Source organism: Strix uralensis, chromosome 4, assembly GCF_047716275.1.
Source record: "Strix uralensis isolate ZFMK-TIS-50842 chromosome 4, bStrUra1, whole genome shotgun sequence".
Taxonomy (NCBI): Eukaryota; Metazoa; Chordata; class Aves; order Strigiformes; family Strigidae; genus Strix; species Strix uralensis.
The window spans coordinates 130,020,978-130,264,404 of NC_133975.1; the positions used below are offsets into that span (position 1 = coordinate 130,020,978).

The 243,427-nt window shown below is 50.6% G+C and overlaps 6 protein-coding genes and 1 long non-coding RNA gene across 21 annotated transcripts; 4 read left to right on the forward strand and 3 right to left on the reverse strand.

Annotated features, from left to right (window-relative positions):
* The first annotated feature begins 9,619 nt into the window (after positions 1 to 9,619).
* TRIM9 (tripartite motif containing 9) lies at positions 9,620 to 87,499 on the forward strand. 7 transcript variants are annotated; one of them, XM_074869214.1, is made up of 13 exons: positions 9,620 to 10,505; positions 52,171 to 52,266; positions 52,731 to 52,853; positions 63,303 to 63,413; positions 64,731 to 64,884; positions 67,588 to 67,745; positions 70,437 to 70,575; positions 75,827 to 76,015; positions 78,763 to 78,804; positions 79,498 to 79,521; positions 80,539 to 80,842; positions 81,890 to 82,052; positions 85,765 to 87,499. In XM_074869214.1, exons 1-13 carry the CDS (start codon positions 9,690 to 9,692, stop codon positions 85,825 to 85,827), a joined length of 2,382 nt encoding a protein of 793 aa, XP_074725315.1. In that variant the 5' UTR covers positions 9,620 to 9,689; the 3' UTR covers positions 85,828 to 87,499. The 7 variants fall into 7 exon arrangements, with proteins under 7 accessions (XP_074725315.1, XP_074725316.1, XP_074725317.1 ...); XM_074869215.1 differs by having other exon boundaries at positions 67,600 to 67,745; XM_074869216.1 differs by lacking the exon at positions 75,827 to 76,015.
* Positions 87,500 to 89,651: 2,152 nt separating this feature from the next.
* On the forward strand, positions 89,652 to 104,559 carry PYGL (glycogen phosphorylase L). Of its 2 annotated transcripts, none has more exons than XM_074869223.1 (21): positions 89,652 to 89,789; positions 90,718 to 90,970; positions 92,455 to 92,556; positions 94,228 to 94,306; positions 94,995 to 95,098; positions 95,942 to 96,073; positions 96,612 to 96,723; positions 96,809 to 96,891; positions 97,924 to 98,067; positions 99,084 to 99,176; positions 99,433 to 99,579; positions 100,164 to 100,327; positions 100,417 to 100,531; positions 100,736 to 100,837; positions 100,928 to 101,075; positions 101,189 to 101,247; positions 101,643 to 101,784; positions 101,926 to 102,133; positions 102,208 to 102,342; positions 103,328 to 103,394; positions 103,603 to 104,559. In XM_074869223.1, exons 2-21 carry the CDS (start codon positions 90,728 to 90,730, stop codon positions 103,789 to 103,791), a joined length of 2,568 nt encoding a protein of 855 aa, XP_074725324.1. In that variant the 5' UTR covers positions 89,652 to 89,789; positions 90,718 to 90,727; the 3' UTR covers positions 103,792 to 104,559. The 2 variants fall into 2 exon arrangements, with proteins under 2 accessions (XP_074725324.1, XP_074725325.1); XM_074869224.1 differs by lacking the exon at positions 89,652 to 89,789 and adding an exon at positions 90,386 to 90,400.
* On the reverse strand, positions 104,384 to 110,665 carry ABHD12B (abhydrolase domain containing 12B). The gene is made up of 13 exons (XM_074869235.1): positions 110,542 to 110,665; positions 108,821 to 108,948; positions 108,248 to 108,350; positions 108,036 to 108,155; positions 107,644 to 107,674; positions 107,428 to 107,473; positions 107,185 to 107,314; positions 106,914 to 106,954; positions 106,049 to 106,128; positions 105,814 to 105,896; positions 105,158 to 105,236; positions 104,862 to 104,986; positions 104,384 to 104,519 (listed from the first exon to the last, which is right to left on the reverse strand). Exons 1-13 carry the CDS (start codon positions 110,634 to 110,636, stop codon positions 104,498 to 104,500), a joined length of 1,083 nt encoding a protein of 360 aa, XP_074725336.1. The 5' UTR covers positions 110,637 to 110,665; the 3' UTR covers positions 104,384 to 104,497.
* Positions 110,666 to 112,177: 1,512 nt separating this feature from the next.
* On the reverse strand, positions 112,178 to 113,624 carry LOC141942308 (uncharacterized). The gene is made up of 2 exons (XR_012628597.1): positions 113,539 to 113,624; positions 112,178 to 112,945 (listed from the first exon to the last, which is right to left on the reverse strand). It is a non-coding gene; the product is annotated as an uncharacterized LOC141942308 (long non-coding RNA).
* A 1,436-nt stretch (positions 113,625 to 115,060) lies between these two features.
* On the forward strand, positions 115,061 to 179,790 carry NIN (ninein). Its single transcript, XM_074869222.1, has 30 exons — positions 115,061 to 115,119; positions 121,269 to 121,472; positions 127,492 to 127,573; positions 134,947 to 135,116; positions 140,899 to 140,938; positions 142,342 to 142,532; positions 143,659 to 143,805; positions 144,643 to 144,810; positions 146,654 to 146,790; positions 148,194 to 148,334; positions 148,512 to 148,686; positions 149,648 to 149,758; positions 150,569 to 150,658; positions 151,987 to 152,140; positions 152,466 to 152,587; positions 153,884 to 154,410; positions 155,147 to 157,222; positions 158,419 to 158,544; positions 159,185 to 159,254; positions 160,241 to 160,456; positions 160,837 to 160,950; positions 162,017 to 162,139; positions 162,673 to 162,786; positions 163,507 to 163,653; positions 164,784 to 164,963; positions 165,497 to 165,646; positions 166,128 to 166,226; positions 169,823 to 170,014; positions 175,298 to 175,411; positions 175,842 to 179,790. Exons 2-30 carry the CDS (start codon positions 121,290 to 121,292, stop codon positions 176,049 to 176,051), a joined length of 6,369 nt encoding a protein of 2,122 aa, XP_074725323.1. The 5' UTR covers positions 115,061 to 115,119; positions 121,269 to 121,289; the 3' UTR covers positions 176,052 to 179,790.
* A 661-nt stretch (positions 179,791 to 180,451) lies between these two features.
* Positions 180,452 to 201,587, forward strand: SAV1 (salvador family WW domain containing protein 1). Its single transcript, XM_074869234.1, has 5 exons — positions 180,452 to 180,762; positions 182,530 to 182,976; positions 192,451 to 192,721; positions 193,660 to 193,803; positions 200,366 to 201,587. Exons 1-5 carry the CDS (start codon positions 180,669 to 180,671, stop codon positions 200,565 to 200,567), a joined length of 1,158 nt encoding a protein of 385 aa, XP_074725335.1. The 5' UTR covers positions 180,452 to 180,668; the 3' UTR covers positions 200,568 to 201,587.
* A 1,569-nt stretch (positions 201,588 to 203,156) lies between these two features.
* ATL1 (atlastin GTPase 1) lies at positions 203,157 to 236,370 on the reverse strand. Of its 8 annotated transcripts, none has more exons than XM_074869230.1 (15): positions 229,086 to 229,238; positions 227,338 to 227,613; positions 224,577 to 224,824; positions 224,071 to 224,205; positions 223,117 to 223,221; positions 221,416 to 221,466; positions 219,473 to 219,529; positions 215,291 to 215,383; positions 213,899 to 214,037; positions 211,838 to 211,965; positions 211,087 to 211,143; positions 209,748 to 209,819; positions 208,309 to 208,740; positions 206,091 to 206,105; positions 203,157 to 203,974 (listed from the first exon to the last, which is right to left on the reverse strand). In XM_074869230.1, the coding sequence occupies exons 3-15, from the start codon at positions 224,607 to 224,609 to the stop codon at positions 203,864 to 203,866; spliced, it is 1,428 nt and encodes a 475-aa protein (XP_074725331.1). In that variant the 5' UTR covers positions 224,610 to 224,824; positions 227,338 to 227,613; positions 229,086 to 229,238; the 3' UTR covers positions 203,157 to 203,863. The 8 variants fall into 8 exon arrangements, with proteins under 8 accessions (XP_074725331.1, XP_074725326.1, XP_074725329.1 ...); XM_074869225.1 differs by lacking the exons at positions 227,338 to 227,613; positions 229,086 to 229,238 and adding exons at positions 227,018 to 227,149; positions 227,239 to 227,331; XM_074869228.1 differs by lacking the exons at positions 227,338 to 227,613; positions 229,086 to 229,238 and adding an exon at positions 236,264 to 236,370.
* Between the last annotated feature and the right edge of the window lie 7,057 nt (positions 236,371 to 243,427).

Consider the following 243,427-nt stretch of genomic DNA (forward strand, 5'->3'; position numbering starts at 1 on the left):
GGCACCGATTTCACAAGTGCAATGTCTCCCTTCACATGTAACACACCATAGCAGATGTTAAACAGCTATGCTAAGCATCTAATTATCATATTAACAACATAAATATCAAAGAATGCAGGGAAGCAGATTGACTCCCAAAGTTATGCAAACCGTCTAACCTGGAGACAATTTCCCTATGTAATTACCATAATGTTAAACCTTGTTACATAATGATTACAGATTTCAGGTCAGATACTCCGTACGTCATGGAAGCATGGTGTGTTTTGACATTTATGGGAATACTTTTTATTTTTAGTTAGTTTGGTTACCATGGCAGCGAGAAGAAATCTGCACTAGACTCGGCTATACATTAAATTTTGGCCTCCCACTTGATACATCCAAAAACTTTTCAACAGATTCCCCCAAAATTGTCAGCCATAAGCCGCGATGGGTGGAACGAGGCTTGAAAAGAAAATAGCCCGCACGCTGCTGTTTAATGGGGAAGCTATTCCTGCAGCTCCTCTCTAACGCCTGGTGAATGCAGGCACTCATTAGCATGTCAAGTTTTACTTATTTAGATATCTCAACGAAGCAGATAAACGAAGGCTCCCGAGTGGGAACACTGCAGAGGCAAAGGAAGGACCCGGGTTGCATCTGCATGGGTTAGGACCAGCACACTTAACCCCTTCCTCTGGTAGGGGACAGCTCGCTCTATGGCGGTGGGAGGCGATGCCAAAAGAAGGGGGTGTAAAACCGCGGTCAGCCATCACAGAGGGACGGCGTCGGGGCAGACCTGGCCCTGCCATTGGTGTCCCCAGAAATGGGGGTTTCAGGTTGGAGTGTTGCTGAAGATAACCTCCCCGCTGAGAAGCAAGGATGAAACTTAATGGGAAGCCAGTCTGGCATGTGCATGTGCTGAATCTCTACAGGGGGAGCAAACAATTTCATCAACCTTCCATTTATTTTCCAACGAAATGTGGTAATCACAGAATTCCAGAATCATCTCGGTTGGAAAAGACCTTGAAGCTCCTCCAGTCCAACCATGAACCTCACACTGACCGTTCTCAACTCCACCAGATCCCTCAGCGCTGGGTCAACCCGACTCTTCAACCCCTCCAGGGATGGGGACTCCCCCCCTGCCCTGGGCAGCCCATTCCAACGCCCAACAACCCCTTCTGCAAAGAAATACTTCCTAAGAGCCAGTCTGACCCTGCCCTGGCGCAGCTTGAGGCCATTCCCTCTTGTCCTGGCGCTTGTTCCTTGGCTCAAGAGACTCATCCCCCCTCTCTGCACCCTCCTTTCAGGGAGCTGTAGAGGGCCATGAGGTCTCCCCTCAGCCTCCTCTTCTCCACACTAAACCCCCTCAGTTCCCTCAGCCGCTCCTCATAAGACCTGTGCTCCAGACCCTTCATTGCAAACATCCCAGAATTTATCACCGCTTAACAGCTTGGGAAATCCAGGGTTGCCCTGAGCCTCCTCTGCCTCGGCCAGCACAGACCAATGTACCCTGGGTTCAGTTCACACATGGCAACCACCTGCCAGATCCCCCCCGAGAGACTTGGGGAAGCAACTGGGAAACGAGCAATCACCAGCAGGACCTTGGGGATGAGAGAGAAAGGCTTTCGTGTGCCAGCTGACCTGACCTGACGGTCTGGAGACACAAAAACCTCCCCGGTGCCCAGTAAGGACCTGTGTGAGATGCAAATTGCTGGTGGAGCAAAGCAGCCCATGCTGGCTGCCAGCCGGCCCCTTCAGCACTCCCACATGCCTCCCCTCACCAGCACTTTGCTGTGCCTGGTCAGAGAGGGGTGGTTTTATTTTGTTACTCCCCAAGATGCTGGTTTGGCTCGAGAACAAATGGGGTGACCTGGCTCCCAGGGCCGCTCAGCCTGTCTGGCTGCAAACATTTTTAGGGGATCCATTCCCTCAGTGCCCTGGGCTCTGCTTTCTGCTGAGTCCCGGTGCTTTCGTAGCCCTCCACAGGCAGGCAATGCCAGGCAGCTCCCGGCCACGCCGTGCTGCCGTGGTTTTGGCCATTTTGCCAAGACCTTTGTGTTCTCCCCTCACTCCTTTCCTTGCAGCTCCTGCCAGGGAGTGCATGGCCACGGGCTCCTCCTTCCCTCAGCATCTCTCTTGTGATACCCTCAAACCCACTTAGACCCCCACTGGTGACATCTACATCTCCAAGTGTACCCAAGTGCTTTCTTCTGGGTTGCAGCGAAGGACACAGAAGAGACTGGAGGTGAGGTTCTAGCTGTGGAACATCCCCAAAACCAACCTCCTGGGGGCTGATGGTTTCTTGCCCCTTCTCCCAGCGGTGGCTCACCTGCCGTGCCAGCGTCAGACGAACAGCACAGCAAGCCTCTGAGTGCTGTACCAGCACACGCACCTCCATCACTCGGATTGCTGCTGGAAAACCAAACAGATTGCTTCAGCACAGCCAAAAAATGCACGGATTGGCACAAACCCCGTGCTAGGGCCCTGCACGTCTTAAGGTTCCCCATGGCAGGACCCTATTATGATAAAAGAAGCCTTGGATCAAACTTGGAAGCCAATAAATTTCAGTGGGAGAAAGTTTCCTTTTCAATGCTGGAAATACAGGGAATATCACACCTTCAGCACATCTTCTGAGCCACTAAATGTTCCCCAGCGGAGCCTTTGGGCAGCAGAGAAAGGAGGAAGAAGACAAACCCAGTCTGTAGGAGGAAGGACAGATTTTTTGGGTGGGATGAGTTTAATATTGCTGTTCTCCGAAATGAGTCACAGGCTGGAGAAGTGGGGCATTAATCTCAGGGGAGATAAGTGAGTGGGCAGCATGCAAAGGCAGCGGTCAAAGGAGCATCACAATTTATACTTGCAGCTTAGCTCTTCCCGTGTATTAGCAACGGCTTGATTAAAATCAGAAAATTTCCACTAGCTCCCCAGAGTAAAAAAAAAAATAAAAAATAAAAATGATGTCACCTTTGAAAGTAATCAGCAAATTCAGATTTACAGATTTTTCAACATATCTCACTCTGAGGCATCATTTAAGCATTTAGCTTCTCTTTCGCAGCCCTCCTGCAGTAGTCAGACATCCCCAGGTCCTGGCGTATCGCCAGGCTGGCAGTTACTCGATGGAGCAATTTTGCCATCTTATTTTCAGAAGTGATTTTCAGAAGATGTTTTCAGAAGGTGACAGAGAGGCACCGCCACCCCGGGGCTCAGCCGCCCACCGATGCCCACGGCCACTGCCGGCATCACCGAGGAAAAGTCCTCAGAGAAGAGCAACAGTTCGTCAACATTTGGGTTTTTATCCTTACACTGCGGTACCGCTTAAGTGCTGGTTTTAATAAGGAAAGAGTGTGCTCAGTGACTGTAATTAAAGGCTGTTAAAGGAAAAAAATCATTAAATATTTAAAATGTTTACACTGTTAATGCTCTCATTAGTGTTTCTTGGGATCTGGCCTCCTCCCCAAAGAGTCTCAGCAAGCAGCAGTCCCGGCCACCTCCACAGGTTCTTCAGAGGGGTTTAAGCAGTCAGGAACCAGGGGTTTATTTAACACCCGCTCTGTGCGGGTGGCTAGGAATGACTTTCTTGGTGTATTGGGTACAGAAGTCTAGAGATGTTGCTCATCAGCCGAACAAGCCCCGAGCGTCATTGCTGGGGAGCAGGGGCGAGAGGGAAGCAGGGAGATGCCGACTCCGACTGCAATTCGAGTAGTTCCTGACTCAGAGCCCGCCGAGGTTGGTGGAATGTCTCCTCCCGAAGCCAGTTCAGCCCCACGCTCAAAAATGGGCAAATCTGTGACTCGACGAGCGCCGTTTGTCTGAAACAGGAGTTAACAGTTCTGCGATTTGATGGCGCTCATGCCATCACCTAGGGATGGAGGACTTCTCGGTCACCACTTCTCAGCAGCTTTGCCTGCCTCCTACACAACAGGAAAAATTCTGACTTAGTGTTTTGCCATTGGGAAGCTCTTCTCTAGCTTCTGAAATCCATCCAGCCCCAGGAAACCTCATCAGTAGCCCAGGAAGCTGCTGTTCGCTGCCAGAAGTGAGGCAACGGAGCTGGCAACAGCCTTCAGACTGCAGCAGGCTCCGAGCAATGGAACACAACCTGTCCCGGGCAAGGGGAGATCAGTTCTTGAGAACTAGGCATCAAAACATACAAAAACTTGAAGGTTTGGCTACAGGCACAAAGTATTTCTTGGATCCCTCATGTTCAGACAAGTTGGTGACAGTGAGATACAACGGGCAAAGATGCCACCTGGGTTCAATGAAGGTCGATCATCCACAGGAATTTGGCACTTTTCCGTGAAAAGAAGAGACCTCAGAGACAAATGGGAGGTGGTTTCAACTTTCTGAGCTTCTTCAGTGCAGCTGAAATGGTGCTTGGAGCAAATGATGGAACCAGTAAGAAACTCTGAAAATTGTGCTGGGAGGCCGTTACTGCAGGAGTCCTGGGAGTTTCAGACCTGGGACTCTGCCAGACATCTCTCCAGCATTTCTGCCGATGATCCCGGTGCCAAAGATGAGAGCGACCTCAGCAAATGTGCTACCGATGCAAAGCCAGGAGGTGTCCTCAGCAGGGAGAAGCAGCGGGGTGTGTTGAAAACTCTGAACGACCTGGAGGGATGGAATGACAGCGGGGATATGGATTTCAAGGTCATGCATGCACGCAGGGACTAATAAACGAGGATTTCTGCTGTCAGCCAAGAGCTCATCCATTCAAAATGACTGAGGAAAAGGAGGATCAGGGTGTATTGGTTGATCACAGGATGAATGATGCACTGTCGATGTCTTAAGGTCATAAAAAGGCAACGCTAATCGCAGGCTGCATCCACTGAGGAGTTTCCAGTAGATACAGGGGAACGTGGGTGTTCCTGTACAAAGGGCTGGAGAGGCCCCATGTAGCCAACGAGGTCCCACGCGTGGTACCTCCAGGTGCAAGAGGAGGACACATTTCCAGAGCCTGAAGAGGGTTCCCCACATGGTTGTGGAAGATCATCTGCTTGCACCGGGCACCTGAGGCCTCTCCAGCAGCATGGGGGCACCTCTGGAAAGGCCCTGGGGCACCCCAGCCAGGTGCCAACCCCCTCCTCTCAGGAGAGGAGCCCTGAGCCCTCATCCACTTTCTTATTTATCTCTTCAAGGTGTAACGGGAGTGTGATGAATAAAGGAGACTGCAGAGCTCTTTGTCTCAGCTCATTCATCTCTTTTATTTATTAGCTCTAGCCTGGCTCAGGGCCTAATAAATCAACCCAAACTCATGCTCCCGGCTACCCACTACCTGCACACACATGCCATCGCCTGTCCAGTCCACTTCCCCCCTTGAAATCCCACTCCGGACCCGAGGACGCTGTGTAATATGGGGGAGCCAAGGTGGGAACCAGACAATCTATCACCTTCCCGAGCCCCTGCCGGCAACCCACCTGTGGGGAGATCCAGGCGGGCTCCCTCTCTGCCTCGGTGGATGGAGATCGATCTGCGGCCACAGGGATGATGCTGGCAGATTAATTAGCGACAGACAGCCTTCAGCTTTGTGTCCCACTGCTCCTTGCTGCAGTCTAAGACATGAATGCTATTGATTTCCCGAGTCCCGCCTTCCTTCTGTCCTGTAATCCTTTCACTGGTGGGGATCTCAGCAGAAAATTTTGTAGCAGACGTGTTTGTACATATACATGCATAAATATAAAGCAGCGGAGGTTTGAGAAACTGCTGTTGCCCAGAGCAAGTGAAGTTTAGGTTATTTGTTATCAAGGTAATATCAACAGGAAGAAAATATTTCATTGTTAAAATGGAAGAAAAAGCCCCTGCCTCCCAAGCAGGATTCCCAGTCCTCTGCACCCATGGTGCCCTGCCCAGGAGCCCTGTGTCCCCCATGGGTCCCACAACACGAGACCTGCTCCCCGCTGCCCACCTCACCATCAGCTTCCTCCCACGGGGACTTCCCAAACCAAAATACTGTGGAATTTCCATGGGGAAATGCAGAGGTTTGGATGTTTTGTCCTGGTTTGCAATGAAGATTTTCCCTTCCCCAAGGTAACTCCAGAATTGCATCACACCCCAGTTACTGTGGTTTTCTGATTGATTTAACAGAACCCCAGCGGTGTTGTGATCTTTTCGGGGAGGGGCGGGGGGGGGGCGGGGAATAACACGCACGTGGGATTCAAACAGCATCGCCCACCACCCCATCTTGCTCCTGTCGATATCTCCAAGCTTGATCTGGATTTCTAATCTGCATTTCCAGCAGACAAAGCAAACACACCTGCAGGCTGGCGGGGCGCGGAGGGGACCGGCCAGGAGCAGGCAGTTGATGTCCATAACAGTCCTTCTTAGGAATCACCACCAGCGCTTACAGAGTCCCAACGATTTTATCTCAGCCCAGTGGTGTCTTCACAGAATCACAGAATCATCTTGGTTGGAAAAGCCCTTGAAGCTCCTCCAGTCCAACCATTAACCTCACGCTGACCGTTCTCAACTCCACCAGATCCCTCAGCGCTGGGTCAACCCGACTCTTCAACCCCTCCAGGGATGGGGACTCCCCCCCTGCCCTGGGCAGCCCATTCCAACGCCCAACAACCCCTTCTGCAAAGAAATACTTCCTAAGAGCCAGTCTGACCCTGCCCTGGCGCAGCTTGAGGCCATTCCCTCTTGTTCTATCGCTTGTGTCTTCCACGTCCCCCAGAGCAAAGGCTGGTTGCAACAAAAACAGAGACGCACCGTTCCCGCAGTGGGAGCCGGGGCCACTTCTAAAGCTGAGGCTCCTGGCAAGAGGCACATGAGAAAAGCAAGAGCCAGCTTAGAACAAGATGACTTCGTGATCCTTTAACTTGTAATCGCTGATCACAGCGACATTAGACAAATGAATGTTGAAGCTGGGTCAAGTCATTATTGCAGGTTCATAGCTGCACACTGCACAGTTGTCGGGGCAGCAACAAGACTGACAATTGTAAATAATATGCAGCTGGAGCACGGGGACGCTTGTGTCTCGCTGGGATGAAAGTGAAGGCATAAGCTGCCGCGCCAAGAAGAGAACAGCTAAATGTTTGTGACCAAGGGTTGCTTCCAAATGCGCTGGCTGCATTCCTCTTTGTAGGGCTTTTTCCTCTTTCTGCCCATTTACATGATCAGCGTATCGCTACAGTAGAAACAGCGTCGTATACCTGCCAGAGTGAAAAATGGCCACGGGAAACAAGAGGCAGAGCAAATAAGGAATGATGGTTTTACTTTGGCAAAAGGGCAGCCAGAGAAATGAGAGCAGGAAAAAAAAAATGGCCAACTCTGAGCAGACACCAAGAGGAATGATCAGCAGAGTCCAGCAGAAGGCACAGTGTCAGTGGTCAACAGGGAGCCAGCAGGAGGCTGAAGAAGCAGAAAGGAAAGTACAAAGCACCCCTGTTCTCACCCCTGCGTGGAGCAGAAGCGTGAACCACTCAGAAAGTCCTTTCCTCCTTATCACTTGTCCCTCCTTATCAGGCTGAGAAATGGCGGTGCCTTCCTCGTGCATCTCAGCACTTGGGCTTCTCCTTCTGAATACCAATGCGGGAGCTCAGAATTGTACCAGCTCGCTGGATCCCAGGAACTGCACAAACCCACAAACCCACTGGGGGTGGCAAGAGCCCCCCAGTGCCCCTGCCCCAAGCTGGGCCTCTGAAGGCTTGGGCTTTTCAAGGCTTAGTCTGATAAAGCCCACTGGAATCTCTTTAGTGCCACTCCCAGCTGTCAGCTAACGGGCAGGTGTGCTGATGCTGTGAGATCATCCCCACCAGTGGGGACTACCACAGGCTGTGTCAGAATTCTGAGGGCACTTAATTGCCTTGATGAGCCTCACCAGGGGCTCCCCCACCCCTCTGCCCAGGTCCAGCTAAGCTCAGGCCGTGGCCTTTGGCCCCAGACTGGCCAAACCCTCAGTCACAGGGGCCTGTCAGCATCCATCCCTCACCCTCTCCCAGTTACTGGGGAGTTGCTGTGAACCTGCCTCAGTTTCCCCAGCTTTGCCACCAATCCCCCCATGTTACCCTGTGGCTTAGCTGCTGAGCATGATGCCAGTCTCCCCACACCCTTAGTAACTGCCTGGGAATGGGGACATGGGCTCATCCTTTCCTTTGGGCCAGGACCCCCCGTCCCACATATGGGATCAGAAGCCAGCCTCCTTCAGCCCCTCGCTGCTTCAGCCCCACGGTGGCTTCGCAGACTCTGCAGCCCATCGGAGCCCAAATTTCAAGCCCCAGGCTGGACCCTCTGCCCCCAAGCTCCTATACCATGCCTATACCGTGCTTCTCACGTCACGGCTCCTCTCCCAAGAGAGGTCCAAAGACACCGTCACGGGAAGCACGGAGCAACTGTGCTAACGGGCAGCCCCAAATGGCTGCACAGAGAGAGGGAAATGAGAGATAATACAGAGACATTCCAAGTAATCTTATTTTTCCATTGGCTGAAAAGGAACCGCTGTGCCGCACTGCACGTTGCCAGGATATTTTAAAGACCTTAGACGACCTTCAAAGGAAGGACGGTTGACAAGCCAGCCGCAGGAGACCCGCCAAGCCCCTTCCCTGCTCTCCAGCCCCACAGGGGCATCCCCAGCTCAGGGAACAGGACATGCCAGCCCACGCAGCCCTGCCTGCGCCCCGTCGTGCTTTTATTAGATAACCGTGGCTATTCTAATAATTATTACTACAGCCTCATGGCACAGTCCCTCAGCAGACTTCTTGCCTCCAGCACGCCCAGCTCTGAAAGTCACTTTGTGCTGCCAGAGGGGAAACTGCAGGAGCCCCCCATATCGCACAGGTGCCCTGTCTTCTGCAAAACTTCCCCCCAAATACGCTCTTCCTGGACATGGGGCTCCCTCTTGCTCCAGTGCCCTTCTCAGCACTGCTGCTGCCATGCAGCCAGGGCCCCAAAGCTCAGCTGCCCGTGGCCCCACAAAGCCCCCCACACAGCAGAGCCTCTCCTGCCAGGTTCCCTTAAAAACCAGACGGGGGGAGAAGCTGCAAACCAACCTGCGGCCATCGAACTTGCAGGGTTTTTCTGCAAGGGGGCTAGGCCACCTTCCCTTCAGGCTGAGCAGCCCCTCTGAGGGATGGGACCCAACTCTTGCCACCCATGACCCAGCCCACAGCCCTGACACGCCAGGAGCACGCAGTGGGACACCACTGGCCCTCCTCCTGCAGGCAGCGAGGCCCCTGAAGCCCCTCACCGACCAAACTGTGGGCCTGGCGACAGCGCAAAGCCCTAGGGGCCGGGGAGAGGCCGCCATCTTGGGGGGTACCCTCGGGACTGGGGCAGGCTGCTGCGGGCACCGCGGGCTGCCCGCAGGGAAGGTGAGAAGCCATAACGGTTGGGAACGCTCCCCCTGTGCACGGGGAAGAGCCGAGGCGGGGTAGCCGATGCGGGGGGAACCCCGGGGACAAGCCCCGCACGCCTGTCCCCGACCCCGCAGCTCCGCTCCGCAGCCCTGAGGAGAAACCCCCGCAGCGCTGCCGGGGGGCGGGAAAAGAGGGGGGGGGACGGATAGACAAACAGGCAGGCGGCACAGCCAATCGCAACGCGCATTCCGCCTCCCCGCCGGCGGCGAACCAATGGCGGGGCGCGGGGCGGGGCGTGGCGGAGCGCGCGGCGCGCGGGCGGCGGGCGGGAGGCAGTCGGCGCCGAAGCGCGGTGGGGTGCGGGTGGCTCCTCTGGCTGTGCAGCGGCCGCCGCCGGTGCCGCGCCGCTGTCTTCCCTCCCTTATGGAAGAGATGGAAGAGGAGCTGAAATGCCCGGTGTGCGGCTCCTTTTACCGGGAGCCCATCATCCTGCCCTGCTCGCACAACCTCTGCCAGGCGTGCGCCCGCAATATCCTGGTGCAGACGCCGGAGTCGGAGTCGCCGCAGAGCCGCCGCGCCTCGGGCTCGGCCGTCTCCGACTATGACTACCTGGACCTGGATAAGATGAGCCTGTACAGCGAGGCGGACAGCGGCTACGGTTCTTACGGCGGCTTCGCCAGCGCTCCCACCACCCCCTGCCAGAAATCCCCCAACGGCGTCCGCGTCTTCCCGCCGGCCGCCCCGCCGCCCCCCGCCGCCTTGGCCCCGCCGCCGCCGCCGCGCAACGCCTGCCTCACCTGCCCGCAGTGCCACCGCAGCCTGGTGCTGGATGAGCGCGGGTTGCGGGGTTTCCCCCGCAACCGTTTGCTGGAGGGCGTCATCGATCGCTACCAGCAAGGCAGGGCGGCGGCTCTGCGCTGCCAGCTCTGCGAGAAGGCCCCCAAAGAGGCGGCCGTCATGTGCGAGCAGTGCGATGTCTTCTACTGCGATCCCTGCCGCCTGCGATGCCACCCGCCCCGGGGACCGCTGGCCAAGCATCGCCTGGTCCCACCGGCCCAGGGGCGCGTCAGCCGCCGCCTCAGCCCCCGCAAAATCTCCACCTGCACCGACCACGAGCTGGAGAACCACAGCATGTACTGTGTGCAGTGCAAGAGCCCCGTCTGCTACCAGTGCCTGGAGGAGGGCAAGCACTCCAGCCACGAAGTCAAGGCCCTGGGCGCCATGTGGAAACTCCACAAGGTGAGCCCAGGCCCCCAGCATGACCCCGGGCGAGCCCCGCGGTCGGGAGATGGCTGCGGAGGGCCGCCTGTCCGGCACGTCTTGCCCCCCACGGTCCGCCTTCCCCAGGTTGGCAGGGTGGGAGCATCGTCACCCACCCCCCACCAGCGCTGGGGCTGTGTTTTGCACCCTTGTTTGGGAGGAGAGTTGCCCCCCCCGGCATGGGGAGGCTGGCATCAGGCAGATGGTGGGTCCCCAAATCGTGCCGGCTGGCCCCCGTGAGCCGAGGCTCTGCTGAAGGAGCCGTCAGTGCCTGGGGGTGGGTCGGGGACACCTGCACCATGGAGCTGGAAAAGCGAGGAGGGAGGCGTGAAATCCGCCGCGGGGGGGAGGACGGGGACGTGGGAGCGGGGCGCCGTGGGGTGCTGCTGAGGAAGAGCTGCTGCCTCCTCCGGCACACGGAGTCACTGGGAGGAGGAGGAGGAGGGATGGCAGCGCGGTAGCGGAGCCTTTCGCTGAATACTGATCAGCTCCTCTTGAGCGTACTGACTCCCACACGCGGCCTCGCTGGAGGAGAGGGTCCCAGCGCTCGCGGCAGGGACGCAGCCGTCATTACCTTCAGCTCAACTCCATCCACCCCACCGCCTCCCTCCCTCCTTGTCCCAGTGACACTCGTGCCGAAGGAACTGGGGCAGAAGTGACTGGGACGCGGGAGGACAGGGCATGAGGGAATGGGCATCGCTCTTCGGATGAACACTGGAATAATTGTCCCCTGCTCCAGCAAAGCTGTGTGGACAGGAGCAGGTGGGGGGAGACCTGTGAGAAGGAGTTGGAGAGATGGGGAGGGGCGTGACCCCCCTGTTGAAAGGGGCTCGGCTGGATAGTTTTCCAGGAATGTCGTGGTTTGGTGACACGCAGCCCTGTGTTGGGTCAGTGGGTGTGTGAAGGGACGGGCTGTCACTTGTCCTGACACTCCTTGAGAGGGCTGGGAGCAGAGCGTAACCATGTCATGTTGTGGTCTAGGAGGAAAGGGTACAGTAATGCCTGTTGCTGCTGGGATTGTCCTGACCCCCTTTTACTGGGAGCAGGAACACCTCCTCCCCGGCTTCCCTGCGCTCTTGCAAAGATGAAGCCCAAGTGCCAGAGCAGTTTTGGTGCCCCATGCCCTTGTCTTTACACACGGGGTGCGGTCACTGTTCCCAACCTGCTCGCAGGAGCACGGGGGCTTCTCTTTGCTGTCACATCCTGTGAGCATCTTCCTCCTCTTGCCTGTTACGAAACCCCGTCAGTGCTTGCTGGGCGAGAGCAGCCCGTTCGCCACGGCCTGGGCCTCCTGGCCCCGCTCTTGCTGGGGGATGAACCCGTTTGGTCTGTGCTGACGTGGAGCAGGAGCAGGCTCTGGCTATTGGTGTTGTTCTCCAAAACAAGAGAAATCTAATGGGCACCAGGCCTTTTTGGAAGGTTTTGGCTTCACTTCCCTGCTTTGATTCAGGTGCAGCGAGGCACTTGCTGAGAGACACGCATGAGGATCTGGACAACTTTATATGCAAGTATGCAGATACTTCAGGTTCGGTCTTTGTGTTCTTGATTAGGATGGTTTATTCTTCCTTGAGTGCTTATTTTTTCTTTCAAAACACCATTTTCCAGGGGAGAGCTTTAGCAGGGCAGTATTTCACCGATGTAGCTGTCAGACATGGAACTGTAACGTTATTTGAAATTATGCAATTTCTCTCAGATTTTTGGAAATCAGAAAGCAAAGTCACACCTGCCTTGAGTGAGCCTGTGTTTCTGCAGGGGTTTCCTACTATTCCCTGATGTTTCCTTGTTAGGGGAGGGGAAAGAGTCTGAGTCAAATGTGGCAGCAGGGTATAATTGAAGAAGGGATTTTATGGCCAGAGCTCAGATTGCTCCCTGAGGAGGGGAGAGACTGTTGACATTTCAAGCTTTATCCTGGTTGGGACTGGGCATCAGGAACCAAGCCACCTGCGGGTTTGAGCGGTGAACCTCCTGCAAAAGTATCTGGGTGTCATTTTTTGAGGGGACAAGCTTCTGGCAGCAAGACAAACTTGCTGAAAGGGTGACTGTCCCTTTTTGCCTGATCTTTTCGCAGCAATGAGTGGCTGTGATAAGTACCTACAGCTCGTAGGAAAGGACAGAGTCATCAGCTTTTGACTTCATGATTACAGCACTGCTCGGTGCCAAATATTCTTTGGGATCCGTCTGTGCTCTTAATTTCTGACCTGAGCAGCCTGTGATTTTTGCTGCAGTCTGCACTGACCCCAGAGTGCCTTGATGAGCTGTTGTTCTTGAAAGCAGCATTCACGCGTCAGTACGTGATTGCCGGGCCCTAGGCCATCGCTGGGAAGTGCAGCGCGCTTCACTTCGGGAAGGAAACCAAAGGGCTTTTTACAGACCTCTCCAGGAACTGCCCCAATTTTTGCTTTTCTCTGACAGAGCGGTGATTGTGTGGTTCTCGCAGATGATCGTTTCAAAATAATCTGTGCCGAGGCACAATGAAACATAATTCAGGGAGCTAGGATTTCTAAGCCGGACACAGATCGCGGGAAATCCTCTCTGTTCCTATCTTCCTTTCAGGACTGCTGTTGGGAGAAGGGTAAATATTCAGAGAAAGATAGAGGGAAATGGATTTTTAACCTGAATTGTCCCAGTTTTGTACCTATATTGCAGCTGTCTGGATTTGATCCTGACAAGCTGGAGTGCTGCTTGGCATGTCAAAAGCAGAAACACAAGATGGAGCTGAATCATTTATTCTTTGCGCATTCAAGGCCCTCTTGCTTTTGCTGGGAAGTGTGTGGTGAGTGCAGGCTCAGCAGCTTGCTGATGTTTTTTTATAGATAGATAGATGCAAACATACATGTACAAATGGACTGGAAGGGACCTCTGGGGTCACGCAGTCCAGTCCCCAGCTATCTGACAGCCCTGAAATCCCATCCATCAGTTGATCAAGCTCTGTCTTAAAAACATTTTACCCTTGCTGATGCATGCTGGAAAGGTTTCCCAGAAGTTCATGGTTTCTGGTAGCAGCTTTTAAGCAGGTTTGGAAGCTTTCTGGGTCAGGCAATGAAGAGACAGTGATGTAGAGTTATTATTCCTGCCCGTCTCTCGCAGGGTGTCGGGTTGTTGCCCAGCGCTGTTATATCTGTTTATCCTGGTACTTCTCGCCCCGTGGCGGGACACCCTCCCTGGGGTGGGTCATGGCTGCCAGAGGCTGCTTTTGTCTTTGAGATCAGTATCGCGACTGCAGTGAACACCAGCCTGGATTTATCGTGGGCAGGAAGAGGCTGAAGGGGTCAGTGGTCCTAGGGTGAACGGTGATGCAAGCTTCTGCTCTCTTTTTGGGCAGTCGAGCAAGAAGCTTCCCTCTGCTTTGGGTTGGGATCATGGGTTTTCTTTACAGGGGCTCGTGGGGGTCTGCCTCTTTTCTCTCCACTAGCATCTCTTGCACATTCCTTTTGCCTTAAACCAAGACTCTGGAGTGGGACCCCTGGCTGCTTTGCCTTGACACTGAAAGAGGAGCAGGTTAGGCAGCCTGTCCTGTTCCTCTTGTAGTGAAGCAGAAACAGATCTTGACTTCAGCAGAAGGTAAATAGTGCTCTCGGTTACACTTTTTTGTGGGATTTAACTGCCCAGGATGGGATTGCCCAGGCTGGAGACACAAACTGTCCTCAGATTGCAAATCCCTGTGGCATCTCTGCAGGTTGCAGTAGAGACCAACCCTGTGAACTGACGTTACACACTCTGTTGAATCCACTGTAATGATCGTTAGCAGTCAGGCTAATTAGCAGAGGTATTATCTAGACCTCAGCTCATCCAGACTGTCACTAGCACAGATGCGATGAGGGATATGGGGGGAACTCTTCTTTTAAGAATCAAAAACCCTGTGTACACTGGGCATGACTTTGTTCCAGTTGGTTTGCACATCTGGGGTGAACTAGGGATGGAAAATGCTACCAGTGCCTCTTAGTTTCTGCCCAGGGGACAGCAGGCATCAGAGCCAAGACAGAGACGAGCAGACAGCATTATTCATTAGCTTTCTTGGCTGGGCCTCTGTGTTAATTGCCAGAGAAACTTTTGCGGGGAGTCGCTTTCTTGAGGCATCACGAACGTAGTGCTGGTGGGTCCATGGGAATTCCTGCAGCCCCCAGTGCTTGTGGGAAGTATCCAGGGAGTTGCTGTATGACGAAGATCTGTTTGCATTTGCGAAGTAAAATATTTGCTGCTAAAACAGAAGCAGGGAGAATCCTTAATCTTTTCCTGTTGCAAGCAGAGCTCTTTCCCAAGCCTTGGTTTGATGGCCTTCCCGAATCCCACCGCCCGTGCTCCATCGCTTGCCATCTGCAGCAGCAGGGTCCCTCCTGTCCTTCTCTAGCAATGCCAAACAGCCTTCCCGATAGCTCCATTTTTCTGTGGCCAAATTCTGCGAGCAGTAAGCAGGCTGAGATGCTTTGAAATCGGAAAAAAGCAAAGAAATGTCACTGAGGTCCATGGGTTTACAGCAGCTTGTGTCTGCCCAGGATCCGGAGGTGATGCTGCTGCCTTGTTTTAATTTATTCAGAAAACAGCTTTCTGTCAGGTGGCTCTTTCCTCTGCACTTACCACAGTTAACAGGGTAAAGAGCAACCACAAATATCCTATTAATCCAAGGTAATGCGGTGCAGTAAAATTGCAAGTGTGGCACTTGATGCCAGGAGATGTCCTCTTGGTTATTTGCAAATGGAAACGGGCCCCAGGCTGCCTCAGAGTGGGCGTAAATCTCTGCAGCTTCATCAGTTCCAGTGGGAAGTCCAAAAATATACTGGCCTGACGGGGCAATGCTGTGTTACACCATCTGTGCTCAGGCCTTTCCAAAGGCTTTTAAGCATCTCAACATGCAGGCTGGTGCCTGGTGGGATCTGTCTTCTTCCAGAAAGTTCCTGTGCTCTGTGAATATCAAACCTTTTCTATTCTCCCCACACCCTTTTATCTGGTGTTTTTCTTCTCTTGGCCACTTTATGAATGAAGGATCCCACTGGTTTGATATTTCTTGTTGCGTTTACTGTGGTGCAGATCAGGAGCACCGTGGCTGAGGTGGATAAAAAAAACAGCCCATGGATTAATTCTTGCCTCTCTTTTGTGGAAATTTCTGCAGGTATCAATGTGTCGCCACATCCCTAGCCTGAAAACCCAGGAGAATTAATGAGCAGAGCAAACAGTGCTCCTGATGTTAAGTAAATGACATGAGAGTGAGAAAAAGGCATTGCTGTTTGTTTACCAGGTTTCACAAGGTGCACTCAGAGAGCTGATAGTGGTGCAGGGTGAATCTTTGTGGGGAACGTGTTCTCAAGAGGCTTATGGGGCTGCTCTGTGTTGCTTATTCCCACTCTTCTAAATAAACCAACACGCAGAAGTTTATGTTTTTAGAGGGGAAGCTTTGCTTGGTGTCACTTGCCAGAACCTGTTCACATATGACCACAAAATCCTATTAAGGTGTCTTGCAGGGTACTTTCTAGAGATCCAACACGTACCATTTGGAGGTATTTTCATTTTCTTTCCTGAAGTTTGAAGGAATTTTCTGCATCCCTTGATTAACTTGCATAATTCACATGTTCATTTAAAGCAGAGTGCTTTTGAATTGCATGTGCTCTTCCCAGCTGTATCAAAGAATAATTTTAAAAAAAGCCAACAGTTGAATCGTTACAACTCCCCAACTCTCAGAACTGCTCTTTTGACAGCCTTGTTCCCTGCTTTGTTTGTTCTCGGGGTGAGGTGTTCTGTGTGGCTGTGGTAGGCATTTTACCTGTTAAATTGGCTCATAAATAACCCAGCTCATTCCCTGTTCATTCAGATAGTCCTACTGGGGTGAATTGGATAAATATCTATTTAGAGCAAGCACATAAGCCAAAGATTGCTCGTGGTATAGATCTCACTCAGGTAGTGTCCTAGAAGGACCAGCGAAGGCTGGTGCGGCAGAAGCCCAGTTACTGTGAAGAGTAAAGCAATGGTACCAAAGCTCTCTGGATGAAAGTTTCTCAAATTCCCATGGACCATCCAAGCTGTAACTGGAAAGACTCTGCAAGTAGAATGGTTTGGTAAACTGGTGCTCTGGGGCTGCTGTTGAGGGGTGGCTTACTGGATGAGGGTCCTACTGGGTAGCCATGGAAAGTTTAATGGCTTTCTTTTTTAAGGAGACGTATGTATACAGAAACTGGGCCCAGCTCTCACCCCTACCAGTGGCACCTCACTGATGAGTGCAGAAAGGAGACATGTTCGTTTATAATGCAAAAAAAACAGAGCTGAGAACAGCATGTCGAAGGATTCCACTTTCCTGTGCAAAGGAAAATTTTGTTGGCCATCTGAACTCACATTTTGCCTTTGAAATTGGGTGCAGCTTTTGGGGACAGCCTGACCTGGAATTAGCTGGAAAAGCTCAGTGGAGTCTCAGCTTTTCTGATAAGAGCAGATTTTCTAGCTAGAAAGAATAAGACCAAGTTCATTTTGAAATTTTCTTGAGCCAGCAACAGGCAAAAGCAGAGAGATCCTCGACTGTGAGGGCTGATACCGAACTATGACACAGTAGGTGCAGCATGGACTAGGTTTTGGGTTAATTTTTTTGCATTTGATTAGCCATTAAATGTCCAGCACTACAGAAATCCAGGGGTGCACACTCAGTTCTGTCACACAGTCAGCAGAAAGCGCTCTGGAAGGGATCTAACAGTTGAGGGATTTCCCGTCAGTATTAATTACCCCTTCCCCTTTACTAACTTATATTAGTTGATGGATTTAAAAGAAGGATGGGAACTGGATGTTACTAAGGCATGCGTGTTTGTTGCCTGAAGGGCTGTGGACTGGAGCCACGGTTGCCACAGCCCGACAGCAGGAGGTCAGATCAGCAGCTGGTGTAAAGGAGCCCGGCTCCACTCAAGCAGAGGCGGCAGCACGAGCCATTTGAGTGGAAGATGGTGTTTGTGACTTCAAATGCCTCATGCAGCGATTCCAGCCTGGGTGCCCACGCTGGGGCTGCTGCTTCCACCTTGGAGAGGAGCTGTTATACTTAAACACCTGGGCAAATACCAGGGAAATTATTTGCATCAACCCTGGAGCTGTGGCACATCTTTAGACCGGTGATCCCTTTTTTTTTAATTTTATTTTTTTGGGGGTTGGACCCTTGTGTTTAGTTCTGTGTTTTTGCCTTTCCCCTGGCTGGCCCTTCTGGATTTGCACCATCAGTGTCCTTCCCTTCTCATGGTGCCCTGTGGCAGGATTGTTTTGTGTGTGTGTGAGAATTAACGCTGGCTTATGGTTGTGCTTTCAGCTGGAGGGTGCATAATGCATCCGTAGCATCACTTGTTGTGGTGGTTTGACCTTGGCTAAATGCCATGTACCCACCAAGTCGCTCTATCACTTCCCCCCCCTTTCCCCTTTTTTTCTCAATAGGGCAAAGAAGGGAAAGAAAATAAGATAGGAAAACAAAACAACCCTTGTGGGTAAAACAACAGCGGTTTTAATATAAGCAAAGCGAAGCAAAGGTCCGCGCGCGGAAGCAAAAAAAAGAAAACAGATTTATTCTCTACTTCCCATGAACAGGCGATGTCGGGCCTTCTCAGAAGCAGGGCTCCAATATGCGTAGTAGTTGCCTCGGAGGACCAAGGGTGACCCCACCCCCTTCCTCCTTTCTCCCAGCTTTATACTGAGCAGACGTCATATGGTATGGAATATCCCTTTGGTCAGTTCGGGTCAGCTGTCCTGGTTGTGTCCCCTCCCAAGATCTTGCCCACCCCGTCCCACTGTGGGGGGGGAAATGTCAGAAAGAGCCTTGGTGCTGTGTAAGCACTACTCAGCAGTAGCCACAACACCAGTGTGCTATCAACACCCTGCCAGCTCCCAGCATAAAACACAGCACCATGAGGGCTGCTACAGGGGAAAACCAATTCTGGCTCAGCCAGACCCGATACACTTGTTTAAGCCTGTGCTGTGGAACTGCAGCTGCTTCCCACCTGCAGCTCTTGGGGTCTTCTCTGATGAAATCCCTCTGTCCTCCCAGATTACCCATGCCCCTTGATTCAAGAGGCATTAATTCACTAATTCTTTTAACATCACCACTTTCCTCCTCCCTGCTCTTTAGCTCTTGACCTTTGCAGGCATCAGCCATAGGCAGTGGAAGGAACGGCTGCTCCTGGCCCCGCACTGGTGCACTGACTGCCCAGGGTCTCTGGCCCTTTGCTAGCTGGGGGCTTCGCTGTGCCCGTGGGCTTTCTGCTTGGGAAGGACCTTTCTGTCTGTAGAGGCAGGCTCGGAGGTCTAGTTTTGGCTCCAGGGTGTTGTTAGGAAAGCAGCCCTTTCCAAACTTGTTCCTATGATTTGATGCTGTGGTCTCTCCGTTGGAGTATGTAAAACTGGGAGAAGGCAGGGTTGTGTCAAGCTTTGAAATGGATTTATTGACATACTGCTTCGGGGTCAGAGCCACTGTTCCCTTGCACCCCTTCCTGGCAGGGCTGGGCTCTGTTACCCAAAGCACCCGGTGATTCAGCCCGAAGCAGGGGAGGAGTGGGATGATGCTGGCAAGCACGGCTCCGGCTGGTTTTACTGCAGCGAGGAAGGGAACTGTGGCAGCGTTTCCCTGAGGATGGGGCTCATGGCTGTGCCTGGAAGTCAGCTCTCTGCCTGCTGAGGATTTGCCTTGTGCTCCTGGGCAAATAATTGCATAGCCTCCCTGTCTGTCCTTTTCCCTGCCTCCGACTGCCCTAGCTCATCCAAAGCTGCCTCTTAGAAATGTGTGTTTAGCACATCTCCCTTCCTCCAGCCCAGCAACCTGATCATGGCATAATGCAAATTCATAATCAAGCACCTTCTGCTACACATGGAGACGTACTGAGAACTCCCAGCAACGCTGAGGGCATCGTAGCTGGCGGGGCCGGGTGAAATCCCATCAAGGCCATAATGAGACCGTCAGCCTCCCACCCTGGGAAAGCACTTCCATACATGCTCAGTCTTAAATTGAAGTCACAGAGATTTAAGGCCATGACTTAAATGCTTTCTTGAGTTGGGGAGTCTGAAATGGTAAACTGGTGAGAGCCCTTGATGTGCAAACAGCATCGGATTAACTGCGTGCTGGGTGAGAGCCGGTGTTGTCCCTTGGCTCGGTGACAGATGCCACTGTTTCCTGGGAACACAGCGCTCTTTCTTTGGCAGGGTACAAGACAGAAGTGTAAAACAAGCTTCGACTTTCATGGCAAAGCCAGTGAAGTCTTAGTCTTGCTGTCTGAGGAAGCAGTCAAAATGCCTCTGAGCATCCCGACGTATATTTTATTGGTGCTCCTTTGTAGTTCAGCCGACTGCCTCTCTCTTATGCCGTTTTTAACCTACAGCCAGCTCTTTGTGAGGATCTTTTCTAGGAGGAGCAGCAGCAGTGGTTCAAGTCACACTGTTGCATAAAACCCACTCAGCACCACAGCTCAGACATGGCCAAGTTTGTCCTGTATCCATCCAGAAGCAACACTTCTTCCATCTTGACGTTGAATTCCCTAGAAATAAGAACCTGAAAGGGCGTTTGCTTAGGTCTGTGCCACCATCAGCCCACAGCTCGGTGAATCAGAGCGAGTGCGTAGACACAGTTTCTCACCTATAAGATTATTTCTCACCTCCCCCAGAGCACAGCAGTTAAAACTTGTTGTTGGCTAAAAAAAAAAAAAAAAAAAATCCCTTACCCGCAAAGAGTTGTGGTTTTGTGTCATTTTAAATTTTGCCCTCTGGCTGCTTGGCAGGATTGAGGGGAGCTGTGTGCTGCACCTTCCCCTGTGCTAATGACCGATGACAGCCCAGATTGAGGGGCAGGAAGGTTATTTGATCGTATCGACTGTGTGTGTCGTGCTGTGCTTCTGGAGCTATGAACCAGAAGCTGATCAGTCAATCCAGCTGTGACTCGGGCAATAGTTAGGCGCTCTATTGATTTCCTACAGCGGCGCTGGGTTGTCAGATGGCGAAGGGCCCACTGCAAGCAACTCCAAGGAGAAGCCTTCCTCTATTTCTGGCTAGCAGGTGACTTGCCCACGTCTCCACGACCTTGCCAAGCGACAGGCTGCCCAGCTGCCTGTGGCCCCGGGTTTCTGGCTCGTGTTGCCGTGCCACGGGTATGTGCTTTCAGCAGATGTGCCAGATGTGGCTGACTGGCCTGACGTGGGAGCCCTTGATGAGCTGTGAGCGGTAGGTAGGTGCCAGAGGAGGGCCACGGCGCTGCTCTGCTGCTGGGATGGCTCGTTGTTGTGTGAAGCCTGGAGGAGTGCATCTGTTTCAGGGAGAAAGGTGAGAGGAGGGAGGGGGAAGGAGGTAGGATCCCACGCAGTGCTCTCAGCTGCATTCTCCTTCCCCACCATGGAGCTGCAGCACTTCAGCAGCTGGGGAGGATCCAGGGACAGTGGAGTGCTCTTTATTTAGTCAAGCTAAGTCTGTCCCTTTTCCTAACTGCTATCAGGAGAAATACTCCTCTTTCCCCTAGTGATGGAGGGAGTGTAAGGAGCTCTACCTGATGAGACCAAAACCTCATCTGAGCCTTCTTTGTGACTGAACTAGAGCCATTTTATGATTCGAGCGAGTCAGCTGGCTCCAGGATGCTGTGAGAACCAGTACAGGTGGATTTTGTTTTGAAACAACCTTATTTCTGCTCAAGCAAAAGATATTTTCTTCAATTATAGCGCAGCTCTTGGTGCATAGCGAGTGAGAGCGCAGTGCAGTGCAGCAGGAGGAGGAACAAGCAAGCCATGTCTTCTCGGTGGTATCCTGAGACTTGCATGAGTAGGTTATCATGGTGGAAAAATGCCAAAGTTGGTGGAGCTGTTTGTGTAGTGCCTTAGCTGGCTTTTAGCTCGTGCCTCATAGGTTTGATTTCCAGGGTTTTGTGGCTGTCTAGGTGCTGGTAGCTCCATGGTCAGTCTTCACCTGAGAGTGGGCACTGTTGGGAAGTGAAGTCTGGCTGTGCTCAGGATCTTGGAAAGCGCCTCAAATGAAGTAGTGAGATCAGATTTATAAGTGGGTGCTCTTTACCCCAGGCTCCTGCCCTATTTCTCAGCTGGAGTAAATCAACGTAGATTCACTGACTTCAGTATCTTCTCCCTGAGCATGATCCTTACCCTGTAACTCCTCTAGAAACGAGGGGAATACACAGCCCGCTTCAAACATGAGCTGCGTGTGACCAGGGGGAATACCTCCTACAATTACGTGATGTTTCTTCTGCTGACTGAGAAAAGTGGGGTGCTTTTATGTGGGGCTGTTTCATTTCCTGGGATTGTTTGCAACTCAGCAGAGGTGATGTCAGGAGGCTGACACTGCGCAAGGTCATTTGCGACAATTAGCACAGATCGTCTTTCTGCAGGAGCACATGCACTCAGCGTTTGGCATCTCGGTTCATCTTGTGATGCATCAAAAGGAAAGTTGGGGGAATAATTTGTCACGACTGCAGCAGGCTGTGTCTGGTAGGATAAAAGCCCTTCCTGCCATATGCCACAAATCTGGCTTCAATAAAGCTGTAAATTGTGACAGTTGCCATCAGTCTGGTCAGGTTCAAGAATCTTGGGTTTTACAAAACCAGCCTGTGGCCCTGGAGAGATCTGGGAGGGAGGGACAGACTTTTTAGCAGGGCCTGTAGCAACAGGACAAGGGGTAATGGTTTTAAACTAAAAGAGAGTCAATTCAGACCAGCTATAATGAAGAAATGATGAGGGTGGTGAAACACTGGAGCAGGTTGCCCAGAGCGGTGGTAGATGCCCCCTCCCTGGAGACATGCAAGGCCAGGTTGGATGGGGCTTTGAGCAACCTGGGCTAGTTGAAGATGTCCCTGCTCATTGCAGGGGGGTTGGACTAGATGGTCTTTAAAGGTCCCTTCCAACCCAAATCATTCTGTGACAGCTGAGCAGTTTGATGCCAGATGGGTCTGGAGTGGCAACTTGTGCAGAACTTGATAGTCTTAAGATACAGCTAAGGCCTTGTGCAGATCGTGCTGCCAAGTGCCCCTGACCACAGTGATTTGTCCCATCTCCCTTCTGGGCGCGTGATGAGAGTTGACAGAAACCCAATAATCAACCTCCGTACTCTTGCAAAACCAGAGGGTTTTTATGGTTGCCCAACTCCAGCATACGACACCTGGCCAGCACTCGGTGTATGTTCTAAGCCGCCCACAGTGGTCCCCCCCCAGCACCCGATAGTGTCTGTGTGTTGGTAGCACACCCCTGAGGGCTTCATCACCCCCTGGTCTCCCACAAGGGCTTCTTGGGGTTTTATCATTGAATTGGTGGTGATTCCCCACTGCAGAGTGCAATCATTTTGTGAAATGAGAGGAAAGATGCTAGCCAGAAAATAAGCAAGTTGAGCTCATATTTAATCAGGAGGCTGGGATTGGCAGGGTGGGATGCTGGAGTTTTTCCTCACCCGGCACATGAGCTGCTGGTTTCCAGCAGAGATCACCAAGGCTGTCGAAAGGGTACCAGGCAGTGTGATTTACCCAGACTTGTCTTCAGGTAGGTCATGGAACAGTTCCCATCTCGTGAATGTGGTTTTCATCACCTTGTAGGTTATAAATTACACTCGTTTTACTGTTTAAAACACAAACACACAAGTAGAGTTTTGTATTTATGCAGTTGCCAGGTGTTAAGCCATTCCAGAAGAGTTTACATCACAGCAGGGTTCCTGAACCCAAGAAAACATGCACTTTACTTGTACGTGCCCCAAAATACATATGATTTAAATTATATTTAATGTTTACAGGATCAATGTCATCACCTGGCGAGAGCATGAGCTGCAGTGTTGAGTTCAGGGGAGCTGTGCTGCTTTAGGCTGCCTGAGACTCCGTTATAATATATGACCCATTAATAAATGTGCTTACCAGGGATCCGGAGCAGAGTTATGTGCCTAATGACCATCTCTGTGAAAAGCTTTTAACCTCAGCAAATTGTTTACAAAATCAATATTTATTACATTGCAGTCATTTTGTTTAAATAGACAGTTTACTTGGTTTGGCGTCTCCAAGTTGATTTGCAGTTACAGTTTGAAGGAGCCGAGAGATCTCTGAATACAAGTGATATCACAAATGTGTGTCCAGTGTGTAATTTAAGGCCAGATTCTGCCTCCTTCATTTGTGCGGAGTGGTCCCTGCCGTCAGGAATAACCGTGGTAACTTGAAGTGATTTACTCCTTCAGCGTGAAGTTGGTGGAGTTTGACTCTGAAAATTTATATGCAATTGGTAGGTAATTTATATAACAGTTTATGTAACAGCTTACTGCATTCACAGTTTTGCATGTGCATAAATACATTAATCTCCCTCTTCGTTACTGAGAATATTTTAAAAGCAGGTAACCTCAACGACTGCACAGCTCTGTAGTAAAACGTCGGTATTTATTCTGAGACAAAGTTGATATGCAGATGATTATTTTTAATGTATGTGTTCAGAGTGGCAGATAATACAGTCTATAATTAAATACCAGTAACATCCCTGGCCCTAGACAAGGGATATGGAGATGACAGCATGCAAATGCAGCAGATAGAGGAAGAGCGGATGGGGGAGAAGGGTCTCTTGTTCCGCTGCGTTTTGGCCCCAGCTCTGCACAGCCCTCCACGTGCTCCCTCCAGCACACCCACGGGTGGCTGGTTGCCGGTGGCCTTACCATGCCCAGGAGAGATGGGTTGCTCCTGGTACCGCCGCATTTGCAGCGAGAGCATTTGGTTGCTGCTTTGCTGGGAGCCTTGTGAGCCCCCTCCCTGTGCTTGAGAGAAGGAAGGGAAGGACAGGCCTGGGCAAGCTCTGCTTAATGAGCTGCTTTTCCCTTCTGTATTCAGAATTAGTTGTAAATTTAAATAGGAACATATTTAAGTCAAAATCTTCAAGGATCAGAGCTGCAACCCAAAGAAACAGACCCTGGCGCTTCTGTAACTTACCCCCTTCCTTGCAACGTCCCTCTGAAAAAAGCCCAAACTTCACAATTTAGAGTTACGTTAGCACCCCAGGTTTTCTGTGACATTTGTGCTCAGAGCCTTTGTCCTTTATTCCTTCCAAGCTGTGGTGAGAAGCAGCTGCAGCCCCCTCACAGGACTGGTGCTTTGAAGCCGGCGGTGTTAGAGGTGAAGGCTGCCCCGCACAGCTTTCTGCCCGGAGCTGGGTGGTACAGCCAGGCTGGGACAAACCCAGGTTTGTCCTCTGCATATGGACTGTGAAACCCTGTGAGTCCCTTCACCCTTCTCTTCTGCACCACGTTAACCTACCTAATGAAACCAAAACCTGTCAGAGCACCTTTGAACGCTGTCAGGCGACGTGAAGCCCCTCTGCTACGTGTACGGGCTGCTGCCCCTTTTCTCTTTGCTTACCGGCGAGGTCCTTGCTGCACCCAGACCAGAATTAAGTAGCAGCAGGAGCAAAACTCATCTGAGATCCGCTTCTGCTGCTCCTCATCCATGTAGCCCAGCAGCAGGGAGAACAAAGAGCATTTTAACAAGCTGCTCCCAGCCCCTGTCAGTACATCATGGTGAGTTTGCTCTCCACACCCCGGAGATCCTCTCCCATTCTCTTACATTTGTTGGCATCCTGGCAGAGCTGGAGACTGGAATAACAGAGCTCCCAAAGCGCTGCGGACCGCTACTGCGAGCTGGCCAGCTTAGTGCTGGCTTTGAAGCTGAGCTTATAAATATTACTAATGTACCTATCTTCCCAAGAGTTTCAAACCCTCAGCAGGCATGTTACAAGAGACTTCTTTTCCCCTAAGTTAAACCAGAGACTTAAAAGTAAACCTTTACCTAAGTGGAAAGAGTGGGGCTTTTGCTGACTTTGCAAAACGAGAGGGGTTTCCGACTGCCTGTTGAATACAGATTACACAAGGTCTCCAGAGACTCTTTTTTTAAAAAAGAAAAAAAAGAAGTTTTTCTGAAAGAGATTCCACTTCCAACTGTGTTTGTACTTTTGTGGTATAAAAAGGCTTTTGTGTGTAAAGATAAATACTGCACAGCCTTGTCTGAGATTGGAGATACTGCCTGCTAATCCCTCACGCAGCTCTTTACAAGGCAGCTTACAATTTAAGACGACTGTTTGATGTGCCTTCTGTGAGCTAAACCTGTGTCTCATTTCCCCCCTTCCCTGCTCACATATTTAAATTAGGAGAGTTTCTCCAGTATTTTCCTTTACCTTGATAGCTCTCAAGTTAAAAACCGCATGTTCCCGCTGGGTTGTCTCATTACCGCGACTAGCAACAGCAACAAGTCCGAGACCGAGGTGATGGGCTTCTTTTATTACGATGGTTGTTAATTATGAGGAGTGGCTGTGCATCCCGTGTCTTCTCTGCTGATTTACCGTGGGGTACCCTTCCTTTGGCTGTCACATCCCCAGGAGAGACCACCATCACTTCTGTGTCGCCCCTGCACTGTCCTTTCGCTGTCACGAGCTGCTTGATCTTCTCAGGCCCTTCCGCACCCCCCACATGACTTCCCTGGTCTCCTGGAAGCTCCTTTCCCACCAGTGGGTGGTGGAGGGGAGAGGCAGCTCTTGTGCTGTCCATTTTTTCCCTTCTCTGCTGTTTCTTGTCTGGTTTTTAGGCTTCTCAGCATGTTGGATACTTCATTCCCATGTTTGTTTATAAGGGTTTAAATGATTTCTCATCCCATATTAGACCTGTTGATGTTTTAGTAGGAGAACGCAGGAGCGGTGAGTCCTGCGAGGTGGTGCCAGCCGCTGCTCGAGATAAAGAACTGGCTTCTATTCCTACTCCCGATGGGGCAGAGCCAGCACAGAAGCCAGTGTTAGATAGATCTAGATTTTTAAAGGCGTCATCATCAGCTGCGCATGGTGGACACATAACCAGGGTCTTGTGCGGGACTTTGGACTGAGATGCAACATGTTCGCTAGTCCTCCAAGAGACTTCCCCTCCCTCTCTTGCTGACTCGGTATCTCCTGCCCTCCCCAGCTTCCCTGACTCCTCCGTTCTGCCTCTGCTGGGCTCTGTCCCAGTTTCTCTGGTGGTCATTGCCCTTCCTCAGCCCAGCCGAGAGGTACCTGCCTTTAAACAGGGGAGCTGAATCCCTGCTGCGAAGCCACAGACATCTCTTGCACACCTCAGGTTTTTTTCTCATTTCGCTATTTCCCAAGCATCCTTTTTCATTTCACACTGGTTGGAGGTGATTGCTATATGAATCTTCCAATGTTCCTTTTGTCTGGAGCTCACATCTATTTCTTGTGCATGTTTATGGCCAGGAAGATATCTTATAGCTGGTTTGATTCCTACTCTTGGTGCAGGCAAACCTTCATTTGCCATTCCAGGGATATTCCTCCTTCCCATGATGTGATTTTTTGTTGATTTTGACTGCTGTGCCCCCGTGGTGGCCCCCTGGCTTGGCTTTCCATCCACCTGGCTGTGCTCAGATCCCAACCGCACACCCGAACTCCTTGCAGAAGCCACGTTTCTCGAGGCCTTCCAGGGTCAGGTTGGTGAGGTTTGGGATCCCTGCGGAGCGAGCCTGGGCCTTGCAGGTGATGCCTTTGCTGCAAGGGGATGCGAGAGTCCCCCATCCAGGTGTATCCTCCCCACACGGAGATAGGATGTGGCTCTTTCTCCTTAGGCTGTTTTTTTCTTTAAGGTCTTGGGAGAGCTTCTTTCTTTCCTCTAAAAAATCATCATTACTGATGTAAATGTGAATTATTCCCTCCTCCCATCCCTTGGTACTTCCTGGATTCTTCACTTCTTCATAAATAATCATGAATGATTCAGTGAGTCCATTAACTGCTTTCCTCATGACACTAAGATGTATTGCTCAGCTCCAGTGAATCGGTTATCCTCAGTTCTGGGTGCGGAGCCCCCTCGTCTCCTCTCTCTCTGTAGATACACTGACAAGTTCTTCATTACTTCCTAATTAGCTGTACGTCCTTTCTTATTAAAAAATAATTTTTTTAAAGGTACTCATTATCTCGGCTCTTCCAGAATTATTGATTTATTCTTCCTCCTTTTTTTTATTAATGGGTCTACAATCTTCTCATAATCCATCCAGTTCACTTGGTTAGCCTTCCCGATAACGACTCTCATCCTCCCCTGCCTACACCCTTCCCGGTCTCATGCTGCCGTCAAGTGCTTTTGTCACTCTGCCTCTCTCTGTGCTTTATTTCCCTTGAAAAATCTCAGTGTGGGCTCTCAAGAGGCCACTTCAGATGTATCTTCTGAGCTCGAGGGAGTGGGGTTTCCGAAGAGCTCGTTCCTGAATTGCATTAGGAAAACTGGAAGCTGAAATTCTCAGAAGTTTTAAATCTTTGCACATGCTGAATTCACACTTTCCTGCACTGCCCTGTGCCTTTGCTCTGGGCACCTTGCTGGCTTTGGTAGGCTCCTTCCTGGAGGACCTGGTGTTAAACCACTTCCCACAGCTTCCACGTGAGCTTACTGGAGAAATGCCGACCAGTCTGGCCTCGCTGCTGGGAGCCAACAGCTACTAGGGAGCTTGGGGTTCGCAGTACTGCCAAGCTTGTTCGTCTGAGGCCTTCTCCAGAGGAAGGCAAGGGGCCTGTGAAATGCCCCCTGCGCACACCCAATATGGGGATAGAGCATCTAGCGCACGCACAGTCTGCTCCCTGTCTGAAGTAGGACTTTTGGTTATTCTTAGGCTGGGACTGAGATGCTTTAAAGCATTTACATCTCTGTAAATCCTGTTCTCTCCATGTTTTGAAGTCTCTCTAATCCAGATTGGCTTTTTTTGGGTATCTGCAGCACCAAAAGCAATCTGGTTGCTAGCAGGTTTTGGAAGTAATCCCAAATCCAGCCACTTCCAAATTGGAAAACTTGGATCCGGATGTAGGGGCTCAGACTCCAGTACCTGGAGGGAGTGAATTAACAGAAGAGAAAGGCTGGATTTCCTGCACTTGAGGTGAGATCTGAGTTTCCTCACTCTGCACTAAGTGCTTTCCTGGCAGCAGCCACCTGAGCATCTCTGCTGCTGCTGTGGTGAGTGTTGTGTTCCCAGTGCTCCAGTATCCATGGTGATGGGAAGTATTTCTAAAGTGGTGCTTCAGAGAAACTGTGGAAACCTGGTCCTTGGACCTGCCCTTTGAGCTCTGTTGTACCTGCCCTTGGGTTTTTTCCTCGGAGAGCAGAAGGAGCCCTCTACAGTGCACAACAGCAGCAACAGTCTTTGATTTAAATGAGCAGGAGCTCTGTGCATGCCTGCAGAGCCTCCCTCTGCCCAGAGGGGAAGGAGGAGTTGCTCTCTGAGAAATCACATGCATAGAAGTAGGGCTGCATGAAGCCCAAGGGCAGTGGTGGAGTCCCCATCCCTGGAGGGGTTGAAGAGTTGGGTTGACCCAGCACTGAGGGATCTGGTGGAGTTGAGAACGGTCAGTGTGAGATTCATGGTGGGACTGGATGATCTTCCAGGTCTTTTCCAACCGAGATGGTTGTGTGATTCTGTGATTCTGGGTTTGGCAGTGGTCTTGCTCTGCTGAGGAGCCTGGAGCTGCTCTGCTTTGCCCTCATGCTGAAACCCCAGTGGGTGACCAGGTGGAAGCATCTCTGCCTACAGATGTTCATGGCAGGCAAAAGCTCTTTTTTTAGTAATATACAGCTTTGGTTATAGAAAACTTCACATTAGGAGGGACCTCAGAGAGCTCAAGTCCAGCCTTCTGCCCAGAAGCAGCAGCAATAACTGAAGGAGACAGTTTCTCTAGTAAGCTCAACCTGGGACAAGTCACTCTAGACTTTGCTTCTTTAAAGAGACACAACCTACAGAGTAACGAACCTACAACCCCTGCAACTTCCAGGCATGAAAATTGCCTCGGTACTGCTGAGAGCTCATCATCTCTCGCCTGGGCTGGCTGGGGTCTGCAAGAGGCTCATGTCTGAAAGCAAACACCCGAAGTGGTGGTCTCCAAAGAGCAGTTTCCCATCCTGTCGGAGAGGGAAGGAATGAAGCAGAAAGGCCAGTCAATCTGCAGGCATCTTGATTTCATTCCCCCTCCTCCTGCTGTGTGATACCAGCAATCTTATTAAAAGCAGAAAGCATAAAATTAGGAATAATTTGCTGATGTTCTGTTGCTAGTGAAATCTTGTCTGCCAGCAGAGATCTCCCAGCATTGGCGCTGTCTCTGCTGAGCGGGCTGGGTAAGTCAGATGGGCTCTTCGGTTGTGCCCTCTGCATCTCCCCAGGTGAGCTGCCCTGCGGCGCAGGGGCTCAGGTGTGACGGCGAAAGGGCTCCCGAGCAGTCACACCTTGCTGCTGAGTGTGATGAGGTGTTGTCTGCTCTAGCTCACTTCAGTATGCTTAAACGACAGGACCCGGCTGTTTGGAGCCTGCAGTTCACCCATCACATGGGGGTTTGTGGCAGAGCTGGAGCTTGCTGTTGTTTCCTAGAGATGGGAGGAAGAGCTTAGGACAGCTGCTGGAAATGCTCAGGTCCCTGAAGCGTGTTTCGCTGATGGCTTTGGGCATCTTTGTTACACAGAACATCTCAGGAGATTTAATGTTTTGCTTTTATGCTCATCAGGCGCTCATCGTTAAATGCGAGCTTTAAAGCACTAGCCTAGAGCAACATTTAGAAAAAAAATAGGAACAAAGAACCCACATTCTCTTAAAAATATGTCAGAGAAAGCAGAGAGAGAGAGAGGGGTTTGCTGTGTACTCCGAGGTTAGGTAGGTAGTGCTCTACTTGCCCAAAGAGATGATAATGCCCAGTTATTTATTTGGTCAAGTCCCACGCACAGCGTAGTTGATTGAAGACCTCGGAGAAACACTCTAAAAGGGGAAAGTCACACCAGTACAGCCTCAGCTAGAGGATGGTGAAAGCGTGGCGCAGGCAGGCATCAAGGCAGTTGCAAACCATGGTCGTAGCATGCAGGGAGAGTGGCCAGAGCAACTGCAGGGAAAAGAACAAATGAGCTGGGCACACGTGGAGACAAGAGGAGGTTGGAGAGGGGGGTTGCGATGGTCTCCAAGCCTATAGCAGGCTGTTGCAGGCTTTGTATTTCCATGAATGCAGGCAAGAAGTTTGGTGCTTAAATTTTAGCAGTGGAAATGTGGTTAAATTTACCCTTCTCCCAGAGCAGGCTTTGTGATTGGGAGTTTTGGCATATGGGCTATGGCCAAAATAAGGGCTAATGACCCCAGATACCATCTCCTTCAACAGGTGTTAGCCAGGATCCCATCAGGGAGTATCAGATTGGGAAAGATGGCCTAAGCCTGAGAGCATTTAGATTTCAGACAGTGATGGAAAAGACCAACTGCGGACTGTAGGCATAGACTGACAGAATGCTTTGGGTTGGAAGGGACATGTAGAGGTCATCTAGTCCAACCCCTTCAGTGCTGATGCTGTTTCACTTCAGCACGTGCCAGACTGCTTTCCACGGGGGCACATGGTTAAGAGCAAATAGGCAGAAGGAACATACACAGAAGAGCAACAGTCTTGTAGTTATGTAGGACTTTGGATGCGCCCAAGGTAAGATTTGAGTGGGAGAGGAGATACCTTTTGTTACACTAATTCAGTTGGGAAAGGCAGACAAGCTTTTGGGTACGCTGGCCCATCCTCAGAGGCTGCGGCATCAAGGATTCATTAGGAAATGCCAGCAGATGGGTTGTCTGCAAGGCCACGATGCAGCCCCGCTTTGCGGAGATGCCGGGGGGATATATGTGCTTCCTCTTGTTGAAGGGAAGGCCTGTGCGTTGGTAGCCAAAGGGAGTGAGATGCCATCTCCCATCTGTGCCTTTGAAAACCTCCCTTCAGCTAAATCCACGAGTGCTTGCCGATGTTCTGTAAAATCCCAGTTTTGGTCAGAAGCCAAAGAAGCAAAGGGCTGTGAAATGAGAAGCTGCTGATAAGGCACCGGGCCGGGATCTCTGAAAGCCGCGGTGCGTTGCCGGCTCGGTTCAGATGGCCAGTGAGATACTGCACAGGACTGACAACACGCAGAGCCGCGAGGGTGCTACGGCTGTGTGACCTCTTTGATGCCAGCCTGTATGCTGCTATTGTTTGCAAGTTGTGTTTTTACCTTTGTATGAATCTGTCATGACCCGGACTGGGAGCCCAGAGAGTCATAAAGGTTCTGTGATCCACTTGGGTTAAATTAAGGTGAAATGACACCAAATGACTGGTTAAAATGTTTTACTTGTGGTAGAAACAACTTAAACTTGATAAAGGATAATAAGCAATGTGGTCTGTTATAAATCTATAAGAAAGAAAAGAAGAAAAAAGGAGAAAAAGAGTCAAAGAAATCTGGATTACCACCCAAGGATCCAGCGTTGTCTCAGGTCCGGTAATCTTGGGTGGTGGGACACACAGAAAGTTTTCTGTAACCTTTTAAATTCATCTTATCAGCTGATGAGCATACTAGACAGAGAGAGGAAGGTATTCCATGAACTCATTTCCATGGGAGACGGGCAAAGGTGGAGCTTGGGTTCTGTGCGTGCGTTGGGGGGAATGGGGTACATTAACCCTTTTGTCCAATTGAGTTGGTGGTCGTGATCTCCCCCTACCACCCTTACCTTTTCCTCAGTTTTTGTTTCTTGGGCAATTATCCAGGCTTTGAGGCTATAGTTGTAAATTAAAGTGTAGGCCTTAACCCGAACATACCGTTTTACACAGTCTACATCTCCTTCCTTCAAGGCTTATCGATGGAGTTTGATTATACAACTGCAAGGGAGCAGAGCCTTCGATACATCCCGTGCTTCCCTAGGCAGATAATTCATTCCTTAGACTAATCACAAAGGCCACAATTTATCCTTGAGGTTTTCTGTGTTGATGAATGTTTGAGGCATTCCTTCCTTCAGTTCCTTACAGAAGCCCCTTAGACCACGTGCCCGCCCACCCAACTGCCCCAGAGCTTTCTGGTCTACACTGGCAAGAGATGGGGGAAGTGGACTTGCCCAGCATCACACTGGTCACCTGTGGTAGAGCAGGGCTTAGACTCCAGGCCTCCTGGATGCCGTAACAGGACCACGTTCAGTAGGAAGGCAGTTTCATTGAGCTGTACTCTGTGCTGGGACTTCACGATCATCAGTGGTGGTGCTGATGAGTTGCTGGTGGTCTCCCGCCAGCCCCAGCGCTGAATGCCGGCCGATCGCAGCCATGGGTTGTATTCCTGTACCTTAGTGCCTCAGTGAGTACGGGTCAAACCTGAATTGTGCGATACAATTTGCATTTCTAGGCAATTAAATGTCAAAGCAAAGTCAAGATGTTGGCTAGCTGTCAAACCTGTTTACGACTGTGCCAGACTACAGCACACAGATGGTTATTAAAGGCTATAGGACAAGACAAAAGGATGATCAATACACTCACTGCGGAGAGGAATTGCCCCATGGGGCTTTCAACCTGCTTTCCCCTGTGTTTGGGCTAGGACTGCTAAAAATCATTGTTTATGTGGTTAATCAGGTTTAATTTTAACTCCAAACAAAGTAATCAGATTTAAAGACTTAATGCAGTAATGGGATGGAAGAGCTGAAGGGTGAGTAACCACAGAGGCAGGATGAGTGGGAAGGCAGTAATTGGACTGAAGGCAGATGGAGTATAATTTTAAGGCAGAAAGCATTAAGATCTGCAGCGTGCACTTTCCTGGCTGTTGGGCAATGCCAGAACCACATGGATGACAGTGTGGGGGAAGATGCACCGTGGAGAAAAATGGGGTCTAAGGAAACAGAGTTTTCCTGGTGGGACTTTCCTAAACATTTACTGCAATGTCCCCCAGATTTTTTGAATAAAAAGATGCAGCAGTAGGTTGTGCTGTTCCAACCTAGCCAGAGCCAAACCTTTCCCTATTACTGACCTGATTGGAAGTGCTTTAAAGCTCCTTGACCTTTTCTGACCGCCCTTCCCCTAGTGCTCATTTGTTCTGCTTAAGTAAGAGCATTTCACAGCACTCCCTGGGGAGCTCATTTTCTTCAGGATGGACTCAAGCCCTCCAGCGCTCCTTGAGCCTGGAGGAGACGGGAGGTCAAGTGGAGCATTGGCCTGGGGGGTGTTTGTTAGGTGGATGGCAGCTGGTTGCTGCTGCGTTGCTTTTTGTGCGTTTTAGGTACCAAACCTTTATCCTTATCACTCTGCCAACAAACCTGAGTCCGACCTGTGGGAAATGGGCTGTTTGCTGGGTATTTTCACAGTGCACGGGTGGGTTTAAGGAATTCTGCAAGACAAATAATGAGAGGATCTTGCTAGGAAAATATAGACCAAAACTTGAGATCTTGGTATGGATGCAGCCTGGGTGATCGACCCATCCTCACCACATTACAGCCTTGAGCCTTTTACAGCAATGAGCTGAAGCAGGGAGAGGGTTTTGCTGCTTCATGTATATAATTAACACTGGCTACACCACCATCGCTGTTTCACATCCTACTGTTCATGTCACGGGCACACGGGAGTCCTTGGAAAGAGCTTGACCATAGCTAGATGTTCCCTGAGCATCATGCAGAGGCCTGCTTTGCTGTTTGCCGTTGAGCAGAGAGGCGGCTTCTCTGCCTCTAAAACTTTGGTGGGAATTCATAGCACCCCACCACCAACACTGCAGTTGCCACGGGGCTAGAATGAGCCCGCTTGCTCCTGCACTGTTTGGGAGCTGATGGTCTCAGCCAAGGCATGCTTGTGTGAAGAACTAGGTGGTGGGGCCTTGCCAGGACATGTGCCTGACTTAAAATTGCGAGAGGTGGCCAGACATGCCATGCTCCCAGGACAGCAACAGTGGCATCTTGGTCATATGGTGACCCTACCTCTAGTCCTGTGATGGATGTAAAGCCTTCCACCTCTGGAAGGGGCTCTGTTACCTCTCCTGAGCTCTTCCGCTAGCTTGGGGGAGGAATGGTGCAGAAGAATCTTCTCTTGGAGGGTGTTATTGGTTACATCTCAAAGTAGTTTTCCCAGCGAATGGAGCCTGCTCTTGGTAACAGCAGTGTTGTGGGTCAGAACATGGCCTGATGTCCAGGCTTTTACCTTGCAGCAACTTTTGTTCTTGTAAATTCATTTTTAGGCAAGTTAAAGAATGAATCTCAGGTTCTGTCTGTGCTGGACAATGGGGATTTTCTTTGGTGAGGCAAACAGCAACAGCCAGAGGATTTGTTTGATCTTAATGGGGAAAGTAAGTGATGTTTAGCCCAGTTCTGCTGACATGAGGCCATGCAAGAGCACTTCTGTTAAGAGTAACACCACGTGTCCGCGTGCTACTGCCTGGGGAATTGCCATGACCCGCTCTTCCCTGTGCACAGCAGGGAGTAGAGAGCTAGATGGATGCAACACTCCTTTATCACTCACAAAAATGCTGGTTTTAAGCCCATTTCTCCAGGCTCTCCTACTTCTGCAGCATGCCTGTAAGCTTCTATAAGAGTCCAGTGCATTCCCACTGAGCCGTTTGTCTTTTGATCTCAGTCAACCTCCTCCACCACCCCTTGTTTCATTCCAGACCCCTTGTAGAGGCAGCTCCCTCTCCAGCATGCCCTGGGATGGTTGCTGGAGCGGGCTGCTTGGGCTTTCTTGTGTGTGTCACTTGTGCATGTCACCTGAGCCCGAGGTGAATGCTGGACCAGGGGTGGATGCTGCTGCTGGGAGGATGACCTAGAGACGTGACCACTGCATCTCGGAGGACAGAGCTTGGGGTAACAGGCCAGCATCAAGGGGAGACTACACTTGGAGCTGGCTCAGGACACAAGTTGAGTTCCTAAGACCTGTTCCCTTAAGTCTTCTACACCTTGGGAGGGCTCGGAGGCTTGTTCAGAGTGAAGGGAAAATGCCACAAGGAGTGGTGATCTAAGGAGGGATCAGCTGCCGTAGAGATTAGCTGCTAAGCAGCCTTCTCAGGAAATGCAGTGTCTGGTCCTATTAACTGCCTTTCTCTCTAATTAAGGCTGCGCGATGAATTTATTACTTTTTAAAACAATAATAATGCTACTTCAGTGCTTGCCCGAGATGTTTGATGAGCCAGTTCCTTCTGACCCGCAGAGTACTCCTCCAGAAGCTGAACTCGGTGCTTGCTGAGGCTGATTATAACTAGATCAGTTGCCTTGATTACCTTGTACTGCCGAATGTTATTACTCTCAATATTTGCTGTGCACTGACTTCCTCAACAGCTGTGCAGCAGACTGGTGGGTAACTCTATGTCAATAAGCCATCTCTCTCTGTTTTCCTCCTGGATGCTCCTTCAGGGCTTGTTCTCTGTTGGTAAGGGTAGCAAAGAAAAACAGCATTAACAGCAGCTCCGGGGAACATGCATCTCACATTCCAAGGCACCAGGAAGCCAAATTTCTGCAGTTTCCCTTTAACACAAGCTCATTTTCTGGGTATTTTTTCCTAGTAGTCTGTCTGCAACATGTCCTACCCTTTGTCATCCCTAGGGAAAGGAAATCTGTTGATTGGGCCAGGATGTGCCTGATTTCAGCAGGCAGCCCCGGTGACGTGAGGAGGTTGACAGCTATATTCTTTTACTCTCCCCTGACTGATTTCTGTCCAAGGAAGACCTTTGCCAGCTGGGCTCAGCCCCAATCTGCTCATCTCAAGTGGGAGGCCACAGTGCAGCTCTGTGGTGCCATCTGAGAGCTCCTCCAGATGCAGCCCAAGCAGCCCAGATCTGCGCCGAGGGCAATTAGCCCAAACGCCGGGCGTGCTAACGGGGCTGTGGTGTGATGCTAAGCTGTGCTGCTTGGTGTCACGCTCAGATCTCTGGAGATTTCTGACACCACGACTTGGCCAAAGGGTCCTGAAGCAGGACCGGGCACACTGTCCTCCTCCTCTGTGATTCTCCTCTCTTGGCAGGAGGGCACACGGAGCTCCCAGCAACCTGGACGTGTTCCCATCTCCTTTCTTGTTTCCAGCCTCCTCCAGCCGGGAGGGAAACGGGCTCCAGTCTCCAGCGGGTGGGAGCTCAGGAGGAGCAGGGCATGGCCCAGGCACTGTCGGCCCAGAGGTCGGAGCCCATGGAACAGCTTTGGTGGCCACAGTGACAGTGCCCCTTTGCTACACAGGGGTTTGCTTCAGCACTCAGCCCTCTGAGGGCTGGGTGTCACAACCCTGACTGGAAGCCCAGAGAATCGCAACAGTTCTGTGATCCCCTCAGGTTAAATTAAGGTGAAACGACACCAAATGACCAGTTAAAATGTTTTACTTGCGGTAGAGAACAATTTAAACTTGGAAAAAGATAATAAGCAATGTGGTCTCTTATAAATCTATAAGAAAGAAAAGAAAGGAAAGGAAAAGAAAGAGAGTCAAAGAAATCTGAATCACCACCCCTGGATCCAGCATTGTCTCAGGTCCAGTAATCCTGGGTGGTGGGTGCACACAGATCCAGCTTTGATGGTGGGTGCACACACAGGAAAGTTTCTGTTGCCTTTCTAAGTTCATCTTATTAGCTGATTAGCATACTAGACAAGGAGGGGCAGGTATTCCACAAATTCATTTCCATGAGAGATGAGGAAAAAGGTGGAGCATGGGTTCCAGTTGAGTCGGTGGTCGTTGCCCAGCTTTGTTTTTTCCTCTGTTCCCAGAGATCTTATCAGTCATCCCAGAAATGATCCCCTCTTATCCGTTGGTACTTGTGCTTGAGGGGAAACACCTGGTTTCACTCAGTCCATGTCTCCCCCTCTGAGGCTTATCTAAGGAGTTTCTCAATGCAACTGCAAGGGAGTGGGGGGTGCGTCCTTCAATACACTCCCGCTTCCTTGGGTGGTAATTCCTTAGACTAATCCAAAGCCACAGCTTGTCCTTAAGGTTTTCCGTGTTGATGAATGTTTGAGGCATTTCTTCCTTCAGTTCCTTAACACTGGGGAACAGCAAATGGTGTTTAAACCTCTTTTTTCCAGAAATATAGTGTGCAAGATGGTGTGTTCCCAGCTCCTCCAGAGAGGAGTACAGGTGTAGTTGTGTGCTTATTCGAGGGGAGCTACGAGCATTTCCACCCACTCAGGACACTGCCTGTTGTTGCTGTACCGTGCCCTGTAGGGGAGAGGAGGGAGCCTGGAGAAGTCATTGCTGAGCTGCAAGCTGTCCTCTCTGCCTCTCGCCAGCCTCATTCATCTCTAGAAACATAACAACACTGACACGCAGCAAATGAGCCCCGTGCTTCCAGGGTGGTTTGGAAATGCCACCGGCTGCACGACAGTGGCTATAGATCAGCGTGCTCCCAGCTGGGTCACAAGTGAGGGTAATCAGCCATCATTACAATTGCACTCCTTGAGCCATGGCTCAGCGCAGTCATTAAAGGGAGCTACGTGCTGCTGCTGCTCTGGATGGGCTGGCTTGCACCAGGATCCTCTCGCCTTTTCCAGCCAAAGCATCTCTCTGCTTCCTCCCATCGGCCTCGTTACAACCCATACGGAGCTGCCCGCGCTTTTGTTGCCAGCATACGTCACTTCGGTGTCTGCACCCATCGCATCTGCACGTCTCCTCAGCCCACAGAGTGCTCCTTTAGCACACACCTATAGGGCTGGAAATGAGCCCAGCCCCGTGTCGAGCCATACCTGGGAGCCTGCTGAGATCCTCCTGCTGTACCCAGTCTGTGGGAGGATCTCAGCAGCGCTGGTAGATCGGTGATGTTGGTCATGTCTGGAGAAGAGGCTGAGGGGAGACCTCATGGCCCTCTACAACTCCCTGAAAGGAGGGTGCAGAGAGGGGGGATGAGTCTCTTGAGCCAAGGAACAAGCGCCAGGACAAGAGGGAATGGCCTCAAGCTGCGCCAGGGCAGGGTCAGACTGGCTCTTAGGAAGGATTTCTTTGCAGAAGGGGTTGTTGGGCGTTGGAATGGGCTGCCCAGGGCAGGGGGGGAGTCCCCATCCCTGGAGGGGTTGAAGAGTCGGGTTGACCCAGCGCTGAGGGATCTGGTGGAGTTGGGAACGGTCAGTGTGAGGTTCATGGTTGGACTGGAGGATCTTCAAGGGCTTTTCCAACCAAGATGATTCTGTGATTCTGTGATATGTCCTTCGCAGAGCTCTGACTGTTGTGGCAGAGGCTGTGCAGATGCAAGAAGTCAGGCTTATGTCAAGGCTTGGGCATTCCTGATGCAGACAGGAGGGCAGCCCTCTTCCCTGAGCTTCCCTTGACTTGGCCTCCGGTAGTGACAGGATTTGTGCATCTGATGAAGATGGTGAGCAAAGACTGCTTTCACTTGATGCCTTCTTGTTGGTTGCTCTACCAATTCACTGCTGTCTCACAGCAAAGATGTGTGGCTTTGCCCTCTGTGCCTGTTCTGAGCTACTTCAGACTTGCTGGGCCCTGTGACCATCAGTAGAAGCAGTAAAGTTACCCCAGAGTTGCAGAGACATGGACGAAGACGAAACAGGGGCCAGCGTGCAACTTCACTGCCCTTCACCCTTGGCAAGACACTGCTCCTGGGTACGCTGATGCCAGGAGAGGGACCTTGGATCTACGGCAATCCTGGCTGAGGGAAGGAAAAGGAGGATTGTGCATGAATTTGTGGTCCAGCCTGTGCTGATTTCCACCCCCAAGTCTACAAGGTTGCCTGTGAGTGCTCCAGAGGGGGAGAGATATGTCCTGAGGAGCCAGTTTGGATCTTGTCTCACTATAGGCTTTAGAGCTGGGAGCTGAGTTTCTTGCTGCTTGCTGTGCCCTGAGCTGCCCCACGAGGGACAATGGGGAGGGATTTATTCTAGTCTTGCTTGCAGGAACCAGCCACCATCAAAGTTCATGGCCTTTGTGGCAGAGTTCAGGCCTCAGAAGAAGCCGGACTCAATCAGTGTCATCTTGGTTCCAAGACTCCAAGGGAGACTGCCAGCCAGACCAGGATGTGGAAATTGCTCAGCTCAGAAAAACAGCCTCCAGTGAACAGCTACAATGTGTATTTGCAATATTCTCAACCTGCATTTCCACCCTGATGTCTGAGTGCAGAGCTGCAGCCGGACCTGGACTGCTCTCAAGGACACAACCTGGAAGATGCATTCCAGAAGCACACCTAATGCAGTGCAGCTGAAGCAGGACCAGGCAAGACTGAGTCCAAAGCGTCTTTCCTCCTGAAATATGGAGAGAGGACCTCAGCATCAACTCACTCGACAGATCTGCGCTGATCAGTCCACAATATTTGGGCTTTTTAAAATAGTTTCTCACCCTTACCTTGTTTGCCCCTCTGTACCTGCGCGCAGGCACCAGACCCTTGCTTAGCTTGTGTTTTTCTCAGCATCCCTGTAATAGAGCTGGCAGTTCTGTCTGTGATTTCAAAGGGATATGTGTTAGGTTTTGCCAATGAAAAGCTAAGATTGTTTGTTGTTGAGTGTTAATGAAGCAAAATAGGAATTAATTGGACAATATCAAGGGGCTCTTACTAATATCTTGGTGCTCACATTTCTTCTTCCCTAAAAATCAAAGCAAGGACTATATCCTACATCAAAGCAAGGACAGAGCATCTTCAACACATCCTCACAGCAAGGAACTGTCATCAAGGAGCAGCCCAGGACGTTACGTACCTCATATTTGTTTAGTCCAAGGATTGGGGACAGCCAAGCAAGTTGCCACACATGAACTGATCCACACTGAGTGTCCCTGTGTGCAAAGCTGGCCTTCCTCTGGTTGCAAGGAATCGTCCTAGATCTACCCTCTTCCAGAGGGCTGAGCTAAACCAAGGTTGATCCCACAGCACTGCTTGAGATACAGAAGGTCACTGCAGCTCTGGTGGTATCTGGTTCATCTGGTGTCCCCACGATTTTGGAAGCAAGCCAGTGGCGTGTTATCTCACAGGCTGCTCGGCAGCCGTATCTTCTGCTGGAGAGTTTTGCATGTCTGATTGTTTGCCTCCTTGAAGAAGTGGGATTAAAGTGGAAGGATGCTGGAAGTTGGGGGTTCAGGTCCTCCTCCTCGTACAGGCTTCTCCCAAAGCCTGCTGAGAGATCACTGCAGGCTGCAAAGCGCCAGCTGGCCTGGCCACAGAAGGCCTGTGAAGGGGGAGCAGCAGGTTAAAGGGAGCACAAGGATTCACAGCAGGAGCAAAATGCTCTGCTGTTTCAGAATGGAAGAAGCAGAGTGTGACCTGTCCCCCCAGGCACCCACAGCCCGGCTGTCCCAGCTAGGCTGTTGTTTCACACTGCTCCTCACATTGGGTCTGGAGGCCAGAGCTATTCTTTCCCAATTTTGGCGTAACAATTACATGCATTAAAGTCCACGCAGAGAGAATAATTGATGTTTTTACCCTACCCTTGCTTCCAGCAGTGGCCCCGGTGCTGGGTAATGTGCAGTTCCAGGGCTTGCCGACAACCAAGTCACGGCAGGTGACTTCAAAGTCGTCTTTCAGAGAGGATCCCTGAAGCCTGGGACTGGTCAGGGAACAGACCCTCATCCCTTTCTGCCACGTGTGCAGGGTGAGGGGCTCTGGGCAGCCAGGCAGCGAGCTGGGCTAGGCAAGTGGCCATGCTGGTACAGACAGACTGGTGGACATTGTCACTGCTGCTACAGGTTATAATTGAGACCAGGCTTAATAAAACATGCAAGAAACTCAGCATGAATTCAGCATTGCCCACAGCAAGGCTGGGAGGAGGCAGAGCGACGTGCCTGCCCGGGGCCAGGGAATCCCAGAGCCACATGGGAGGCAATTGAAAGGGTTTTAGCAAGGTCATGCTTGAAAAGAATGTATCCTTGTTTTATTTTCAGGCTGGAGCCTTTGAATCAGTTCTGCCTCCTGAGGAAATACACTGCCCTAGTGTCTGCATGAACAAAGCCAGTGGCTGGGGCCATCTGTGCGCCCAAGTGATGGCACATCGGTACTGGAGGCTTCAGCTCCTGGCTGGTTGTTGCAATCATCACAGAATCACAGAATCATCTTGGTTGGAAAAGACCTTGAAGATCCTCCAGTCCAACCATGAACCTCACGCTGACCGTTCCCAACTCCACCAGATCCCTCAGCGCTGGGTCAACCCGACTCTTCAACCCCTCCAGGGATGGGGACTCCCCCCCTGCCCTGGGCAGCCCATTCCAACGCCCAACAACCCCTTCTGCAAAGAAATCCTTCCTAAGAGCCAGTCTGACCCTGCCCTGGCGCAGCTTGAGGCCATTCCCTCTTGTCCTGGCGCTGGTTCCTTGGCTCAAGAGACTCATCCCCCCTCTCTGCACCTTCCTTTCAGGGAGTTGTAGAGGGCCATGAGGTCTCCCCTCAGCCTCCTCTTCTCCAGACTAAACCCCCCCAGTTCCCTCAGCCGCTCCCCATCAGACCTGTGCTCCAGACCCTGCACCAGCTCCGTTGCCCTTCTCTGGACACGCTCGAGTCATTCAATGGCCTTTTTGGAGTGAGGGGCCCAAAACTGAACCCAGGAATCGAGGTGCGGCCTCACCAGTGCTGAGTCCAGGGGTAAGATCCCTTCCCTGTCCCTTCTGGCCACGCTATTGCTGATACAAGCCAGGATGCCATTGGCCTTCTTGGCCACCTGGGCACACTGCTGGCTCCTGTTCAGCCGGCTGTCACTCAACCCCCCCAGGTCCCTCTCTGACTGGCAGCTTTCCAGCCACTCCTCGCCAAACCTTGGGATGGGGATCCCAAGGAATCCAAGCAGTCCCACAGCCACAGGGCTTGTGCCCAGAAATGGTGCAGACGCAGGCTTAGCGGCGTAGTGAAGGGCTTGGTTAGGCCTGCACAGTGTCGCAGCAGGCTGGCATCCTGCTGGCATCCAGGCTCGTGTGGGACGAGCAGCTGGCAGCAGCGTCCGACCCGAGCTCTCGGGGCTTGCCCTTCGTGGGGATCCTGCCTTGCCCTGCCCTCCCCACCCCCAACAAGTACCCATAACCCTGCGGCAGCTCCTTATTGCAGGGGAGGACAGATGTGCGTCCACACGCAAGATTTCACCTCAATAAGCAGTGGTGCAGGGTGGATGGGAATAAATAAAACAACCTGGGCTGAGCTGATAAGGCCTCCAACTCTGATACTGCTGGGATTGGCAGTGATTTCTGCTCTGTGCTTTGCAGAGCAAAGCTGTTCTGTTATCAACGCTATCAAAAAATAAGTGGCTTTAACAAAATCCTTGTAGCTGTCAGGCAGCAGCCCAGCTTTGGGACTTGGCATGGGGCAAAACCCACTGCATCGCTTCCCTCAGCTCGTGGGAGGGCTGCAGACAGCCTGTCTGCCTGGCAGAGGGAACATGAGGGTTTTTTCCAGCTGAATTCTCCACTGCCTCCATCCTGACCTGGTCCACAGTCCCTTCTGGAGTGGGGCTTCCCGCTGCCGGCTGTGGGTGACACACGTCAGTCTGCTGTGTTGCTTCACGGGGACAGGGGAAAAGGGTGGGAGACAAGAGAAAGGAGAAGGCTTGCAGGAGGACAATTCCCTGTGCCCAAAACACAGTCTGCGTCCCCAGGGGTGCTGAGCACCCTCAGCACCTGCGGCTGTCTGCGGATGCTCTCAGCACTGCAGAGGGATCGCGGGCTGGGTGCTCTGCTGCTCCACCCAGATGGGTACAGCTGGGCCAGATTGGAGCCTTGGGCATCCCAAACCCACTGCAGCCCTCCTAGTTCACACCACAAAGGCTGTAACTCACCCGTGCTCCATCCAGGGCTGGGGATCCTTGGGGAACTGCATGTGGGTGCCACCACCATGGGAACGGGACACCCCAAAGTGTCCCCAACTCTGGTGGCCTCCCTCCTCAGGTTCTGCCTGGGGTTTTCCCAGCGTTGCAGTGGCCAAGGGCTGTGTGTTTCCCGCAGGGGAATCCACCAGGGTCTAGGATTAAGCGTAGGGGATGTAGTGGCATCTCTGCCTCTTCCAGAGATGCAGGAACCCCTCCGCAGGCCCTGGAATTAACTCTGATGTCAATATAAATTGCCCCAGAGATAATCCGCTCCGCAGATGCCTGCCAGCCCGCCTTGCACGGGCAGAGGATCATCTGCTTTGTAGAGCCCAGCTGCCCTCCAGGCTGCTGCAGGGGCAGCCCGCTCTCCCAGGGGCTCATCTTCCTCCTGCACACCCCAGTTTCCCCAGTATAACTGCAGTGACGGAGGAGGACCAAGGCCCCTGGTACGTAGAGGTAGCGATTGCTGCCTTCCCATCCCTTGCTCCCCCCTCATCTGCAGTGGGGGAGCAGGAGCCGTTCCTAGGGGTTCATTTCTAAGCCCGCATTTTGCACCCAGCAGCTTTGCCCACAAACCTGGCTCTGCATGTGTGCATGTCTCCTGCTGACAAGAGTAAGCTCTTCCGTCTGTTACTTTATTTGCAGCTTTATGTCAGGCTGAGAGCACATCCTTCTCGTGGGAGACCGGGAAAACCTGAGTTGGACCCATGTCAAATGCGCCGCAGCGGAACGGCACGGTGTTTGGAGAGGAGTAATTCAGACCCGTGCTCTGTTCCTGTCGCCAGCCTTGCCTCAGAGTTAGTTATTAGCAACTGTCATGGTCTGGCTTTGCTCACCCTGCAGACACAGAGCATAGTTGCTTGTATTTACACCTGTATTTACACCACATTCCTGCCAGAGGTATGCCAGGGAGGGCCTGGCAGTGAGCGCTGCTCTCCAGCTTTCAAGGCTGTTTGCTGCCTGATTGCTCTCCGAAGAGGCCAAGGAGTTGAGCAGACAGGGAGCAAGTGGGATGCAACAAAAGCGCTGCTTTCCACCAGCCTTCTGGGCATGGGGTGAGGTTGTCTCGGGGTGTAACCCGCTGTCTGCTGCACATCTGCATTGCCAGGGTGATTTCAGGGGACCGGAGCAGAAGGGAGAGGAAGAGAGGAGGACCTCTGCGGAGGTTCGGGTTTGATAGCAGTAGCTGCAGAGGTATAATGCAATTTTCATAGAATCATAGAATTGTTTAGGTTGAAACAGACCTTTAAGATCATCAGGTCCAACCATAAACCAAACACTGCCAAGTCCACCTCTAAACCATGTCCCTAAGCGCCACGTCTACACGTCTTTTAAATCCCTCCAGGGGTGAGGACTCCACCACTTCCCTGGGCAGCCTGTTCCAGTGCTTGACAAGCATTTTGGGGAAGAAATTTTTCCTAATATCCAATCTAAACCTCCTCTGATGCAACTTGAGGGTGTTTCCTCTTGTCCTATTGCTTGTTACTTGGGAGAAGAGACCAACCCCCACCTCACTCCAGCCTCCTTTCAGGTAGCTGTAGAGGGCCATGAGGTCTCCCCTCAGCCTCCTCTTCTCCACACTAAACCCCCCCAGTTCCCTCAGCCGCTCCCCATCAGACCTGTGCTCCAGACCCTGCACCAGCTCCGTTGCCCTTCTCTGGACACGCTCGAGTCATTCAATGGCCTTTTTGGAGTGAGGGGCCCAAAACTGAACACAGGAATCGAGGTGCGGCCTCACCAGTGCCGAGTCCAGGGGTAAGATCCCTTCCCTGTCCCTTCTGGCCACGCTATTGCTGATACAAGCCAGGATGCCATTGGCCTTCTTGGCCACCTGGGCACACTGCTGGCTCACATTCAGCCAGCTGGCAATCAACCCCCCAGGTCCTTTCCTGCCAGGCAGCTTTCCAGCCGCTCTGCCCCAAGCCTCCAGCGTTATGTGGGGTTGTTGTGCCCCAAGTGCAGGACCCGGCCCTGAGCCTTTTGGTTAGAAGTTTCCTTACACACACACAGGTAGGAAGAGCCCGGCCCCCTGCTGATCATGAGCCAGCAGTGTGTCCAGGTGGCCAAGAAGGCCAATGACATCCTGGCTTTTATCAGCAATAGCGTGGCCAGCAGGGACAGGGAAGTGATCTTGCCCCTGTACTTGGCACTGGTGAGGCCACCCCTCGATTCCTGGGTTCAGTTTTGGGCCCCTCACTCCATAAAGGCCATTGAATGACTCAAGCGTGTCCAGAGAAGGGCAACGGAGCTGGTGCAGGGTCTGGAGCACAGGTCTGATGGGGAGCGGCTGAGGGAACTGGGGGGGTTTAGTGTGAAGAAGAGGAGGCTGAGGGGAGACCTCATGGCCCTCTACAACTCCCTGAAAGGAGGGTGCAGAGAGGGGGGATGAGTCTCTTGAGCCAAGGAACAAGCGCCAGGACAAGAGGGAATGGCCTCAAGCTGTGCCAGGGCAGGGTCAGACTGGCTCTTAGGAAGTATTTCTTTGCAGAAGGGGTTGTTGGGCGTTGGAATGGGCTGCCCAGGGCAGGGGGGGAGTCCCCATCCCTGGAGGTGTTCAAGAGGCGGGTTGACATAGCACTTAGGGATATGGTGTAGTTGGGAACTGTCAGTGTTAGGTTAACGGTTGGACTAGATGATCTTCAAGGTCCTTTCCAACCTAGATGATTCTATGAAATTCTTTGTGGTGTCACGTCACATCATGTGCGTTAGGAGCTGGCGGGCAGAGCTCTAGAAGCTGCTGTCTGTGAGCAGTGATCAAACAGAGCTGGTTTTCAGTAGATTTCAGGCTTGTTTACTTGTCTTTATCAGAGTAATTGCACAGGGATCACTGATAGACTTCGTGGATGTGTGCAAGGGAAACGGGGAAGGGATCTGGGCTGCTCAGTGGGAGCAGAGGCAGCACAGCCAGCGGGCACGGGGGTGTTGCTGGCGAGCAGCCACGGGTTTTCGCAGTGAGCACGTAGCAGTGATGCTAAGTCAGCCCCAGAACAGCCCCAGCAGGAGCAATTGCGTGATTGTCGGGTGGGCAAAGGAGGAATGAGAAGCGGGGTGAGGGCATGATTTCATTTTGGCATTTATCATTGCTGGGAGCCCCCCAGCACAGATCGGCAGGGCCCTTCGTGGCACTGGGCACAGCCAGCTCCCCACAGTCGCCTGTCTTCCGTGAGGACCAGCCTCCGCAGCACCCTGGTCTGGTCTCCCCTCACCCCACACCTCGGGTTCGAGTCTCAGGCTGCAGCTCCGGGCAGAGCTTCTGGTTTCCCTTCTTAGTGTTGAATCCAAAAGTCAAGCTCTCGTGACTGGAGCCGAAAGCCAATTAGCAGCAGTTTAGCTTCATCAGCTTCCTGACTGAATGTGAGTTTTAATTAAGCATCCCATTTTAATTAGTCAGGCATCACATACAGTAAGCTTGCCTCAAGATTCAAAGGCTGTAGGACCTATGCTTTAATTAAAAGAAAGAAGCACATGACTTCAAATCCAGCATCTATGACAGCTCCTCGTCCTGTACAGGCAGAGCAGCTGGACACGGCATCTTTTCTTGCCTTGCCTTATTCCTCTCCTCTTTTACCTCTTTTAACCAAGTAACAAGCACCAGGACAAGAGGGAATGGCCTCAAGCTGCACCAGGGCAGGGTCAGACTGGCTCTTAGGAAGTATTTCTTTGCAGAAGGGGTTGTTGGGCGTTGGAATGGGCTGCCCAGGGCAGGGGGGGAGTCCTCATCCCTGGAGGGGTTGAAGAGTTGGGTTGACCCAGCGCTGAGGGATCTGGTGGAGTTGAGAACGGTCAGTGTGAGGTTCATGGTTGGACTGGAGGATCTTCAAGATCTTTTCCTACCGAGATGATGCTGTGATTCTTTAAGAGAGCAGAAGAACTGGCTTCGAGATGACTTGGTTGGAAGGAGCGAAGAAACGGGCTGGTTGCAATACTTGGGATGTCAGAGCAGGTACTGAGCTCTCACAGTGTAATGCCGAGAGCTCTTTAGGAGTGAGTTTTCTGTCCTGGGGTAACAGGGAGCACCTAGCCCATCTGAGGCTGGTAGGGAGGTGCAGTCATCTGAAATCTTAGGTGCAAACGGCCTTTGAAGCAGGTGTAGTCCGCAGCAGCCCAGAGGAGGTGGCTTTCGCAGGGCACGCGCTTAGGCAGTGAACTCCTTGCTACAGGACCTTGTGGGTGATAAAAGCTTGTTGGTCCACGAGGAGACAGGACAGTTCTGGGGAAGAGAAATCCGAGGTGGGTTACGCAGGCTACATGAAAGCCATGCCAGCCTCGTGAGGGTCCTGAGCTGAGAACTGGTGGAGGCTGGAAAAGCACCGTCATACAGAAAATGCTGCACTAGGCTGTACATTTGGCCTGACGTTGAACAGAAATGGCCTTTCTTGACCTCATTTGAATTTGTGACCTTTCACCATCGCACACAAACTTGTTTCCCTGCTTGTGGGTGGCTGGCCTTGCAGGCTGGGGGTAGGCAACTCTTGGGTGTGCAGGGGCACGGGGAGCAGGACTTCCAGCTGGCCAGCATCTGGGCTAGCAATTGGTTTTTGGCTTGCAGAGGAGCCCTCCTCTCCACTGAGCAGAGGAGGGAGGAGACTGGTGTCTCTGCTGAATACTCCAGGCATCTTGGCTAGTGTCAGAGCCTTCAAGCGAGTTGGGGTTTGAAACGAGAGCAACTGATCTTGCTCTTGTTGGTGGCCAACACGAGCTAATGTCAGGCTTGTCTTGATGTGCCAGATGGAGCTGTCACACAGAGCCGGCTCCGCAAATCCAGCACCCGATGCCGAGCAGGACCCGTCGCCTCCTAAAATAACAGGCCCAGCTCCCTCCTTGCCTGAAGGTAAACCTGGAGGAGCTTCCAATGCTGGCAGCTGGGTTGTACGGGAGGAGAACCAGACCAGCTCCGACTGAGAGACGATGCAGAGTTTTAAATGGTGTTTTTCTCCATTTCTTGGAGCCTGCTCAGCTCTACTGAGGCACCAGCCTTCTGCACCAACTGCGCTCATCCGTGCTCTGGGACAAGGGAGAATCAAAGAGTGACAGAAATCCCTTTGTCAGCCGTGCCTGGGAAGGAAGGTTACAGAGCTATTAGCGAGCACAAAGAGGGGACGGATTCTCTCCTAAGTGCTCCGGGGACAGAGATTTAAATGCTTAGCTCCCATTAATGCTAATGTGAATTACAGAGGTCTCTTCTTACTGCCTTGAAACAAGAGCATTGAAAAAGAGGCCAGCTTTCTGCAAAGAACAAATTCACTTGATTTTAAGACAGTGCTAAATGGGTTTTTTCTTCATGTCACACTCATTAATTCCCCTGCCTGTGCTAGCTCAGGGTGGGACTCTGCTCTGGTCCAGCACATGTGAGCTGGCTGGCCCACTGCACGCTGGAGGACACTGGGTCTCCATCCACCATCCCCTGCTCTGCGGGGGGACAGTGGTCCCCAAAGTGGGGTTCCCAGCCCCCAGAAGCCGCACAGATTTTGTTTCTGCATGGAAATGCAAAGCGCAATGTTCCAGCTTTTCTCAGGGAGGGGAAATCCCTCCAGCATGTGTCAGAAATATTAACAACATCTCGTTTCCTGCGATCTGGTACAGCACCCACAGGAAACAAGGCTTGAGGTCCTTCTGACCCCTGCTCCTGTGCGGAGGACTCCTCCCGAGCCTCCATGTAGATCACACACTTGTGAGAAACCTGTGACTCTGCCTTCCGTGTCTGGTGATTAAATCCTTCTCCAAAGCGACACACTGCATTAAAGCTTGGGTTTGCTCCAAGGGTCATGGAAGGTACCTGTAGAATTTACAGACCAAATCAGTCATTTAATTTCTCTCCGCAGCCTCTGACCTATTAACATAATAACAGAAACCAGAAGGACTTTGTTTTTCCATGGCATACGGTTATGAATCATGTTGTCACCGCGCCTGCAGCGCTGCCCTTAATGAATACATTCAGGCATGCCCACGAGTCCCTGCGCACGTTCCCGTACGTGCTCTGTTGTCGTATAGCATTAATTAACCTTGTTTAATGGGCTCGCCGTGATGGCTTGCAGCTCCGCGTGCCCAGCAGGATGACTCTTGCCATAAGCAGCAGGGATGCAGCGGGAGAGATGGCCAGATGTTTGTCGCAAAGGGGACGTGTCCAGTAACGCGTCTCTGTGCCGGGAGAGCCTCGACAGCCTGCTCTACCGAGAGATCTGGGCGGGCTGGAGCGATGGGCTGAGGCCAACTGGAGGAGTTTCAATAAGGCCAAATGTCAGGTCTTGGCCCAAATGTCACTTGGGCCTCAACAACCCCCAGCAGCGCTACAGGTTTGGGGAGGAGTGGCTGGAGAGCTGCCAGTCAGAGAGGGACCTGGAGGGGTTGATTGATAATCAGCCAGCAGTGTGCCCAGGTGGCCAAGAATGCCAATGGTATCCTGGCTTGTATCAGCCATAGCGTGGCCAGCAGGGACAAGGAAGGGATCTTACACCTGGACTCGGGACTGGTGAGGCTGCACCTCGATGACTGTTCAGTTTTGGGCCCCTCACTCCATAAAGGCCATTGAATGACTCGAGCGTGTCCAGAGAAGGGCAGCGGAGCTGGTGCAGGGTCTGGAGCACAGGTCTGATGGGGAGCGGCTGAGGGAACTGGGGGGGTTTAGTCTGGAGAAGAGGAGGCTGAGGGGAGACCTCATGGCCCTCTACAACTCCCTGAAAGGAGGGTGCAGAGAGGGGGGATGAGTCTCTTGAGCCAAGGAACAAGCACCAGGACAAGAGGGAATGGCCTCAAGCTGCGCCAGGGCAGGGTCAGACTGGCTCTTAGGAAGTATTTCTTTGCAGAAGGGGTTGTTGGGCGTTGGAATGGGCTGCCCAGGGCATGGGGGGAGTCCCCATCCCTGGAGGGGTTGAAGAGTCAGGTTGACCCAGCGCTGAGGGATCTGGTGGAGTTGGGAACGGTCAGCGTGAGGTTAATGGTTGGACTGGAGGATCTTCAAGGGCTTTTCCAACCAAGATGATTCTGTGATTCTGCAACATGATGGGGACCCTTCCTGGAGATTGTCACGAAGCTCGTGCTGATGAAGAACTAAACCTTAGAGCTTCTGTGGCCAGTGAGTGGCCTGTGGCTACCCATACATGGGAACTGCCATCACCAGCTTTGCACAGGCTCTTGTGCATATCACTGTGAGCTGGACATGCTGGTGTGGGTGACCCATTCTTCATGAGGAATGGGACAGGGTGTCCACTGTGCACCTACCAACCTTACAATTGTAGAAAAAATACAGTTCCCTGACTAGTTCCTGCCCCTCGCCTGCAGGCACTGGTGACATCTCAGGCAGCGGGAAGGGCTGAGCTGAGAAGGGGGACGCAGTGTAAGACAATGGGGGGGATTCTTCTTTTTCTTTTTGTGGACAGGCTCAGAGCTTGCTGCGCCGTGGAAGACGTGCTGTGAGTCCGGGGTGAAGGAGCTGCCCATGGACAGTGCACACTGGTGTCACGGAGCTCTTATTGAATTTTAAAAGCACATTTAAAATGCTTTCCCATTAGGAAGGCCTCAAAGAGTTATGTTGATATAAAGATGCCCTTTCTGAAATGTATGTGCATAGAAGAAAAACCCTTCCCAAGACTTTATTAAAGGAAAAAAATACACCATGCTGCAATTTTCATGAGGAGCTTGTAAACATAACAAACTCCTGCTGATTTTCTCTATTAATTGCCTGCATTCTCGAAGACCGAGGTCCTGCAGCTCTCGGTTCTCAGCAAACCACCTTGTTGGGCTTAAGACATCTTCCTAAATCTGGGAGGGCCGGAGTGGTGCGTGGGCTGCGGAGGGCGAGCATGGGGCAGGGCAAGGCAGGCTTTTGCAGGGGCGCAGCGGGGAGGACGAGGCAGGAATGGGTTGTTCCTGCGGCATGTGGGGCTGCCGGCGCCGTGGGGAGCAGCTCGGGCTCCAGCCTTGGCTCTTCTCCAGCCTTTGCTCAGGGAGGGGAGGGAGGAGAGATGGGGAGGCCCTGCTGCGCTGACTTAGCCATCCCATTTTTATTAGAGATGCATTCGCTGATTAGCTCCACATCCTAATGACTTGGGCACGATAAATTACAAAGGAAATGCAGAAATCACTAGAGTTATATTAACATCTCCCGGGGAAGCAGCAGGAAGGTCATTTTCTGGGCCATTAAGTGGTCGCCATTTGTTTGCTACCTCGTCTCTTCAATAGCAATTCTTTTTTTCACCATTTCAGCCCAGCGCCATCTCAGCAGGCGCTGCGCTCCAGTGACCTCGCATCGCTTCTGTGCTCACTCCCCCCGCTGCCCTCTCCCGTCTCCCCTCCTCTCTCTCCCCACACCCGCATCCGGGGGAGCACGGCACGACGGGGCAGATGCCAGCCCGGTGCCAACGTCCTGATCACAGGAGGGATGGTCACATTAGGTTTTTGGAGATTTGGGGACACCAGCCATTTTCTGGGCTCCACAAAGAAAGACCACGCCTACGTGGTATTTGCAGGCAATTTGCAGCCCACGAAAGAGGCAAAATCTCTCCAGAGGTAAATTGTTGCAGGTGATTTGCCCAGCTCTTGAGATAATAACTTACTGAAATCACGGCAAAAGGGGAAGATTCCTGAATTAATGTTGGGAAAGTGCCGTGAAAATGTAAAAGCACAGGACATGATTGTTATTATTGCTGTGTTACGCTGCTCAGTTCAGGCTGTGGGTGTTTGCTCCCACCCCTAGCACCGGAGGAGGAAGGGGCAGTCAGTATTTTGCATGGCAGGGAAGGACTCTGCTTTACCTTAGCTTTCAGGAGGGACTGGAAGTTTTTCAGTCTGATTCGGGTGGCCTGACCTGTGCCCTCTTGCTGATCATCCTCAGCAGACATGGGTCAGATCCTACAGAGTTTTTGGTGTCTGGCTCCCTGGAGAGCACAGATCCAGGGGAGGTAGCGACTGGCTCACTTTGAGACCCAGGGTGGACGTGGCTTGTCCCTGATCACCCAGGGAAGCCTCTGGAGGAGGTGGGCACTGAATATCTGCTTCCCACACCCAGGGCATCCGTGATGATGGTTAATCCTCCTTTTCCTCTCCTTACACTCAGGGCAGCAGGGGCAGAAGGGCACGTCGGTGGGTTGCTGAAGGCTGCACACCCCAGGAAGGCACCACTGGGCTGCAGCCCATCCCCAGCCCAAATCGCACACACATCATCTCCTCCAGCACAAGGATGAGGCCAGGACATGGCAATGACCTCGCTCTTTCTTCCCTCTGCAGAGCCAGCTTTCCCAGGCCCTGAACGGCTTGTCAGACAGAGCCAAGGAAGCGAAAGAATTCCTGGTCCAACTCCGCAACATGGTGCAGCAAATCCAGGTACCGTGTCTCCTGGCTGAGGAACAGCCCTTTCCCACCAAGCTGAGCTGCTCTCTGTGATCCTCTGTCCCATCTCCCCAGCTTGGTTTGGTGGGTGCTCTCCCAAAGGGGCCCACACCTGATTTTTCATATTACCCCTCTGCAGCCCACCCAAAAACTGCTCCTCCCAAAGCTGCCTGTGTCACAGAGGGAGCAGCAGAGACCCCAGCCCTTCCCATCTCTACCATAAGTAGATCCAAGGATGTGGCAGGATGGACCAAACCTGTTCCTCACAGCCACCACCACATTTACCATGAACCAAGGGCGTGAGCAACCCACATGCTAATGCCATGGATCTGTGAGTCACAGCGGTGCAGCCCCACATATAAAAATGGCCTATGTGGTATCATAAAAAAAACCAAAACAGGTTTCCCAACTGAAATGGAGACACGCCCCAGGCTGTGATTGTCTGCTCTGACCCGCAGGAGAACAGTGTGGAGTTCGAGGCCTGCCTGGTGGCCCAGTGTGATGCCCTCATCGACGCCCTCAACAGAAGGAAAGCCCAGTTGCTGTCCCGGGTCAACAAGGAGCACGAGCACAAGCTGAAGGTGAGCCCCTACCCACTGGCTCGGGAGGTTAGAGAGCTTCCTGCAGGGTTGGCACCAGATGGGGACAAGGACTGGGATGCTGTTTGTTGGGGTGAAGCGCCGCAGGAGGAGCAGGGAGGTCACTGGAAAGCCACTCTTCTTGCTTGTCACATCAGCTGAATTCTGGTTTGCTGCAGACACCCAGCCTGCTCCCAGCGTGACAGGCCCCGAGCAAAGTGCTGCTTTGGTTCCGACTGAATTACTCCATTATTGGGCCAATTACTAGTCATTAGGTCGACAGAGCCATGTGTGCAGCATCCACAGGCTGGAACATGACCTTGATCATGTCCCATGTTGCTCCAATGAACATTAAAACTGCCTAAAATGAGGGAGGAGCCCACCAGTCTCTGATCTGTCTGCAGATGATGGGCACCGCAACACGAGTGCCCGTGAGCATTTCCCTCAGGAGATGGACAATAGCAGCTTTGTGGGACCAAGCCCAGCATCAACGCTCGGTGTCCAACAATAAAGCGCAACCCCAACCAGGCATGCTACGCCGCCGGCCTGGCTTCGAGGCGCAGAGAGGACCCCCGCTGCCTGGTGGACTCTCTTCAGGGTTAATTAAACTCTCACAAAGCCAGGCAGCACAAAGCAATTTCCTTGCTCAGCACAACTCGGGGAGGCCTTTCACTTTTTGGCCGGAGGAGGTGATCTGCATCCCACTGCTTGCTCTTACCATATCGCCTGTCCCCCCAACACATGCACATGTACATCCCACCCCCATCCACCCTTCTTATCACCTGGGCTTTGTCATTAGGCAGGCTTGAAGGAAGAAATAGCCCCTGGGTTTCAGGCTGGACTCTGTTAAAGTCAGCCCTCGAGCCTTCCTCCGTGAAGGGCCGACCTCTTGCAGCATCCCACGCGCCGTGGGAAGGGAGCTGCATGGGCAGAAAGGGCTTGAGCAGACGTGGCACGCGAGCCTGCATCCAGTTAGCATCACAGCAGCTGGTGTTTAAAATCCAGAAGTTGCTCCCCTCTGCTTCGCAGTCTGTGCAGTGTTGGTCAGATTTTTAGCCTCAAATTATTTGATTTTCCCTTTTTATTCTTGCGTGGGTGGAGGGGGTAAGTATTAAATGCAGCAGTGCTGCCTTAGTTTTAGGTTTCTATGGGGAGAGTCGTGCAGCCCTGAGCCACCCGAGTGCCAGCGGGAGTCCTGCACACTGAGATTTGCTTCCCAGGGTTTCAGCATGGTCAGGCTGGGACACGCAGCCTTGGCACGCAGCCCGGATGGACGCACATCCTTCCCCTCTGCCTTGGGGACAAGGACAGAGAGGGTCTGGCCTTCTTCCACAAGCTGCAGACGGGACAGGGGGTGTGGGAGAGTCTCAGTCCTCTTGGGTACCTCCCTTCTGTCCTCGCTGTGCACACACAGGGTCCTCTGGCCACACCAGGCCACCGAGGCCAGCGTTTGCCACCAACCCTGCAGCCTGGCCCCTGCACCCCCTTCCCCAGCACTGCTGATGTCCCCACATGCTGTCACCCAGGGGAAGGGGCTGCCCAGGTCATCGCTGCGTGGGGCAGCTTCCCCTTTGCCCCCCCCTAAGGAACCCCCCGGACAAAGGCAGCACCTGCAGCTCCAGTTGGGCACAGGCTGGGCTCGCTTAAATGGTCAGGGGAACACCACGAGACATGAAAGGGGACCAGCATTGTGCCTGGAGCAGCTGCGTCCCAACAGGATGTCCCCTCCTCTGCCCGAGGCTGGGGCTGATTCAGGGAGGGGGATAACAAAGCCCCCAGCTCTTGCTCTGAGGTGCTGGAGCGCTGGAAGCATTGCTGAGGGACAGGAATCCTTCCAGGGAGGACAGTGTGCAGGGTGTGAGATTGTGCGGCAGAGGGGCCACCTCCCCACCTCTGCCTGCCCCATCCGCAGCAGCAGAGAATCACAGAGTCATGGAATGGTTTGGGTTGGAAAGGACCTTAAAGATCATCCAGTGCCAACCCCCTGCCACAGGCAGGGACACCTTCCACCAGCCCAGGTTGCCCAAAGCCCCGTCCAACCTGGCCTTGAACCCTTCCAGGGAGGGGGCAGCCACAGCTTCTCTGGGCAACCTGTGCCAGGGCCTCACCACCCTCACAGGGAAGAATTTCTTCCTTATATCTCATCTAAATCTCCCCTCTGTCAGTTTAAAACTGTTACCCCTCATCCTATCCCTCCCCCCTGATCAAGAGTCCCTCCCCGCTTTCCTGTCGCCCCTTTCAGTCCTGGGAGGCCGCTCTAAGGTCTCCCCAGAGCCTTCTCTTCTCCAGCTGAACCCCCCCAACTCTCTCAGCCTGTCCTCACAGGGGGGTGCTCCAGCCCCCCAAGCATCTTCGTGGCCTCCTCTGGCCCCGCTCGAGCAGGTCCGTGTCCTTCTGATGTTGGTGCCCCCAGAGCTGGACCCAGCACTGCAGGGGGGTCTCCTGAGAGCAGAGCAGAGGGGGAGAATCCCCTCCCTCGCCCTGCTGGTCACACTTCTGATGCAGCCCAGCACACGGTCCTGCATACACTGTGCCATGTGCTCGGCGCCATCTCTTCCTACACATGCCCTGGCACTCACTTTGTGCTGAATTTGGACCCATGGTGGGTCCTGCTGCAGGGCCATGGGGCTTCTCCTGGTTGATGTTCACATGAGGACAGGACAGTGGTGGCTGCTGACTTGCAGTGATACCTTCACCCTCCCATAGGAGCCCAGGCCAAAGCATCCTAGGCTAGCCTGCGTGTCCACTTGCCACTGCCATGTCCCCAAAGCGTCTCAGCTGAGGAGGAGATGGGCAGATAGATTGACTAGTGAGACTTATCTGTGCCACCCAGGAGCCCTTTCAGATCCAAACTAGGTGCTTCAGCAGCCCTGGCTGCAGCCGATCTCTCCGTGGGCTGCCCCTCCTGGTTGTGGGGACAGTGGCCGTCTCGGCACGGTATGACACCGTGCGAGCGAGGAGGAGAGGCACGAGGGACAGAGCCTGCCGCTGGCACGGTGCCACAGGCGCCTTTCACCACAGAGCCCAAGTTCTCATTCCCATGCAGAGCCCAGAGTTAGGCTCAGCTTGGCTTTACGACTGACCTACTTTGCCTTGACACATATTTCATGGAGGCAGGCACAAATCCAGATTTGCCTGTGGGCCAACACTAATTACTCCAGAGCGGGGAGAGGTTTGGGAGGAAAAGAACTTGGAAGGGGCGTTTCCCTGCCTTTTCCCAACCTTCCCCTACACTTGGATTCAGATTAAGAACCTAGGCTTTAAAAAATACCATCTGGAGGAGCAGTGGGGCCAGATGCCTGCTCCAACTCTGGGTCAGACCTCTTTGTCTGTCCACTCCTCATTGCTGGCCCTGGTTTTCAGAGGACCAGTATGGTCGACCCCAAAGGAAGATGCCCTATGGCATGGGCTAGTTTGAGCAGGGGACATAGAGGCTTCCCTGCAGTGCTGTCCCGGGAAGAATCACAGGATCATCTAGGTTGGAAAAGACCTTGAAGATCCTCCAGTCCAACCATGAACCTCACACTGACCGTTCCCAACTCCACCAGATCCCTCAGCGCTGGGTCAACCCGACTCTTCAACCCCTCCAGGGATGGGGACTCCCCCCCTGCCCTGGGCAGCCCATTCCAACGCCCAACAACCCCTTCTGCAAAGAAATACTTCCTAAGAGCCAGTCTGACCCTGCCCTGGCACAGCTTGAGGCCATTCCCTCTTGTCCTGGCGCTTGTTCCTTGGCTCAAGAGACTCATCCCCCCTCTCTGCACCCTCCTTTCAGGGAGTTGTAGAGGGCCATGAGGTCTCCCCGCAGCCTCCTCTTCTCCAGACTAAACCCCCCCAGTTCCCTCAGCCGCTCCCCATCAGACCTGTGCTCCAGACCCTGCACCAGCTCCGTTGCCCTTCTCTGGACACGCTCGAGTCATTCAATGGCCTTTTTGGAGTGAGGGGCCCAAAACTGAACACAGTCATCGAGGTGTGGCCTCCCCAGTGCCGAGTCCAGGGGTAAGATCCCTTCCCTGTCCCTGCTGGCCACGCTATTGCTGATACAAGCCAGGATGCCATTGGCCTTCTTGGCCACCTGGGCACACTGCTGGCTCCTGTTCAGCCGGCTGTCAATCACCACCCCCAGGTCCCTCTCTGACTGGCAGCTCTCCAGCCACTCCTCCCCAAGCCTGTAGCGCTGCTGGGGGTTGTTGTGGCCCAAGGGCAGCACCCGGCATTTGGCCTTAGTGAAGCTCATACAGTTGGCCTCAGCCCATCGCTCCAGCCTGTCCTGATCTCTCTCTAGAGCCTCCCTACCCTTGAGCAGATCAACACTCCCACCCAACTTGGTTTCATCTTCAAATTTACTAAGGGTGCACTCGATCCCCTTGTCTAGATCATCAATCTAGATTGATGAAATCCCTCCTCAGTCCACAGCACACACGAATTGAGCTCTGAGTGCACCTCCTTTAAGCTCTTGGCAGTGTGGTGGACTGTTCTGGCCTTCTTCTGGTCTTCAGGTTGTAGGATGTCTTTGCTCTGTGATTTCACCACGATACTTTCACTGCAGAGCCCTTGCAGGCAGACAGCGGTTGTCACATTCTCCACGGGAGCTAATTATATAGGAAACACTCACCAAGGGCTCTTGTCCATAGCGCTGGATCTCCAGAGATGAAATGCTGGTCCATGATCCTTCTTTTAGGGGTTACAGTCAGGGTTTTCCAGGAAGCCCAAGGGGAGTTGGTGACCCCATTGGATTAGGTCACTGGTGATCAGGACTGGTGTGAAAAGATGAGAAATGGGAGAGAAGCACAGGTTTAGTTTCCTGTACTGTACCATTTCTGTATGGAAATACCAGACAAGATACACAGGTCAGACAAGCTCATCACGAGGTGCATTAATTCCCAAAGATACAGATACCAGACTGCTGCTTTCTCTTACAAATCCCTCCCGAGTCTGCACTATTTTCCCCCTGCCGTGGTGTCTGACCACCTTGGGAAAGGCATCAGCACAGGGAGCTGGGCACTGAGGACGAGAACCTCTGCAGAGCTGTGATGGGGTGCAGGGACACCTCTGGTTTTCTGATGTCCCTCAAGCTCTCCGCTTGTTGCGTCAAAGAGCTGGATCAGGTCTGTCCTCTGTGTTAAAGGATCTCACCAGACTGTGGGTATCTCTAGGCTTGTTTATTAACAACTCATAGTTGGGCCATCACCTCAGTGAGTGGCGACAGCTAACAAAAAGCACCCTCTCTATATATGATATAACATACAATCCAAAGAGTCTTTGGTGATTTTTCCAGGAACTTTCAGCTCTCAATTCATCATCAATTTCAAAAGTCCATTGTATTCCACAGTTTTGGCTAGTTCTTATCGTTCCATTCCAATTCTTCTTTGGACACGCTGCTCACTGATGAAGTCTTCAGTCATCGTGGTTTACTTATCTTCTGAACAATCTTCATCATAATTCACTTTTAGACTTCTGAGAAAAAACTCAAAATGTTCTATTTAACATATACTTAATCTATGTCTAACTTTTCATTACCTAGCCTTTCTAAGTTGCTTTAACTGTCAGTATTGTTCCTAGAGCACCTGTGCTCTATTAATTAAGCCTATAAAACAATATCTATTTATTAATTATTCCTGCTATTAATAATATCCTAAGAGAAAAGAGTTTTCTAAAGCTTGTTCCTTTTACACTCTGTGGCATCTGTCCATGTGCCACGTTCTCCAGAGGTTCTCTCTGCACTGGAGACCACGTCTCTGTATTGCACCTTCCCACCTTTGCTGGTGCCTTTGATCAGAACAGGCTGTGGAAGCCGTGGTGCCACCACCAGCATCGCACGGGGTTGTTAACGCAGCAGCTCCGCTTTTCCCAGCTCCAGCCCGAGCCTCCTCTCCCAGTACCAAGAGGCAAGTCACCATGGAAACATCCACCTGGAAATACTCTGCTCAGAGGACGCGTGATTGTGGGATTCAGCACAATCAAACCATTGGGATCTGTCCCGGGGATTTTGCCATCTGGGATTTTTCCATCTGGGTTTGCAGCACCGTGGCAAAGCGCAGCAGTACCGCTCCCCATGGCACCACCCGCCATCCCCACAGCCGTGCTGGTGACCGTACCCTGGCCACAGTGAGGAGGCTCCCTGACATCCACGTGTCCTCCACGTGACATCCCTGGCAGGTCTCGTCCCAGGCACTGAGGAGCTGAGGTTCAAGTGAGGTCGGGTGCCTTGAAAACCGATTATCTCGCCAAGTACTAAAAAGAGGAGGAAGGTGAGGAAGACATTTAAGTAGACATGAGTGCAGATGTTACTGCCTTCTAGGAGCTGTATTAAAATGTAAATTATAGTTAATGTCATCTTACAAGGAAGAAAAGCTCTTGGAATAAATTTCCTATTTTAAGGTACTAGTGAACTGCTGTGAGTACACAGCAAAAGTCCTTTTTATAGGCTGTAATTAGCCAGGTTCTGGCTGTTGCCTCTTTTGGCACCTAAAGGGGAAAAAAGGCATTTGATAAAAACAACCACAAACAAAATGTATGGAGCTGCCCAGATCCCCTCGCCAGCTGAGCCTTTAGCCCTTTCCCAGAAGATACCACCATTCAGTGAGGTGTGTTACCCGCACAGTTTCGGGAGAGGTTTGTAAACTCCCTGCCTCCACACAGAATTGATGGCAGCCTGGTTTTCCTGGTGATCCAGTGAGTATTGCAAGGCCTCTGAGGCCTCCTGAGGCTGCCCCTCAGCCCAGCACAGCCTCAGTTGATTACATGAGTCAAAAGCTTGAGGAACTTCCAGATTTCACTTTCAGCTCTCTTCATCGAAATACTCTCCATGACTGGGGTAACAGGGAGCTGAGGTACCCCGGGGAGCGGAAGTCCCTGATGCATGAGGAGAACCACAGGATGCTTAAGGCCGTATGGAAAACTGGCTTCACTGGCCCCACTGGGTTCAGACCATGCTTTCAAAGGTGTGGCAGATGTTTATGTTTTATTTTTAAAACATTCATTTCCCTAATCAAAGCGATTCATGGAGTCTCACTGTTCCTGTCTGCGTCCTGTTTCTCTCACGTGGAGCACAGAAGCTGTAAAGGCATGAAGCCCCGCCAGGTCCCAACCAAAAGTCCCTCTTCTTGCCTTGGAAATAGTTTGCTGGTGGTGAAGGGAACATGGATTTCCACTGTCGGCTTGTCTGCTGCGTAGATGCTGCAATTAAACTGTTGTTTCATGCTCTAGTTCTCCAGATGAATAGGTGCTGGGTCTCCGAAGGGAATCGCAGAGTTACAGAAGGGCAGGATCGCTGGGGCTGAAGGTGTCAGAGCCTCAGCCGCTGCTTTGGGTGCAATTTCTGAGCACCTAGAGCAGGTTGCCCTGGGCTGCCTCTGGTTGGGTTTGGAATGTCTTCAAGGCTGGAAACTCCACATTGAACTCCTCTCTGTTCTAGTCTTTGACCACCTTTATGAAGAAAGAAAAAAAAAAAAAAAAGCTTTTACTTATGTTTAAATGGAATTTTCTGGATCTCAGTTTGCACCCACATGCATAAAGATTTACGCAGGCTCAGTGGCAGCCTGCAGCAACCACCTCCACTCTGGACCAGACCTTTATTAGCAGGGATAATCAGCCAGGAAGCTCAGTAATTACTCAGCCTGGAGCTGCCTGGTGCTGGCCTCACCTCATCTCACTGCTGGGGAGCAGGCAGGGTAGAGGGGCAAAGCCAGGGCTGGCATCACCGTGCCCCAGCTCCCTTCTCCCAGACAGTGCCAGGAAGCCTCACAGCCTCATGCTGACACCAGAGTGGTAGTGGCAGGTCCCCTTGCCTCGCTGGTAGCCCTGTCTCATGGCCAAGGGGGTGCCGGGTGTGCCAGCCACATGTCCAGGGCTGTCCTGGGACACCATGCCTGTCTTCACCAAGCAAATGCTGTTTCTTGGAGCCGTGTGTCTGGCTGGCAGTAGCAGATGACAATTCTGGTAATACTTTGAAAGCATCTACTCAGGCAGAGAGAGGCTCACAAATTCATTGTGCTGGGCAAACCAGACTGAGATTTAAGCTGCAAAGAAGATAAGAAGATTGTTTTACCAATCCCATCTTTGCTGGCTTCCTGGTGACTTGTGCATTTCCCCGAAGAGGGGTCTCTTGTGAAAGAAGGAGGCTGCTTTTCTGGGCGTTCAGGGTGGGATTCCCACTTGCCCATCTGCAACCCAGCAGGCCGGGAATGCAAAACCTTGCTCTGGCTCGGTCAGTGTGGTCAGGAGATGCTCTAACAGCAAGATTGGAGCCCGCAGGCTGAACTCATCTCACACTTGGTGTTACACCGTGATCTGCAGCTGAGAGACCCAACATCTGCACAGCCAACAACCCTTGCAAGAGCAGAACAACCCCCCAACATCCTCTCCCTGAGCGGAAGATATCAAATTAATGCAAGGGGCTGATTTGTGTTGCATGGGAGGGGCTGCAGGTTGCTGCAAGGCTTTACACCCCCACTGCACCTTCTGGATCCCACCCCGAAGGACTGACCATCCCCACGGAGAAAGGAAGGCCAGGGGCTGGCCCACTCTTTCAGAAAAGGTCAGTGTAGGAGTCCAGACCTCCAGGACTAGCTGTTGCCTCCGCTCCATCCCAGCAGAGCCATTCCAGTGCACTCAAGCATTAGCAACTAGCACTGAATGAACTCTTCCTTCTAATGACAGCGTTTAAGGCCAAAACCAGTGTGTGCCAATTGTGCTGCTCGCTAGCCCCATCTCAGAGCCATCCAGCATCTCTGCAAGCCTCCGTACACATCTCGGTCCCGAGGAGCAATATGGGAGCTCCCTCTGCTGCCTTGTCCACCCTGCAGACGGGGTGCGCTGGCTGCAGTCCCCTCCCCAGCACCCAGGTTTTCTCCGACCTCCCTCTGCCACAGGCTGGAAACATCAGGCCGGGATTGCTAAAAGCAGCGAGGAGTTGGCTGCTCCCTAAAAACCAGGAGCCGGCTAGGAGGGTGCTTCATGGCATTTCACAGAAGCAGATGTGTTGTCCCAAGTTGCAAGACTGGTATTTCTTTTCTTCCTGTTAGGTGATTAAGTAGAGGTGATTAAATTATAATTAAACAACACATGATGTGCTTGATTGCCCCGCAGGAGTCATCGCCCCCCTTGAAGCCCAGGTTCGTTCACCACAGGAGGCTTCGTTTCACCTCCCCATCCCTTGGACCGTAGGGATGCTCACAGGAGGAGGAGGTTGCTCCTCAGTCCAGGGGGGTTATTCGAGCACCGCTGGGACTCACCGACCGCAGTGCTGAGGACATGACTGTGCTTTCAGAAATGTTAATTGCAGCTTTTTCCATCGCACTGCAGCTGCAGATGCTGATGCGAAGCTCAGCTTTACTGTCTGTGATATCCTGAGTAGCTGCATAGCTTTGTTCAGTCCTAGTGGGGAACTTTACACAGCTTTAAAGCTCTTCCAGAAAAAAAAAAAATTATCTGCTGTGAGCACGTTCCTCTAAAGCATAAAATCTCTCTTCCTGAGCTGTTCTGGCAATCTCCCGTGACAGAAATCCCGCTGACACCAGGTGCTGTCTCCTTCTGCAGGGACTCAGCATGAGGGACCAGCCAACTTTCAAATACATCCTCGTGGTATTGGAGCCTGAGCCCCGTCCTCCCCGCTGTGTTTCAGGGACGGTCAGCAGAGCCCGCAGGCACCGGTCAAACCACACGCTTGCTTGTACTCCACTGCTGGGATGCTGAAACACGTTCCCCTGGGGAAACCGTCCGTGGGTGCAAGAAGATGTGTTTTAACGTGCAGCCTGGGCAGCTCCAGGCAGAGCTTGACATGCTGTAGGGAGCCCTGTCACAAGGCGAGCAGGATTTATCTCCTCTTGCTGGCATACCTCTCCCTCTGAGCTCATCCCCAGACTCCCGCTGCAGCCGGTGGAGAAAATGAGGTGATTCTGCAGCGTGGTCCCTCTCAGCTGATGGGCAGGTGAGCATCTCAAACAGATCGTTAGTCAGAGCTGAAGCTGGGGGAGCTGATGCGTTCGTTCCTCTTGGAAATACCAAACCAGGCTCACTCCTCGCCTGGGGTGGTTGGATGCAGCTGCCCCGGAGCCAACCCCGCAGCCCGGCTGCCCACCGAGGAGGGATGGGGCAGCCCTGTGGAGGCTGCAGCAGCAGTTGTGTATCCATGGAGGTAGGCACTTGCTTTGCGTGGAGTTCATAAGCTGTCATTTGGAAGCTGTCTTAATTAAAAGACAGAGCGTGGAACTGCCCTACTGCTTTGAATAATTATGTGGGTTAATGATTTTAAGCTAAACAAGCTGCTTGTTCACCAGGTTTTCAAAGATCTGAAATTCAGCGTATGAATCTTGGCCAGTTCTGCCTTTTTCTCTTCCCTTGAGTCTTTGCCTCGCTTTGCATCACCCTGTGCCACGCAAGGCCTGTTTGCCCCCCATCTCCCCAAACCCCACGGCTCTGTGCAACACTGCTCTCCTTGTCCCGTTGCAGGTGGTACGAGACCAGATTTCTCACTGCACAGTCAAGCTGCGCCAGACCACGGGCCTGATGGAGTACTGCCTGGAGGTCATCAAGGAGAACGACCCCAGTGGCTTCCTCCAGGTTGGTGTGAGCTGTTCATGTCTGGACTGCGAGGGGAGCAGGAAGGGCATAGCACAGCCGAGGGCCTCAGGGTAACGCAGTGGAGTTGGGGGAATTACACCAAGGATGATACCCCCAGCTTTTCCAGCCATAAAATCAAGGGCCAACCTCTCCTCGCCTCCAGGTTCGCGGCAGGACAAGCAGAACCAGGCCAGGGACATTTCTTACTCTGACCATAGAAGGTTGCAGCGGGCGGTGGTGTGTCTCTGGAGCAGTGATGGTAACATGCTGTCTCGTGGCTCTCCAGAGACGGACTTACAGCGCTTGAGAACTGCAGCCCACCTTTGGGCTGGTCCCTTTGGTCCTAGACCCTGCCTTTAAAATAGTCACAGAATCACAGAATCATCTTGGTTGGAAAAGCCCTTGAAGATCCTCCAGTCCAACCATTAACCTCACCCTGACCATTCTCAACTCCACCAGATCCCTCAGCGCTGGGTCAACCTGACTCTTCAACCCCTCCAGGGATGGGGACTCCCCCCCTGCCCTGGGCAGCCCATTCCAACGCCCAACAACGCCTTCTGCAAAGAAATACTTCCTAAGAGCCAGTCTGACCCTGCCCTGGCGCAGCTTGAAGCCATTCCCTCTTGTCCTGGCGCTTGTTCCTTGGCTCAAGAGACTCATCCCCCCTCTCTGCACCCTCCTTTCAGGGAGTTGTAGAGGGCCATGAGGTCTCCCCGCAGCCTCCTCTTCTCCAGACTAAACCCCCCCAGTTCCCTCAGCCGCTCCCCATCAGACCTGTGCTCCAGACCCTGCACCAGCTCCGTTGCCCTTCTCTGGACACGCTCGAGTCATTCAATGGCCTTTTTGGAGTGAGGGGCCCAAAACTGAACCCAGGAATCGAGGTGCGGCCTCACCAGTGCCGAGTCCAGGTGTAAGATCCCTTCCCTGTCCCTGCTGGCCACGCTATTGCTGATACAAGCCAGGATGCCATTGGCCTTCTTGGCCACCTGGGCACACTGCTGGCTGCTGTTCAGCCGGCTGGCAATCACCCCCGCCAGGTCTCTCTCTGACTGGCAGCTCTCCAGCTGCTCCTCCCCAAGCCTGTAGCGCTGCTGGGGGTTGTTTAACCGAAGTGCAGAAAAAGTCCCCAAAGCTCCTGGCGTCCCTCTGCCAATCCGAGCCTGCAGTGAAGGGCAATGCTAGATACCATGTGTGATATCCCCCCCTTTGGCAGTCGGGGACAGAAGTGGCAGCCTGGGAGGCACAAGGAAGGAGAGCAGGGAAGGGACAAGGCACAACATGTGGCCCTGGGTAGCTGAGGGTGCTCCTTGCCACCAGATCTCCGACGCTCTCATCAGGAGAGTGCACTTAACTGAGGACCAGTGGGGCAAGGGGACGCTCACCCCCCGGATGACCACGGACTTCGACCTGAACCTTGACAACGCCCCTCTGCTGCAGTCCATCCATCAGCTCGACTTTGTGCAGATGAAAGGTAAGAATATTTCGAGTGCTTTTCATGCAACTCCTCACAGGGAAGGGGCAGGAGCGGAGGGTTTCTCATCTCCCAGCAAGATTGGACCCCCCAGACTCAGAGTTATACCCATTCCTGTGTGCTTTGCACCCCTGAGCCAGCCATCTGCCTCCCTGTCTTGGATCCCTGAGTAGCTCTGTGCCAGACTCAGGCATTAGGAGCTTGAGTTTGCCTGGCAGTGCATTACAAAGTGCTCTGCAGGTTGGGACCATGGTCTCTGGAGCAGCACAAGGTGCTTCCCAAACCTCTCTGCTCACACACACTCCCTTGCTCAGTGCTGAGCAGCATCTGGCTTGGGTCAGCTAGCGAGCTGCCTGCCTCCAAACACAAAGGCACAAAGAGCCACGCCACTTAGCTCAGGGCCGTTCTTCCCTCCCATCTCCTCCCTGTTGTTTTAGACCTTCATTTCAGTTTTAATTTCCTCCTTGTTCTCCATTCCCTCTGTGCTCACTCTCCCGTAGCCCAGAGAGTCACTGCATTTGCATCGCTTTTCAGGAAGCAGAGAGCTGGTGCAACCTGTGAGCAATTTGCAATTTGGCAAGCCCTGGGAAGCTGACAGAAGATACAAATGGGCTGAGGCACAGGGAAGCTCAGGAGGACGTTGAACGTAGCCCTGTACCTTCAGCTGGTGCAAATGAGCTGCCTGGAGGAAAGGCCACCAGCTGCGGGTCTGGCACAGCTCTTCATTGCCCCTCACTGCTCTTTGTTGCCGTCACTGTTGGATTTCCTGACTCGGGAGCCATTTGCACACACCAGCATTTCTCAGCGGTCAGACACAGGAAGGCTGTTGACCACGCGCTTCCTCTGTAACGATAACGAGCATCTTCAAATAATGGCCCCGCTGGTATTTGCTGCAGTGAGAAGGGTGTGTTGGACATGGCTGCTCATCGTTAGCCAGGCCATTAATTTGGAATGTCAGTAACATTTTTTGATAATGAGGCGAACCAAACCCAGTGAGGGCTGGATTATGGTTTTGATTACACACCAGTTGTGGAGATGTTAGCGTGTTCCTGCCCTCCCTTCTTCCAGTTTAGCCCAGAGGGTTATTTTCATTAATAAGAGCAACTCTGATGCTAGTTTAGCTGCCCGCCCTCCTCTGTGGAGTCAGGGCAGAGCTGACAGAGGCCATCCTCTCTTCTCACCCTCTCTGTGGAAATAAGTTTTATAGACTTTGCAGAAGGTTGGGTTTGGATCCCAAACACATGTTGCAGCACCGAGGGAGGCAGGGCAGCACCAGAGGTCTCAATAACGAGCAGGGGTGAGCCATAGTACAGGGCATCCCGCATCCCTTGCCAGCACACACTGGGCATGAGCAGCATCCCTTCTGCTGTAACACGAGGGCTTTCTCCACTCCGTTTCCCCAGACACTCAGCCTGGGGGTTCCTGCTGATGATCCGACCCCAGGAGGTGGAGGAGTCGCAGAGGGCAGTGGTGAATGGTGAACCTTTGCCAGTGAGTCTGTCTTTTCCCTCCCAGGCATCCATGGCTCCTCCACATCTTGGCTGGATTCTCCATGTCTTTTTTTCGCTGGCTCTCATCAGCCTTTGGGCAGTGAGGATGAGGATGGAGGACGAGCAGCTCTGTTGAGAGGAGGTTTGGGAGGGCTGTCCCTGACCGGGGGATGGGGTGTACCAGTGGACATCCTCTTCCCCTGTCGTGCTGTCACCCCTGTGTGCTTTTCAGAGCAGGAGCAGGCTGCGTTACACACTCGCAGATGCCCAAATACAGCAGCCTGAGCAGAAAAAAGTCTTTTATGTCCCCTGCGTAGCTACTGGGAGGCTATAGGGTGCACAGCCTCCCAGTTTCAGCTCCAGAGGCATGCGGAGGCTGCAGGCAGGGACTGCCTGGTGCCAGTTTGGAGGCTTCTCTGACATGTGCTTGTGCTCCTCGTGCCTCCCTGGGAGGTGCTCAGCAGCAAGGGGTGTTTGCTGGCTGAAGGGGCAGCTCTGGGGGCCCCACGGGAACCCCCAGAGTGGGTGCTGTGCTTGGGACAGAGTGGAGGGACCCTGAGCCTTTTCCGGCAGGTCATGGGCAATCACTCCCTGGCACTGAAGCAGCATCGTTGAGAGACACACTCAGCTCTTCACCAAGTTCGTGCAGTTGTCTCCCCTTTTAGGACAGACTCTACCATGGCAAAAAGATCAGGCGCTCCCTGTTCTGCAGGTCCTGAGGCTCGTCTCTGCTGCTCCGTCATCACTTGTTTTGTTGCAGTGAATTTATTTGGTGGAAAAGCAGAGCGGGGCTTACTGCTGGGGTGTGGATAAGGCCAGGCCCACAGCTGCTCTGCAGAACATGTGGGAGAGTGTCTCAGGTTTGGGACCAGCTGCTGGGAGAACTCCAGGCAGTTCTATACCAGGTGTATTGTTGCACTGCTATATTTCACCAAAATGCATAAAAAACCAGGAGGAGAGCAGAAGAGCTCTGGGGAAATCTCAGCTTCACCAGGCTGCGGGGTGGAGGAATTTGGTGGAGCTTGTTTGGAGGACCGTCCTTTCTGCTTCCTCCCCACTTCACACCCACAAAATTGCAGTTACATCCCTTGTACCACGCTGGCTTCTGAGGCAATAAATGCATCTTCCATGCTCCGAGACGTGCGTGCCGCAGCTATTGCCCTGCTCCCCCTCTGTGGTGCTAGCAGCCAGGGTTACACTAATTTGTGTTTAGTTTCCTCCCCAGTGCCGGCCCCTCCGATCCTGCAGCTAGAGGAGTGTTGCACCCACAACAACAGTGCCACCTTGTCCTGGAAACAGCCCCCCTTGTCAACCGTGCAGGTGGAAGGCTACATCCTGGAGCTCGATGATGGCAACGGCGGCCAGTTCAGGGTAGGTACTTGGAGCACAAAGCCTGTCCCAGCGGCGAGGTGTTACTCCTGGCTCCGGTATTGCCCTGCCATGAAGTGACCAAAGAGTTCCCCAGGCTTTTTGCAAGTCCTCTCCTTCCCTGGAAACACAAGACTCGCTGCTGGGGTGTCCAGGGAAGCTGATGGTGCAGACAGGCTGGGGGCTTTTTTGGTGGGCAAGGTTATTTGAGTGGATGGAAATACCTTTCCAGTGCCCGATATGACTTGGAAATGCAAAGAACACATTTGAAGCTCCATCTTTTTAGGTTGCTAAATATTTCATACAAGGTATGCTAATTGCCATGAAAGACTCATGGTTTGCCAGCTGCCGGCAAGAAGAGGTGTTTAAGGCCTGAGGGCTTTTAAATTGCTGTAATTACACAATTAAAATAGGATTTTTCTCTGATCCGACACGCTGATAATTATCCTAGCGTCTTCACATCCACCGAGGGCAGGCGCAGGGACCAGCCCATCGTGTTTTCTGAATTCATCCACAGGAAACTCAGGCAGACAGGAGCCAGAGCAGAGTCAAGGCAGAAGAGAGGTAACATGGGTGGGATTTGGAGAGAGAAGGGAGCAGGAGGCTGTGTTTGGGGAGACCAAGGCTCAGCACAGCCACCCCAGCAGGGCGAGGGCAGTTCCCCAGAGCGGAGTCTTCTCTCAGGAGGCTTCAATATGCCCAGGAATGCCGCTGGGATTATAGAGGGCTGCTCCAGACACAGCCAGTGCCACAAAGGGGAACATCTCTGGCTTCTCAAATCACTGAACCATTCTCCTGCCCAAAAGCAGTGAGCTGACCTTGTCAGGCAGCAATTTGCCCAGAGAGCTGGGAGTGCCAACTGTCCTATAGGTGACAGTCCCTGCCCAGAGCAGGTCAGTGTGTAGCCCAGCCTCTTAGCTACCTCCCTTACAGACAGGCAGGAGACTTTGAGGGTGTCCTGAGGCAAGAGGACTCTGCCTTTGGGCATCAAGCCCCAGAGGGGCTCCTTGCAGTGAGCCTGGGGTGGTGAAGTGGGAGCTGTGCTCTCTCTCATGGGGTGCCAGCTGCAGGAGAGCTCTGTGGGTGCTGGAGCCCAGGTAGATCAGAGCCACCTTACTGTCCCATCCCCAGTCTCACCCAGTTCGTTAGGACACCTACGCTGTGCTCCTGGATCCCAAGCACTGACCTGTCACTGTTCCCAGGTCTGCTGTGGCTTGGGCCGCTCCTGTCCGCAATCAGGGTGGCAGGAGGGGTGGAAGCCATCATCTCTGCTCTGCCATGCAGGGGAGCATGTGGGTGTCACAGCCCGGGCTGGAAGCCCAGAGAATCGCAACGGTTCTGTGATCCCCTCGGGTTAAATTAAGGTGAAACGACACCAAACAACCTGTTAAAATGTTTTACTTGCGGTGGAGAACAATTTAAACTTGGAAAAGGATAATAAGCAATGTGGTCTCTTATAAATCTATAAGAAAGAAAAGAAAGGAAAGGAAAAGAATGGAGAGAAAGAGAGTCGAAAAAATCCAGATCACCACCCCTGGATCCAGCATTGTCTCAGGTCCAGTAATCCTGGGTGGTGAGTGCACACGGATCCAACTTCGATGGTGGGTGCACACACAGGAAAGTTTCTGTTGCCCTTTTAAGTTCATCTTATTAGCTGATTAGCATACTAGACGAGGAAGGGCAGGACTTCCACAAATTCATTTCCATGAGAGATGAGGAAAAAGGTCTCCTGATGCCCAAGAGCATTCAAAATTGTTTTCTGCAGGGGTGTTTCTGTGTCCTGGGCTCAGTCTGTAGACATTCTCTGGCAGAGCTCTTCCAGGATTCAGTGGGAGTTTGGCTGGGATTGATGCCTTGTGACTTGCCCCAGTATGAATAGCATCTCCATCCCCTACAGAAACTGGTTTTATGGCACAGTATTCACAGAATCATTGAATCATGGAATGGTTTCAGTTGGAAGGGACCTTAAAGATCATCCAGTTCCAACCCCCTGCCACGGGCAGGGACACCTGCCACTAGCCCAGGTTGCCCAAAGCCCCGTCCAACCTGGCCTTGAACCCTTCCAGGAGGGGGCAGCCACAGCTTCTCTGGGCAACCTGTGCCAGGGCCTCACCACCCTCACAGGGAAGAATTTCCTCCTTACATCTAATCTAAATCTCCCCTCTGTCAGTTTAAAGCTGTTACCCCTCATCCTATCCGTACATCCCCTGATCAAGAGCCCCTCCCCCCTTTCCTGTCGCCCCTTTCAGTCCTGGGAGGCCGCTCTAAGGTCTCCCCAGAGCCTTCTCTTCTCCAGCTGAACCCCCCCAACTCTCTCAGCCTGTCCTCACAGGAGGGTTTTCCAGCCCCCTGAGCAGCTTCGTGGCCTCGTCTGGCCCCGCTCGAGCAGGTCCGTGTCCTTCTGATGTTGGTGCCCCCAGAGCAGGACCCAGCACTGCAGGGGGGGTTCTCACGAGAGCAGAGCAGAGGGGGAGAATCCCTTCCCTCGCCCTGCTGGTCACACTTCTGATGCAGCCCAAAGTATTGTCAGGGAACAAATCGTCGGGTCGTTTTGCTGTGCTTTATATGCAGAGCTCCTGAGCCTGCTCCAGGTAGCAGAGCACGGCTGAACCCTGGGCATCACGACCACCAGGAGCCGTTCTCCCACTGCCGGGACTCTGCGGTGTGTGAGCACTAATTGCGCTTGCTTTGCAGGAGGTGTACGTGGGCAAGGAGACCATGTGCACGGTGGACGGGCTTCACTTCAACAGCACGTACAGCGCACGCGTCAAAGCCTTCAACAAAACCGGAGTCAGCCCGTACAGCAAGACCCTGGTCCTCCAGACATCTGAGGGTAAGGCATTGCACCAGCTCCAGCCCCACGCGCTCGGACGCTGCTCACACGCGCGCGTGGGGCCCATCCAGCACACCCAAGCTTAGCACTGCGATACAGGGAACCGCTCCGCTGGTCCTCCAGTACCTCAGCAGTTCACTGCAGGAAAGCAGGAGGGGAAAGGATATGTCAGGAGCCTCGAACAGTGCCAGAATTTCTCACTCACCCCTTTCCTTCTTGCAGATGTTCTTTGGGGAGGTACAGTGACAGGCATCCCGCAGAGAGGTATTGAAAATTTGGTTGCAACAGGGTTTGTATTATACAAAGGGAAGCTCATATGCTTTCATTAATCCCAATTAAAATAAAACAACACTGTCGGCGTTGCTCCTGAGACACTAAAGTGGCTGCACAATGCTGTAACCGCACGACATCTCCAGCCCCTGGCAGTGCACGACAGAGAGCAGAGGGACCGTGGAGCCGCACGGGCGTCCTGGCAGACCCCCGGGTGTACAGTCAGTCACACCGGCAGCGGCTGCATCGTCCCGGCACCGGCAGGCACTCAGAATATCAAACACCCTCCTGCAGGTTGCGGAGGAGTTCTCCCCATCTGACTTTTAAGTACATTTGTCACGCCAGGCACTTAATCCATCGCGGAAAATTGGCTTGCTTCTGACATGCAGGTGGAGAGTCGAGAAACGAGGCAGGAGTCAGAAGCAGCGGGCGATGCAGCCGTTGAGGAAGGAGCCAGCCCCCACCAGCACACCCACTGCCCCATAGCCTTGCTGCCAGGCAAGAAACCCTTCCTTGGGAGTTTTCCACGCTCAGTGGAATCCCTTTTTCTTACTCCCAGACTAAAATCTCCCTTTTCCCAAGCCGTGTGAAGATTTGTTTCACAGCAGCGTGTTCCTGCAGCCCCAGCTGCTGCCAGCAGACACGGTCTGAGGTCAGGAGGGAACAAACGCAGCTCCTGGGGCTGCTGGTGGCATGGAAGGAGGGTGAGAGCCTTCTTGCCACAAAGTATCTCTGGTGGCTTTGAACGAGAAGAAAAAAGGGTTTTCTGCTGAAAACTGATTTACAGATGGAAGCGGAGCAAGGCTATGCAGGGCATTTTCACTTGCTTGCCTGCACTCGTCTGCAGGAGATAACTGTTCCCATTCGGAAAGGACACGTGCAAGCTTTGAATATGTGGGGACTACAGGTTGGTGAGGAGCAGGACTCGTGTGTGACAAGTGGAGTGGAGAGCAAATCTGTGACAAACCCTTCTCATACGAGAAGCAGAAAACTCAAATTACAGGCCACAAAGGCCTCAGCACGTCTGTCTGAGAGCTGTGTCAAGGAAGCTGCAGCTTTCCTCTGGAGATCCGGGGATGGGACAAGCCGGATCCAGCCCCGCATGGGGGTGGCCAGGACTGCTCCCAAAGCCTCAAAGTTCTCACCCACTTCACTACCAGGCTTCACCAGCCTTTGCAGGAGACAGCAGAGCTTTGGCTTCTCATCACATTTGTGTCTCATAAGACGCATCTGAGACACAGTTTCCTAACCAAAACCAGTTGGGCTTTAAGTCATCCCAGCCAGGAGTTTGCAGGGGGGACCCTATGACCTTTCCAGCTCTCCTTCCCTCTCATAGTTGTTTTCACTGTCAAGCCAAGCTCACCAATTGTGCAGCTCCAAAATATGAAGAAACCTGGGAAAAAATAGCTGTTCATAGTCCCAGCAGGCCAGGCTGCGCTTGGGGCTGGTGCCTTGGTCTGTGCTAGCAAACAGACTTTTCACTCTTCTGAGCATCGTCTGAAAGTTTGCTGCATTCAGCCTTTTCACCAAATGGGCTTTTACATTTGTTACTCCAGCACGAAAGAAAGAAGGAGAAAAAGTCAAATGGGCCTGGAGCATTTTCTGCTTTTAGAGGCCATCTGAGCTTTTTGGACTGAAAGTGAAATAAATTACATCTCTGTGCAGCTTCCAGATACCCGAGTGACTTGTTGAATAGAGCCACCTTGCACATCACAGCTCTCCTGTTAAGCTTTTATTTCTGGCCTTTAAAGCAGCATCAGGCCTTTAAGTGCTATTTTGTCTAAAGTAGGCTTAGCTTTCCCCTTCAGCCTGCTCTGCAGCTTGCTGCAAAGTGTTCGTGTGGGAAGAGGGGACAAAAAAAGAGACAGGCTTGATATGAAGAGAATATCTCTCTAAACACAGCTGTCCCGCTGGAAGTGGTTATGAGAAATTCTGCTTAGAGGGTGTTATTTAAAAGCTGGCTTCTAGTCCTAGCACACAAGATCCTTATCCACAGCCTGTGGAAGTTAACTGAAGTCTTTCTTCTGCCTTCGGTAAGCAGTGAAACGGTCTGTAGAGACTAGCGGGGTGTGAAAGGTCTCCCAGGGTCTCAGCATCTGAAGAGAACAAGGATGAGAGGAGGGTAAAATTGTGTCTTCAGGCATGGCTCTGTGGTCCTGCCCAAGGTGAACCAGGCAGCACTGACGGGAATGTCCCACGGGAAGTTGGCACCCACGCAAGCCCATGCACATCTTCTCCTGCTCATCCCAAAGGAAACTACATTTTCCAGCTGAGGAAATGGCAGTTCAATCTTCAAAGCTGGTGCTTAGTGCCACCAGCAAGGCAAGGTGGCTCCTGGCTGGGAGAAGGTCTGAAGCCCTTTGCACATGCTGGGCCCTCCACGGCTTCCCAGGGATGAAGATCCTCATCATCAGCACAGCCAAATGGCAGCAAGGGCTGCCGTGGTCCTTACCTTGAACTGTGTCCCGTCCCTACTTGATGTCAGGCTGTTTCACAGCAGCCCTAGAAGTATCTCTTGCCCTGTCACATCTTAGCCAATGCCTGCCAGGACCGTCACAGCAGGTCCCAAGGCACTGCAATGTGGGGCCTGGCTTAGCCTCTCTGTTTCTTCAGCACCTGTGTGAAGTTCAGCTGTAGGTTTGGAAATCAGTCTGGAGGAAAGTTTGCAAGGTGACCCTGTCCTTAGGTACAGACATCTTACAAAGCTTGGCTGGTGACAGCACTGCTGGGCTGCCCTCGCCTCCGGGAGACCTCAGGTCTCCCCCCAGCCTCCTCTTCTCAGGGCTGGGCAGCCCCAGCTCTCTTGGTCTTTCCTCATCCAGCAGATTTTCCAGCCTCTGGTCACTCTCCTGCTGACTTTGGGACACAGTCTGTTTTCCTCCCAGCGCTTTCCCCCCAGCGCTTTCCCATTTTTACCCTGTGGTTCCTTGGTGCATTCATGGATGTGGCAAGAGCAGCCTCTGAAGAGGCCTCGCAGAAGCCTCTGGCTCCGGTCTGCTGGTCACGGCAGGATGCAAGTGGCTACTCTTAGGAACAGGCACCCAACGCGTGGTGGCAAGGAGCAGAGGAGGAGATGTCCCAGTTGCCATGGAATTAGAGTCTGCAGGAGGGCCGGCTGCTGGGCTGCTTTTCTCTACAAGGATTTCTGAGATGGCTTCTGAGTCCCTCCAGTGTTGTTTCTTTCCATGGGCTGTCCCTCAAGCTGGATGATGGGATGAAGGACCAACTCGCCCCAGGTGGAGATGGAGAAGAGGAGCTCGGCAGTGCTGGAGGGGACTGTCCCTGCCTGCTGCCCAGGCCCAGATCTGTGCTCCTGGCTGGTGCAGGGAGGTTTGACCTCCCTCCTGCCAAAACCTGCTGCTCCGTTCTCACCCTTCCCCAGGTCTCGTTGCCCACACCTTGGCCCTTCCACCGGGCTGCTTCGTGCCTTCAGCCATGCTCTCCAGCTGTGCACGGAGAGCCAGCGCGGAGGAGGAGCCAAGTCTCCGCTCCACCTTCTCTAAGCTGCTCTGAATCTCCAGCTTTAGGCATGGCTGCAGGGTTTCAAGGCAAGCCTGCTTTTGGCTTCTTGTACCTTTGGTGAGACACAAGCCTAGGAGCAGAGCCTAGAGCCCTGTGACCTCCTGTCCCCTCTCCTGGGTTCCCAAACTTGGCCAACTCTGCCAACACCATGAGCAGCCACTCCCAGCCACCTCTGCCACCCTGGAGATGTTGCAAAGGGGCTTGGGCACCACAGCCTGAGAGCCCTTCCCCAGCCTAGTCAAGCACCAGAAGCTTTTCTCTTCTTTCAAGCCCAGTTCCTCATCTGGGGCCCAACTTTTAAGTTCGTTACCAGCCGTGGAGTGACCCTCAGCAGCAACCAGGGCTTTTTAACCGTCAGTTTTTGGAAAGGGGTAAACAACACAAGGGAAAATAGTCTGCAAGGAGCTATAGGAACGTAAGACACTAGTTAGGGAGAGCCAGGAGCCCACTCTTGGTGGTAGTTCCTTTCACTCTTGGGAGATGTTAGAGGGCACATCCCTCCCTAACCTTGAGCTCCATTTATTGACCTGTTGTGCAGTAATTTATCTAACTCGTGTCTGAACCCACTGACATTCTTTGCTTCCACAGCTGCAGAAGTTACAAAGAAATGCACAAAGAAATGTTTCCTTTTATTCATTTTAATGTGATTTCCAGCTCAATCCGTTTTCACAGCTGAGACAGGAAGGCTGGGGATACGGTGTTCAGGAGTGTATCTGATTTGAATATGTGGAGGATGGTGGATTCTACATTTTCACATTAACATATCCCTTGACAAGGCTAGGGAAGAAATTGCAGGAGGTGACTGTGGTAGCGGGGAACGGAAACCGATGACCCGAGAGGTTCCCTCTACTCTGACATTTTGCTGTGAATCACATGAGTTAAATTCTTACTGTAAGGCTCAGATGTGTTTTGACAGGTACAAAGGGATACCAAGAACACAACATCCCGAACAACCTTTGAGTAAGGTGGGTGCTTGGTGGTACTTAGGGTAATATAGCTTAGTACAGCCCTGCAAAATGCCTTTCAGCGTTACCAACCGACTAGTTTTCATGCCACTAATTATTGTGCACAAAAAGGTATGAGATTTATTAAAGAACAATGGGAAGTGTGCATGGTAACTTGTGAATTTTTTTAGGTGCGTTACTGTGAAGAGGTGCAGGACTCACTGTAAAGAAAAGCGTATTGAATTTGTCATGATGACATGGGAACATTTTGGAAGATGAAAATGTGTTTATTGCCGATACTGTCGGAGGCAAGGCTTTCCTGAAGGGTCTCGCTGGGTTGCACAGCACCAGACATTTCTGCTCCGCGCACCGTACGCACGCTCGCTGCGGCAAAGCAGGGTCCGTGCGTGCCGAAGCGTCTGTGCTCTGCTCCGAGGTCTGGTCTCGGGCGATGGAGTGACACCGTCCAGCAGACCCGATTTCTGATCTCTAGTTTGCATTGATCTTACGTTTAGACACGCAGTCAGAAGAACAGACCCTCCCTTTTCCAGTGCCTTTGGAAAGATCGCAGCTTCGTAGAATGAGTCCTTTCTCCTCCACCCTTAATCTACAACCCAGCTTTCCGGGGAGATCCTACTTTGAGCTAAGATCTTCGGCCCACCAGCTGAGCTTGCATTCTTCTTTGCAGTCCCTGAATTCAGCTGGTGAGCCGAGTGCCTCTGGCATTTCCTCTTGGTCTGTGCTTCTGGGCATCTCCAAAGTATTTGTTTGTTTTGTTCCGTTGTGTTTGTTTTTCCCATGACATGCGGATGGCAGGGGGAACTCCTTCTGTTTGTCAGTGGCCTGCTCCTGCCTTGGAGGAAGTTTCGGTGGCGTAGTTATCGTGGTGTTTTCATCTGTACGTACCAGCATGGGCAGTTGTAGGCGTGGGGTGACGGAGCAGCACAGTAACTCCTTAACGTGGGTGCTGCTCTCAGCAGGGCAGGCATGGCTGAAGCATTTTGCCCAGCCGGCCGGCAGAGCAGATCCCTCATCTCTAGTTTGTGTTGATCTTGTGTCTAGAGACAGTCAGAAGGACAGACCCTCCCTGGGAGAAACCTGTGGGGACATCTCGATGGCTTGCTTTCCCTATACAGCCAGAAAACGCAGCCTCTGCTGTGAGATTTGTTTGGTGAAATTAGTTTGTTCCATTAAATCTAGACCCCTCTTAAGAAAGAAGCAAGTCTAGATGCAAGCAAGGTCTAGCTAAGGCCAGCTCACAGACCCCTTGCAGTCTGGCTTCTTAAGACCCTGAAGATGTGGCCTCTCGTCCGCTCAGCTTTGAGCACTGGGCTCGGCTTTTGCAAAACCAGACGTGATCGTATCCAAGTCTTGTTTTCTGCAGAGCAGAGGAAACCACTCCCGTGACACCTTGCTCACCTGGCAGCACCCACAAGCGCTTTGCTTGCCTCCTTGCGCCCGGTCCTCGCGGGCTGTGGCAGGCCGTAGGCAGTGCAGGCAGGATGAGCGACGGTGTCAGGCAGCCAGAGAAGGAGCCGCAGGCACAGTGCATCTCTCGGAGCTGTTTTCTAACCAGTCTTTGCACATCTTCTGTTGCTAAAGATCCTGGGCCCTGATTCTTCCGCCAGACTGGATTTACACCACTTCATGGGCTCCAATGGAGTCATTCACGGCTTCCTCTGGTGTAAGCCCAGGAAGAATGGGGGCCCCCGATTGTTTAATTTCCATCCCATAACCTGGAATGAGGAATGCCGCAGCATGACCCTTGCCAGAATAACCGGGGACCCTGCAACTTTCTTTTCTTTGTGCTTTTTATGTTTTTTTTTTTCTCATGGTACTTCTGTGCGCTAATGGCTTGAACTCTTGTTTTGTCACGGACGTTTCTTACTTTGTGTCCAGTGTACCGAGATCCCCTGCGATGGCCGTGAGCAATACTTGTGTGTGCGGTACAGACCTCTGCAGCCGCCATCTGGGGTGGTGGGGCGAGGCAAAACGGGGTCCTCGATGTACCGAAGATCCCCCTGGGGTGAACTCGTATCGCGGCGATGCGCAGAGACCTCGAAAACCGCTCGTTGAACAGGGGCACGGGGCGCGATTCATTAAAACAGCCTCAGGAGGTGCTGCTTGGCGCTCGCCACGCGGCGCCACGGCAGCCAGAGGTTTTCCCACCGACACGCATGTCAGCAGGACGAAAAGCCTGCTTCCTCGCCAGAGGAGAGGTGAAAACTGTTTAGTTTGAGGAGGAGAAGGCTGAGGGGAGACCTTGTAGAGAGGTTGTAGACATTGTAGAGAGGTTGGTGCTGGTCTCTTCTCACAGGGGATTAGCAACAGAACAAGAGGGAATGGCTTTAAACTGCAACAGGGGAGGTTCAGACTGGGCATTAGGAAAAAATTCTTCACAGAAAGAGTGGTCAGACAGTGGAATAGGCTGCCCAGGGAGGGGGTGGAGTCACCATCCCTGGATGTGTTTAAGGGTCGTTTAGATGAGATGTGAGGGATGTGGTGTAGGGGAGAACTTTGTAGAGTCGGGCTGATGGTTGGACTCGATGATCCCAAGGGGCTTTTCCAACCTGAATGAAAAAAACAAACAAACAAAAAAAAACAGTCGCAGAGCTAGTCTAGGGGTTGGTTAAAATCCTTCCTGAATGCCTTCCCGTGCAGTGCCAACATGGGGCTTCACGTTGCCCTCTCCTCCTGGTGAGGACAAGCTCCTGGATCAGGACAAGCTCCTGGATCAGGACAAGCTCCCAGATCAGTCCCTGGCTGCGCTGCGGCTCCCAGGAGGTGTTTACAGCCAGCGGTCTGGCACAGCCCAGTCACGGGAGAATGAAGGACACCCCGACGCATCCTCCCCATGCAGCTGTAGCCAGAGCTACAGCCCGAAGCCCTTTGGGTGCTAGCGGGGGTCTGAGGCCAGGCGTCTGCCCCCAGGGGCCCCCCCTCCCACTCCGCTCCTGCCCAGGCCTGGGAGAGCTCGGTGGTCCCTCTTCACTGGACACACCAATGGCTGCTCTTCTGTCATCAGTCCCTGTCCTCCAAGGAGTGGTTTTTAATTCAGCTAAGTGTCAGTCTAGAGAATATTTACCGGGCGGCCAATATATTCCACCAAAGCTAAAATTTCCTGCCTCTTTTCTGGAGGAAACTCCAACAATTTGGCATCCTGAGCAGTTAGCGATCAGACTTGATGCTCTCGAAGGCTGTGATGGGATCTGCCCCTGCAAGAGCAGATACCCCATGCTTCCCAGAGGTGAGACTCACCAAAACGGCCAACGGTTCACGCATAAAACTCACAGGTCGTATTTGCGACCCCTCTCCATGCTCTCTGGCTTTTAATGAATCAGGCCTCCCGTGGCTGGCTGGATGCTTAGTTAATGGTTACATGCTCGTGAGTGTTTTTCAGGTGGTTGTTGGTTCTTAGCTGTGATGTGTGAAATGTAGTATCTCTTTATAGGATGCAATTTTGAGACACAAGGAACGCCTTACTCTCAATTAGGCAAGTATATTTATTGTAATTAACTGGCACCTACTCCATGATGCTCATCCTTTTTTTTTTTTTTTTTTTTTTTTTTAATCTTTACCTTTTCTTTGGCAACTGAGCAGCATTTCTTGCGCATACCCTCCTTGCAGGGCGCTCTCGGATGTTGTGGCAGTAGGCAAATATGGACTTGACTTACGTTGCCGTGTAATGTAAAGGCATTTTGAGTTTTTCCCCCATATGGTTTTAAAGAGAAGCCTGAAGTCGGCGCTCTGGAAGTGGCCCTGTAATTAAGATCCTCCTGCTCAAAGCAATACATATTCCAGTTCATTAAACACGGGCCAAATGCCGAGGAGGTGATTAACCCCTCTGCAGCTAATTGGAGCGAGCACTGGTGGTAGCTACTTGCCTGTCCCCTTCAGACTGCCTGCAGGGTCAGGGCCGTTCATCCCCCCTGGGGAGAAGGAGCCCCATGCCCAGCCTAGTGGGATTTCCTCCTCAGGGAGCTCTCACACCGTGCCAGCCAGCCCATGGCCGCTCGCAGCCCGAGCCCGTCCTCCCTCCGTCTCTCCCCACCTTTATGCAAAACGCTGAGAGGTCCGTGCGCTCGCTGGAGAAGCAGGCAAGCAGAAATTGTTTCTCGTTCCTTTCTTTACCCAACCTGACGTGCTGTTTTCTCTCCTGCATGCTTTTCCTTGGGAATGACCACAGTTGACATTAAAAAAATGGTGGCAGGTACGGAATCACCTCCATCCAGTTGCAAAAGTGGGGCGCCCGCGTGCATGTGAGCTGTCTTGTGAAACGATCCAATAAATCGATGAATAAATCTCACCCGAGTGTTTTATTTTTCAAGCCGTATTTACTCCTGCAGGCGTGAGAGAGTGTTTTGTGGATGTGTCAGTTCACGTTTCAGTGACCGCTGGAGAAAACCACCTGGGGAACCGGGCTGGTGGCTTGTGAAACCCCGTGCCTCTGTCTTGTCGAGGACATGACACTGTATCTGTCAGATTTGCAGTGACCGAGTCCCGTGCATTTAAACCAGCAACTGTACCAAGTCGTGGAGGTTTTCGGGTGTTTTCCAGCCTTCCCATGAGCTAGCTCTTGTCTTATGTGTGGCCGGTTGCTCCTCAGGGAGGTTTCTTGGTGTGACGTAGCATCTCTGTCAATGTAGACCTTTGTATGTGCTTTTGGTTCCCAGAACTGCCAGCCCTCAAATACACACACAGAATTCCTCTGCTAATCCTCAGTCCCCTTCCCACGCTGGGCCTGACCCTGCAAACTGTTGCTTGCATGAGTAACCCTTCGTCGTAAGAGTACGTTATGTTAGCTAGAGCCCGGAGACCTGGCCGGCATCGCACGTCTCCTCCTAGGGCCAAATTTTAGGAGATCATGAGGATCCTGCGGGCTCATGAACTCAGAGAGACAGACGGCGGGAGGGGACGGAGACAGACAGGCACCGGGGAGTCACAAGAGCCAAACTCATCTGGATCCCGGCCCTAAAACCTCAGCCATGCTGGCAGGCTGCAGCCGCACGAGCTCAAAGCATCCCTCCATGCCAGAAGGTGCCCCCTCCGCCGGGCAGCTCCTTGCCTGCTTCCAGCTGCCACATCGGCGGGCAGCAGCCCGAGCCCCCGCCGTGCCTCCGCGCTACCTGTCGGCCCTGCATGCAGCATGCGCTGTTCCGTGTCCGCTCCGCGTGGCTCGGTCGCCGTCCCCCTGCCGGACTAACCCGATGTCGTTTGTGTGTTGCAGTTGCTTGGTTTTCTTTCGATCCTGCCTCTGCCCATGCTGACATCATCTTTTCTAATGACAACCTGACTGTCACCTGCAACAGCTATGATGACAGGGTTGTGCTGGGGAAAACGGGCTTTTCCAAAGGGCTCCATTACTGGGAGCTGTCGATCGATCGTTACGATAACCACCCTGACCCGGCCTTTGGCGTGGCACGCATTGATGTCCTGAAGGATGCCATGCTGGGCAAGGACGACAAGGCCTGGGCCATGTACGTGGACAATAACCGGAGCTGGTTCATGCACAACAATTCGCACACCAACAGGTAGGCGGTCTGGAACGGGGTCTTCCTCCCAGAGACCACAGCCCAGTCTCAGCCCGTGACTTTTCCAGTGGCACCTCAGGTGCCCACACAAGGCTGACATCGCTCCTACTCGCCTCTTTTAGAGGATAAGCCCTTGCCCCGAGCGAGGGACAGTCCCTGCCTCCCTGGTTCTGCCTTGCTCCCATATTCCTTCGCTGCCTACTGCGACTCAGAATCACAGAATCACAGAACCATCTCGGTTGAAAAAGACCTTGAAGATCCTCCAGTCCAACCATGAACCTCACACTGACTGTTCCCAACTCCACCAGATCCCTCAGCGCTGGGTCAACCCAACTCTTCAACCCCTCCAGGGATGGGGACTCCCCCCCTGCCCTGGGCAGCGCATTCCAACGCCCAACAACCCCTTCTGCAAAGAAATCCTTCCTAAGAGCCAGTCTGACCCTGCCCTGGCGCAGCTTGAGGCCATTCCCTCTTGTCCTGGCGCTGGTTCCTTGGCTCAAGAGACTCATCCCACCTCTCTGCACCCTCCTTTCAGGGAGTTGTAGAGGGCCATGAGGTCTCCCCTCAGCCTCCTCTTCTCCAGACTAAACCCCCCCAGTTCCCTCAGCTGCTCCTCTTTCCATGCTGACTCTTCCCCTAAGCATACACAGCACCACCCCCTTCCCGTTAACCACCCAAAGCCTCGTGACTCACGCAACAAGAAAACAGCCTTTGCCTTAATCCCTGTGCCACTTGCTTTCCCCACGGCACAGTGGGGGCTTTGAAGCTTGGGGAGAGCTCGGCGTCACCTTTCTGCAGCCTCAAAGGCCGTTCCCTGATGGGTCGGCAGGGACATGATGGCAAGCAGGGAGCAGCTCCACGGGAGGCTCGAGGAGGACGTGCCCAGGGACTTGGGAGGATGGCTGGGATGGGCGCAAGTCATGGCCTGGCTCCTGGGTGAGCCGTGAGTTCAGCATCATCAGCCCTTGAGGTCCATGGGCTGAACGCTGAGCCAGGAAGAAAAAGGGCATTAAGCCACAGAGATGCTCTGATCTTCTCTCCCCACAGAACCGAGGGTGGGATAACAAAAGGTGCCACGGTGGGAGTGCTGCTGGATTTGACCAGGAGGACCTTGACATTCTCCATCAACGAGGACCAGCAAGGGCCTGTTGCCTTTGAGAACCTGGAGGGCCTCTTCTTCCCCGCCGTCAGCCTCAACAGGAACGTGCAGGTATGTGCATTGGCCGTGCTCCCTGGAATCACAGAATCATCTCAGTTGGAAAAGACCTTGAAGATCCTCCAGTCCAACCATGAACCTCACACTGACCGTTCTCAACTCCACCAGATCCCTCAGCGCTGGGTCAACCCAACTCTTCAACCCCTCCAGGGATGGGGACTCCCCCCCTGCCCTGGGCAGCCCATTCCAACGCCCAACAACCCCTTCTGCAAAGAAATACTTCCTAAGAGCCAGTCTGACCCTGCCCTGGCGCAGCTTGAGGCCATTCCCTCTTGTCCTGGCGCTTGTTCCTTGGGTCAAGAGACTCATCCCCCTCTCTGCACCCTCCTTTCAGGGAGTTGTAGAGGGCCATGAGGTCTCCCCTCAGCCTCCTCTTCTCCAGACTAAACCCGCCCAGTTCCCTCAGCCGCTCCCCATCACACCTGTGCTCCAGACCCTGCACCAGCTCCGTTGCCCTTCTCTGGACACGCTCAAGTCACTCAATGGCCTTTTTGGAGTGAGGGGCCCAAAACTGAACACAGTCATCGAGGTGCGGCCTCCTCAGTGCCGAGTCCAGGGGTAAGATCCCTTCCCTGTCCCTGCTGGCCACGCTATTGCTGATACAAGCCAGGATGCCATTGGCCTTCTTGGCCACCTGGGCACACTGCTGGCTCCTGTTCAGCCAGCTGGCAATCACCACCCCCAGGTCCCTCTCTGTGGAGCACCACAGCAATGTACCTTGTGCTCAAGCAGACTCCTTACGTGGCTGTCACCACTCAGCATGGCTGATGCTCAGCAGCATGGGGACTTTGTGCAGTAGGGAGGGCTCTTGTGCAACGGAGGTGGCTTGGAAAGAGCCAAACGTACACCCTAAAGCACCAGTGAGTCTCTAAAATGAGGACAGGCCTTCCTGCAGACGCAGCCGCTGCCTCCGGCTCCCCGCGTCAGGTTTCTCCATCAGGGCTGCTGAAGGATCAGGGTTCTCCCGCCCTCCCTGGTTGATGGGGTTTGACAACTCCATTTTGTGATACTACCCCACAAGAGCCTCACCAGCTCTTACAGCTCTCCCAGGACCCAGGCAGGAGCATTACCAGGGAGAAGGGCACCTTTTAAAGCCTGTTTTCCTCTGGGGAGTTTCAAACCCCTCTTCTCTCCCTCTCTTCCAAGCTCTCAGCTCTCCTGATCATCACCAAGCAGTGGTTCCCTGGGCCTATCCGGTATTTTCATCTTCCATTTTTCCTCTCACTAATCTCATCCCTGCTATCCTCTCCCCCAACAAGTCCCCCCCGCGTTCACTAAGCCTGGCTTTGGCACATCCACTCTACCACTGCTTGCACCTCCAGCACTGCACAAGTGCCTGGGCACATCCTAGGCCACGTCACACGTAGGGGATGACCTCAGGGTGTCCAGCATCACGGTCTTCCACAGTGGATGTCAAAGGCATCACCTCTGGGTGAGGGCAGAAACACCGAGCAGCCTCTGTAAATTAAGGATCCGTGCCTTAGGCCGTGCTCTGCCATGCCCGTTGGGATCCAGGCTGTGCTGTGCCCCGGTACCAAGGCAGTGACAGTGATGGTACCACTCCAAACCCTGGGAGCATCCCTGCTGGAGCGTCCCGGTGTTTAATTAGGAAACATTAAAGCAGCACATCTTCTCTGCAGTGGTTTTAGAGGTTGCTGTATTAATTTCCTGTGGTAAAAACATCCTGCTCTGTGATGGGTTTAATTCCTACCACAGTCTTCTATGTGGCCCTAAAAGACGAGCGCGCTTCTAGAGCCCCTCTGCTTTCTGACAGGTCTCTGGGCAAGGCAGAGCTTAAATCCCCTGACAACGGAGAAGGCCCATGGAATGCTGAGAAAAAGCTGCTAATAAACCCAAGCCATCCATTACCCTTCAAAGGTGTATGAGCAATTAGAAATGACACTGGTTAGGAGGGAAATAATTGTATTTTAGACAAAGTTTTCTATAAATCTGTATATGAAGGGGAAAATGCTGCTGTTCCAATAAAAGAAGGAATTGTGCTTTCCTCCCACATTAAAGCATTGGTGGAGGGAGCTGAATTACCCACGCGCAGCTCCTCAGCACACGTGGGGGTATTTGCAGGACGTGGCCCCTGGCCTGGTCAGTCCGTACAAGCGGAGCCTGCCCGTATCCCTTTCTACAGACCAGGGGTTTTCTGAGGCGCAGTGAGCATCAGGTCTCCAGTATTTCTTTCCCTTTGTCGCTGTGTTGCAGTCTCCGCCGCATCACTCCCCATCCCCGGGTGATGGGGATCCCTGATCTGATACCGTGACATTTCTACATGCTTGATTCAGCTCTGAAGAGTCCAACTCCTCCTACAGGCACTTGAGAACTTGTGGCAAGATGTCCAAAGGTAGCTGATACATGAACAAACAGAGCTGATACATGAACAAAAGTCAATAAAAAGCAGCTTTGAGGTGAAAAAAAGTTGCGACACATAGGATGTCGTAGAGCCATTTCCACTGTCAGTGCTAAGGTTTCCATACAGAATGCAATTTTCTCTTGTAATTCACAGAGATTAGAAAGGTTCTCTGGGTAACACAGATGGATTGAAAGGAAGAAAGCGGGAAGAGTCTTGACCAAATTTCAGTCTAGCAAAACACTTAAGCATACGCCTAAAGTTAAGCTATTTTTTTTCTCCTCAGATTCAGGCAGAAGATGCAAACAGAATAATCTCTTGTATTTCATCTCTTGGCAGGCTCTGATGCAGGCTGAACCCAGAACATAGTATCTGGTTAAAAAACATGATTTAAATGAATTAAAATGATGCATTTTTTTTAAAGAAGCCATATAGCAACCATTTATAATAACAAAAATGGCAAAGTAGTTAGGGATGAGACGACACTTGAGTTTGGAAGACTGTATGATATATAGGCGCCAGCCGAGCTCCTGTTTTCAGAAAATCCTAGAATGGTTTGGGTTGGAAGGGACCAATAAAGGTTCCGTTTGAGCATCCCCCCCACGCCGTAGCATGGCCCTGCCCCAGCACCCTGCTGCTGCTCAGCTTCCCCACTGCAAAGGTCCTTCCTGCCACCAGCAATCGGCCACATCCCCTCTGCCGTACGGCCCGTGCTCAGCTCAGGGGCTTCTCGGAGGTCTCCTTTTCTTCGCTGTCCTTCAGGCCCCTCCACACCCTTTTTGTCCGCCCCATTTGCAGAAAGACCCAACTGCTGCCGTGTCCCACCTCTCCGGCAGCTGGCTCTTGGATTAGTCTGGCAATATTTGGGGTTTGGTACCGCTGGTACCAGTGGTCTCGCTTCACACCGGAGCTGCACAGGGGATCCTGCAGCGCAAAGGAGTCGTGAAGCAGCAAGATGGAGCCACCACCATTCTGGTGATGGCCTTTCCCACCCCCCAGACCCCCGCTGCAGCAGGGAGGATGTGCAGTGGGGCAGAAGCAGTGGGCTCACAGAATCATCTCAGCTGGAAAAGCCCCTGAAGATCCTCCAGTCCAACCATGAACCTCACACTGACCGTTCCCAACTCCACCAGATCCCTCAGCGCTGGGTCAACCCGACTCTTCAACCCCTCCAGGGATGGGGACTCCCCCCCTGCCCTGGGCAGCCCATTCCAACGCCCAACAACCCCTTCTGGAAAGAAAGCTCCCCGCAACGTCTCCGGTCACATCCTGCCTCTCCCCTGGGTGCTGCCCCTGCCCTCCCTGGGGTCGATGTGCCAGGCTGCTGTACCGTGTCTCTCATTGCAGGTGACGCTGCACACCGGCCTGCCTGTCCCTGAATTCTACGCTTCACGCTCGGCCATGCCCTGAGGATGGTCCCGGAGCCGGCTGCCTCTTCTCGGGACCAGAGAGGAGCCAGCCCGTTCCCTCCTGAAGGACAAGGCCGGTCGCTGAGCTGCCAGGTCCTGCTCAGCCGCCGGCCAGAGACGGGGAGGCAAAGCGGGAAGGAAGAACCTGGCTTTTGGCCGTCTCTGATCTTCACCCTCCTGCACTGTCCTGTGTGTGTGCGCTTCGCTGTTTAGCTCTTTTTGGCTGATGAAGTACCTAGGTAGCCTGAGATGTTCCTCTGTGTCCGCTTTTAGGTTTGGTTTTATTGATTTGAGTTGCGGTTTGGGCGGGGGGGGGGCAGTTTAGTCTCGTTTGGCAGAGTGCTTTCCCCTCCCACGCCAGGGGGGTGGCCGGAGGGACCCCCACCACAGGAAGGCTTTCGCCCACGCCAGCCCCGTTACTTTGCAAGATATTTTTTTCCCCCGTGGCCTTTCTTGCAGAGCGCCCTCAGTCACGTGTAGAGGTGGGTCCTGGATTACCAGTCAGTCTCCACGCCCTTACCAAAACACCCAGCCCCTTGTCCCCCCCTGCCCCGAGGCATTTCTGTGGGGCACAGGGGGGACACCACCCTGTCCTTGGGTGCTCTGGATGCCAGAAGACCCTCGGTCCAGCGCCGAGCACCCACGCAGTGCTCTCCCCTGGCTCCCCGCAGCCCAGCACACGCCACAGCCATACGCCAGAGAGCCCTCGCCCGCCTCTTTGGAGATTAGTGTTTATTTTTTTATAGTTGCCGTATAAAGCCTAGCCTTAAATACTAACTGATAGTGTCCTTCCGTTCACCGGAGAATTCATTCTGCAGTGAGGCTCTTGACGGGGAGCCCGGGAATGGGGATGGCGATGGGGATGAGGAAGATGGGGATGAGGAGGATGGGGATGGGGAGGAAGGAGAGCTGGCCACAGCCCTGCCACGCACTCAGGAATATGCACCCGCTGCCCTGCCTGCGCCTGCTGCCGGCAGCAGTTCCCGTCAGCCTCCCCCCCCTTTGACTTTCTGGTAATTCCAAGGCAGGAGAGGAGCAGGGGGAGATTGTGGGCACCGTGCCCGGTACCAGCCCCCCGTTCCCATGCCGAGGCCGCCTGCACGCTCAACGTCCCCACGCTTCGCTCGTCGTTCCCTCGCCATCTCCCGGCGCGGCTGGCGGAGCTGGGGGAGGCAGCAGGGTGGCTGCCGGGGGGGTGCCGGCATGCCCAGCCCGGCCGGGGAGCTGCAGCTCCTTGATGCGGGGTGGGGTGGGATGCTGCGGGGGTTCCGCTCCGGCAGAAAGTGTAAATAGACCGTTCCCTTCCCGCGTGCCCTCTAGGACGGTCCCTTTCATTCCCTTGTTGCTCTAGTATTAAGTTTACCTAATTTATTGGATGGGTGCTATCTTGTTGACTTACACCGAGGAGTTTCTCTCAGCTGCAGGAGAGCCGTGTTGCGGGACAACGCCGAGCAGCTCTTTGGTGAATTCCTGACGAGCCCCCGTGGCCGGCTCACCCGGGGCTCCTCTCTCAGCCGTTATCCCCCCTTCTTTAGGATGTTCATGGTGCTTATTAGACTCCCAGTGATTGTAAGACGTCGTCCCCCTGTACCGCGATGATAGCTGCATACAGCCGCTCTACTGAAGAGAAGTGTCATGTTTGCTGTTCTAAATAAAGGACTTTTATGAGAGAAGGGCAGAGCTTCCTAGAACATCTCTGTGCCGCCACAGCCCCCCTGGCTCTCGTCACCCCGGTGTGGGTCACCAGCACATCCCTGCGCCGTCCCTGTGGCGGCAGAGAATGGACAGAACTCAGTTCATGGGAGGGAGCAGAATCCCAGAATCATCAAGGTTGGAAAAGACCTTGAAGATCCTCCAGTCCAACCATGAACCTCACACTGACTGTTCCCAACTCCACCAGATCCCTCAGCGCTGGGTCAACCCGACTCTTCAACCCCTCCAGGGATGGGGACTCCCCCCCTGCCCTGGGCAGCCCATTCCAACGCCCAACAACCCCTTCTGCAAAGAAATACTTCCTAAGAGCCAGTCTGACCCTGCCCTGGCACATCTTGAGGCCATTCCCTCTTGTCCTGGCGCTTGTTCCTTGGCTCAGGAGACTCATCCCCCCTCTCTGCACCCTCCTTTCAGGGAGTTGTAGAGGGCCATGAGGTCTCCCCTCAGCCTCCTCTTCTCCAGACTAAACCCCCCCAGTTCCCTCAGCCACTCCCCATCACACCTGTGCTCCAGACCCTGCACCAGCTCCGTTGCCCTTCTCTGGACACGCTCAAGTCACTCAATGGCCTTTTTGGAGTGAGGGGCCCAAAACTGAACACAGTCATCGAGGTGCGGCCTCACCAGGGCACCATAGTCAGCTGAAAGCCCTGCAGCAACACAGGGCCCACCTGGGGCTCCCCACTCCACCTGCACCCCCTCAGTGGGGGAGTTAGGGGGGCCGAGGAATGGTCATGGGTGCCAAGGAGCTGGGATGTAAGGAAGGAAGGATTATTTAGGCTGGATCTAGGGCAGCATCTCCCCAGGGTTGGGGAGGGGATGGACACAAGCTGCTGCATCCAGCCCAGCACAGCCACCCCACCACCACCACCCCCTGCCTGGAGACACATCAAGGATGGGGGCAAAGACCAGGTGGGGAAAGAGAAATAAAATGATAAAAATCACAAGATGGGCAGAAGTGAAAGAGTCCAGCCTGGTTGTGACACAGTGCTGGCAGTATTAAAATCCCTTGGGGGGGGTCTTTCTTCCAGAAATAGGGGCAAACGCTGAGGGATGAGGTGGGTGGGGGCCGTTTCAGAAGGAAAGGCAAGGATGGTTCTCCCAGGGCCTGGGCACCGCTCACTGTTGAGACGTTCATGCCCGCTCTCCGTTTCCTTAGAGCGCCTTGGGAGAGGTTTGTCAACGTGAGGCCTCTGAGCTCACCCTGGGCCCGAGTCCAGGCTCAAATAAAAACCACTAATGCGTTGCATTAAGTGCTTTTATGACCCAGGACGACGCTCGTCCCTTCCAGAGAAGGAACATGCCCAGGACACCGGAGATACGGGAAATCGCATCCTCCGTGCAGCGCGTAAAACCCAGCCTGGGAGTGGTGCGCGGGGAGGGGGGGGGGAACAGGCCCAGAGGACCCGAGGCAAGGGCAGAGCCGCTGGCCCACAGCGTCCCCGCTCTGGCTTCCAAGAGAGTGCTGCCGGCGACCTTCCCAGGCTGCCCAAACCTCCCCCGGGGCTCGGCCCCACACTCGGCAGCTCTTAGCAAGACGAAGAGCAAGATGAAGAAGAAAAATAAAATTATTAGCGAGGCGTTTTGGCTCAAATCAGAGCACTTTGCATGGCACCATTTGCACGGCTGCGTTGGAGGGCAGCTCCGGGACACGAAATACCAGCTCTAGGCATCAAGCCCGTCTGCGTCCGGCATTTACTGGCAAGGAAACCATGCCCATGCTTCCACCCAGACAATAATCCTTCAATTTACCCTGTGAAAAACCACAAAAATCAGTCACATCCCTTTTTTTTTTCTGCACTGCAGTTTGGGTTGGTTCCTGAAGCTTCGGCGAGCCACCGCAGCCTTTCACGGGGCCTCGTGTCGCTCGGTCCCAGCTGGGGTGACAGTGGGGGGTGGCTGGGGTACCCCCCTGAGCACACAGGGCCTGGCCAGCCCCCCCCAGGGCAGCAGCCAGGGTGTCTCGCTCCTCGGCTGAGCCGGGTTTAGCTTTGAGGAACTGGGCAGGGAAATCGCAAGGCTGGGAAGCCGGGTGGAGGCATGGCTGGAGGAAGAGGAAGAGGAAGAGGAAGAAGTGTTGTGTTGTAGCTTGGATCAGGTGTTCTTGCCCTCGGGACGAACTGCAGGCAGGAGGGAGGGCAGGACTCTGCAGGCAGGGCAGGCAGAAGGCCTGGGGAGGAGGCCGTGAAGCATCCGGAGCTGGGAAGAAATCCAACGCCATTTCCAGAGGGATTGTGGAGCGGGCAGAGCAAAGTGAGGGGGCGAGGGGAGGGGGGGCAAAGGGGTGCAGGGGTGGGGGTGCAGAAAGGATGCAGGGGTGGGGGTGAAGGGGAAGGGGGTGCAGAAAGGGTGCAGAGGAGGGGGTGCAGAAGGGGTGCAGGGGTGGGGGTGCAGGGAAGGGGGTGCAGAAGGGGTGCAGGGGTGGGAGTTCAGGGGAGGGGGTGCAGAAAGGGTGCAGAAGGGGTGCAGGGGAAGGGGGTGTAGGGGAGGGGTTGCAGAAGGAGTGCAGGGATGGGGGTTCAGGGGAGGGGGTGCAGAAGGGGTGCAGGGATGGGGGTTCAGGGGAGGGGGTGCAGAAGGGGTGCAGAAGGGATGCAGGGGAAGGGGGTGTAGGGGAGGGGGTGCAGAAGGAGTGCAGGGATGGGGGTTCAGGGCAGGGCGTGCAGAAGGGGTGCGGGGGAGGGGGGTGCAGGGAAGGGGGTGCAGTCGGGCAGGGCTGGGATCGTGACAGTTTCCGCCTGGGCCATGACAGCGGCATTTCCCTGCGGGCCCGGCGGGGAGGGCCCTGGCCGGGGCGGGGCCCTGCGTGGGGCGGTGCTCGACGCCCGGAGAAACGCGGGGGGAGGCGGCTCCGCCCGGCGCAGGTTCGCCCGTGGAGGAGGAGGGGAAGGACACCCACCTACCCACCCCCCCCCGTGGTCGTCCCCCGGCTCCGTACACCCTCTTTTCTCCCCCCACCCCGGGGCGCCGCTCCCGCCCCACGAGTGGGCGGCCTGTGGGGGCGGCCCGTCCCCATCCCCCGTCCCCTCCCCGGGGCTCCGGCAGCGAGTCCGGCCCCGGGGGCGGAGGCGGAACCCGGTGCCGGTGCCCAACCCCGCCGTGGCTGTTTGTGTGTGTGTTTCCCCCCCCCTTCTCCCCGTACCCCCAGCGTGGCCGTTTGTCCCCCCCGTGTCCCCCGCAGCCCCGCCGGGATGTCGCGGCCGCTGTCGGACCAGGAGCGGCGGAAGCAAATCAGCATCCGCGGGATCGTGGGGGCCGAGAACGTGGCCGAGCTGAAACGGGGCTTCAATCGCCACCTCCACTTCACCCTGGTCAAGGACCGCAACGTGGCTACCCCCCGTGACTACTACTTCGCCCTGGCCCACACCGTGCGGGACCACCTGGTGGGACGCTGGATCCGCACCCAGCAGTACTACTACGAGAAGGACCCCAAGGTGGGAGCGGGGGGATGGCTGGGGGTGGGACACACACCCCTTTTTGCAGGGGAGAGGGTGGAGGGCAGCGAGAGCCCCCCCTCAGCTTTGCCCCGACGGGTCCTGCGTGATGGCCGGGGTGGGAATTTGTAACGCGCGATGGGAAGAGCGGGGGGGGGTGGGGGGTGGTTTTTCTGCGGTTTAGGGGTATTTCCCCTTTGCTTTGGCGAGCGGAGGGACTGGACTTTAACAAGAGAGGCCGCTGTCCTCTGCTTTTGCAAAACAAACAGAGCGCGGCTTGGCCGGGAGCTGGGCTCAGGGCATGGGAACCGCGTTTGTTGTCCCGCAGGCTGGCGTGGGTGCGGTCTGCCGAGAGCAGCTCAAAGCCTTCTAGGGTCAATTAGTCGAAGGGCTTAAACGAACCCAAAGCCAGCCGCAGGCAGGTCTGGCTTAAAAGAGGCGCGAGTTTAATCGGCGCTACAGGCATCCCGAGAAAGATCCGGTTTATCCGGGAGTTTTGCGTTTGCTGCTCATCAGCGTGGGCTGGCACCGAGCACGGGGCTCCGGCTGCTGGGGATTAAGCTGTAATCCCCTTCTGACACCTGGACGGCCCCGTTGGCTCGTTTCCTCCCTGCGAGGGTGGCCTCGCTGGGACAGTGCCAGCCCCTGAGAGCTCAACACCCCTCCCCGTGTCGTGGTAGGGGTGAGAAAAAAAGATGAGCCTCTTCCAGGGTTTGAATCTGGGCACCCTCCTGCGGAGCTGAGCCGTGCCGGGTGCCGTCCGCCCGCCGTCACTGCTTCCAGCTCTGCTGGCACCAAACCAGTAAGCCCAGCCGATCCTGCCCAGCACATCCCATCGCCATCCCCAGGCCCGATCCCACACAGGTCCTGGGGAAACCTGTTAAGTCAGCGACTTCCTCCAGCCTAAATCCTTCCTTAAAACCCGCCGGTGCTGACGCCGGGGAATGGCTTACACAAGCCTCTGCGTTACCGGCCGCATCCTGCACCCATCGTGTCCTGAGACCGAACCGAAACCCCCCGGGGACGTGGAAGGGAGCCCGTGTCCCCACGGCTGCTGCACATGCCTGGCCCCGGCGCTTGTTTGGGTTTTGGGTTGTTTTGCAGCTCGGGGTGACATTAGGAAACATCTCCTCTTTAAAATTTAACTTTGTACCACCACGGCCACCGGTGTGCTCAGGGTGACCATCCTGGAGCTGTCCCTGCTCTCCGACAGGGCGTTGGGGCTTGTTTAAACAAAACCACCTCGGCGTTACCCTCTTCCTGGCCTGGGAAGTAGCAGCAGCAGGGGCTGCAGGGCACAGCTGCCTCAGGGCCCCCAAGGAGCTCCAGCCCTCGAATTCTCAGTGCAAACCACCCTGTTCTGTTGAAAGTAATTTCTTTTTTTTGCTCGTGCTTTGTGATAACACCCAAGAGCAGCTTCTGGAGTCCAGAGGAGCCTCGTCCAGCCCTGGGGAAGGTGACCAGCAGGTGGTTTTCTCTTTCAGAGGATTTACTACCTCTCCTTGGAGTTTTACATGGGGCGGACGCTGCAGAACACCATGATTAACCTGGGGCTGCAAAACGCCTGCGATGAAGCCATCTACCAGGTGAGCATCCCAGGGGGTCAGTGTAGACCTGGACCAGGAGGGCTCCAACACTCTCCAGCTCCTCGGGATTTTTGTGTTTTACTGCACTGGCTGCAAACTGCTCCTTGAGACGCAGGTGATGCCTTAGTAGATAAATGCTGCTCCAGAACCAGCTCTTAAAAGGCCGGGGGCCGCAGCCGGCGTTTGCAGCCCACCGAGGGATGCAGCACAGCGCTGCCAAGCGCCGCTGGGATGGAGGGTCAAGCCCAAGGAAGCTCATGGTTGTATATACGAGGCCATTAATAGCTCTAATCAATGGCAGAGGGGAATAAAACCTTGGCCTAACTCAACCCCGGCCTGGCGCTGGCACCGCGTGGTTATCAAAGGTTTTTTGGGTGGCTCCTTCCTCCCCTGCCCTGCGCTTGCACCCCTCAGGACCAACGTCATCGTACGTGGCCTGGGCGGTTGCACAACAGTCAGAGCAGCTTTCAAGCAAATGCGTTCAGAGAGGAACTTATTTTTAGGTTTTCTTATGGTTTGGGTTTCTTTTTTATCTGTCGACCTGGCAATGAGGGCAGCAGCCCAGCCGGGGTGAGGGTGGAGGGGAAGAGCCTGGGATGCTGCGTGGGGAAGCGGAAGGGGCGAGGTTATTTGGAAATCATCCTCTTTGCAGCGATGGCAGGTAAAGCTCTGAGGGAAATCCTTATGCTGAGCCCCCCCGGACACAAATGCCAAATGTCTCTAAAAAAAAACGTTTGGCGTAATAGAAATCACATAAAATATTTATGTAGGCCTTCAGGGCTGCCGATGGAATTCAGAGCTGTGCCCTAGTGCCACGAAACACCGGCGAGGCTGCGGCCAGTGCTGGTGCTCCCATCTGCGCCCAGCTGGTTTGGGAGAAGGTGCTGCCTTCTTACACGTGAGCAGTGCAGGGTCTGGCCTTCCCGCTTGGGTGGCCATGGATCTGGGGCTGTCCCCGTTTGCTATGACTGTGGGACGTCGGGCCAAGAGGTTTCCGTGGGAAAAGGTGGCTCAGCCCTGGCAAGGCACCGTCTTATTTCCCGCTGAGCTACCTGAGGAGCTTTGCATAGGCAAAAATCTCTTCCTCCCACAGCATCCCAGGCTGGAAACTTAAAATTTCCTTGTAAAAGTGGTGTAGCTGCTTCTCTGGGTGTCTCTGTTAAAGGGTGATGCCTGGAGCCAGGGGGGGTGGCGGGGATGGGGGAGCAGGAGCGTGGTGCCTGCCCCTGTGGAGCTGGGGCGTGGAGAGAGGGAACAGGCCCAGGAATGAGCCCCGGGAGACCTGCCCGAAACATCTGGGACCACAAGAGTAGTGCCCTGGTTACGGCCGGGTGCCCCTCACCCCCAGGAGCTTGTCCATGGTGAGGTCAAGGGCGCGTGTGTCCCTTGTAAAGGCTGGTGGAGCGTCTTTAAACACCAGAGCTGGTCCCCGCCGCGCCGCAGAGCGGCAGTGGAGGGGGAGAGGGGCTGGTTTGGGTGCAAATCGCAGTGTCCCACCTGCAGGGATGAGTCTTGCAGGGTTGGGTGCCTTTCCACCCCTCCTGGAACCCACCTGCAAGGGGGGGAATGGCAGCGGTGGGCACAGGGCAGCACCCAGGGGTGCAGTGCCTCCCCTCTGCGGGGCTGGGCACGCTGCGAGCCTCCAGCCCATGGCCTTCTCCTCATCTGTAGCTTGGGCTGGACATGGAAGAGCTGGAGGAAATCGAGGAGGATGCCGGGCTTGGCAACGGTGGGCTCGGCAGGCTTGCTGGTGAGTGCACCCCAAAAATGGTCTGTTTGTCGGGATGGTGGGGCACGGGGGGGGTACCTAAACCCAGCAGGGGGGTTTTTTGCTCCAGCCTTTACAGAATCCCAGAATCATCTTGGTTGGAAAAGCCCTTGAAGATCCTCCAGTCCAACCATGAACCTCACACTGACTGTTCCCAACTCCACCAGATCCCTCAGCGCTGGGTCAACCCGACTCTTCAACCCCTCCAGGGATGGGGACTCCCCCCCTGCCCTGGGCAGCCCATTCCAACGCCCAACAACCCCTTCTGCAAAGAAATCCTTCCTAAGAGCCAGTCTGACCCTGCCCTGGCGCAGCTTGAGGCCATTCCCTCTTGTCCTGGCGCTTGTTCCTTGGCTCAAGAGACTCATCCCCCCTCTCTGCACCCTCCTTTCAGGGAGTTGTAGAGGGCCATGAGGTCTCCCCTCAGCCTCCTCTTCTCCAGACTAAACCCCCCAGTTCTCTCAGCTGCTCCCCATCAGACCTGTGCTCCATGTCACACGCACAGGGTGAGAGGCGTAGGGTGGCCGGCAAGCGGCGGTGGCTGCTGGCCCTGGCTCGTGTCCCTGCAGGGTGGCTGTTTGCTCTCCATGGGGAGAAGGTCCCGCTGCCTCCCCAGGGCTCCCTGCTCCCCGGGGCAGTGCAGCTCACAGCTCTCCTCTCTCCCTGCCAGCCTGCTTCCTCGACTCAATGGCAACGCTGGGGCTGGCAGCCTACGGCTACGGCATCCGCTACGAGTACGGCATCTTCAACCAGAAGATCCGGGATGGGTGGCAGGTACGGGCAGAGGCGTGTGGCTCTTGCCTTTCCCCGACACAGCCAAAGCCCCAAGTCCAGCCTTCCCCTTAGATCTAGGCCAAGATCAGGGTGTAGGGACACTCTCCCTTAGCTTGGAGACCGCTGGAGCCAGAGTTGATGCTGTGAGATTTAAGACGTGTCAGATGTTTTCTGAAATGAGTTTAACACTGCTCAAAGCCTGGGTTAAAGCACCAGAGGGTGGAAGAGGCTGTTTTGGAAATGCAGTAGCGTGTATCAGCAAAACCCCTGGTGGGACACAACCCTGAATACCCTGTGAGCACCCCCAAAAAGCTGGCAAGTGGAGGCCTTTCCTCCTCGGTGCTGTGAAATAGCGATTCCCCGACCGCTGTGTCCTAAGGGGGTTTATCCCCCCCAGCCCTCATGTGATGTCCCTGCTGCCCAGAGCTCTGACCTGGCCATGCCAAAGGCGATGTCCAACCCCAGCTCTCCCCTCTAACAGCCCAACCGGGCTATGGAACGAGCCCGCTTCGTTAGCCAGCCTGCGGGCTGAGATCAAAACCCCAATTAAGAGGGCTAACAGCACCTCGGTCGCAGCACGGCGCTGTTAGTGAGAGAAATGTTGCTTTCATCCCCACCTCTTCATCCTCATCCATCACCCCCCCCTGGAAGAGAGAACCCCGGAGTTCAGGGTGGCTGGGGCAGAGCCGAAATCCGGGTTTAGGGCAGACAGACTCCAAAGCATCATCCCCTTTGCCACAAGCAGCCGGAGCTTTTCCCATCCATCCTCCTCCATGTGGGCACAACCTGGGGAGGTCCCTGGGGCTGAGTGACCCCCTCACCGCTCTCGCTCCCCTCTGGCAGGTGGAAGAAGCCGATGACTGGCTCCGGCACGGTAACCCCTGGGAGAAAGCCCGTCCCGAGTACATGCTGCCCGTGCACTTCTATGGCCGGGTGGAGCACGCTGCCACCGGCATCAAGTGGGTCGACACCCAGGTAACGGGCTGGGGTGCAGCCTGGCGGGGAACCCCCCCTTGCCTGGCTTGTCCCATCACCTGGGGGGGGCTCTTGTTGGCTGGCTGCACCCCTGGGTGCTGCCAGCATCCCCACCGGGGAGGGTTGCGCTGGTGAGGCTGCTTCGCCGGGGTGGAAAAGGCAGAAAATTGGGGAGGAGGTGGACATAGGGGTGGGTTTTGCTGCTCCACCTCTGCAGCCAACCTCGGAAGTACCCAAAAGCACCTCCAGCGGGTCTGTGTGCAACGCACAGCCCTAAATTAAGCTTCTCCTGACCCTTGCAAGACTCTCTTCATCCCCTGAGCGCTTCGGGCAGAGCTGGGGGAGCCAGGGTGTCCCCGGGATAGAGGCTTGGGGGGTACCAAGCACCTCCCCACACATGCAACCCCATGAAGGTGGATGCAACCCTCAGCTGACTCCTGCGGGAGAGTCTGTGGGATTGGGGGGGGGGCTCTGGCAGGCCAGGGGGGATGTGGGGGGACTCCAGCCCCGTTCAGCTGTCCTGCCATCGATGTCCTAGGTGGTGCTGGCGCTGCCCTACGATACCCCCGTGCCCGGGTACATGAACAACACCGTCAACACCATGCGCCTGTGGTCGGCTCGGGCACCCAACGACTTCAACCTGCGGGACTGTAAGTGGGTGCTGGCGGGGTGCTGAGTGGGATGGGGCACAGGGGGTGTCCCCTGCACCCACCTTCTCCCTCTGCTCCTCCCCAGTCAATGTTGGAGACTACATCCAGGCTGTGCTGGACAGAAACCTGGCGGAAAACATATCCCGCGTCCTCTACCCCAACGACAACGTAAGTCGGGATGGAGGGGTGTCCCTATTTTGGGGATGGCTAAAGATGCAGCCCCTCTCGCCAGGACATTGCAGAGATGTTTTAGTTGGGTTTCAAGCCACCTGTAGTGCTCGGATGGGGATTGCTGCCTCTCACCAGCGCTGCCCGGGGCTGCAGCAGAGACCAGTCCGCTCCCAGGCAAATCCGTGGTTGGTAGAGGGGAGGGAGTTACAATGAGCACGTCCTGCTGCAGAGATGTTCCTTGAGTTTCAAAATAGAACATGAAGGCAAACTGATGAGCACTGCTGGCATTTTCCTGCCTGTCCCTTGCAGCCCAGGACCAGAGATTGTGCTTCAAATTGCCCTTTGCATCCTGACCTCTTGCTGCCGGTGTTGCTGTGCTGGAACGGGGGCGTGATGGGATGTACAGCCCTTTTCTGGCCACAAAACAAGCTGCGGAGCAGGGGAGGAGGGCAAAGGGTGGCTCTCCTTGCTCTGCAGCCTGTTTTGGGCAGGCCCTAATGGGGTTTTTCCCCATTTCATCCTACACCAGCCTTCCCAGCTGGCGAGGAGAGCTGGGAGCACCACAGCTCCGGCGGTGAGGTTGCCTCCTGCAGATCCTCTTTTGCAGAGCAGCGGGTTGATGTTTCATGCTGCGTGAACAGTGGCTTTAATTCTTGTCTTAGAAACAGCTCCTAGGTGTTACAGCCCTGCTGTGGTTCCCCTTCCCGTTGCCCCAGTACCTTTCCTTGCGGCCAGAATTTTCAAACCAGGGAGAACAGGTTTCAACAATGCTCGGGGCAAGAGGGGAAAGATTTAACCTCTGTGTGTACCAGCACATCTCAAACCCCCATGCTGAAATCTGGAAATCAAGATGTTGGGGTTAGAGCTGCTGCCAGCCCCGGCGCTGGGGGAGGCGCTGGGGGCTCGCGCCGTGCCGTGGATGTGTGCCAGCGTGGGTCCCTGCGTGGCAGGGAGCCCCGGAGGGCTCAGCTCCTTGGCACAAGCGTGCCTGAGCAGCGTGATGCAGTCCTGCCGCTCCTCTGCTCACAGTTCTTCGAGGGCAAGGAGCTGCGGCTGAAGCAGGAGTACTTCGTCGTGGCTGCCACCCTCCAAGACATCATACGCCGCTTCAAAGCATCCAAATTCGGGAGCACGGAGAGTGTCCGAACTGTGTTTGATTCCTTCCCCGACCAGGTACGAGCCAGGGTTGCTCTGACATAGTCTCTCTATAGGGAGGTTCTACAGAGAGCCTTGGATAGATTGGATCGGTGGCCAACGTTAATGGGATGAGCTTCAACAAGGCCAAGTCCAGGTCCTGCACTTGGGCCACAACAACCCCCTGCATGGCTACAGGCTTGGGGGGGTGTGGCTGGAGCTGTCTGGAAGAAAAGAATCTGGGGGTTCTAATTGACAAGTAGCTGAACAGGAGCCAGCAGTGTGCCCAGGTGGCCAAGAAAGCCAACGGCATCCTGGCTTGTATTAGAAATAGTGTGACCAGCAGAAGTAGGGAGGTGATAGTCCCCCTGTGCTCTGCACTGGTGAGGCCACACCTGGAGTATTGTGTCCAGTTTGGGGCACCTCAATACGAGAGAGATCTCGAGGTGCCGGAGTGAGTGCAGAGGAGGGCAATGAAGCTGGGGAAGGGCCTGGAGAATAAATCCTGTGAGGAGCGATTGAAGGAGCTGGGACTGTTTAGTTGGAGGAGGAGAAGGCTGAGGGGAGACCTCATCACTCTCTCCAGCTCCCTGAAAGGACGTTGTAGAGAGGTTGGTGCTGGTGTCTTCTCACAGGTGATTAGTGACAGAACAAGAGGGAATGGCTTTAAACTGCAACAGGGGAGGTTCAGACTGGACATGAGGAAAAAAATTTTCACAGAAAGCGTGGTCAGACAGTGGAATAGGCTGCCCAGGGAGGGGGTGGAGTCACCATCCCTGGATGTGTTTAAGGGTCGTTTAGATGAGATGCTGGGGGATGTGGTGTAGGGGAGAACTTTGTAGAGTAGGGCTGATGGTTGGACTTGATGATCCCAAGGGTCTTTTCCAATCTGAATGATTCTGTGACATGTGCCTTGGAGCTCAGGTTGATGCCTCCCAGATGCACACCCAGGGCTGGAGAGGTTTTGTGGCCCCTCTGTGGTTGCCTGTGCCCAGCTGAGTTGGGCAGTGGGGTGCCTGCGTGTCCCCCCCATGTCCCCACGTGCCACCCCGCAGGTTGCCATCCAGCTGAATGACACACACCCCGCCATGGCCATCCCTGAGCTGATGAGGATTTTTGTGGACATCGAGAAGCTGCCGTGGAACAAGGTAGAGAGATCCGACCTGCCCCTTGGGTCCCCTCTGCTTGCACCCACCCTCCAGCCAAGGAGCTGGGGAACCAGTTTGGTAGCTGCTGGTGGCCTGGGGAGTGATGTGGAGCAGTCAGGTTGGGTTTAACCAGTATGGACTTAGAGGAGCCGGTTTGGCTGTGCTTCTGGCTGTGTGGGAGGACCATGAATGGGTGTTACACCCACCCGGGGCTGCTTCCAACCTTGCCGCTCAACGCTGGCTCTCCCTCCGGCAGGCTTGGGACATCACCAAGCGGACCTTTGCCTACACCAACCATACGGTGCTCCCTGAAGCCCTGGAGCGCTGGCCGGTGGACCTGGTGGAGAAGCTGCTCCCCAGACACCTGCAGATCATCTACGAGATCAACCAGAGACACCTGGATGTAAGTGCCTTGGGGCAGCGCAGGAGCCCTATCCAGGGTGGGGAGAGGGATGGCACGCGTTGTGCTGTTGGGATTGGGGGGATGGTGTTGGGTGGTTCTGGTTCCTATTTTGGGAGGTTGGTGTCTAGGAAAGCCCTTCCCAACAGTCTGTTGCCATCCCGCAGTTAGTGGCTATTTTAAAGACTTCACCTCTTGCTCCAGGGACTTAGCTGTTGTCATTTCTTTGCTCCCTAAATGCTAAATTCATCCTGGAAAAGGATGAGGTTGGGGGTACAAAGGAGATGGTGGTTTGGCCTCCTGGTCTGGCAGCACAAGGCTTTTGCCAAAATGGCCCCACTGGCTGTGTACATGCCCACAAGCCCCTCTCCGTGGGGTTTGGGGGGGTCCTTCTGTCCAGAGATGTCCGTGCTGGAGAAGGGCACCCTTTGGAGGGGGTTTGCACCATGACTCTGGAGTAAAAGCCACCACTCTGGCTGGTGTTAAGTGCATTGGGGACATTGCTGTGGCCTCCTCCTCGGGAGCCAGCAGGCAGGGCACCCTAAAATAGCAGCACTGCTCACCACCTCTCCGGTCTCCACCGGCAGCACATCGCATTCCTCTTCCCTAACGACGTGGACCGGCTGCGGAGGATGTCCCTGATAGAGGAAGGAGGCACCAAGAGGATCAACATGGCCCATCTCTGCATCGTCGGCTCCCACGCCGTCAACGGCGTGGCGAAGATCCACTCCGAAATAGTCAAGACTCAAGTGTGAGCGCGGGGAGGGAGGCGGTGGTGGGTCACCCTTGGCTTGGAAACGGTGGGCCAGCTTGAAGATATCCCCCTCCTCATCCTCGCAGCTTCGAGGACTTCGCAGCAGTGGAGCCGGAGAAGTTTCAGAACAAGACCAACGGCATCACCCCGCGGCGCTGGCTCCTGCTCTGCAACCCGGGGCTGGCGGAGCTCATCGCAGAGGTAACAGCGCAGGGGGAGCGCGCTGGGCCCCGACCCTTCCTGACCCCAGGGACGCTGCCCCTGGGGACACCGCTCCAACCTCAGCCATTTACACCTTCTAAATGGTCCAAGTTCTGTCTGCATCCCACCTCCTGCTTCCCAAGCGGGTGGCTCTGCCAGCCACCCCCATCGCGCCGTCAGTGTGCGCCTGTGCTCCCGTTGCAGAAAATAGGGGAGGACTACGTGCGGGACCTGAGCCAGCTGACGAAGCTGCACAAGTTTGTGGATGACGACCTCTTCATCCGGGAGGTGGCCAAAGTGAAGCAGGTGAGGGGGATGGGCACGGTGCAGGGTGGGGACAGATGCAGGCAAGGGGAGCACAGGCTGGGGGTTGACGTGCTCCCTGCCCTCACCCAGGAGAACAAGGTGAAGTTCGCGCAGTACCTGGAGAAGGAGTACAAAGTGAAGATCAACCCTTCCTCCATGTTCGACGTGCACGTGAAGAGGATCCACGAGTACAAGCGGCAGCTGATGAACTGCCTGCACATTGTCACCATGTACAACCGTAAGCCACTGCGTGCCCCAAGGGGACAGGCTGCCCTGGGGGTGCACAGCATTGCTATCCCCCCGGGGCTGCAACTAAAACAGAGGGTGACACCACACTGCTGTCTTCTCCAGGCATCAGGAGGGATCCTGCGAAGCTGTTTGTGCCAAGGACGGTGATCATTGGGGGCAAGGTAAGTTGGGTTGGGAGTTCTAGGCATTTTGGAGGAAATCCTTAAAAATCACAGAATCACCGAGGTTGGAAAAGACCTTGAAGATCATCTAGTCCAACCATTAAACGCCCTAGGGCATTTGGGTGCAGATTTCTCGTGGGGCCACATCCTTGAAGGTCTCCAGGAAGTGCTGGGGTAGCACTTGTTGACTTCAACCCAAGCAAGGCACCCAGTTTTTGGGGGGCCTTGCACAACCATATGCTGCCTGTGGTCACACAAGCCCCCGAAAACATGGTGGCACAAGCCATGGGTTGGATGAGGTGATGGGAACAGGGCTGAGCGGGTGCTTCTCTGGGCACGGGGGAGCTGGGTGCTCCTTGCCTGCCCTCCAGCATCACCCATGGCTTTTCTCCTAGGCTGCCCCAGGATATCACATGGCTAAAATGATCATCAAGCTCATTAATGCTGTGGCTCACGTGGTGAACAACGACCCCGTTGTGGGGAGCAAGCTGAAGGTCATCTTCTTGGAGAACTACAGGGTCTCGCTGGCAGAAAAAGGTAGCCCCAGTGGGGCACGCTGTGGGGAGGGGATGTCCACCAGCCCATGGCTCCATCCCTGCGAGACAGCAGATCTAACATCCCTCAGCACGATGCAAACCCCAAACTGGTCACCGTGAACCCCTTGTGTTTTGTTGGCAGTGATCCCTGCTACCGACCTGTCGGAGCAGATCTCCACGGCGGGCACCGAGGCGTCGGGTACAGGGAACATGAAGTTCATGCTCAACGGGGCTCTGACCATCGGCACCATGGATGGGGCCAACGTGGAAATGGCTGAGGAGGCTGGAGAGGAAAACCTGTTCATCTTCGGCATGAGGGTGGAGGATGTCACGGAGCTGGACAAGGAAGGGTGAGGGGATGCTGTGGGGGTGCTACCACAGGCAGCCAGAGCAGCACCATCTCATACCAACCCTTCCCTGCCAGGTACCATGCCCAGGAGTACTACAACCGGCTCCCCGAGTTGAAGCAAGCCATTGACCAGATCAGGAGCGGCTTCTTCTCCCCGAAGGAGCCTGACCTCTTCAAAGATGTGGTCAACATGCTCTTCCACCACGACCGGTGAGGCCTGGGCTGCCATCCTTTCCCTGGGTTGGGTTTCTCCACCAAACTCCTGGTGCCCGTGCAGAGCAGCCACCTGCACCAACCATCCACCCATTTTCTGATGTCACAGAATCACAGAATCATCTTGGTTGGAAAAGCCCTTGAAGATCCTCCAGTCCAACCATGAACCTCACACTGACTGTTCCCAACTCCACCAGATCCCTCAGCGCTGGGTCAGCCCGACTCTTCAACCCCTCCAGGGATGGGGACTCCCCCCCTGCCCTGGGCAGCCCATTCCAACGCCCAACAACCCCTTCTGCAAAGAAATACTTCCTAAGAGCCAGTCTGACCCTGCCCTGGCGCAGCTTGAGGCCATTCCCTCTTGTCCTGGCGCTGGTTCCTTGGCTCAAGAGACTCATCCCCCCTGTCTGCACCCTCCTTTCAGGGAGTTGTAGAGGGCCATGAGGTCCCCCCTCAGCCTCCTCTTCTCCAGACTAAACCCCCCCAGTTCCCTCAGCCACTTCCCATCAGACCTGTGCTCCAGACCCTGCACCAGCTCCGTTGCCCTTCTCTGGACACACTCGAGTCATTCAATGGCCTTTTTGGAGTGAGGGGCCCAAAACTGTCATGCAGGTGGAAGAGCAATTGATGCTCCGCAGGCACAAAAGACTCTCCACATACGGCACTTCACGCTTGCCACATTAAAACTTGGGGTACAGCAAGGTAGAGACGCATTTGGGTGCGCAGCCCTCACCAGATGGTAGATGCTTTTAGGTATCTCAAGGGCTTTCATGGCTGGAGCACTCAGCCAAGGGCTGTGGGGAAATGTTTTCCCAGTGAGCTGACGCAGAGTGGGCCCTCCTGGGCTTGGGGAGGATGAATTTGTCTGAAGCATTTGTGATGTAGGAAGCCCAAGCCCCGTGCGCCGCAGCCACCGGCCGCCACCATACACCCCCTTACACATTTCTGCTGCCGCTGACTGCCCTTTTTTTCGCCACTACAGGTTTAAAGTTTTTGCAGACTACGAGGCTTACGTCAAATGCCAGGAGAAGGTCAGCGAGCTGTACCTGGTGAGTGCCAGCCTGGGGACGAGGCGGGGGAGCTGTGATGGGGGCACATCTCATCCCAGAGAAGGGCTCTGGTGGGGTTGTGCACGTCGACGGGTTCCTGGTGAGGAGGCTCCTGGCCATGCTGCTGGTTAAAAGCCAGTCTCACAGGCCAATGTGGCACCCATGGGCGCAAGCCTCCAGCCACACCATCCCACCCCTCTCCTTGCAGAACTCCAAGGCATGGACCAAGATGGTCATCAGGAACATCGCGGCAGCCGGCAAGTTCTCCAGCGACCGCACCATCAAGGAATACGCCCGGGACATCTGGCACGTGGAACCCTCCGACCTGAAGATCCCGCCACCCAACGAACCCCGGGACGCGGGCGAGGACAAGACCCCCAACGGCACGGCGGCGTAGGGGCAGGGAGCTGCCGGGGGACGTGAGCACGTGCACTGTAAAATTGTCTCTGCTGTCTAGTCTCTATGTTGCTGCTGCTGGCTTTCCTACAGACGGGGAATGGGGGGGGTGGGGGGCAGATTTTTATAACCTCAGTGTCGTGTGGAAAGCGAAACCATGTCGCCCTGTTGCTTGCGTAGGTGCTAAAAATAAAAAGTGCCATTGGAGGCCAAGGGGCTATTTGCCGAAGCCTAAAATTAGGGACTGGGCTCGCTTGCACCAACGCTAAGGCAGAAAGTGGGTGTAAGGGGTGAGCTGCTGAGGCTTGGCCAGGGCTGGGGTGGGCAGCACAGCTGGACACAGCTGGATGAGCTGTCTGGGCCCTCGGAAGCGATGCTGAAGAAGGACTTGCGGTGCAGCTCTTGCCAGTCCTGAGGCATCAGTGCCGGGGGGGTTAAGGGGTGTTTGTAGTCAGGCCCGTGTACCCCCACCACTGCCCGCTGGGATGCTCCTAGGCCCGGCTTGCGTGGGCCTGGCCCAGGAGCAGCTCCCTGCTCCCAGCACAATCTCCATCCCCTGAGTAACCCGCAGCATCCTCGAGGCAATGGGCAAATTAGAAAGTTTCTCAGTAGTTTTTTATTACTTACAGCAGTAAGTTCAGTGCCATGAGGGGGTCCTGGCGTGGGTTGGAGGGAGTGCTCGTGGTCGCTGCACGCAGCAGCTGGCATCATTTAATGTTCAAGAAGTCTCTGCGATAAGAAACAATAAACCTTACACTGTATCACTGACCGTCCTGTGCTGCATGAGAGCCTGATTTCTGAGCCCTGGATGTGGGGGTGAGCTAGGCTTAAGAGCAAAACTGCATCTCTGCATCCAGGGCGAAGACTGGGCGCTGTCCCTGGGGCCCCTCCCTGGGGTCAGGACAGGCTCAGGGCGGTGAGGAGCAACGGGAGCTCAAAAACTGATGCCAGCGAACACCGTAGGGAGGGGAAGGAGCCGGGAAAGGCACCTGCATGGTTGTGGCAGGGGAGGATCCACCTGTGGAAGGTGATGTGCTCTCCCCCCGCCCATTTCTGCAGCGCAACACTTACTTCACCAGGGTGGGCAGCTCCGGGTTGAACGAGATGTAGTCATGGCCTAGGCCCAGCTTTTCGGGAAAGGTAATGAACTTCACTTTGGTTTTGTCCTTGTAGGCACTGTGTGCCATCTCAAAGAGCTGCCGTGGGGTGGGAGCGTGGTTAGTGGCATGCACAGGGCACCCCAAACCCCCTCCTGGCACCCTGGGGCTGGTCATCCCCTCTCCCTTCCCTTCATCTCCCCCCAAAAACCGGTTAAACCAGTGCCCACCCCCGCTTAAAACCGGGGTGGAGGCGATGGTGGTGCCCACCTTGCGGCCCAGGTGCGGAGGCACCACAGTATCATCTTCTGCGTGCAGGATGAGGAGCGGGCAGGCCAGCACCTTCACGCTGCGGGCAACAAGCACAACACTGAGGAGTCACCCCGGAGCCAACGGACCCACAGGACCCTGCTAAAAATCCCACAGCAACCCTGACCCCCTCCCCGCCCCGGCGCTGCCTTTCAACTCATCTGAACTGCCCCAGGGTGCTGCCAACACCGCTTGCAGCAGCACCAAGCACCCTAAAAACCTTAAACCCCTAACAAAGGGTGCTCAGGTTTCAAAACCACCTGTGAACCAGGTGGCTTTTAGCAAAGGCACCTACAAACATGGAGGAGGAAGGACCCTGACGCCACGGTGTGTGTATGCTGCAAGGTGGGACTCCAGCACGCAGGGGCCAAAAAGAAAAAAAAAAAGGATGTTGAGGATGTTGGCTTGTGGACTTTGCTCAATAGCAGTTTGATATCTGAAGTTATGCAAATAAAAAGCCATTTTTTTAAAGCATGAGTGAGCTGGGTAAACACAAATAGGTGTGGAGAACTTTCATGGTGTGGCATGGCTGACCCGTCCTTTCTTGGCCAGGTGGTCCCAGCATCGTCCCCCCAGCCCCACGGGGATGGCTGTGCCCCTTCCCACCAGGGACTCACTTCTCGTCGCTGCGGAAGAACATGTTGCCCAGGGCTAGCGAGTCCAGGATGAGGTAGTCAAAACCCGGGAACTGGCGGTAGATCTGCCAGGGAGAGAGTGAGGGGGGTGCTAAGTTGTGGCTTTGGTTGCTGCACCCATCCCCAGCCAGGGCTGCCACTGCTGGGGCACCCCACGAGCAGAACCCCCCACTCATCACCTCTGGGGGGACCCCACGGGCAGAGCCCCCCCACTCACCTTGGTGATGGGGATGTGGGCAGCCGCCTCGCGGATGTTGGTGTAGGGCGATTCCAGGACAACGGCATCAACCTGGACCCCTGAGGGCAGAGTGGGGTGAGAGTCAGCCCAGGCACAGCTTTGGGGGGGGGCCCATCTCCCCCAAGGGATACTGCTCCTGTCCCACACATCAGCCACAGGGCCCAGATGTTCCCATCCTGCTAAAGAGAATGGGGACGGCCACTTGTCCCCACCGTGGTGGCCGAGCCTGATGCTCCATTTTTCTCTGTGGTCCCCAAAATCTGGCCAGGGATGTGCGGAGCCCTGGCGGGGGGCACCGTGAGGGGCCAACCCAGCCACAGAATCCCAGAATCATCTCGGTTGGAAAAGCCCTTGAAGATCCTCCAGTCCAACCATGAACCTCACACTGACCGTTCCCAACTCCACCAGATCCCTCAGCGCTGGGTCAACCCGACTCTTCAACCCCTCCAGAGATGGGGACTCCCCCCCTGCCCTGGGCAGCCCATTCCAACGCCCAACAACCCCTTCTGCAAAGAAATACTTCCTAAGAGCCAGTCTGACCCTGCCCTGGCGCAGCTTGAGGCCATTCCCTCTTGTCCTGGTGCTTGTTCCTTGGCTCAAGAGACTCATCCCCCCTCTCTGCACCCTCCTTTCAGGGAGTTGTAGAGGGCCATGAGGTCTCCCCTCAGCCTCCTCTTCTCCAGACTAAACCCCCCCCAGTTCCCTCAGCCGCTCCCCATCACACCTGTGCTCCAGACCCTGCACCAGCTCCGTTGCCCTTCTCTGGACACGCTCGAGTCATTCAATGGCCTTTTAGGAGTGAGGGGCCCAAAACTGAACCCAGGAATTGAGGTGTGGCCCTTACCTCGCTCCTCCTGCAATTTCCTTGCCGCGTTCGTGGCAATCCTGCAAGAAGAGGGGTGACAGTGAGGGGGAGCAGCCACGATGCCCTGGTGGGGTGCACAGCACTCTCAGACTCCCCTCTCCCTTGCCCACTGGGTTTTTGCTTTGCAGGTGCCTCCACCAAGGAGCCGCTCCAACCCCTTGGTCCACCCCTGGGTGACACTGTCTGGCAGCAGTATCACAGCCCAGGGACCACGGGGTGCCCCCCCTCTCCTCGCCCAGCCCGCACCTACCCCGTCCCCAAGGAGTGTCCCCAGAAGAGGATGCTGCTGTTCCCGCTCCGCGCTTTGGCCCAGTCGTAGAGTGCCAGGACGTCTGTGGTGAAGCCACTCTCCGTGGGGTGCCCACTGGAGTCTCCATAGCCTGTGGGGGACAGAACTCGGTGTCACAACCCGGGGGGGGGGGGGCGCGGGGGGCACCAGCTCAGGGCAAGGAGTGGGGAGATCACTCAGCGAGATGCAGGGGTATGATTTTACCTCTGTAGTCGAGAGCCAGGATGTGGAAGTCAGCAGCCCCCATCGTCTGTCAGAGGAGCCGCACCGCGTTATGTGCTGGGGTGGGGTGGGGGGATGCACCCCCAGGTCCCCCAGCATGGCTGGGCTCGCTCTGCCTGGGGTCCCCCTTGGGTCCTGGGAGCCAGTGTGAGCCTCACTCCCAGCAGGTCCCAGTTTCCCCCGCTGGGAACCACTTACCTTCAAGAACTGGACGCGGTGGCTCGCACCCCTGACGGAGAAAGGAAAATTAGAGCCCTGGGAGGGGTCTCCGTCCCACCGCAAGGGCAGAGCCAGCTTGGGTGATCCTCCCCTCCGGCGCAGATCCAGGCGAGGGACTGGGGTGAACTTTTTCCAGGAGGGTAGAGCTGAATGCTCTGGGGTGGGTGGGATTTTGACATTTCCCTTTAACTCCCAAGGGACTTTCCTCCACCCGTGGGGTCAGAAATGGCCGCAGCAGCCCCGGCCCTGCAGCGCTGCCGGCTGCCGCACCGAGTTTGTTAGTTCTCACCCTAGGCAGAGATGCGAAAGCAGCCGCTGCCGCACCCATCCTCCCGTGGGAGAGGCACCCGCCTGTGGTCCCGGGTACTCGCCTGGTCCCCCCGTTGCCATGCAGGTAGATGATCACAGGGTGAGCGTCGGCAAGCGCCTCCTCGTACCAGCGCTGGTCCTTGCCCTGTGCCTCGGCCCCTCTGCTGCCCGGTACCGTGTGCCTGGGGGGGGTCAGAGTGGGGTTAGCCCGGAGGGGCTACACCCGGTTTAGCCAAACTGGGCCCACCCGGGACATTGGGGTTGTCCCACTCACCAGATGCCGACTGTGACGCCCGGTTCGGTGGCAAGGTACAGGCTGACGGTGTTGTTCAGCAGCAGCTCTGGCCGCCGAAGGTCCACGAAGAAGGGGAAGGCCACTGATGGAGAAATCACACCAAAAACCCACACACCCAGCTGCTGTTATGCATTTTTTTCCAAAGCAACATGTTATTGTTTTTAAATTATTCACTCGGAAGCCAAGAGCCATGCCTCAGCCAGCTCGGGGAGGGGGTAGGCGAGCGCAGCCCTCTGCCACCTCCTCTCACCCAGATTTCTCGCCCCGTCGATGCCGCGTGTGCCCAGATGTGTTGCAACTTTAGGCAGTAAACAGGGTCGGCGACACTGCGTTATTACAGCTTGCAAAACACGAAGCACCAACGGGAAAGGTCTCTCCGTGCCTCCTCTGCAAGCCCACGGCGAGGGTGGGGGGAGGTTTGGATGGGTGCTGTGCTGGTGTCACCCAGGTGCTGGGGATGTTTTGGGGGACCTTCCCCCCCCCCAGCCCTCCTGCCTGCTGAATCCCTGGAGATGGAGGATCTCCCAGTTGGGACAGCCCCGGGGCACTCACGGAAGTTCAGGAAGACGAATTTGGTGAGCAGGACTGGGAAGAGGCGGATGAGGAAGGGCACGGAGATGTAGATGAGGAGCAGGTCCACGAGGAGGGTGCGCAGCCAGGGCCGCCAGGCCAGCCAGCCCCTGCAAGGAAAGCCCCTCATTAGCACATCCCTCCCCTGCCCCAGGGGCTTTGGGGTACAGCTGAACAGGGTCCCTGTTCCCAAGCCCAGTCGTGATGGTTGGATACAGCAGATTTTTCCCTCTGCAAGGGCCTGATGCTGCCGTTTGTGTCCCCCTGGGACCGGGAAGTGGTTGCCCACACCAGGGTTGTGTTTGGCATTTGGGGATGGAGCCATGGTGTCGGAACAGCCCCACGGTGACACAGTGTGATGAGAACCCACGATCCGGTCCCCCCACAGCCTCCCACGGGATGCCGGCAGGCAGGAAGGGCAGGGACACGTGCCAGGACCGGGAGCTGCAAGCCAAACTGGCAATAAGGAGCAACCGATACTGCGGCAACACCCCGAGCCGTGGCTGGTGAGACACAGGCATGGAGGTGTCCCCAAACCCGGCATCCAGAGCCTCTGCAATTCTCCAGGGACAAGGAGGAAAGCTAGGAAAGGGGCTCAGGGCACAGCAGCACAGGAGAAACCAGCCCCCAGAGCGATGTCCCCCAGTGCCACCAGCACTGAGGAGTGTGACCTCCAACCCAGAGGGCTGGAGCCACATCCAGCCCCCCTGGGCCATGTGGGAAGGGCCACATCCAGCCTCCGAGTGGGAAGGGAAAGCCAAGAGCCGCAGATTGCCCAGCACTGACGTCTCTCCTGGGCTGACGGTGCTGGGCAATACTAGTCCGGGCACCAGGGGATTTAGGGGTTTCTGCCAGGCGGCCAAGCACAGCTCGGTGCCTGCCAACGCGTGCCCGGGGTCACCATCATTCCCGCAGAAGCGGATTTAATCCATCGCCTGCCCTGGGGAGTGCTGAGAAAGGATTGCAAAGGGGGTGCCAGGGCAAGGTGGCACGGTCCCCGGGGCACAGGCACCCTTCCCGGGAGGGTGCAGGGTGGCATGAGCTGTGCTGAAGCCACGGGGAGTGCCCTGAAGCCCAGTAACCCCTCCCGAGACATTGGTGCGAGCAGTCCCGCTGTAGGCTGGGCCAGCAACGGCCTCGCAGTCGCCGTGGCTAGTTATTAGGTGCTGCTCTTAGCCTACTCCTCATGTTCAAGTGCAGGGGCGAGCGCTCACACCCATCCTTGCACAATACCTGTCGCAGCGGGTCCAGACTGGGGGGGGGGGGGGGGGAAGTGCCCAGCAAGGGGCACCACTGACAGCCACCGCGTGGCTTCAGGGGGACGGCAAGGTGACACGGGATGGCATTGTGACATGGCACGGGGGGATGGCCGCGGTGTGGGATCATGGCTGCGGCAGGGTGACCTGGGGACACGGCTGTGGTACAGGATCACAGCTGTGGCAGGCTGGCACAGCCATGGCGGGGGGGGGGGGGGGGGGGGGCGGGGGGAGACAACACACACACGCACGGGGTCATGGCCTCAGCGAGGTGACAAGGCCACAGCGCGGGGACAGACCGACGGCACAGGGTGGCACGTGGTGACAGGGGACACGGCTGGGGGACAGAGGGACCCGGCGGAGAAACACGGGGACAAGAGTCGAAACCGGCTGCACGGCAGCTCCGCCCCCCCCCCCCCCCCCCGCCCGCACACGGCCGGTCCTCACCGCTCCTGCCGGGCCGCGCCGGCCCTGCCCTCCGCCCGGCCGCTGTCGCCGTCACCGTCGCCACCGTCGCCGCCACGCTCGCCCCGTCGCCGCATCGTCCCGTCCCGCCGACTGCCCGCGCCGCCGCCGCCCCCACCGCGCCCTCCCGGGCCGCCAGGCCCCGCCCCACGCGTGCTGGCCACGCCCCACGCCTCCAGACCACGCCCCTCACCCCCAGGCCACGCCTCCCACCCAAGCCACGCCCCCTCCCCGCCCCTTTCGGCCTCAGGGGCGGGGCCGCTGCCACACCCTCCCCGGGGTCTTTGGGGCTGGGGTGCGGGGACACCCCAACAGGGCAGCAGCCCCCGGTCCCCGAGGGCCGGGTCATCAGCGAGGTGACACACAGGGAAAATCACCCTTGGGAAAGAGCTTTCCGCACAAAGATCCCATGTTAAAAAGAAAAAAACCAAAAAAAGTTAAAAAATATAAAGTTTTTAACCAAATCTGGTGTCCCTTGGCGCCAGCTGGAAGGTACAAACCTGCTGCTGGTTCCCCTCTCAGCCGCAAGTCCCGCCTGCAGCTCTGCCAGGCTGAGTCAGCCGGAACTTTTCCAGCTAAAACTTCCCACTGGGAAAAAAATATCCCCATTTCACCGGGATTCCCCGTCCAACTCCGCCAGGTGCAGGAGGATGCGCTGCCCGGACACAGGGCCACACGGCTGGGCCATCACCTGCCTGGTTGGGCTTGCCAGCGGGGCCTGCAACCAAGAGGGCTTCGTTAAAATCATTAACGAGAGGGCTGGGAGCGAAGCTTTTCTGCAGAGGAGCAGCGAGACCCGCAGCGTTTTTCCTGAGCCCCTGCAATTTAAACTGAGGATTTAAACTGAGGATTTAAGTCCTCCAGGACTAGGAAAGGCTGCTGGGACGGGGCACAAGCTGGGCACATGGCCCTGCACCCCTCCAGCACCCTGAGGGGTGTCTGGCGGGGGGCTCGTGCGCGGCTACGTGGCTCGGTGTGATTTCTGTGGACGCCGTCTGCGCCGGCTCTGAATGCAAAGGCAAAAAATCTGGTCAAACCGGGGCCGTGGGCAGGTGGGTGCGTGTTCCCTGGCAGCAGATGTTGCAAGAAGGTGGCACCAGCCACCCACAAGCTGGAGGACAGCGGAAGCGCCCAGCAGACCTGACTGGTTTTATACATAAGAGCTTTTTCCTTCCACCTCCAGTTTTTTCCCCGCTCCCCGTAGGTGCTGGGGGGCACACAACAGTGCCCTGCGACGAAGACGATGGTCCCCAGCACCTCCACTTTGCTGCCCGCAGGGGTGGGGGCTTCATTCGGCTCCAAGACCTGGGGGGGATCAGCACGGAGTTACGGCAGATGCTTCAGCGATGCGATGTCCGCACCGGGATGGAGCAGCCGCGCGAATATTTCTTGCAAGAAAGAGCCAGCGCAGCAAACGTGAAGCTTTCGTGGATTGGAAGGGAAAATCCTGCAACCGAAAGGGTGTGCAGGATCAGGCCCGAGCAGCGGTGGTAGAAATGAGACTTGTACAGCGGGGCCTGGACGTGCGATGGCAGCAATGAGCCGCCGCCGAGGAGGCACGACACCGCGGCCGCTTAGCACGGCTCGCCATTGTTTTATGCAAAAAAAAAAATCAAAGTTTGGGCTTATTTTATTCCAAACTTCTCCCTGCACTAGCTGTGAGACAGGGAGGTTTCCAGCTGTTTTTTTGCTACAGCGTCTTTTCCTAAATGCCCCCTTTGTTTATTTTTTGCTGATGGTTTTATAGCTTTTTTTTGCTGATTTTTGTGCTGGTTTATGGCCCTTCTTTCCCCTGGCCTGGTGGGAGGTGGGGGTGAAGGGTGTCTCGCCCAGCATGGCACAGCAGGAGGAGACCCCCGGAAGGCAGGAGTGGCTCTTGGCTCCCCCCCAGCTCCCCGGGCTGCGGCCGGACCTTTCCTCGCCCCGACAGAACAAAGCACCCCGTTGTGCAGGAGAAATGGGAAGGAAAGCGTGACGGGGCAGCGAGAGCTGTGCCGGGAGGGTGTTTCTGCAACAACCAGGCACCCACGGCCTCGCAGAGGGGTCACCCACTGCCTGCGCAGGCGCCCACGGCCACTGACCCCGTTTTTGTGCCAATCCCCCGAGTCCGGCCGCGGCGCTGGATCCGGCCGAGCCGTTGGAGGCAGCTCGTGTCCAGCAGTCCCAGATTTTCCCCGCATGCCTTTTTTTTTTTTTTTTTTTTTTTTGGTGTGTGTCTCACGTGACAGCACGGGTGAGCAGAGGTTTCCTTCCGCTGAGCTCGCTCGGAAGGCGCTCACTGCAAATGCCATCCTCAAATGCAGCTGCTTGTTGAGGAGCTCCAAAAATAGGCTGTCGGGGTGCGTGTCTGGCAGGGCTCCGTGGCTCCTAGAAACATGCTTTCCTCCTGTGGGAAAAGGGGGGAAAAAATAAAATCAGGATGCCTTTGCTAACAGCCGGACCTAAAAATGAGTCAGGAATTTACACGGCGGTGATACAGCCCAGCACGGCCAAGCCGGGGGTCTGCGCATCCCCGTGGGCTGGCTGGGGACACGGGGACACCGGGTGTGCTGGCTGTCCCCATCACCCAGCAGGCTGCAGGCATGCAAACACGCGCCGAGTCGCTTTGTTGGGTGACGGGGGAGATTTTTCGGGGCTGTCACTTGGATTAGGGAGGCACCGGCGAGGAGGAGGGTGAGGGGGATAAAGGTCCTGGCACTCGCCGGGTTCACAACAAAACAAAGCACCAGATGGTTTCAACTTCAGCATAATACGCAGTGAAAAAGTGTTTGAACCGGGGCTGAAAAAGCAAATGCGGAAAGAGAGAGAGAAAGAAAAGAAAGAAAAACCCTCAGCAAGTGTCAGAGCAGAAGAAAGCGCCGGAGAAAAATGGCAAATGTTAAAAACCAAAACAAAAAGCCCTCCCCCAGCACAAAGAGGTGGCTGCTAACATCTGTCCAGCAAAGCCTCCCGCCAAGGCCCCCTTCCCTTTAAAGTCACCTTTCCTCGCCTCCGGCGTTGTGAGGACACGGCCCTGTCCCTTTGCTCGATGCCGAGGGATCCGCGCGGCTCTGCCATGTCCCACGTCCCCAGCGCTGGCACGGGGGCAGCTGGCAGTGACATGCCAAGCAGGTGTCCCCAGGCAGCAGAGCTGCCCCGGCTGTTGCAGCAGGAGAAATATTTTATGACATTTTTTAGCTCACGTGTGGTGTCGCGGGTGTCCCCGTCGCAGCCAGTGGGACTGCGTGGCAAACCAGCCCGCTGCAGGATCTCGGGGGGTTTTAAACCTGGTTTTCGGTTGAAGCAAGGTTTATGCAACCCACTGCATGTCCATGCATCTGGCTGCGAGGCTTTTGTGTTTCCCTCGCTCCTCCCCCAGAAATATTGTGACCCAAGTTGAGAGTTGCCTTAAAAAAGAGAGAGGCCTTCAAAGTTATTACATCCCTCGCATTTTCGCCAAAAAAAAAAGCGCAGCAAATAAGCCCGTGCAAGAGCAGATTGCAGCGTGAGCTGAACCCCTTATTAGCCACCAGAGAAGCCACAAGCCACAACCCTGTGCCTGCTGGCACGGATGGGAGCGTGGGTGGCTCATGGCTCCAGCCACTAATGATGCTGCCGACCGAGGCTTAAATAAGGGTCTGAGTTTTGCTGGTGCCCGTGGATGGTGTGTCAGCACCCCAGAACCCCCCCATGGGATGGCTCATGGGGCAGAGGGGTGTCCCCATCCCCAGTCGTGTGTGTGTGACCCCAAAAAGCAAGTGGGGGGCAGACTGTCGAGCCACCACGGTGCTGGGGCGCGCACCACATGCGCAGTGTGTCCCCTGGGTCATGGTGACAGGAGGAGACATGTGGGGGGGGGGGGGAATGCTGACTCCCCCAGGCCCTGGGATGGCAGGGAGCCGGGGTGGCATGTCCCCAGGGTGGGGGACAGTGAAGTGACATGGTGTCATGATCTTCAGGCATGGGGTAGCCCAGGTGACATGATGTTGTTTTTTTGGGGATGATGAGGAGTCACAGGGCCATGTCGCCAGGGTGGACAGCGGGGAGCCAGGGTGATGCCACTGTGGGGTGCAGGACAGTGGGGAGCTGCGGTGATGCCACTGTGGAGTGCAGGACAGTGGGGACCCAGGGTGATGCTGGACAGTGGGGACCCGGGGTGATGCCACCGTGGGGTGCAGGATACTGGGGACCCGGGGTGATGCCACCATGGGGTACAGGACAGTGGGGAGTCGGGGTGATGTCACCGTGGGGAACCGAGGTGTTGCCACCCGGGGGACAGGACAGCGGGGACCACGGGGGTGCGGAACAGCGTGGGGGGACCCCACGCAGCTGTCACCGGTGGGACGGGTCGCTGCTGATGCCCGGCGGCGGGGGGGGGGGGGGGGGGGGGGGGGGAGGCGGGCCCGGGCAGTGCCAGAGGGGCCCCGCTGCACAAAGGCCGCCGGTTGCCCCCGCCCCGGGGCCGCCCCCGAGCTGAGGCCCAATAAACGCCGCCGCATTTGAAGGCAGCACCTCCCCCGGCTCCGTTTCGTTCCGTTCCGCCGCGCCCGGAGGTACCGGAGGTACCGGCAGCCGCGCCGGGTGAGCCCGGGAGGGGAGCGGGGCCGCGCCGTCGGGGCTGCAGCGCCGAGCACCGCGGGGGGGGGGGGGAAGGAAGGGGGGGTGTTGGGGGGATTACTGGGGCGAAGGGGGGGTCCGCTGCCGGTCCCTCCTCCGCGGGCGGTGCCGGGGCTCAGCCCGCCCCTTCCCGGCGCCGCCAACCGCGTGTGCGGGGCACCGGCCCGGGGCGGCGGGGAAGGGGCGCAGCGGGCGAGGTGGGTGCTTGGGAAGGGGCTGGGGGGGATGCTGGGGGGGGGGGGGGGGAGGGATGGAGGAGGGGATCGTTGAGGGGGTCTTATAGCCAGCGGGTGCAGAAGAGGGGGGGGGGGGGAGGCATAGATGGGCGCGGAGGGGTGCCTGCGTGGACGGGGCGCGAGGTGGGGGGGGGAGCCCCTGCAAAAGCCCCTGCAAAAGCCCCCCCGGTTCCCAGCAGTAGTCTGATGGGGTGCTGCTAGCCCTCCTGCCAAGGGCACCCCATCCTGTGGCACGTCCCTGTCCCGTCCCCCAAGAGATGCTTCAAATGCCCCAAAATATGGGGAGGGGGGGGTTGGGAGGTGGTTCTGGACCAGCTCTCCTCGGGCTGAGTTGAGGGTGCAGCAGGCTGGGGCTGAAGGGATTACTAACAGCGGTTGTTTTGTCGCTGGCGAAGCCCTCGCTGTCACCGGGGTGGCAGATGGCATCTGCTGTCTGGCCACAAACCGTGGGCCCGTCACCTCTGGCCCATCCATGAGCCCAAACCATGAGTCAGGAAAGCCCAAATCCGCAGCCACCGAGGGGCGGCTACCGGAGCCGGGAGCACTGAGGGGTTTGCCCTGTCCGTTTGGGTGGGTGCCTTTATCCTGCCCATCTTTCTCATTTGCTCCCCGAAACCAGGGGGGGGTGACAGCTCGAGGATGGAGGCGCCGTGTTATCGCCGTGATTCAGCAGGGCTGAGCTTCGCGGGAATTACCGAATCCCTTCTTTCCCGACGCGCGAGGCGTCGCTGGCTAAATTACCGACTCGCTTTGTTTACTTCTGAAATAATCAGCTTTGTGCCTATAGCTTGGGCTTTATCGCACCCAGGGCTCCCCGAGTTATTGCAGCCCAACTCCAGCCCGATTTGCAAAATCAAAACAGATGGGCGCTTTGTTTTTCCTTATTGAGGGGAAGGCTGCTTATTGAAAGGCCCTATTACAATGCAAATACCGGGGTGGCGTGAATATTCAAAATACTGTGCTGCTTTTGAAGCTCTTTACATAAATTTATAGCGCTTTATATGCCGACGCTGCTTTGCTAATCTGGAGTGGAGCTTGGTTAACAGAATCTCTTTTTCTCTGCCAACTTTGGAGGGTTTGGCCATGTTTTGGGGAGCACGGCGAGAGGTGGCGTTGAGGCGCAAAGCGCTGGGCTGCAAAAATTATGACCGTGCTCAATGGGGAGGAGGAACCGCCAGCTGTAAAGCTGACTTTGGTGGTGACCCTTGAAGAGCCGGGCGTGCTGTCAAGTGATTTACTGATATTTGGGTGCTTCATTGTCCTTTTGTTTTTTTTTTTTTCCCCCCCTTTCTTTCAGTTTCTTGGCGTGACCCTTTGTGGAGCTGCTGCTCCCCAAGAGGGGACGGGGTGTTGCGGGGTGGGCTGAGCTCAGAAACCGCCCTGACACAGGCAGCAGTGTGGGGGTTTGGGGGTGTACGCAGTGAATCACGGCAGCTTGGCTGCAGCTGTGGCGGATGAGACGGTTCATTAGGGAAAGGAGATAATGAATTAGATGAGACAACCCCAGCTCCAGCTTTCCAGCCCAAGAGGCTGGTTTCGGTGGCTGCTGGGCATCTCCCCATAAGCCCTGCCATTAAAAACTGGGGTATGAGTGGGTTTTGCTGCCTGTGTTCACATTGTCCTGCCTGTCCCAAGCGCAGAGGGAAGGGCAAGTTCCTTTTAACCTGCCCACGCGTGGCCTTGCTCTTCCGAGCGGGGTGAACGTAACTGAACGGTTACATCTTGGGGAGAACAGCTGCTCGTATTTTGGTGGTGCCCTCATGATGCTGCTCCGCTGGGCGCTTGCTGCTAATTGCCAGGCCTTCGTCTGAGTCGAGGCAGCAGCAAAAGCAGCATTTTCCTTGCTGTCCCTTGAAGGAGATGACTTGCTTGAGGCTGCTGCCTTCTGCAGAGGACTGGTTGGGATGGCGGCAGCGTAGCCCTGAAGAGGGGTGGTTGGTGATGCAGCCCACGGGGGCATCCAGGTCGAGCATCCCTGAAATCTCCATGTTGTGCCACTGCGCAGCAGCAAATGTGCTGTTTGCATTAATACTGTTTTGCACAAAAAAAAAAAAAGGCATTGTGCTAATTGTGTTTTTACTTGATGGTGCCGTTGACTGACCAGGTAATCTGTGTCTTCATTAGTTTGAGGATAAAGCTTGAGGGTTGATATTGATTCCAGGCACTTAATATGTGAAGCGGTAATTACTGTTTAAGCCTATATTGTTTGAGTTAAATTTAGCTGAGAATGTAGTCCTATCAGGCCTCTACATTGTGTGCTGTGAAGGTTATCTGGCTCTCAAGAGGGGGTGGATTTAAAGGAAGGAAAGAAACGCTGGTGAAAACTTCCTCTTCTCATCATCCCCGAGCGCTTTGCCTCTCAGGACTTGTTATAGGGAGAATAAAGAATAGTGTGGTTATGACTCCAAGTAGTTCTCCTAAACCTGCACCTTTCTGTGCCGTCTGCTCAAGCTGGTCATTTTGGGGGACTTAACACAGAAGGCCAGCTATAAATCTGAACAAAGTGATGCCCTATACAGGGAACGGCCCCTCTCCTCCTCGAAGAGGGATTGGGGAGCCCCCACTCAGCTGCTGCCTGCCTGCCCCTATTATTCTACCAGCTCCGGGCCGCCCTCCTGCATCTCAGCTGCTGGCCCATCTGGAGCAGAGATGAAAGGCTGGGGTTTAATTCGGGCTTTGTATGCCTCTTGTGTTCCCCCCCCTCCTCTCTTAGTCCTTTCTCTGCTGCCAGTCTCCCATCCCCGACCCCGCAAGGCAGCTCTGGCGTGCGGCTGCGGAGGGTGGCTGTGCACGCCGGGTCTCTGATGCCGCTGACCTCATTATTTTGACTGCTGGGTGATGCCAGGCAGCCTCGTGAGCTCATCAGGTAGGAGGGTTGGGTTGGTTTCCCCCCCCCCCCTCCTCTCGAATCGCTGCTGAATAATTCAGCCGGGAGTAGGCATCTTGGGTCACCTTGCGCAGCCGGCTGCGTGCCGGAGCCGGCTTCCTAAGATGGAGGTTGTGCAGGATGCGTGCGGGATCGCCTCGCTGCTGGCAGCTCGCTGTCATTGACTGACTGCAGGTAGGCGAAGAGCTTTGTCCTTTTTCTTTATTTCTGATGCTTTTTATGCTGGAAAGCATGAAATCCCCTCCCCGGACTGCGCAGGGATAGCTGGGTCTCACCGAGCTGGTGCGGAGCCTGGTGAGCTCCAACCATCCCTCGCTGTGGGGACACACGAGGCTGCCAGGGCCACCGTGCCCTCACCAAAAACTCACCCAGGCTGTAGGGCAGGTCTGGCCCCAGGCAGGGACCATGTACCTGATGCTTTTCTCCTCTGGGGATTGTATTTTTCTTGCTGGTTTTATGGGCTCCCCAGTGCTTCCTCCTTCAGCCCATCTGGACTCACCCGGGGTAAGTTTTTGGGGCTGCCTGCTGGTATGGCACTGAGAGGGGGTGACCCCAATGCTCCAGGGACACGTTGGGAGGTGGTATTTAGCCCTCCACGCTGTCTAACTGGGGGAACTGGTTCTGGCGGTGTGGAAGTAGGGTCAGGTGCTGGAGAGGTCTCAGGGAGCAGGAGGTGACTGGCCCTGAAGATAAGAGGCTCAAAAATGCCTGGGAGGCTCTAGGGGTTGGAGTCACCTTTGCTGCAGGCTTGGCTGTGAGTTTTAGGGCTGCTGGGGTGTACGGCCAGGGCTCCCCGATGCTGGTACCCGGCAGCAGCCGCTCTTGAGCCCCACGTGAGCTGAACGGTGGGTGCGGATGGGAAATGGGGTTGCCAACATGAGAATGGAAACTAGTTTGCTGCCTTCCTTCTGCTTGTAGGCACCCGAGTTTTTTGGGTGCTGAGTCTTCCTCTGCACCCTGGGTTGAATGCAAATGCGTCCACACCCTTGGTCCTCCCCGCAGTGCTTGGGTGCTTTGGTAAAGCAGCTCAAGAGGCATCTGGGGGTGGGGTGGGGGGAACCAGGGGACACCGAGGGTGTGAGGCTTGGGGAGGGATTGTGTCCATTCTCTATCAGGGTGATGCTGCCGTCCTTGCCCATGTCAGCGTGGGAGGAAGGACTGCCGGGCTGGGATATTTCTGTCCCATGGACCCTGCGTGCTGCTTGGCACCAGCCCCGCATCCCTCGGCAGGTGCGGGAGCCTGGTGCTGCTCCCATGGCCAGCAAAAGCAAGGACACAGCTACTGCAGTGTCTGCCCTGGAGACTCCCCAGTTATCCAGCTGCGGTGGTGGGACAGGATTTTCTGATTGCCCCTCTGCTGCTGGGTGCTTGTGCGAGCTGATGTGGTGGCTCACAATGCTCTTGAAGATAAGAGTGTTCATCGAGACTGCCGTGATGGGCAGGGGGGTGAAATCAGGCTGCACCTTGCAGTCGAGGCAGCTCTGCTTATTCTGGGATGTCTGTGAGCGCTGCTGGTGACACAGGCAACTGGCAGAAACCCTGTGAGGCCCAGAGGGAGGAGGGGAGGTGGCTGCTCTGTAGCAGAGCTGGACAGCGAGGGGGTTTGGATAGGACTCCCCCCCACTTTAGGAAATCTGGCTGAGACAACCTGCAGCAGCGTGGGCAAACCAAAATTCACACAGAGACCTGGCTGGCTCTTGGGCCATGGTCTGAGGCTGGCTGAGCATCTAGGGGTTGTGTCCTTGGGCCACTGGGTCCCTGCAACACCCACTGCCGCTCGGTGCACCCCGGCGATGATGGCTGCGGTGCCTGTCGTGCCCCCGGGGTGGTGACGTGTCTGTGGCACTGGGTTACGCTGCTGCTGCCCTGAGCAGGTGGGGAGCCCCGCAGCCAGGCTGGGTAAACAGATGCCAGCCAAATCCTTCATTTTGAACAGGAAATTTCCCTCCCTGCTCCCCTGCCAGAAGAGATCCTGGGGCTGCGGTGCTCTGGTTAGCGATGGGATGAGAGAGGTGGAAAACTATGGGCTTGGAGGGGAGGATGAAGCCCGTGGGGAAACCACCTGGGCTTTGTTTGCTGGTGCAGGAGACCAGCTGCATATCAGCTATCTCCATGCTGGGGTCAGCTCTGCTCCTGGGCTGGGTTTGCTGCCACCCCAGCAGTGTCCTCTGTCAAATACTTCTCTGCCTTCAGACAGGGTATAACCTGAAGTACCTAAAGGAGTGGTGAGTGCCAGGGGCTGGGCAGTGACCCAGCGGGGATGGGGATGTGTTCCCCCCCAGGTGCAGGGCACGGTGTGGCTTTGTGCTGGGGTTGTGGAGGAAAACAGAGATGCTGCATGCTGGCATCAACAGGGCTGATGGTGTGCTGGGGCTCCCTGCAGCCAGGCTGGTAGAAAAAGGAGCATATTCAGTGCGGGGATGCGTTTTGTGTTTGTGGAGGGGGGTGTAAACGGTGGCTGGCTGGCCTAAAGTGTTCAGGGTGGGGGGAGAGGCAGCGGTTGGGATCTCCTGCCCTCCCCACCGCAGGCAGAGCCCCATGCTTTACTCCTTGCCACTGGTGAGGTGTTGCTACCTGGATTGTTGTTTATCTCCTCGCTAAGGCAGAAAAAGCATCACCTGCAACACCTGGCAACCAGCTCGAGGGAATAATTTTCCCCTGCAGCACCTCAGCTGCTCCAGCTGAGCCAAATGAGCTGCTCAGGGAGCTGGGTGAGGGGGCAGGTAGGGACGTGCACCCTGGGGCTGCCCCCACCCAGAGGGTTTGGCTCTGTGGGCTTTTTTTTTTCCCTTGGTTTTTCTGCTGGGTGACTTCTGGCTTCACCCAGTGGGATGCGAGAGGCTGGTAGAGCACCAGGTTCACTTAGCACAAACAAAAACTGCAGCAAATGGCCTCCTGGGCCACCCCTTACCAGCCCTTGGGATTTTTTTTTTGCATGCTGTGCCGTGGGCGCTGTGGTCGATGCTCACTGGCCCTGTCTCTCCCTGCAGGTGAGCGTGGCAGGCTATGGGATGGATGAAGCTGAGCAGGACCAGTATGAAGCTCGCCTCAAGGAGCTCTTCGACAGCTTCGACAGCACGGGCACGGGGTCCCTGGGGCAGGAGGAGCTCACCGACCTCTGCCACATGCTGCACCTGGAGGAGGTGGCCCCGGCGCTGCAGCAGACCCTCCTCCAAGGCAACGTCCTAGGCAGGGTAAGGTTGGGGTGATGGGGGTCTGGGGCTTGGGAGCAAGGCAGCGCCGGGCAACTGCTCCTGCGCATGTGGGAGGGTGATGGAAAGAGGCTGAATGTCGGTAATTTGTGAATATCCAACATTCCTGAGGCTCTGGGGCCGTGGGACTCGCGAGGTCTGTTGTTCTGTTCAGCAGGGTGGGCACAGAGGGGGATTACCGATAACGGGGAAGGAAACTGGTCGCTGGTGTGTCTTCCCTGACTGGAGGCGGTCTGAAACGCTCAGAAACCACCACTTTATGCTTAGCCTCGTGTGCTGGCATTGCAGGGTGTGTTTTCCCAGCATCCAAGGCTAAGCCAAGCGCTGGGTCCGTGCTGCCCTTGCACTGGCGCCGGTGCTCAGCTGAGCACACGCTGGCTCACGCAGCACATGTGGCCCCCAGCACTGGTTAGTGCTGCTGCAGGCCTGGGTCATCTCCCCAAACCGGCTCACCGGGTGTGATTTACGTTGATTTAAGCTGTAGTTAAACTGGCAGGGCCACATGCAGTCATGCACGTTTCCCTGAAGTAGGGAACATTGTCCAGCTGCAGCAGTCGCTGGCTGAGTCGCCTTTGTCCACGTTACCTGGTGTTGGTGTCCACATGTAGCTGTGCTTATCACAGACCCACCTGGGATAGGTTTTTGGGGACAAATAGCTCCTTTCTTCTGTGGGGTTGCAGCATCCCGCCAACCCGTGGAGGGGAGCTGTGGCTGGTGAGCACACCATGCTTTCCAAAGCAATTTTTCAGTTGTGGCTGTACCTTTATAGAGTTAAATTCCAGGATGTTGAGCAGAAGCTGTTTGCCCTTGGGGGGACCTCCATGTTCACCATGTCCTGCGTTACCTCCTTCCCAGCACACTGTGCTCAGAGCCTGTTGGATGCTACCCTCAAAATCACCCTGAAATCCCATCACTGCTCCATAAAATCAGAAAATGCTGAGCAGGGCAGCCAGGGCTCTCGATAGGCATGAGCTAAGCAGCCATCCCGACTCCAATTTCCTATCAAACTGCAGCTTTCACAAAACAAAATAATTCCTTTAATGAACAAAGCCTCCTCTTCCTCACCTGCCCTGGGGCCATAGCTCTTCTGCTGACAGTGGTGCTGGAGCATGGATGGATCCAGACGGAGGTTCCTGACCTTTGAAGTGTGGCATTTGCTTGAGCACTGGAGACTTTCCGTGCTGCTCAACTGTCTTGATGCTGTTATCCAGCTTTGCCGCTCATGGGACGGTGGGATAGAGGGAAAGGAAGAGCAGTACTAAAGGTGTGATTGTTGCAGCTGGTCAGGGCTAAAGCAACAGTGCTCATCCCTGTGGTCTGCTGAGAGTGGGTGAAAAGCAAAGTTAAATTAAAAGCCCAACACCAAAAAGCCCCAAGTGCTGGGTCACCCTCACCCCATCCCAGCCAGGAACTCTCACTGCAAGCTGTCCCAGGGCACAGGGCATCCCAAGGAGCATTTTTTTTTTTTTTTCCCCCACACACTTTGTCTTCGGGGACAGTTCTTGCTTACAACCTGCGACTTGAAGGTTGGAATAGTCTTTGTCTCCTGCATTTCCTCCCATCTCCCTGGCACTTGTGCTCGTTAGCAGCAGCAATGGCCCATGTCTAAGCGTGAGCCTGATTTAATAGCTATCGAATCCTTTGGGTTTCCTAGGGAGCTCGTCGGGAGAATAGCAGCAAACATGTTGCTCCCCGAACACAGGCTTCTTGCACCTGCCCCGCTGGCTCCTTGCCACAGATGGTCCCTCTCGGCGATGGGAGCAGCCTTTGTTTGCCTGCACTTCCAGGGGCCGGGATTTATGGCAAGGCACCGGGGAGGGGGGCAGCAGAGGGGGGGACGACCGGTTTTGTCTGCTGAGGGGCAACTCGGCAGGGCCACGTGCTTGCTTTTGTGCTGGGGGCTCTGCTCTGGGGATGAATGCACCATGATGGGGTTGCTTGGTTGGACCGGGAGCTGAGCTGGTGCCCCAGCGAGGGGCTGGATGTGCTGCCTCCCCCAGCCCGCAATGCTTTGGGGATTAACAGGTACCCACCATCTCCGGGATTGGGCGAGGGTGTGTAAAACCTACCCCAGCTTGCAGCAGAGCCAAACCATCCCAGAACTGCTTTCCTCACGCGATTGCGTGCGGAAGCGATGCTCGCAGCAATTCCTGGGATTCCTCAGGGATGCTCTTTCCTCGGGCCAAGAGGATGCGTGCCGGCGTGCCCTTCCCGTCCGGCCTCCTGGCTCATGGGCCACAGCGATGGCTGCGGTTATATCATTTGCAGATGGGGGTTAATTCGGGCACCTCCGGACGCTGCGCAACGACTGTCCTTTGCGGCCGTCCTCGGGCAGAGACGGGGAGTTCAGGTTTCGCCCTGCCCCTGCGCTATTGCATTAGCCAGCCTGCAACAAGGACACCGCGGCGTGGGGTTTCGCTCGTCAGCTCCCTTCGGTGCTTCGACTGGTGACCTCTTGCAAATATAATCCCTCTGAGCCCTCTGGGACGCTGCTCCCTTTAATGCGCAGTGGCTTTTTGCATGCCAGGCAGGAGACTTGGTTGCAAGATTTCCCTGTTTCTGTGTCTTCCCCACCTGACATTTCCCTCCTTCCCATTTCCTCCCACTCTGGAGGGAGTTTGCAAGCAGGGACAGGACTTTGGGACAAGGACTCTGCTCAAAGGTGGAGAGGGAGCTGGAAGGAGCCACCGATGCTGGTTTGCCCCGGAGAGACTGAGGTTGCAATCTGCTGCTTTGCATTGCAGGGACAAATAGCAAGAAGCAGCAGGTAGCTTGGCACACGCACGCTCTCTTTCTAGTGCTAATAAGTCACGGCTCCGTAAGAAACTTGCTTTAAAGCAGGCGTCAAGATTTCTCAGAGGTGCTGGGGTTTCTCAGCAGCTGGCAGCTTGGTTGGCCCTTGATTACCATGGGGAAGCTGGGCTGAGCTTGCTATGTCTGTGTGGCATATTAGTCTTGTTTGCCTCTGTTTTACTTATTCTGGGAAAATTCTCCTCACCAGGGACTTAATGTGCCACCGGCACTGTGGAGAGCCCAGGTCTCGCTGTGGGGTTTGCAGGGACACGTGTCCTGTCCCTGATCCAGACCTCTGGGAGGGCACAAGCCACGCCACAACGTTGCCTCCCAAACTCCTCCGTGTTCGGGCTGGTTTGGATCAGCCCTTGGGTTGCTGTTCAAAGCCCGTGTGAGCAGATGCACGAGTTGGCAGTTCCAAAATACCCCAAATTCAGTTGAGCATGTTGAAAAGAGCATTAAACTTTAAATATGCCAACAGTGTTTTGCTGCTGTATGCTTTCTGCCTTGTGTTTGTAAAGCTTTTGGGTTGGCTTGAGTGTCTGAGGCTGTTTTCCAGAAGCGGATGGTGCTTTGTGCAGCAGTGCTGCAGTTAGTGCTCTCCTCCCCAGGGCTATCCAGCCCCATCCTTTTGCTGGAGATGTTCTCTAAGCAAAAACCAAAGGCAGTTGCTGCAGACTCGTGCCTCCCACGTGGGCTGTCGCATCCCTGGAAGTGCCCCTTGTGCTTGTGGGGAGCCCACAGCCTCCCTGGCATGGGCTTTCCAGGTAAGAGTGTGACCCTCCGTGACAGCACGTAGGTGTTGGAGGTATGTAGGTACCAAGCACACGCACAGGGGTGCTTTGTGATGTGGGCATCGCCTGGTCCGTATCTCCCGGGGATGCGCATCGCCCCTGCCTGCACACTGGCGTTTAAATTGGATGGGGATATAGAGCGAGGGCGTTGCTGGGGAGCTGTGGCAAAGGACTGTTTTCTTTAAAATATGAGATATTGTAGTGTTTGTGGCATTGCTGTCTTGGCTGGCTTGTACATGAGCACTGCTCTAATTTTAACAGTTGCATTTCTCTGACTCTTTAAGTACTCTTTGTGTACAGACGTGCAGTGTCCAACGTCAAATGTGCAGCACAGATACTGTTTTTTCCTGATTACCTGGTGTTATGGTGGGCCGGAGGTTTTCCTGAAGAAAAATATCCCCCCCTCTGCCAGCTTGGGCTACATCCAGGGTTGGGTGCTGCCACTCAGAAGGGGTTGTGGGACCCCTCTGAGCCTGTGCAAGCGCCCGCTGTCGTGTCTCTACGCTGCCAATTTGCATTTTAAATCCTGCTGCGCAGCCGCCCACGGCGCTGGCATGGGGAGGGCTGGAGGATGGCCACGTCCTGCCCCACAGTCTAATCTTCCAGGGGTTTCTTTGGATGTCACGGTCATGGTAAAATCGCTCTGCGGCCTCAGTGCCGGAGCCATCTGCCCCATGCGCAGCTGCGATGGTGAGGGCTCAGCCCCCCTTCCTCCTTCCTCCCCTTCGATAGTGCTCCTCGGCAAACGCAAGTTAGGAGGCTTGTTAGGCAGAGCAGGTTACATGTCAGTGGTGCTCTCCTCAACTGCCCAGGTGGTTTTACTCTGCGCTCTCATTTGGTGTGTTTGCATGAGTGATGCAAAGTGATTTTTTTGTTTTATTTTCTTGCTGGAGCATGAGGTCCCATCCGAGGGACGGGCTCTGTCTGTCCCTGTGGCTGTTGTCAATGTTTCTTTCCCGAGAAGATCCCATGGGGAAGGGACCTGTTATTCGAACACCCTCATCTTTTATTCATCCTCATTTAGTCTAAATGTCAAGTTTTTTTTAATCAGGCAAATTCTCCTATCTCTGTAAACTGTCCTTTTGAAGTACACCAGAGTTTGGAAATGAATGGCAGCAATTAGTATTCAGATGAAGGCATCCCTGACAAGTTTCTTTGCTGAACATATTTCTAACTGTTTAATTACTGAGGGAGCCTGTGTTTAAAACCGCAGGGGTGATTTGCACCGCCTGAACTGTGGTGTGAGGTGCTCCCCTGCACGGGGGGCCCATGGCTGAGCCCCCAGCTCCGCTGTCATCCCCTGTCTGCCTGGGAGCACGTTGCTCTTTTTTGGGCTGGCTCAACCCTGAGAACAAACTGGCAAACTTCAGACCTGAACTTTGCTTCTTGTGCCTCCCCCAGCAGCATTCAAATCCCCTCTGACTGTGGCTCCTGCCCTTCGTGCTGCGTTCTCAGCAGTTGACTCTGCCAGCAAAGAGCAACTTCGGTGGGTTCTTTAAATGTAAAGTCTTTTGTTCAATGCTAAAAATTCTTCTAAGATTTATTTAGCCAAAAGGAATCGTAGCAGCCAGCTCTGCCTCGCCACTGACCCATGTCAAATAGCTTCCCCAGCTGTCCCTGGGTTTCCGTCCCCCACGGCTGGAATTGCTGACATTCCCCAGCGCGGCTGTGAAGGATGCTCCAGCCCCTTCACAACCATTCCTGGTGCTGAGGCAGGAAGCTTTCCAGGAAGCCACAGATAGAAAATGGGGGGGGGGGGGAAAACAAAAAAAAAAACCAAAAAAAGGTGGTAGGATCATCCCTCCTTGTTTTTCCCATAGCCACACTCCAGACCTGGTATTTCCAGTCCAGCCCTTGCAGGGCTGCAGCAGGCAGGAGCCGGGGCAGGGCTGTCCTGGAAAGGGTGCGACTTTCTGCCATCTGCTTTGGAAAGTGTTTTCTGAGGCTTAATTAGGGCAGCGGAGCATTTCCACAACGTAGTATGTCATCACAGGTCAGGACTGGTATCTCACTGTAGGAGCTGCTGACCCTGGCCAGGTCACCTCAAGCAATGGAGATGCTCCCTGGTCCTCAGGACATGTTATTTTGGCTTCTTGCTTGATGGAAAAACCCAAACCAATGCATTAAAGCAGTGGCTTTGAGTCATTTCGTGCTAGCAATCGCTTTTTCCATGTGCTCAAAGATGCTGGCTGCGTCTTCATGCTGTTTGCTCTCATTTCACCAGGCCCCGAGACTGAACGAGCTGAGGTTCATTCGTGCCCCTCGCCGAGGTTGTCGGCACACGCAGGCGTGCTCTTGTTTTAGTGTGGTGGTCTGAGTGATTTGTATTGCTGCCCGCCTTCCTGCTGGATTATTGGCCCGATATTTAATTATCTGCACCAGCTGATTTCCTCCTTTCTTCCTTTTTTCCACAGGTCCACTTTGATCAATTTAAAGAAGCACTTATCCTCATCTTATCCAGAACCCTCTCAAATGAAGAGCACTTCCAAGAACCAGGTAAATACTAAAATTATCTAAAATAGTACATTTTCTTTGGCAAAGCAGACGTGGGTGGCTCTTGCAGAGGAACTTAGAAGAGAAAGTGCTTTTTAGGTGCTGAGATAAGCTCTTCTACTTGGATGCTGAGACCTAGAGAGAAGAGAGGTCTGTTGTGGAGCCTTTTACAAAAGCGTTTTCTGAGCTATTAGATATTTATATCCCATTACCATGATCTAAATGCCTGGAGAGGCACATGATGCCTGCACATAGACAGCTAACAGCACTTCAGATGCTCAAGATTGTCCCATGGCTGCTAAATGGGCTGAGGTCTCTCCATCCCACAACGCTTCTGGTGACCAGGGAGGCTTTAGGAGCATTCCAGCTGCAGCAGATAGTTACGGGCAGGCAATCAAATGGCTGCTTTAATGCTGCTGCTTTTCCTGGCTGGGGCTGGCACATCCCCTTGCCCTCCACTCGAGTGTTTTGGCTCTGAGGTGGTGAGAGCCTGGAAAGGCCCATCCTGACAGGAGGTTTGTGGGTTTGTGGGCAGCCGGTGCGCTCCTGCCGTGCCTCAGCTGGCGTGGGGATCTGTCTCGGGTTTTTGGTGAGGCCCTGCTGTGCCCCGTGCTGGTTTTGGATGCTACTCTGGTTTTGTGGAGGTTATAAAGGGGGAGCTCTCTGCAGGAGCTCCTCCTGGAGATGGGATGCTGGACACAGAAATACCCCTCCTGTCTAGTGCTGCTTTTTGTGTTTTTAAAGTCCATTCTGTTTTCTTGTGTCTGGGATAAGCAGAGTGAGCTCGGTCCCATAGGAAGCTACTCTGAGGTGACTGTATTTCTCCCCGGGGACAGTCAGTCTGGCCCAGAGATGCTTCTGAAGAAGATGAACCCTCTGACAAACCAGCTTAGGGCTGGTTGGAGAAAGCAGTGGGTGCTGCGAGTCCTCGTTGTCCTGTTTTCTCCTTCCCTTTGTTTCAGCGTGCCTTGAAAATGTGGCTTTTTAGATCTTCGGCAGGAAATAGTGTCACAGCTTTGGTGTGTGCTCCCCCCCGTCCCTGCCGTGCACAAGGGGCTGGTGGTACTGGGAGCACTGGGGAGGTGTGGGGCCAGGGTGAGGGCTGAGCCCCTGCAGCTCCAGCTGGAGCTGGGGGGGGCTGAGGTCTCCCTGGTGTCACACCTGTATGTAAATCCCTAATCCTGCCTTTGGAGCAGTGGGGGTGTGAAATCCCCAAAGGAGAAAACAGCTTAGCAAGGAGGGAGAGGGAAACTCCAGGTTTCCTCTCCTGGAGCATCGATCTCAGCTGGAGCATCCCACACTTGAGAGCACAGCCTGTCAACAAAATTACAACTTTCCCCCTTAAATAAGCTGCAAAAACCACAGGGCCCAAGAGGTGCAATTGATGGATTTATTTTTTTTTCCCACCCTCGTTTCCAAAGCTCTTCATGCTTAGAGGGAGATGGGTGATAACAGCTCTTGCACCCAGCATCACTTAATACAATTTCCTGATGCAGGTCAGTGGGTGTTTGGGAGTGAAGGGGGAGCCTCGCTGGTGCCTGGTGAGGGGTCGGGTCTGCTGCGATCCCTTCCAGCCCCTCAGAAAGAAGCTGGCATGGAGCAGAAGGCAGCCCCAGCACCCCAGCGAACCAGAACTAATCCAGCACTCTGCATTTATTGGGGAATCATATGGCTGAGAAGCTCTGGCTTGATTTAAATATAAATAAATCTTCTAGAAAGGGCTAAATTTGGGGTTATCGCAGGGGAAATTACAAGTGCAGACGACAAGAGGCTGCGTTGGAGCCGGAGAGCCCTCCTTGGGGACATGTTTGTCAACTGGGTTTTGCATGGCAGGTAATCAAAGGGCATGCGGTGCAGGTAGGGAGCCTGCGCCGGGCAGGCCTGGGAGGCATTTATTTTTAATGCGTTTTGACAGGTCGGTTAACGCCAAAGTCTTTGCTTCTTTTAATTTAGATCAAACTCGAGATTTGGAGAACAAGCTGCTTTGTGCGGTTGGTGTCAAACTGTCAGTGACTGTGGAAACGCTGGTGTTACAGCCCGCCCCGGGCTTGGGAAAAATTAAGAGCTCCAAATCATATCATTTAAATGAAAATTTAATTTGGGGGGGGGGGAACCAAGAAAAACACAGATTTTTAAGGCCGTTTGCTGCATTGGCGGAGTTTGCTCTGCAAGGAAGTGGCCGTGTGCCTTGATGCTGTGGTTTTACTCTGGGATTTGGGTGATGGGAAGGTCCCTTGGGTCTGTGAGCAGCCCGAGGGCTTGTGTCTTTGCTCTCCAAACCAGCTGCTCCCCTGCAGCCCCCAGCCAGCCTGTGCTACCCAGCCAAGGGGACCTGGCAGGGGACAGCATCGTTGTCCCCATGGGTGCAGAGGAGCTGGTTCAGGGAGGACGGCTCAGCACGAGGAGCCTGTGGGTGACAGGGCAGTCCCTGGGGTCACAGCGGGACCCACGGGCTGGGGACAAGGAACTAAAACTACCGTGGGATGCAAAAACAGTTCTTGCAGAAGTGTCTGATGGGGGTTTCCCTGTTTTAGGGGGGAAGCAGCAGGTGGAAGAGGCACTCAGGCTTGCAGAGAGCAGCTGATAGATTTATTTTTCTTTTCTTGGCAAAGAAGCTAAGCTCCCTTTCCGAAGGGAAGGCTGGCAGGAGGATGGTCCTGGCGTGCTGCGGGCACTGTGCCTGGGAAGCAGCCCTGACAACGAAGGCAGGCAGAGTTCCCAGCGCTGCTGTCATCAGCTCTGTCCCCTCGAGGATGTTGGTGTGGGGACACAGACCCAGCTGCAAACCAGAGCATCCCCCGGCCAGGAAAACCCCAGCTCTGCCAGGAAGTGGCGTGGCTGGGCAAAGGAATGGGGGAGACTCTGGGAAAAGCAGAAAAAAGCCTTAAAATAGTGCTTATTTTAGTGGTTACTTTAACTCCTGCAAGCAGGAGCATGACTGCTGGGGATACCTGTCACCCCCAGCAGCACCGTGGGCCTTGGCAAAGCTGCCTGACAAAGGTGGTGTGTGGGGATGAATTGCAGCTCAAATTAGTGGGGAGATGCTGCCACAGGGCCAGGGGCTGAGCCTGTGGCTGCTGGGAGCCTCATGGGACCTGGGTTAGGTGCTGCTGCCACCGACGCTCTTTGTCCATGGGTCTCTGTAACAGTGAAAGGGGGGTCTGGGGACAATAAAATAGATTTAAGGGAGGGGAAAGAAAAAAAAAATCAGTTATGTGGGTGATTAGGGAACTAAAAAAAAAAGTAATCAGGCTTTTTTCCTCCCCATTATGGCAAATAAAGTCAGCTCTGTGTGGAAGCCTGGATAGGGAGGGATTACTGGGGTGGAGTGCAGGATTACGGGAACACCCAGGACAAATTAAAGAGCAGTTTGACGCCATCCTCCCCGCGGTCACAAGGGGCTGTTGGTTTTTTTTTTTCCTTCCCAGCACATGGAGACAACAGAACTGCCCTCCTGAAGAGGAGCTGGTGGGGATGATGCTCTTGCAGGAATCCCATCTGTGGGGGAAAGTTTGCTGGTGTGGCTGCAAAGGTCGGGCTCTGCAAGCAGGTTTGGCTGGGGACAGGTATAAAAGCAGTCCCACCACTGGGATGAGAGTGATTTAGGCACAGGCAATGCTTCTGGGACAAAATGCATTGGTTTTGGGTCATGGTGCCCTGGACAGGGTCCCCAGCAGCTGCTGCTGCTCCTCTTGGCCTTGGTTGCTGAGCCCAAAGTGTGAAATAGGGACTAGAAAGAGTTTAGGCAGTACCTGGTGTCTCGGGGGATTAGGATTTAGCAGATCCTAGCTGCGATGTGCTTTGCCCAGTGGTAGGCTAGCTGCTGCTGCGAGGAGAATCCCTCCCTTCCAAATCTTAAGCGGCAGAGAAATTAATTTTGCCTCTAAATGACGGGTTTGCAGCATGAGGGTCTTCCTCCTCTTAAACCCCCTTTTGTCTGAGCTCGATGGCTTTGATGCTGGGCCCAGGAAAATGCTGCTTGCCATCAAGGGGAGTCCCCCCCCTCTTCCCCAAGCATCTGAGGGCAGAGCAGGATTTTGAAATGACTTATCTAGTGCAGAAAGGCAGAAAATCAAGTGTAAATCTCTAACCATGGAGACGTTTAACTGCCGAGATGGATGGGGTGGGGGAGCGAGCCAGGGAATTGATGGCTTCTGTGTGCAGAATTGGGGGGGGGAGTTCTTGTGAAATGCAGATTATGGGGTTTGGGGTTTTTTTTTCAGGGGGCATTTTGGGGGCCACAAACCCCCCCGGGCAGTGGGGCAGGGAAGTGAAAGATTTGCACTCTCGGTGGCTTCTGCTCTCACCCCCAGCCCAGGGGCAGTTCAGGGGGGCAGATCAGACCCCAGTGTCTAATTAGGCACCAGCTCCGGAAAGTGTGTTTTACTAAGCCTGTGTGTTGCCGAGGGCTGTAGGAAGCAGGGAGGGTTCGACCTATTTTCTTTTTCTTTTTTTTTCCCTTTCTTGGCGGTTTGTCAGCCGCACAATAGCGAGGGTCTGTGAGGAGCAGCATCTCCTCTTGCCTCTGGTTGCAGATGGGGGTACCAGAGGTCAGACTCAAGCGAGAGCAGCCTCCCCTCAGTGTTCAATACAGGGGTATATTTTACAGTGTTTGGGATAAATAGCACACAGGGCTGTCTCATGGGCATCTGCCTCACTGAAAGCGTTGATTTTGACAATCTCCCTCCTGTTTCCTCATGTGCCTTTGAAAAGCACGTGTGGATTGAGTTGCTCTTTCCATCCTTCCTCATCAGTTTTGGCTGGTAACGAGAAACTCCAGTTCAGCTTGTCGGTGAACTTTGTGTTTGTGGAGCACAGGTTGCTGCTTTTTGCTGGCACGTGAGCTCAGCTTTTGCTAAATACTGGGGATGGTGGGAACATTGAGGACACCTGCTGCTGTTCTGGGGATTTGAGTTGGGAAAGCAGGAGGGCCAGAGGGATTTAGAAGATGCAGCACATATGGGAGGTATCCACGCACACATGGTCTGGAGATGATGGCACCCAGGCCTTTCTGCAAAGGAGACGGGTCCGTGCTCCCTGGGATGGGGCTGCAGGATGTGGTCCCTTACACCAGTGCGGTGCCTGTGGCCCAGTAACACCAGGGCTTTGTTCTGCACCGTGCACCTGGCAGCCAAAGGCATGAAGGTGCACGGGGGCTTGCAGGGGAAGAGCTGTAACCCAGTGTTAATGAAAGCACCCTGGCTCTAGAAACGGGATTTCAGGGTGCCTGAGCTGGGATCCCCTCGGTAGCTGGGCTCAGGCACAACCTATTTCAAAGTCAGAGCTTTGCAAGGCAGGAGCAAACTTTCTGCTGTTCTCAAACTGTGAAGGGTCACCTTTCCCTCCCAGAGATGTTCTCAGGCCTCACAATTTTTCCATTGAAAAGGAAAACCAAGCACAGCCAGGTGCTCAGACCAAAGAGGAGGGAGAAATCAGCTGCCAGCCTCCAAATGCTTAAAACACAAAAGCGGGGAGATGGTCCCGTTTCCCTGCTCGCTGTTAAAGTGCTTGCAGGGTGGCACGGTGTGAGGGCACTGGTGTTTCCACATACAGCTGGATTTTCAGCTGCAGCAGTGGTTAAACACGCTGTCGGGGTGGGGGGTTGGAAACAGGACTCTTCTGAGCATTGGGAAATCCAGAAGGAAATTAAGCCATAGCTTCATTATTGCTAAATTACCGCTCCTTTTCCCCCACATCTTTCCAAAGACAGATGGGCACAGAGGTGTGTTCCTGTCTTAGAGGAGGAAAAAATTATTTCTCAAAAAAAAAAAGTAAAACAAAAGTCCCCCCCCAGCCCTCTTCTGTGAGGGCGGGGAGATGGCAGGGAGAAAATAAATGGGTGAATGAGTAGCCACAAATATTAGCATTTCAGAGAGAGCTGCTTGATGGAGATTGTTCACCACCGGGCAGGCTTTAATAGGAGTGATAAGGTTTGCTTTTGTTCTCGGGCTCTTACTTAATCAGCCTGTCTCGTTGCGATTTTTCTATCGGCACACTTCATCACACAACTTTCATGTGCGAGTCCCAGCTGCAGCAAATCTTGTTAAAATGGCCTTGTTCAAACACGGGCGCCGGGTTTGTTCCCTAGAGCTGCAATATGGATGGATGGAGTGCAAGGCTGGAGGAATCAAAGGACTCCTAGTCCTGTGTATTTTATAATTCATTGCATAGCTAAGTTGCAGAATATTTTTCCTCTAACAAGCTTGAAGCCTTCTTCCATATCTAAAGGAATATTATCCAAGGAGGCATTTGGGCAGGGGGGTTTAGAGACTGTTTGTCAATGATTGAACAGCTTCCCTGCTCCTTATTAGTATTGTACTCTTACATTTATTTTGTACCAGAGCACTCTGCAAATAAAATTTTAAAAAGCTGCTGCTCTTGCCACTGCCTCGGTGCGCTGCAAGTGGCGGAAAATAAAGATGATCGAGTCCTGGGGGGGGGTGGGTTTCGATGGTAAGGTTAGCAAACACTGAAACAAAGCATGGCAGAGAGCCTTTCCCTAATTGAATCCCTGGTTAATTTGGTCCTCTGTTTAATTTGCACCCTGCTCCAGACGTCGGATGATTGTCACTGAAAATAGCCCAAAACGTGCTTATTTATTTTTTGTTTTGATCCCTGTCCACGAGTGCTCCTGGATAATTCAGTCCCCGAAGGCAGGAGCTTGCTGCTGGAAGCTGGAGCCGGGGAATGCGAGCGGAGCCCTCTGTAATTAGATGATGACTCCAAAGGGTTATTTAGATCTTGCAGTTGGCATTAGTTGCACAGCACAAGCTGGGACCTGCCTGGCCGTCGCCTGGATCAGCTGCTCGTGTCGGCCCCCAGGAGACGTTTGCCTCCAAACTTGCCCAATTTTTTTCCACTCGCCAGGTTGTTTTTACACTTTTAATCGAGCTGTGATTTAAATCCACCAAAAGCAGCAACGGTTGCCCAGGTGTCTGCATAATCTGGAGACTTGAGTTGCTGAAGTGCAACGCTGTCCCTAATTAAACCTGCCCGTCGCTGGTAATGAAGATTACTGCAAGGAGGAGAGACCTAATGGACTTCATATCTGAGGCTGTTTGCAAGGTTGAGGGGTTTTAACCATCCTGTTAATGGAGCAAATGTGATCCTGGAATTGGGGAAGGGTGAGGAAGGTGGAGCCCTGATTCCACTTTGCAACAGTCTGGGGGTTTTTTTTGGAGCAGGACCAATTCCAACCCATCAGGCCTGATGCCACGGTGAGTGTAGTGGTCCTGAAAAGGAGCCTGCCCACAGGGAATAGTGCTGGCAAATATTGCTGCTCAAAATGCTGCAAGATCCTGCTGTGACCCAGGAGCTGGATCTGCAAAAAAAAAAAAAATCATGTTGCTGATGCGCTTTGTTCTTGAATTTCACAGATTCTTCCCCAGAAGCGCAGCCCAAGTACATCAAAGGTGGCAAACGCTACGGCCGTCGGTCCCTGCCGGAGTTCCAGGAGTCGGTGGAGGACTTTGCCGAGGTGACCGTCATCGAGCCGCTGAGCGAGGAAGCGCATCCCCCACACATCGCCTCCAGCGGCTGCGAGGAGGTGAGCGGCAAGGGGCTGGGCTGTACCCCTCAAATGCCACTGCTCCCCACACCATCCTGAGGTGGTTTGGATGTCCTTGGGGTCTTCCAAGCAAAGGCACCTCCCTTGTTCCAGCCTAAATTCCCCTCCGTGGGAAGCCGGGGAGGAGCCGGGCTCGCACGGTGCCGGCGCCGCTGGCCTCGCTGTGCTCCCGGCTGCAGCGCGGGCCGGTAATTAAGCAAGGGCTGTAATGCTGCCTCTGTGGCTAACGAAGCGTGGGCTGGGAGCTAAGCGAGCAGAAGGAGCACGTCCTCATCTATTAGCTCATCTGCAAAACCCCGGCCGTGGCTCCGGCGCGCTCTGGTAGAGGCGATGGGGAGGAGGGTTGGTGAGCAGCAGAGCTCGGCAGCAGGCGGCTGCCTTGGGATGGTGCCGAAATTCAGAGCCACCAGCTTCTCCTTCCAGTCTTCTTGTTTTCCCAACAAAACTTGCGTGCAGGAGCACCAAAGCAGAATGCTGACCGCTCCGGGAGCTGCACAGCTCTCGGCAGCCCCCATACCCCGTGTATGACTGTACATATGCTTGCTCAAAAATCCAGTTTTCTTTTCCCCTGTTTTTGTTATCAAAATTTGCGGCTCTCTTTGTGCTAGTCCTTTCAACCCCAGAATCTCCTCTTGCTTCTCCAGCACAGAATAGCAAAAGGTCTTCACCTTCACCTGTGGTTGGGTTTGGTGTGCGTTAGCATATGGCCACAGCAGTGTTTCCTCGGAGCTGGGCTGGTTCCAGCCTGCCCCGGTTTGCCACGTATTGTTGATTCAGTGTTGCGTGTTCAGGAGCACGTGGTGGGAGTTTTCCAGTGGGAAGGAGAAACGCTGCTGCTTTCTCCCCTCCTCTGGCTCCTGGCTTTATTTGTGCTTTCCTAGAGGCTGGGGGGCTCTGCAGGCACCTGCATGAGGGGGATACCCAACCCTGCACGGGGAAGCAAGGGAGAAATTTCCAGTTTCCAGTGTTATTCCTATGTGGCTCAGCTTAAAAATAATAATAAAAAACTTGAAGAAAAGCTTTTTCCACCAGAACCAGCTGCTTCTCCCTGCTCTTGGTAACCTTTGCTCACTGCCACAGCTCATCCATCTCCTGGTGCTGGCCACATGGACTGCCCTGACCTTGAAATCAATGTTAATCTGCCCATAACCCCCAGGGAGGTGATGCCCTTGATGGAAGAGGCTACTCTAATCTTACTCCCTCTGTTCTAGCTGTCAAGGAGGTGTAAAAGACTAGTCCATTAACAAAGTCAGTCAATTAACTCTGCTGGTATGTAGCTGTGCTCCCTGTTGGCCCAGTCTCCCGGTGTGAACTCTTGTTGCACCTTTTGGGGTGGATGGGATGGTTAATTCTCTTGCAACCTGAGCAAAACCAGGCTAAGTTTGTAAAAGCCCCACTTTCCAACTTTATCAGCATTACTATCTTGTCTCTAAAAGCAGATCCTCCTGGTATGCATAGAAATGAGTTGCTTGAAGGTACTGGGGGGGTCCCAGGGCTGAAATGCTGGGTGGTGTTGGAGACTCCTGATGCCCTGACTTCTTGGGGCTTGGCACAACTAGCAGCCTTTGCCCAGTTTTCTCCTGTTGCACATATAGACACGCTGCTGCCTGAGCTCCACAAGCCTGCCTCCAGCCCAGGGTGTTTTGTTGGCCTGAGAACTGGGGCAGTGTGGCTTAATTGGTGCTTTCTTTCAACTGATGCCAATTAAAAGGTCTCAGGCTCTGTCTGAGAAGTTTCCTTCCCCTTCTCATCTCTGTAAACATGAGAGGAGAGGCTGGAGGGCTGCCCAGAGAGGCTCTGTGACCTCCATTCCCAGTGGCTTTCCAGGTGCCACTGGACAAAGTCATGACTAGCTGGGTCTGAATTCAGCATTGACCCTGCTGTGAGCAGAGGGTGGTGTAGGGATCCTGAGGTTCCCTCTGACTGCATGAGTTTGTCCCCACAGATGCTACCAGGCTAATGGGTGATGAGAAACAAGTGGCTCTGGCAGCTTTATGGATGCAGTGCTAATGGAGCTGCAGCCATGAAAGCATCTAGAATTGCAGTGTGAAAGCTTGTAGTGGTTAAAGTTGCGCACCTGAGCTGCAGTGCTGGGTCCAGCTCTGGGGGCACCAACATCAGAAGGACAAGGACCTGCTCGAGTGGGGCCAGATGAGGCCACGAAGCTGCTCAGGGGGCTGGAGCACCTCCCCTGTGAGGACAGGCTGAGAGAGTTGGGGGGGTTCAGCTGGAGAAGAGAAGGCTCTGGGGAGACCTTAGAGCGGCCTCCCAGGACTGAAAGGGGCTACAGGAAAGCGGGGAGGGACTCTTGATCAGGGGTGTAGGGATAGGATGAGGGGGAACAGTTTTAAACTGAAAGAGGGGAGATTTAGATTAGATGTAAGGAAGAAATTCTTCCCTGTGAGGGTGGTGAGACACTGGGACAGGTTGCCCAGAGAAGCTGTGGCTGCCCCCTCCCTGGAAGGGCTCAAGGCCAGGTTGGACGGGGCTTTGGGCAACCTGGGCTAGTGGAAGGTGTCCCTGCCCGTGGCAGGGGGTTGGGACTGGAGTATCTTTAAGGTCCATTCCAACCCAAACCATCCCATGATTTGATGCCCCTGGCTGCCACTTGAGCTTGTTTGTCCTGAGCTCTTGATACAGGTGATGGGTCTTGGTGGGTTGGTAATTGCTGTGTCCTTGCTTTCATTTCCCCTTTGCCTTGCGTTACACCTGATGATGACCTGTGGTGGTGGTGCAGGGTTGGGATGGGCAGCAGGTTTGGTGGCCATGGGATACCAACCCCGAGCTGGTGGTAGGGCAGCAGCACCCTTTGGCTCATGGGTTCCCAGTAGTGCACCCCTGGGTCAGACATGGCTAGTCTTAAGGCCATGCTGACTTCCAAACCTCAGCACAGGGCATCTGTCATCTCCCCCAGCTGCTGTCTCTGCTCCAGGAAAGGTTCCTTCTACTTGTAGGTTGTAGAAACAGCTGTTACGTCCTAGTTCTGTCCCTTCAGTGCCCGCCGAAGCCACTTGCTCCCCAGACATCCCTTGCTTGCTTCTGCATAGAGCAGTTTCCAGCATGGCACGGCCTCTCAGAGCAAAACCTTCTTGGAGGATCAGGCTGAAACTTTGTCTTCAGGTCCTCGATGTACAAATGTGAGGCTCCTGAAGTGCAACTGTCCTGTAAAGCCAGGATCTGCAGATAATAGCTCAGGATAGCGCTTGCTCCCGGCAGAAGTGCATTATTGATGTGACTCTGGTGCTTTGCAGCTGAAGGCAACTGGGAAAGCGGGGTGTGGAGATTTGCCATCTTTTAGGAGTCTCTGCTCTGGCTGCTCAGACCAGGGAGCTGATCTCTGGGCAAGCACGCAGGGAGGGAGAAGTGGGAACCGTTAGCGTTGGTGCGAAGGCTCACCTTGCCGCGTGCAAAGCAGAACGGGCTCAGCGTGCGCTCCTGATCGTCATTTTAATTAGCAATATATTCTGACGGAGAACAAAGATCTGTCTTGCTGAAGCAGATGGCGGGGGGTGAGGGGGAGAGGTTGCTGCCTTTTTATGGGGAGAGGCCACCGCGAGCAAACGACATAGGCTGCAGATGCTCGCCCGGGCCCCGAGCTGGAGGGCGGCAAGCATTGAAAGCCACGGCCATCTGCTCCTCGGCCTGGCCAAGCACGCGCCTGCCCAAATAATAATAATGCATTCCTGGGATCCCCGCTCCCGCACGCAGCCCGCCGATGTCTGTGTGACCCGCATCCAGCTGTAGCACCGCCGGGGCCGGGGAAACAATGCCGTGCCTGACATCGGGATGCGCCGGCCCCCCTTTGTCCTCCCACCGGCGGTGGCTGACCCTGAGCCCCCGCCGCACAAAGGGACCCCCTTGCCCTCCACAGCGGGGCCCCGGCACGGGGAGGGAGGTCACACGAGCTCCCTGGGGTTGGTGGCAGTGGGTTACCAGCCCACAGACACCCCCCTCCCTATATTCAGGCTCTTCAGTTGTTGATATTTATGGAGTTTGTGTGTGCTGTGGTTTGGGGCTCTTGGTTTTGAGGCAAGTCCTTGAAGTGAGAGGGTCTGGTGCTAAATGGTTTAGATCTGATTCTATATAAAAGTATATACATTGCTTACACAAAAAGACTTGGACACAGCAGTGGACCCCCCCTTCTGAGCATCACTGCCTGGTTTCGCCTCAGTTTGCCCCCCCACCAAGGACAAGGATGAGCAACCGCAGGGTGGTAGCTCTGCCTGGCACCCAAGAGACCTTCTCTCAGCACCCAGTTGACCGTTGCAGGCACTTGTGGGCTGGAACGGTGTCAACTCATTCATTTTTGGGTTGTTTTCTGCCTTAAGGCCATGCTGACTTAAAACAAAGGCTGTTTTCTGCCTTTGCAGACAGTAATTTCACAGTACCTGTTGCTCCAGCTCCTGCTTTTTGTGTGCTCACCCTGATGGTTTATCAGGCAAACCAGGAATCTGCCACGTTAACGCCTTGATGGTGGTACTAGCAGAACAGCACTTGTTTGGGCTAAAATCCTCAGCTTTCTAGTGCGATATTATGTACATTCTTGGCTTTGTCCAGAACGTCCAGCCGAGCCTCAGGTTCTAGATCTGCCTGTGACCTCCTGCCTCTGGCAGGCTGATTTCTGCCAGAAGCCTGCCTGGGAAAGCAAAGCTTAAGCTCCCCTCTCCATCCGAGGGTCTCCCCAATTCCTGCCCTGTGTCTGGCCCTGAAAGCAGGGGGGTACATCGAGACGCTGCACAGCAGCCAACGGCTCTTGCCTGGACCAACAGATGAAACAGGAGCAAGTGGCAGAGCTAAAAAAAGTCCAGTGACCTAATCCAGTTTCCATGGTAACGTTGTAGATTAATGGCTTTTAGCTGTAATCTGAATGAGATGTATTGAACTTTTATATGATGATTTAGAGCCTCTTTATGTCCTGGGTGACTTTGACTTCAAATCCATCAGTCACGTGCGTGGAGAAGTATCCACTTGTAACGGTGGAGAAGTAACATCTGCCGATGCTGCTGCTAAACCAGAAGTTAATATTGCTGAGCATCGCGTGTGAGTAAATACCCTCCACTGGTACAAGGGTGGTAGACACAAGACAATGTGTAGTACATGGGGAAATCTTTTTAAACAACCGACTTCTGCCCTTTTCCTGGTGCTGCCTGAGCTGATCTGGTATTGCCACAGAGGAAGTGGGATGGCTTAAGACCAGCAAAAAGTCACCATCCCTGGATGTGTTTAAGGGTCGTTTAGATGAGATGTTGGGGGATATGGTGTAGGGGAGGACTTTGTAGAGTGGGGCTGATGGTTGGACTCGATGATCCCAAGGGCCTTTTCCAACCTGAATGATTCTGTGAAAGATAACCCAGATTTGGGTGGTGGCTGTATGCAGCCCATGATCTTCCCTGCATCCTCATCATATCAACCATCAATATCTCTAAGACAAGCAGCACGATTTGCTTGGAGGGCAAATCTCTCCCTCCCTCCCCATCAACCTGCTGGACTCTGATCTGTCACCTCTCATGGGTCATTTGCAGGGCTTTAGGCATCTTTTGCTGCAGCTGCGGCTTATCCCCACCGAAGAACCTTGTGTGCCAGAAAAAGGCAGCATCAAAGAGCCGTGGATTGCCAGCCCAGCCCGCGGGGAGTGGGGAGATGAAAGCCTGGCAGCATTGCTGGAGCCCTGTAGCTCGTTTGATGCTGATTGCAGAGTCTCTTTCATATGGGTGATGTCTTGCAATAGTAATAACTCAAGAACCTTTTGTTTTCTCCCCAGCACTGGAAGACGCGAGACAGCGAGGAGTACGAGGCCGAGGGTAAGAGCAAACAGCAGCACTTGTATGTGCTTATTCTCTTTTCAGCTTTGAAGATGAATCAGAGAAGCACACTAAGATGGTCTCAGGCAGTCTGGGTGTGCTGAACAGTCCCAGCCTGGCATGGTGGAGAGCTTTGGGAAGGGGCACATGGGACAAGCAAGCCCTGAGCTGGGAGTGAAAGCTAAAACAGGGCTCTTTGGAGGGCATAGTCTTGTGCCTTACCCTTTTTGCCCTCTTTTCTCCCTCCTGCCCGGTGCAGAGGCTGCCCTGCTGCTCCAGTAACCACAGAGCAGCAGCTGGTCCCTGCTCCTGGTCCCTGCTCCTGGTCCCTGCTCCTGGTCCCTGCTCCTGGTCCCTGCTCCTGGTCCCTGCGGGCTGCTGGATGTAGTGGAGCACGGTAGGCACTAGATGTCAGCACGGCCCAGTCATTAAATGTTTCTTAATTATCCTGTAAGGGAGAGCGGGGTGACCCTCAGGGTGACGGCAGGCTTTGGCACTAACCCGCAGCACACAAAGATCTGTTTATAACTAAGCCGTGCAGCTTTGAATTGCTTCAACACCTCGTCTGTATTTCAGCTGCTCTCTAACCCCTACCCCATCCAAAGGGACCAAATTTTTTCTCCAAAAGCTGCTTTTCTGGCCCCAGGATGAGGTAGCGGATGCAAGGAGGTGGCCTTGCAGCTGAGCAAGCTCTGACTGGTTTGTGTCTGGTGGCTCTGGGAGCATTTCCAGCTGGGTGAGACTGCACTCCAGGCATTTGCTAGAGGTAGAGGAAATGTGTTCAGCTGAAGGCTATTGGGGTTTTTTTTTTTCTTCCCCTGAAGGGGTGTTTGGAACTACTTAGATCAAAACATACACTACAGTTTACATTTAAAGGGGATGGGAGTTTAGGCAGCTCCACCTTGGGGGGGGTGACATTTATGGAGACAGGCAACCACTGAAGTTGTAGACCTGGTCAAGGTATATATGGATCTACAACTTGCTCAGTCCTCTCCCTTGATCCCATAACTGCCCTGAAGAGGAGGGGTCCCTTCTCCATCTATGCCAGCAGCCGAGGTGGCAGGGCTGTGCTTCCCCTGGCTACCAGCCATCGGAGTCATCCACATCCCCAGAGATCCTCCTGGCCACAGCTCACCCTGTGCCTGCACACGAGTGGCACATGAGTTGAATGCTGAGCAGGACCTGCTCCTTCTGATAAAATCCAATATCCTTGCTGGTGCCAGTAGCTGCACCTCAAAATTACAAGTGTGCTCTGTGCATGACGAGGCAAGAGAAATGGTCCCATGGGGTCTGATGAGGAAGGAGAGACTCCCCCATGACATGCAGAACCCCCAGGTCTTCTGATGGTCACTTGTATGCAGTGGATGGGCAGAAACCAGAGCAGTTTTCCCCCCCATTTCCAGGGCAGCTCCGTTTCTGGAACCCAGATGACCTGAATGCTTCCCCCAGCACCTCACTGCCCACCCCGGACTGGATAGAGGAGAAACTGCAGGAGGTCTGCGAGCACCTTGGCATCACCAGGGATGGCCACCTGAACCGGAAAAAACTCATCTCCATTTGTGAGCAGTATGGGCTCCAAACAGCGGCCGGGGAGGTGAGTGGCTACGTACAGACCCACTTGCACCAGAGTGTACACCTGGGTTTCAGAGTGGCCCCCACGAAGTCTGTCCTGCAGTTGATCTCAAGCCTAAAGCACAAGTGCTGGTTAACAGGTCGCTGCTTGGAAGGTGGTTTTCAGCTCCAGCTCGTGGGCTTCCAGCGAGTGAGTTTGTGTTGAACCATCAGATGTGGGAGGCTGCTCTAGTAGAAGGCAGCTGCCAGCCTTCCTGACACTGTAGCGTGCGTGTCTTCTCATGCAATCGCAGAGTAAACTGGAATTTAAAAACATATCCTAAATTCCAAGCATGTCTCCTTAATCCCAGAATTCTTCTAGCTAGACAGTAAATATGGGTTAAAATATTCATAGATGGTTGCTTTTGACTTTGAGAAAGCCTGCAGGCAGCTTCTGTCCTCTGCAAGAAAATTATTTCTTTAGCAAAAACGTCTCTTGTCAATTTAGGATTTAGTTTTATAAAAAAATAAGACTGTTTTGCATCTTAAAATAACATGGCTTTTAATCATTTCCTTCATAAAGCATGTTTCCAAGGAGGTATTTCTTTGCAGCATTTGCAACAAAATGTTTTCAGGATATTAAGGCTGAAAATGGGGAAAAAAATAAACTGTAGACAAAGAAATAGTGAGGGCCTAATCTTAACATCTCTGATCCTAATAAGGTTGGTCTTGCTTTTCAGAAAGCAGACTGCCCTGAAGCATAAAACTGATTTATTTTAACCTTGCGGTGTCTTACTGGGTTTTTCTGCCTGGTCACTTCACAAGGTGCTGGGGTTTTGGCATCTGTCTCACTACCTTGCACTGAATTCCTGAGGTCACCCTGTCTCGAGAGCAGAATGAAACAAGGTGGATTTTTTTTTTTCATGCTGCCTCGCAAAGATGGAGGCTCCAAGATGACCAGGAGCTTACACACTTTTACAGGCAGGATTTTTGTAGTGTATGTGGCTCTGCAATTTTCTATATGAAGGTTGCCATACCAGTGTTGCTCTGATTTTTTTTTTTTTTTTTTTTGTAGAGCCTTGGGAATAGGATGCTTTCTGCTGTGCCAAATTGTTACCGCGATGTTTTTGGCAATAGCAGATGTGATTTCTATCCTCTGCTGCTTGCAGGTGCTTGAAGAGGTGCTTCATAACCTGGAGCAAGATGGCACCATGAGCATAGAGGACTTCTTCTACGGCTTGTTTAAAAATGGAAAGTCACTGACCCCCTCAGCGTCTACTCCATACAGACAGCTGAAACGACATCTCTCCATGCAGGTGAGAAACTGAGGTGGATCCTGGGCTAAAAGCAGGAGGAGGGGGAGAAATCCTGAGCAAACCCCACCTTGCCTGTCTCCTCCTCTTCCTCCCCATTTGTCCCTGTGGTGGGGCAGCTGTGACGGTCACCCCTGGCCAAAGCAGAGCCAGGGATTCCCACAGCAGCACCATGGATGTGGCTGCCTCCCCCCGAGTGAGAGCGATGGGGTGAAGTGCTGCAGACTTCCTCTGGGTGTGTTGGGGTGGGGGGATAAAGCAGAAAACACCCTCATGGTAAAGGGGAGATGCCTCCCCTTTAAAGTTATGTGGCTTGAAGATGGCTCTTAAAAGTGAAGTGCAGCAAGTAAATGGTATAAACTGGATGCAGGGGGAAGCGGTGGCCTGGAGTAGGCTGTGGGCATCCAGGTCCCACATCTCTCTCAAAAAAATAAATAAATTAGAGACAAGAGTTTGAAATCTACTCCCTATCCTTGCCTGGAAGCTGAGGGCTATAGCAAAAGCACCTGTGTATATGCTCCCTGCAGCCTTTTTAGGGGAGGTGACACCTGAAACCAAAAATGGACAGTGGAAAACAGTTTTAGAGCATCGAAACAGCTCTGAAACTCTCCCTCCGCGGATTTATTTTAAATCCGAAGCGCCTGGTTGTGCTGCGGTGCCGTGAGGTCAGCAGCAGCGCTCCTGCTGCATATTTGCTTGGCAGTGAGGAAAAGCAGACCTTAATCCTTAATCTCCAAAGTACCGTTAGCGAAATGACATTTATAAGCCTTTCTTGTCGCGGGGTGGCCAGATGCCTGGCTCTGCCCGTGCCCCGCCGCAGCCTCTCCCCTCTCTCGGCAGTCCTTCGATGAAAGCGGGAGGCGCACGACCACCCCCTCGGCCATGCCCAGCACCGTCGGCTTCTGCCTCTTCTCCAGCCTGGACGATGGGATGGGCTACGGCTGCGTGGAGGATGTCCTCGACTGCTGGCACCAGGAGGGCATAGAGAACAGCCAGGAGATCCTGAAGGTAACCAGCCGCTCCATCTCACCCCCTTTATTTGCCTTTTTTTCTTTTTTTTTTCTTCCCCCCCCCGCCAGTGTGGAATGCTGGACTATAGCTGGATTACTTTATTTTTCCCCTTTAAAATTCCCAGTGCTAGTAACAAGAGTCTAAGCATTCTGGGAAACTCAATAATTTCCTTGATTTGAAATGGTGGTGCATCCCAGAGAGCTAGAAGTTAATGACAAAAATATAACGTGACTTCCAGCTTCGCTCAAAGAGGTCACCTATATTTGTAGAAAGCAATTTAATTCCTTTACCTCACTGAATAGCTGTACCTGTAAACCTTTTAGCACTGGGATGACCTGAATTATTGCTTGCGCTAAGTTGGAGGACAGCTCTTGAAACCCTGCCCAGTAATTAGTCTTTTATTATACAGAGTAAAAGGGTAATGGGGGTTGCAAATCAGATACCTGAAGTGAACCCCATCCCTGTCCATCTCACTAGAAGGTGTGGGCGGGAGAAAATAATTTCATATGTCTGTTCTGAGACCGTCGCTGAGTTCCCAGCAGCGATGATTTCTCTTGGCATTTAATGTCCGCGTGGATATTGAACATCCAGGTTGTAATAAACTCTGCTCCGGCTTTAAAACCCACGTGTAGCCTGGGCTCGTGCAGGCCAGTTTGGTAACGTGGTACTGTTTTTACCAGACTTGCATGGTACACTTTTACCTTCTCTTCTGCTTGTTGCTTTCCATTGGCCTTGTGACCGGTGTCACCAGGGCAGTTTCTCCAGTGTTTGCAGGGTTTCAGCCCTTCTGTGCTCAGCTTTCTGCTCCTGCAGAGTTAGCTTGGAGGAAATTACAAGCAGTTGCTGATAATTTATTTTCAAAGAGGTGGGATGTTTGCTATCAAATACCTCCTACAAGACCTCCTCTGTGTTGTCTCTGTTGCAAGAGCTGGTTTTGTTTACAGAATCCCAGAATCATCTTGGTTGGAAAAGCCCTTGAAGCTCCTCCAGTCTAACCATGAACCTCACACTGACCGTTCCCAACTCCACCAGATCCCTCAGCGCTGGGTCAACCCGACTCTTCAACCCCTCCAGGGATGGGGACTCCCCCCCTGCCCTGGGCAGCCCATTCCAACGCCCAACAACCCCTTCTGCAAAGAAATACTTCCTAAGAGCCAGTCTGACCCTGCCCTGGCGCAGCTTGAGGCCATTCCCTCTTGTCCTGTCGCTTGTTCCCTGGTTCAAGAGACTCATCCCTCCTCTCTGCACCCTCCTTTCAGGGAGTTGTAGAGGGCCATGAGGTCTCCCCTCAGCCTCCTCTTCTCCAGACTAAACCCCCCCAGTTCCCTCAGCCGCTCCCCATCAGACCTGTGCTCCAGACCCTGCACCAGCTTCATTGCCCTTCTCTGGACACGCTCGAGTCATTCAATGGCCTTTCTGAATTAACATGAATATCTTCAACCAATTTCTTTCAGCTTTTGAGTATTGGGTTGGAAGTAGATGATCTTTAAGGCCTCCTCCAACACAACCATTCTATAATTCTACAATAATATGTAAAATGGCCAGCGTAGTCGAGTCCTGTAGAGAACTGGTACTTTTAATCAGTCATGGGCTTAATCTCCTGTTGGTCTTGCAGCACAACTAGGACACTTTCCATCTCCATAGCTGGCAGCAGCTCTTTAAAACAGGAAGGTGGCAGAGATGTCTGGTTTATTGCCCCAAAGGCATTTGTGACAGATTAATCAGCAAGCAAAGATCTTTTCTGAGCCTTCATCTTATTCTGTCACTTCATGTACAAATGTCTGCAGGCTGCTGCAGGGCAGGGAAGCTCGTTCTGCTCTAACGATGTGTTGTTTTGCAGGCTTTGGATTTCAGCTTGGATGGGAAGGTGAACTTGACGGAGCTGACGCTGGCGCTAGAAAACGAGCTTTTAATAACCAAGAATGGAGTCCACCAGGCAGCCCTGGCGAGTTTCAAAACGGAGATCAGACACTTGCTGTAAGTCACCAGGATCACTGGCTTTGCCTCTCCTCTCAGTCCACTGCGTTTGGCCAAGCAGGAGTTTAATTAGCAGTTGATTAATGGTGGTTCATAGCACTTCTCCGAGGGGCATCGGTGTGGTGCTGCCATTTCACTGGAAGGCTAGATTCTCTGTGAGCTTGGTTAGAAACTTTCCCATGCAAAACGGGAGAGTTGAAAAACACTCAAACCCATGTATTGCAGAAAAATATACTTTTTTATTTTTTTAAATCAAAGCAGCAGGCTGTTCCCAGCCCTGCTCTGCAGTCTGGAAATGGTCACTGGAATCTGCAATGGTCACTGATGGCTGAGGAATGCAAAACTCAAGACAGAGGCTGATGCAATCTGATAGGCAGTACCTTTAATGCTAACTGATTTCTTGCAGTAGCGTTACGTAGGTTTTGCTGTGTGGGTGAGGTACAAAACCATCACTCACCCCCACTTTTTTTCATTTGAAAGTCAACACAGTTTGACTTAGCACTGGACTTGCTGTGCAGGCTTCTCTGAGAGAGTGTAGGAGAGGAGAAACATTTCCCTGTATGTAAGTGTATCAATTTATAAATTATACACAACTGAAGCTCAACTATTTCTTCCCACAAACCAGTGGATTATCTTGTCCACCTCACTCTGGAGACCCCGGCTCTAAGGATTGCACCCTCTGTTTTGCATTGACTCCTTCCTGTTGTGTAACTGTTGCATCCATCTGCCACGGGCACAAGCTCCAGTTGTTAGTGGTGGTTTTTTGTACTGTAAATCTTGGAATAGTTTAAATATTTATCAGCTCATGCATCCACCTCCATGCAATGCCATAGATGACTTTTGCTGGTCATTAAGACTGCACGTGTCCTGTTACCTGTTGGCTTACTGCTTGTGCTTGCAAGCTGCCCGTTTTACTTGTATGAAACCTCACAACATGAGGCTTCCCACTGTTTGTTTGCATCAACATGTCAAAATACCTTTTTACATTCACTCAGTGGAGAGATCGGTTGTCAAGTTCCCATCAAGAAAGCTGCTCAGTGTAGCAGATCTTACAAATTTGTGATCAAAACCAGATTGGATGTAGCATAAGGATGAAGTGGTAAAGGTAATAAAATTACAAGAACAAGTAAATGGGGCAGAAAGTGGCCTGGCAAAATGGCATAGCGCTGCAATTCAGGGGGCTAGACCACAGCTGAGGAGCTCAAGTGTTGAGGTCTGAGGACCTGTGGGGATATCAAGACATGGCCAGAGCTATGTGTGCAAGTTCATATCTCATGACTAAATGCAGTCAAGACCCTTGCAGAGCTTTCTGAGCTGCTCTTCTCTGATGAGCGTCTTGCAAATACCACCTTTGCGGGAGCTGGGAGGGGTGACCTAATCCAGGCCGGCTGTGTTTACCCTAGGGAGAGGGTTGACCAAGTGGCCAGAGAGAAAGAGAAGCTGCGGTCAGACTTGGAAAAAGCTGAAAAGCTGAAATCCCTGATGGCCTCCGAAGTGGATGACCACCACGCTGCGATTGAGCGCCGGAACGAGTACAACCTCAGGTAGGGCGTCCCGGTTCACCCCTCCCCTCCTCTTCAGCATCGCTGCCGCAGCATTGGAGGGACTTGGTGATGGGGGTAGTGGCTTCACACCTGCTGATTACCACCGTGTTTCACTCGCAGCAGTATTTGCCACCTGGTTCTTCTTATGAGCTCTTCTTACCTCTGTTGCCTTCATAGGAAGCTGGACGAGGAGTACAAGGAACGAATTGCAGCTCTGAAGAACGAGCTCCGGCGAGAGCGGGAGCAAATCCTGCAGCAGGCTAATAAACAGCGGCTGGACCTGGAGCAGGAGATAGAAAAGCTGAAAACTGATGAGAACTACATCCGGGACCGCCTGGCCCTTTCCCTGAAGGTAACGGGGTCTAAGTGCAGCTGTGTGTTTCCCCCAAAAGGCAAGGATGCCCAGAAGTGGGGAGCGAGGCTTGCAGCATAGTCCTTGTTGAGAGGATGTGTTACAGGGTGTGTTGAGCTAGCTGAAAGTAATTTCAGCAGCAAGATAGAGGCATATCCCTGATAATTGTTTTTTGGGTCACCTTGATAGGTTACTCCTTGGATTCATAAGGCTCCAGTTCAAATCTCTGCTGCCATCAAGTGCAGAGTGTGCATTTGTATGGCTATCAGATGGGCTGTCTTCCTTGCTGGCTGCTTGGCTGTCCAGCCAGGAGATAATATGTCTTGACAAAGTTTAAAATATTGCTTTAAAAACAAAACAAAAAAAACCCTCTAAGGCAAGCTTGCTGTTATGCCTTTTGACAATTTATCTGCTGCCTAATGCAATGGTATCACTCACCTGTGACTCCACAGATTCACATCCTTTTCCTATATTTTTTTTTCGGAAAACACTTAAGACACAATGCTTTATCTGACCGCTGCCTTACTATATAATTAACTTTTGCTTAGTTTAAAAAAAAAATAAAATGGTAATGGTGTTGTCTTACAAACGACATCAAAAGTGCTGACAGTCAGAGGGAGCTAATACAGCCTTACAGATGTTTGGGCGAGCAGCTTTTGAAGGGGGTGGCTGTCCTGTGAGCATCAGGAAAATTGTAAAATACTGCTCCCGAAGCAGTGACCTGAAGGGGGAGAGGAGCAGCGGAGCACAGGGTTTGTTCACGCTTGCTGTTTTGCTGTGGCAAGAGGGGTTGTGTGTGCATGGATTCACAATTCTTATCGTCCGCTGAAGCCTGTAGCAGTGTCACGCTCTGATTTGACTGGGAGATGACTTTTCTGAGTCACCACGTGCTAATGTTTTCTTTCTCCAAATGCTAAGGCTCTTGGGGTGGTGTTTTTGGTTTTTTTGTTTTTTTCTCCAGGAAAACAGCCGCCTGGAAAGCGAGCTATTGGAAACAGGAGAAAAACTGGCCGAGTATGAAAGTTTGGCCAGCAAACTGCAGAGGAACTTGGAAAATGTCTTGGCTGAGAAGGTAAATCCTCCTCTTCCCAGTATGCGTCCAGAATTAAATTGCTTTTCAGTTACTACACGCAAGATGCCAATTTAACTAATATCCAGAGGCTCTTGGGGTTCCTATCCAGATGTGACCAAGGCACGGCCTCCCTTGTTGACATGGACTGCCTGGCTGACTTCCAGTTAAGGAAATTAATGACACTCCACCTTAGCTGTAGTTTTATACCAATCAACAGTAGGGAGCCTTACAGTGAAGCAATCATCCAGCAGATCTGCAGGGATTTTTTTTTTTTTCCCGAGAACATAGTTTTGGCTAGACTCAATGTGCAGGTCCTTTCTAGGGGAGATGATACACGAGGTGTTGGGTGTGAAGTGGCATCTCTGCTAAACTTAAGTGAAAATTGAGGTGATCGTGGTTGTATTACAATAAACTCATCAGAATATCAGCGTCTCCAAAGGCATTTCAGTGTGTGTGCATCTATAGACAAAGGCTCTCTTACTGGGATTCTCACCCAACATCCGTTTTCCAGAATTTTTTAAAGATGGGGTTATTTATCAAACCAAGATGTGCATATGCTAAGCTAGAAAGCTGCAATCTGCAATCAAAGTGAACATGAGAGCTATGGTGAGATAGCAGCTAGTATTTAAGGAGGTTGCTCATCGTCCCCTACCAGCAGGGAAGCAGAGCTTCTGTATTTAAAATAAAATAAAATTAAAAAAAAGAGGGGAGAAGGTGTGGGCTGCAGGACTGCTTGTGAAAGGCACCCAGGCTGTGATGAGCAGGGCTGTTTGGTGGAAGAGTAACTGGATCCCGTTCATGCCATTTCAGTTTGGTGACCTGGATCCCAGCAGTGCGGAGTTTTTCCTGCAGGAGGAGAGACTGGCGCAGATGAGAAGCGAGTACGAGCGGCAGTGCAGAGTAAGTGGAGAGCTGGCACCCGTCTGCCCGTGCTCACCCAGAACAGCCTTGCTGCAACCAGCAGCGCAGAGCAGCAATATAATGCTGCTGGGTGTTTTCCTACATAATGGCTTTTTCACATTAATCCAAGCTCTTGGGGGGTGGAAAGCTCTTGCTGCAGAAGTAACTGGCCGAGCTAAGAGGGTGAGGTGCCCCAATTGTGGGCTGGGATTTGATCTGTGCAGCCTCCTTTGTTCCTGAGCTCTACATCGTGCAGTTGCGCACTAGTGGTTTTTTGATTTATGAAATAAAGTTTGCCCTAACTTGAATTCAGAGTTGCAGGAACTTACAGAGAAATAAGATATATCTGAGTCTTGGTGGTTTCCAAAACAGTAGCATTTCCTTAAAATGAAACTGAAAATGTGAAGCTTGTCTTCTCCTCCCCAAATCTTGTATGGCTGAAATACTTCTTTAAAGTGGGCCTGCAAGTATCTATTTATATATCTACTTTCTGATGACTACGATGGTTACAGCTCATCTGTTCTGCATGATTCTTTTCATTCAACAACAGACTACCTTGGCAAAAGGCTGTCTGATCTGAAACAGCACACTAGGTCTCTTAAGAAGTTGCAGTTTAAACGCAAAGATGTCTAGAAATATTTATTAATTGATACTTCTTCATAAGACGTTGCTTGAATAAGCAGTTGATTTTCTTTTTTTTTTTTGAGTACTGGCAGATATGAATCGGTTCACTCTCTGAACCTTCCAAATGTGTAGAATTGTGTGTTTACACATTCAGGGATTCATTTTCCCCAATAAACACTGTTCATTGAGCTGAGCGCATGACATTTGGCACAAACACTCGGGATATTCCTCTGGCAAGTGGGCAGAAGTACCAGATGGTAAATGCAGTAATGAGGGTATCTTCTTCCTAATTTGATCTTTTGCTTCTGATTTGATTTTGCAAGTAGATGGTGTTTGAAGAGGTATTTCTCAACTGTTTGAAAATGTTCCTAAGCTGTTGTTTAAAAAAAAGGTTGTAGGAAGAAGGAATAAAATGGAAGGTCCTGGAGCACAATATACTTTAGATGTAGAATATATACAGGCTCTCAAGAAACTTCTGCTCTTTTAGTAAGAAACGCATCTGTCACTTGCACAGGTTGGAACCTGGAGAAGGGGTGTTGATTTGCTAATAGGAGGATGACTAATTGTGGCATGATGGCAGGATTATTGACAAGTCTTTACCTACTAATTCCCTCCTAAATGTCTCATCGTGGGAGTGTGGTGATGTACAGATGCTCAGCTGCCTTGGCTGCTTTCACTCAGGCATCTTTTTCCCCCACTTTCAGGAGCTGCAAGACCAGATAGATGAGCTGCACTCAGAGCTGGAGGAGTACCGTGCCCAAGGCAAAGTGCTCAGGCCTTCGCTGAAAAATTCGCTGTCGGAAGAGTTCGACATTGATATGAAAAGTCATGGCAATAGTGGAATTGAGCCTGACCAAGGTAAAGGTCATCTCCTGTATGACCAACTTCTGTGCTGTAGGTATTTATGATAACATCTTACAGGCAATTATGCAAAAACTTTCCCAAACCTTCCCAGCAAGATTCAACCACCACCTCCATTTTGCTATTTAACATTAAGTGGAATATGGCTGCTGTACTACATTCAAAGCTGAAATTCATGCTTGCAGTTTCTTGTCTCTGTGTGTGATGGGAAATTGGAGAGCTGCAAGTAGCTGCCTAAACAAATTTAAATTGATGAAATAATTCTGTTGAGAATGTATCTCTTTAGGCTTCAGGAATATGTATATAATTACTATTTTTACAGGACTTGGTTCAGAAGACTGCAACCCATTAAATATGAGCATAGAGGCAGAAATGGCTATTGAACAAATGAAGGAGCAACATCACAGGGATCTACATCACCTCAAACAGGAGCTTGAAGACACAGTAAGCTATTAAATGAAACTTTACAACTTTTCCAGCCTCTTCATACAGGTGGAATGGTCTTGAAGAAGGACTTCTTAATTCCTGGTCAAATTATAACCTTTCTGTGAATCTGAGCTATCTACCTTCCCTGCTCCTTCTGCATGTTGCTGTGCAATGTAGAGGGCTGAATGAACGCTGCAGTAGATCCGCATGCCACCCCACAGCTAACAAGAGAGCAGCGAGCCTTTCTGAGGCAGTATTACATCTACTGTCTTGAGAGCCTGCTGCATCTGAATTAGCCACTTCATTCCCGCTGGCATGGGATAATTGTGGGGTAGGAAGGCTGCTGGCAGGAGTCTGCAGTGCTAAATGCTACGCTTGTGAGGTCTGGTGGTGTTGAAACACAATCTGTGCAGTGGGAGTATGGAAACTCTGCTGTTATATCTGTGCCACTGAAAATGGGCAGACAGCTCCCCGTTTTCAGGGTGTCCATCTGCAGATTAATCTTGCCACATGTGCAGAAATATCTCCATGAGCTCCCACGGCCAGCCCATGTCTGCGTCGGGGGCAGTGTTGCCAAGACAAACCTACTGTACCTCACTCTGCAGGTGAGGTGCACTGGGGTGGAGCTGGCCAGGCCAGGCTTCCACTTTCCACTGCAACTGTCAGCCCAGTGCCCACCTCCAGATGAGGGATGGCTATATAATTATCATCCAGAACTATAATCTATTCACTTCACGTATGGCATAACACAGGTATGCTGAAACTGTGACAAAGCTGGGATAGGAGTGGGAAAAGGGGACTGATAAAATATCATCCCCAAATCATTACTTTTTCCTTAAGTGACACAATGTTGCTTGTGTAAAAAAAAAAAAACAAAACCAAAAAAACCCAACAACAAGCAAGCAAACAAACAAAAAACTCCCACAACCTTTTTAAAGGGAAAGGCCTCATCTGCCTCTTAATTTGGGGAAGATTTTGAAAAAGTAATCAGTGAAATAAAAAAAGAGCCCACTTGTAATTTGCAAAACTGACTTGGGACTTAAAAATTGTTAGTGGCTTTGCTTTTCACAAATTCTCTTAATGGAAAAGCATGAATTCCACTGGCTTCTGAATAATAATAATTTTTATCCCAGTAAGAAATTAAGCTGAGCACTTTAGCATTCCTTGCAGGGGAAATCAATATAAGATGCTAATGTGTAAATCAAAATATTCTCTAGAATATATGGAAATATAGAATACAGAAATGCTGAGAAAACATCTCTGTAGAACATTCCATAGAAGATGAACCATTCCAATCTGTTTTCCTTTGTGTAGGTGAGCCATTACGAAAAGCAGCTAGATGAGACAAAAATCCACTGTGAAAAGGAACAAGAGGATATGAGGAAGAAGTACACTGAAGAGATGCATGTCATGGAAAAGCAAATAACTGGCCTTAAAAATCAAATTGCAGAACTGCAAGGAGAGGCAGCAGAGCTCAGAGAACAGCAAGAAAAGCTTGACTGTAAATACAATGATGAGAAAAACAAATTACAGATGCGTTTTGATGAGGAAAAAGCCAATCTGCAAGAACTATTGAGGCAGGAGCACGAAGAAGATGTAAGAGCCAGACTGGAGCAGGTAAACGAGAAGTTTAGTCAAGAACGGGAAGAACTGATTCAAAATGGTGTCTGGGTGGAAGAAAAAATGAGAGTTTTAGTGCAGACACTGCAGGAAGAGAAGGGAGAGCTGGAACGTGGCTTTCACGAGCAGCTGAAAAGGATGGCAGAGGTGCATGCCCTGGAGAAGGAAGAGCTCCAACAAGAGCTGCTGAGGAAGCACGAGCATGACCTGGAGGAGGAAAGGTGAGTGTCACCGCTGGTGGGGACGGAAGGGGTGTACACTGACTCTGACGGCTTGGCGTGGTGACCAAGGTGAACCTAGTGCCGAAATGACTCCCAATGCTTAATTCAAGTGTACTAACTGTAGAGTGCTGTTACCTGGTTTATTCCAGAACGCTGGGCTGCTATTCAGGAGCTTTTTCTTCTGACCTCTCTCAAGCAGATATTTTTATTGATTTTTAGCTCACCCAGAGGCAACAATAGTGTTAAAGCATAACCAGACATGATTAATTTGAGCTCTGTTCAGGATCCCTGTGCTTTACAAATCCCTGCTTTGTTCTTTTAAAGCATTTGGGTTTTCAGACTACTTTTCTGAAGAAGTAAAGGGATGGATGGTAAATGCTTTTAGCCAAGATCCGAGTGTCAACAGAAACTGAAACCATCCTGGGGTGACAGGGAGAGATGGGGGTAAGAACATCTGCCCCCACAAATCTGATCACAAGTATAGAAGAGCATATATTGTACATGAAGCCTTTTCTGAGGACAGTTCATGAGTTACAATTTTCCAAGGCAATTAGATTTTTATTTTTGAAGTTTCAACAAATTGCCTCAAATTTAACTTTGGCTCTTGGAAACACCTGTCAAATCTAAAACTCAATGAAAAACTAATTTTCAGCTTGTTTTATTCAGCCTAAAAAGCCATTTGAATCTCTTTGAGTTAGCCCAGATTTTAGTAATATATTATGTTAACCATGTTTAGGAAAAAAATGGAAAGTGACTATAACAGAAGAGCATCTCATGCAGAAACTCAGTTTTCTGTCGACACACAAATACTTGTGAACAAATACGAAGAAACGATCCAAAATCTGGAAGGACGTTACCAGCGAGAGCTGCATGAACTTGCTGAACAGCAAAGAGAGGAGAAATCTCAGTGGGAGTTTGAAAAGGATGAAATTGCTCAGGAGGTTGCTGAAGCCCACGAGCAACTGAAGGAAAGTCTGGCAAATGAAAAGGCAGTTTCTTCTGCCCTGACCCAGGAGAAAGATCTCCTGGAGAAAAACTTCAAGGAAGAAGTGAACAAGCTTGTGTGCGAGAGAGAGCAGCTTCAGAAGGAGCTGAGAGACCTGAGGAATGCTTCTGAGAAGCAGGAGAAAAAGCTGAATGATAAAATAATACAACTCCAAAATGACCATGAGAAAGAGCTAAAGAACAAAGAAGAGCGTATATCTGTGGTGGAGGAAAATGGGAAGCTGGTTAGGCAAAAGCTGGAGAGGCTTGACAGTGAATATAAGCAGGAGAAAGAAGACCTCAATTCCAAACTTCTTACTTTGGAGAGTTTAAACAAAGACATTTGTGTAAGAGCAGAAACAGAAAAGGCTGAGATGAGTTTGGAAATCTCAGACCTTCAAGGGAAAATACAGAAATTGCAATGGGAGACCCATAATTTTTCCGCACTACAAAATCATTATAGGGTCCTGGAAAACGAGTATGCCAAAGCAAAGAGCAAAATTGCTTCTTTCTCTGGTATGGCACCTCTGGGAGATGATGCAGATGTCCTCTTAAATCTGCAGAAAGTGCACGAGCAAGCTGTGAAGGAAAATGTCAGAATGGCCGCTGAGATCACCAGGCTGCAGCACAGGTTGCAAGCTGCGGAGCGGGAGCCCGTGCAGCCTCCCAGTCCTGGCTGCTCCGACTCCAGCTCAGCCCCATCTCAGCTGCCAGATGAAATGGATCCCATTTTTGAAGGGTTGCCCAGCGACTGTGAAGATGCAGACAAGGGAACAGATTCAAATGTCCTTCCGCTTTTGGAGGCTGATACTATAGACCTGGAAGAAATGAGTGAGATTGATTCAGATTTGGAGAAAGCACGTGTTAAAGCCAGAGTAGGCGGCCGTGCACTCGAGGTGCAGGTGTGTCAGACACAAGGAAGTAAAGCAGCACTGGAAGTTGATGGCAATCAGGATTGTGACAGGAATCAAGAGCTGCTTTCTCGAGTGCCTCTGCTGCAAAAAAGGAGAGACGTCGAGAAAACGCTTGAGAGAGTTCCCAGACCAAAAATGCTACACAATGATGTTAAACAGCAGAAAGTTCATCTGCTAAATCATAGAATAGCTCCCAAAACTAAAGGGTTTGTTTCTGATGCTTTGAAGCTGCAGGTTGAGCTTGAGAAGGCTGAAGAACTGAGTGAAGCCTCTCTCCTGCTTGATCATGCTCCTGGGTCAACAAATGGTGACCTAAAAAGCGTAATAGCTCAGCTTTGGAAAAGGGTCACAGAGTTAGAAGACAGATTGATGGCACAGGCTAAACTTCTGTCACTACAAGAAGAAATTCAGGTAGAAAATGAGGATCTGAAATCTGAAATGGTAAAGTTAGTTGAAAAAAATAAAGTGCTAGAAAACAACCTGCGTAAGCTGAGAAGCCTTCACTGCGAGCTAGAAGAAAGCCAACTGGAAAGTATTAAGCTCAGAGAGAAAAACACACAGCTCCTCCAAAAAGTTAAAGAATTGGAAGATGTCCAAGAACAAGACATGCAAGGAAACATAGATGCACACAGTGACCAGTTAAGGCTGCAATGCCAGCTTGGGAAGCTGGAAAAACATGCCACCACATTTACAGGTCAGCAAGACAAACATGCCCCAAGTGACAGCCTGGTGAAAGAAATGTCATTGGAAAAGAGGGAGCTGCAGGAGCCCAACAGAAAGCTGAAGGAGAAAGCTGCTGCTCTGGTTAGCCCAACCAACATGCATTCTCACGAAGAGAGAGAGGAGAGGAAAACAGTGACGCAGGGCTTACAAAGCACGTGCACTGAGCTGCAGCAAAAAGTTGATCTCCTGAGGTAACGTACACTTGCAAAACTTTGTGGGAAACGTGCCGGCCCCACAGTAATCAAACGTGCCGCTTAGAAACTAACCTAGTGTCCCACTCATCGCTTCGTAGCCGCCTGCCTGCCTGCCGTACGGTTGCTGCATTAACCACTGTAGTTTAACTTTGGTTAGAAACCGGTGCCTTGGACTCTAACTACTAGCCAGCAGGCTGTTTAATCGTGGATAACGACGGTTGAAATCAATGTGTGTGACTTACTCCTCTCTGACCATGACCTAACATGAGTGGTAAAACAGGAGCAACCTGCCAGCTGTTCTGTCTGTGGATGTAGTCACCTTTGCAGTGTGTAGTTTATGGCACATCAGAAACCCCTGTATTTTTATGTCCAAAATACTATGGTAACATTTCCAGAATGCTTTTAGCTTTTACTAATATCACTCCTTCACTCAGTTTGCTCCCTTCTAGTACTGAATGTTAGTTAGAATGCTAAAAGTGCTTTTATTTTCCTCAATGTTTAAGTTAATGCTAGAGAATTATGGTAATTTTTTTCCCAGCAGGAGCACTTAGTGTTAGGAATCCAACAGGTGATGTGGTAAATACCATTAAAACGCAGAGAATATAATAGACTTTATCTACATGTTTTTAACTGCTGTATTTCAGCAAGAATTTTTTTGGAGGCCGTAAAGTAGCTACAGCTGGTTTAATTATTGTTCAGCACCAGCTTCCTGCAGGAAACTGTTCTTTCAGGTATTACACCATGGCTAAGTTATTTCTTTAGCCGCCTCAGGACAGAAAAGGCACTTTCCAACGCTGCTGTTCTCAGCATACAGACTCTAGAAACAGCTGGGGACACAGCTCACTCTCCTAGCAATCTGCATATTGTGGTGTTAAGCTGTTTAGAGTTATGTTATTTGTAACTTAAGGACTGAAAGGTATACTATAATATTAGTGTGAAACTTTTATTAGGTATCTTAGATTTTAAATAACTTTAGCTGTACAAAAACATGCACAAAAAGCCCCTTTTTCAGTGCTCTGGGGAGCACTCTTAGTAAATGAAATGTGAAATCCATATACCCTTCATACATAAAATAAGTCAATTGTAGCTTTGTTTTGAAATATTACAGGGAGCTTAGGCTTTTAGTAATTTTTCTCCCTGTGGGCCTGGATGATATACAGAAACAGTTTTCACTTGTCTCATCTCTGTCACAGATGTGAAGCGGAGAAGCTCAGAGAAGAAAATGCTATTCTGAAAAACGAAGTGACTTTATTAAACGAGGAAGGTAGCGCTTCCAGCCTGAAACTGAGGGAGCTAAATGGGTCCCGAGAAGAAATGCGGTAAGAATTCAGTGGGGCACATACCACATGTATGCCTTCAAGCTCTCGCTGCAGTGCAGACACAATGGTTACATCCCTTCTCTCAAAGCTCCTACACGTGTTAGATATTCTACAAAGTTTGAAATAGGCTTATTTCGTGGTGCTGTTGGAAATCCAGCTGGCTGACAGTCTATTCCTCATCCTGTTCACCTGCCCAAGCTTGTCCTGCCCATTCCTAGAGCCAAAGCAGTGGCTTAACTGTAGGAGTTCAGATGACCCAGTAATGCATACAAATGCAGGACCTACTTATGAGCTGACCTGAGGCAATTCTTCTTGCTTCAGCAAAGGTAGAGCTTGTTGGGCTGGTGTAGCCTTAAAAAAGGCAGGAAGAGGTACAGTGTGACAGAGTATTTCAGTGATTTGGTCTTTTGCAAGTAGATAACCATCCATGACACTGGGAGTATTCTTCCCTTCCAGGAAAGATCTACATGGGGTACCCTGAGGAATTGAGCACTTGACGAGGCTGTGCAAAACAGTGATGTTAAGCAATAAATAAATATTCAGAATTACCCTTTCTGGTGATGTCAGAAACCAGCCTGTTCTTGTAGGCCTGTATATTAAGAAGTGACCCTAATGTTAACGAGCTTTCATTTTTCCTTAGGCAAAAGATAGAGGCTGTGAGAAAGGAGAAAGTGGCTGTACAGAAGATGGTTGACAACTTGAAAAAGCAGGTATATGGACCGAGCCCATAACCTTCTCTGTAGAAATCATCACTGTATAAAAGCTGTGCCTTAGATGGTCACAGAGGCAGTAGAAAATGACCATTATATACATTTAAACTTTTTGATAATCGTTTTCCTTTAACTCTTTGGGACCAATATGAGGCTTGTTTGACCTGATCAGGTGACAGTCACAACGTTACTGTAATTATCTGACCTGAGATCACTTTCCATAGTCAACTTGGAAAGTTTATTTAATAGAAATATAAAGTTAAAATCTTTCTTTTGTAGCCTTTGTGGGTAATGCTCTGCAGTAGCCCATGGGAAACAGAGGTTATGTGACTCAGCCTCTACTTACTTCCCAGCTAGCTGGGTCTAGGAATGCTGCCAGCTGTGACCCTTTGGTTATATCCATGAGACTGCTACTTTTATTTTAAGGGTGGTTTCTTATGCTAGGCAAAGTAGAAGGTTTAAGTAGCTCTTACATTCACATCCCTCTTAGTATTGCTCAGTGAAATTTCTGCTTGCTCAGAATAATCTACTAGCTCACCAGCATAACCCTCAAAATATACATCAGCATGGCAAAGGGAAGGAGGAACAGAGTGGTGTGCCAGATGACTGATATCATAATTGATATGATTGAGGCCAATTATGAGGAATTAACAGTTTGTGAGGCTGACCATGCACACAACAGGCCATCAGGAGGATTCCTACTCTTACAGTTGATTTTGTCTTAAAATGAAGGCATGGAACATGTTAAATATGCTTTAAGGAAATAAAGAAAGTGCTACAGGGGTCATGACTGTTATACAGAGTACAGTTAACTGCCATGTCCCAGTGCTCTGAGTCACCATTTTGTGATTCTGTTGTCTTGGCTGAGCCATTGAATTGGAGTGACACTTGTCAGCTTTTGGATCATCTAAATAGAAAGGAAATGTTTTTAAAATCTGCTCTCCATTGTGGAAATAGTCATAACTGACACTGTTGTCCCAATTCAGGTAGCAGATCTGAAGACCAGGAACCAGCAGCTGGACTCTGAAAATACAGAACTTAGCCAGAGGAACTCCAAAAATCAAGCAGATGTGCAGGATCTTAATCAACAGCTGGCAAGGGTACTCAAGCAAAAGGAAAGGGAAGCAGGAAAATGTACCCTGGAGGAATGGGAAAAGGAGAGACTGGTACTGAAAGAGGAACTGGAAAACTCCAAAGTAAAGGTACGGGATTATGCTGTCTCTCGTGGTATGAAACAATTGAATTTTTAGGATTGCACAGGTGCTATGGAATTAGCATGCCTTTCTCGAGCTGTGCGTGGCTTTCAAAGCTAAACTTCCCTAAGCACAAACATATAGGTATGCGGTAGTGAGGGTGGAAGGAAAGCATGGCAGCAGCCAAAAGCCGGGAGGTAGAAGTCTGCAGGTTTGTCTTGAAAATGGAGCTTAGTGATGCTAAATATTTACCTGCATTTTCCAGCATGCCTGTTCAGTCCAGTGCCATCCCAGCTCTAATCCGTATCACTGGCTGCAGCATCCTCTGGTTAACCTTTGTTGCCCTGCGTGTCTCCTCAGTTGAAATCTGAGCCTTTTATTTTTTGCAGTCATCAAATATGGTGTCTTCCTTGGAGATGGAGCTGTCAAAAATGAAGGTTCAAGCTCATATATTGGAGCAGGAGAACCACATCCTCAAGCAGGAACTTGAGAAGACAAAACAGGTATGGCATCCTATTGAGTGCCATCAGATAATGCTGGCTGTCTTTGTATTCTCTTGCTCAACTTGGAGATAGTTTTTGTTGGGTTTTTTTTTAAAGAAAGGTCATAACCGGAAGGGAATATAAATCCTCTTGAAAGAGTCTCTGGGTACAATGCACAATTGTTCTAATAGGGTTGGTTTCGCTTAGCCTTTGCAAAAAGGTCTTCCAGAGTAGTGGATCTACAAAGATAGACTTTGACAATGAAGACAAAGATTTAAAGCTTTAATCAAGGACTAGACAGGGCTTTTCTAGTTCGTGCAGTCGGGATAGGCAGGGGAACGTCTTCCTGTGTAACTGGTGATACCCATACAGCTCCATTTAAGGACTGGTCTCTTCCAGCATGTCCTCTCGGAGAGAATTCCTATTGCTAAACCCATCTGGAGACTTTGACGTCTCACAACATCCGAGGATAATTTCCTGGAGGGCTTGGTTATCGTCTGTATAAGCATGGTTCAATTGACTGTAAATATATGCTAATAAACATAGATAACGAAGGCTACAAATGAGTTAGCTCTCCTGATTAGGGTTCCACGAAGTAATTTACTTTACCATATAAAGCACTCAATGCTTAGGATTGATAATGGTCTTAAAAAGCAAAAGCAGATGAGGCCTATTCAGTAAAGAGTGGATTGTGGCTTGAGTGTAATTAAAGACGGAAGATTGAGTGAGCAGAGACAACAGCACAGGAGAAGGCAGAGTGTTAAGCTAAAGCACTGTGTCAAATGGGAAAAGGATCAGAAGTGAGCAGTATTTTTAACCCTGTCACAGAAGAGGCAGAGAAAGACCATCCCTAAAGCAAATCCAAGGGATCCCAGGGCAATTAGGAATCCTTAGCCTTGCTGTTGCAGGAAGGGTGCCTTGGATCACATGAATGATATTTGTATCAAATTGCAGTATGCTCCTCTCTTCCACTTGATCCAGAGTGGGATGCTTGGCCTGGAGGCGAAGGGAAAGCTTTGTGTAACACTTGCATGCAAAATTCAGAAATGGCACAGAAATACAACTGTGAGGGGTTTGTTTTCCACAGTTGCCCAGATGTCCTGATCTCTCTGACCTTCAAACTGAAGTTTCGAGCTTAATTACTAAAAATGAAAAACTGCAGAAAGAGAAAGAAGCCCTGAGTGAGGAATTAAACAGATGTATTGATAAGGTAAGAAAGAACTGCAAATCCACATCACTACCTACGTGTTGTAACAGGCTTGTAAAATTCTTAAATCATTATCTGTATCACCCTAATCTGTAAAACTACTTTGGATTTTTTTTCTTACCTTCAAGCCAGATAAAGGCTTAGTTGCCACTGCCTTTTTTTTTCCTAGCTGGTCTTAAAGAGAAAGCTTAAATTCTGAAGCACAATTTTAGTGTAATTTGATTATGCAGAAAATTCCAAACTTTGTGAGGAACAGAGGCTGGATATAAATATTGCAGCAGGACAAGGAAGACAGTGTTCTTGCACTTAGTGCAACTCTAACATGTTGTAACTCTGGACCGGAGCAGCGTAACTAAGTATGCACACTATAAATAATGATCCTGTTGTGTGGAGATTCAGGCTGGGAGCTGAGGGGTTTTCCACTCTCCTGCGTTTTCTTTACATAGCTGTAACTCCCTCTAGCTTAACTCCCAAAGTCAAATTGGGTTAAGGAAAATCCTGAATGAGTCAGGCTTACCGATGTAATCTTATTTCAGGTAGCTAAAGTAAGCTGCTTAGAGAATGCAATTGGCAGCTTGAAGCAGGAACAGAAATCCTGGGAACAGCAGAGTCAGACACTGAAAACACAGCTCACCGTTTCACAAGAAAAGGTATAATAGTGGGGCTTGTTATAGTCCTGGATCAAAAGCATTTTTTTAATCTCTTGTAGTGCTTTTTTTCATTAAAAGCAGCCCTCTTATGTGTGTGAAGATGTCATGCAACTAAGAATGGCTGCTTTGATGGGCTTTCAAAGTGACGTTCTTAAAGGACAAGAGGAAACTTGTTAGATGCTATGAGGGACTTTTTTCCCTGAGAATAAGCTGTGTTGTTTTGCATCTACAGCCAAGTTCCTTTTGCCAATTCATTCTGCCCAGTTATTCCTAAAATACTGCAGAGACTCTGCTGTTGCTCCCTGCTCTTCTGGTGGTGGCTCGTCTCTCACTAGGCAGGGGAGGGGAGTGAATGGCTATCTGCTTGGCTGATTACACTTGGGGTTTCTTGTTGGCCACAGGCTGCCAGGAAGAATAAATAATTCAAGATAAATTTTTCTCTTCCCAGCATATCACAATAAATATTCAGGGCTGGAAGATGTGTCTCTGTTGATGCAGTATTGTGACTGTGTTCAAAGTGGATGGCTGCTAATTTGGAACAGAAAGTCAGAAAATCATGTAGCGTTTTTAAAGGGGGCTATCAGTATTTTAACTCCTTCGCTCCTTCCATCAGAGATCCTAAATATGTGTGATATGTGGTGCATATACACATCCTAGCAGACCAAACTTACAAGAAATCTTGATGCAGCAAATGCCAAGCTGTGTTCCTGCTCGCTACAGGTTCAGAGTCTCGATGAAACGCTGCAAAATGCCAACCTTCAAATGTCCCGACTAAAATCAGACTTACGGGTGACGCAACAGGAGAAGGAAACTCTTAAACAAGAAGTGATGTCTTTACACAAGCAGCTGCAGAACGCCAATGAAAAGGTAACGGACCTCAGGTGCCTCAGTCAGCTTCGCGTGCCGGGGTTTACAGACACCAGCTGCTGCTCTTCTGTAGCCTGCTGCTGTAGCCAGCTCAATTCTTTAGCTTGGCTTGTCCATTAAAAGGACACAAATACTGCTGTAGGTTTGAGCAAGTAGACTCTGAGTTACGCAACTATTGATTTTTGGTTTCTAAACAAATGATATAATTTAAAAAAGAAAAAAATTGAAAGGAGGTGGGTACAAAAAAAAGTCCCATTTTAATGGTGCTTTCTGTATTTTGTAGTTTTCCATTTTAAAATAGTTAACTATCCTTAGTCTTGTCAGATTGTATATAAAGTGCAGACTTATTTTTAAAAAACTTAAGTTTTGAACATGAGAACAGGCAATGATCAGTCCATCCTCCTAAGTCTCTACTCTTCCCTGAAAGAAATCTTTAGCCGAAAAAAAAAAAATCTGTGGATGCATTTACACCTCTCAAAACTACAAATATATTCACAATCCAACTAGTCATTGACGGGGGGGATCTAATTTTCAGTCAAACTTGATTTTGAAAGGCACAGTGTGATAGCAGCTTCTCTTAACTGATGAGGAACTGTAACTGAAGGAGGATGTAGACAGCAGTCTTAAGATTGGCATTATGAATTCAGTTAGTAATTTGGCTTGTTTGCCATGTAATTAAGGAATATTTAATGTCCACATGGAAAAGAGGCTGTTTCAAAATTGTACAACAGGAACTAAATTACAGCTATTACTGAATAATATATAATACTGAGTTCTATTATTTGCTTGATGAGTCTGTGAAATGGAGCACAAATTGCTCCTTTGTGTTGTTGAACTCTGCACTCCTATCAGCCATTCTGGCACACAGCTATTATCTAGGATTTTAGCAAAGGGAAGCACTTTGGGTTTGCACTGTGATTAGCACGTTGGGTTTCAAAAACCCAACATGTTGGGTTTAGCATGTCGAGTTTCATGCTGGGTAGAGGAAAACTGTGTGGGCTGGGAGGAAGATGGGAATCCTGCGACTTTAGAGTCTGCAGTTACGGAAAACCTACTTAAAACCCACCTGAATAGAGAAAATGTCTGCTTCTTTGTTTAAGGCCTAACCCTGCAATTCTGTCTGTCTTAAGACTCGGGTTCTAGAACTGGCTGTGCCTTCCTCAGGGCTGCAGGACCAACAGAGGCAACTAGACTGGGATGAACTGGACCAGCTGACGAAACAGGAGCAGCAGCTGCTCAGGCAGGAGAATGAGAGGCTGCAGAGAGAAGTGCAGAGCACTAAAACCGACCTGACTCACTCCAGGGAGAAGGTAACCTGAGCAAGCTGACAGATCACAGCAGCGGTCCCTGCGTGCTAGGCAAAACGTAATGATTCTTGTTTCGCAGTGGGTAATGCAGGAGGAATGTTGCTTATTAGTTTTGAATAGAAACATTTGCAGAATGGATGCATAATGGACTAGTTTTCCTTTGGATCTGCACTGAGTATGCAGCCACTCATATTTCAAACAGCTCTTTTTTTTAAAAGAAAATCCCAATACTCTTGTCTAAGATTCTGGTCTGACTTTCAGTTAATGCCCATCAATTTTTTTCTTTCATGAAAACTTCTTAATGTTCTGAGCATTCATCACATCCAATTTCTTGGCTCACAGTATTAGGCAGATTATGGGGAAGAGGAAGGGAAAGACCTTTTGTTGCTCAAAGCTAAAATGTCAAAAATACAACAGAATCTGCTATGAGTCTGAAATTGTTTGGTACTCAGTATTTTAGATTAAGTAGATGAAACTTGATTTTTTTGAATGGTCTGGAATGTTCTTCCATATTTGTTCATCTCTGATCTCTTTAGATCCGACAGCTGGAATCTACTATCCTTTCCCTAAAGCACCAAAAGCATCAAAGCCAGTCAGGTATCGTCAAAGCCATAGAGCAAGAGAAACTAAGCCTGAAGAGAGAGTGTGAACAGCTTCAGAAGGAGTTGTCATCTGCAAACAGGAAGGTTAGTTTTAGATGGTAAATACGTGACTCGATGCAGTACTTCCCATCTCTAAGAGCTAATGTGGTAAGCTGTATTCTTCTTTTACTCTGATCCTCGCATCCTTTGTCCCTTACAAAGCCCTGTCCCAAGAAGCTGAGTGTCTCCTGTGCTTCAGCAGAGCACGTGGGGTGCAAGTCGGTGCCAATGCGCCGCCGGACTTCCAGTCAGTACAAACAGTTCAGTGGTAGAACATACACAGCGCTTGTATGCTAGAGTTGCCACTTTTAGATTAAAAAAATCCATTACCCTGCCTTTGAAACTTGTCGGAGACACTGTATAACATTGTCTTAGACATCGCTTTCAGCAAAGTGTCCAAATAGTTATGTCTCTTAATCTTGAATTGTCTTGACGTGCAAGTCATGAATCACTGCACATTGGGGAAAGAAACCCAGGTAAAATAAGAAACTACTGTCTTTCTAAGGAAACTTCTTGTCTTTAATAGATCAGTCAGATGAATTCTCTTGAACGTGAACTGGAAACCAGCTCAGAAAATGAAGGGCTAAGAAAAAAGCAAGTCAAACTGGATGATCAGTTAATGGAGGTACTTTTCAATCAGTGTTGACTGTACTGAATAGTGTGGGGCTTTATCACTATCTCACTGAATCTATGAATTGATTTTAAAACAATTTCTAGATGTGTAGAAACAGAGGAAACTAATTGAAACTAGAAGAATTAATCTCCCCCAATGCCTAGTCTCATCTTTCATGATCAAGATGTCAGTGTGACAAACGTGCTTCTCTGAAGCATGTTGTGGTTTATTGTAATTCACGTAAGGCTTCAGATATAAAATCAAATAGTGAAGAAATTTGTTTCTGTGCTTGAGGCAAGGCTAACACTTTCCTCTTCCTTCCTAAAACATGTAACCTCAAGTTTCCTAATTAATATTTGCATAATGCTGCTCTTAATGTAGAAACCTGTTCTAATTTACTACGGGAATAACTTGCTGAATTTAAGCCTTGCTATCTTACCTAGATCGTGATAGAATAACAACTTACCCCACTTGCTGTTCATCTAAAGGCATGAGTAAAAACTTCAGTTGAGATTCCTCCAGAGCCCGCTGTAAATGTGGATGTTTGTTCAGTACTGCCGGAGACGGATCATGCTGGATGTTATGGAAACTGCGTAGTTCTTAGGTGTCCTTGCTTACAGGAACAGGCGAGCTTAACTATGTTAAGTTAGTGTATCCCTTAAGGTCAGGTTAGACCTCCGAGTTGTCTCTCAGCAGTCTTGCCTTGAACTTGATGTTCTGGATTTGAGTTTAAAACATAATATTTAAAAAAAGAACCACCACAATTTGGCTTGTTCCATAAATCAAAGCATCTGCTAGATGATGTTTTTACAACGCTGTTTATTAAAAGATTTCATGGTTTTCATCAAGAGAGCAAATGGGAAACATGTTATGCTGAATATACTATGTAATTAGCTCTAAAACTGTCAAAAATTGATTAGAAAAGATGAGATTTTGACAAGTTACTGAAAGGCTGTTTATATGCCCTGTGCTTTTATTTATATAGACTTAATTAAGCTCTGGGAAAATTCCAAACACTGTTAAACCCTTTGGTATAAACACCAAGCATGGAATTGTATTTTCTCCTAAAATTTATATTTCAAACATGCAGGACTCTTGCTATTCCTGATAACATTTTCCCAGCAGGTGTGTATAACATTCACTTAGCACTTTATGACTGCTAACTTTCTCTTTTGTGCCTGTTCTCCTTTTGTTCGTGGCTAACCTGTCTAGAACTCAGTGGTTGGAACTAGCAGAGAAGGGTGCAGTTCTCTTTCTGAAATAGTGTGCGAAGGTAGAGCAATCATTTTCAATGTACTACCATAGCATGGAGAAAACATTTCTTTCTTTTATGTTTTTTTAATTCCATGCATCTTTTAAGTGAAGCAGCCACTATTCATTTTAATGTAAAATTTTACTTTGACAGCAGCACTGACCTCTTTGTGGTGAGTGTATCATGGAGTTTGTACGCTGAGAAGCCGCGTACTTCTGCAGCATTGCCGTGAAAATCGAGACAAATAACCAATTGCATTCAAAAGAATTGAACTGATTGTAAGAAAATGAAAAGTGGCTCAACCCCTTCCTTCTGACCCATTGACTGTGAGGCTTGAAGGTGTTTTGCATATTTACCTCTGACATCTGCATGCTTCTTCACTGGACTGTCAAATGTTTCCTTACTACTAACTGATATGTGATCACACTCAGTGTCATCCCTAATAGTTTAGTAAGTTCATTATTGTTCCACTTTTTTCCACAGATGAATATGGCAAGGCTATATTGTTTTCATTAGTCATGCAATTGGTATTTATTTTTAAGATACCGTTAACTGTTAATTAACTGTTTCTTCAGCTCTTTCATTAGATGCTCGTGTGCTTCACAACACTGCAGGAAACCCTAAACAAATCCCATCAAAAGCTCCTTATTTTCACTGTTTGTATTGTCAGTGTAAGAATAGCTCCTTTACAGACAAGTTAATTTAAGAGAACCTCCTGACAGCTTAAAAAAATATGACTAGTTTATTTTCAAGTACTTAAAAACCTATTTTCTGTTTACCTGGGCCAGCAGAGATGTACAGATGCTCACATGGCCAGAAGAGTTGCACCATTATGAAAAATGCTTATATATAGTTGTTTACGGTATAGATGAACTCAGTAATTGAAATATGATTACAAATTGTGGCCATAATTCTACCACTTGTGAAAGGAAAATTAAACCCACTTACATAATCTTATATGCCTTGTCCTAAGGGAACAGAGTAATGGCTTTGAGATAACAGGTGAGAATTTTGATGTGGTGAGCTGAACTTTATGGGAAGAAAGTATTAATCTTACACAAATTCAAGCTGCAAATCAGCTTGTCTGAAACATCAGGGTGTTTTACTGTACAACTCTGGTCTTTTCTTTTTTAGTGTTATAAACTATTACAACTGTGAGCTAGTATTACCTGGATTTTACTTTAGTCTAGGAAAATGCTAAATTGTTTCATCTGACTATCTTGGCTCTTAATATTGTCTTGAAAGTTCATCTAATGCCAGGCCAGTTTATCTAACTTGGGCTCTCGGGGCTGCAATGCTGCTGCAGTAAGGCAATGCCAGATACGCCTCTTTTCTAGCCACCTTTATCCAGTAAGTGTCATGGCATTGCTTGGGAGCAGCACTTAATTAAATGATGTGGAGAAGCTAAACTGTTTAGGACAAGTCTGTTCTGAGGTGCTCTTTGGCTGTAGCAAGGACTATTAGGAATGCAATCCTTTTGTCCCACGAGACGTCTAGTTTTACAAATTAAAAGACTTTTCTGGTAGTACAGCTTCACAGAGGACAGCCATTATGCACTATTTGTTGGTATATACTACCTCTACATTACATAGACCTGCTGATGCATTTGGTAATCTTTTTTTTAATGCAAGTGAGACTTAAATTTGGAATTAAACTACTTCAGATTACTACCTGCATCCATATCTCAAGGGCCCCTCTGAGTATACTTTTGCTTATGCAGCACACACACTCAGGAGGTCTCCAGACTTGCTATTGAACTATGTTCATGGCACGTCTCGAAATGAAAATTATAAAATGTGTTAAAATTTCTAGTTAGTAGTGAATAAGGAAAGATATATGGGATTCCAAATACTGAAATCTGAATGTAATATAGCAGCTGGCATCAAATTACTTAAGTCATCATTACACTGAAAAATTGTTGTGGAGAATATTATCTCTCTATGCTAAAGAGTAGAAATAATCAGCACTGGTGGACAACTTCAGCCTGCGTCATGCTAGTGCTTTTATTTGTAAGTGGATACTATTTTTTAGAAGAGCTGCTGAGATCAAGGTTAAAATTCAAAAGGACTATTAAGTTAAAGCTCACCACAGGCCCATTTAACTTTAAGAAATTCAATGAATATATAATTCAGGTCTGAAATTATGAATCTAAATTCCTTTAGACTTCAGACCACAGAAAGATGCATCTTTTATCCACTGGAAAGAGGATTTTTAGCTTCTGTTACTGAGTTCAGGCTTGTTTCTCTGGCGTACAAGTTGTTCAAAAGTAACCTGATGTCTAGTGCATCACTGAAAGATACCTTGTATGAACGGCAGTGCTGTTTTCTCCTGGTGGCTGACTGACTTTACTCTTCAGATGCTCCACTCAAGCGCCAGTGTGATGCTTAGCAAATCACCGCACTCCCGGGAGCTCCAGCAGCAAGGCTGTGCTATGGTGCCCAAGGAACAGTTCCTGCAGCTCCAACACCAGCTACTACAAGCAGAGAGGAGGAGTCAACGTCTTCAGGAAGAACTTGAAAGTAGACCCTCTGAAACAAACATGCAACAGGTAAAGCTCTCGTTACTCTGCAGGTTACAACTTTAAAAGGATATCTGGTTTGTTTTCTTGTTTCTTCAATTCCGATGAGATCCGTTCTCTGTTTATGCCAGTTCAAAAATTAAAATTCATTCTATCAAAGATACGTACAATCCAAACCTTGAGCCATAGCTTAATTCTGAAGTCCTCTTAATCTTTTTGAATAAAAACCACTCCCATCCACAGTCAACTGGCTTTTCTCCTTCTGATCAATGTGCAGTAAGTGCTTATAGGGTTTTTTTCTGGTTTTGTTTTCTTTACCTAATATCCACGTCTGGAACCATTATTTAAAAAAAAAAAACAACAACAAAAAAAAAAAACAACCACTACACCACATATTGCACAAGCACATACTCATCACATAAAAATACTAGTTTGGGCTGTTGCTGTCACATGGAGTTCTCTCAGCTGTAGTAGAGCAGAATACAAACAAATTAATCCTTTTTTTAAGGTCAGCCTATCTTCATTATTTGGCCGTAAGACAAGACATTGTTTGGAGAACACTGTTACCATTATACAGAAACTTCAATATTGGCATTTCTGAGGAAAAACAATCTAATTCCAAGGAAGATTACATCCACTGTACATACTGGGCAGAGTCAGAGTCACTTTTCTTTTGGGTTCTTTTGGGTTTTAAAATTGAATTATAGGCAATAGGTGGACAAGTTTGCATCTTCCATATCAAAATTAAGCTTGGGGACTTGGCTTGCCAAATGACTCTTTTCTTCGAAAAGTAACCACATCTCTAAAGCTTTGGCTCAGGCCACAGGTCTTAATATTACAACTTTATCTTATGAGAAAAGATAAAGTTCTAAATAACTTAGATAAAATACTAACACTGTTATTAATCTGTTAGCAGAAAAAAAAAAAAGACCTTTGTTTTAAACTCAAATTGCAGTTATAATTTAAAAAAAATAATAAGACCAAGACTTTGAAGTGCAAAAATCTCTGAACATGTTAAGAGTATTCTGGAAAAAAGGTATTATGGAGAGAGACTATATGCAGTAACAATTTCTAAAGTTTCCAAAACTTGGAGTGAGAATTTTTTTTTTTGGCACAAAATCAAAAAGTTCCCCCCCACCACCCCAAAAAAGAACTTAACAGCAAATAATATAGGATAAGTAAAAATAAATCAATTGTAAGGTTGTCTCCCTTTCAGCTGAGTCGCGATGCAAGTGCATTACCGCAGGCTAATGTACTTGGTCACATACAATGGAAAGTAGAGACTGCAGTTTAATTTTGAAATCAATAAAAGCCATATTACAGCAGTAGCATCTGCAAATGAATGTGCTGTGTATTGCATTAGGAGTGATGACTTTGTAATTTTGCCTTTGAAAGCCTGAGAAACAATTTGCAAACTAGTCACATCCTGGAACTTGTAGTTCTACAGATAAATCACTTCCACGTTTCCTGTAAAAGCTTTTATTCTGGAAAGCTTCATGAATTTAAAAATACTTTCAGAGAGGCTTTGCAAATATTTGCTGTCAATGCACTAATGCACTTAATCCTTTTAATTTTTTTCTTTTTTTTTTTTTTTAATTTAGCTTAAAGTGAATGGATATTCTGGTTTATAGTGTCTCCTACAGCTTTTTTTCATGGGCTTTACTAGATAACTTTCTAAAATCATTATTAAGCACATGCATTCTACAACTATAAACAAGGCCTAATTTGGCTTAGTTTGTCTCAACTTTGACATTTCTGTAAGCACATCTTGCTTTAATTCTCACTGTTGATTTTTCTTCATGATTTTTCTTCATTTGTTCATTTTTCTTCCCTGATTTCTAGGGTTAACATTTAGTTGAGCTTATGTCCATTTTAATGTCCCCTTTAGCATCTTGAAAAATTGCATCCTAATCCCTCTTCATCATCTTTTCACCAGTGAGTACAATGTCAGGTTATCTCCATGCCTTCTGTGTAAATTTAATCCCCTAGTTTTGCTGCTGTCGCTGCTTTGCACTTTGCAGCTTTCTTAGATCCTGAGTCCTCCTGTGTAATAAGGTGTCCAGAGTTATCCCCCTCCTTTTTGGAATTATTTTGTGTTCATCACGCTTTGCAGTTTTCATTGCTTTTTGATCATGGCTATGGCGGTCTGTGTTCTCATTCATTTTACAGTCAGTCTTGAGCTGTTGTCCTTCAAAGGCTACTGTCATACATTCAGATTTCACTAAAATAAAACCCCTGAGCCTCTTCTGTGTTAACCTGTCTGGACTCTTCTGAATTCCAAATGACTTTCCGCTGTGTCTAGTGCTGTGGTTCTTACCTGCTGCACGGTAGCAATTGCTGCCCTTGTTCTCATATTCCTTGCTCAGTAACTAGATTTGGGAGGCTGTTAATGACCCAATCTTTTCCTAAGTTCCCTTAGAATCTCTGCTAACCAATACTTTTGTTCAGAGTACTTAGCGTTGCTCAACTTCTCCTTTCTTCAGCTCTTTATTTCAAAATTCAAATCACCTCTGACCAACAGCTTGTTCAACCTGTCTCAGGAAAAGACTTACAGCTAGGTTTAAAATAGAAATGCAAATAACTTTTCAAAAGAGGTCAGTTGGACTACAGTTTTCACAAATGTTATTTGGCAACCTGTGAGATAAAGATACATATATATATAGTGGAGATAATTTCCTCTAAGAAATTTAACTGCTTTGCTAATTGCAGTTAATCCCTGCCACTGATCTTTCTAAATCCCTCAAAAACATGGATGAGCCATCTGAAGAGTCCTTGCATCTAGCAAATGCATCCTGAATATCTCCTCAATTGCATATGTGTAGTGCTAATACTAGTGTTTAGAGAAATATAATGTGTGATACTCTGCATGTTTTCTTTTGTGTGTGTTTTTGTTTGTCTTGTGTTGCTTGCTTCGCTTGTATTGGTGATTTGCTTTAAGTATACATACGTATTTAAAAGAAAATCTGGATATCAGGGTGAAGTATCCCACTTGCCTTCTTTCTCTAGGCCTTGCTACCGGAGCAGCGAGCAGTGCATGCAGATTCCTACCGGAGGATCGGGCACCTCTGACAGCTTGGCTGCTTATGATCTCATTCCTTACCATGATAAACACACACAAACACACGAACTGGCATAAGCTGAGAAACTTGAGGATCAAATTATTTTGTCCTTTTCCAAAAAAAAAAAAAGTCTCCACGGTGTTATTTCCTATTTATTTGTCTAGAAGCTATTTTGTGAAAGTTCAAAAGGTGTCTTTTTTAATTTGTTACAAATACTTTTTATTTATGTTATTTAAAATGTGGAGTTGTTCAGTGTGGAAAGAGACTATTTTTCTCAAATGGTACTAATTTTATATGAGATTGAAGAAAATCTGGGGTATTTATACTGCATTTTTGTATAAGATGTATAAACTTTTTAACAGGGAAAGATGACATTTTTTGATGTAAATGAAAAATAAAATTTTTTTTAAACATAATGTCTCTTGTCTTAGTATCAATAGTTTCAGCTTTATGAACAAGAATTAACAAATTTTAGACAAAATATTTGTCTTTGATACTGAGGACTGTCACATCAGGACTTCTGGGAAAGATTTGTAATAGGAGACGTGCTTAAGTACAGATCCTCAGCTTCTCTTTAGCAGATGTATCTGCACATTTAAGAAAAGAATTTGCATCGTACATGGGCATGTTCTACTGCTGTGACCATAAAGTAAAAAGGCAGTGCCAGAAAACAGAAAATTAACACGCTTGTTTCTTGGATAACATTCCTTAGTGGTTTTTCTTTTGTCTCAAATTACTAGATTAAACTAGATTTTTTTAATACTTTCAGAGGTCAGAAAAACACCTCTTTAAGGCCTCTGATTTTTCTAGCTGGGAGCTGTGAACCATTTCAGCTGTTTGCTTTCCAAGATCTTTTTGCTCCTATCTTTCTAATGACCTTAAAGCTAATGCTTGAGCTGGCTCCTCCCATTACACATAAAATAATATGAAGTTAGACAGAACACAGTAAAGTCAACTTTAAGCCAAAAAACAGGAATCACAGGCATTAAGTGGAAACTAAGAATTATAGTTGTCTCAACCACTCACTCGAGGCTCCTGCGACCACTGTGAAGTGTAATAGTTGGCCATGTTTTTGAATTCCAATCAAATTACAAAAGATAGCTCAAGAACTTGGCTAGAAAGTCCCTGCAAATTCTGCTTAGTAGTACTTTTTTTAATCTGAAAAAATTTCCTGTCCAGCAACACTGTAAAACTGCTTTCTGTATGACTAATGTAAAATTTTTCAATTTTTTTCACAAGCTAAGTGATCATATAACCGCATACATAGACTTAAGGAGTTTCTGGTGTTACACATAAAATGTTGAGTAGACTTCAGTCAGTCCCCTAAGGGGATCTTTCTACAGTTGTTTATATGAGAAACTACGCACCTGAAACATTCCTCCCTCAGTTTTTTCATGTGTGAAGGTACTTTGGTTTTGAAGGTATTTTGTTTTGAGAAGAAGCTTGGTGCTTTCTCAAAATTAATCTTCTCAGATAACTTCCTAGAATTAGAGTAACAAGCTAGCATTAAAATAAAGAACCCCTTTCCCTGCAGTCAGTGTCTAAAGTTCCCAAATACAAACAACCTCTCTTGCAGTTCCTGGTGTTCCTAATTTATTTGGGAAAATTTTTCTCAATGGGCTGAGTTACTATGCTTTTAGTTAGACTGACTGTCACCTCGCTGCAGAAAAAGAGAAAAAGCATTTTAGAGTTACTATTTGGAAACATTAGTTATCAACAACTAATCTAAAAATGTAAAAAAAAACCCAAGTTTGGGATAATAGCATTCTACTTTTTTAGGATATTACTCAGTTTCAAGGGGGCTTTGGCATGGGAGAGTTATACTGTCAAACTAACGTGCCTGCCCTTATGATTTCACCTTCATTGTTTTAAAAACTATTAAGATTTTGATTGGTATTTTGTTTCCCACATTCAACAGAAATATGGAAGCACCTAAGAACAAGAAAAAGAAACTATCCAGATATCTGACTATCACAGTCAAGACAGAATTTTATGTCAATTTACCAGTTCTAAAAAAAAAATCACAAATGTAACTTAGACTTAGAAAACTACTTCAATGCTGTGAGTGTCCCTTAAGTGTTGCCATAACATTTTGCTTCCATGGATGGTTTATTAATTCAGTCAACTCTTTAAAATAGACGCAAATGTGGAGTGCCAACTATTTTCTGAAGCATAAACTGGAGAAAAAAAAAGGAGACCGGTGAATGTGAACTGATTTTTATTAACTGATTCTCACATAAATGTTGCTTTCCAGGGGGGTCATGAGCAGCTTCTAAAAATGATGGAAGAACGTATGATGGATGTTGAACAGAAACTAAGGCTTGTGAAGAGGCTTCTCCAAGATAAAGTAAATCAGCTGAAAGAACAAGTAAGCATTTTTACTCTCTTCCTCAAATCGCCCCCATTATTTCTGTAAACAACTAAGTGGGTAAAAGCTGCCACACCATTCTTGTTTAGAGTGAAGTTAAAGGTGCTTTCCTTTTTCTTTTAAGGCTTCTGAGCTAAAGTACAGCATATTTGCCCAAAACTTCCTAAAACGCCAAACTGGGGACTGAATCCACTACTCATTAATTTCCTAAAAGCTATGCTTGTTTGGTATGCTGATGCACTTAAAGTCAGGAAAGAAACATCAATGTTGTCCAAGTATCTTAACTGGAAAATTTGATTAGAAAAGGAGGAAAAGGAATTTCCTGAAGAGTACAGACAGGATGCTGTCCTAGCACTGTTCTTTTTTTTTAATATTTTCTTTTTATTTTGCTTTTATTTTGCTGAGTAATTATGTTCTATCCACAATTCAGCTTTCCAAGAACACTAAAGCAGATGCAATGGTCAAGGATCTCTATGTTGAGAATGCACAACTGCTGAAGGCTTTGGAGATGACAGAACAGCGGCAGAAAACTGCTGAAAGGAAAAACTATTTACTAGAAGAAAAAATTGCCAACCTCAATAGAATAGTCAAGAACTTGGCATCCCCGTCATTTAATTCAGCATCCGAGATAAGGTTATAGCAAAGCCATTAAGTCTGCCACAGTCCCATGCACTTTACTGAAATGTTAATATTTCAGCTTTTCACTGTGTTGCCTTTTTGTATTGATGAATTTTAGTTAACACGTGCCTCCAAGGAGAGGACAGACCTAAATCCCAAACCGGACACTGCCAAAAGAGAATTTTGTTTCTTCCCAAACTGCTTTTCTGCTAAGTTTTCCCTAGAAGTAATCCTCACTATCTAAAAAAACCCCATGTTTTTCTAGGTTAACTTATTTTGATACTTTGGTTTTAATTTAAAATATAAATTCTGAATTTACTGTACTGAATCAATTGAAGCCAAGGTCTAATGCAAACTTACTGAATTCAAAACTTTAAAATATTTTGGGTTTTCTAGAATACTTCATGGTCCAAACCTAATAATATTGATAGGTCAGTCTTCAACACTGTCAGTATAATTGCTGTTGTAAGCAAGACTTCCCTGATGTGGTCTGTGTCCTGCAAACTGATTCTGGTTTCTGTAAAGCAATATGCTCCACCTTATGCATTAGGCTTCTGGGTTATTCTTCATGGCTGTTTCTTTGCAGAGCTCAGAAGAAAAGTTTTCTTAAAAATACGTAGACTACTGCCTCCAACTAAGTGTAATGGTATTTCATCTGAAGAAATTTCCCAGCTGGCAAATAAAGACTACTACCTTTTTTTTTATTATTTTTTAAGCTGTGCTGCCAGACAACTTAAAAAATGTAGAGGCCTTAATTTTTTTTGTGTGTGGAAATAAGTTATACTAAACAAAGGAAGAGTCACTAAGCAGAAGTGAAGATGTTGAGATTTGTTTATATAATTTGTAAATTCAGTGAAGCAGTGGAGTATGTTTATTAAACAACTGGCAGAAGAATGAAGAGGGGGACTGGAATGATTTCGTCAGTGAAATCCCGTCACTGGGCCTCACAAACATGGACCTTTGCCATTAATGCAGTGTTCGGTTTGACCTGAGTGATAGTTTGGAAAGGCCTGTCTTTTGTATAGATCCTAGTACAGAATCTAAGTTTGTAATTAATAGTGAAGAAACATATTCAACGTGGATATGAAGAACTCAGGGAACAACAGCCTAAATTAGCTTCCTTCAACATTACAAATGTGGATATTAATGTCAGTAGATGAAGATAAATATGCATTAGGAAAAGCAGGATAAACCAAATTGTATTTGGATGAGTATTACCTTAGTACTCGTAGATCAACATGCGGAAGTGCTGTAGCCATGAAGGTCGAAGAGCATCACGGTTTGTAAGGACAGGCAGTACCTCCTATCCGATCAGTCAATGAGGCCAGGGAAATGCAAGTTTTCTGGGAACACCTCAAATACTCGGAGGGGTCTGACACAGAAGCAGCTGAATAAGAGCTGGCATGCTCAAATGCTTGTAAATAATCCATTACTGCAAATAGTCTAAATGCCCTACAACTGCCTTGCCTCCATCAGACCAGTGAGACACATTTAAACAATGTAAATAAAACTGGTGAAAGGGGCCATACTGGCAATACTTGAAACTGGAGCTCTTTAAATATGCATGAATTGAGGATGCAGAGGAAGAGAGCGAGATGTTTTGTCTCTGAAACCGCTAGCAAGGTGACAATTCTGACAGCATTTGTAATGAGCCAAAAGTCCCCCAGAAACTGGGATAGTACTGTCTACAAGCTGTGGAGTAACCTCTGGAAGATGATTTTTCACTCCCTGCTGATTAGCATGTGGCTGTAGGGAATGCAATCTCTGTGTACGTGGTTACTTACCAACTTCAGAGGGTTGAGGGACTGAACTAGACATAGAGGGTATGACCTCCTCTCCTCCTCCTCCTCCGTTCCTTTATGCAGGCAATACCGTGGAAATGGAAATACAATCATGTAAGAAGAACATGTTGGAGTATCACAAAGTCTTTATAAATTATTTCACTGCTATGCTGTTTTAAATGCCTATACTGGGTATTTCTCTAAGTAATCTCAAATTCAGGGACTTGCATATCCTGTTTTTCAGAGGCTGCAAACATTTTTTTGCAAATCTGAAATGTGTCAGATTGACAAATTGCATTGATAGAAATCAGAGTTTTAAAAAATTTAAAGTAGCGAGATCTTGTTTCTTTCAATATTAATCAGTAAGTGGTATCAGTTATAATAAATCTCTATGTGTGGGTACCAGGGCTGTCTGTTAGCAATATGGGAATTGAGCACACCCTAAAACCATGCATACGCTCTGGAAACTAGCAAAGTTTCAAAAATACTTCCAGGAAACAATGTAAATATGAAGTTCAGATGATCAGAAGGGTATTTGGAAAAATATTATTAGCTAGCATATTTTAACACTACTTCATATATTGACGTAGGTTTACTTCCAACACTCACTCTGTGACCAAAGTCTGAACACTGAACAGAGGGAACAGTACTTCACTTTTACTGTGCAATTAATTCCACATTACTCAATTTTAAAGGCTAGACTACTTAACTAATTCTTTTAATCTCCTGGTAGGTACCAGGCTTTTAGAAACCAAACATACAGACATTTCTGGAGCACAAAAAGGGAGCCCAGATATTGGAATAGAAGGGAAAAACAGAGAAAAGGGACTTTTACTTCTTCCTTTCTCACCCTATCCTACCTTGTTCTACTTTTCTTTCACTCAGCTTCAAAAAAACTAACGTAACCACAGGAGGAGGAGGAGGAGGGAAATGTTTGGTAAATATCTTTTAGACAAAACTCCAATTTCACTGGAATACTTGTGTGAATTAATTCTCAGAAGTGCCTTTTATAATTACATATTCTAGAGCCTTCCTGTACTGTACTGGTTTTGTTGCTACAGGACAATTCAGGACAATCCCTCCCCAAATGGAGGGAACACAGAGAAAGGTAGTGCTGCTTACAAACGGGTGTCATGTTGCTTGTTGGTTCATTGTGTCAGCTCAGAAGATAAGCAGCTAGTTTTACAGAGTCCAGGCTACTGAAAATAAGCATATAAACATGTAAGTTATTAAGCATTAGTGGTCTTTTGTGCATGAATGTGTCTCCTATGCGGTGTAGGCATTTTAAAGATACCAAAGTATTTAGTGGTATTGTACCAGTCAAAAGTCACTGAATTTCTAAGCCTGGTTCATACAACATGTCTTGCCACTTAAGACATTAACTACTTTATTACCAGAATATATTTTAAATGTTTTCAACTCTTGCTTTATGAATCACTGTGAAAATAAAGGCACACAGATATCTCTGGTTGGGAGTTTTGGAAGAGGACAGACCTCAAGTTAAATTTATGTGTACTAAATTCACACAGTTGAAGTGCCACTTGTCAATTTAGAATTATTTAAAAGTATACTTTGTCGCACATGCTCCAATTACTACTTTAAATACAGGGAAAATTGAATTCTGATTGGAAAAAAAGAAAGATTGTAACATACTTGGTTTTAGCCAGATTATATGTAAGGTAGAGCAGGGAACAGTCTGGGTCTATCAAGAGTAAAATCTTTTTGTTTACTTTTAGCAAATGACATCACTGTCTCTCAGGTTTTCCATCATTTACCTGTTAAGTCTCCCGTTCGGTGTCAGATGCTGTTATTTCATGACAAATGACTTCTGTATAAATGGAAACAAATGTAATTTTTTTTATGGAGTTTGTTTTCTTCCGGTGTAATATATTGTGCTTACAACATGTAAAACTGAAAGATGAATCAACTTACGCATTATTTATAATGAATGTAAAAAAAAAAAAAAACATATGATCCATACTTGTGTCTTTTGGTTTTTATCCAGCGTGAATATATTTCAGTATCTCCCCATGGAAGTTGCAGGTACTTCAAGTAGTAGCTGCAAATTCATTAAATGCATACAAAAAGGTGTAAGAATTAAAAGGACAGTTTGGCATCTACTAAAAATAGTTTCTTCCATTATGAAAGTATAAAATTGATTAAAGTGTAAAAAACTGACAGGTAGTGAGCACACCTCTTATTTTCAAGCACATCCTGCCCTCAGCTTCCATCGCATACCTATTTCTCACCGTTATATGGAAAATAGCGAGTGCTTCTTGTATGCCTTTCCTGTTTAACCTTCTAAAACTTAACTCTTTTGGTAACCGGTGTGGAGGGCGGAGCAGCGGCTACCTGCTGGGAGCACCCTCCGCCAGTCACCGAGCTCCCGCGGGGCCTGAGCTTCCCCTGCCGGCAAGGCACCGGTGCCACCTCGGCCCTCCCCAGCCGGGTGAGGGGGGGGTCCCCGCTACCACCGGGGAGGAGAAGCCGGCGGCAACCGCCGCCATTTCCCCGTCGGGGGTTCCCTGAGGCGGGTCCCTTCCCGCCACCGCCCCGGCGCACGCGCCCTCCCCGCCGCGCGGGGGCGCTGTGACAGCGCGCGCCCGCCCCTGCCCTGCCCCGCGGCCTATCCCCGGGGGGCGGAGGCCGCTTTCCCACAAGCCCCCGCGTGCCGCCTCCCCTCACCGCTGACCCGACCCCCCCCCCCCCCCCTTCCCCGCCTTCCCGCCCGGTGCGCGGCCATGAGGGTGCGGAGCAACCGTCGCCGCGCCTGAGGGGACTGGGGCGGCCGGGCCGTGCCCTGCGGAGCGGGGAGCGGCGCCGGGTATGCGGGCGGTGGGAGCGGGCCGGGAGGTGGGATGCTGTCGCGGAAGAAGACGCGTACGGAGCTCTCCAAGCCGAGCGAGGTGCAGGGCAAGTACGTGAAGAAGGAGACCAGCCCTCTGCTTCGCAGTGAGTGTCGGGGAAGGGCTCGGGGGGCTGGGGGCTGGGCTGGGAGGACAAGCCCGAGGCCTCCCGAGGGGGGGGCCCGTCCTTTGTGTGCTGTGGCGGTGGTTTGGCGGGCCCTGGAGGCCCTGCGCGGCTTTGGGGGGATCTCTTCGTGAGGGGAGGGGGGGGGGGAGGTCGGGTGAGACCTGGGAGCTGATGGGGGGAGGCTGACTTTAAAGGGGGGAGGCTGACTTTGACTTTAAAAGGGAGCCCTACACATAGTGTACCACCAGCTGCTCACCATAAACAAACTTGGTTGTTTTTTTCATTTTCTCAGCTACCGTTGCTTAGTTTCCAACAGGCAGGGTTTAAGGTAGTCTCCAAGCAGGTATCTCTCACATGAACAGCACAGATCATCTCTTTCTTTCCAGAAGTCAGGGTTGTTTTCCCAATCTAGGCGGTGTGCGCTGCCAAAAGGTGTGTGCTTTGAAAATGAGATAACTGTACAAGGCAGTTGCATAAAGTCCCCGTGGAAGTGAGTGCTCCAGTTCTTAACCATGAATCAACGTGGTGAGGTCACCGCTATGTACCTTGGACACTCTGATCTTTGTGTGGCTAACCTGATGCTAATGCCACAGACCTGGTTTTGCTAGGACTGTACAAAGCACTGGCAAATACACGTTGAAAGTGCGCTGGGGTTTCTTTCTGTTAACATTTGAAAACAAGCTGAGACTGAAATGTATTATGCTGTAATTGCAGGATGATTCTGTGATTAGCTTGGAGATCACAACTAACAACGACTAATTTGTTGGTAGGAGCAGGCACTCAGCTTTTCTGGAAGTATTTGCTGCATGAACAGCTAGTTCCCCAGTCAACAGGCAAAATCATGTAGTAGTCAGATTACACTGACTTAGTCTTTAATTAAAAAATAACCCAAAACCCACAAAGTTTTTTTCATATGAAGCTGTAGGCGTGTTTAAGGGGTCAACACCTTTTACACGTGGTATTTGCCACGATGTAATGACTAGTTATTACATGACTGCTTTGTAATGATTATAAATTTACTGATGATACCTTCTGGGATGCACTGAATTTTTACCCTAAGTTATAAAAGTTGATTATGAGGGGAAGGCAGTGAAATTGTATGAATAGGTGTCACTGTTGATGCGCACAACCTCTTCAGGTAAAGGAGAAAGACAGATATCTTCAAAATAACTTGAGACTTTAGTGTGTGCAGAATGACAGCATTTTGCTGGCTGAACTTTGTGATTAATGGAGAAAGTGTGAATTCTGTCCCTGATTTTGCCATGGATTCCTGCAAGCACGCAGGCATTAATGTCTTCCGTTATTCTGAGTTCATAAGGACAGTGGTCTCGATGAACTGGTAGAATGGTAGCCAGGATACTTGGATTTTCTTGAACCTTCTAGTAGAGAGGTATGAAGCCTGGCTGATGGAGCCACAGTACAGCGTGGGGTGGGTTTTTTTGGGGGGTGTTTGTGTGGTTTTTGATGGGATTTGGGGTTTTTTGTGTCTATGGTGGATGCAGTTACACTGGCAAAACTGCACTCTTGGCAATAGGCTGTTGCTGGTGGAGGGTGTGATGGTTTCTGTTGCACCAGTACAAACTGGAGAATTACCATTATACTTCCTTATGCATTAGCGGTGCCTTAAAGGGCTTCTAGCATTTGTATTTCCTCAGTTCCGTGGTGTAAATCAGCATTGTGGCCAGCCAAATGCTTTACGTGTAAGTACAGCCAAAGCTCTTATTTCTCTTTCATGCTGTATATCAGACCTGATGCCTTCATTTATCCGTCACGGTCCAACCATTCCAAGACGAACTGATATCTGTCCTCCTGACTCAACAACTTCTGCGTACGCTTCTGGTGGAGATGGAATTGTTTCCAGAAACCAGAGTTTCCTTCGAACTCCAGTGCAGAGGCCACCTCATGAAATAATGAGACGTGAAAGCAACAGACTGTCTGCGCCTTCCTATCTGGCAAGAAGTTTAGCTGATGTCCCCAGAGAATACGGCTCTTCCTCCCAGTCCTTTTTAACAGAAGCTAATTCTGTTTTGGAAAACGGAGATGCTGGTGCCCGTTGTTATTATTATGATCATTTTTATGATGCCCAGAGGAGACGTCAGTTAAATGATCGCATACATGAGGACTACAGGTATTATGAACACAACAACGATCTCTTCCAGAGGATGTCACAGAATCATGGGAGGCACACTTCAGGTAAGTATTAATTGTCACTTTTTTAAAAATATGTTTTTGATAAGACTTTAGGTGCAGAGGTGCATCTGGATGATCGGGGTCTTCTTTTTAGGAGGTACGTTGTGTAGGACAGAGCTTCTTTTTGATGGCGCTTCTGTGATCTGAGTACCCTGTGTGTTCACATTTCTTAGAATCAAGAATTTGATCACATATATCCAGAAATGAAAAATCCATTTAAACCAGGATTTATTTATGAAGTAAATGGGGTGAGGTTGAGCAAGTTTTTTTTAACGCCAAGCATATATGCAATTCCTCATGACAAAGTTGATTCAGTTGCTAACTAGTAAGGAATTTTATTCATTAGGGGCATCTACTATTTTCATGATACAAAGAATAACCAACAGCTCTAAATTATAGCATTGCCGGTTTATTTTATTATATTTTAACTATCATTGTGTTGTTATTTAATTTTATTGTCTTAATTTGAACTCAATAATTAAAAGAATTCATTGTAAATAGTCAAAGGGAGGAATGACAGCTTTGTGTAATTAGCAAATTGGCATAAGAGTTAGTGCTGAAATTGACTGCCCAGTCCTTGATTATTTTTTTTTTTAATTTTCTTTCTTTTAGCTTGTAACACTGTTTGTAAATATGCCTGTTTCCCCCTCAAATTCACTGGAACTTGTCTTTGTTTTCTAATGGAAGAATAAGCATAAGAAAGAAGAATCTATTTAATATTACTTTTTGAAATGTTTGATTCTATCTGTGATGACACTGAAGAATAATTCTTTGATGCTGTGTGCTGTTGTGAATCTATTGGTGGAATAAAAAACCCTGGGATTACAATATTGCCCATAGAAAGGTGACCTTAAAAGTAGTAAATTTGGCTGTGTTTGAGCACTGTATATACTACAGAAACTTATGTTCAAGGAGGAGATTGAAACAAACATTTCAAACCTGTAAATAATGTACTTTCAATATGAAATATGCTGTTAGTTCATTATTACTTGTAATCAGTAAACAAAATAGTAAGTAGTCTCTAGTAAAATAAATCTCCTCTCTAGAAAAATAAATCTGCTAGGAAGAAGGTCAGCATTTAAGGCTGCTGACCGTGTGTATGGAATTATAACCTGACAGTGCTTTGTGGGGTTTTTTTCCTACAGAAACATTTCAATGAAAACAGACAGAAAAGCAATGCTGCTGTCAGCCAGTAAACTCTGAAATACAAAGGTTTAAGACTTGCTCCTTTATCCTCATTTATTTTCCTAAATGCTAACACATCTGATCTACCTAGATTTTGCATGAAAACCCTCCATCTCTGTCAGTTGTTCAGCCGGCAGTCATTAAACATTTACCTGGGTAACGAGCACCTATTAGCGTGTGCCGGGATATTGTAGGGAGGAGAGGCAGGAGGGGAGGATTTCATAAACCAATCCGTGAAGTGAACGTTCAAAATTACTGCAATAACTGTGTGCACTGAGGAAAACTTCAGCAAACGGTACTGCCGCTGTGTGGATTGAAACAGCAGTAAGTGGAAATGGAGCTCTTGGCTATTAGTTTGCAAGTGGAGTTTAATTTCTGAAATTAATAATTTAATTCTTAAAACAAGCTAAAAGTAGGGCTTTACAGCCGTATTTTTCTCAACTGTAGCAACATGGATTTCTTTCTAAAAAGACCTTTTTTTCCCCATTTGTCTACGTGTCCCCTTAGCCACTGGAAATCATAAAGGAGCTGCTGATGTTTGTGTGGTGTCTGTCATTCACTCTCATATTTTTACATTTGATAGTTTGAACAAATTCTACACGTATTTTGTCACTGGTGAGTATTCAGTCTCATGCATTTGTAGGGAGAGACAAAAAACAGTGAGCCTTTTGTCTGCCAAAGTGTCTCCCTTTTCCTCTTGTTTTGTTTTTCCATCTCATCATGGAATATGAACTTTTGAATTCTTCTCGGCTTCACTGCAGGAAGAATATTGACCTACATCATTAACTTTTGTACATCTTTTCAAGAATTGCTGTTATGTTTTCTCAGTAAAAGAATTATGTGGCCAAAAATAAGAAAACCTTAGATTTTCTTCCTTCACCTCACCATTAAGCTTCTTTTTATTTGAGCCATCCATTGTCTTCAAACCTTTAGTGTTTTCCTTGAGCTACACTAATCTTTCTGTAATTTCTACTTCCTTTTTTCCTGCATTTCCAGAATACTGAGGCAGACCTTTTGCTTTCATTGTCTAAATTACTTTTTCCTTACAGATGTCCATTGTTGTTTCTGAATGTTTCACCTAATCAAAATTCTTCATCAAGATAATTGGTGACAAAATCACCTAATCCCTACAGTTTCAACGTATGAGTCTGTTTATTAGCTATACCTACCCTTTTTTCCCCTCTCCCCCCCCCCCTCCCTCAGAAGGCCCCCCCAGTTGGTCCTGTTACGGTTTGGGTTGATTTCTGTGGAAATGTTGCCTGGTGAACACAAGTTGTACTTGGTGAGCGATGTTTCATTCAGCGTTGGTTACAACTGAGATGACTTTGGAGAAGCAGTGGTCTGGAAGGGAAGAGGTGTGTTTCAGCTTTCATTCAAAATAAAGATTCTCTGTATAATTTGGAGATAAGTTGAAAACATCATCTTATTGAGATCTTCATACTCAAAGTATTCAGCTTCAAGTCCCATGATTTTCCAACAGTTGGTGTTGACAGCATTGATATGTTCTTTCATAGGCATTTCTCCTTGAAGTCATGTTTTCCCTCTCGGCATGATTCAATTCTCCCATGTCCTCCTTTTTTTACTCTCATTAGATTTGGTTTTAATTAGCAATCTAGTGCTGCTGTTTTCCTGAAAAATGTCTTCAGTTGCAATATTTCCTAGTTTTGTATGTTTAGCTACCTCTGTGGCATTTCTTGAAATTTTTTTTTTTAGTGTCCATTTCAAACTTAATTCTAAGAGACTTTACCTGTCTTTCCTCGCCATCTCTTTCCTCTCTTCTAGGTTAAAGGTTTGGGGAGGTCTGTGGTTGAAGTTATATCTACAGTATAGATTGGAACTAACTTGTAACCAAGACCTCAGAGTTATTTGTACCTGTTTGAGCGGTAAGCTAAAAAATTCTTATGTGTATATGAAAATTGCTGAGATTAAAATCACAGTGTAAAGGAACTTTCTGATGGTGGATTGTAAGCAGTTGACTGTGATGTCAGAGGAGAAAAATGATTAATCCTGTGAACAGGGAATCCAGTGCACTTTAGTGAAAGAGGGTTCATCTCATGTTAAATTGTACCCCTTAAAAATTGCAAACTGGTAATCGTGCTTAATATAAGAGCAAAATAAAGAAATACAAATAATTAAGTGAAACCTATTTAGAGCTAAAGTAGCAGGGCTTTTCTTTTTAGGTGTGTACACTTGACTGGCTTTCAAACAAATGGCAATTCCTGCCCTTTTCATTTGTGCTGATTTTGCAGTAACTTTGTAGCATACTTTTTGAGGCTTTCACAGTACTTCCTGTCATTTCCTATTTGTGAATTTATGCTGACTTGAAACACCCCATTCCCTCTGACAAAGGAGACACTTGTGGTCAGAAAGTACCTTTAGATGTTTTTGAATGGGTTAGGAAGGCCTAGAACCTGCAGACCTAGCTAAACGGGGTAGTTATTGGAACTTTTTTGCTATTATTACTTACTGCCTTAAACAGTTCATTCATCTTCTCTTCCCGTTCTTCATCCTGGTTTGATGAGGGGAAGGGAGAGGATTTTGGCATCCTGAAAAAAGGCTCTCAAGAAAATTTACCTAATTAAAGACAAATATGAAGGCCTTTTGTTTGCCTAGATTTGTTCCTCAACACTTTGAAATTTGGTTGAAGCTAGTTGTGGGGAGTTCATAGGCTCAAATTTCTCTGCCTACATCAGCACTGTATTTAATAAACAAAGACTGACTTTCAGTATTTTTGCTCTTTTCCCTTTATGCTGGACTCCTCTGTGCTTCCTACTAGGCAGACTCAAGAACGGTCCTTTGCTGACCTGGAAATGTTTCCTCCTAAGGACCTGGACTTCTTTCCAGGCAGAGCACCTTTACGATAAAACCTCTTCCATGGGCTGTGAAAGCATTAACACGTATCACTTAGTTTTCTTTGTTCCATGCTAATGGAACAAACCAAACAGAACTTCCTTGATTAAGGAAGGTACATATTCTTCACATTTGTGATGTTATTAGCTTAAGATATGTTTTTAAGGGAAGAATATTGAAGGAACTCTTTACACTGATACCTTATAATGTGCTGGAATGTGGTGATCAAAGTTTGGGTACTGGTATTAGGACACCCTCTTGTTGAAGATGTTGAGAATAAGACTGTATATAGGGCCTGGCTTTACTTAAAACTCGGAGTATTTTAAATCTTGTTAGTACTAGTAATAAGTGGTTGCTGTTCCTTTGCGCTTAAAGCGTTGAGAACATACACAGTGATATTCCTAAGCAAGCAAACTGCATTGAACAGGATTTTCTTTTGCTTTGGAACAGAACATGACACCTCTTGGCCTGCTTGACAATTAATTCAAGACCTTAAACTGAAGATACTGAAGAGAAGGAAAAAGAAAAGCCACAAATAATGAACCAAAAAATACCCCAAGCACAAACCATTATGAAACAAGAGTTAACAAATGAGGCTAGACAAGTTCTAAAGAGGCAACCTGAAAAGGATTTACAATTGCATAAATTTAAATTAATTGTTGACCATTCTTGAGATTTGGTAGTGCCACTCAGGGGAGTTTATAAAGAACAGTGCTCATCCTTAAGCAGAGGAAAGGAGACTTTTAACATTTGGAAAAAATAGGTAATTTGAACAACTCTATTCCTTGGGAAAGCAGAAAGAATGAGAATTTCTGTCTTGCCATAGATAAAACAGTATGTGAGCAAGAAACCCCTGAGTAGTTACAGTGAACTGGTTCAACTAGTCTGGTTTTGCTTATTCTATGATAGAGTTCACATCCTCTACCAATAGGAAAATCACAGGTTTTACACTAGATGTTTTGATAAAAATGGATCAAGTTGTAAGTTTGGGGTTTTTTTCTGTAGATAGTTTGCATTGTGCCATGTAAATCTGGTACCAGCCCATGATTCTGGGAATATCCTTGGTGTGTGCAGTAAAATCCTGTGTGAAGCTTTGGGCTGCTAGGAAAATGCTTCAAGGTTAAGACCTCACCTGAAATTTAAACACAGAGGAATATCATACTTTGGCAGTATGTCACAGAAAAGGTGGTGTTCCCAGTAGGTGTACTGGTTTATACTTTGGAAAAGATCCCATCTGAATTTACTCTTCCAAGTGTTGTTCAGTCCTTATTATTGATACTTATAGGTGTGTATATATGAAAGTCAATTTTCATCTTCTCTTATTGTTCAGAATCATAGCAGGAGCTATTTCTCTTGTGTGTGTATATCCACTCTCCCTTGAAGGAAGCATCTGATGAGTTTTATAAGGAAAAACAGTATACAGTTTCTTTTGATCTCTAGCAACTCCAGTTATATACACAAATATCTAAATTGTACTAATTGCCAATTTGAATGCCATAGTGGGTTGATGGTTGTAAGACACTCTGAATATTACCTAATGTCTTAAAACTTCCAGCACACAGTATATTTCAATATGATCTGTGATTTTTAAGGGGAAAAATGCACATTAAGGCTCTACATGATAGGCTACAACCTGAAGTATTTGCAACCATCAGTTTATAAATGTGTAAAAATGTGTAGATGAGTTATAAATTTGATTTGGTAAGTAAGAGCTTTCTAGTTGTGGAGGCTGGGAACGCTGTTCAGAGCTGGTAACTGATACAGCTGTGTAAGTTTATCTTAATGGTATGACTCTGCTTCTTCCTATATGAAGCCAAAATGGCAAAAGGAATGTATAATGTATTTGTGGTCTGGCATTATTTTTGTTCTTTGCATCTTAGAAATGAAATAAAAATAAGCTGGCATTGGGAGAAACCATGTAGCTAGAATTAAATGATTGTGCAACACAGAACTGCCAGCGCTGCCTTTCCATTGAGTGTAGCACTGCTTTTTAGCCTGTTTTCTAGGTGATTTCTCTATGTAATCTAGATTTTGGTTTTCCTCATTACCTATGTCCCAGTCTTCTCAGGCTTTTGTATGAAGAGATAGAGGCATTGTGTCAAGAGAACTTCTGACGCAGGGGATGGCTTGTGCAACTTTTAATACCAATTTCCAAATTTCTAACGCTTTAGAAAGCATTGACCTTTACCCCAAGGAATAAGTATGTATGTATTTGCTGCTGGAATCATGCTAGAATTTAGGAGGACCTGTAATAAAAATATAGATGTGCTGGTTTTAACAGTAAACAGAAAAATAGGTTTATGCCTTGGTGAAAGTTCTTTTCCCCAGTCAAGTTTGTGTGTTCAGATCTTCTGGTAGTGGTGATTTAATAGTTACTTTTTATATGTGCATGAAACTACAACACAGCAGACCAGTTAGTTGGAGAAAACACTGAATTTGTTTATCCAAAGTGCAGTATTTTCAAGAAGCTTAAATGTTTGTATTTTGTCATTGGAATGAAAACAAAACCAGTGACATAACTAGGGTCTGAAATAGTTTTCCTGCCCCAGTACTACTAAAGGTCAGGAAGCCTCCAGGATGTTTCTTCTCTGGAAATAAAGGTCTAGATTGCTTAATCCTAGTGAGAGGTGGGAGCTGTGACATGAACACGGCCATCGGCTTTCATTTATAAAGCTGACAAATCGGTAAATGCTATCACGAGAGGAAATACTTAAGGCCAAACAGTTCAGAACGTGACAAGGCTAAAAAAAGATTTGTTGGTGAGCACAGATGTCTTAAAGAACAGTACTCAGGAAAAAGTTTGTGAGATTATTTTTTTAAAAATGTATTTATTCAGTTGCTTTGGAGCCTTCCCATTACTTTATTGTTGATGACTTCTATCTTGTAGTAGAAAGACAGCCCATCCAGTTCTCAGTCTATGTCATTTTATATGTAAACAAATGTTTAAAGTAAGTGACAGCCCTTGGTGTCCTGGTTTAACCCCAGCCAGGAGCAAAGCGCCACGCAGCCGCTCACTCCTTTGCCCTCCTAGTGGGATGGGGAGGAGAATTGGGGAAAAAAGGTAGAACTCGTGGGTTGAGATGAGAATGGTTTAATAAATAAAATATAATAATAATAATAATAAAATATAATCATAACAATGATAAAATAAAATATAATAATAAGACTCATAAAATATAACAATAAGACTCATAAAATATAATAATATTTTTAATGAAAAGGAATATAATAAAAATATAAATAACTCCCAAGAAAAAACATGTGATACACAAGACAATTGCTCACCACCCGCTGACCGATGCCCAGCCAGTCTCCCAGCAGCAACCCACCCCCAGCCAGCTCCCCCCAGTTTCTGTCCCGAGTGTGACATCCCAGGGTATGGAATAGCCCTTTGGCTAGTTCGGGTCAGCTCTCCTGGCCACGCTCCCTCCCAGCTTCTTGTGCACCTCCTCACTGGCAGAGCATGGGAAACCGAAAAATCCTTGACTACTTAGCAACAGCTAAAACATCAGTGTGTTATCAACATTATTCTCACACTAAATCCAAAACACAGAACCGTACCAGCTACTGGGAAGAAAATTAACTATCCCAGCCAAAACCAGGACATTTGGCTAGCAAGCTGTGTTGTGTGTGTATTGTTGAAAAGGATTGTTGCCTTTGTCAGCAAACAAGAGTATGAAATTGCCTGAGAAATGCAACAATTTTGCTGCTACTTCAGAGTTACTGTTGTCTTTTTGAGATAATGACCATACCTGAAACCTCTTTTTAATAGTGTGCTTTAGATGGATAGACTCTGCCTTTCCCTCTCACGCTCAAAATAATCACCCCAAAATGTTATTTCTGAAAAACAGAGTGTATTTCAGAATCAGAAAATAATTATTTCAGGAAGGGGTGTATTCCTCAGTCAGTAAATGTGGTGCTTGGGATGGAGTCACTTCTGCCTTCCAAGAAAGTGGAAAAAGTGCCTCCCATACCCCTTCTGGCTATGGGAAATGGTAGCACACAAACTCTGATGAATACTGTGACAGAATAGATGCATTTGATAGTGGGATGAAAAGATAATTGAAATTTCTTTAAAGCCAGAGACTTTTTAACTGTAGAACTGTGGCTAACTGAAGGTAACTACTTAAGATTTATAAAAAGAAAGTTGAATTTGGGACAGCACATCCAGTAGGTTTCCAGGGAATGGAAAGAGACCTGCAAAATTCTTGATTATGTCACTTGGTTTTTGTGGTTGGGGTTTTGGGGGTTTGGGGTTTTTTCCATTTTCTGTATTTATTATGCCTTTTATTTCAACTAGTTTCCTAAGTATCCATAATACATAGAGGGAAGGAAAAGATGAAACTGGAATTAGTTTCTTCAGTACATCTATCAGCATCCAGGAGGCTAATTTTTAAAATGTAAAAACTGTGTGTATGTTACAAGAAATCACATATTTTAAAACGCTAGTGAACTGTCTCTTAATCAGCTGTTTAGCAATACATCCTGAATGTGCTGTTTCTAGGGCAGAGGTGGGAACTTAACCAACTACTGATTCCTGAGCTCTCCTACTGCCAATACACCTAACCTAGGCTTTAGTCCTCTTGCTGGGGCAGCCCTTCTCCTGGTGCAGCACATGTCACCAAGAAAAGCTGGAAATTACTTTTTTTTCACGTGCCTCTTCAGCGTTACGAAGCGTAGGTGCTCAGTTTTAGAGAAGAGCAAGACGTAGTGAAGCAGATGCACAGCCTGTTAGACGTGAAATTTCCTTCCAGAATCTGTGGGAGGGAGGAAGGGGATGAAGGGAGATGGCAGAGAAGAGATGAGGAGATTTTGTGACTCGCTCTGAACAAAAGGTCTCTCAATCTTGTCAGGGTTGCGTTCAGAAGGCCTGGCTGGCCCACCCCACAGTGCACATAAACCAGCTGGTCTAACAGACGTGGGTGGTTTTAACAAAGAAGATACGGCAACATCAGCCTGCGCAGGATGACCGTGTTCAGAAAAGGGCTTGTGCAGGGTCCTGTGTGGATCCAGCTTTTCTGATTTCTCTTGTTACTGATGATACTTTTTGGCCGTGATTACACGCGCTTCAGTAATAGCAGGCGGGGCAGGACAGTGCTAACCTTGTCCCTCCTCTCTTGGTTCACCCGGTCCTGTTGCTGTTCTTGACTGGTTAATCTGAAAAGCTGTGTCAGTATTCAGTGACTTTTCTAGATAGTTGTCATTTCTGACTGTAACCAGAAAAAGAGACAGCTGTGGGGTTTGGGGAGCTAAATAGTTTTGATGCAGCTATAATAGCATATGAACAGAAACTGTCATTTATGTAAAGCTTTAACATTTGTAATCTAATGTATTGTTCAAATTCACAGAGTGCCTCGTGGTGGGGAGGGGAAGTTGACTTCATATATAATGTTGATTTGGGGTATTATCAGTCTAGCTAAACATTGCTTTCCCTTTTTTTAGGCATCGGTAGAGTTGCTGCTACATCTCTAGGAAACTTAACAAACCATAGTTCTGAAGATTTACCTCTTCCTCCTGGCTGGTCAGTGGACTGGACTATTAGAGGAAGGAAATACTATATAGATCATAACACTAATACAACTCACTGGAGCCATCCACTCGAGCGTGAGGGACTGCCTCCAGGATGGGAGAGAGTTGAGTCAGCAGAATTTGGAGTGTATTATGTAGATCACATCAATAAAAGAGCTCAATATAAACATCCTTGTGCTCCCAGGTAAGACATCCACCTTCCCTTCTGTGATTGTTTTTTTCTTAATCCAGTTAAGAAAGTGGAACTGTTTTTGTCTCGTATATAATGTGCCAAAAACTTCTTATTTTTAGAAGTAAACTTTACTGGCTCTTGACTAAAATTTTTAGAAGAAGTTGTAATTGTTAGGTTTTTGTCTCATCTGTTACTGTCTTAAGTTTAGAAACAGGATATTGTTCCTAACTTACTAAAACAAAGCAACCATTCTCTTCAACTGTCAGTAAAACAACAAAGTTGCTGAGAACAGAATTGAACTGTAGACTGAAAAGAAACTTGATCTGATGTTCCAGGAGACTGTTTGAATGAGCAGCACATACCATCTGAAACATGAATTAAGTCTTGTCTAGAATGAAAATCGGTATTGTAGCTAATTTAAAGGTAAAATGAAGTTAGTATACACCAAATCTAACAGGTATTTTCTGCTACTCCCATCTATTTTGCTGTTATGCAGAAAGACAAAGTTTTTTTAACGTGTGACACGAATAATAAACATGAGGATGTCCTTTGTTATCAACGGAATAACTCTTACAGCTGCTGCCTGAACACATTTTTGTTCTGGCATATTAAATGGTGGGTTATTTGGCTGAATCACTACTTGCCATTTTTCATGGGGTTTTTTTGTTCTGCTGTAGTATCCAGGTAGCAGGCACTAGGTGACTAGGTGTAAGGTGAATTTTATGGTGTGTTGACAGCAGCCACGCTTAGAGTTGTGATTGGAGTGAAGCACAAAAATAGCACCAGAAGTCGCTCTCAGTATAGGCCTGCTGAGGCAACGCTCCATGTGTGGTTGCATCATCGACCTTTGCATGTGTGAATCTGTGTATTAATGTTAACCATTTGATGATATCAGTGTAGTTAAATTATTGCTTGAAGGTTACGGCCTTTGTCTGTCTTCCTTTGTACAGCGTTCCCCGTTACGACCAGCCTCCCCCTGTGACTTACCAGCCCCAGCAAGCTGAGAGAAGCCAACCTCTCCTTGTCCCTGCGAACCCCTACCACACCGCAGAGATTCCAGACTGGCTGCAGGTCTATGCCAGGGCTCCCGTAAAGTGAGATTTGGGTTTTTTTTCTTCCCCTTCGCCTTCCACACTAGCTGAGAAGGAAAACAAATGAATTTTGATGACTGAAAGTAGAGCTCTACCTGGTATCTAGTTCTTAATTGCATAAGAATTCTTGCTGACAGAGCGTGAGGAAGTTATACCAGATGTTCATCGCCTGAATTTGCTTTGTGTTAGGCATTACTTACAGCCATCACAGTACTTCGTGTAGTTCACCTGACTTACAGAATGATTAATTAGAGAGTTGAGGATGTGATTTACCATCACTCATTTGTGAGAACGGCACCACGTGCTCGTAAAATATGCAAAATATTTTTAGGGTGTTAGCTTCTTAATGTGTATGTTACTCCTTTTTAACAAAGACATACAAATTTTCCTTCACAATTAAGAATTTTGAATACAGACCGCAATCTGTATTTCTATTCAAGAACTGTAATTAAAAGCTAAATGGCAGTAAAAAGTCACTTTTTTTCAAATAAACAATGCTATAGGAACAGGGAGTTTCCTCTAAGAAAATATTTGAGTCAGCCTAGTGAAACAAATTACATTTACTCATGGGTACAGCTCTGCAGAAGAGTAACACTAAACAGAAAAGCAGTGAAAAAATCTGGATATGTTTTAATAATTATGAAATTATGTACTTTTTCCTAAGGAGAATATGGAGAAACTAAGTTCTACAGCAATGAGCCGGTCAGCCTGTAGTTGCAGATTCATATGATGTTCGGTGACTTCCACTAAAAAAATCCTCTTATTTTTCTTTAGCTGCTTCTAGTAACTATAATTTGAATGGGTTTTATTACTAATTCTGGCTGCTGGGTTTGCCAGCAGTCCATAAAGATTTAAATTGGCCTAAAATCCACCAATACACTTATGCACCAGAGACTCACTAAGTTCCTGTAACCTATGGGAGGACTTGTTTCCTAGAAATACTTTTAGGGTTTGGCTGCAGCTGCATTTCTTTATTTAGGTCTTTGGCACATCCAGACAAAGTAGTTTTAAATATTTCAGCCTGTGTTGTATGAATTCTTGTTGGTACTTCTCTTGAAACTTGAGAAACAAATTTAAGGCAATTTAAACAATTTAAGATTATCAGGAATTTATTTAGATCTGAGACAAATTTTTTTTAAAGAATTCATTCAAGCTGTTTGAATAGAATTTACACTGTTCAGAGAAATTAAAAATCATGTATTTTCCAGTATCCTTTTAGTCTTGTTACAGTAGTGCTGGTGGTACCAGCAATATTGCTGTAATCCACAAACACGTCTGTGAAGAAATAAATTGTGGTTTATGCTAATATTATATTGGAAAAGTGAGGAAGAGGTAGCAGCTGGCTTAGTGTCACCTCATCTTGAGGACTTCTTAAGGAACAATTCACAGAATCCCAGAATCATCAAGATTGGAAAAGACCTTGAAGATCATCCAGTCCAACCATGAACCTCACACTGACCATTCTCAACTAAATAGATACATAGTTTTCAGAGTTATTAAAATCAAGATCACTTATATGTTTTCAGTGTAATTTTAATAATGAACCTGTTCTCTGTTGCCAAAGCAATTGGCTTAAAACAGAGAAAAACATCCAGTAATGCTTATAAATTCTTTAGTAGTATTGTCCAGAAGCTGAGTGTGAGAGCTATGAATATCCTCCCATGTTCTGGTGCAAAAATGAAAGTAAGTGGGCAAAACACTTTCTTAATTGTAGAGGAATAGCTTTTGTGATCACCTATTTGAAACTTACTGTAAAAATCTGTTGATTGTCAGTACAGTTTTTCACTGAGATCGTTGTGGTATATTTTGTTACAATTTGTTACTTAGAGCTGACTCTAGCTTGATTTAGCTGACTAAAAGCCAGTCATTTTTGTTGAGAAAAGTAGATAATGATAGCAAAAATAGATAATGTTAGCTTTTGTTTCAGCAGCTTCTCTAAAGGATAAGAATTCTGGCCACTGGAAAAATCTGATGGAGAGTTTAGTAGGTCTTAACCACAATGCTTCCTTATTTGAGTGAAAAATGGTCAAACTGTTAAGATAAAAAGATATGTTGGCTTACTGCACAGTGGAGAGTCTTTGATGTCTAGTCATAACTTGAGGTTATAACGATTTCCAATATCAAGGTCGTTTTGATACCTTGAAGTGTCCTTCTCCCCTCCTGGCACCTATCAGGGTTGTTTTGAGAGTAAGCGCAGCTATCAGAATAGAGCACAGTGGAATCAAGACTCCTGGCTTGTGTTTAACCCTTTCCTAGACTCTAAAATGGGGTGTTTCTCCACCTTCCAAGTTAGCCTGGTAGGTGTTCCCACAGTATGTCAGACTGCACGTGAGGGATTCTGAGGGTGAGGAGACCAAAAATGCCTTCCTTGGATGAGAGAGCGTGGTTCAGATTGTTCCCCTCCTTCCTCTGGAGCATGGGTCTGAACCCAGGTCTTCCTTCTTCCAGCCCTAACCAATGGTTTGGGGCAGGTCAGTGTTTCTTGTGTTGAAAGTGTCCTATTTTATATTAAATCTTTGCTCTCTACTGGGAAGAGCACTGGAGACGGGGTATTCTGACTGCACGTTCTGCCTGGTAAGCTCCTGCTTTCTCACCCAGGAGGGAAGGCTCTGCACTCTGCAGGAATTTTGTACTAATTTGCTTTCTCCCCTCGATTTCAGGCTCTGGGACTAGTTGCCCTTCTAAAAAATACCAGGGGAGTCAAGGTCAGGTGCTGGTACCCTGTGCCCTGCTCCTTGCGACATCGCTGGTGAGCGTTCCTAGACCTGCAGTCTTTGGGATCTGAATGAGCCCCTTCCCACTGAGGCACTGCTAGTGGCTTCATCTTTAATTAGACTTTTTCTCCCATTAAACACTGCTCTTGGCAGGCAAAATGAAACTCTCACGTGGAAGAGTAATCCTGATGTGCTGCTGCTCTTGAGAATCTGTCAGCAGCAACAGCTTCAAAGAGCTAAAGAACCACCAAGGTTTTAGCAATCGGTGATGATGCTTAAAAAAAAAAAAAAAAAAAGCTGCCTGCCCCAGAAAACCTACAAACATGCATGTGATGGAACTTTTTTTTTTCCCTTCTTGTATTGGCACCTTAATAAGAAACAGCCCTTCCACTGAGAATGGGCCTTGCTGCGGAATATATTTTAATAAATGTCGTTGGCCTGGAACATTTTAAAGGATACCTCAGCGCGGGGCAAGCCAGGGGAAATCCTGCTCCAATTGAATTCAGCTCATGCTGAGTGGGAAAGGAGCAGAGATGGAAAGGTGGTGTGCACATAGACTCAGTAATCAAGTGCTTACAAAGGTGGTTGTACTTGGCAAACCTTCCCCAGCAGCTGCTCGCAGTCTGCCTCTCTTTGGAGTTTGATCTCCACGTTGACAAACAGCTGCAATTTGGGGTTTCTTGCTTTCGGGAAAAGTGACTTTTAGCAGTGCAGCCCTGTCAAGACTTGGGATAACTTGAATGTGGAACCTGTGATTTAGGAAGTTTTAAAGAAACTGTGGTTATTTAAGTTCTTCAGATTCCGTGGTAACCATCTGCGTGTCTTGGTGCTTCTCTGGTGCGTACAGCCTCCTGAGTATATCCTTTCAATTTGTAATGCAGTTTATTTGCATAAATTTACTGATATTTTGGCTTCAGCTTCCACTCACGTGAATATATTTTCTCACGTGATTCATTAAAATGGCTATTGGAGAGCTCAAATCAAACAAAATCAAGATTAAAACTGGGTTGAGGAATTGCTGTTCCCTCGCCTTGCTCAGGAAATTCTGCAGCTTGTCCTATTCCCGGCACTGGCCAGGCCCATGGTGGTACACTCTGTGCTGCTCAGGTCCCCTTTCCAGGGACAGCATTAGCTCCCCTGCACACTTTGGGGTGATATTCCTGAAGTTCTCTCAAGACAAGGCTCTCCAAGCTTAGGCAGACTCAGCTTAGCCCAGATATCTCCACTCAGGAGGACTGTGCTGAGTTGCTCCTTGGGCTGTGTGTCTGTTCCTGAACCGGGCAGCTGTCCTCATGGCTGCTGGCTCACATCACCCTGCCAGGCTTCCCTAGTCCTCATGCTGAGGTGGAAATAGCCCATTGAAGAGAAAAATCTGTTTATTTTAAGCTTCAGTATATATATTGAGCTACCCAAAGTCATCGTACTACTAGGTTTAAGTTTGGGGATCAGGCTGCATACAGACGTGCTGGTGGAGTCCCCATCCCTGGGTGTGTTTAAGGGTCATTTGGATGAGATGCTGGGGGATGTGGTGTAGGGGAGAACTTTGTAGAGTGGGGCTGATGGTTGGACTCGATGATCCCAAGGGTCTTTTCCAACCTGAATGAATGATTCTGACTGCCGTGAGCCGGATCCCAGTCGGTAATCGTTCAGCCACATGGGCTTCGGAGCCTGAACTAACGTACCCTAAGTTGCTCACCAAAACAGTTGTCTTGCTGTTGGCCCGGGATCTTGGGTTTTTCCAGAGTTATTTCAGTTACCAACTCCTTGAGGAACATGCTGAATGCCAGTGTCTCCTGCTTAATACCATCCTGCAGCTCTTCCCCATGGGGTATGGTGGTAGTACTGGCCGTGAGCCACAGACCTTTAATCCTGTCTCTGTAGAATCACCACAATTTGGTTGAAAAACTGTGTTAGAAATATGTTTTTCTACCGGGATCTTGGAAACCTTCCCCTACTTCTGGCACAAAAAGAGGGCCATTAAAAAAAAGTAATGAAGAAAAATGCCTTCTTGAATGGCTTGGATAGCTTCTATGTAAATATTATAGAGATTCAATTTGGGAAATGTTGAACCATGTGTTTGGTATAAAAGATCATCAGCTTTGGAGAATTTGTGGCATGAAAGTGAGTCACTGATTAATGTTATGATTGAACAAACCTCCGTTATGAGACCGGACTTGGTTTGACCAGCTCTCTGCCTCCCTTGCAGAGCTTCGAGTGCCAGTTTTGATTGTGGAAAATTACTTGCAGGAGAAATGGCATAGTTGTGATTAGTCACAAGAGTGGTTTGGCAGTTCGGACACAAAATGGAGCCTTCAGGAAACTTCTTCAGCTCTGCTAGTGAGACAAGGGAGGCCTGAAGAGGCTCCTCTGACGTTAAGTTTGTACCTGTCCAGTGGCAGCAGCTTTGATATCCCACAAGTCTGGACGCAGGGGCGTGTTTATGTTTCAGAAACTGAAAAAAAGCGTTAGGGGTATAAACAGAAATTCAGAATCGCTCCCTATTAAAAAGTAAAAATAAAAAACCCTGGGACTAACAGTGATGCAGCTTTTCTAAGAAAAGCAGTGCTGCCTGTTGAGCAGGAGAGGAGAAAACCTGCAGAAAGAAAGGCCAGATGCGCTTCGCCAGCAGCTCTGGCACCCCGGAGCATCCATAGTGGCTAGTGACACTTTCCTTGGACGTGGTTTCTCCCGCCTTATGGCCTCGTGTTGTGTTTCTGCTTTTCTTTGGGGTTCGTTTTAATGTGTGTCCCTCTCCTTACCCCTGCCGGTACTTCCTCGGTGAGCGCTCGCGTGCTGCACCGCTGCCTGGTGTCACTTCCCTCCTCAAGGAAAAAGTGTTGACGGCGGGGGTGACGCTTCGATGACCCAGCCTGCTGTGTTTTCCCCTCACCTAACCAACAGCTTGTAACTGGGGGAAGTGGGAAAAAATATAACAGTAACTGGTTGACCTCACCACTGGTCTTGTTTCAGTCTCATGCGGGGAGCTGGGTCAGATATTCATAAAGGAGGAGTTTGGGGTGGCACCAGTGTGCCTCAGGCTCTCGGCGCATGTCTTCAGGGGACCTCCCTGGGTTATTTTTTCCAGCGTGGGGAGACAGAACGTGCAGGATTTTTAGCTGTTAGTGCTTGCATGGCTCCCTTGACACCCACCCTGCTCCCCGCGGGGCAGAGAGATCACTGCCGGTAGCTACGGGTGGTGAGGAGGTTCCTTGCTGGTGTGAGTACTTACAGCTGTTAATTATGGCCTGATTGGATTTCCCTGCTCATGACCCTGTTTGAGACACACCGACTTAAATTAGTGCTGCTAATTAACAGGAGGAGGGCAGTGGCCAAGAGTGCTTGTTAAGGCCAGCACAAGAAGGTTCTGGAAATAAAGGTGTGTTGTGAGGGAAGGCGGGCAGCGTTCTGCCTTCTGGGGGGTACCTGCTGGGGAGAGTTGGGGTCTGCTGTTGAAATAATGAATTATTTTGTGCGTGTTACTCTAAATTTTAAAAGATGAAGATACTAAATCTTCAAGGCTCGTTGTGAACAGAATCGCTGTTTTAACGCTTCCAAAACACCTTTTTTCCATTGGTTTATTTCTTTAGTATTTCTCAAGTTTATCGTGGCGTATTAGGAGCGATTCTGCAGCCGAGCTGTAAGTGATGTTTCTCCGGCTCGCTTTGAGACGCCACCCCCTGTCTTTTGGTGTTAATCACCTTATTTCTTCACCTAAAAGATACCAAGGGAGATTGCTAGAAATCTGACCGCTGGCCGCACAACGGCGGGGGGCCGCTTCGGAAGGAAACGCGTGAAACGCCGTGTCTGGGCCGGCGCTGGCACGTGGGTAACGGGCTCTTCTGTCACCCCAGGTACGATCACATCCTGAAGTGGGAGCTCTTCCAGCTGGCAGACCTGGACACCTACCAGGGGATGCTGAAGCTGCTCTTCATGAAGGAACTGGAACGGATCGTGAAGCTGTACGAAGCGTACAGGCAGGCCCTCCTCACCGAGCTGGAGCACCGCAAGCAGAGGCAGCAGTGGTATGCCCAGCAGCACGGCAAGAATTTTTAAGCTACCAACTCTTTTTAACAGACTTTCATGAGGACACTTAAGAGCTTTAAAAGGTTTTTCACACTTAAAACTATGAAAAAGTGCTTTTGTTGAAAAGGCAGCTTATTTTTGTTGACATTGCACCTTTGTTATTATCCTCTCGAATATTTTTCTACCTGTGTTATGTATTGTTTATAAAAAAAATGAAAAATGTTTGTTAACCTTTTTCCATGCAAGAACTAGTTTATTATTCTGAAAACCAGCGCGGAGTTTAATCAGAGACTCGATTCTTTTTCTAGCAGTCAGCTGCATTATTAAGAAGCTGATGATATATTTTTTAAAGGACAAGAGATGCAACTATATAAAGTGTCCTGGATTCAAACCATTGTTAAAACCCAAATGACTTATTTCCGTGCGTTTCCCTCGGGACTTGGCACTCCTCTCCTGAGAGAGGCCTGCTCTTTGTTTACAGCTTTAACGTACAGAACACCGACGCTGCTGCTGTTCCGTAACACCCGGACAGGAGCGGAGTCCACCCGCCGAAACCAAGTTGCTTCTTGGAGGTGAAGTCTGAGTTGCCTTATTTTTTACTTTAACGCATTGCTACTTTAGATTACTACTAGTTTTCACAGAAGTTAGTCAGAGGGGAAATACCCTGTACCTTCTTAAAGACCGAGATCTCTAAGCAAACTGTTCACAGGTGTTTAAATCCTGAGTAAACTGCATTTCATAAAATGTGACCCGGCCCCATGGGAAGGTAACAGTGTTGTCCAACCAGCTCTACCACGCCATGGAAAAAATCAGGGATGTAACAACAATTACTTCTTTTTAAATGAGCTTTTGTCTTGTAGTAAAGCTTCCTTACTTGGGGAAAATTTTTAGTTGTACAGTTACCCTCTCCAATATTTTCATTTGGTTCATTGATTGTCCTGAAGTGTTATTTATGGATTCTTTTTAGTGCAATAAACATTGTTGCCGACAAAAAAAAATACATTTCTTGTAAATCCTATTAATTCAATAAAAATAATTTTGTTTAATGAATGAAGGGTTGTCCAACTGATTTTTTTTGTCTTTTAGAATGTCAAATAAAATCCACCCTGTGGATAAGGAATTGGCTGGATGGTCACACTGAGTTGTGGTCAGCAGCTCGATGTCCCAATGGAGAGCGGTGATGAGCGGCGTCCTCAGGGGTCAGCACTGGCACTGTTTAACATCTTTGTTGGTGACACGGACAGTGGGATCGAGGCACCCTCAGCAAGTTCCCCCCTGACACCGAGCTGTGTGCTGCGGTGACACGCTGAGGGAAGGGATGTGCCATCCAGAGGGACCTGGACAGGCTGGAGAGGGGGGACCTGCAAACCTCATGGAGTTCAACAAGGCCAAGGGCAAGGTCCTGCCCGTGGGTTGGGCAAATCCCAAGCACAAATCCAGGCTGGGCGAGGAGTGGCTGGAGAGCAGCCCCAAGGAGAAGGGCTTGGGGGTGTTAGTGGGTGGAAAACTGACTGTGAGCCAGCAACGTGCGCTGACAGCCCAGAAAGCCACCGGTGTGCTGGGCTGCATCCAGAGCAGTGTGGGCAGCAGGGCGAGGGGGGGATTCTCCCCCTCTGCTCCGCTCTCGTGAGAACCCCCCCTGCAGTGCTGGGTCCAGCTCTGGGGGCACCAACAGCAGAAGGACACGGACCTGCTCGGGTGGGGCCAGAGGAGGCCACGAAGATGCTCGGGGGGCTGGAGCACCCCCCTGTGAGGACAGGCTGAGAGAGTTGGGGGGGTTCAGCTGGAGAAGAGAAGGCTCCGGGGAGACCTTAGAGCGGCCTCCCAGGACTGAAAGGGGCTACAGGAAAGGGGGGAGGGGCTCTTGATCAGGGCGGGGTAGGGATAGGATGAGGAGTAACGGTTTTAAACTGAAAGAAATTTAGATTAGATGCGAGGAAGAAATTCTTCCCTGTGAGGGTGGTGACGCCCTGGCACAGGTTGCCCAGAGAAGCTGTGGCTGCCCCCTCCCTGGAAGGGTTCACGGCCAGGTTGGACGGGGCTTTGGGCAACCTGGGCTAGTGGAAGGTGTCCCTGCCCGTGGCAGGGGGTTGGGACTGGATGAGTTTTAAGGTCCTTTCCATCCCAAAACATCCCATGATTCTATGAAAAGCAGGCGGGGCCCAGGGCGAGGAGGGGACGAAGCTGCTGTTGGGGCTGGTGCTGTTCTCTGTCGGGGCGCTGCCGGCTGCCCCAGGCGGTCACAGCTGAGCCCCAAGTGTCAACCTCTGCACGGTGAAACACGTCAGTTCTTCCAGGCAGCGCGAGGAGCCCCTGGGTGGTTCTGCCCGGTGCCGTCCCCTGCGAGGGGACCCCAGCGCAGCCCCTTCCTTTGGCCGTGCTTCACTTAAGCTTTTTCTCCACTGTGAAAAGCTGGAGACTTTTGCCTAAGACTTCCAAAACCCAACTTTACCTTCTGGGTGACAGAAGGTCACAGCTGGGTGGGAGACAGCCCAGAGTATTTTCAAAATACCAACTCAAACACTAATTCTGAAGGCCAAAAGGAAACCAAGAATGTGAAAAAATGAAGAAGAGAAGCTCTCACCTCGTTAGTCAATAATTGCCTCCTGTAGAACCAACTTCTTAGGAACCGAAAGCAAACTTTAATAGTTCTGACGATAAAAGAATAGAACTGTTGAACACACTTTCTATGCACTATAATGAATATATGTACAGAAATACAGTGAAACTTTCTCCAATACATATACAAAGTGATACTTTGTGCATCGGTTACAAACAGAAAAGTAGGCTGTCCTTACGAGATCGTTAACATACCATAGCAGAAGTGCCCTTACAGTTTCTGATAAAGCAAGTTAATACATTTTTAATTATGTAATTAAATGGTTAATTGAAGAAAAAACTTGGTTACATGTTATAACTTGTTCAAGTATCTGAAAAGAAGTTGACTTTTGAAGAAGCTAAGGTCTGGGAGATTTTTAGTTGCTGTATGATGTAAATTATGATTTCTTCAGTGACTTCATAACTAATTAAGAAGGGGAAAATAAGGCTTCATAAATTAGCTGGGAAGTAGGCTGGCTGTTACAAATTAAAAGCACTTTGTCGTTGCGGCAGCACCAGTATGTACATATTAACAAAACGAAAAACATGCTGCCATCTTCCCGTCAAACACCGTGTTTGAACGAACACACCGAACCACCGGACACGTCACTTGTTCTCCGCTCTCCCTGTTCCACGGCAGGAGCTTGTGATGGGTACGAGGACGAGGGTGTTGAACCGAGGATGAGGCGGCTGCGCCTCCTTCATGCATCGCCGGGAGCGCGCCCGGTTTACACCGTCTTCCTCTCCGAGCCCTCGGCGGGCTCCGCTTTCTGTGCGGGGAAGGCGTGGTGGTACAAATGTCTGTGAGTGGCGGCTGCGCTGTACAGTTTGTACAAAGCCTGGGGAAAAAAAAAAGAGGAAAAAAGATGGTTCTGGCCCCAGCCCCGGGGTGTCTGACCTGTACAGGCTGTGCAGCGGCGGTAGGATCAACCCGGCCACGACAGGCGGTTTGTTTTGTGCACCAACACTTGATTGTCTCACACGTCGGACGGGGAAAAGGATAAAGCTCAGCGGTGCGCTAATTTTTCAAATGTCTCAGCTATAAGAGGAGCTACTTTGAGTTGTAGTAAATCAAGGCCTACCTGGAGGATGAGTAAGGGATTTATGAGGGGTTGGATATTTTTCTAACAGGTTTCACGCGCTGCGGTTAAATTTCTGCATCCTCAGCATTTTGTTTCTCACCACCGGGCAGATCCAGCTGGCATCACACAGAGGGCTTTGCTATGTAATGGCTACCTGGTTTGCCTACATCATTTTTCTGCAGATTAATGCAGAATTTTCAGATTAATGCCCAGAATTCTGCAGATTAATGGCCCTCCTGAGGGGCAGAGACAGGCAGGGACCCCCATACCCAGTGCCACCGGCACAGATGGGGCTGGATGCAGAGGAGCTGGCCCTCACGGCTCTGACATCGCCATTTCAAATGAAGATGTGGGAAAAATAAAGAATAAAACCCAAGAAAACCCAACAACTGAAAACCCACCAGCTCCAGGTGGGACCTGAAGCCTGTTGGTGAGCCAGGACAGGGTGGCAAGGCGCAGACGAGGGGGAGGAAACCGCCTGCTCCCAGGGTGACACGTTCCTGGCGTGAAGCAGGCGAGGAGGAGGCAGCAGCAAGGAGGAGGGTGGGGGGGTGAGAAGCCTCCGGGGGTGTTTGAGGCGCCGCTGCCCGCAGACCAACCCGGCCCCAGGAAATGGTGACGGGGTTTTGCCCGTGAGTGGTTGGGGATGGGCGGGGAGGGCAGCGGAGGAGACTTCATGCAGCTTCTCTGGGTTTCCTTCTTGAAAATACACCTTCAAATCCTACATAAGCAACCTCGCAGCATTTTGTGCTATTTGAGGCTTTTTTAACGCCAAATCAGTCTCACAGTGCTGCCTTTGACTTGGCAGGATTTGTTCAAGAGCTCATCAAGAGCAAAGACCACGTTCTGCCTCTTGCTGTTGCACAAGCCCAAGCAAAGCGGCCAGCCTGGGCTGGCTGCTGGGGGAAACAATGGGTTGATTTTTAACTTTTTTTTTTTTTTTTTAAATAGCCTTTTGGACCTGTACCTCTTTTAAGAGCCACTCCTCCCAGAACTCAGTGGCTAACAAGTGTGGTGACACTGACAGCTGAAGCTGTCAGGTTTGGCAACACTAAAAGATGGAGCTGGCTTTTGTCACAGCCGGACTGAGGCACCTGGCTACAACGCAGGATGAACGTTCGTGTACAGTAATAGACTAGTAAGGATGCCTTTTTTTGTTTTAATGAGATGCTGATGAGGCTTTGCCTGAACAAGGCTCCAGCCACCCTCAGCAAGCAGCTCAGCGTTGTACCGCTGGGCAAGCGAGGCCACACCGAGCCCGGCCTCCGAGGGCTGCCCGGGCTTCTCTGCGTGGCCACACCAGCTCCCCTTGGGGCAATTCCCTGGCCAAGCAGGGTGAGAGGGGCTGGGGAGCTAAAAGGTGCCCCCCCAAGCTCTGCGTTCAGCTTACTCAATCTGATTTTTGCCCAAAACACAACATGGGGGTGCAGAGAGGCCTCACCAAGTACAGGGGCTGCTTGGCTGGTGGGGAGGGGGCCCTGCCTGTGCGCTTGGTGCTACAAAACAAACTGGTGTTTTGGGTTGACCTCTGAGGAAAATCCCCAAACCAAACTGATGGGCAAAAGATGAAAATCCTCATTGGAACAAACACCCTCCCTGCCCAAATCTCTGCCCCGCTTGGCTTCCAGCACTGCCTGGAGCACAGCGCCCATGTTTAACCCCCTTTCCCAGGCATGTGGATCACAGGGAACGACCCGAGCCCAGGTCGGTGCGGGGCCAGGCTGCCGCCGCTGCCCAGAGCCCTCGTGGCTCCCTGTCCTCCGCAAGCCCAAAGGCAGCGACGCGGCTGAAACATGCATCTGGGTCAGAGATGCTTCTCCCTGGGAGCCCACGGGAGCCGAGCGGTGTCATGCAGAGAACAAGAGCCACTTACCTCATTAGTGCTTCCCTGGGGAGAGGCATTGGGAAGAAAAAAAAGGGAGAAAGGGGAAAAAGAAGAAAAAAAAAAAAAAAAGGATCTCTGTGTATCACTCACGTCCATGGGAGCGCATGGTGCTCACACCTCTGGCCACAGCCACTTGCTGGTGCCACCGTGGCTGTGTATTCCCAGTGGGGTTTGCCCCACATAGGCTCTCCCTCTTGCAGGACCCCTCACAGCTCCGTCCACCCGGTCCCGTCGCCACGGGACACTGCTTGCAGAGGACAGAGCCACGGGGGCTTCGACCCCACCGGGGCACCGAGCCACGCTGGCCAGCCAGCCACGCTGGGCCAGTACCACCCGTCTGCGCGGCTCCTTTCCCGGGAGAACCCTCCCTCTGGTTGGAACGCCGCAGGGGCCAGCCGGGTGCCAACAAGCAGCTACAGGCACTTTAACCTCTTTTATTTTTCCCCCAGTGGGGCAAGTTGCAAGCAGGCAGCGGCTCTGGCTTCCCGCGTCCCTGTTCTTGCTTAAACCCCTCACTGGTTCCTGCACTGGGACAGGCTTAAATACACCCAAAGGCAGCCGGGAAGTGTCCCCGAGCAAAAAGCCACTGCACGGACACTGACGGCACCACAGCGGGGTTTGCTGTGGCTGCTCAGGCTGCAGAGGACAGGGCAGCCAGGATGAACCCGCCTGGGAGCCGGGCGATGGGCTGCCTTCTCCATCCACCTTATTTTAAAGGCAGCTCAGCTGAGCAACACCGCTATCCAGCTCGGGAATGAAGGGATTGAATAAGAAATGCTTCAATTTTTCCTCCCAAAGCTGCACATTCAGCTCCAGCTGCAGCTCTTGGGGAAGCAGGCAAACATGCTTGCTCTCAATCCAAACCTCGCTGGTGGATAAAAAGCAGGGGAGGAGCAGGTAAAGCTGTGGAGAACAGCCCTTTCTGCCTTGGAGCACTACAGAAACTAAAACCCACGACTGCAGCTGGTGGCTTCTGAGGGCTGAGCAAACAAGGAGCTCACCCCGGCGCTGCTGCGGGACAAGCAGGAGGCCATCGCAGCCCTTTAGATGTTATTTCAGCACATGGGCCCGCAGCTGCGTTCCGGTGGGCTGCTCCCCTGGCTGGGGCAAAGGGGGTTTGGGCTTCCCCCGGCAGTTCTGCAATGGGGAGGGGAAAGGGCCACTGGAGAAGGGGAAACAGGAAAGACCGAGGGTTAAAAATACTGCGGCCATGGGCTGTGAGATAACCCTGCCAGGGCCGGGCACAGCAATGCAGGAGGGGGGGGGGGGGGGTGATTTCTCACTAGGACCATTTTTAGAGGTGTTCCTGTTTGACATTGGGGCCCAACCAAGACTTCCACATGTTGTTTGGAAAAAAAAAAAATTAAGAGCCTGCAAGACCAACTGACCCAGCACAGCTGTGGCTGTAACGGGAAAGCAGGGCCGAGGGCCGAAACTGGCAGAGCTGAGACCCGGCCTCGGTCTCTGGCAGACCTGGAGAGAGCCAAAATCTCTGTCCTGAACCAGGGGAGAGCTACGGGTCTTTCTTTTTGACATACAGACACGCACACACCGGCTCTGGGAACACCTCCCCCCGGGGACCCTGGGCAAAGGTCTGAGGCTCCACAAACTAGCATTTGGTGATGGGTAAGACAAGAAGAAAGAAAAGGCAGAATGAAACAGCTTGCTGTGAGTTTTCTCATCCCCAGCCCGGATCTACACAGCTTGTCTTTCACACTGGGCAGGATTCAGAGGCCCAGGCTGGAGCAGGGGAAGGGGGGGGGTTGGCACCCAGCTCCAGCCTTGCTGTTCTCTCCTGCTCTCCAACCCATCCCGTAGCTCCTACCTGTGCTACAACCACAGGGCAGTCCCACCCAGGCCCATCTCTGGTCCCTAAGATGTCTCCTCCTTAAAATCAACTCCACAAACTGATCTGAAACCATTTCCTCTGTCCCTGCTTTCCCCATCTAGAAGGTCTAAGGAATGGATTTAAACTCATCGTCCTGCTGTCTGAAGAAGACAGGGCACGGGTCTTCCCCCCACTGATCACAGCACAAGCAGCTGGATCTGCCCAGCCAGAGCCTCTAACAACCCAAAATGCAAAAACCATTTCAAAAGGGAAGGAAAAGCCCCGGGAAACTCAATGCTTAAGAACTTGGCGGGGTTTTTTTTTGGTTTTGGGGTTGTTTTTTCTGGTTTGTTTTAAATCAAAAGCTCTTTATCCTACCTGGTCCCATAACGCTGCGGCCACTTGGTCTATTACTGCGCCCAGTTCTCTGTACTCCCCAGAGTATCTGATATAAGCCCAGGTACACAGTGTGATAAGTGTCAAGCCCATGATCATGTTGCACAGACTGGCTATGATGTCCAAGCCAATGAAGCCGGTCACTCCAGCTATCACGTAAGTGATGAAGATGACCACAAAGAGTGTGGCGGGGGTGCGGGCGGCGTGGAAGATGTTCTTGCTGTCGTTGTGCTTGATGTACTGGATGTAGAGCTCATCTATCTCGTTCTCCAGCTGCTGGAGGTAGCGACGGCTGAACTCCTCCCCACCCATCTTCTTCACCCCGCGGAACAGCTTCACAGCCTCCTCTTTCAGCTCCATGTGTTTGGTCTGGAGGTCGCTAGGTGCAAGGAAGGGCTTGTCCCCACCACAGACCTGCATGGAAAACACAGCACAATCACTCCAGAAACCTCAGCACCCACAGCTCCTGTGCTGAGCCATGCAAACCACTGGAATTGGGGCTCTACAGGTTCCTGGTTGGCACGGACATCCCGCAGGAAAACCTCCACGACTGCGCTGTCCATCTGGGGGTTAAAATGGGGCAGCGGGTGTCTGCACTGGGAAGCTGCATCCCACAGCTCCCCTGCTCAATTCGCTCACAGCCCAAACCAGGATCTCAGGTAACACCAACAGCTGAGCTACGCTGACCAGCAGGACCCTGAACACCATTATTTTCTCATGCTGGAAACTCCACAGCATTTTCCTTCCACTTTGGGGTATGGACATGTTAGTTTTAAGGCCCAGGGTGGTCCACGGACAGTTCGGCCACGCAGCTCTGTAGCTTTTTGCTGCCAATAAGCAGCAATCTCCAATACTGATGAACGGAGTGGGGGCCTGGAAGTGGCTGGAGTCTGAGCTTCATCTTAAAACATCACAACCATCCCCTCACCAGAACTGAGAGATGGGCTGACAGGGCAGGGCATGGGTGAAAAGCCAGTGATAATGACTTGAGCCCCTAATTAGCACCAGCCATAGCAGGGGTTGCATGGTCAAGCGGTGCTGCCACCCCACTACCTCACATTTTGGGGTTGCATCCATCCATGCCGGGGAATGCTGGGAAGAGGATGCAAATTCAGCGGAGGCCACGTGGTCTGCAAAAAGCTGCCATGGGATGAAACAGTGAGCATTTGTCAGTCACCTTCCCTGTCCTGCCATACCCTGAGCAGGCACTGCTCTCCTCCAGCCTGCCAGAAAGCCCCTTTTCCACCACGAACACAGGAGAGACCTCCTTTGGGATGCTGAACGTGCAGCACCGTAACCAGTCCTGGCCAAGCCCACGCAGGACGTTTTCTATCAGGAACCCAGGTGGGGAGGTTTCCCTGTGAGGACAGGAGAGCCAGGAGACACAAGCGCTGTGAAATGACGTGCTCAGCACCACCTACCTCTTCCATTCTCCTGCTGTAGGTGTCTTTGGCAGTGGCAACTGCTGCTAAATTGTTGGCTTCTGCTGTGGCCTGCAAGAAGGGCAAAAGGGGCGCAAAGTTTAGCAGCAGAAAGAATCACAGAATCACAGGATCATCAAGGTTGGAAAAGACCTTGAAGATCCTCCAGTCCAACCATGAACCTCACACTGACCGTTCCCAACTCCACCAGATCCCTCAGCGCTGGGTCAACCCGACTCTTCAACCCCTCCAGGGATGGGGACTCCCCCCCTGCCCTGGGCAGCCTATTCCAACGCCCAACAACCCCTTCTGCAAAGAAATACTTCCTAAGAGCCAGTCTGACCCTGCCCTGGCACAGCTTGAGGCCATTTCCTCTTGTCCTGGCGCTTGTTCCTTGGGTCAAGAGACTCATCCCCCCTCTCTGCACCCTCCTTTCAGGGAGTTGTAGAGGGCCATGAGGTCTCCCCTCAGCCTCCTCTTCTCCACACTAAACCCCCCCAGTTCCCTCAGCCTCTCCCCATCAGACCTGTGCTCCAGACCCTGCACCAGCTCCGTTGCCCTTCTCTGGACACACTTGAGTCATTCAATGGCCTTTTTGGAGTGAGGGGCCCAAAACTGAACCCAGAAATCGAGGTGAGGCCTCACCAGTGCCGAGTCCAGGGGTAAGATCCCTTCCCTGTCCCTGCTGGCCACGCTAGTGCTGATACGAGCCAGGATACAAGATGGGGTTAAGAAGTGTAATTGCAGAGAGTAGTGGCCACTGGCTGCCTGGGTACCCATGGTTCACATGTTCACTGCACCCTGGTGCACACATACAGAATTAAACAGCTCCCTTGTCTTTCTTAGCCAAGTGTGCTCTCCCCAGCCTAAGATCATCCCGTATTTACAAGTCCAGTCTCCTCAGTCCCCCCAGACAAAAGCCTGCATGAAGAGAGGATTCCTACCCTCCAAGCCAGCGCAACTTAAAACTTTGGCTTTGGCTGTGGGAAACAGCAAGAAAGCAGATAAAAGGCTCAGTCATATGTAAACAGCTACAGCTGCAACCTCCCGCAAAGCCGCCTGGCTCCGAGAGCAGAGCTGCAGCCCAGCAGCTGCTGCCCGCGTGCAGGGCCGGGTCACCTCCGATGCTGTTTACCTGAGGGGGAATAATTCCAGCACCACAGTCCGGCCGAGGTGCGTGAGCCGTGCCAAATCATTCCAAAAGGGCTGTTACACTAAGGCGTTTGGAATAAAATCACAGAAGACCCAATGTGCTCCACTAGCTGGACATCTCTGACAATTAACTGGAAATCAATGGCAATTACAGCGCGTGAATGCCCACCAGCTCACACTCACATACCTGCAGCATCGACTTGGGGTGTGGCAATTCTTCCCCTTGGTAGATCTTTATGTATGCCTGCAAAATAGTGCACAGAAAATGAAATCACATTGAATTCGGCATACATGAGCAACACACAAACACCCCCACCCAGTTCCAGACACAGCTTTAACAGGATGTTAAAAGCACAGAAGAGGAGGACATTCCTGGCACAAGATGGCTTTGGCAGGGGATGCTCTGTCAGAAAATGCTACGTAACATGGCTCGAGGTCGACTCCTTGGGTGGCCTGGGTCAGTCACTCAAGGCTCTCGCTCCACCACTTACACTAAATATCTCTACCATCAGATTTGCACCTACCTCCATCCTTCACTGAAGGAGAAGGAGCCAGAGTCAGGTAGCCCTGGAGAGTAGGTGGTGAGAATTACTCACTGATGTCTTGCATGAAAATGTCCCAGTAGTCATGACAACAAAAATAAGCTTTTTCCAAAGGCAATGGGAATACGGCCCTCAGTCTACCTCCCCCTGGTCCCCAGTTCTCGGGGGGGGGGGGGGGGGGGGAAACAGCCCTGCCCACTTCTTGTGCTTAGTGCGTGGCCAAATACACAACTGCGAGGTGTTTGCTTTCTGCAGCAATGGGAGCCAGCACTATTAGCTAGACCAACAACATTTCCTCCAGCTGGCTTGCCTGCTGCTGCTTTCCCGTTTAATTACAGCAAAAGTGCAAGTGTGCCCCAGATTAATAAGCCAAATTTCTCTTAAATAAGCCAATACCTTAAAATACTCCACAAGGCCTCGACAGGTGATATGGTTTCCATTGATCTCCTTAACATCCAGGCTCTCGGGACTAAGAAGCCAAGGAATCAAAATCTTCAAGTTCTTGATGAACTCATCGTCTATTTCTGGAAACAAAACCCAGTGTCATCAGCACCAGCCCAACGTCAGACTTGTGCTTCAGTGTGCACTAACATGAAACAAGAGTGGGAGAGTCAAGCCAGAGGCTCAGACACCCTGTAATTTTAGTGATGTGAGCACTCAGAAATGATCATGGCCCCAATTAAGTAGTTCCTTAACCCGTGGGCAGAATATACAGCTGTGCGTATAGCCACAAACCAGCCTCATGGTCTCAAAAATACTTGTGCAAACACAAATGTGACTGCATGGGAAAAAAAAACCAACCCTGCTCTTGCTGATGTGCACGCAGTGCTGATAGCCAGAGCGTGGCATCTTCTTGCCTAGACACATACACAATTTGCAAACCATGACCTTGATTGAGCCTACAGGGCACAGACACGTGTTGTGTCTTCCCTCTGCTCTGCTCCATGGCACCCGTAGTGGAAATCTTCTGCCAGGGCTCTCTGGTTCTCATCTCTGCCATCTCCTGAGCCAGCAGGTAAGACTTTTTGTGCTGAGTTCTTAGTTGTCTATGAATCCATACACAAAATTCTCATTGCAAAGCATTTTAAAGCTTTTGCAAACCATTAGGCACTTGGTACAGGTACACTAAGGACTCCAGCAAGTGACTGTGCATTTAGACTGCACCGTCAGACACCCCTCGGTGCAGGTACCAGGAACAGGCACAGTCGTTGCTCCTACCAGCCTGTCCCCTTTGCCAAAGCACAGAGCTGGGGCCCATGGGCTGCTTGTGTCACTTTAACAGAGGCAGACTCATCTACTAACAGGCATTCTTACAGCTTCATAGTGTCCCACACGTATTTATTGCCATTTAAATTAAACTGTACAAGGCCAGACACAGAAAAAACAATCCAGCATCCAGGCATTTGGAAGGTAAGGAGAGAGGGGACGTTTCCCCACATTTCTTCCATCAGAGCACAAAAAGCTGTGTACAGCTCTGAGGGAAAAAGAAAAATGGTGTCAAGAAGCCACTGACAACTCCTGTGCCAGTTCTGGACATACCACTTGTTCAATACTACTCAGCACCCAAAATTAAGGGGGGAGCTAGCAGAGATCAGCTCAGTTTCCATCAGGGTGCCTCCCCCCTCGCCTCGCTGTCCTGCTTGCTGGTTAGCATGGAGTGCCAGAACAAGTCTGATCACCAGCCAGATAAAACCAGAGAAAAAGTAACCTCCTTCTGTCTGCTAATTTATTTCAAGTGACTAATGGGCTACTTTCTCTACTGCTAAGATTGCAAGCAGCCTGTAACCAGAGATGCTGGTAAGCAGTTGGTTCACAGCAAGCAACTGAAAAATTCCACAGCATGTGGCTCCTTTCAAGGTGGAGAATCTTACCACGGCTTTTTTTCCTTCCTCTCTTTTTTTTTTTTTTTTACCTGTTGAACTAAGTCTGCCCTGTTGGGAAACCACTGATCAGATAAGTCAGGAAGATTAAATATTCCTTGGAAAGCTTTTCAAAGTGAAATAAAGTTTCCTTGAGAGCACACATAACCGGCCTTCCATCCTCCACAAGCACCAGTCTGCCTTGCAGCAACCAGTCTGCACCGCTCTGCATCTGGGCTGAATTGCCAGTGAGGAACAGGAGTTAATTGCAGGCTTAACACCGTGTCCATAAACTCCCTATCTCAGCCCTGCCTATCCATCATCTGTCCTGAAAATGCTTATTGCCAGTGGCTCTGAGACCTTTTGGCCTCCCACACCTTTTCAGCCTCCACCTCTGTCCCAAGTTAAAAGCACCTGGCAATGAATGGGCAGCTGCTGGACTTGGAAGAATGAGCCGAACATGTGTTGGGAGGAGGATCCAGCTCCTCTCCCAGAAGTTTGAGCATGGAAAATACTTGTAGAGGTTTTAGGAACCAGCGGGACAATCCGCCAGGGCATCTAAAGTATCTGCTTAAAAACCAGACCTTTGCCTTCATACCTTTCAGTTTTCCATCGAAATTAGGGTTGGTGGCAACTTTCAGGCCCGGGTGAGGTAAGAGGAAGCAGGAGATTTTGGTGAAGCAGGAATGGATGTGCTTTCTGACGTTCTGCAGCTCTTCGTGCTGATTTCCTGAGACCTGCAAGAGACCGGTTTGGGGTCAGGGGGTTTCCTTCTGATGGGGACACCCGTAACACTGGGCCAGCAGTGCTGGCAGGAGCATGGAGTACTCCACACTGTGGCTGCTTAAAGTGAGAAAAGCAACAGAGAAGGACACCCCGTAGAGATATGCCACGTGAAGAGAAAAACAAGGCTCTTCCAGCGACAAAGGAACAAGCGTATCTCCAACCACATGCCCTGGGGCATGTTATTATCGTTTGGAAAATGTGCATGTCCGTGTATGACTGGAATACAAAAACATTTGGGATTTCCCACTAGGGCCATTCTTGTCTTCCCTTTAATTAGGTCTCTCGACTATCAAATCGCCTATGCATTTCCTGATTAATCCCAGCGGAGCCCTCGCCTATCAGTTTTACTGTACAACTACCTATTACTAAAACATCGTTCCTGGTCTCTAGGGAATCTGCTGGCTCCCATCTCTAACGCCTCTCCCAGCTGCTCCCAGCAAGAGAGCCCCAGGGAGCCTGGGCTCAGGCCTAGCACAAGCAGCCTCAGCCCTCCACTGAACGGGGCAAGGAAATTCAGTCTCCTAAAATGCCTCTTCTGTGGCATCTGTTGTCCCCCAGATCAAGGTCCCACCCTTGTGTCCTGTGCACTCTTCATCACAGAATCATCTTGGTAGGAAAAGACCTTGAAGCTCCTCCAGTCCAACCATGAACCTCACACTGACCATTCTCAACTCCACCAGATCCCTCAGCGCTGGGTCAACCCGACTCTTCAACCCCTCCAGGGATGGGGACTCCCCCCCTGCCCTGGGCAGCCCATTCCAACGCCCAACAACCCCTTCTGCAAAGAAATACTTCCTAAGAGCCAGTCTGACCCTGCCCTGGTGCAGCTTGAGGCCATTCCCTCTTGTCCTGGCGCTTGTTCCTTGGCTCAAGAGACTCATCCCCCTCTCTGCACCCTCCTTTCAGGTAGCTGTAGAGGGCCATGAGGTCTCCCCTCAGCCTCCTCTTCTCCAGACTAAACCCCCCCAGTTCCCTCAGCCGCTCCCCATCAGACCTGTGCTCCAGACCCTGCACCAGCTCCGTTGCCCTTCTCTGGACACGCTCGAGTCATTCAATGGCCTTCTTGGAGTGAGGGGCCCAAAAAATCCTCGCAGGTGATGGCAGTGTATTATGCAGATTTGCCTCTTCACTCTCCGTCACCCATGAGAGTGCCCCCCAGGCTTAGCACTGCTCATTCAATGAACCCAGATGAGAGAGAACGCACCTTCAGCCGCTTCTCCAGAAATCTTGCGCCGCCATCAGATCCGTAGGAAAACTCATACGGGAAGCTCCAGTCACGAACAAGGAATATAAGGGACTAGAAAAAGGAGACAGAAACACAACAGGGTCAGTGCCATACAGTGCCACTGAGTCAAAGTTACCAGCTGCTCCAGCTCGGAAAAACTCACCTCTCAAGGGCATTGCTCTGTTTGCTGCTAATCGCAGGACCAGGACTGGCTACATGAGACACATAACTCTGCTGTACCTTATCAAAAAGGGGTTCACAAGGGAGTTCAGGGCCTCCTTCCCCTGCTCAGAGCCCGCAGCAGTGGCAGAACCCCCCACAGCACCCTCGCCCCCATCTTTGTGCCACAACAAGACCCAGCCCCGAGTCTCTGCCCAGCTCCAGCAGCATCTCACACCTTTACTGGTGGAAACACCCCTCTGTGCAAGGCCACCCCAGTACTGAGACCATGCAGACTCACTGCACGGGTGGCTGTGTCCTACAAGGGGAAGGAGGGAGGAGACCCAGGACTGCTGTACGACTGTTTGCTGGGTGGCAGTTTGATTCCCTAGCTTGAAGAATAGCGTCAGTCAGTTAAACTGCAAAACAAGAGATTTTTGCTAACCAGGACAAAAGGCAATGAGCTCCCTAATTCCAGCCACATTTAGTTCCATCCTATGGGAATTTTACAGGCTCATTTTTTCAGCATTTTTCACTGGGCAGCCTTCCAGACAGACTTTTAATGAGAAGCAGATGCAGGATAACGAGGGTGAATAAGAAATCACTGGCTTTTGTAATCTTTATTGAGGCATTCAAAGTTCCTATGCAATAAATAAATAAATACCAGTACAGTCAACTTTTAATCTTTAGAAAAAAAATGTTTTCAGAAAAAATCCCATCTCCAGTGTCTCATCTGTGCAAGGGACCTACATCCCATGTAACAAATACACAGTTTGGAGGGGGAAGGCCTGAATGCTGAAGCCCAGGAGGGCCTGGCAGGGCTGCCAGGGTTCCTCTCAGGCACATGAATAAGCAGGTCAGCAAGTGGAATCCATTTCATTGGAATTTCCCTAAAAATTGTCTATGTTTAGAACAAAGATATAGTGGAGGGAGAGAAAAATATTTCCCCTCCTTATTCCTCTTCCATAAAACATCAGGAAAGGAAAAAATAAAAAAGAGAGAAGAGCGAGTTGGTCATTCCTAGCTGCATGACAAGCCACAGCAACTGCACCCAGTTAGCTGTTTCAGGACGTTCTGTTCTTTCTAAGACCATGAGATGGACAAGTCCATGTTTAGGACTTTTCCACAAACACATTCTGCATGCCTCGCACTGTTTGACTCTGTAATTATTTTCTTTTTTTCTTAAGGAAAATTGTTCTAGACATGCTGTCTTTGCCATGCCTCAGAGCCACCCTCGGCCCAAACTGCCAGACACCACACACAGCCTTTGCAAGGGCATCACAACCAGGACCAGGGTCTGGTGAGGTCTCGTGGGGCAGATTCAGCGAGGACACACCGTGGAGAGGAAACGTTCATTTTCCACTGCCAAATATTTCTTCCCTTCCAGCAGGATCAATGCAACTGCCTTGCTATCAATGTTTTCTCTACACTCCCTGCTTGGCAGCATTTTCCTATAGGAGCCATCTTCCAAAGCCTCCTTTGTAGCTTTGTACATTTTAATAACAAAAGAGGTTCAGCTTGTTTGATTTACAGGCCTGGAACCTCACCCAGAAGAAACTCAAGCTGTAGATTCTCTTCTGCAAAGAGAGCTGTCTCAGTTTAAAGCCTGCAGCTACCAGAGAAGCCCCTGCATCTCTCGTTAGGCCACCCTAACCATTATATTGCCCCCTCATTAACAGTGTGCTCCTCGTTGCTAGCCTGACTTTGCCCAGCCTCAGCTACACTCACTGAGCTGCACACTGCCTCGTCCTCCCTGCTAGAAAAGGGGTTTTAAACTGACAGAGGGGAGAATCAGATTAGATATAAGGAAGAAATTCTTCCCTGTGAGGGTGGTGAGGCCCTGGCACAGGTTGCCCAGAGAAGCTGTGGCTGCCCCCTCCCTGGAAGGGTTCAAGGCCAGGTTGGACGGGGCTTTGGGCAACCTGGGCTAGTGGAAGGTGACTCTGCCTGTGGATCTCCGTTGCTCACCTGGCCACATCACCATCGATCCTTCCACCAAGTTTCAGCACATCCACAAGGTTACCACCAGTTGTTTGGTATTTTTCCCCAGATCATTAATGAAGATGACAGTGAATCAGAGAGACCTTGAGGGGGAGCCCCAAGGAAACACTTCTGAAGGATGATGATTCCCAATTAAAATTAGTTCATCTATCAGTTAATGAGTTTTTTAATCCATTTACAATGGATTAAACCAGACAATGCAGATTTGGTATGTTGTTCACTTGCTTTTAATCTGCATCATAGGGAGATAAGGTTTACAGAAAGCAACATATCATGGTGATAGTTACCTTTATCAAACAAACTCACAGTCTTTTAAAAATTGATAACGGGATTGTTTGACAAGACTTGCTATCCACAAAACTGTGTGACTTGACAGCAATTACAGCTTTTGGTAAAATCAGGGTCTATTATCCAGTCCTAATGATTTAAGCATATTTAAAAGTTTCCCCTTACAGCCTCCCCCTTACTGATGAAGTAGAAAGTATTTCACTTTCACTGAAATATTTGGCTACATTATCCTGATAGTTTTTAAATAAGGAACAGAAATATTTATTTAATGTCTGGCTTTTCTCAGTACTACGTTACAATTTTCTCCTAGCTCTTGCTACTACAAGTAGTATGTTTCTACTGGCAGCTTTCTAACATCGTTTATCAGTCATCTGCCCATGACAGCATCCGATATATCCTCAAAGCTCCCCAAAATCTCAATTTGTCTGTTTCTTGTATTTTTTATCCTTTTAATTTTATTTCCACTTCCTGACTACAGACACCCTATAAACCCCTTAGGCCTTCCAGGATGGTGGTGAGGACAGCAGTTCTGTTTTTAGGTTGGAAGGCAAAAGTAAAATAGCTGTAACCTGTTCCCCATCACTATTTGCATTTTTACAGCACGTTCTGCTCTCTGCTGTTTTCCACTTTGGGAAGCTCACAAACCCCCACCCAGCTACCACCTAACCTACTGGGGATGCCAGCTGGAAGTTGGATCGAGCCATTGGGAGTGCCAAAGAGCATCTGGTTAAAGGAACAACTTGTACAGGGTAAGGCCAGAGCCCCACAGAAGGTGTTTTCCTTCAATTTACCACCCCGATCACACAACAAGCCCTGCAGCTCCACTGCGGCCTGGGGACGTCTGGGGACCTCACAGCATGGCTCCCTCTATCCCCTTAGGCCCTCTCCCTGGCTCACACCTGGTCCCACAGACCCTCAAAAGCTCTGAAACCTGTTCAACCACCTTCCCAGCCTCCCAGGATTCAGTGGAGCCATAATCAAAGCCCATCAAAGACTCAATCTGTTAAAGGACTGGAGCTTTAGCGAGCTGCCTCAGCCATGTCACGGGTACCTTCAGCTTTGTCCCTTTTCACTCATATTCCCTCTCCTCCTGGAAGGGGCTGTCACAGCCAAATATCCTCCCACCCCCAGAGCTGCTCACAGCTCTGGTGTCCAGAGCAAGCTGGCGTCTGCCCGACACTCTCCATTTTTTTTTGAACACCAGCTTTTCACAGGTTGGAAAGCAGCAGGGTGAACAGATGTCACTTATTTAAAGTTAAAACCCCACTTAAACCAAGCCTTCCCACAGCTCTGCTGTCACTCACAAGGGCTCTGATCTAATCCTCGTCCTTTCATTTTGCCAGGAGCAGGGATTCCCAGGGCAAGCGGGTTCAAGCCTCTCAGAGTGAAGGCTGGGCAGAGTCCCCGGGTAGACAAACCCGCTGCAAAACCTGCTTTCCAAGCCCGGCAGGACATCTGGCAGGACAGGGCAGAGCTCTGGGGATGGCAGGGGTTCAGAGAGGAAAGAAAGAGGGATGTCAGATGTATTTGGAAGGCTCTTTGGAGGCAAGGGAGCACAAAGCTTTTCCTCCGTGCAGCTGAGCCAGTCCCCAGGCATCCCCATCTCCTCCCGTCCTGCAAACTGCAGTGACACCTCGTGGTGAAGCCACCCGGCTCGGGGCCAAGCCACCTCCGGCCAGCGGGCCACCAGCTGGCCAGGACCCTCGGACTCACCTGGAAAGGTTTCAGGAATGTCTCCTCCATGGCCAGCCGGCCGTATTCGGTGAAAAGCTGGAAAAAGAAGCAGAGAACAACAGGACTGTTAGCTTGTCGGGCTGCACGGCCGGACTGCGGGCCACACAGGCACACGCGGCACGGGGCAGTTGTTGACTCGGGACTAACAGCACCATTTGAGGAGCTGGAGCAGAAACTGGCTGGCTGTGTGCTTTCAGCTCACATCTGAGAGGCACAGAGAGCTGTTATGGAGAACCATACTGAGCCCTCAGGTGAAAGATCTCAGCCTAGACTCTTTGGCTGCTAAATCTGTGAAAAATGGCTCAAGCCAGCTGCTTGCTGTTGCTCTCATACCAATCAGAAACTTCACAGGCTACAGGGGACTGCTGGAGCCCCGCTCTCTTTAAACACTCAGTAAGAAGCAGAATTCAGAAATAAGTCCTTTCCCTGCAAACCCCCACTGTGTAAAGACTGTAAGATCAACATACCACCAAGATTTGAAGGCTCTCCAGCCTCTCTGGACTGTAATTTCTAACTGAAGGCACAATAATGTATTTCACAGATGCCTAGAAACAGGTCAACATGTTAAACAATAATGACTTAAAATCCAAAGTGAAAGTTGCATTGGATAAGTTCAGTGTTAAAAAGGTATGATTGCTAAAAATATTTACTGACTGAAATGATACAGTCTTCAAATGCTGATTTTTCCAGCTGGACTTTTGTTTTTCTTTCCTTTTTCTTAAGCTCCTGGAAAAACCTACCTAACAAATCAATCAATTAATCACCTAAACAGAAGAGAAAGCCAGAGCTAATAACAGGAAATTGTCAGGACACCTGTGCCACAAAAATCCCATTAGTTGCTTGTCTCCAACAGTAATTACCCTTAGGGTGATCTGTATGGAGCCAGCACCAGCTGTCAATATCCAGGCTTATAAACCAGTTCCTAACTTCTTTGGGCTTCTCCTAACAATGCAAAGGTCCCATCCTACAGTGCGAACAGTGCAACTTCTGCCTTCAGCTTCCCTGTCCCTTCAGATGAGCACTTTTACTGCCCCTGCTCAGGGAGCAGCAGATGGATGCTCACAGCAGCAGGAGTACAGCCAAGACATGGGTAACTACCCTGGTTCCCTCCCTATTACCAGGAACTTTATCCCCCTTGCTGCAAGTCACTGCATGTTTCCAGCCCCATGGATCAGTCCTGGCCTCTGATGGGTCTCTGCTCCCCGAGGAACCCCAGTATAATCCCATGGAAGGGCACACAGGCTGCGAGCTGTAACCAAACTGTTCCTGGCAGACCTGTGACAGGTGCTCCACACTGAGATGGGCTGTGATGGGTACTCTACACCTGCCCTACACAAGTCTGTTTGGTATTTCTCTAACCTCACCATTAGAAAGTCAACTTAACTCTCTCTGACTGCAGCAGCACCCGTGACAATTTGTCCTTGCACTGTGGATTTAAGAAAAGTTAATGCTCTCCACATTGCAGCAGCCTCGTACACAGCTGGAGACAGTCACCACCTCCCCTCTCAGTCACTTTTGCCTCCTGACTTACCAGCCTTGGCTCTTTCAGCCTCTCTGTGCCCTCCAGCCACTCGCTGCAGCACAAAGCACAGGCGTGGGCCCTTTCCAGCTCCACAGGCTGTCAGCCTCGAGGAAGACACATGCCCCGGAGACAGGAACAGTCCTTCCTGGCAAGTGTCCCACTGCCTGCCCTGCCAAAGGACCCAAGCCCCCAGGAGCCATGCTACAAGAGCATAGGTGAGACAGGTTTCAACCTAAATGACTGTTCCTCCCTGCCCGTGAACCAAAATGAGAGCGGGGAAACTGAAAAATATTTTGTGGCTACAAATGTGAAAGTGCCTTTCCAGAGCAATGCAGCTTGCAAGCGCAGAGCATAATCCAGGCAGCTCAGTGACGAGGAGCAGCAGGGACAAGGGTCTTACCTGTAAGTGCTGCAGATCATCCTCCTGCACATTCTGGGACAAGTTGTAAACCTGCATTTAAAAACAAAAACTTCTGAGCATCTCAGAATGGCCCGTCCTTTGGGCCAATACATGGGTTGGCGTGGTTAGAGCCTACAACATTATCATGGGGACACAGCCAAAGTCCCAGCTGGTCCATGGTGCTGGTACAAGACAGGCTCCAAGCACAGCTGTACTGCTGGACAGACTCCCACTGACAGACAGACAGGCACTACTCTCTGCACAGCAAAACACTCCAGCACAGGAGCATCAAGCGCTGCCATCCACCAGCCTGGAAGCCTGTTAGTTCAAATAATGTTCCTTTTTCCCCATTTTTATGATGTGCTGAGCTCTGCACCAAGACACAGCTTCCATCCCTTTCACGCTGCCCTCCAAGAGCAAAGGCTGGATGAGAGGAAGGGACGCCCAAGCGGGCTACATGGTTACTGGTTGTGGTGGTATAATTCTCACCCCTCCTCGTTGGGCTGCTTGGTGCTAGGTGTGATTCCATCCACCTCCCCTGAGCTATACACCAATCTGTGGAGATAAGGACTGCTAATGCCCCCTTAACAAGCCTGGCTCCTGCCCTCCTGATTGCTCCAAAGGGTTATAACAGCCCGTCATCTCCCAAGGGCCTGGCACACCTGTGCCTGGGATGTGGTCAAATGGGAAGAATAACAGAGTTGCACATTCATCAAGTTCTTGTGCAACTGCTGGAAGACACCAGAATACTTTGTTGTTCGAGCTGGGCGTGAGCAAAAGGTATCTGACAAAAGTCAATTATCTTGGACCCTATAAATTGTGACCACAAGGGAGACCCTTTGAGCTCACCTGGATTGCAGCAGGCCTGTGACCAGCATCTCCCCTGAGCTGGGACGCCTCTCAGGTATCAAAACCCTTAAGGTGTGGTCTGCTGCTAGAGCTGACGGAAGGCCAGGGCGAAGTCAAGCCCCTCGAGTCACAATTATCGCCCATTGAGGAATGCCAAGGCATTGTGAGTACTCTAAACTTGAGAGGAGGGAAATTTTACTTTGAGCTAGCTTCTTTCACCCACTCTTTCTCTGCTTACTGGTGTGTGTGGGTACATACTTCATTCTACTAGATCCGAATAATTTTGTCTCTGTGTGTGTTTGTACATTTTGTGTTTGTGTATGCGCATGTACATAGGTATAGATTTAAGATACCATAAAGTAAGTTAGTGTGAATCTTGTCATCTTAGAATCTGTAAACAAGTCACTATTTTTTATAACATTTTCTGAATTATTTGGTAATGATCAAGTGCTGTTAGTTGTTAATAAATCTAGATTTCCTGTTAAATCATTACCATGTTAATACTATCATCTGCAACACTGGTGTGTGAAAACCTCCAGCCCAGAGGTTTCTCCAGCGGCGCCGAGACAAAAGCACACCCAGTTCCCCAGACCAAGGTCCTTTCCTCTTTGGTAGCTGAAAGCAAAGGGGTGCAGCAGCTGCTGCTCCTGCTCTTGGGGTGAGATGAGGCGAAGAGACTGTTCCCTGTGATGATGGAGGCATGTGTGAGCCCTGCACTCAGTGCAGCAAACACACTGGCCTTTCTCTCCCACCAAAGGCCCTGCCTAGCTGCTGCGTTAGCCTGGTGCCAAGCTACTGGGTTTTTGTCATTGTCTTTTAGGAAGTGACTCCTGGAGACATCCCCCTTCTTACCTGTATCGAGCTGATCATTGTGCTAAGGGCAAACACAGTGGCCGAATCCCGCAGGGTGGACTGGCTGTCAAAGGTCCCCTGCGTGTCCATCAGCAACACCGCAACCTGAGAGGCAGAAAGCTCCACGTCACCTTGGCTGCAACCATGCAGCATCTGCATCCAAGCAAAACCATTCTCAAATGCCAAAGGGGTTTGGGGGTGAACGTCAGCTGCATTATTGTGCTGGGAATCTCACTGCTCCTGCCTCTGACTTAGAACTGGTGGAGGACAAAGGAGAAGAGCATCCCCAGTCACTCCTGATGGCGCAATGACTCCAGCAGGCAGCAAAATGAGGGGAGGGGACTGCTTTGCTCCTCAAATACTTGCTGTCAGTGCAGATGGGTCTCTTCCCAAGTCTGCATTAGCTTCACATCACAGAAACCAAACATGGCAGCATATCACAGCTCCTTAACCCAAAACACATTCAGCCAGAATCAGAAATCACACCATGAATAATTCAGGGCCACTCCGGTGCTGGGCTCTTCATTAAAGAGGAGGTGAATACAAATATTCCTGGCTCTAAGTTGAATTTGCAGGATGCCCCAAAATCCAGTTTGCATTGTATTTTATCACCCTGAATGAAGACACTCCACCTTACCGCTATTGCTCTAGGAAAGAGGAGTAGTTAGCAAGGACCTCAGATTCAAGATTCCTGCAAATAGCAGAGAAATAAACTCTGGGATGCCCAGAGTTAAGAGGGACACCAAGACATCATATCAGGGACACCTAGACATCATATCAACTCATTACATTAAACCCATTCATGCTAAATTAGGAATATGGTATTGAAAACCTTCTCTAAACTTGCACAGGCATTTGGGTCACCTAAGACAAGGCAAGACAGTCTTACAAAAGCTGGGAAAGAAAAAATGAGCTGACCAGCAACAGACAGCTATGCAACAGAGAAGCACACACCTTTTTACCATCAGGCTTGTCCACCAGGAAAACCTCGCTCCATATCTGGATTCCAGTCGTCTCCCGCTCAGACCCTCCCCTCCAGGAGAAACCAGTCAGAGGCTCGTTGTAATCTCCAACCCAGTCCACTGCTTCCTGCGGGTACGAACAGAAGTTGTTGCTGGAGTTCTCACCTCACTTTGGGTTTACATTTTTCCTCTGTGCGGTCTCCACCCCAGTGCTGGAGGGGGGCGGCCCCTATAAGAGAGGTTTTCTACAGGGCAGAAAATGTGAACATCTCTGCTCCAAAGTCAGGAGTCCACCAGAGACCCACTGGTGCACAGGGCTCTAGAAGGATCTTCTCTATTTTCTTCTCTATTCTCTATTTTATTTTAGGAAGCCCATGCTAATGAGAGGCTTGAGCATTCTTAGAGCACCAAGCCTAGAGCTCATCCCTGGGTGGTACATGGGAGCAAGGAGCAGCAGCAGCCTACCCCTGGGAAGAGCCACCTGAGCTGGAGCCATACCTTATTGTACATGTACCGCAGCATGAAGTCCATCAGGAATGATTTTCCTTTTCTAAAAGCTCCAGCAACGGACACAGCCACGACCTCTTTATCTCTGACAGCCTCTGAGAGGAGGATGCGGTTCAGTGCGGCTTCATCCAGTTCAAAGGAATGGTCATCTTTGACAATGAGGACTTGCACTGGTCCTGCCTTCCTCACGGACTCCTCCTCCTCTGAGCTCCACTCGTAAGTCTTCTCTGCAAAACTACCTGCGTAAACAAGTAAAACAAAAAAAATAGAGCTGTTAAGGTCCTTCTTCTGCAAAGCGCAGAATCACAGACAGCAGGGCTGGACAGGGTGGTAACAGGTCAGCTAGCCCAAATATCCATCCTAAAACAGCATCGTTCAGAGCAGATGTCTGTCAAACCTGGCTTCAGACATCTCCATGCAGACTCTAGGCTACTTTGGGGCCACCTGTCCACGTGCTCCCAGCAGGCAGAGAGTTCCCTGCCAGAATCTCCCTTGACAAAACACACCCATTACTTTTTGTCCTACAAGAGCTGACATGGAGAACATCTAGATCACTCTCTTCTTGCCTGCAACAACTTCTTCCATGCACAAAGACTGCCATAACACCTCCATTTAGCCTTAACACAGGCCATAACACCTCCCTTAGCCTTCTCTTGACTAGACAAGAAAGGTCCAAGCCCCACAGTCACCCCTTGCTGCTCACATCATCTAGGCATCTGACTCCTCTCCTCTGGACCACCAGGTCCTTCCCGAAGGCTCTCTCAAAAACAGACGCAGTATTCATGCTGAGGTGTCTAAGTACCTCATGTTTCTATCAAAGGACACCGCCTTTACGCATCCTGTGTGACGGCTGTTTCTGTAGCAACAGCAGAGTCCTGCTCCATCTGCAGACTGCACGAACGCTCGAAGCGTAATCTGCTGCTTCTGCCATCAACCTCATCAACGGCCTCCCCCGAGACAGCCCCAGTAGGAACCAGGCCACAAAGACACATGCCCATCCTGATAAAAGCCACCTCTTCACTCCCAAGTGGAAAGCAGACGTAAAGCACAGGCACTGCTCACTCTCCCACTTCTAAAGGGCAAGGTTCCCTGCGGAGCTGCTCCCCGGGGCAGAGGCGAGCGCTGCCCAGGCTGTGTAGAGTTCATACGGCTTTACAAGAGGGTCTCACCTCCGCGCCGGGACCGGGGAGAAGGGACAAGCACGACGCTGCCACGGGAGCCTTTGGAGGGGCCGGGCAGGGACCCAGCGTTCAGTCACTGCGGCCACACTCGGCAATGGCAGCGTGCCAGACAGATTCGTATCACCCGTGTGATCCTCCAGGCCAGCGCAGCCGAGATGATTATAGCTTTTTACAGCTTTTAACGGCCTCACGGTCCGTTTGGGCTGCTCTGTGTACCTGCCACGATACAGGGGAAGGATGCGTTTTAAGGCCTGTCATCCACAGACAGCCCTGGGGTTTGCAAAGAACAGGCCAGCTCCAGTAATTTTCCTTTCGCTGTCTCCAAACTTCCCGGCACAGGGAAGAGATACCGAAGGTGATTAATTATGCCAGTCAGCTCACCTACAGCCACGTGACATCTCCTCGCCAGCAGGGAAGGGAGCGTGTGATGGAAAGTTCCCCCACATTTCTACAAAAACTTCTCGGTTTGTTGGCTCAGGCTGCAACTTTCCAAACACAGTAGCCTCAAGTTAAATCTCCCCAGTCTCTGTTTCAGACCCTGACCTCGGGAAATCAGTTTTCAGCCAGTCCACGTCTTTGAAAGCACAAGGACTATGTGTGCACATGCTAAAAGGCAAGCTATAAATACCAAGAGGAATAGGGTTTGCCCATTGTGGGCCTCTTTATAAAGAAGCTTCCAGAAGCAACTTTGTATTTTAAATAACAGCAGTGCTTTTGTACGAGTTTCTGATTTCCTATGATCCTGCAACAAAATATCAGGATCATTAAGCCTGGTTGCTAGGGGATTTCTGGTGGCTCTCGGACATATACTACAAGCTTTCTTTGCTCACAGTTGAAAGACAAAGATCTTTTCTTCCCAATGCTTGGAGGTTTTTTAGCAAAACAAAAGTCCCAAACACTCTGAAAAGCTAGATTCTCCACCAGACTACAGCAGCCGGGGACCAGCAGCACCAAACTCCCTTCAAACACCAGCCCCTGCCCCGTGTCACTGCTTAGGGACCTCCAGGAAAAAAAACCTTCCCATTTCAAATACACGGACCCAGGATCCAGCCACACATCGCCAAATAACTTGAAAAATGAAGGCCTCTGAGAGCAGTCAGTCCTCTTGCTGCACACACCAAACACCACTTCCAGCATTAAGATCTTCCCAGCACGTAAGTATGGACAAGTAATAAAGGGCCACAGGCCTGTGGGCTCTTTTTAAGCTCTGCCACGCTAAAAGTGCCATATAAAGTCCACGATAGGAAATACCTCCTCTCCCACGGTGTTTCCCAACACCCTGCTCAGCTGAGTCAAAACTTTTTTTCTTTTTACAGCTGCACAGAAAAGACAGTGGAGACATCCTTGTATAGGATGTGACTCGTGGCAGAAGCAGGAAAAAATCTGTAAATCAAATTAAATCTAAACATTTCTGACTCTAGCCAACCTAGGTGAAATAGCTGTGCCACCTCCCCAGCCCAGACGAGTCCCACCTCCGAGGGTGAAGGGCACCAGCATTTTACTCATCCCACATGAGCAGAAACGGGAGCTGAAGCCAGAGCACCCAGCTGGGTACCGAGGTGGGCACAAACCCTGCTGTCTGTGGGCTTCACGCAGAGGGAAAGGCAGCAGGGGTGCCCCAGTTCAGCCAGCTGAATGGACTGCCAGTCCTGGTCAAGGATCCGAGCACTGTGACAGGGGACAGAGGAGACTGTCCCATCCTGCTACAGTTGGTGCCAGATTCCTGCTGCTGTTGGTGCCTGGATGGGATCTCCCAGGTTTTCCTCTCCCTCCAGTTCAGTTGCTGGAAAGAGCGACAACCAGTGCAGAGGAGCAGAGATTGTGTTGTCCCTTCAAAACATCAGAATCTGTAAGGAACATATTTATTTTTTTAGCAGGTATTTATAAATTTTGGGAGAATGTCTCCAGACACGGGTAACAGTCCAAAGCGGCCATGGTTTCCATCACCTGAGCACCAGGAAAGCCAGACTGTTTGTACCACACGGGTAAAATACAAAGTATTACGAGCAGGATGTGTTGATTACCCATCACTGGAGATATCAGGAGAAAAGGCATTATATTAAGCAGGTGTGTGAACTAATTTCAGCCCTGTTATCTCTGCCATCTGCAGACAAAACTATTTTTCATGTTTATTTCCATGTGATGAAACTTCCACGTTCTGTTTATTAGATTATCTGCCGCATTGGAGAGCCAGATTATTTTATAAAATGGCTGCGCATTACTGGAAATCAATTATCTTAATTGGTCTTTCTGGCATAAATTAGTTATTTGCTTTGAAGGAAGTTGTACATGGTAATGGCAAAACATCATCTGGCCAGAAAGGAAAGGAAGGAGAGCTAAGCTTTCCTAAACACACTCTTGTTTTTACTCATTTTCTAACTTGACTCCTCCTTCCTGTCGGGTCTCTCCCGGCGCCTTGCAATTACGTCAATCCTCAAGCCGCTCATTCAGAAATTCCTTTTCCGCATTTCATAATAGCTCCTTTCCATGACTCTAAAGCCAGGTGGAATCTATGTCTCTTTTCCATATGGTGATTCAGAGTGGAAAGGTGAAGGAGATCAGAATTTGCATTCATACTGACTGGGCTGTCAGACAGCAGCAAGGAAATGGCCCAACTCATGCAGGCAGCCCCATAATACAGGACATAGAGCTCACTTTATTAGTGTCTAAGGAAAAAAGCATTCTTCGGAGTTATTTTTGGTTAAAATTAAATAAATTAAAACAGTATATTTCACATTGCACCTGTGTACAGACCAACAGATGATGTCTGATGTATTTAAGCTCCTACAGAAGAATAAATTAGAGAAATTGCATGTCACTAATTATGCAACACACCTCTGGTGAGTGCTTTCTTAAGCCTGTTCTTCCTTAGCTATGGAAGAACAGATCACAGAAACGCCAACTGCTTTCCAGAGACCAACTAATAAAGTCAGCTTTTCCCTTAAATGAGTTTGCACAATAAATACATTTCACTCCAGAGAACAAAACGCAGCCGTGACCCATCATCTGTGCAAGCACAGGCTGCCTAACCAGACCCTGAGAAAGCCAATTTGCCAGCCTTTCCTGGACCCCAGGAGCCTTACCTATCCAAGCACTGGCCATGAAAAGTGGAGGCTGCAGCCTGGGTCCCGATCCCCCCTCCCCAAAATACACAGATGTCATGCGGTGCTGCCATTCTGAGGGTATTTGAACCAAGTTACTCTACGGCGTGGAAAAGCAGAAACTACCAAGGGGAGAAAACAGAGGCTTGATGGGAAGCTTTAACTTGTTATTTCTCTGGAAGGGAGCAAGCCTGTATCGAATGGGCTAGGTTGCTTACCAGCAGCCCTCTAGGGATTAATTCGATCAGCAGCGATAGCTGTGCAGATCCTTTTTGAAGCCGTGTTCACCCCAGCTGTTTACATTACAAACATATCACAGTGCCACCAACGACACCATGAGCCAAGCACTGAACAGACCTTACAGTCAGGCTTGATCCCTTCTACACGTTCTCCAGAGAGCTTCAGCTTCCAGGAAGCTTATCTGCCCTCCACAAACGGCACTGCCAAAGAAAGACATCTCTCTCCAAGCTGCAGTCTCCCTTGCACTTATCGCATTCAGCGCGGCTGCTGCTGTGACATGAGTTCTGCTCACTCTATTCATGCTGAACTACCTCTGCCGCACGACAACCAGCCAACAATCACCAGCAAGGCTCTGAGGAGGCTGGGAAAGGCAGCATCGCTTTGAGCATGCACCAGACATCCCTCTCCTTCTCTCCCAGACGGGCTTGCGCAGAGCTCTGCATCTTATCCGGCTAACGACAGAGAAATGAGAAATAAAGCATTGAGGCAAAGCGTACATACTGCCCAGCCAGGGCAGAGGGGATGTTGTAGAGCAATAAGCGGCATCGATCCTGCACAAAGGGTCAGACAGAATCCTGCACAAAGGATGCACGGCCGGGCACAGCTGTGTCCCGAAGCGCTGAGACTGCCAGGGGAGCCTGGCCTGGCCAGCTATGAGTTAGCAAATTCCCTCGGCGCAGGGCTGCCATAAGGTGTCTAGACTGAGCTGCTCCTGGGAGACAGTGTCTTCAAGAGGACGAAGCAGGGTAAAGCCCTCTCTCCCACCCATCACGGCCCTGCAACCTTGCCTGCGCTGCGCTCTCAGAGGGTTCCTAGGTCAGAAAACCTCCTGAGCTGGGTTTAACACCACACGCACGTTCACCACCCCTTTCTATATCACAGAATCGTTCAGGTTGGAAAAGACCCTTGGGATCATCGAGTCCAACCCTCAGCCCTACTCTACAAAGTTCTCCCCTACACCACATCCCTCACATCTCATCTAAACGACCCTTAAACACACCCAGGGATGGGGACTCCACCCCCTCCCTGGGCAGCCTATTCCACTGTCTGACCACTTTTTCTGTGAAAAATTTTTTCCTAATATCCTTCCTGCGTCTCCTACACCCAGGGCACAGCTGACCACACAGCCACACAACCCTCCCTCCCCCCTGCTCACACCTCTGCTGGGATTTGTGACGCCCCTACGGAGTCAGAGGACCCCACACCCGGGGAGGGGAAATGCCAGGCACTAGCCATCAGTAGCACCCACTAACCAGAGCCACCGAGCTCCCCTGAAATCACTTGCACATCCCCAGGCTGGATGTACAGACGTAATCACAGCTCTGCCATGAATCACAGAATCACAGAATCATTCAGGTTGGAAAAGACCCTTGGGATCATCGAGTTCAACCATCAGCCCTACTCTACAAAGTTCTCCCCTACACCATATCCCCCAACATCTCATCCAGATGAAGCAAGGTGCCAGGCAGGCTCTTGATACCTGTGGAAATGATGGGTAAATGACACAGCCTGCGATGAACATCTCCACCCAGGGAGCTGCAGGGCATTGCTTAGACACAGGTGAAGAAAACTGCCACATAAAAAATTAGCCCTGTCCTTCGGTAAGCAAGTATGGCAGCTAAAAGGCCACACTCGGTAGTCATTGTTTTGAAGTTATTCTCTCCAAAATTGGGGTGAACTCTTCTACCCCAGCCGCACGGCAGCATTAACACCTCTGCCCAACCTGCGCCCCCATGTGCTCCTGGCGAGCACCCCACTTCTCTGCACCCCAGGATGCTCGCAGTGGGGAGCTGAGAAGGGTGGCTACTGCTGCCGGGCTCAGTACTCATCCTTTGACTTTTTTTGGAGCAGTGGTAAGATGTAGAGTGCACCTTCTTCCCGCCAGCCCTGAGTCATCCAGCTGGCAGCACGGCCGCTTCAGCTAGAGCGTGGCCAGCTCAGCCCCTTCTCCCTTTGGCAGACGAAACAAGGAGATGAATGATTATGCCGATAACACGAGTGGTTTGGGACCTTCCTGCACAAAAGACTGCTGACAGAAACAAGAGCTTGGATGATTACTGGCCACCAAACCTGTCTGTTACAACAGGCACATCTCAAATGCCAAAATCCAATGTGAAACTTTTTAATGATGACAGCTACTACCACTTACATGGAGCTACAGTGCCTTGGCTGGCTCTGAAACAAGCAGCAATGCCTATCAGTGCAAAATTCCCAGGCTGAGTTCTTTGTTAGCATGCTTCGGAGACACAGGCAGACAACTACCTTGGGAAGAAAACTGATCAGACTGAGGTTTTTCCAGAAGATTTTCAGGAAGTTTGAGGTCATGTTAGACAGTTACATGGCTATGTCCATGCCAGTTCACGTGCCGGGACGCATTGATTCAAAGGCAAGGTGGGCAACTCTCAAAAGGAAGCTGATTCCCTCCTGTGTTTGTCAAAAGACCGTCGTAAGAGAGCGTTACCAAAAGGCCGTTATGTATTTCTCAGGTACAAACCCTGGGCCTGCTCACTTACGCACATTTAAGCCTAGCCAGACTCAGGTGTGACACAATGACTGAAACACATCTTGCATGAATACATCTCCAAAACTCTTGCTTCACCCCCAGCACACATTTTCTGCATGGTCATCCAGTCTGTCAGCAACCAGCCTCCCTCCACCACCGTATTTGATTTAGTCATTTAGTTCATCACATGAAATTATTTTTACCCTTCTGTTGTTACAGTCGCCTGAAAATAAAGTTTGGTAAATGTGCCACCAAATCCTAGGATATAACATCAAAGGCAGTTACACTCTGGAGAAAATGTTTACGTATATAGAGCTCTTTAAATACATTTTACTGGCCTGGCAGAGTTCAGCACCTTCTCTGGAGCTTCTACCCCATTTGGGAAATTTGTGTTCAGTTACTTTATTGCTGTAACACTTAACCTTCCTTCAACTGATAGCAAAAGTGAGCGTTTCTGGCAGGAACAAAGGAGCTGGGGTCTCTCTACACTGAAGCGACTTTCAGAGATGATCCATGGGACATCTTACGCCTCCCAGAGCACGACGATACCCACACCAGACGCACTCCCCTGCTGGAGAAGGTTCCAACTGATGGCGCAGAGGAGTTAACACACAGCCCGCTGCCTATGAACATCACCTAGGCCCTAAACAATATTTATGTATGTTGTTTGTCACCCATGGGCTTAACAGAGAAAATGCAGCAAGATACAACCAACTCCATACGCTGCTTGCCCCTTCCATTAATCAGACAGGCAGCCAACGCCGAAGCCTCTCACAGCGTGGACACGACACGAAGCATGACGAGGGCACCGTGTCACCGCTGCGAGGCAGGCTCAGGACATCTCGGTTCTTCCCCCAAAAGGGGAAAGGCAGGCTGATCTTGCTCCTGCTCATCCTGTAACAGATCACACCGTGTTATTCAAATTCTTTGCACAATGCTGCTGCCTCAAAACCAAAGGCACAAAGACCAAGCATCATGTTTACCGATCTGGGTCTCCAGCTTGCAATGTCTTGTCTCTTCTTTCAAGTCCCAACACTTCATTTTCTTTTCTCGTTTACAAGCTAGTAATTTGGTTGTGAATCTTCTCCTACCTAGTAGCTTTTTGTGTAAAGGCCCACCTGTCTGAAACATCTCAGCTTTCACTTTTCAAGAGGATCCCAGCATGCAGAGTCACAAAGAAATGCCAGTAAATGGAATCTGAAAATCCACCATAAAAGGTCAGAAACCAAATAACAAACAGAAAGGATGTTAGCGCTATTAGTTAAAAACAAACAAAAAAAGACAACCAAAATCATCCTTTTCTTTCCAGGTTAACTCACTGATGTGCCATCAAAGTGTGGCATTGATGATCTCAGCCTGGCCTGTGCTGGAGAAGAATCCCTTCTCCCCAAAAGAGTTGCTCAGCCCTCCCTGGCAATCAGGACCCTTTAAGACCTCTCACGAATCTCACGTCCAGTTTGAAAATCCTGACCAAGAAGGATTTATATATAACCTCTGTAATCCCTTTCATGGTTTTGAAACTGAATTCTTGATTAGTGGGTCATTCCGATTACAACATGGGCCAGGATGGGAAACATGAGAGATTTCACACAATTTGTTTCAGTCTGTGCTGTTTAAATAAGTGACCGGGAGCAGAGACAGCTTTACTCTAACAGGGGAGCAGGCTGCTGAGCATCTGCAACTGCCAAGCACAAAGAATTTCAAGAAAACATGGGTGTAACCTACTACAAGCCTTCACCGAGCTGGCTGGACTTCACTGTGCCACTCGGGACTTAGACCAACAATCTGTATTTTGGGAAAAGCGGGGTCCCTTACTCTTACCAAAAAATTATACATCTGCAGCTCCCTCAGCCATTCATCCAGCAACTAGCAGCAGTTGTGAGGTCTATGCACCACTTAGCACGTTCAGTGAGAGAGCCTTAAATGATGCACAGCCTTATGCTGACCTTCTGCCCAGGGCTAAATCCTACGCTTGATGCATTACACACCCCTGCACGAGCTCTCAGGGATGTACACATGTGACAGTAACCCAGCTTTGATAGCTGACCTGAGGCAATTTCTTCTGGGTGCCATACACTCGCTCACCCCAATTTGCTCTGCGAGCTTTAAAAAAGCAAATTATTTTTATGAAACAAAGGAGAAGGTTTGCACTAAGCAGTTGCCTGTTTTCAGGCCTGACTAACCAGGGAGTAACTAGGACAAAGTTTGATCTGTTTCAAAATAGCGTAGTATTTTTAATGACCCATAAGCCCATTTTTAGAACACAGCGAGGACTTTCTGCCTTAGTTTAAGTAAAAGCCTGAGACTCCTCCTTTGCCAGCTAGGCTGAAAAACGTAGCAGTGGAATAGTCACCCCATGGACTGATGTCACCAGACAATGCTGCAGTCACTGGATGTAAACACATCTTTCAGGGGAAGGAGGTTCTGTTGTATAAATGCACACTTTTATTAAAGGGGGCTTTTTTTTTTTCTCCCTAGTAATTTATTACCTGAAATGTCAACCAGCCTGGCAAGGTGCCAAGAGATCATTCTCAGACTAGGTAAACCTCTGTGGAAGACAGTGTATGTTTTTGACCTGTGGATGGTTTGCAGCAGAAGGCGGCTGATCCCACAGAGCTCCACTTGGATCCATGGATGGTTCCAGATTCTTGCAAAACTGACAGAGAATCTAAGGAAGAGTTCGTCAAATCAGAGACACAGCACATTTCACTCAAGTATGGCTTAACAGCGTGTTTAGATTGAGGGATGTGCCTAATTGTCTTGCTGGACCAAGGCTATACTTTCCAAGATGATGTTTTCTCCATTTATACCCGTTTCGGCATCATTTGCATTTTCTTCTCATGCTATCAAGATCTGACAGGAAAGCACCAGCGCGTGGACGTGTGTGCGATACTCAACACACACAGCGATGGGACTGACAGCTCTGTGAGACAAAGCTGAGAATGTCAGCATATTCACCAGGAAGTTTTCCCACCAGTTTACCCAAGGGTCTAACGACCTTCATCAAGAGTCACAGTTAAAAACAGCACCAATCAAGTGAGGGTTGCTCATTTTCTCCCCGCTCTCTTGCAGAAAGACCACCATCCGCTCCATTTACTCAAATCACACACTCCGTTATCCAAACGCTTCCGCAAACGTGTCCCTCAAACTGTTAATCATTACCATGGGAAATACTACACTCATCTATACAAATTAGAATGTAATTTGTGTATCTAAACATCACAGCTCAGCTCACCTGCTCTGCCTGACGAGATGGGATACCGCAAGCACTGATGAGTGAGTTCACATGGGATACAACTCAGGGAAAACGACAAATTATGCTCCTCAGCAGCCTCAAGTAACAGCAAATGGCTGTATAAAACCTAATTTTCTACAAAACAGGCAGCGTGTCAGTGGAAGCTGGCAAAGTGACACATGGCTGAGCGCTGGCTGCTGCAGGCTCGGCCACAGCCCTGGTTGTACACTGAGTAAAAGGCAGCGGGAGCCCCTTTGCTCGCTCGGTGCAGCCCACCCGTGGGACCAGCTTTGGCTCCCCTGGGGAAGCAGCTGCCGGCGGCTCCAGGCGGCTCCGGAGAAGGGAAGTCTTGCAGGAAGACGCCACAGAACTTCCTCCTCCCCGTGACCCCGCTCCGCTCCCCGGTGATGCTGCTACCAGCTCCCCCGAGCTCAAGAGGGGTTTGTACAGGGATGGATTTAAAATGGCCCCTCTCTGGAGGGTCTGACCAACAAAGCCCTACAGCCTCCAGAAATGCAGGGGCAACCAGCCTGGGAAGGCCGGTGGCGATGGGGTGAGAGGGACTCCTGCGCCCCAGCTGAGGCAGGGTGGTGGCTGAGGTGACACCCCCAGTCTGCTTCGGGGCTGGGGGCAGGTGCTGTGGGGATGGCAATGATGGGGCGAGGGGCATCAGGGCAAGCCGGAGGAGAACTGGGGTGGCCAAAGGGCTCCCCACGGAGGTGGCCAGCCCTGAGGGGACATCAGGGCAGGCCAGAAGAGAGTTGGGGTGGCCTCTGGGCTCCCCACGGAGGTGGCCAGCCCTGAGGAGATGTCAGGGCAAGCCGGAGGAGAAGCGGGGTGGCCGGAGGGCTCCCCACAGAGGCAGCCGGCCCCGCGGGGGGTGCAGGGCCCCACGCAGGCCAGGCCGAGGGCGGTGTCAAGCCAGGGGCGCCTCGCCCGCCCAACACCCCGGGGAGGAAGCCCCGGAGCAACGGGCACCCTCAGCCCAAACCCCCCCTCCCCGGCCACGCTGCCAGCAGGCAGCAACCGCAGGCAGCAGGGGAGGGGCAGCCGGACACCCCCGGCTCCAAACCCCAGAAAGGATGAAGGGCGGGGGGGGAGTAAAAGATGCCCGTGTGGCCCCGCGGAGGGAGAGGCGAGCGGGCGGCCCTCCGCCCCACAGGCCCCTCAGCCCCCCCCGGGGCGGCCGAGCCCCTCGCCGCGGCCTCCCCCCCCCCTTCCCCTCCGCCGCCCCGCCCCGCCCCGCCGCGGCGGGGCCCGGGCCCAGGCCCAGGCGGGGCCGGGCGCGCCCCCCCCCCCCCCCTCCTCCGCCGCGGCGGGGCTCTGGCCGCCGCAGGCCCGGCATTGTTCGCGACCGCCCCGCCCGGGCTCGCTCGGCCATTCCACCCCCCCCACACACTCCGTCCCCCACCGCCTACCCCAGCTGCTTCTCTCCCGGCGGTTCCGGGCCATGGCGGGGCTGCGGGAGGCTCCGTGCGCGCTCCGAGCCGCGCTGCGTCTGCGGCGGCGGCGGCGGCAGCGCGGGGCGGGCGGCGAAAGGGGTGGGGGGGGGAGCCGGCGGCGGCAGCATCCCCGCCCGCCGCTACGGCGTGGCACGGCACGGCACGGCGCGGCACGGCGGCCCCTGGGGCACCCACGCGTGGGGCATCAGGCATCAGATCCAGCGGCACCCACTTCCTTGGGTAGCTGCACCCAGGGGTGCCCCCACAGCAACGGCGCGGGGGGGGGGGTGGGGTGTGCGAGGGGGGGACCCAGCACGGCCAGGATGCACCGATATCCAGGTGACACCCCCCCCCAGGGTACTGGGCTCACTGGGGGGATGCTAAGCACGCTTATGGGCACCCACGCCCCGGGGCACCCCCGTGGGTGCGCAGCTCCCCACTCAGCCTGCCCAGCATGGGACAGGCTTGGGGATTATGCACACGCACCCCCCCACACCTTCCCGAGTGGGTACACGCACAAATACCCACTCGGCTGGGATTGCCTGCATGCACAAAGCACCCCCAAACCCCCCAAAATGGAGCCACACACCACGGCTCATGCACACAGAGCTCGAACACGCTTCCCGGGGCACACGGCGAGCACGAAGAAATCGCTGGAGGGATCCTGCCCTGGGGTGGGGGTCAGCCAGCTCCCGCTCCCCCAGTTCTGCCCGTGTGGGCAGCAGGAGATACGTGCTGTACATGGGCATATGCAGCTCGAGGGCCAGGGCTTGGGCAACCCCTGGGCAAGATTTAGCTGTGGCGTGATTAATAACATGCACCTTCCCTCCAGATTTTCCTCCAACAGCAAACGTTTGTCCCCTCGTATTTGGGATTGATTCAGTGCTCTGCCACATGAGACTGTGACTCAGCCCGAGCGTACTGAAACGCTCAGGCACAAAATTTTGGCAGGGGAGCAGCGGCCCCGGCCACCCCAAGGTGCCCCTTGCACCCTCAGACAAAACATCCCACCTGGAGGGACACAGGGAGCACGTTCCGATTTTTTTTTCTTTGCCTTCCCACATGCTCCTGCCAGCTGCAGCCTCCCAGGCCTGTGTTTATTGTCCAAACCCAGGAAAAGCGTTGAAGCCCTTGGCGATGCCGGCTGCAGAGAGCTCGCCCACTCCCACCCGCACACCGCAGATTGCCACGCTCATCCTCAGCGTGCCAGGCTCACGCTTGTCCATACTTTTGGTGCCAACAAACTGCTGGTCAATTCGTCTGAAGCCGCAGCCCTGTGCTGCTCTTCGGAAGAAGCATGGCACAGTGCTCAAGGCATAATCTCTAAACTGGAAATGTGGCATTCACCAGAGGATTGTGGGGGCCAAAATCTGGAAGGATGAGAGGGGAACTGAGCCCCAGACTGCATCGGCAAGAGGAGATTTTGGGAGAGTGCTGCTCATTTCTGCATGCTGGCCTCCAGTGGTTGGGGAAAGCCAATGGCCCTCCAGCTTTGTTGGATGCACAGGAACTGGCAGGATCCGCTCTTCATTTTTGAAGGCGGGAAAAACATTCAAAAGGGAAACAATTTTCTGTTCTAGGCAGCTCATCCCTGCCAAAGCCATGTGTTGTTGCGCTTCCATTGATATGCTGATACTTAATTTGTAAGTGCCTTCTCCAGTACTCGGTGCCTGCCTCCCGTTGGCTTCCTCCCCGTGTTTACAGCATCAGAGCGAAACATATAATTTCAGCTAGCTGAAGTGCCGGCTCACGTGGCAGGCAGCTGAATCCTCCTGCCCACGGCTGCTGGGCACCGCGGCTGCGAGGAGCTCAGCCGCTCGAGGCCTTGGCAGAAGGTCCCTTATGATTTTTATAAATAATCCCTAAAGTTCGGTGTGCCTGTTGCTTCTTCAAAGCAGCAGAGAAGTGACCAGTGTTGTGAGGGGCGATTTCTTACGCTGGAGACTGTCAGAGGGGTTCAGATAGGTTGAAAGAGGAGATTAAAAGAAAAGCAGCTGGGAAACGCAGAGGAAATAAAAAGAGAATGGAAAAGGAGATCTGTTAATTTGAAAGTCTTAAGTAAACTGAGTTGGGCTCAGGTCCTGTTTCCCTTGTTACCTTTGAGAACTGCTGCTCAGGTCAAGCTTGTACCACCCCGTTTACTGCCATTTTTTCCCTTTCTCTTTCCATTATGGCACGTGGTATCACAGTGAAAGAGGAGTGGAGAGGTTTGGTCCTGTGCTGTGTGAACTCCCAAGGCTTTTTCCTGCATTATTTCCTATGATCCCAAGTGAGGGGGTTTTGCAGATGATTTCATTTCCAGGGGGTGATTCAGCATTTGTTCATTTTCACCCACTGTCCATCGATTCATCCTTCCTTCATTTTTCCAGTTGCAAACAGCCCTTCCTAGGAAGTACCTTTATGTCCTTGCTGCCTGAGTTGCCAGATCACAAAGAGCTAATTTCACCGCAGACGCACTGAACAGGCACGCATTGGAAGGATTCTTGAGGAAAAACGATGCTAAATGGGGAAAAGGCAAAGAGAGAAAATAGCCTGCAGAGAGAGCTTGCAGTCAGGGGCCCCCAAGCTGGTGTGCCAGGAGATACAGTGCTGAAAAGGCCCCAGAATTAGGAGAAAACCTGGATTTAAATCCATCATGTGTACCGCTGACACAGCTTGCAGGGGCAGTTTCATAATTCACCTTGATTCGACTGGCCCACTTACCAGGCAGCATTTACAGTTGCTTTTCATATCCCCAGCCCTTCGCAAACAGAAACCAGCCGCATTGTGCAACATTTATGTAAGAGGTGGGAAAGGGACGCTACAAAATCTCTGCTCTTTCTCAGGTGCCACCAACTGCTCGTCAGGGCTTGTGTTGAGAGAAACCGTGCCATCCAGACGAGTTTTCTTTGCCATGACACAGACAAGGCGCTGTCTTAACCTCAAGTGACAGATCTGTTCTTACAGTGGTTATACAAGCTTCTGGAATATGTTTGCTTCGTCCCCACAGTTATTATTATCATCACTTCTGCCTCCTCAGTCTTCACCCTTTCACTGCTTCTGCTTAATTGCATGGGAAAGCGAAAGGAATGTAGATCTCAACTGTGTTTGAAGAGCATTGCAAGGGGACTGCTCCCAAGCAGTTACACTCTGTGGCAGTGATTTGTCATGACTGTTTTAATTTCTGTACCCTTATTCTTGGGTTAAGAGGTCACAATTCCTAGCAACTATCAAAAAGTGATAAAACAGAATCAGCTTTTTCCCCACTCTTCTTGAAAGCTGAAGCCTTCCTAACATCTTTCAGTTTTTTTCTTACTGAAATATTTTTAAGTGAAGCAGATCTTTGTTGCTTAGGAAATCCTTCTATTTCTGCTGTTCCTATTTCTCACCCCAAATAGTGTTATGACCGCCTACATATACATGGGGTTTGCAGCCAGAAGAATTATCTTTACTTCTTCTGTAAACATGATTGCACACTATACCTGTAACAGAGCCATCATATTTCACTCATAGAAGAGACAGGATTTCAGCAATTAATTAAATGCCTTGTTTAATCAGTCTGTGCAAAGGTCCTTCCTTCTGGAAGATACTCTGTAAACTGAAGGAACTACTTAAGAATATAAAAAGCCATGCAGATAAAGAGCCATCAGCCTAAAACTTCAACCAAACCAACCCCAGCATGTGTTCAGAGACAGGCCTGGTTTTTACCTCGGGGGCTGCCTTGGCACCGTCTGGGGCTTCTCAGTGCTGAGCGCCAAAATGATGAGATACTGCAGAAGTCCAGCAATAAACAAACGCAACATCTGAGTTAAGACTATCAGGCCAGTTTCCAGTAGGTTCCTCACCCCAAACAGCATCCTCAGGACTCTTGCAAGGTTTTGCTGGATTTAAATAAAATGTCCCACTCTCAGCTGTGGGTTCAGGCAATATTGCAGATGTGTTTGTGTATGCCTCAGTGCCTCATGGCCCCAGGTGACTCCTGTCACAGACACTGAGGCACACCAACATTGTAGGACTAACTACAACCTTCCGAGATTTCTCTTCCTTCCTCTTATCTCTCTTTAGAGCTCAGTAAGATCTCTTCTAAGCCCAACTTCCCATCTACACTGGAACAGTGGCACAGGTTGCCCAGAGAAGCTGTGGCTGACCCCTCCCTGGAAGGGTTCAAGGCCAGGTTGGACGGGGCTTTGGGCAACCTGGGCTAGTGGAAGGTGTCCCTGCCCAGGGCAGGGGGGTTGGAACTAGATGATCTTTAAGGTCCCTTCCAACCCAAACCATTCTACAATCCTATGATTCTACTTCAAATACCGTTTTTAACTTGTTCTTTCTCTCCTGCGCTGACAGACAGATGGACGCTATATTCAAAACATCCTTCCTCACCAGTCTGTTTTTTTTGCAACGTGGCTTTAGTAAGTCCGAGCCAAAATCTGTGCGTGCCAAGTTTGTTTCTAGGATTTCCCCCTGAAGATACACCTCGTCCAGGGAAAGGGTTCCAGCTCCTCTTACATCTTGGCAGAAACAATCAAATCCACCTGTCCGCATGATTCAGCAAGATATTCGCAATATGTTCCAGCCAGGTTTGTGCACCTGGAAACAGGGGGAGCAGCCGGGTTTCCAGGCAGTGCTCTGCAGTCCCCTGGTTAATGCTGCTTTTAATTGAATGGTCACATTTTCCTGCATCCTCGGACCGAGCAGTTACTGTCAGCAGAGCTGTCTGCTTCACCTCTGCCCTCCCGCACATGCACATGGGAGGGAAGGGCATCCAGCTGGTTTCCTTCCTCTGAATGCAAACAGTACAATCAGCTGCAAATTCTCCTGAGATACATCTACGTAAACAGGGTGACACAAAAATAATGTATAGCTGCTAGCGCTCCTGTTCCTTCTGTGAAAAACAAATCCTTGCACAAGGGCCTCAGTTAAAACTGGTGTGAGAGTCTAAGCTATGTCTTAGTTTATTCTCCTGCTCCTGCAAGGGATACAAGTCTTCTGACAGCCTGAAAAGGCTTTGCTCTCCCTTAGTGTCTTTTCTCTCTTCCCAGAGCATCTCAGCGACAACCCCTGGAGAATCCTTAGCCTATGGGAGACTGGTGCTTTCTTGAGCAAATGAATTCCCACGCTGGACATAAGAAGCATTTAACAGGCCTGGATGCCATCTCCTCCTTCTATTCTTGCCCAAAGCTACTCCCTCAGCTGTGTTCCTTCCATCCGTCTCGCCAAGGCCTCTACCTCTTTCTGCTCTTGCAACAGAATTAGTATGGTCCTTTCAGAGCCCCTTTACCCAAGCTCTTTATTTTTTTCCAGGCATCTTTTGTACATGTCATCATGTGCTCACAGCAACTGCCATCCCAGCTGCCCCAAAGGGCCATTCCAGCAGCGAGAGACCGTTGGGAACCCTGTGAAATCTGCCCTGTCCCTCTGATTCTGGGTCCAACTAGCAGAATCAGCAGGCAGATAAAGCGGCAGTAACAGCACTGAGACCTGCCGAGGTGATGCCGAGAAGCTTTAGCAGGTTCAGCATCCTGCCTGTCGCAGGCAGAACTGGACTTGGTGGCGGGAAGCTGCCCGCAGAGAACCTGGAAATAGCTCCTCTGCAGGCCCCTTGCTCGTGGCCGCAGGGAGACAGGGCGTAGCAACAGTGCATGTTTCATCGGGGAAGAAAACCAGCCTGAAAAACCCAAACCACAAACTTAGAAAAAAAAAGCTACATCTCAAATCATAGGGAAGATGCTGCAGCATTTCTTAGGAGCCTACTTGCTCTCCGCAACAATGAAGTTTGACGTAAAATATAGTGTATTGCAGGAATCAATGAGTGGGAAAAGCTGCAGGCCCTCGTGTTGATTCATGAGTCTTCAGCCTCGGCATTGCTGTGCGGCTGATCTATTTTACTATTCAAACACACCACAAACATGAAGCAATCCCACAGAATAGTTTTGAATACCTTCCGCGTGAGACTGTTAGACTGTGTGAAATTAAAGACATTTTAGCAGTCTGATAAAAACTAGGGCTGAGGTATTTTTTATTCGTGCTGCTGTTTCATAGCTCAGAGTTTCTAATTTGACAGCGAACATGCATTCACACGCACGGCACATTCCGCTGCTTTTTAAAACCACCTTTATTACATTGTTCAGTTAGAAATTTCTACAGTTTTGCATCTACCGTTACCAGATGAATCTTGATGTCTCACTAAAATAACCTTGGCTCTTCTTCCTCTTAAGACTACAATGCAAACAGATCACATTCTCTAATCCTACGTAATGCCTTATGTAAAACCACTTAACATTCCTTTTAAGGCTGGGACCCATCCAGACGAAAGATGCTGCATAAAAGCACATTCCTTAACACGCTTGACCAGAAAAACAACGTGGTCTAGGGTGGAAAATACAGAGTGGGAATCAGCGTGTGTTCAAGAGTACCTGCCTGGCAGTGTATAGCCACATGTCTTGCACAAAACACTTCGTACAACTCATTTATTTCCACTTTTCTAATCGTGAAACGGCAGCAGTAACACAGTCCTGGTGCTGCTATTATTTATGTACACTTCCCAGTAGTGCTTCCAGCAGGGACCGAGACCCAGCTGGGGAAGGTGGGCTGAAGCTCAGATCATCTTCACCACCAGCAGTATGGGATGGGAAACTACACCTCCAGGTGGGAAGTGAAATTTAACCCAACAAGGACAAAAAAGTGGTCAGTGCAGGAGCCTTTGCATTAAATTGCAGTTGTCAGACAGCCCTTGGATCTGTAAGATGTTCTAGGAGGCCAAGTCTCAATGCACCATCTGCTACTGGAAAATGAAATGGCCTCTTTCCTGTGCTGTCATCTGATGGTTTGTCAAGAGCAACAAATCAGTAGAGTGAAAAGCAGCGTTTGAACCCTCAGCTGAGGAAGAGAAAAGAAAAAGGACGCAAACAGCTTGCTATCAGGAGTGCAGGAAGCTAATTTACGGGGGGAGAGGTAATTGTTTTGTTAAAAATCGCTTGAGGAAATACAGCTCCCTAAATGGTAAATAGTTTCTTCTTTATTTGCTGGGTGTTCAGGAAAACTTACGTATTTATGTTGGAGAGAATATACAGGATGTAGAAGGCTTTCAGAGTACGAGGGGAAATTAAATGCAAATCTCTTTAAGTTAGCAGTCCTGTGCTCCCCTGTCTCTCTGGAAGCAGG

Coding starts and splice junctions, on each gene's coding strand:
- SAV1 (XM_074869234.1), top strand. CDS start 180,669: ATGCTGTCGCGGAAGAAGACGCGTACGGAGCTCTCCAAGCCGAGCGAG. Junction 182,977..192,450: donor TCATGGGAGGCACACTTCAG/GTAAGTATTAAT, acceptor CCCTTTTTTTAG/GCATCGGTAGAGTTGCTGCT. Junction 192,722..193,659: donor AAACATCCTTGTGCTCCCAG/GTAAGACATCCA, acceptor TCCTTTGTACAG/CGTTCCCCGTTACGACCAGC.
- NIN (XM_074869222.1), top strand. CDS start 121,290: ATGGATGAAGCTGAGCAGGACCAGTATGAAGCTCGCCTCAAGGAGCTC. Junction 135,117..140,898: donor CCTCCAGCGGCTGCGAGGAG/GTGAGCGGCAAG, acceptor TTTTCTCCCCAG/CACTGGAAGACGCGAGACAG. Junction 152,141..152,465: donor TGGAATTGAGCCTGACCAAG/GTAAAGGTCATC, acceptor CTATTTTTACAG/GACTTGGTTCAGAAGACTGC.
- PYGL (XM_074869223.1), top strand. CDS start 90,728: ATGTCGCGGCCGCTGTCGGACCAGGAGCGGCGGAAGCAAATCAGCATC. Junction 94,307..94,994: donor TGGGCTCGGCAGGCTTGCTG/GTGAGTGCACCC, acceptor TCTCCCTGCCAG/CCTGCTTCCTCGACTCAATG. Junction 101,785..101,925: donor GGTCTCGCTGGCAGAAAAAG/GTAGCCCCAGTG, acceptor TTTTGTTGGCAG/TGATCCCTGCTACCGACCTG.
- TRIM9 (XM_074869214.1), top strand. CDS start 9,690: ATGGAAGAGATGGAAGAGGAGCTGAAATGCCCGGTGTGCGGCTCCTTT. Junction 52,267..52,730: donor ACATGGTGCAGCAAATCCAG/GTACCGTGTCTC, acceptor TCTGACCCGCAG/GAGAACAGTGTGGAGTTCGA. Junction 82,053..85,764: donor GCCTCAACAGGAACGTGCAG/GTATGTGCATTG, acceptor CTCTCATTGCAG/GTGACGCTGCACACCGGCCT.
- ABHD12B (XM_074869235.1), bottom strand. CDS start 110,636: ATGCGGCGACGGGGCGAGCGTGGCGGCGACGGTGGCGACGGTGACGGC. Junction 108,156..108,247: donor GGCGTCACAGTCGGCATCTG/GTGAGTGGGACA, acceptor GACCCCCCCCAG/GCACACGGTACCGGGCAGCA. Junction 105,897..106,048: donor CCCACATCCCCATCACCAAG/GTGAGTGGGGGG, acceptor TCTCCCTGGCAG/ATCTACCGCCAGTTCCCGGG.
- ATL1 (XM_074869225.1), bottom strand. CDS start 227,272: ATGAGTAAAATGCTGGTGCCCTTCACCCTCGGAG. Junction 227,150..227,238: donor GGTGCCCTTCACCCTCGGAG/GTGGGACTCGTC, acceptor TTTGATTTACAG/ATTTTTTCCTGCTTCTGCCA. Junction 209,820..211,086: donor ACCCCAAGTCGATGCTGCAG/GTATGTGAGTGT, acceptor CCCTTCTTGCAG/GCCACAGCAGAAGCCAACAA.